Source organism: Melanerpes formicivorus, unplaced genomic scaffold (assembly GCF_026170545.1).
Source record: "Melanerpes formicivorus ecotype bairdi unplaced genomic scaffold, bMelFor1.0.p_v2 SCAF_11, whole genome shotgun sequence".
NCBI classification, from domain to species: Eukaryota; Metazoa; Chordata; class Aves; order Piciformes; family Picidae; genus Melanerpes; species Melanerpes formicivorus.
In genome coordinates, this window is record NW_027142363.1 from 21,544,716 (window position 1) to 21,833,073 (window position 288,358).

The following is a 288,358-nucleotide window of genomic DNA, read 5'->3' on the forward strand; positions in this document are numbered from 1 at the left end:
AGTCTGATGAACTCAAGGCATTCAGCACACTAAGTAGATTCAGATTGGATGTTAGGAAGAAATTCTTCAACATGAGGGTGGTGAGACACTGGAACAGATTGCCCAGGGAGGTGGTAGAATCCCTGCCCCTAGAGGTTTTTAAGGCCAGGCTGGATGTGGCTCTGGGCAATGTGTTCTAGTGTGAGGTGTCCCTGCTCATGGCAGGGGGATTGGAACTTCACGATCCTTGAGGTCCCTTCCAACTCTAACAATTCTATAATTCTATTCTGTGATTCTAACTCCTGAGCAACATTATGTGCATTTAGGTCTTCTTGCTACTCAGGAGTCATAGTGGTGTATTCACTGCAACCTAGGAATCAAACTCTTGTGTTTAGCGCTCCTCAAGAACAGGATATCGAGACCTGCAGAGTCAATATAATGGAATTTTCATGGAATCACATTCATTTGATACAAACTTTGGCTAAGGTTTTTTCATGTATGAAATGGATCCTGGGGTTCATTTAAGAGTAAATGAGATCAGAACTTTTACCCCACCTGACTTTCTCACAGACCCACGCACTTGCTTCTCCCCACATTATGTTTAGTGTAGAAGGGAGGTGGCTACTGGTCCAACAAAGTTGGGCAGAAAGTCATATTGATTTATGTTGGGATGATGCTCACAGTTGCTGGTCTCAAGTGTTCCTGCCAGTCCCTGGGCATCTCCAGCATTCATTTCCCTGCACCTTTCTGATCTCCAGGATCACTCTCCAAGTCTTCCCTCCACTTAGGATCTTCTTCACCTTCTTCCTGGACCTCCTTCTCTCCAAACCCATGTCTACTTTTCATTAACCCTGCCCTTTTTTTGTACCTCTTACCTGCTCTCCCCCTCTCCCTCCCCCCCCAAATTTCCAAGCCCCTGTTTTCCCCCAGTCTTTGTGCAGAAGTTGATGTGCAGAATCACAGTGTGTGAAGATCCTTTTAACTGGTGGACCTGACTTATGCTCCTTTTATTAGTGGGAAGATTTAAGACATGACACTTCTATCTAGTCCAGGTGTTATCAAGGTTTATGACCAGTCCCTGTTGCTTGAAGCAAGCACTTAGCAGGCTTCTGCCTGACAATTTAAAAGTTCATTTTCAGACATTCATCTTCTCCTGCAACACATGCACCCAATCTGCCCCTTGTTGGTATTCATAAATGAAGCTAATTCTTTGCCTATGACACTTTTGCATTTCTGTAGTAGCATTTAGAATGCTTGAGTGCTTGCCAAAGCCAACGAACGATCTTGAATTTTTTAATCAAAAAGCAGATCTGAGATGATCAGAAGAAAACACATGGAGGTATTAACAGTCCACCCCTCTCAATGGCTTAATGATTACATTAATATAGCTTTTTTTTTTTCCCCTTAAAACCCATCATCCTTGGAATGATTGAAGACTAGCTTTAGAAAGCAAAGCCAAGTGGATTTTTGTGAGGGTGAGAATTGTTCAGAGAAGACTCATAAAGAAAAGCTATGGTGGTGGGTTGAAATTCCAGTCCCCCTCTCCCCCCCACCAATTTGGAGAAACTTGGTGTTGGTCTGAGCCAAAATGAGGTTTATTTAACTCTAAAACTCTTGTCTAGCCCAATCATGGCCATTTTACTCAGGTTTTGAACCACTGCCTCTAGGCTAGGAGTGGGACTGTATTTTGTATGCAGTGTGTAGGGATATAGATGATAGCGAACACTTTTGGGCTTTCCTAGGTCAAATCCATTACTGTGTAGTGTACAGGAAGAAGAAGACATCTACTAATCATAATTAAGCCCATCAGAATGTTTTCTAATCAGTAAAGCTTTCTTAAAAAAATGGCTAAATCTGGAAACATTGCTTCACAGACTTTTCCTATAGAGACTTGTACCCGGCAGATGTCAAAGAAAAGGCTTGAGTAGTATGCAGCAGCTCTGCTCTTGTAGTATGCTGTATTAAGTAACTTTCGAGAGCTTCTTTTATTGCTTCTTTAACTTGTGAGAGTATTTAGGGAATCTTTATTAGAAGTAGGTTTCCAGATTTCTCTGCTTTTATCTTGCCACCTACAGCATTCAGAGAAGCCTAACTTGGAAAGGAATTGTTCTTGGCTTTATTCTCTAAGTGATCCAGTCCTAACAATGAGTCCATGACGATCAGTTTAATTTATGTTTTGTCACAAACTGTTACTTACTTGACTTGTCTGTGTAATATGGAGCCTCACTCAAAAGAGCTGTTAGATGTGTTTTCAATTGCTTTGTGTGAGTCATTGTTCTAAAGGGAGCTTTTATTACAGACTGAATACCTGGGATGATAAATTTACATGTATAAGAACAGATACATGCTGTAATATAATTGTATCTGTTTCCTAAGTTTGTGCATATATTCACAGACAAATACACATTTGCATTTTTGTGCATACATATGGCTGGAGCACCTCTCCCATGTATGAGGACAGGCTGAGAGAATTGGGGTTGTTCATTTTGGAGTAGAGAAGGCTCTGAGGAGACCTTATTGTGACCTTTCAGTATCTGAAGGGGGCCTGCAAGAAAGCTGGTGAGGGGACTTTTTAGGGTGTCAGGTAATGATAGGACTGAGGGGAATGGATCCAAGCTAGAGGAGCGGGGATGTGCCGGGTTCTGCACATTGGCCACAACAACCCCATGCAGTGCTACAGGCTGGGGTCAGAGTGGCTGGAGAGCAGCCAGGCAGAGAGGGACCTGGGGGTGCTGGTTGATGGTAGGCTGAACATGAGCCTGCAGTGTGCCCAGGCAGCCAAGAGGGCCAATGGCATCGTGGCCTGCATCAAGAACAGTGTGGCCAGCAGGAGCAGGGAGGTCATTCTGCCCCTGTACACTGCACTGGTTAGGCCGCACCTCGAGTACTGTGTCCAGTTCTGGGCTCCTCAGTTTAGGAAGGATGTTAACTTGCTGGAATGAGTCCAGAGAAGGGCAATAAAGTTGGTGAGGGGTTTGGAACACAAGCCCTATGAGGAGAGGCTGAGGGAGCTGGGGTTGCTCAGCCTGGAGAAGAGGAGACTCAGGGGTGACCTTATCACTCTCTACAACTACCTGAAGGGAGGTTGTAGACAGCGGTCTCTTCTCCCAGGCACCCAGTACCAGAACAAGAGGACACAGTCTCAGGCTGTGCCAGGGGAGGTTCAGGTTGGATGTTAGGAAGAAGTTCTATACAGAAAGAGTGATTGCGCTATGGAATGGGTTGCCCGGGGAGGTGGTGGAGTCGCCGTCATTGAAGGTGTTCAGAAGGAGACTTAATGGGGTGCTTGGTGCCATGGGTTAGCTGTTTGGGTGGGTTGGATTGGTTGATGGGTTGGACACGATGATCTTGAAGGTCTCTTCCAACCTGGTTTGGTTTATTCTAATAAAGGTTTATTCTAATAAAGGATTTAGATTAAACATTAGGAAGAAGTTCTTCACCATGAGGGTGGTGAGACACTGGAACATGTTGCCCAGGGAGGCGATGGAAGCTCCATCCCTGGAATTTTCTAAGGCAAGGCTGGATGTGGCTCTGGACAATGTGATCTAGTGGAGGGTGTCCTTGCCCATGGCAGGGAGGTTGGAACTACATGATCTTTGAGATTCCTTCCAACCTTGACAATTCTTTGAAATTTGTTTATGTATTTACAGGGCCTGAAGGAAACATTGTGATGCTGCCAAGAGGAAGTACATTATCCTTGGTCATGACTATTATTAATTATTTATTCTCCTTTCTGCACATCTCTCTTGCACAGTCACTCTAGGCTCCTTGCCTTTTTCTGTTAAACCAGCAGCTTCAAAAGCAACATGATATGAGAGAGGAAGAGAAAGGCTGATTCTGGACATGCTGAAAAGTAAAAAAAGCCCACCTGAAATGAGAAGCTGAATACCTACCTGCATCAGAGTCTAGGCATCCACAAGTACCTGCTAAGCAGGAAATAACCCAACTATAAAATTGTAGTATAGGCAGAACAGTTTATAAACAGGCGAGACTGAAGCACAGTCATTGGGAAACTCAGGGTGGATCTACATTGAAATCTTCATGCTAGAGTCATAGAACTTAGGAGTTAGGATGGGGGTTGTTTCTTTGACTGTTTGCTTCTGGCAGCTGCTTTATGTTGCTGGGAACAGGCAGGACAAGTTGCTCAAGCACAAGACCTGTGTGTTTCTTACCCCATCTTGCCATCTGCATCAGGGACAGACATATTTGCCCAAGACACCTACCTATTGAAGGCTTTTATGGGGTTCAGTTTATCTGCTCATTTTAGGTTTCTGATTCATGATGAGTGGTGCTCTGGTTGTGCCTTCACTCCACTCCCTGCAGTGAGCACCTTGCTCCTGCAGACATCTGCAGCATGCAGGTTTGCAGTGGATCAAATGTCTGTCAGCTGAGATTTGGGAGTTGGCTGTACTTTACTTTTGCCTTCAGTAAGCATGAGATCGGCTATATTGTCCACAGACCTAGTGAAAGGTTTGAATTAGTGTAATTTACCTTGCATTTGCAGTAGCCTATGCCTGCATGCATGGCTGGTCGCTACTGTTCCACTGAGGCAAGCTGTCATGAGTCTTCCCAGCACTGATGTAGTTATCCTGACAGGAAAAGTGCTTCCATTAGTAATTTTTTTCTGCTACATGAGTCAATATCAGCCTGAGTGGCAAAGTGGTTTGGCTTTTTTTCTTGCTGATATAAGCTAAGTCTCTGCTGGGAGTTGCCCGTGTGATTATGCTTGCGTGCAGGCTCTGATATGGGGCCCATGCATCACTGCAGTGATCTTCTGGGAGCGTCCTGGTGGAGTAAAGTAACATCAGGCGTCTGATGGGTGAGGGTCGAGGGAGAGAGTCCTTCAGAAACTGAATAAAAACATGCATTGCAAACTTACTCCTCTGTGTTAACAAATGTGCCCAGGCAAGGGCAACAAAGCTGGCGAGGGGTCTGGAACACAAGGCCTATGAGGAGAGGCTGAGGGAGCTGGGGCTGTTTAGCCTGGAGAAGAGGAGGCTCAGGGGAGACCTTATTGCCATCTACAACTATCTGAAGGGTGATTGTAGCCTGATGGGGGTTGGTGTCTTCTCCCAGGAAACCTGTGATGGAACAAGAGGACACAGTCTCAAGTTGTGCAGGGGGAAGTTTAGGCTTGATCTTAGAAGGAAGTTTTTCCACAGAAAGAGAGATCGGCCACTGGAAGGGGCTGTCCAGGGAGGAGGTGGGGGTCGATGTCCCTGGAGGTGTTTAAGAGGAGCCTGGATGAGGCGATGTTGAGTCCTCTCCAAAAATCTGTGGTTTCATTTTCAGGTTCATAGTTTTCACCTCCCTTGCTTGGGAAATTGGAACAGCAAAACTGAGCAAGGACAAACTTAATTTTAAAAAGCAAGATGCTTTTCACATTTACTGTCAGTGACAATAGCCAGCTTTTGATGTGCAGTTCTGATAGTGAACCAAAAAAGAAAGTCTGGCAAAGGTCCCCCGTTTGGGAATTTTGAAAGGAATTTGAGGGGATTATTTTGGGTTTTTGGAATTGGCAGCAACAGGCAAGTGGCATTTTACAGTAAGTTAAAATTGAGCTTTGATATCTGAAAATATCTCCTTTGGTATGGAGCTTGTCTTCCTTGATTCTCACATAAGCTGAATATTTATCATAGCTGAGTGATGAATGGTGAGTTTCTGGTGTTTTATATGCAGTGAAATGACAAGGTCAGTTTTAATTAAGCTGAGATCAAGCCCAGTCTATATTGCACACTTCTGATTAGATTACTTCAAATTAACATAAGTTTTTGGAGACTTCACTGAAGTCAGTGGTGTTAAACACCAGCTGTGCTGGCAGATAAGCGTGGGATATAAGAGGGAGATAGAATTCACATTGAAATTAGCACTTGGCACAATATAATTCTCTGATTGCAAACTATGCGAAGTTGCCTGTGCTAATTGGTTGATTTTATTTGAAGCAGATGTTGTTAGCTTTCCCACTAATGATCTGGAGAGAAATTTTTTTTGAAAGACATGCCATGTTAGGTTCTCTGCAGTATAATAAGCTAATTACAACTTTAAGTACTTGCAGTAATTAGCACAATGTGTATAAAGTGGTCCTGATCTTTTCACCCTGCTGCATTATTGTTAGGGCCTCTTAAAAAACAAAAAAGAGAGCTAGCTGGATTTAGCTTCCCTAAACTAGCTTGTTTTCCCAGACTTTTATATTAAGGAGATAATGAACTAGACTTTTATCCTTATTTTTAAGGACATCTAAAAGATTTAAAACTTTTCTCCTTCTACTTTTCTCCCTCTTCTCTAAATGAAATGTGTTTAGCCTTGTTTTTGTCCATGGAGTTAAAGTCTTCCAGGGTCTTAAAAATTTCATTAGTAAACAGTTCTGCAATGGAGTATTTGTTTTCTATTAATTCATTTGATCACTTGCCCACGTTCCCAAGACCCAAGGTATGTCTGACTTAGAGAAAGAAAACAAACAAATCAACCCACCCTGAAAACATCTCTCTCTCTCTAGAGGAATTGTGCTCCTTGTGATTAGTAGTGATGGTGATTAAAAACGGCCAGCAAGTTTGCAAAATTGATACGGGAAGGCCTGTTGAGTGATCCTGCCTGTGGAAAAAAAAGGAAAATCAAATGAGTTCTATGAAAATGGTGAATCAGAGATTATCTTCATCTTTACAGAATCACAGAATTTCAGGGGCTAGAAGGAACCTCAAAAGATCATCTAGTCCAACTCCCCTGCCAGAGCAGGATCACCTAGAGCAGATCACAGAGAAACACATCCAGGTGAGTTTTGAATACCTCCAGAGAAAGAGACTCCACAACCTCTCTGGGCAGCCTGTTCCAGTGCTCTGTCACCCTCACAGTGAAAATTTTTTTCCACATATCTACATGAAACTTCCTATGCCTCAACTTCCATCCATTGCTTCTTGTCCTGTCATCACTGAGCAGAGCCTGGCTCCATCATTTTGGGACTCACTCTTTACGTATTTATAAACATTGATGAGGTCTCCTCTAAGCTAAAGAGCCCTCAGCTCCCTCAGTCTTTCCTCATATGGAAGATGTTTCACCCCCTTAATCATCCTCTTGGCTCTGTGCTGGACTCTTTTGAAACTCTGTGTGATGGTTGCAGATGGTGGGTACAACACAGAAAGGGCTGTTCTGAGAAAACAGTGGAGCAAATACCTTGTTTTACCCAGTGTTGCAGTATTAGGCTGATGCCTAGGAAATTTTTCCACAGATTGAGTAGGAAGTGATAGAATGTAAATGAATTAACATTGGAGGTAAAGGGAAAATATTGATAAGGTCTAAATAATCTCCATTTGGTTTGATAACTAACATAAAGTTAGTTGTTGTATGAACTAACTCTCTTCTCTTTCTCGTTTTTTTGCTCTAGCAGATACTGGCTGGTAGCTTGGACATAGAGCAGGAAGTTTGACTGGGACTCCTGCTGTCCAAAAAGATCTTCTCTGATGAAGTGCATCCAGCCCAAATATTTCTTCTTAAGATCCTTTTTATGGCAAGTCACACCTGTGAGTTATCTTTCCTTCAGGTGCATATCAGAAAACAGGATAGTTTCAACTCATCACATTTTCTCTTCCTTTTCCACACTTTGTGAAGTATACATAAGGAAGAGAAGGGCAACAAGGCTAGGGAAGTCTTGAGCACAAGCCCTGTGCGGAGAGGCTGAGGGAGCTGGGGGAACTGGGGTTGTTTAGCCTGGAGAAGAGGAAGCTCAGGGAAGATCTTATTGCTCTCTACAACTACCTGAAGGCAGGTTGTAGCCAGATGGGGGTTGGTCTCTTCTCCCAGGCAACCAGCACCAGAACAAGAGGACACAGTCTCAAGCTGCACCAGGGGAAGTTTAGGCTGGAGGTGAGGAGAAAGTTCTTCACAGAAAGAGTAATTTGCCATTGGAATGTGCTGCCCAGGGAGGTGATGGAGTCCCCGTAACTGAAGGTATCACAGTATCACAGTATCACTAAGGTTGAAAGAGACCTCAAAGATCATCGAGTTCAACCTGTCACCACAGACCTCATGACTAAGGTGTTCAAAAAGGCTTGGACGTGGCACTTGAAGCCATGGTTTAGTTGTCATGAGGTGTTAAGTATTAGGTAATGGGTTGGACTTGATGATCTCTGAGGTCTTTTCCAGCCTCATTGATTCTATGATTCTAAAGTCTTCATAAAACAAATCTTGGGTTTAGCATGGAGTGATTCACTGGAATATTTCCTCGGTTAGCAAAAGGGACACAAGATTTTAATTATTTATTTGCTTTCACCAAACTTTCTCCTTTTAAATAAGTCTGTAAACATGCATCTTGAGAATGTGGGTAGGAAAAGAAAGTTTGGTTTTTTTTAAATCTTGATAGTGCTGAACTTTAAGGAAATTTTTTTAGTTAGCACTAAAGCATCACTCAAAATAAACCACAATTTGGTTTCTGTAACTCCATAAGACTTTTATTGCCTTGGACAAAATCTTCTAGTTGTGGGTTTAAGCTAAAACAAACATGCCACTTCCCTTCATTGCAAAGAACTGGTGAGTAAAGATTGTTACTTTAATCTCTTGATTCAGTCTCCTGCTGCATTACTTTGGTGGTTTGACTAATTAGTGCTTTAACCTATTATTAATGTTCCTCCATTAACTTCCTGATGCAATTTTATGGACATCTTGATGTCACAGCTGAATTAAAGTCTGTTTAGTTAAAAAATAAAAAGGACAGTAGTGGTTTTAGATGTGGTTATCTATGTGATGAATTTGAATATCTTTATTCGTTATAGTAAAAGTCAGGGAAGTATAAAGAGCTGTAGCTTTTTAATACAACATATTGGGCTTTAATCCTGAGTCAAACAACTGATTTACCCAAAATTTTTGTGGGTTTTATTAAAACAAAAGGAGTCCGTTACATTGTTCTGAGCCCATTACACTATCTGGAGGTCCTAATCCAAAGACTACAGGCAATGCATGTAAAGGCCTCTGTGGTTAAAAGCAGCTTGTCTCTTGTAGCCAAGAAGGCAAATGCCGTTCTGGGGTGGATTAGAAGGGCTATGGTTAGTAGGTCAAGAGAGGTTTTCCTCCCCCTCTGCTTTGCCCTGCTGAGGCTGCATCTCAAATATTGTGTTCAGTTCTGGGCCCCTCAGTTCAAGAAGGACCTCAAGGAACTGCTTGCGAGTAGTCCAGCACAGAGCCACAAAAATAATTAAGGGAGTGGAACATCTTCCTTATGAGGAGAGACTGAGGGAGCTGAGGCTCTTAAGCTTGGAGAAGAGGAGGCTAAGGGGTGAGCTCATTCATGTTTATAAATATGTAAAGGATGAGTGCCAACAGGATGGAGCCAGGCTCTTCTCAGTGATGCCCAATGCCAGGACAAGGGGCAATGGGTGGAAATTGAGGCATAGGCTGTTCCATGGAAACACGAGGAAACATTTTTTTCACTATGAGGGTGACAAAACACCAGAACAGGCTGCCCAGGGGGGTTGTGTAGTCTCCCTCTCTGGAGGTTCAAAACCCACCTGGATGTGTTCCTCCGTGATCTGCTCTAGGTGATTGTGCTCTGGCAGGGGGTTTGGTCTGGATGAACTTTTGATGGCCCCTCCAGCCCCTAACAATCTGTGATTCTGGGTTAGGAGATGGAGATAATGAATATTTCCTCAGAACCATGCCCAGGACTCCACACAAGACTCTTCATTTCATTGTGCTTCAGTGCCTGCTCTTGACCCAAGTAAAATGGGAAGCTTGCCTTATTCATTTCACCTTTTACATGTTTAATTTGTTCATGATACAAATGTGTCAGAGTAGAAACCATTTTTCACCTACATTTACAATCTCTGGTGGTGGTTGGGATCTTGGAGTGCTATGCGGTACAAATCAGTATCAGCAGATGGTCAATGGAAGGGTGACCATGAACCAACAATGTGCTCTTGTGGCCTGTGTGTAATCTGGTATAGGTGATCCTGCTCTGGCAGGGGGGTTGGACTAGATGATCTTTTGAGGTCCCTTCCAGCCCCTAGCATTCTGTGATTCTGTGAAATCATACCAGGTATGATGGAACCAGAATAACTCATAAACTGGAAGACAGAGTGGCCCAAGTGCTTCTGGATCCTTGCAGTGGCCCTGATGGGTCATGCCTGCATCACACCAACTGCAATGCTGAGAAGTGCAAGGTGTGTTGACAGAAATGGTAAGAAATGTCATGATGTGAACAGCCATCACATTTTCGAATTTATTTAGCAGTGTAGCACAGTTTGCAGGGGCTGAACTGTGCAGCTTGCCCAGTGGCAGACATGGCAGCAATGTGTGCCTGGCTGTGCAGCACACATGCAAAGCGTCCCTGTAGACCATTCCCTCCTTGGCTAAAAAGACACTAAGGTCAAGGCACTGTTACCTAGCAACTAATGAGAGCTGATTAATCCATTCGTGGGTGTCACATGCTGCAGTGGTGTATGTGGGCCCGCTTCTCTTATTTGTGTGGTGGCAGGAAAAGCAAGTAACAATTACTGGTGAACGGCATCAGCAATGCTGACAGCGGCATCGTTCGATGGATAGATAATCACAGCCAACGGTGGCTTGCTGTTTTTAATGCTAGCAACTGGATTTTGAATTTCTAAACTGCACTATTGTTTCTTTGCATGCTTTGGTATAGATGGGCTTTAAATGGGAAAGGAATGATGCTGGCAGACTGAGAGCGATTTGGATTTTACAGAAAAGTGAGCTCTTCACTTCCTAGTGGATTCTCTGCATGAGCAGATCACAGAATGTCAGGGGTTGGAAGGGACCCAAAGAGATCATTGAGTCCAACCTCCCTGCCAGAGCAGGACCATACAATCTAACTCAGGTCACAGAGGAACACATCCAGATGGGCCTTGAAAGTCTCCAGAGAAGGAGACTCCACAACCTCTCTGGGCAGACTATTCCATTGCTCTATGACCCTGACAGTGAAGAAGTTCCTCCTCATGTTGAGGTGGAACCTCCTATGCTGTAGTTTATACCCATTACCCCTATCACAGAGTGCAATAGAGAGGAGCCTGTTCCCTCCCTCTTGACACCCATCCCTCAGATATTTATAAACATTTATTAAATCCCCTCTCAGTTTTCTCTTCTCCAGACTAAAAAGCTCCAGGGCTCTCAGTGTCTCCTCATAGGACGCTTGCTCCAGTCCCTTCATTATCCTTGTAGCCCTCCCTTGGACTCTCTGGAGTTGATCCCTGTCCCTCTTGAACTGGGGAGCCCAGAAGTGGATGCAACATTTCAGGCGAGGTCTCACTAGGGCAGAGTAGAGGGGAAGGAGAACCTCCCTTGATTGGCCGGACACACTCCTCTCAATGCCCCCTCCTGCCAGGATCCCATTGGCCTTCTTGGACACAAGGGCACATTGCTATCCCATGCAGAACTTGTCCACCAGGACTCCCAAGTCCTTCTCCACAGGGCTGCTCTCCAGCAGATCACCTCCCAACCTGCACTACTGCAGTTTATTCTTCCTTCCCAGATGAAGGACTCTGCACGTATAGTCTTGTTGAATCTCATTATGTTCCTCTTTGCCCAGCTCTCATTCTGTCCAGGTCTCGCTGAAATCTTCCTCTAGCGGCCAGTTAATGTACCACAATAGCCTGATCAAGGTATAAGAAAATGAAACTTTTCTGAAAGCAAATCTTACAAGTTTTAAGGGCCTCTAAAGAGTTAAATTAAAAAAGAGGGTATTTTATAATGAATCTGCTTGCTGTGTGCAGCACAGGCTCCTCCTCCTCATCCTGTCAATGTCTAATGAACTGTACAGTTCCATATGATGTATTATTGCTGGTGTTCCACCAGGAATGATCAATAATATATACTATATAATTTCTTTTTACTTCCAAATGCACCCAGCAGGGTACAATTGTATTAAATTGATGGAAAAAAGTAGAAATCCTTTCCCTATTTTAGCATAGACAACCTTAGCAGACTTTGTGTTTTACATGCCTAAACTGGAAAGCAAAACCACCTTTCAAGTATATTTTTTTACCTTATATATAGAAGATCTTATGAAAAAAATTAAGAATTTATATGTCAGGAAGATACTTCAGAGTGAGTAGTATTAAAGGAAGAGATAAAACTTTAAAGAATCTATTTCTGCAATTCAGTTTAGACAATAAAAGCAGAAAAACAAACTCCCTGAGGCTCTGAGAAAAGTAACAAGCAGTGAAGTTTGGCTGAGACCCAGCTGCAGTACAATGTTGCCCTGTTTCTCCTGCCCTTCATCTTCCCACTCCCTCAAATGCCTTGTGTGACACCTTCTGTTTTCAGGCATTAATTTTACCTTTCCTGCTGCCTTCCCCCCCCGCCCCGGAACAGGGGATAATGGAATGCAAAATTGTCTCCCCTCAAACAACCAAATTATTTGGGGGGGCAAAAGTGAAGGGAGAGGGCTGGTTCTCTCACTGAAAACTAGACCAATCTGATCTAAAATACATTCTATGCCTCTCTCTATCATGATCATTTACCCTTCTCTGTCTTATTTATTTTAACCACTGAGAAAGTTGTGCTGGAGAATTTTTCTTCTGGTTAGCAATTAAGCACAAAGGGAAATTTGGACTGACTTCCTCACTCATTCTCATACCAGCATTTACACTTTCTCAGCAGACTTTCCTGAGAAGGGCTCACTCTTGGGTGCTGCATTCACACTTCCCAAATAAATGGAGATCAGATATTTGCCCCTTGACCAAGTGTGCTTTGGAACTGGAAGTGTGAGATATATTTTGATCTTCTAAATCTTCAAAGTAGCTGTGGGAAATACCTGATGCTGGCTCAGGAGCATCTGGTACCATCTACTATAAAAGGCAAAGATGCCTTTTTTACAGGTTGTTTAAACCTCCCTGACCTCTTCTCCCAGGAAGCAGCAAGTCACATTCACCTCTCTGTAACTGTCCAGTCATCCCACCACAGACAAGGCAAACATGGCAGGAAGGCCTTTGCTCCCTTTATGAGAAGGAAGAAGTGGACACACTACGGCACACACTGAAGTTAACGTTGAAGGAAGGGTTTAGGTTTTTCTTGCAGAGTATAAAAGAAGAGGAAAGAAGCTGCTGTTTTGTTCCTGATGATTTATATAGGAGGCATTTAGCCGAGAGGCAGCTGTGTATATGCTGTTTAGCACAACTTGCTCTCTCACCTTCCCCAGCAGGAAAATGCCACTATAGGCAACATTAAAAAGGTGTTTGAAAACTCAGCTCTTAGAGAAACCATGACAGGGGAGAGGAAAAGAGAGAGATGTGGTGTGCCTGGACCATCTCATGCAATTTGAATTTTTTTTCCACATGGCTTTTTCCTGCCCTTACATCTCTTTTCCTTTAGTCTGGTCCTCTCTCTCCTACCATGGCCCTCAGAGTTTATCATCTCATCCAACTTGTCCAGCTCCCCCACTGGAGAGGACACTGCTCTCCAGCTTCAGAAGTGGGAGGGAGTGAAGTTGATCCTGTGCTGCGAACATCCAGAAGCTGCTTGAGAAGTCTTTGACTTCTGGCATAGGAAGTTCCATGGAAACAGGAGGGTGACAGAGCACTGGAACAGGCTGCCCAGGGGGGTTGTGGAGTCTCCCTCTCTGGAGATATTCAAAACCTGCCTGGATGTGTTCTTCTGTGATCTGGTGTAGGTGATCCTGCTCTGACAGGGCGGTTGGACTAGATGATCTTTCGAGGTCCCTTCCAGCCCTTAGCATTCTGTGATTCTGTAATTCTAACATGTTTACTAAGTTCTGCGACCACTTTGATCTGAGGGTAACTTAAATGCACCTACAAAGGCAAATTAAAGAAAAATATTTTAAGAATGTATTTTTTCTTTGCTCACAGGAGTTGTAGGACATAGCCTGGCCCTCGATGTATCATTCTGGGAAGAAGTGAATGGGGCAGGGCTTGAGTTGGAGGCAGGTGAATGGGTGCAGGGTGGATGGAGGGAGGAAGAGGATCAGAGGGAGATGTTCTCCCACAGATAACACAAGGAATGAAGTTCTGTTAGCGGCAGAGCTAGAATTTCAGATTTTAATCTTAATTTAAGATGATGACAAATACTGAAGTGTCAGCATGTCAGTCTCAGAGTTTAGAAAAAGCAAAAGAGTCTGTGCTCAAAAGTTTGTGCAGCTCTTACTCACAGAGTGTTGGTGAAATATCCCTTAGGCCTTAGCCAGTACAAGAAACTCTAGAAACTCTATTCAGTACATGTAGCAATTGCATAGGTGGCATGAGGCAGTTTAAAATGGGACTAGAGAAGGATAGCAGTGCCTTAGTTGGCGAACATAGAATTGTAGGATTTTTAGGGTTGGAAGGGGCCTCAAGGATTATCTAGTTCCAACTCTCCTGCCATGGGCAGGGACACCTCACATTACATCAGGTTTCTGAGAGCCACAACATGTGGGACCTGCACCAAGAGCAGGGACAAATTTGTTTTGAATATGTGTCCCTGCACAAGCATTTGCGGTCTGAATCCTGGCCTGTGCCTGCCTGGGGCATGTCAGTTCTTGCCAATGTTTCTTGGTGCTCCAGTCACACATTTAACAGCCTTCTAACTGTTCTTCAGCTTTTTCACTCTTGCTGTCACTGTCTACTAAGAATAATTCCTAAAACAGAGGAGGCACATTTCCTATACAGCACTTTTATGAGTTCAGTAGTGAAGTCTGCCTTTACTCTTCAAATGGTTTAAGTAGGTCCTTAGCCTTACATTGCACAGAGTGCAGAGGAGGTACATTTCCTACACAGCACTTACATGAGTTTAGAAGTAAGTCTGCTTTTACTCTTCACAGAATCACACAGAATCACAGAATCACCAAGGTTGGAAGAGACCTCAAAGGTCATCAAGTCCAACCTGTCACCACAGACCCCATGACTAAACCGTGGCACCAAGTGCCACGTCCAATCCCCTCTTGAACACCTCCAGGGATGGTGACTCCACCACCTCCCTGGGCAGCCCATTCCAATGACTAATGACTCTCTCAGTGAAGAACTTTCTCCTCACCTCGAGCCTAGACTTCCCCTGGTGCAGCTTGAGACTGTGTCCTCTTGTTATGGTGCTGGTTTCCTGGGAGAAGAGACCAACCCCCACCCAGCTACATCCTCCCTTCAGGTAGTTGTAGAGAGCAATACGGTCTCCCCTGAGCATTCTCTTCTCCAGGCTAAGCAACCGCAGCTCCTTCAGCCACTCCTCACAGGGCTTGTTATTCTGGTGTCTCCTCTAACGGGCAGAGGGGAAACAGTTTTTTGCTTGATGGTTCTACTGTACATAGCTGGGTCTGTAAAACAAAAACAAAACCAACTTTGCTTTACTGACAGAGCAGCTCATAGATTTTAAACCATGCTCTGGTTTCATTGAATGCCAACCAATGAATTGAGTCCATCTAAGTTTGACTTCCTTCTCAACTCTCTAATCTGGGTGTTGGGTTTTATTTTGTTTGGTTGTTCTTTTTTGTTTTGTGCACTACTGATTTTTTTAGAGAAGAGACCCCAAATCATTTAAAACCAAACAAATTTTGACACTTTGGTCTTCCTGCCTCGGTATCAGTTAATCACATGTTCATAACTATGCTAACACATGGGTCAGAAAGATGACATTAAAATTTAATGCACGTGGGAAAAAGAAATTACAAAGGTCTGCTGGAGAGGTTTTGCTGTAGTTCTCTTCCCACAGTCTGTCAGGGGATTCATAAACCTCTGACCTCTTTTGTACACAATTACAATGTATCTCCTCTATCTAAAGACAGATAATTAGAAGGTTACAGAGTCCCTTGGCAGGCTGAAGAAAAGGTTACTCTCGTCTTCTCCTAAAGGCTTTAGAGTAATGCTGTGTGTTGGAAAGGTGCACATCCCTTCAAACCAGTGTGAAGGGAGAGGAGGGATGGTATCTCTTGCCATTGCTGCTTAGTTACTAATAAAATGAGGAGGCTGAGGGGAGACCTCATTGCTGTCTACAACTACCTGAAAGGACCTTGTAGAGAGGCTGGTGCTGGTCTCTTCTCACAGGTGATAGAACAAGAGAGAATGGCCTCAAGCTGCGACTAGGTAGGTTTAGACTGGACATTAAGAAATATTTTTTCCCAGCAAGAATGGTCAGGCTGCCCAGGGAGGTGGTTGAGTCACCAACCCTGGATGTGTTTAAAGGTGTTTTTCATGTCATGCTTGAGGGTATTGTTTAGGGGTGAACGTTGTAAAGTAGGGTTATTGGTTGGACTTGGTGATCCTGAAGGTCTTTTCCAACCTGAATGTTTCTGTGATTCTGTGAAATGACAACCATGAGTTTATGTTTTAGCTGGCACTGTCATTCTCCTTGTGCTTGCAGGATGTATGTGAGGGAGTATCTGTGCCTCTGGGTTGTGCTGTGGTGGTGACGTGTGCAGGGTGTATTGATGGCTGCTTACATGGCCTTCAGACTTCCACTGCTGGCCATGTGAAATGGTGAAATGGAGCTGGTCAGGAGAAGTAAATGCTTTCTGCCTCTTAGTCAAGTTATGGGTAAGATCCTGGTGTCTACCTGTTTCAGAGCCCTGGGACTCTTAGAGAAACTACTGTTCGACATCTTCAGCAATGACATTGCTGAGGGGACAGAGTGTCTGCTCAGCAATTTTGCTGATGATGCCAAGCTGGGAGGCTTGGCTGATACATCTGAAAGCTGTGTGGCCATTCAGTGAGACCTGAACAGGCTGAGAGCTGGGCAGAGAGGAACCTAATGAGGTTCAACAAGGATAAGTGCAGAGTCCTGCATCTGGGAAGCTATAACAAACTGCACCAGTACAGGTTAGGAGGTGATCTGCTAGAGAGCAACCCTATGGAGAGGGTCCTGGGAATTCTGGTGGATAACAAGTTATCCATGGGTCAGCAATATGCCCTTGTAACCAGAAAGACCAATAGGATCTTGGGGTGCATTAAGAGGAGTGTGTCCAGCAGATCGAGGGAGGTTATCTTCCCCCTCTACTCTGCCCTAGTGAGGCCATGCTCGGAATATTGCACCCAGTTTTGGGTTCCCCAGCTCCCCAGGGATCTACTTGAGAGAGTCCAAGGGAGGGCTACAGGGATGATGAAGGGACTAGAGCATGTGCCCTATGAGGAGAGGCTGAGAGACCTGGGGCTTTTTAGTCTGGAGAAGAGAAGACTGAGAGGGGATTTAATAAATGTTTATAAATATCTGAGGCTGAGTGTCAAGAGAGAGGGGACAGGCTCTGTTCAGTTGCACTCTGTGATAAGACAAGGAGCACTGGATATAAACTACAGCATAGGAGGTTCCACCAAAATATGAGGAGGAATTTCTTCACTGTAAGGGTCACAGAGCACTGGAACAGGCTGCCCAGAGAGGTTGTGGAGTCTCCTTGTCTGGAGACTTTGAAGGCCCATCTGGATGTGTTCCTGTGCAACCTGTACTGGATTCTATGTTCCTGCTCTGGCCAGGGGGCTGGACTCAGTGATCTTCAGAGGTTCTTTCTAACCCCTAATATCCTGTGATCCTGTGTTTGACAAAATCAACATTTCCAGTGGCCCAGTTAGGACTTGGAGTGACACAAGTTCAGAAAGTTAGAATAATAAATAGATTTAATTTAGTAAAGCAACAGATGCAAGAGATTTGGAATTGCTGGTGATAAATGCACTAACATTAACTAACGGCAAGTGGTCGAGTGCAAATTAATAAATCCTGGGTAACATCCAGCACAGCCAGAGACACAAACCTTTGCAATAGGGTATAAGAGAAATGCAGCAAAAATTCAGCTGCATATTGAAGGCAAAATTCTTACCAAGAATGTGTTCCTCTTGTGGATGGAAGAAAAGTAGCACAACCTATTGACTATCCTAATTTCTGCTAAATCTTCGGTCTTTCCCCTCACAGGGGTGTTCCTCCAATGTTTTTTGCCTACCCTATCGCTAGCTGTCTCAGCCTTCTAGGTGACATTTAGCATGATTTGGGGGGAGAATTAAGTAATACAGTGCTATGTATTTAGCATGTACGCTCTTTGGCTCATTGTCATATTGAGAAATGTCAACTTTAATATAAATTTTGCAGTTAATTAAGCAAAGGTCTTCACTTGGGCACTATAGCCTTCAAAATCTGTTTTGAAGCTGTGTGTTTTTGTTGTGTTAGCCTTGCCTCATTAGTTTTAGCTGAAACAGGGACATCTTATCTTCACAAGACTCCCTTCTTTAGCAGCTTGGCAGATCTTCATTCCCAGAGATAACATAAACATACTTTGGTTGTAAGCATGTCAACCTTTCTATCAACATGCACTAAATTAACTTGTGTTCCAGTCCCATGGTAATCTGGGCAATTATTCTGCACTCCACTAAGACACAGCTCCTTTCCCCTTTAAGATTTGCCTGTCCTCTCAGCTAAGCAGCATGCTGTATGCAGGTTTGTCCAAGGGCATTATTTGGAGCCAATGCTCTGGGATTCCTACCAGCATTTCCCTGGTGGATCCAGCAGTTTCTTCAGGATTTAAGCTACAAGATTTTTAATGAAATGCTTAAGACCTGTTGAGAAGATAATCATCTAAATAGGAACAGTACAGAGCAGTCAAACTGAATGTCTGCCAGACGGCAGAAAAATGAATCAAATCTACCCCTGAGTATTCATCTAGATTGATACTGAGAATTTCCTTTGAGTTGTGTCTGAGAGGTAGACCCAGTCCCTTTGCTCTCAGTATTAAAGCTGAAGCCAGATGATGGTAAGTAATAACCCAGCACAGCCTTGGTCACTTTAAAGGCAGTCAGTCTGGTGTTTTGCTCCTGACCTGACTCTTACCAAAATGATAACAAGTTGCCCAGGGAGGTGATAGAAGCCTCATCCCTGGAGGTTTTTAAGGCCAGGCTGGATGTGGCTCTGAGCAACCTGATGTAGAGTGAGGTGCCCCTGCCCATGGCAGGGGGTTTGGAACTAGGTGATCCTTGAGGTCCCTTCCAACCCTAACAATTCTATAATTCTATAATGCTATAGCTGATGAATCAGATGGTTGTCTTTATCTTCAAGAAACAATCTGTCACAAGATGGCCAGCAGATCAGAGATATCCATGTGCTACTGAATAGGTGGCAAGCACATAGGCACAGCAGTCATGCACTTTTGAACAGGAAAAGAACAGGAAATGATGGATGTAGTAACAGCTACAGATATGCAAACATGTTCACACATTAAATGGTGTTGCAAATTGCAGCAGAAGAAAAGTTAATGTTTAAAGGCCTTTACATTCATCAGCTCATGCACACTCAGTTTCATTTATAACAATGACAGTCCCAGGGTATGATGGATTCCTCATTACAATGCATGATGCTCCAAACCTTTGCTCCCACAGGGACTGTGACCCTCCATCCCAAGCAGGAGGAAAAACCCTTTTTTAAAACTTGTCCTCATACCAATGTTGGTGAGTTCATGGGAATAGTTTAGGTAAGAAAAATCAAGTTTAGGTAAGAAAGATCAAGACCTGATCTGGTGTGAGGTGTCCCTGCCCATGGCAGGGGTGTGGGAACTAGATGTTCCTTGAGGTCCCTTCCAACACTAGCAATTCTATGATTCTATGATCAAGTACAAAGTCAGTAGCTATTATAGCCAGCTCATAGCAAACTAGAATACAACTGACCACCTGTGACAGCCCCATGAGTGCTGGATTTGCTTTTAGACATCACTGACTCTCATTTTCTCCAAGCTTGTTGCAAAACTAGCAGTCTATAGGGTTCAGCCTGTTAGGAAGCCTTGTGTGCTGTGATCCTAGGATCTTGAAACGATGTTTAACACATAGCCACAGAATCACAGAATGTTAGAGGTTGGAAGGGACCTCTAGAGATTGTTGAGTCCAACTCCCTTGCCGAAAGGAGGGTCACCTAGGGTGCTTCTGCATAGGAATGCATCCAGGCAGGTTTTGAAAGTCTCCAGAGAAGGAGACTCCACACCTTCCCTAAGCAGCCTAATGCAATTAACAGACTAATAATTAGATATATACCCAAGGAATACTTGGAAAGAGTTAACAAAATATCTCTCCCTGGAGATTTTCTTGGTACTTTTCCAGTCATGGCCTGTCACCTGTCCTGCTGTTGTAGTGTCTAGGTACTGGTGCTCTGCAGTAAGGGGTATGCCCACTGGATGTCATAATTGCTCCACAGAAGTGCAAACATAGTGTAATTTATCTAGCAGTCAAAATGTTATTTTTCCTGATAGGAAGCAGTTTTAGGGAGTATGTTTGGTGTAGCTATTCTCTCTCTGTTTCAGCATCTCATCTATACACATGCATAAAACCTCAGGTTTTGTTTGTACTGTGCAGTAAGTAAGCCACAGCTAAAACCTTGTGTCTGTTGGGTTACGCCTCGTTGTGTGAAAACAGAACAATGACTTAAAGTTGTTCAAATAATTTAAATAGGTGAAGAGTCTTGTCACTGATTTCAGAAAAAGTTAGTCACCCACATACCTATGAAAATCAGGGTCTTCTTGCCATGATTAATGAGAGTGAGGGAGAATCTGTAATTGCAATCAAATAGACTCAACCACTTAATTCAGTGATTAATGAGATCAACAAATTGTATGTGGGTCATCTCAGCTTTACACTCATGCCCTGCCTGTGAGTTCTTTACAGAGAGAAAGTAAATGAGAAATGAACAAAAATTATATTAAACTATTTCCTCTGCCAATACCTCTTCTCCAACTGTCTGCATCCATAGAGGATAGGAAATATAACTGCAAATGCCTACCTCCTGCAAATGTCAGAAAGGGCTAGCTCTTATTTTAATTTACTGTTTAAATGCATTAAACATAAAAGGAATCTTGTTAAATGTCATAGTCATAATGACAATCCAAATGAAATTAGCTAGAGGAGTCAATTAGATTCAGAGGCCAAGCAGGAAGTACAATGAGTCACCAGGAAAGAAGGGTCCCCCAGACACCACACGGCATAGATTGCAGACTTAAATGTCATGTGGAAGTAAATACAGTGCTAATGTCCTCATATTTAAGGGAAGATTAGTTGCTCAGTCTCCAGAAAACAATTTTTTTCTTTTCTTTTCTTGAAGGGTTAGGCAGACCTGTGGACAAGATACACACAGAAATTGTGAAGCAGTACCAGACTACATCAGCTGTAAGCACACAAAGACTTCGGCTACACATAGAGTAATTTGTAGAAATGAAGCTTACAGCTGTGCAGAAATTATTAATGTTTCCAGCCATGGAATCATAGAATTGTTTAGGTTGGAAAAGATTTTTAAGAACATCAGGTCTAACTGTTAACCTAGTGCTGCCAAGTCCACCGCTATCCTAACTGATACATCTACATCTGTTTTAAGTACCTCCAGGGATGATGACTCCACCACTTCCCTGGGCAGCGTATTTCAGTGCACTACAACTCTTTCTGTGAAGAACTTTTTGTTAATATCTAATCTAAACCTCCCCTGGCATAACTTGAAGTCATTTCTTTTTGTCCTATCACATGATACTAGGGAGAAGAGACCAGCACCCACCTCACTACAACCTCCTTCTGGGGAGCTGTAGAGAGTGAAGTCATCTCCAATAAGTCTTTTAATCTCCAGGCTAAACAACCTTTGTTTCCTCATCTGCTCTTCATAAGACTTGTGCTCTAGATGCTTCACCAGCTTTGCTGTCCCTCTTTAGATATGCTCTAGCACCTTGATATATTTCTTGTAGTGAGGAGACCAAAACTGAGCACAGTATTTGAGATGCAGCCTCACCAGCACTGAGTACAGGGGGATGATCCCTTCCCTAGTATCACAGTATCACAGTATCACAGTATCACTTAGGTTGGAAAGGACCTCGAGGATCATCGAGTCCAACCTATCAACGCAGACCCCATGACTAGACCATGGCACCAAGTGCCATGTCCAATCCCCTCTTGAACGCCTCCAGGGACGGTGACTCCACCACCTCCCTGGGCAACCCGTTCCAATGACGAATGACTCGCTCGGTGAAGAACTTCCTCCTCACCTCGAGTCTGAACCTCCCCTGGCGCAGCTTGAGACCGTGTCCCCTTTTTCTGGTGCTGGTTGCCTGGGAGAAGAGGCCAACCCCCTCCTGGCTACAACCACCTTTCAGGTAGTTGTAGAGGGCAATGAGGTCACCCCTGAGCCTCCTCTTCTCCAGGCTAAACAATCCCAGCTCCCTCAGCCTCTCCTCATAGGGCTTGTGTTCAAGGCCTCTCACCAGCCTTGTTGCCCTTCTCTGGGCACGCTCAAGTGTTTCGATGTCCTTCTTAAACTGCGGGGCCCAGAACTGGACACAGTACTCAAGGTGCGGCCTAACCAGAGCAGAGTACAGGGGCACTATGACCTCCCTGCTCCTGCTGGCCACACTATTCCTAATGCAGGCCAGGATGCTATTGGCCCTCCTGGCCATCTGGGCACACTGCTGGCTCATATTCAGGTGGCTGCCGATCAGCACCCCCAGGTCTCTCTCTGTCTGGGAGCTCTCCAGCCACTCCGACCCCAGCCTGTAGCTCTGCATGGGATTGCCGTGGCCAAAGTGCAGCACTCGGCACTTGGACTTATTGAAAGCCATCCCATTGGACTCTGCCCATCTGTCCAGTCGGTCGAGGTCCCTCTGCAGAGCCTTTCTACCCTCTAACTGACTAACATCTGCTCCTAACTTGGTGTCATCTGCAAACTTGCTGATGACTGACTCTACCCCTTCATCCAGATCATCAACGAATATGTTGAAGAGCACAGGGCCCAGCACTGATCCCTGGGGGACGCCACTGGTGACTGGCCTCCAGCTGGATGTGGCACCGTTCACGACCACTCTCTGGGCCCAGCCCTCCAGCCAGTTCCTAACCCAGCTCAGAGTGTAATGGTCCAATCCACGGGCTGACAGCTTAGTCAGCAGTTTGCTGTGGGGGATGGTGTCAAAGGCCTTGCTGAAGTCTAGGTAGACCACATTCACAGGCCTCCCCACATCCACCAGGCGGGTCACCTGATCATAGAAGGAGATCAGGTTGGAGAGACAGGATCTGCCCTTCCTGAATCCATGTTGGCTGGACCTGAGCCCTTGGCCATCCTTCAGGTGCGCAGTTATTGCCGCCAGTAGTCCTGCTGGCCACACTGTTCCTGCTACAGTCCTATTGTTTTCAGTATCAAACTTGTGGCTATTCAGGTGTGACCAGAAGGGAGAAAGGAAGTGAAAAAGAAATACATTTATAAACAAGATGGATTAGTAGTTGTAATTTAATAGGCAATTTTAATCCATTTCCTCTCTGCTTCTTGCTTTACTTTTCCAAGCTGTTGATGAAGGCAGTTCCACGATTCTCCTCTATTTTACATTGGCTGTTCCTGCCAACAGTGCTATCTTCAGTAACAGGACTTACAGACTTCAGCAACTGATATTTCCTTTATCTCATGTAGTGGTATGTCTTGTGATTTTTATTGACTGTCCAGATCTTCATTCTTTGGCCAAGATAATTTTCAAGGTCAGCTCTCCAGTTATCACTCTTCAGTCATATTTACTCAGCAAAGAACAACTTCAGATGACAATTACGTTGATTTAAGCCTTTTCTGTCATTCAGTCACTAATAATTTGCTACTATCTGCAGTAGAAGGAAGTGCAGGGTCCTGCATCTGGGTCAAGGCAATCCCAGGCACAAATACAGGCTGGGCAGTGACTGGCTGGAAAGCAGCCCTGAGGAGAGAGACTTGGGGGTGCTGGTGGACGAGAAGCTCAACATGAGCTCTCAGTGTGCACTTGCAGCCCAGAAAGCCAATCAGATCCTGGGCTGCCTCAGGAGAATTGTGGCCACCTCCCCCTATACTAAGCTCTGGTGAGACCCCACCTGGAGTTCTGCCTCCAGTTCTGGAGCCCCTATTACAAGAGGGATATGGACATGCTGGATCGTGTCCAGAGAAGGGCCATGAGGATGAGCAGAGGGCTGGAGCACCTCTCCTATGAGGACAGACTGAAGGAGTTGGGGCTTTTCAGTCTGGAGAAGAGAAGGCTCCGAGGTGACCTAATTGTGGCCTTCCAGTATCTGAAGGGGGTCTACAGAAAGGCTGGGGAAGGACTTCTCAGGATCTCAGGTAGTGATAGGACTAGGGGGAATGGAATGAAGCTGGAGGTGGGGAGACTCAGGCTGGAGGTGAGGAGGAAGTTCTTCACCATGAGAGTGGTGAAGCCCTGGAATGGGTTGTCCAGGGAGGTGGTTGGGGCGCCTGGGCTCTGCCCAGCCTGATCTAGTGTGGGGTGTCCCTGCCCATGGCAGGGGGGATGGAACTAGATGATCCTTGTGGTCTCTTCCAACCCTGGCTGATACTATGATATTATGAAATCAGAGTAGAGGTACAAGATTAACTTACATCTTGCAGGTAACTTCAGAACTACTTCAAACATGATAGGATACAGTTTAAATGTTGTGTAAATTAAAGCCAGAAAATCCCTTACCATTCTGAAAATACACACCATGCAAAAGTTCTTCCTATCTTGCTGCACCTCACTTCACCACCCCCCTCCCCCCCAGTTACCTTAGAATTCATATTAGGACTTCTTTTGTCTTTTCTATCCAGTCTCAACATGAAAGATTATGAAGGACAAAAGGAGAGTAACAAATTCACTGAGTGAGTGTGACTCTTGATTATTTAAGTTTCTGGTGGATGATTTATCTTTTACGACACAGCTTCTGGGGGCACTTAAAACACCAGCAATGGCTTTGCAGTTTAGCGTTTTACCTATTCTGCCCTTGCCTTGAACATGGCAAATTAGTTTGTTTGTCATGCAGAGCAGGAAAAAGAAACTCAGCTGGGATGGCCCAGGGATCAAGCAAAGACCTGTTCTCCTTCAAGATGTGGCTGATGGTCTCTAGCGTCTGTGCCTCCCCACAGCTCTCATGGATCTGGCCCTTTTGTTTTGGGATGGAGTGGTTGGGAAAGCAGTAGGTGATTTGCACTATACCCTGGTGATGTTTTGCCCTTGTTTTCATTCCCTTATTCCTGTTCCTAACTGTCTTTTTTGCCTTTCCAACTACTGAACATTGAGCTGACATTTCAGGAAATTATCCAGAGTTATTCTGAGACCTCTTTCATGAATCGTTAATGTGGAACCCATCATTGCATATGTATAGTTAGGATTGTTATTTTGCCATGTGCATTACTTTGCATTTATTGACATTGAATCTCTTGTGCCACTTATTACCTCACCACTCAGTATCACGAGAGATTTCTGCAAGTCTTTGAGGTCAGTTTTAGGTTTGATCCTTCTGAATGCTTTTCAACCAGCTGAAAATTTGTCACCTTACTAAAAGAGATTCATGACATTAGTAGGGAAGAAAACATTAATGAAAAGACTCCTACAACTTGTTCATAAATGCATGGTGAACAGAGCTGGCTCTAGCCCTGAAACTTACTCCCTGTGCAATAACTTCCATCCACCCTGAAAACTGACCAGCCACAATATTTGACTGCTCAGATCATACAGTATAAGGAAAAACTTTATCACTATGAGGGTGGCAAAACACTGAAACAGCCTGCCCAGAGAGGTTGTGGAGTCTCCCACTATGGAGACATTCAAAACCCACTTGGGCATGGTCCTGTGTGACCTAATCTAGGTGATCCTGCCCTGGCAGGGGGGTTGGACTGGATGATTTTTTCAGGTCCTTTTCAACCCCTAATGTTCTGTGATTCTGTGATACAGTAACAATTATTAACTAGTAAGCCCCCCCTCCTCTTCTTCCATGAGAGCAGAACATCTTTAGGAGCTTTTAGTGTCCAAAGCTTTTAAAGGCTTTTGAGAAATTCTTGTACATGCTATAATCATGCCACTTTTCTCCACATGCTCACTGATCTCTTAACAGAACATCAACAACTTTTTGAAGCATCTTTTTCCCTTAAAAAGCCATGGTGGGTCTTACTTTTCTCCAATATACCTAGGAGTTATTTATTACAGTGCTACCCCAATTCATTTCACTGTGTCATCCAGGCTTGCTGCACCGTAGCTGTCACTGTCAGTGTATCACTTGGAAGTCATGGTCCCCTTCTCCGCCCTTTGTTTTCCCTCTATAGACACCCATCTAAATCACAGGTTAAAAGCTACCAAACCTCATGGTTTAGCAGTTCTATGCCTCTGCTTCTTCACCCTAGATGAAGATCGTCTGATCCTCTCAATTTCTCAAGATTCTTCCTGTTCATTTATGACACTCTGAGTTGGGATTGTTTCTTGGACTCAGCCCCATGAAGAAGGGCTCTGGGAGTCTGAGAGTCCCATAGCTCCTATAGGGCAGAAACCCATGGGCAAGAGTTAATTTTGCTTTTCTCCTTCAGACTCATCTTCCTCGAGTGCCCCTTTCAGATGGAAGTAGGGCTTTCCAACCTGTCTCATTCTCTGAAATCCTTCCAGATACTGTTTGGGAAATTGAGCATATTTTATTTTCCTAGTTCTTTCCTAGTCTTTTATACCCCTCTGGTAAGTTTGTACAGACTAGTTCTTAAAAATTTAAGCAGTTGTTTATTTTTTTCTCATTTAGGCCATTATTTATTTATTTATTTTTATTCATTCATCCCTTTCTATCACTAATGGAAACATTTACTTCACCATTTAACACTGTTAGCTTTTAGGGTGGTTGGAAGGCAATGTTTTTTTCATGGGCAGTGCATCCTGAGGCTGTAATGGGCAATTTGCAGAGAATTCCATAAATTTGGCCTCCTACTTGCTCTTGTGCCTCTGCCAATCTACTGAACTTCCTCCTGTGTAGCTTTCTTATTCTTCTCTCTTTTAAATAGAATACTCCTAGGAGGCTTCTGTGTTTTGAGTACCTTTTGTGCACCTTACTGTTGCTAACCTAAGGTGGCTGCTTGATACTGACGTCATGAGACAGCTGCTGTACCTTGCTTGGGTTAAAATCTTGACAGGAGAGAGGCTTATCTGACCAGTCAGTTCAAGAAGTAAGGATTAGTGATACTTAAATTGGCTGCAGCATGAATTTGCCTAGATCATAAAGGGTCAGACCAGACTGTACTACTGTTCTCATGGTAGACTGACCCCCGCCAGTGGCCAAATAACCACCCAACATTTATCTTAGTCTCCTGTCCTGTGGGAGGTAGAGAAAACAGAAGGACGGTCAGAAGACTCGTGGATCAAGATAATGTTAGTTTAATCACAGAATCATAGAATCATATAATTGTTAGGGTTGGATCATCTAGTTCCAACCCCCCTGCCATAGGCCAGGAAAAGCAAAGCTAAGCTCATGAGCAAAGCAAAAAGAGGAATTAATTCACTACTTCCCATCAGCAGGCAGATGTTCAGAGACTTCCAGCAAAGCAGGCCCTCAACACGTGCAACGGTTTACTTGGGAAGAAAAATACCCTAATGGCAAATGCCTGCCCTTGCTCCTCCTTTCCTTAAGCTTTTATTGCCAAGAATGATGCCATGTGATATGAAACACCCCTTTGGCCAATTCATGTCAGCTGTCCTGGCTGTTTTCTCTCCCAGCCTCTTATCCACTCCCAGTCTACCCCCTTTGGAGGGGGTAGAGAAGACAGAAAACCATGACACTGTCTGAGCACTGTTGCAGAATAGTCAAAATACTGCTGTGTTGTCAGCACTGTTTAAACACAAATCCAAACCACAACACTGCTGTTTGCTATCAAGAAAGTTAAGTTCATCCCAGCCAGACCTGCTACAATCAAGAGTCAAAAGGAGGACCCTGGAAGCTACCAACTTGTTAGCCACAGCTCTGTGCCTGTCTTAGATGCTATGCTAAGGCACATGGAGGACAGGGAGGTGATTTGAGAATGACAACATGGCTTCCACAAAGGGTAAGCCCTGCCTGACCAACCTAGAGGCCTTCTGTGATGGAGTGACTGTATCAGTGGATATGGAAAGAGCTATGGACATTATCTATCTGGACTTCTCTAAGACCTTTGACATGGTCCCTCACAACATTCTTCTCTCTAAATGGAGATTTGATGAGTGGACTGTTCAGTGGATGAAGAATTGATTGGATGGTCACATTCAGAGGGTAATTGTGCAGGTCCAGATCAATTTGCTGCAAAAGGTAGAAGGTGATACAGTTCCTGTTACTAGAGAAAATAATCTGTTAGAGAAAACTGTTTGGGTATTACTTGTTTGGAATGTGGTGGGTTAAAATTTCCCCCCAATGTTAACTTTGCCTGATCAGCTCAGTTGGAAGCAAATAAAAGCTGTATTTACAAGCAAAACTACAATCTACAATGGAATGCAATGAATATGTACAAAATATACAGGATTTACAATATTTACAGATATTTACAATTAACAAACAACATGAAACCCCCCTGGTCAAGAAGACCAGGGAAACTGTCCCTCTGTCCCCCCACCCCCTGTCCAAAAGGGAGAAAGAAGCAGAGAAAAAGTAGCTGTTAGACTTCACCAAAACAATGCAGCTGAGGTCAAGCAGAAGCAGATTAGTCTCCCTTCAGAGCACGAAGTGAGCAGAGGAGAGATCGGAAGAGAAAAGACTGTTTTGGTACAAGCAGTCTTATAACAGATATCCTCCAATGAAATTGTTTAGAACTGTCTTTGGTTTTCCTTTTCACACCCAACAGTGATTCATTTACATTTTTCTACTTTTCTGCTCGAAATCTGTAACAAAATTTTAAAGGCATAGCCCAAAACAACATCAGTAATGGTCAACAGCTCGATGTCCAGATGGAGAGCAGTGTATACTGGGATCAGTGCTCTTTCATATCTTCACTAATGACATAGCGGGATTGAGTGCACCCTCAGCAAGTTTGCAGATGACACCAAGCTGAGTGGTGTGGCTGACCCACGTGAGGGACAGGATACCATCCATAAAACCTGGACAAATTCAAGAAATGTGCCTGTGTGAACCTCGTGGTGGTTTATAGGGTATATTTCCAGCCAAGTGGTAGTTGTGTCCACCATGGTGAGACATTCACTTGAATGAGAATATATTTATCCAGGCTGTGAGATCCAGCTGCTATCTGGAATCAGCAGACAGCCTTTCAGGTTTAGGAAAACCAGAAGGTAGAGGTCATACCTTTTTTCATAGTTTCATAGTTTCATTCAGGGTTGGAAGGGACCACAAGGATCATCTAGTTCCAACCCCCCTGCCATGGGCAGGGACACCCCACACTAGATCAGGCTGGACAGAGCCTCATCCAGCCTGCTCTTAAACACCCCCAGGGACGGGGCCTCAACCACCTCCCTGGACAACACATTCCAGGGTTTCACCACTCTCATGGTGAAGAACCTCCTCCTCACATCTAGCCTGAATCTCCCCACCTCCAGCTTCATTCCATTCCCCCTAGTCCTATCACTACCTGATATCCTGAGAAGTCCTTCCCCAGCCTTCCTGTAGGCTCCCTTCAGATACTGGAAGGCCAAAAACTTTGCCCTTCACAGTTATAAAAGCACTTCATTTCTTTCACCCACCAAAATGTCTCTCGACTGCTTTATACACAAAAGGCTGGTTATTACATGCTGAGGAATTGCTCTGGCTTTGCAAATAGAAAACTCAGTAATACTTAGCATTGACCCACTAATCTGGACTACCTGATGTGATTGAAGTGTAGGTCCAGTGACGGAAAGGAAGACAAGGTGGGCAAGAAACACAGAATCTAGCACAGGTCACACAGGAATGCATCCAGATGGGTCTTGAAAGTCTCCAGAGGACACTCCACAACCTCTCTGGGGAGCCTGTTCCAATGCTCTGTGACCCTCACAATGAAGAAGTGCCTCCTCATGTTGAGGTGGAACCTCCTGTGCTGTAGTTTACATCCATTGCTCCTTGTCCTATTACAGGGTGCAGCAGAGAAGTCTCTTCCCTCTTCACATGCAGCCCTCAGATATTTATAAACATTTATTAAATCCCCTCTCAGTCTTCTCTTCTGCAGACTAATGTTTGAAGACATTCGCTATTTATATAATTATTGGTAATGGTGAGGGAAAGGGAGTAAAAATATTAAATTTATACATTAAAGGCAAGTCATGGTGCAATCTGACATTCCCTCCCCTAAACTTAAAATGAATTTCTTCCAATCTAAGTGCCCATAGTAATGCAGTTCGGCTATTGATCCAGTAGATCACAGGTTTCATGTGCCAGTATGTGGGCATCTGGGTTAGCTGATATGAAGAGAGGTGGGTGACAAAGAGGCAGTGTCAGAACAGCATTGACAAGCATGGAAGTTTTAGGCTAATGCCTAAGAAAACTTGTACAAATCTTGAGTAAAAAGTGGTAGAAAGTAAATCAATTACCATTGGATGCAAAAGAAAAACAATGACAAGGTCTAAATAATGCTATTGATCTGATAACTAATGTAAAGTTAATTGTATAAACTAACTCTCTTTCATGGTTTCTTTGCTCTAGCAGATACCAGCTGGTTACTTCTGCTGGCTTGCTGACCTTGGCTGTGTTTCTTTGTTGTGGCTAAGTACTGACAAGCTACTCTCTGCTTTTCTCCTCTTTCTTTTTCCTTCGTCTGGGGTGGGGAGAGGTGGAAGCTGTTGGTAATCCTCTGGTTTTGTCCAAGGGGGTTCTCATGATGTTTATAATCATAGAATCATAGAATTGTTAGGATTGGAAGGGATCTCAAGGATCATCTATTTCCAACATCCCTGTCATGGGCAGGGACCCATATATTGTATATATTAATTGCATTTCATATTTCTAGATTGTAGTTTTGCTTATAAATACAGCTTCATTTGCTTCCATCTGAGCTGGTCTGACAGCTTTTTTCTCTCTCTCTCTGTGTGTGTGTGTGTGTGTGTGTGTAATTTCAACCCACCACAGAAGTACAGAAGAGGTTGCTCACCTGTTTGTCTAGGTGGTGTCAGAGGCTTTGCCTGTTAAACTATACAGGAGCAGGCATGGGGTCTGCCTCTGGCAGGCAGTCACGCACAGACTGGTGCACTCTCTGGCTCTGCTTTAGCATCTGAGCTCTCCTTTCCTTGTATGCCTTTCATCAGAAAACAAAAAAAAACCTGCCTGGGGGCTTAAAAGTCTGGTGAGACAGTGGGGTCCAGGTGTTTGAAATCCAGGCACTGCACTATTGAGCTGAACAATGCAATTTTAAAAGCAGGACTCTGGTATGCCTTCTATCCACCAAAAAATAACTTCCTGGCAAATGAGGCTAGAGAACTCTTAGTGCACCTCTTGTAATATGGGAAAGCAAAACACAGAGAGATGCAGATACAGGCATCTTATCCACAACAAATGGGCTGCAGAACAAAATTGCTCATCAGAGTAATCAGCTTTAAAGAGTCATCCTTTTCATGATCTCAATCCTTGCTCACTTACTGCACTTAGGAAATTTTAAAAACACTGGTGTAACAGGTCTATGCCTGTTCTTGTTAATTTTCTTTGAGTACAGCAACAATAACATGTTATTGCTTGCACAATTCCCTGAACAATTGCACTTTCTTTGTCACACTTCCTTGGCAAGTAAAACTGCCTGAGCAATGATTGTTGGGTAAATTGGTATCATTCACGAGCTCATTTTGCACTTTGGAGTGTCAAATGGTGTTTGACTAAGAAAACTTCCCTGTTGCTGTTGTTGGATGTGGGAAGAAGGGAGAAGATAGGTAAATTTTTGTAATAAAAGAGTTAGATGCACTTTTAAATGTCAATTTTATAGATGTTGGTAAAACCTGCAGACACAAATCTGCTTCTGGCTGAGATTTCAGGAGTGTGCAATGACTTCCCACACTGCCTAATGAACAAGCACAAAGGGAATAAAAGGCCCACTGATTTAGATCAGATTTAACAAAACAAACAAAGACATTATTGGTGACAGTGTGGAATTCCAGGGGGAACGTTAGGATGAAAAGGAACAATAGGCAGGAAACAGGATGGGCTTCTCAAACATCTGTTTTGCACAATGTCAGGGATTTAATTTATGGTTGACTCACAGTATCACAATATCACAGTACATTAGAGGTTGGAAGGGACCTCCAGAGATCATCCAGTCCAACCCCCCTGCCAAAGCAGGATCCCTTAGGGTAGTCTGCACAGGAATGCATCCAGGTGGGTTTTGAAAGTCTCCAGAGAAGGAGACTCCACAACCTCCCTGGGCAGCCTTTTCCAGGGGTCTGTCATCTTCACTGTAAAGAAGTTTCTTCTCATGTTGAGGTGAAACCTTCTATGTTTCTTGTCTTATTACTGTGCACCACTAAAAAGTGCTTGGCTCCCTCCACTTGACACCCACCCCTCAGATATTTTTACATGTTGATGAGATTCCCTCTTAGTCTTCTTCAGACTAAACAGCCCCAGGGCTCTCAGTCTGTCTTCATAGTGGAGATGCTGAAGTTCCCTAATCATCCTCTTGGCTCTCTGTTGGAATCTCTCCAGCAGGTCTCTGTCATCTCTGTCTCATCTTACCCTGTGAGGTGGGTTGTCTCTAGAGGTCTGATGTCCTGTTGTCACAGTTGTTGGAACTGCAGGAGAGAATGGCAGGTCCTTTCCTGCTTGCTTGAACTCTCTCTTACTGCAGAATCATTCTCTCCCCATCCTTCTTGTAGCCCCCTTCAGGTACCAGAAGTCTGCTATTATGTCTCCCCAGAGCCTCCTCTTTTCCGGGCTAAACAACCCCAGCTCCCTCAGCCTGTCCTTGTAGCACAGGTGCTCCAATCCTCTGATCATTTTTGTGGCCTTCGTCTGGACCCACTTCACCAGGTCCATGTCCTTCCTATATTGAGGGCTCCAGAGTTGTACACAGTACTCCAGCTGAGGTCTCACCAGAACAAAGTGACAGAATCACCTCTCTGGATCTGGCAACACATCTTTTGATGCAGCCCAGGATGTGATTTGCCTTATGGGCTGCTAGCTCACACTGTCTGCTCATGTCCAGCTTCTCATCCATCATTATGTAACTGGTCCCTTTCCTGACATGGGTTAAATACTTGTTTTAAATGCCAGCTAACACAGCTCAAAACCATGCAACAGAAAAATGCTGATTAGTAAATGTGTGTAGGATAGCATGCCTCAGCTGCATTTCCTTCCTTGTAGCAAAGGGTGGGACTAGTGTGGTGGAGGAAGACAGCAAGATGTACTTATTAGTGATTATTAAAGGGTAGAATTTTAGATCTTACAAGCTGACATGGATGCCTGAAGTCTGCTAATTAAATCATCTGAAGATCTGATCAAAGGCATTTAATGTGGAGGTTTCTTAGTGAGATGCAGATAATTAGATGAAGGCTTCTAATGATTTACTTCTGCAAAGTGTAACTATCACCAGTGTCTAAAATGTGACACTGCCTGCAAATCCTGTGTTCCTTGGTGTAACAGCCTAATGATTAAATACATTAAATACTAAGTGCAGATCAAGCCAGGAACAAGTATTCTACTTCACAGTAAATAGAGACTGTTTGATCTGGAGAACAGTAAAAATGCAGGTGAAGGGGTGCATGTCCTTTCAGAGATGCCCAGTGTTCTTCACTGACTGAAGAGATGCTTCAGTTTGCATGACTAGAGCTAAGTGGGATGACTCCTGCAGCTGGCATGGATTTAGCTGGGACTGAATCAGCACAAATAGCTGTGGCTGCAATCCTGACACTGCCTCCTTTGGCTGTTGCCTTTAATTTACAGAATTTACAGAATTAACCAGGCTGGAAAAGACCTTTGAAATCATCTAGTCCAACCTATCACCCAACACCATCTAATCAAGTAAACCATGGCACTAAGTACCTCATTCAGTCTCTTTTGAAACACTTCCAGTAATGGTGACTCCACCACCTCCCTGGGCAGCCCATTCCAATGGGCAATCTCTCCTTCTGTGAAGAATTTCTTCCTAACACCCAGCCTAAACCTCCCCTGCACAGCTTGAGACTGTGTCCTCTTGTTCTGTCACAGGTTGCCAAATCCTGGGCTTTTCCTCTTTGTTGCTATGCCCTTTCTTGAGCATCAGAGCTAAACCCCCTATTCTAGGTGTCCTCTGGAGAGGAGTGGTCACCTCTGCACATTGCAGACCACTCCTGCAGAGGCAGGGGGCAGCTCTTCCTCCACTAGTGTCCCTTGGGGGTGGGATTGCAGGTTAACTTTGCTTTCCACAGGAGCAGGAGGTCAACCTATCTGTTTGCGTGTCAAGTAAGTACTCTGCCAATTGGGTTGAGAGGTAGGAGCACTCTCTGTGTTAGAGGCTTAGAAGGAACTTGAGGATGTTTTCCAGGTGAGCTGCTGCTGCAGCTGAAATCTGGCAGACTGTCATTCTTGCTTGTGTGCAGACCCAAGCTATGCTGAGATGATTGTTTCTATCAAGGTGTACGTGACAGCCAGCACACCTACTGGCAGAAATCATATATCAAGGGAGTTTCATGGGGTAGGAATTCAAGCATCTGGAGATACTTAAATACAAGCTCATTTAAATGGAAGCTAGCCTGAGGTTCCAGACATAGACATCAGGTAAATCTAACCCCTGTTGACCTGACCGGTTTAAACAATATTTGAACATTTGCAAAACCCTTAATCATTTATTAATTCTGCCTTAATCCTTTCTAAATGGGACTCTAATATGAAGTGTGATTAAGCTTCGTCCATTTTGCTCCAAAGAACAGCTCCATAAAAAAAAAAAAAAAAATCCCATAAATTATCCAAAGCAGCAGCAGTTCTCAGCCTTAATTACAGCACTCATTACACACTTATGCTATCAAATAAGCTCCCCAACTTTATTAAAACTCGGGAATGTTTTTTTTCACACTGTTAATATGCATCCTCAGGGAAGCTTCTGTGAAGAGGTAGCAGGGTCTGAAATGAGCTATGGCTGTTGCTATGCATTAAAAGCTAACTAACTGAACCCTCCCCCTCCCAGTTCAGGCCTTGCTCATCTGCTGTCCTTGTCTTAGAGTACTGAAGTTGATGACCTGGATAAGGGCACAGAGTGCACTGCCGGCAAGTTTGCTGACAACACCAAGCTGACACACCAGAAGGTTGTGCTGCCGTTCAGCAAGACTTGGACAGGCTGGAGAGCTGGGCAGGGAGAAATTTGATGAAGTTCAACAAGGGCAAGTGTAGAGTCTTGCATCTGGAAAGGAACAACTCCATGCACCAGGATAGGTTTAGGAACTGACCTGCTGGATAGCAGTGAAGGTGAAAGAGACTTGGGGGTCCTGGTGGATGGAAGGATGACCATGAGCCAGTAATGTGCTCTTGTGGCCAGGAAGGCCAATGCCATTCTGGGGTGGATTAGAAGGGATGTGACCAGCAGGTCGAGAGAGGTTCTCCTCCCCATCTACTCTGCACTGGTGAGGTCATATATGGAATATTGTGTCCAATTCTGGACCCCTCAGTTCAAGAAAGACAGTGAGATACTTGAAAGAGTCCAGTGTTTATAAATATGTAAAGAATGAGTGCCATGAGGATTGAGCCAGGCTCTTCTCAGTGATGCCTAATGACAGGCCAAGGGGCAATGGGTGGGAGTTGAGGCATTGGAAGTTTCATGTAAAAATGAGAAAAAATTTTTTCACTGTGAGGGTGACAGAGCCCTGGAACAGGTTGCCCAGGGGAGTTGTGGAGTCTCCCTCTCTGGAGATATTCCAAATTCACCTGGATGTGTTCCTGTGTGACCTGCTCTAGGTGATCCTGCTCCTGCAGGAAGGTTGGACTGGATGATCTTTTGAGGTCCCTTCCAGCCCCTGAAATTCTGTGATTCTGTGAAGTGCTTGCTCTGAGAGGCCATCCCACTGCACTTCTCCAAGCTCTGAAGCTACTTTTAGAGACAGTGTCCAACAGATATGCACTATTTTTGTTGGGGTCCAGAAACACAGTGATTCTTTGTCTGTTAGTCTTGGTTTGCTGGATCATCATCACCCCCCATGGATCAGATCCTGGTACTCATGCTTTAGAAGGCTGAAGATGAGGAAGGAGAAAGAAGTAGGAATGCACCACCAAAAAGCTCATCTCACTGGGATTAGTGGATGAATTGTTGTGATGGCTACAGGTCCCCAGTCTGCCACACACGTCCATCATCTGGGTCTGACCTCTGGTCCATGAACAGAAATGTTAAGAATTGGCATAATGTCTTTGTCTAACTGTCTGGATGCAACAAGCACTTTGAAATTGTTGCACTCTTTGTGTTTACCTGCTGGGGGTGGACCCAGGTGCTCAGCACCTCTGTTGTGCCTTCATTGTTTTACTAGGAAGCAAACTTGAGTAAGGCCAGAGTGGGGAAGTGACAGGGGTGGACTAAGGAGGGAGATCTTGAGGAGGGCAGTGGTCCCACAAGGCTGCTATAAATATATGCTTTTATAGGACTGTACAGCTACAGGATAAGTAGGTAGGATACAACTGTAGCTTAAGTGTTCAAAGAAACAAAATCACTTTTGGTGGGCCAAGATGGGAATAAGATGACAGACAGGTCAAAATGGATAGAAAATGAATGAAAGAAATGGAGTAGAACATAAATTCCAGTAGAACAAAAATGCAAAAAACCCAAAATAAATTGGATATTTTAGAAACCAAACAGGGATGGTAGAAGACCTGCTGAAGATCCCAAAGTATCAAAGGGACCAAATAATTTCTATTTTGGGGGTGTGAGGTGTGGTGTCTTAGTAGTTTCAGGTGGGTTAGTAATCGGATCTGGCTAGTTCTACTTCAGCACATCTCTCTCTCAGTTTCTGAAGTGGAATAAACATCCCAGATTATAAATTCCAGTGGAATACTATAGTCTGCATCATTTATCATGGACTCATAGAATCTCCCAGGTTGGAAGGGATCTCTAAAGGTCATCTAGTCCAAACCCCCCTGCAGTGAATCAGGGACATCCTCAACTAGATCAGGTTGTTTCCTCTTGGTTGATATGCTTCAGCAAATGTTTAGATTACTAATTTTTACAGTGCCTCAGGATGTAACAAAGCATTCTACAATGCTGCAAGTGAAAGGAAAAAAAATGATTTTTCTTTTAAACTGTTTCCTTTCTCCTACCCCCTGCCCCCCCCCCGCTTTTTTTTTTTCCTACCAGAACCAAATGCTTTTGCTTCTAGTCAAGCTTATCAGCAGTAGACATTTTCTTCATTAGGAGCTGAGCAGCTTTTTTACTGATTCATAGAATCATAGAATCACAGTATCAGAGTATCGCCAAGGTTGGAAGAGACCTCGAGGATCATTGAGTCCAATCTGTTTGGGTTGGAATTGTTAGGATTGGAAGCATCATCTAGTTCCAACCCCCCTGCCACAGGAAGGGACACCTCACACTAGATAAGGTTGCTGAGCGCCACATCTAGCCTGGCCTTAAAAACCTCCAGGAATGAGGCTTCCACCACCGCCCTGGGCAACCTGTTCCAGTGTCTCATCACCCTCATGGGGAAGAATTTCTTCCTAACATCCAATCTGAATCTACCCATTTCTAGTGTTTTTCCCACTCCCCCTAGTCCTATCACTACCTGACACCCTGAAAGTCCTTCTCCAGCTTTCTTGTAGGCCCCCTTAAGATATTGGAAGGCCACAATAAGGTCTCCTCGGAGCCTTCTCATTTCCAGGCTGAACAGCCCCAACTCTCTGTCTGCCTCCATAGTAGCAGAGCTCCAGCCCTCTTATCATCCTTGTGGCCCTTCTTTGGACACACTCCAGCATGTCCATATCCTTCTTGTAATAGGGACTCCAGTTTAGCCAAGGAAAGAACACAGAACAAAAACCCAGTGACTAATTTATTGCTGCTTTTTACTACTGTGGATTTGTTGATGTTTATGGGCAGAGTGCATAGAATACACACACGTGCCCCACACATGTACAGTTCAGCATGTACTTTAGATTCATGCATGTGTAAATAGCTGCATCAAGAGCAAGGCACACAAGGTTTCTGTTATCCATGAAAATGTAGAATTCATATAATTTGCATTTAATTACCCATGCACTGTATCAGGCATTCATCTGTTTTGGGAGCTCACCTACTTTAACCTTTATTGCTAAAGAGACAGTATGTCATGGAAAAGAGAAAGAACATTTATTTCTTTGCATGTTGGAAAAACCAAGCAAACAAACAAACACTCAAGCAAGCAAAAAATCCCCCAACACCACCCTCCACCACCAAAAAGCCAACAAAAAGCCCCAAAGGAAAAGGTGTCCCCCTTAGGGAATAAATACCCTCAGCAGTTGTAAACCTCTCTGTGGTTGGGAATGGTGATATGTCAAAAGGCTAGAATTTCCTCAATCAACAGCAAAAGAGCAAGCTCTGCATTTGAATGCTCATGCATCTGAGCAAATAGATCACACACGGTTCTCTGGGTAAAAACAAAAGAAGTAATTAATTACAAATTACATGGTGATAGCAATTCACGTTGAGAATTCGGCTGAATTTTCTCGTGGTTTAGTAGCTCTCCATACCACAGTGCCCTCTTCTGAGATACAGGGAAGTCTGAAGAGGATGGGAAGAGACACAAGCTCTCAAAGCTCCTCCAGCTCAACACTTTTCAGTGTTCTTTCTCTTGCTGCATAGGGTGGGCACCCTTGAACCCAAAAATGCAGACACAGAAATTATTTTAAAAGACACCCCTATGGAACCTGTGTTTAGCTTTCCTTGCATTTGTTAGCCTTTTCTATTCTTTATTTCACAGAGACATTTATACTTTGTATTTTTAACTCAGATTGACTTAGCTTCCTGCTCTCTTACTCCTTTACTGCTAGGTTGGCCACCTCTGTTGATATCACAACATCACAGAATGTTAGGGGCTGGAAGGGACCTGAAGAGATCATCCAGTCCAACCCCCCTGCCAGAGCAGGATCACCTATACCAGATCACACAGGAACGCATCCAGGCAGGTATTGAATATCTCCAGAGAGGGAGACTCCACAGACCCCCTGGGCAGCCTGTTCCAGTGTTCTGTCACCTTCACAGTAAAATAATTCTCCCTACTGTTTCCATGGAACTTCCTATGCCTCGACTTCCACCCAGTGCCCCTTGTCCTATCCCAGTTTTGCCCTCACTGGCTTTTCCAGATCTCCAGCTTCATCTCTTCAAGCCTTGTTACACAGTCACTGCTGTCACTTTGCATTCATAAACTGGCTGAGAATTTGCTAATTTTCTAAACTGTGTCATATACTGTCCAACAACATCCACACCTCTGTCATGATCCTGGAAGCAGTAAAATGACTTAGAGAAGACAGATCTACTGGGGAAAAAGTCTGTTAGTGTGCTGAGTGCTGTGTCCTTGCAAACTACAAGCATGGTGTTAATATCAATGCCATCTCTGGGCCCTGCCTGTCTCTGAGAACAAAGGATGTGTAGAATTATAGAATTGTTAGGGTTGGAAGGGACTTCAAGCATCATCTAGTTGCAACGCCCCTGCCATGGGCAGGGACACCTCACACTAGATCAGGTTGCTCAGAGCCACATCCAGCCTGGCCTTAAAAACCTCCAGGGATGAGGCTTCTACCACTTCCCTGGGCAATGTGTTCCAGTGTCTCACTACCCTCCCTCAGGGGGAAGAACTTCTTCCTAACATCCAATCTGAATCTACCCATTTCTAGTGTTTTTCCCACTCCCCCTTAGTCCTGTCACTACATGACACCCTAGAAAGTCCCTCTCCAGCTTTCTTGTAGGCCGCCTTAAGACCCTGGAAGGCCACAATAATGTCTCCTCGGAGCCTTCTCACTTCCAGGCTGAACAACCCCAACTCTCTCAGTCTGTCTTCCTAGCAGAGGGCTCCAGCCCTTTGTTTGTCCTCGAGGTGCTTCTCTGGACACGTTCCAGCATGTCCAGATCCTTCCTGTAATAGAGACTCCAGAACTGGATGCAGTGCTCCAGGTGGGGTCTCACCACAGTGGAGTAGAGGGGGAGAATCACCTCCTTCAACCTGCTGGCTCTCCTTAATGAAGCCCAGGATGTGATTTCCTTTCTGGGCTGCAAGTAGCATCAGTTTGAGGAAATGCTGCTGAGTGTGGGCCAATACACACAGCTGCAGAAACCAGAGCACAGAGACGTGGATGTTGTGCCTTTTACTGCCCACTGAAGTCACCCTTGATCTCATATGAATTTGATGAGTATATGATAGCTTCTTACCCAGCTCTGCCTTGCTCCTCACCTGTTTGCCTTTCTGCATGCATGTGCTCTGCCTGCCTGCTATCCCTCCTGGTTCAATAGCTCAGGTAATTTTTTTACTGGCTCTTTCTCATTCATATCTGCTCAACCTTTCCCTAGCCAAATTCCTGTTCTTGCCCATTGATACTGCTACTAGCCATGCTATGTTTCCCCCCCACCATTCCTCTCTTTACTAACTTCTACCTTAATGTTACTTGCTCCTGGTAAACTGAGTGCCAAACAGAATGTCTGTCCTTTTGTACACTTATCTACTTATGTATTGGTAGGGAGTCCTGGATGCTCCATTTTCCCCATCTGTGTAGGTTCTCCAGCCATTGGCTGGGATAATCAGCTTGAGCTGGGTAGCATTAAAGGCTCCCTATTTAGTGGGGCAGCAACTCTACTCTGTCCTGGTGAGACCTCACCTGGAATACCGCATCCAGTTCTGGGTTCCCCATTCAAGAGGGACAAGGGTCTACTTGAGAGAGTCCAACAGAGAGCTACCAGGATGATTAAGGGATTGGAGCACTGCCTGACGAGGAGAGGCTGAGATCCCTGGGGCTTTTTAGTCGGGAGAAGAGAAGACTGAGAGGCGATTTAATAAATGTTTATAAATATCTGAGGGCTGGGGGTCAAGAGGGAGGGGACAGGCTCTGCTCAGTTGCACCCTGGGATAGGACAAGGGGTAGTGGAGGTAAGCTACAGCACAGGAGGTTCCACCTCAACATGAAGAGGAACCTCCTCACTGTGAGGGTCACAGAGCACTGGAACAGGCTGCCCAGAGAGGTTGTGGAGTCTCCTTGTCTGAAGACTTTCAAGACCCATCTGGATGTGTTCCTGTGTGACCTGTGCTAATGTCAAAGAGATACTGTCCACTGACCATGGTGATCTCATAGAATCTTAGAATTGTTAGGGTTGGAAGGAACCTCGATGATCTTCTAGTTCCACCCTCTCTGCCATGGGCAGGGACACCTCACATTAGATCAGGTTGCCCAGAGCCACATCCAGCCTGGCCTTAAAAACCTCAAGGGGTGAGGCTTCCACCACCTCCCTCATCAGTCAGTTTGCTATGCAGTAATTTCCACGTCCTTGTTCTACTAGTGCCGGTGTTGTTGCAAGATTTAGTCCAGCCTTAACAGTATTTCCTGTTGTTTTCCCACATCTCATGAGTGTATTCCAGCTAGTTTATGAATTTATGTAAATTCTATTGTTTAAAGCAAAAGAAAAAAGAGAAAAATTGTCAAAATACCTTCAGATATCTTCCATTATATTCTTTGTTGCTCTGCTGTGTTTCTGTCTCTCCCTATATTTTATTATTAAGAAGGTCTGCTTTTACTTTTATGATGTGAAGTCTGTCAAAACAATGCATTAAATAATTCTGAATCATTATTATCCAATACTAAATCTGTTGCTTTCTTCTTTTTTTTTCCCCCTCTCTTTCCTCTTTCCCTCAAATGGTCCAGGACTGAAACCTATTGGCTGAATATTTTGCACTCGTGGTTGAAATGTTCTTTTTGTCCTCCTACTCAGAACTCATCAAACCATCGTGTTCGCTGCTCAAAGACTTCGACAAAGGGGCTTGCCTGTGACCCTTCCAGGGGTCTGAATGGCACAGGAATGATCCACACACTGACTGGCTCTTTCAGTTGGTGGTGAGAAAATGGTCTGGAGCAGCATGAGGTATGGGCATCAAGTTTGAGAAGGACAAGAATGATGGAACTATTTTAGAAATCATCCTATCCAAGGCCTCAGTACTCCATAGCTAGCACAAAGAATTTTTTTGGGTAGTTATATGGGATCAGATGTAGCCTGCAGCCTGGAAAAAAAAATATGCAAGGGGTTGCTTTAAGCCTGAGGAGAGCAGCCCTGAGGGCAAAGACTTGGGGGTGCTGGTGGATGAGAAGCTGAACATGAGCAGACAGTGTGAGCTTGCAACCCAGAAGGCAAATCACATCCTGGGCTGCATCGAAAGATGTGTTGCCAGCAGATCCAGAGAGGTGATTCTGACATTTTGCTCTGGTGAGTCCTCACCTGGAGTCAGTACTTCCATGTCTGCTTCCATGTCTGGAGCTCTCAATATAGGGACCTGTTAGAGAGGGTCCAGAGGAGGGATGTGAAAATGATCAGGGGGTTGGAGCACCTCTGCTACAAGGATAGGCTGAGGGTTGTTTGCCTGGAGAAGAGGAGGTTCTGGGGAAACCTAATAGCAGACTTCCAGTACCTGAAGGGGGCTACAAGAAGGATGCAGAGAGACTGTCTGCAAGGGTCTGTGGTGACAGGATGAGAGGCAATGGTTTAAAACTAGAGAAGGGCAGATTTAGACTGGATGTTAGGAACAAGTTATTTCCTATGAGGGTGGTGGAACACCGGAACAGGTTGTCCAGGGAAGTGGTTAAGGCCCCATCCCTGGAGAGATTCAATGTGAGGCTTGACAGGGTTCTGGGCAGCCTGATCTAGTTGAGGACGTCCCTGCTGACTGCAGAGGGGGTTGGACTAGATGATATTTGGAGATCCTTTCCGGTCCAGACCATTCTATAATTCTATGATTCTATAACAATTGCTCTGCAGGCTGTGGGATTAATCTATGTTGATTAGTTCGGGTTGTGTGATCAGTTGGACTTGATGATCTTGGAGGTCTCTTCCAACCTGGTTGATTCTGTGATTCTGTGATTTAGTGGTCTTAACAAGCACAACTGGCCTGGCAGCTGTGGAGAACTGTTGTTGGAAAGCCGTTATTCTTGCCCTTTCCAACCAAGCAAAATCCTATCCTTTTTCAGCAGGAATGTCTGTGGTAGATGAAGCAGCAGCTGTGGGCCAGAAAGTGGATCTTGACCTTTCTGTTAGTGAAAAATGATTTGAATTATGCTTACTTTAAGTTTCTGACAATGAGCTTCAGCCCAGCAAGAACAAAGTGGACCTGATCTAGTGGAAAGTGTCCCTGCCCATGGCAGGGGTGTTGGAACCAAATGATCCTTGAGGTCTCTTCCAGCAATGACAATTCTATTATTCTATGAGTGGTTTTAAGAAGGAAAGCAAAATATAGTAAGTTTATTTAAAATTGAGTACCCCACACATAGTCAAATATCTCTTTGTCTTACAAAACTCAAAAGGATGCTGTGATTAGGTAGGTTGGATTGGTTGATAGGTTGGACGCAATGATCTTGAAAGTCTCTTCCTACCTGGTATATTCTCTATTCTATTCTATTCTATTCTATTCTATTCTATTCTATTCTATTCTATTCTATTCTATCCTCTGACCCTGGTGATCTCATAAAGTCACAGAGTTGATAGAGTTGGAAGGGACCTCAAGGATCATTTAGTTCCAACCCCCCTGCCATGGGCAGGGACCCCTCACACTGAATCAGGTTGACCAGATCTGCAACTCATTGGTGTCCATTTGTCTAGACCCTGCGTACAATGACACATTTCATAGAATCATAGAATCAACGAGGTTGGAAAAGACCTCAGAGATCATCAAGTCCAACCTATTACCTAATACCTAACACCTCATGACTAACTAAACCACGGCTTAAAGTGTCACATAATTTTTTGAACACTTCCAGAGACAGGGACTCCACCACCTCCCTGGGCAGCACATTCCAATGGCCAATTACTCTTTCTGTAAAGAACCTTCTTCTCACTTTGAGCCTAAACTTCCACTGGTGCAGCTTGACACTGCGTCCTCTTGTTCTGTCACTGAAGGTTGGAAAGAAGCAAAGGGAGGTGGTAGAAGCCCCATTCATGGAGGTTTTTAATGCCAGACTGGATGTGGCTCTGGTCAACCTGATTTAGTGTGAGGGGTCCCTGCCCATGGCAGGGGGGTTGGAACTAGATGATGCTTGATGTCCCTTCCAACCCTAATAATTCTATGATTCTAAAAGAAAAAAAGCAGGAGGTAGAGCTGTTGCCAAACATGTGGGGAAACCTCCAACTCTCATGTATAGTTCAGTAGCCTTTTTACCACCTGTGTTTTACTGAAGCTTGAATCATCAAGCTGCCTGAAATGCTTGCCCAGGCTATACTGTTGTCCTGTGTGACCATCAGATGTGTTGGGTGATTGATGACTGTTCAAAGTCTTTCTGTAAACTGGCCTTGTATCCTGGGTACTAGAAGGAATAAGTTTGACAGTTACTGTGATTTTTAGAACAGTATTCCTTGTCAGCAGTCAGACCCCTGCAGATTGCTTTCTGATCCTAGGGAACAGCATGCCAAATATATTGTTTTATGAGCATCCTTCCACCTTCCCAATTCCAGAAGTTTCTGGGGAGTGTGAAGCTCATGATCAGAGCATTAATATAGCCCATAAATTGTGCTGATGGCAGTACAGCACTTGAGCATTCCTGGGGGAGAAGGTTTTACAGCCTTTGCCAAAATCCTTTGCTCTGCATCAGGCATGATACTTGCTGTAATGACCATAGCTTGATTCCAAGTTACAATCTACTGTTAGCTGCCATTCTGTTATCAGGACACATTCACTTTTATTTAATTTATAACAGGGCTCAGAGGCTAACTGTTAGGAGGACAACACGAACCTCAGCAGGTCAGCATTCAACAACTTCTTGTGGATTCTGGGCAAGCCCCTGCAGGCTGCATCTGCAACTCAGGCATGCTGGTCATTAGCCTGCCCTGAGCACTGGTGCAGTCGGTTGAACTTACTCCCCCAAAATAAAATTGCCAGACCAGCTCAGTTGAAAGCAAATTAAGCTATATTTACAAGCAAAACTGCAAACTAGAGATATGAAATGCAATGAATATGTACAAAATAGACAATATTTACATATATTTACAATTTATAAACAGCACAAGAATCCCCCTGGACAAAACCAGTGGGTTACCAACAGCCTCCCTCTCCCTGCTCCCTTCCCCCTCAACCCAAAGAGAGAGAGAGAAGAGCAGATGGTAGTTTGTTAGTACTTAGCCACAACAAAGAAACACAGCCAAGGTTAACAAGCCAGCAGAAGCACCAGTTAGAGTGAAGAAGATAATATAAGAAAAAGTTAGTTTGCACAAGGGCAACAAGACTGGGGAGAGGTCTTGAGCACAAGCCCTGTGAGGAGAGGCTGAGGGAGCTGCAGGTGTTTAACCTGGAGGAGGCTCAGGGGAGACCATATTGCTCTCCACAACTACCTGAAAGGAGGCTGTAGCCAGGTGGGGGTTGGTCTTTTCTCCCAGGCAACCAGCAAGAGAACAAGAGGACACAGTCTCAAGCTGTGCCAGGGGAAGTTTAGGCTCAAAGTGAGGAGAAAGTTCTTCACAGAAAGAGTAATTTTCCATTGGAATGTGCTGCCCAGGGAGGCAGTGGAGTCCCTGTCCCTGGAGGTGTTAAAAAGAGTATTAGATGTGACACTTGAAGCCAAGATTAATTAGCCATGAGGTGTTAGGTGTTAGGTATTAGGTAAAAGGTTGGACTTGATGATCTCTGAGGTCTTTTCCAACCTCGTTGATTCTATGATTCTATGTTAGTTTTCAGACCAATGGGATTATTTAGACCTTATAATTATTTTTCCTTTCACATGCAATGGTAATTTATTTACATTCTACCCCTTTCTTACTCAATCTGAGGAAAATTTTCCTAGGCACAGCCTAAAATTACCACAACTGGTTTCATCCTGCTGCAATTTTTTTTTCTGCCATCTGAATCAAAACTACCCAAGATGAAAGGGTTAAGCTCATTAGTACTCTGTGCCAAAACAACTGTCTTTTATAGTCTTGTCTTTATGAAGCAATCCAAAATCCTCTGAATGTTGAGCAAGAACATGTTGGAAGCAATGCTCCATGTGTGCCTTGCTCTCATTAAGTGTGAGACTCCAGAAAACCTCAGAGAATGAGCTTGAAGGATCATTGAACAGACCTGGTTTATCTGTCCTAATGTAATGTATGCAATCAAAATGTGTGCCTAAGATTTCTCCACCTGACAAAGGAGAGTTAAACACCTGATCATGAGATCTGAAAGAGGCAACCCGCACAACTATTGTTTTCTGTCCTGGTTTTGGACCATGAGCTACTCAAGAAGATGGACAGGGACAACCTATCCATCCCCATGTGACTTTCTATCTTTTTAGAGAGAATCCAATGGAGAGCCATCCAATGGATGATTAGGGGACTTGAGCATCTCCCCTAGGAAGAGAGACCGAGATCCCCGGGGCAATTTACTCTTGAGAAGAGAAGACTGAGAGGGGATGTCATCAATGTGTATAAATATCTGAGGGGTCAGTGTCAAGCAGAGGCGGCCAAGCTCTTTTCATTGGTGCACAACAATAAGACAAGAAACAATGTATTGAAGCTTGAACATAGAAGATTTCACTCAACATGAGGAGAAACTTCTTTATAGTGAGGGTGATGGATCACTGGAACAGGCTGCCCAGAGAGGTTGTGGAGTCTCCTTCTCTGTAGACTTTCATAACCCGCCTGAATGCATTCCTGTGTGGACTAACCTAAGGGATTCTGCTTTGGCAGGGGATTGGACCTGATGATCTCTGGAGGTGCCTTCCAACCTCTAGTGTACTGTGATACTGAGATTTTTTCTTTGTGGTTTTCTTAAAGGTACCTGAGCCTCAAACCCACCACATTATGTTTGACAGGGGCAATGGAAAAAATGTAAAGAAGTCCTATTAGAAGGAGCCATAATCCAGAGCTACTCCATAACTGAGTGTATAAAACTATATTCACTTTGATTTTTCATTTAATTCTTCCAGTGGAAAGAAATTATTTAGATGAGACATAGATGGCTCTTGCTCTGAAGACAAAAGAAATATTCTTATATTTCATAGTTTCCATGTAATGTCTTAAATACAAAGTGGGAAGAACAATAACTTGCTTAGCTCACACTGATAGAATATGATAGATAAAGGATCCTGGGGTGCTCCCAACCCAAAATAATGAGAATTTAGAAAGAAAGTCCCTTAGGCAGAGATGGTAGTATTCATCACACTGGGGGCCCAGTGTGCTGGGTACTGTGCAAAGATGTAGCAAATGACATTTTGTCCCCCAAGTCCCCACTTATTGTCCTCTAGCAGCTCTTAAGTGCAAGTCCAGTAGCCTGTTTGCATACTCTGTGATTGGTATCAATGTTTGCATTAGTATTCAAAAAACAACAAAGGGTGTGTTAAAAATAGCAGAGATGAGAGAAAGAGGGCAATTACTTGGTTGTGTGAATAGGAAGGATAATATTAAGTTACTGTGTAATTAAGGTTAGATCAAGGTGAAATGAAGACAGCAAACAAGGCAAGGAAGGAAAGGTTACTTATTCTGGACCTAAGCCTATCCCTACTGAATTTAATGAGAGGTTTACACTGACCTCTGTGAAAGTGAGGAGGTGTAGACTTCAGGCTAATTTAGAGACATATTCATAAGGCAGTTTAGTGAAACTTGATAATGTGTAATAGAGAAAGAAATGCCAGGCAAATAAATAAATAAATAAATGGGAACTTACTGAACTGAGCTCATCGTGGTTTGATGGGAGCTGCTCCCTCACATCACAACTGTGTGCTTATTATGAGAGGTGAAATGCAGGAGCTTGTTCCATGTTAGATTATTTATTTATGGGCTTTCTTTAGGGCAAATCGTTTCCAAAAGGTCTGAACCTGGATATGTTCTGCTACTGGTCAATCTCAGCCTGCAAGGCTGCTTACCAGCAGGATACCAGTGCTGTTTTCATGCTTGACTGGGAAATATTAGTGGCTTAAATTCCATCTTGTTTGCAGCTATCAGAAAATGCTGCTTTCTTTTACTGAACAGGCATGGAAACTATCGATTTCCCTTCTGTGCTTGCAGGAACATTCGTTGGGGGGCTGTTGGGACTGCCTGAAATAGTTGAAGAAAATCACTTGTGAGACAGAGAAGGAATCTAATTAAATCTTCAGCAAGCAAAAAGACTTAAATTATGAAAGATTGTGGTAAATTACTCAGATAACAAATAGGTGTCTTGGAAATTGAAGTGCAAATTAGGTTATCTAATTTTTCAGTGCAATCCTAAACAATTCTATTAATCTGATTTCTGTCTTGTGATAATATTTCATGGCTCATCAGGAGCTTGCTGAGACATCTTAATGACAGCTGGAAACAATGGTAATATAAAGCTTTTGTTTCCAGGTAAGGTGATGAGGATTTTCCTAAGAAAAGGACCTTAAAAAATGATGATACTTTCATGTGTTGTTATGTTCATAGTAGCAATGAACATAGCTCTCTATATGTGCTGTGGAATAGAGCATCTTATGATAATTTAGACAACCAAGTCTGATCCCTTTCCCTTGTGGTAGTTTTAGGCTGTGGCTAGAAAATTTTCCACAGACCTTGAACAGAAGGTGGTAGAATGTAAATAAATCACCACTGGATGTAAAAAAGGAAAACCATGATAAATTCTAAATAATCCCATTGGAGAGATACTAAGATAAAAGTTAGTTTGGTACATTAACTTTCTCTCTTTTCACTCTCTCTGCTCTGGCTGGTGCTACTGCTGGCTTTGCTAACCTAGGCTGTGTTCTTTGTTGTGGTTAAGGACTAACAGCAACTCTCTGCTCTTGTCCTGTGTACAGGGGGAAACGAGCAGGGAGCAGCTATTAGCAGCTCCCTGGTCTGCCCAGGATGGTTCTTGTGCTGTTTATAATTAGTGTGCATATATATATTATTATTATTTTATATATTTTTCTATATATATAAATTTATATTGATATTTATATACATTATAATATGTAATATACATAATATTATATATTAATATAATATATTTTTATATATATATAATTTTGTACATATTAATTGAATTTAATTTCATATTTAGATTGTAGTTTTGCTTGTAAATAGAGCTTCATTTGCTTTCCAACTGAGCTGGCCTGGCAATTTTTTGTTGGGGGGGAATTTTCAACCCGCCACATCCCTTCATGCATGTTGTCAACATTGCCTCCTCATGCAGGGCTGCACTGAGAAACAGGGGCAGTTACAATGCACAGGAGCAATCACAGAACCACAAAATACATCTGGTTGGAAAAGACATCAAAGATCATTCAGTCCAACCCCTGACCCAGCACTGAAAGGTCAGCACCAAACAGAATACTCAAGATATGGCCTCACCAGTACTGATGATCAGGGGGAGAATCAACTTTTTGCTCCTGCTGGCCATAGTGTTTGTAATCCAAGCCAGGATGCCACCTGAGCACTGCTGACTCAGTTGACTGTCAGCCAATATATCAGGTAGGTTTCTTCTGGAGCAAACAGCAGTGCTTTTGTCTCTAGAGTGGAGCTGTCTGCCATACATGTTATGTTCTAGTACCAGTCTGACTTTCTCACTTTATTCCCCTTCTCCCTGAACATACTCTGAGCATCTCTCTTGAGCTCTTGATGTTATTTTACTACGGTTCAGAACTGCAGATGAGAAAGTCAGTAGGAGGAGGAGAGGAGAGAGCACCTACCTACTGCTCAGAAGCCTTTACTTGCATCTTTTGTAAAGTACTGGGTCAGATTCCCAGTAGTCCTCTTTGTACTCATGAAAGATCACTCCCTTGGAGTGAGTACACATTGCAGTCACCAGTGCTTTGATTTTCTTGTACATACACAGCCTTCACTATCTTTCAACACTAATTCTGCAGTGAGAAAAATGCATATTGCTCACTACAGTCTGTAAGTTATCTCATTCCACCTGACTGCACACTGATATTCTGCAACTTTATTTTACAATATGCAGGATTTCTTGCCTCCCCCTCCATTCATTAAAGCATGATTTTAAATCTAGGAGTAACTGGGAGAGCTGTTGTGAAATTATGAGAGGCTTTTATTTCTATCAATTTCCAGAGCACCTTGCTACAACTCATTTTGTGGTTAGGAGTGTATATAGCAGCAGAGACAAATGAAGAAACAAATGTAGTTCTGATTTAAAACAAATAGTTTTCCAGCAACAGTGCACGTCTGACAGAGGAGGGAGATATTAATTCTTTTGGAGGGTGACTTCAACCTCCAGATTATTTCAGCATGGTTTTGGATCTGATCTCCCTATTTTTCTTGCTTTTCCTCTAATAAAATAATCAATGAAGACAATGAGGTTGTGACCTTTCAAAGCAGACTACTGCATTTTACATGAAGTGGATGAAGTAGGGCCTCCCTGGTAGGTACAGTAAAGTGCAGCAAATCAGATCCCAGTCCTGTCTAGCTATAACAACATTTTGCCAGTTCCAGACAAAAAATTTACATTTCATAGAATCATAGAATTGTTAGGGTTGGAAGGGACCTCAAGGATCATCTAGTTCCAACCCTCCTGCCATGGGCAGGGACACCTTACACTAGATCAGGTTGCTCAAAGTCACATCCAGCCTGGCCTTAAAAACCTCCAGGGATGGGGCTTCTATCACCTCTCTGGGCAACATGTTCCAGTGTCTCACCACTCTCACAGGGAAGAACTTCTTTCTTACATCCAATCTGAATCTACCAATTTCTATTTTTGTTCCATCCCCCCCAAGTCCTATCATTACCTGCACCCTAAAAAATCCCTTGCCAGCTTTCTTGTAGGCCTCCTTATTTGTTTGCTTCCAATAGCTGTTGGCTTGTCATATGGCATTTTTAAGCTCAGAAAAAGCAGACCATCTTAAGAACCTGATGGAAACCAGTTCAGATATATTACAGAAACAGCTCTTCCTTTGCTCTTCCTATCAACCCCTGACTGCTCCCTACCTTACCCTCATTTGAGCTGTACTCTGCAGAGCCTCAGTAGGAGAGCTGGGAAAAAAAGGCCTTCCCTTTAGCATCAAGCTGTGAAAATAGAGCTTTTCCTGTTTTGACCCTAATTCTAACAGACTACATATTGTCCATTAAGGTGACAATGTCTAGTCACAGGAACCAGTCTAGTGGCCCCTGTAATATGTACCTGCACAGTGAAATTGCCCTACAACATCACCAAAATAATGAGTTTTCCTGACCTGCTGTACATTACTAATGAAATAAACTCTCCCTTCACTGGTGACTTAATAGATTTTCTGCTTTGTGTTAGTTGTAATCCTTATTTAACACCAGCAAAGAGAATTCCTTTTGTTCCTAGATCCAAAACATGGACATTGTACTCCTGTGACATTGCCAACATGATAGTTCTCATGTGCTGGAGTGTGTCCAGAGAAGGGCCACGAGGATGATCAGAGGGCTGGAGCACCTCTCCTATGAGGACAGACTGAGAAGTTGGGGCTGTTCAGTCTGGAGAAGAGAAGGCTCTGAGGAGACCTAATTGTGGCCTTCCAGTATCTGAAGGGGGCCTACGAGAAAGCTGGGGAGGGACTTTTTAGGGTGTCAGGGAGTGATAGGACTAGGAAGAATGGAACAAAAATAGAAATGGGTAGATTCAGATTGGATGTTAGGAAGAAATTCTTCCCCCTGAGGGTGGTGAGACACTGGAACAGGTTGCCCAGGGAGGTGGTGGAAGCCTCACCCCTGGAGGTTTTTAAGGCCAGACTGGATGTGTCTCTGAGCAACCTGATCTAGTGTGAGGTGTCCCTGCCAATGGCAGGAGGGTTGGAACTAGATAATCCTTGAAGTCTTTTCCAACCATGACAATTCTATGATTCTATGTTCCTGCATCAGTAGTTTTAAATTAAGACTCTGAATCTTCAAAATGCCATTTTGTAATGTGACAGGGATGATGCCCTTACACATTGGTAGAAATGGTAGCCTACATGCTCTGTGCAAGAAATCCACATTTAAGACACAAAATATGCTCAGGAAGGAAGGAATCATGAAAGACAGCAGTCAGAGACATTAGAAATCTGAAGAGATGAATTCTAGCAGAGCAGTAGGAAGCATATCTGTCAAAGGCAGTTGTTCCCTCAGCATTCTATTACAAGGGAAAATTAAACCCCCTGATTATCTGCATTCAATCTATACCATTAGAATGATGATAAGATTAATGCTCAAAGCTGTGTTTCTGTCTCAGGGGTCCCCTGATAGATGCAGCTGTCTGACATAATCTCCAACTGCCTGAAATATGATTCCCTGGCTGCTTCATGCATGTGCTGCTCCACTTACTGAGTTGTGCATGATGCAGGCATCTGTTCCTTACTTGTTTAAAAACCATGCAGGAATAATTTAATCCCTATTAATGATATCAGCCTATGGTCCCAAAGTGAACACTGAAGCGATAATTCAGTTTCAGGGCTCTGCTGCTCTTTAGAAGCCAAGGGAATGAAAGAAGGCTCATTCAACTGAATCACTATCTCACTCTTTTAAACATTGTGTAATTGATCTGCACTAGACTTTCTGAAATGTTCATTAGTTTTGGTGCTGTTAAAAGCTTTGCCTTGCTTTGTGGTCATTGTTCATTCAGTTATTTAGGATCATTCCTCTCTATTCATTATTGGTGCTGATTAGCAGGGCCTGCTTAGGAAAAGGAAGAGGCTTTCTTCAGCCATTAGTCCTTTCTGTTATCCATTTATTCTGATTGTTTTTTGCTTGTGGTGTGAATTAGGCTTGTTTTCTCCTGTATGTTTTGGTTTTGTTTTTGACTGGGTGGTGTGTTGTTGTTTTTTTTTTGTGTGTGTGTTTTTACTGTTGTGGGGTTTTGTTTGGTTGTTTGTTTTTTTGTTTTCTTTTTGTCTTGTAGGAGGCTATTTGGCTGCACTTTTTCATGCCCGGTGTGGGACACAGATGAGAGCAGAACAAATGCTGTAACATACATGAAAAATTAAGATGGTTGGCAGAAATGTGTATTTGGAGCTACATCAACCCAAGCAGAGTAGGCAATTGCTTAGCCAAGTCCTGAGGCTCAAAAGGATTGGGCAGGAGAGTGCTCACTTAATGAAATAAATATCTCACATTCACTCACTATCTCCATACCTTTGTATTTCATTGCCTGAGTCCCATGGGCATGGGTTACCTGTGCCTGTGCACTTTGTGTAGCACTCCTCTTTTGGAGCACAATGTGCTGGCCAGGTGTGGGTTACTTGGCATTTGGAGCCATGTTAGCACTGGGCATGCATCTGGTGGGAAGCTGGCTCCAGTTTGCTGCTGCATGTTCAGCTCCTGATAGAGAATAAGCAGCAGTCAATTGTAAAGTAATGTTGGAATGGGGAATACAGCACAAAGTTTCCCCTGTATCATTATGGCAATACTTCATTTTGTTTCCTTTTTTAATAATTTTAAACATTTTTTCCCCTTCTGGTTAAAGAAATGTGAAAACTTTGCTTGGTTTGTTTAATTGTACAGACCACCCTTAGAAAAATGAACCCAGCTCACAACTGATTTAGGAGCTTTTCTTTGTTTAAGTTGATAGGATGTAGTGTCAGGGCACCAAGAGGTACTCAAGCTTTGAATCCCAGTGGCTTGGATGGGAGAAGCTTCAGTTAAGCTACTTTAAGGTAGATTTTCAGAAGGCATTTTAGATGGCTAAATTTGCCAATAGTTTCCTGTTGGTTTCTGCAGCAGACACTGTGAAAAAAATCTTCTGCACCACTTAATTCTCATTGATATGTGTATTAAACACTTACTTTCAAAAATCTGCTTTGAAGCCCTTTTGAAGATGTTATCCCAACAGAGTGTGAATGTTACCACCTGTGGGCTGTAGCTTAAGAGTTTTAAATACATGATGGACTTTAGGCTCCTTCTGTGAAGGTGCGGGGTTTGACTGTTGTCACAGATGTGTTGGTGTGGTAGTTTAGAGACTAGGTGCCTTTAAGAAACAGGAAGTACAGACCTCTAGAGGCTAGAGAGGTCCAGGAGGTGGTCTGGAAAAGTGTAATCTTTTGTATTTCATTCCTATAACTCCTGCATCCCTATAAACCCAAGCATTTCTGCTCATTCTCCCTTTTCCCCTCCCTCTCTCCTCTAAGGATGGATGTACAGGCTGCTATCTCCTGTGGGGGAGGCCTGATGTTGGCCTTGGCAATGCTGCCAAGAGGTCTGGAGTGGCCTGGGGTGGCCAAGCTGAATTTTTGCTGTGTCACAATGGTGTGGTATGGAGGGTAGAGAGGACTGGGAAGGGAGGGCATGAAGGCTTGGGATAGTTTGCCTGGTTTTAAGGGAGGTTTATGTGAACCTTTGGCTTAATGAGCTTCTGTGTTAAGCCTAGACTATGGATTTTGTGTATATTCATATACTTTGTACTGTGCTGTGTAGTTATGAATCTAAACTTTTCAATCCCATTCAATTCTTTGTGTGAGCTATTTTCTTCTGCCTGCTTTGGAAGAGGTAAAAGTGCATCTGTCTTGTTCTAAAGCAAAGCAACTGGGGATCTGTTTCAGTCTGTCTGGTTTTGTCTTCCTAAGGTGTATGTGCTGTTAGGGAGGGAAGGGGATAACTGGTTGCACAGGGGAAGTGCATTTGTTCCTATGTGTGAATGATTATTCATAGAATATTTTTGCTTGGTTGGCCAGCTCTGTGAAGTATCCACCCACATGTAATAAGCAGACTTATGAAGTGTCACAAAATTCAGGGCTGGAATACTTAACACACTGAAGGCTTGGTTTGGATTTCCTTTAATAACACAATGCCTTCAAAGTCAACCAGCAAGAACCCCACAGGTTTGGATCTGATGCCAGTGTGGAAGACACAAACTAAAAACCTCTGATGTACTGGGTATGAAAACCACAAGAAATGTGCAAAAGACAATGCACATGAATGATTTAAAAGGTCATTATCTTTGGTTTTGTGTCATTTCTGAAGGCACATGCATTTGGGTAGATTAACATGAGTGAGAGTCTTTCCTTTAGGAGCAAATTTGACCTTATGTTTTCAGCAATTCTGAGGCAAAAACTCCCATTTTCTTCCTATTGCTTTTTGGGGAAAAAGAAAACCTCCCCCTCATCTCCTACTTCAAGATCCTCTTGCTGCTGTGCCTTGTAACTATCAATCTTCATTTGCTTTGCTGTGCAAAAAAAATTAACCTTCCAGGAGGGCACTTTTGAAAAGTGCAGTGTAATTCCTTACTGCCATTGACACTTGTTGAACTGTGGCTGGTTACATGGGGTAGGAAATGCTGATAGTGTCTGCACTTCATCTTCATATCAATGAGAGCCTGATGATCAATTTACTTTCTTGTCAAATACATTCTTTAATGAGCTGCATTTTGTGTGGTTGACTATTCTGTTAAAATCAATTTAATTAACCATCAAGATCTGACAGAACACATTCAGGCAATGTCATTCATTTCAAAAGAATAATAATTTCAATCAAAGACAAGTTGCCAACCATTCTAATGAGGTATCTCAACATTAGCAGGATTTCATGTTAATGATTAAAATGAGGTATTTCAGGGTTTCTAACAAATTATGATTATAAACCAGATATTGCATTAATACCAGGGTACACTGTCACTATTTATTCACTAAGCCATCAGTGTTTAAAACAGATTCTTCCAAGCTCCTGCATGAGTAAGTTGGTGGGGAAAAGAGAGAAACAAATTATCCCCCACTCAGCTTGTCATTCAGGAGATTGTAGCACTCAGTTACTGCACAAAGGCAGGTGACAGCCTTACCGCACATCCCATGCTTTGTGGGGTGCAGGTTCCCTATGGACAAATAACCAGTGGTGTATGCAGCTCACTGGAGTTTATGTTGCTGTACTGTGCTATCTCTCCATATTATTATAGTGGGAAGCTGAATATCAGCAGGATCTATTACAATCCTGGATGACTTAAATACTTCTTGACTTTCCATGGGATTTTAAATTCAGGATGAAGGAGAGGGAGACACAGTGTGTAAGAGAAACACAGAAAGAAAGGGAGAGGATTACACATAAGCAGCCTTCATGACAAAAGAGTAGCAATTAGTTTCAGTGAAATCCCATAATAGTTTTGTGATTCCCTCCCCCCCCACACTTTGCAGGAAGCCAAGTGGCAGACAGATAAACCAAATTGCTTTACTCAGGGCAATTAGCAAGCTCCTACAAGGTACTGCCTGTGTTTCCCCACGACTGCAAAGACCATGCCCTATTTTTACAATAACATTATGTTCCTGAAAACCTCATCCATTTTAAACTTAGCATTGTGTATACATAGAGCCACTACAGCTCTCTGAGCATTGTAGCAGAGGGCCCAAGAGATAATGAGTTCCATGACCGTATTGAGGGGAGAGGGAATTTGGATCCTTGCTCACTCGTCTGAAATAAACCTGCGGTGTTACTCTTGTGTGTAGGACTCTGTTAGATGTAGTACAAGGAAAACATTTGGGGTTTCTTGGCCTGAATTCTTGTGCTGTGCTAGGAGGTTTTAGTGACATTGTGGACTGCAGATTTAAGTGTTCAGACTTCCATGGCTGATTCCTGATATTGACCCCATTAGAAAGGCAAAAAACCCAAAAGATTTCTTGGCAAAAGAATATAAAGTTTATAAACTAATCAGAAATGGCTATGAAAAATCCCTGTGTGTGTATATATATATATATATAATTGGGATTGAAAATGTTTTTTAAGTTTGTGTTTCAAGAAGAATCATAGAATCATAGAATTATAGAATCGTAGAGTCACAGAATCATAGAATCATAGAATGGTCCCAGCCAGAAGGAAACTCCAAAGGTCATCCAGTCCAACCTCCCTGCAGTCATCAGGGACATCCATCCTCAACTAGATCAGGTTGCCCAGGACCTTGTTGAGCCCTACCTTGAATATCCCTAGGGAAGGGGCCTCAACCAGCTCCCTGGACAACCTGTTTCAGTGTTCCACCACCCTCATAGTAAAGAACTTGTTTGTAATATCCAATCTAAATCTGCCTTTATCTAGTTTGAAGCCATTGTCCCTTGTCCTGTCAATTTAGGCCTTTGTAAACAGACACCTGTCCTGAAAAATTAAAGACTGGCTTCATATAAGAGTGATTTGACCACTGCAGTAAACAAATAACTGAACACTGATGGTACAGAAAAATCACTGTTTTGAAATAGCTATATTGAACAGCACCCCTTACTATATGGTCAGCATCATTTTCTGGCTGTGTTTTAATGAAAATTATGCAAAATACAAAGATAATCACATTTGCAAATGGGAAGCTTAATTTATTTTTTATAAGGGAAAGCCCTTCTTTTTTGTTTATTGCATTGAGACCAGGGGAATTATCCTGCTATAACATGAATAGAATAGAATAGGATAGAATGGAATAGAATAGACCAGACCAGGTTGGAAGAGACCTTCAAGATCATTGCATCCAACCTATCATCCAACACCATCTAATAAACTAAACCATGGCACCAAGCACTCCATCAAGTCTCCTTCTAAACACCCCCAATGATGGCGACTCCACCACCTCCCCAAGCAGCTCATTCCAATGGGCAATTACTCTCTCTATGAAGAATTTGTTCCTAACCTCCAGCCTAAACCTCCCCTGGTTTGAAACTAAGACTGTGCTTGAGCTTGAGACTGTGTCCTCTTGTGCCTGGGAGAAGAGACCAGCCCCCACCTGTCTACAACCTCCCTTCAGGTAGTTGTAGACAGCAATAAGGTCTCCCCTGAGTCTCCTCTTCTCCAGGCTGAGCAACCCCAGCTGCCTCAGCCTCTCCTCATAGGGCATGTGTTCCAAAACCCTCACCAACTTTGTTGCTCTTCTCTGGACACATGAAGGAACAGAGTAGGAAGTAGTTCTCTGACAAGAGCTTGCCCAAGAGCACTGTTTCTCCTGACTTACTCTGACTGGCCATGATTTTAGTTCAGAATATGAGTTTCACACCAATTCCTGCACAATTCTGAAATCCAGTCCTATGCTATAGACCACAAAGTATTAACAGTGACAATCACTTTGCATTAGAATTAGGTTTTGTTGGATTTAACATGTCCTGTTACAGAAAATTGATGGTTAAAAGAAGAGCTTATTCTTGGTTACCAGTTTTAAAGGACATCTTAGCCTCCTCCCATCTCTCACTTCTGGACCTTCTAAACCAGCTCTGTAATCTTAGATTGGCCAGCCAGTTATTTTAGACCAGAAATTAGAGCTTGTGCTGCTCAAGTGAAACCTGATGTGTGCATCCCAAAGGAGAAAGTTCACTGGTGAGAAATTGCATATTTTCATAACTTGACATAATTACTTGACATAATTATTTCTAGGTTGTACCACACCTGAATTGTGTATGATAAATAAGATCTGATGCAAAGATGCATTTATGGCGTCAAGTTGCCCCAAGGGATGTTTAGGTCAAACATTAGGGAAAAAAAATTACTAAAAAGGTCATTGGGCACTGGAATGGGCTTCCCAGGGAACTTGTGTAGCTACCATCCCTGGAGGGGTTCCCTGGAGGTGTTTAAAAGAGGGGTGGATGAGGAGATAAGGGACATGATCTAGCGGTTGTGTACAGGGATATGTTAGCTTATGGTTGCACTTTATGATCACAGGATCACAGGATGTTAGGGGTTGGAAGGAACCTCTGAAGATCATCTAGCCCAAACTCCCTGCAAGAGCAGGACTATAGAAGCTATCACAGCTCACACAGGAATGTGTCCAGATGGGTCTTGAAAGTCTCCAGAGAAGGAGACCAAGCAGAGCCTGGCTCTGTCCTCCTGACACTGCCCTTCATCTTAAGGTCTTTTCCAAACAGGCAATTCTGTGATTCTATTCCCTCTGCCAGCCAAAGTGCAGGAGACTTACTGGTCTCCTAAAACAGTAATGCCTTAATGATCCAATAATTGGGTTATTAAATGTTCAGATGTATTAGCAGCAGTCAGAAGAAGAGTTGAATTGCTTTAGTGATGACCTCTTCCCATCACTCACCTTATTTCCTACCAGTGGTTAGTGGTGGTGAGAAAAGAAAATAACATGATAGAGTCCAATGCCATGTCCATAAGCTTGACCAGACAGTAGCAGCACTCAGTCTGTTTGGATAGTGGTGGAAAGCTATGGCTGGGACTGTGATTGCAGGTGATGACTCTGGGGTGTCAGGTAATGATAGGACTAGGGGGAATGGAAAAATGTAGAAATGGGTAGATTCAGATTGGATGTTAGGAAGAAGTTCTGCCCCCTGAGGGTGGTGAGACACTGGAACAGGTTGCCCAGGGAGGTGGTGGAAGCCTCATCCCTGGAGGTTTTGAAGGCCAGGTGGGATGTGACTTTGAGCAACCTGATCTAGTGTGAGGCGTCCCTGCCCATGGCAAGGGAGTTGGAACTAGATGATGCTTGAGGTCCCTTCCAACCCTAACAATTCTATGATTCTATGAAAAAGGGCTTAAAGGAAATGTGGGTGCAACAATTAAGACTCTAATTTTTTAATGTTGTCTTCCAATGAAGCAGAATTTATTACTGATTTTATGGGGAAATTACCATGGTAATGCTACTGTTTCTCATAGAGCTGCTACTTAGTTAACACAATTACCATGGGAAAAATAGGTGTTATTTCACAAGAATTATCACATGGTTTGTTATGCCAAACCTTAACATTAGTGTTGCTTTGTCTTCTATGTTATAGACAAAGCCTGAATTCACTTGTGGCCCTTGAGAGCATTACAGAGAGCAGCTCTGTGGAGAAGGATGTGGGAGACCTGGTGGACAACAAGGTCTCTATGACACAGCAATGTGCCCTTGTGGTCAAGAAGGCTAATGGGATCCTGGGGTGCATTAAGAAGAGTGGGTCCAGCAGATCCAGGGAGCTTCTTCTCTCCCTCTACTCTGCCCTGGTGAGACCTCACCTAGAATATTGCATCCAGGCTCCCCACTTCAAGAGGCACAAGGATCTGCTGGAGAGAGTCCAACGGAGAGCTACTAGGATGACTAAGGATCTGGAGCACTGCCTGATGAGGAGAGGCTGAGGAGCCTGGGATTTCATAGTCTGGAGACCAGAAGACTGAGAGGGGATTTAATAAATATTTATAAATATCTGAGGCTGAGTGTCAAGAGGGAGGGCACAGGCTCTGCTCAGTTGCACCCAATGACAGGACAAGGGACACTGGATATAAGCTACAGCACAGGAGATTCCACCTCAACATGAGGAAGAACTTCTTCCCTGTGAGGGTCACAGAGCACTGGAACAGGGCCCAGAGAGGTTGTGGAGTCTCCTTTGGAGACTTTCAAAGCCCATCTGGATGTGTTCCTGGGCAACCTGTGTTAGATTCTATGCTTCTGCTCTGGCAGGGGGGTTGGACTCGATGATCTTTGGAGGTCTGTTCCAACCCCTAACATCCTGTGAGCCTGTGATGACTCTAACAAAACTCTGAGGCTTGTTAGTTGCTTTTCTCCACAGCATAGTTCTGCCTCGAAACAGCAGAATTTGTTCTCTAAGTCCTGGTGCTAGAGGCTAGGGGAATTTGTAAGGGGAACAGCAGAGATAAGAGCAGCATCAGAATACTCTGTGCCAAACTCCAGGCCTCTGGGATTGAAAGCATCTGTGTTTTCTTTGAGAAATAGGACACTCTCTCCTTGACTTCAGTGCAAAATACAAACAGTGTGAAAAGCACTTTAAAAAGCAAGGATCTTTACATCTTATGCACATCAAAATTGGTTTGTACATGGGAGCTGCTGGAATAGGTATTTCAGTCTAGCAGCCCTTCCATCTATTTTTCTTACAAAGTCAGGAAATCCTCCATGGTCACAGTTAGTGTTTCAAAGTCTTGGTGTTTCCTCACTGAGGACTATGCTGAAGGCTTTGCTTGCTGACACAGACCTCCAGGCTGGGTCTGAACATGGAGATACCATCCCTGGAGATATTAAAAGTGAGGCTTGACAGGGCTCTGGGCAACCTGATCTAGTTGAAGATGCCCCTGATGACTGCAGGGGGAGTTGGACTAGATGGCTTTTGGAGGTCCCTTCCAATCTAGAACATTCTATCATTCTATGATTTTATTATCATCATTAGCAATAGTTCTATCTAAAGCTAAGGGGCTACAATATGGGCTTTAAAAGATCTCTGAATTTATTTTAAGGAAGGAAAGAGAGGGAAAGAAAACAGCTTATTACAGTTTATGTGATTGTTCTACCATGTGACAGTCAAATTTGGATCCTTTTCTATAGCTTTCACCATATCAAATCTTTTATAATTGGAAGGGTGTACCTAGAAAGAAATTGGGCTCCAGGACAGCCCAACTGATTGACAACTTTGTTATCAGAAAGAAAAGAAATGTGAATAGAAACAATTTATATTCAATGTAGGAAAACATTTAAATTTTAGTTGAATAACAGCCAAAAATCCTTTGAACTGAAATGTATTCAAATGACAAGGGAGGCTTGATAGATTCTTGAGGGGTTGGGATATTCTGATCAAAATAATTTCACTGAGATATTTGTAAAGTTGCTGTGATCCAAATCACAGAATGATAGAATGTTAGGTGCTGGAAGGGACCTTGAAAGATAATCCAAACCAGTCCCCATGCCAGGGCGGGAACACCAATACCAGATCATAAAGGAGCTCATAAAGGTGCGTTTTGAATATCTCCAGAGAGGGAGACTCCACAGCCCCCCTGGGCAGCCTGTTCTGGTGTTTTGTCACCCTCATAGTGAAAAAATGTTTCCTCATGTTTCTGTGGAACATCCTATGCCTCGACTTCCACCCACTGCCCCTTGTCCTGTCATTGGGCATCACCAAGCACAGCCTGGCTCCTTCCCCGTGGCACTCACCCTTTACATATTTATAAACATGAATGAAGTCACCTCTCAGTCTCCTCTTCTCCAAGCTAAAGAGCCTCAGCTCCCCCAGTGTCTCCTCATAAGGAAGATATTTCACTGCCTTCATAATTTTTGTGGCTCTGCACTGGACTCTTTCAAGCAGTTCCTTGAGATCCTTCTTGAACTGAGGTGCCCAGAACTGGACACAATATTCCAGATGTGACCTCACCAGGGTAGAGTAGAGGAGGAGAACTTCTAACCACCCTTTCTAAAACACCCCAGAGTATTGTTCCTTCACCCCAGTCTATTATTGTATCATTATTCCTAAATAAATGTCTTTTTAATTCTCATTTCCCCCCCTATTAGCTAGTTTTACACACACAGCTAGAGAAGATGAAAGTCAAGATGCATCTTTTTTTTTTCATACTCACAGGTGACAAATGACAATGCACTCATCTGGGTCTTAGCTATTCTGTTTGCTGCCTGCAAGATGGTTTAAAATCCCTATCACCCTCTTGCAACATAATGGACTCTGCATTGCTAACAAGAAGCAGTAAAGGTAATAAAAGTATATACCAGCCAGTAAAGCAAACACGTGCTACCACTAAATACACACTAGGAGCAGATGGCCGTAATAAGACATATAGTTTGCACAGAGACTTGTACCATAGCCAGCAGGTCGAGGGAGGTGATTCACCCCCTCTACTCCACTGTGGTGAGACCCCACCTGGAGTACTGTGTCCACTTCTGGCACCCCTATTGCAGGAAGGATCTGGACATGCTGGAGCGTGTCCAGAGAAGGGCCACGAGGATGATTAGAGAGCTGGAGCTCCTCTCCTATGAGGACAGCCGGAGGGAGCTAGGGCTGTTCAGTCTGGAGAAGAGAAGGCTCTGAGGAGACCTAATTGTGGCCTTCCAGTATCTGAAGGGGGCCTACAAGAAAGCTGGGGAGGGACTTTTTAGGGTGCCATGTAGTGATAGGACTAGGGGGAGTGGGAAAAACACTAGAAATGGGTAGATTCAGATTGGATGTTAGGAAGAAGTTCTTCCCCATGAGGATGGTGAGACACTGGAACAGGTTGCCCAGGGAGGTGGTAGAAGCCCCATTCCTGAAGGTTTTTAAGGCCAGGCTGGATGTGTCTCTGGGCAACCTGATCTAGTGTGAGGCATCCTTGCCCATGGCAGGGGGATTGGAACTTCACAGCCCTTGAGGTCCCTTCCAAACCTGATAATTCTATGATTCTATAATTCTTTTTTAAAAAATAAAAAAATAAAAAACCCTTTTGGGGATTTCCCCCACTATATCCAAACAGCCTTCAGTCACCCAAGGTAGCTGTGGCTTTCCCAGGGAGGCTCAAGCTAAAGATGCTGGAACATATTCCATTAAAATGCTGCTTTGTAAAGGAAAATAAAATATTACATGAAAGGATAGAAAAGGATCTGCATAGGTCACATTTTCCCCCCCTTGCTTTAAAATAAAAGAGAGTTTCAGAGCTAAAATGTTTTAAATGAAAAGATGAACTGTTTCTGTTGGATGCAGATCTTGTGGGATTTAATTTTGTTTCACCATGTACTCTTTTTCTTTTCCTTCTTTTTTTCCCCCTGTGCATTTACACTCCTATTTAAACTACATCTCCCCTGCAGATCAGGAACTCTCCTGGGGTACACTGTGCATCGCAGAAGAGGCAGTCTGCCTGGAAACCTAAGCCTGTAGGGGAGAATGGAAATTGGAGAAGTTTGAATCAAAGCTGCTGTGAAACATTGCAGCTGAACTTTCAACTTGCATTATCTTAGCTTTGAAGACACTTACTTTTTTTCCCTAGGATGGATAGGCTATACATTCACAGTTTTAGTTTTGTGAGGCAAGAAAGTCTATAGACAGATGATAATGAAAAATCACTTCCTTAATTTTTTTTTATTGGTGGGTGTGGAGAACAAGAAAAGAAAAAAAAAAACTCCTAATCCTCTGGAAAGTTAAGAAGATTGCCAAAATCCTGCCCTGACGCTCACTTGACTTGCCTGTCCTTGTGGGATATCCCTGGCATTCCCCTTTTATCCATTTAGTCTGAGAAACAGCATCAATGTGTGACCATGAGGATCTGGGTTGAAGTAGGAGAAATTATTTTCTTCCCTTGATGTTTGATATTTCTAGTAGTTGACTGAAAACATTCATGTTTTGAAAATTAGGTTTCTTGAGTCCTAGGTTCCCAAGCAGCCATGACAGACCTCTTGTTACAGGTTTAAGGCTAATGCCCTAGTCTCCAAACTGTGGCAGCCAGTCATGAGTGGTGTCCCCCAGTGATCAGTGTTGGGCCCAATCCTATTCAATATCTTTATTAATCTGGGTGAGGGGATTGAGTCCAGCATCAGTAAGTTTGCAGATGACACGAAGCTGGGGGCAGGTGTTGATCTGTTGGAGGGTAGAAGGCCTCTCCAGAGGGACCATGGCAGGCTGGACAGATGGGCAGAGTCCAACAGGATGGCATTTAACAAGTCCAAGTGTAGGGTGCTGCACTTTGGCCACAACAACCCCATGCAGCACTGCAGGCTGGGGTCAGAGTGGCTGGAGAGCAGCCAGGCAGAAAGGGACCTGGGGTTACTGGTTGACAGTAGGCTGAACATGAGCCAGCAATGTTCAGCGGGGTCTGGATCTGTACATGGAGGGAATTGACCTGTTATCTATTTGTATACGTATATATGTATTTGTATATGTTTATTACCTTTTACAGTTACTTTATTTTTGTATTTAATCTACCTTTGTAAATATTCTCTGGAATATTCTTCTCTGGAGACTTTCAAAACCCAGCTGGATGCATTCCTGTGCAGACTACCCTAAGGGATCCTGCTTTGGCAGGGGGCTTGGACACAATGATCTCTTGAGGTCCCTTCCAACCTCTAATGTACTGTGATACTGTGATATTATTTCATTTAATTTCCAAATTCTGCATAAGTGTGGTTATTTATTCAATTCAGAGTAAATCTCCAAACTTTATGTGGTGTAAAATCAATATCCCATCCAAGGTGTTGTTAAGAACCAGGCAAGTTACATATAAGAGAAGTTTCAAAATTTTACATTGGTTTTGTCTGGTTGTAAAGGAGCTCTTACTGTTTATATCTGCTCAATCTTTTTAATTATTCAGTAGTCCTGGGGGCACCTAGAAATTAAAGGATGATTGGGAGAAATAACAACATGATGAGGACATCGGGAATACAGAGTGTTAAACTATCCTTCAGAGTGTCAGTAATTCAAATTGATTAAGGTTCATGACTAGCATTGGGAGACTGTAGAAGAAGGTTGATGCTATAGGGAAATAATATATGAGGTGTTCATGAAGGTTATTTTTGTCCTCACTTGCCATTTGATTGTCACCAGAGAAACTAAAAAGTTTTTGTTGAGTTGTTTTGCTTTTCATAGAATCAACCAGATTGGAAAAGACCTCAGAGATCATCAAATCCATCAATTCCTATTACCAAATACCTAACACCTCATGACAACTAAACCAGGGCTCCAAGTGCCACATCCAATCCTTTTTTGAACACCTTCAGGGACAGTGACTCCTGCACCTCCCTGGGCAGCTCATTCCAGGGGCCAATTACTCTTTCTGTGAAGAACTTTCTCCTCACCTCCATCCTGAACTTCCCCTGTGTCCTCTTGTTCTGGTGCTGGTTGCCTTGGAGAAGAGATCAACCGCCACCTGGCTACAACCTCCCTTCAGGTAGTTGTAGAAAGCAATAAGGTCTCCTCTGAGCCTCCTCTTCTCCAGGCTAAATTGGTATGTTTGCTTTGAGTGGGATTTTTTGTTTTGTATTTTTTTTCAGTTAAAAAAAAAAGCCTCACTAAAGACATGAACAATTTTTAAAAGGGGCAAAGGAATACCTTATATTACTTTCTAATGCTTTTAATACCCAGAAGACTCCTGCCTTGCATGCTTGCCTTGTATGAAAGGAACAACAAATAGTTCTATTTGCAGCATTGGATTTTACAAATAATCCCTGCATGTTATCTGGTCACTTTAGCTGGCACTCAGTGAAAATTGGTACCTCTGACCTTTCCCTCCAATAGCATGCTTATAGAGAAACATCCAGAGTCTTTTCCATGAGGTCAGAATGTATCTTAGTTAAGCGTGCCAGCAGGATTTTATTGTTTTGCTCAAGAAGGCGTGAGTCTTGCATGGTAAATTCTTCTGATACATCCTTTCATCAAAATCTAATGCTGCATTAGTTCATCCTCTAACAATTCATATTTATGGAGGAACTTAATATCCTTTTAGTCTTCTGCACCCTTTGATGCCATCTAAGTAATCACAGGATGAGAAATGTGTTAAAAACTTATTTTTATTGATGTACAAAACCAAAATCATACTTGAAATGGAATTTTTAACAACAGTGCTATTTTGTGAGACACTGGAACAAGTTGCCCAGGGAGGTGATAGAAGCCCCATCCCTGGAGGTTTTTATGGCCGGGATGGATGTGGCTCTGACCAACCTGTTCTAGTGTGAGGTGTCCCTGCCCATGGCAGGGGGGGTTGGAACTAGATGATCCTTGAGGTTCCTTCCAACCCTAACAAATCTATGACTTTTATCCTCTTCTTGACAAGTTACATTCTTTGTGATTTGTAGCTAGACACACAAAGAAATTTATTCTTTGGAGTTTAGCTACCATTTTAATTTTCTGTACCTAGAAATAAGAGCATCAAGGATACTCCATTGATGCTGCATCCTGAAAGCACCTACTTATATTTAGGTTTTCTTGTTCCTGGTTCTGTCCACATGCACTTCTGCTTTCAGCAGCTTTTTCTCTTGTGGAGGACAGAATAGGCATTATTCCACCCACCTTGCCTACTGGCTTAGTGCATTTGCAGCCCATGCCTCATTAGTTACCCGTGAAAAAAGGGGAAGCCATGACTATTTCCAGTTTTGCTCTCCACTCCTGCCTTTCCCAAGGCATTGTGTGGTAGCCAAGATCAGGGAGCAGCCACAGAGAGCATGGATGTCTTCCCCTGTTAGTGCTTACTTTGTCCATCCCTCAGGCACTGATTCTGCAACACTCCCAGGGGTGGAATGGTAGATCAGTCCCCTTGGGAAGATATTACCTTTTTTAATATAGTGTAGTCACTGAGTCAGGCCTTGGGTATGAAAACAAATGTGACTACCCAGAACTGTCATGGGAATTGGGATGGATACCTACTAGCTTCACAGAAAAGTTTGGTGGGAGTGATTTCTGGTGTTAGAAGGATGCAGATCTTCCTCCAAAAGACACAGGATGACAGGATGAGAGGGCAAATCTGCCTCTTTCTTTAGAGGAATCAATATTTCATTGCTACATATAAAAATGGAAGAGATTTTTACAGAGAGGAATAAGAATTCTCCTTCTGGAAATCCTCTCAAGTAGTGGTAAGTATGATACTTTCTAGCATTTGGTGTTTGAATCCACTCAGCTGACAGCATAAGGTGGATTCAGGTTTCCTATGCAGTGCTCTAAACAGTGTCAGCTATCAGATTGGAGGTTTAGTTATTTTTCTCTGACAGTGTCCCGAGACACAAGAACAAACTGTGCTTGCTTTTAAGGAGAACCTTCTTCCCCTCATCCCTGCATCTGTAGGCATCTGGGTCTTGTTTCTCATTTGAGGCCTGGAGTTTTGGCCTAAGTGGGGGAGGTTTTGAAAAGGTGTTTGGCTTAAAGAGGTTGTTGTAAGCCCAGGTCAAAGGACCATGGCACCAAGCACCCCATCCAGTCTCTTCCTAAACGCCTCCAGTAATGGTGACTTCACCACCTCCCTGGGCAGCACATTCCAATGGACAGTCACTCTTGCTATGAAGAACTTCTTCCTAATGTCCAGCCTAAACCTCCCCTGGCGCAGCTTGAGCCTGTGTCCTCTTGTTCTGGTGCTGGTTGCCTGGTCCCCTTTGACCAGGGGGATTCTTGTGCTGTTTGTTAATTGTAAACATCTGTAAATATTTTGTACATATTCATTGCATTCCATTGTAGGTTGTAGTTTTGCCTGCAAATACAGCTGTCATTTGCTTCCACCTGGTTTGGGCTGGCAAAGTTAATGTTGGAGGGCGGGGGGGAGAATTAATTTCAACCCACCACAGTACAAAACACACCTCTGTGGGTAAAATATTATTTCTGTCTGCTCTTGAAACTAAGACAAATTTAAAAAATGGACACATACAATTACTTAAAAATGTGGAAACAGTCCTTGATGACTAAAGCAACGTCATTTTAATACAAGGGCATTTACATGCTCTGCATTGGTAAGATGAAAACAGAATGTGCTGCAAAATCCTCATGGAAGGAGTTATTATTATTAATTAGTGTTATTATTCATTGATATTCATCCTTCAGTACTGATCACACATTCAGAATCTTGAAGTTTTCTGTTAGATGTGAATCCACTAAGCAGCCATCAAAGATCATAATCCTTAATGTTCTGCCTCTGCATCACATTCCCTTCTGGGTGCGGTTTTTTTTTCAGGTTAAAGCATCATGTACCCAAACAGATGATCTGGGCTGCAAGCAACCAGCAGGGAGATCCAGGCTCCTCGGTGCAGCCCCTTCCTCTGCAGCAGAACAACCTTCGTCCCTCCTAGGCGGGAGCCGGGACCAGGGCTGGGACGAGTAATGACGGCAGAAGGGTCCCCGGCGGCCTCTGGAGGGCGATCCTGACCGCAGAAGAGAGATGCATCAGCTTCAGGTCGACTGAATCCCTGCACAAGCGCTTAAGAAAATAGTTTCTTGATTACTTACCTTAAAAAAAATAATTACCCATCGAGGTGGCATTTGGAATGCAGAACCAGAAAACTGGGTAGATAACTGAGTACTCTGTAAATTATTATTCTAGGTAGCACATAGCTGTTGTGAAATTACAGTATCTGTTTATGTAAGAAGCAAGGAATGCATTTATTATTAATGTGATGCCAGAATTCCGTTTACATGATAAATTATAACTAGATGCCATAAAACTGTTTACCATTCTCAGCTCTGTCGATTTGCATTCACACAGCCCAAAAACATTGCAGTTAATTATTTCTTAAATATGTGTATATAAGGCGTTTTGTATTTTTTTGGGGGGGGGCTTTGTTTTCTTTACATTCAGTGTCTGCTGACCCTCTGCTCTGTAAACACTGCTCTTAGAGAGGGAGGCTGGAAGAAGAACCCAGAAGTCCCATGTAGGAATATTACTTAGTTCAGTGGGGATTTGTAAATCATGAAAACATACTTTTATTGCAAGCTATGGCAGGCTCCTGGGTACAAGGACACGGCTTCCTCTGCACAACAAACATAGAGTAAAACTTTGTTTAATGCAATGACTCAATCTATGTAGTGATTAGAACTACGGTCTAGGCTACAGCTGTCCTGTGCAAATCCAGGTTTTCTGATGCAGTTTCTCAAGCTGCCCCTACACATGTGTGTGTAGGCACAACTGTGCTTGGCCTGGCCTCTCAGAGGTGTGATTCACAGAATCACAGCGTTATTGAGGCTGCAAAAGACCTCTGAGATCATCAAGTCCAGCCTATGACCTAACACCACCACATCAGCTAAACCATCCCACCAAGTGCCACATCCAAGCTTTTTGTAAAGACCCCCAGTGATGGCGACTCCACCACCTCCCTGGGCAGTCCATCCCAGTGCCTAATCAGCTTTTCTGTGAGGAAGTGCTAACCCAATCCTCTTCTGGTGCAGCTTCATACCATGCCCTCTTGCCCTGTCACAAGTTGCCTGCGAGAAGAGCCTGACCCCCACCCGACTACAACTTCCTTTTAAGTAGTTGTAGGGAGTGATGAGGTTCCATCTAAGTCTCCTCAGTTTAACCGTTGTCTGCTCCAGGTGAAAAAGGCTTCGCTTATTCCCTTCCAGTTCACGGTGAACACTTGACTTACCTGCAAAGACGGGTGGTCGGGTCCTTCGGCTTTGCGGAAGGCCAGAGGGAAGGCAGGGTGCCGGGTCCCGGCTGCCGGCAGAGCGCCGTTCCCGCTACCGCCGCCGGGTGTCAGCCGCCGCTCGGGAGACTCGCCGGCGGCAGCACCCCCCCGCCACCTCGCCCGGAGCCGGGGAAGGGGGTGGGGAGGTGAGGGAAGGAGAAAAAGAAGGATTAATGCCTTCCGAGCAGCTTCTTTCTCCTGATGCCGCAGAGGCAATGTGTATGTAGAAAGATAAATATTTGTGTTTTGTGGGTCGGCTACGCCAGCGGTGGATAAAGGGCTCAATAAATCCTCTTGTCTGGCCAATAAAGAAAACAGTGTTTCATGCTCGTCTGACATCACAAATATTTGCCAGGTCCACTTGGAGGTCATCAGTATGCATTTGTGCCCTTCGGCCCCTCGCTTGCAGCTAGGATGTAACGAGTGCCTTTGCTCTGCCTTGTCAACGATGATTTTCTATCGCCCTTAATGACAAGTGCTAACCGGCAGCTGGAAACCTACTTCTCCTTCACTTAAACAGCCTCCCTGTCTCCTATATTACACTGCTAATGTGCTATAGAGTTAAAAAATACAAAGACAAAAGAAGGGGTCAAGGTGTTGAAACAGTGACTATCTTGAAAAGGCTGGGATGGATACCTCTTGCAAGAGCCCAGATCTGGGGGAAAAAATTGAGCGGTTTTCTCTGTGCATTAGGTTATGCCAGTGTGCATTTTGTAAATATAGGTCACCCACTGTTGCTTGATACTTACTTGGAAACGTGATGAATCTCCTTATGTATGTGGTAATGATCTTGGTTTTCAGAAGATACTGAGTCTAAAGGGCAAAATGTCTGTAGTAAGTATTTCTTACTCCAGGAATTGTTTATTCCGAGTAACAGGAATACCTCTGAATTACTATCCTGACATGCTGCTCTGTGTCATCTGGTCCTTTTCCCCCTCATCTTCCCCTCCTTATCCCTGTTGAGCTGTCCAAGAATGATATGCCTTGAATAGTAATAAGAAGTATAAATCTTTATTACCAATATACATATATGCCTGTATTCCATAGGAAGGCTCTGTAAATTCTGTCTTCTGTAGAGCATCAACGTGTTACATAAGAAACACTCTACCACTTTCTACTCAATCTGTGGAAAATTTCCTAGGCATCAAACTAAATCTGCCACAGCAATCCAAGTGGGGATGACACCCTTCTGAGGCAGCACTTGGTTATCTAACAGGTGCCGGATCTTCTGGCCCCTGTACAGAGGTGTAGGTATGGCGCTGACAGTCACCTCATTAACTTGGCTACATTTTTGGCATGAATTCAAAGGACACTGAGCTCTAAAACCTTTTAAAAACTAAGCAAATCAGAGTACCAGTGGATCTGTAACTAGACACATATGCAGGCACTTCAGTATGAGCGACCTTGTTTTAAAGCATCTGCAGAGCCTCATGAATTCAGAATCACTAACCTGAAGTTGGGTTACAAATTCTTATGAAACTTCAAACCCCCATTCTTCTAGGCTATAAGACATAGTACAACAAATGCCCTGCAGATTTTACTCAGAGACTGGAAACTTTGGATACAAAACACTGCGGCACAGCAATCTTTATTAGCTATTCACCACTGCTTTAAACTGACTTTTTCCTAAAGCAGATTTGGTTTTCTTTATTCCTCTTATTGCTTTTTTCTTCCTTTATGTTCCTAATTTTTTAAAATCTCCACAGTTTGGTTACAGTTTCATTCATGATTTCTCCATTTACATCCAGTCTTCCTTCCTCTTCCTTCCAGAGTTGAAATCCCCCCATATTGATGGCTATGTTTATGGCATTTACCCATTTCTGTATGTGAGAGATGCTGGAGCATCATTCCTTAAAGTCCTAGGTTGAATTACTGGGAAAGTAGATTTAACATTGCTCATCCAGAAGGACTGGTTAATTCATAGAATCATAGAATGGTCTGGGTTGAAAGGGACCTCCAAAGGCCCTCTAGTCCAACCCCCTTCTGCAGTAAGCAAGGGCATCATCTACTAGACCAGGTTGCCCAGAGTCCTGTGGAGCCTCACTTTGAATATCTCCAGGGGTGGGTCCTCAACCACCTCCATGGGCAAGGTGTTCCAATGTTCCATTACCCTCATTGTAAAGAACACGTTCCTAATTGGTCTGCTTATGTGGCTGCTTTCAACTAGTGCGTTTAATTGACTAGAAATGTGGTTGTCCTGAATCCAAAGGGAGATTCCCTTTCTTTTTCTCTATAAATGCAGTGCTTGCAACAAGAATATGATGAATTTTTAGTGGGATGTGTTGCTGTTGTCATTGTTTAGATAAATAATGCCACACTGGGGCAAAAGAAAGGGCTCAGGGTTTGGCTGCTTTCAAGTATTTTTTGCTTTGCAACTGACAAATACAGCAAAACATTGCATGTTCACAGCATAAGACAAAGAAAAAAATGAATATAATCAGTGCAAATGATTAGTGCTCTTCACGGAGAGGTAACCACGACTTCTCCACAGGACAAGAGCTAGAAACACCTTGTAACAGCTGTAAATGTGCATGGAGTGCATGGGGGTAGTGAATGCACCTAGGGTGTCATATGGCACCGAGATTCAGAGCCCCTTAAGCCAGAGCTGCCAAAATTACAGCACTTGGACTGAGTGCTCTTCAGAGAAACCCGATTCCTGCCAGCATCAGCATTTTCTGCCATCTGAAGGCTGAAAGTTCACAACAAAACTTAGAAAAAAACAAAAAGACTGTTTTGCTCCCAGTCACTTGAGGCTGTCATGCTGCTTAGCTGTGACTGCCCATCAAGACAAAGACTCGAAGTCCTGCACAGCAGAGCAGTGACAAACAGTGCCTGGCTGTATCATTGCAAGCAGTGCTGTGCAGGAATTTCAGCAAGCCACTGGGTTTAAAATGCTGCTGAATGTTATTGTGACTCTCACAAAACAAGTCTGAAATGTACAGTTGATCAAGTAAGGCATTTTAGGAAAAATTAGGTCTTTCAGCCTGGAAGTAAATACTGGAGATGCAATGGCCATGAGTACCATTCTACTGTTTTGGGCCTCAGTGAAAAATTCCACAGAATCACGCAGAATGAAATAATGTTTGGGTTTTGGAAGGGACCTCAAAAGATCATCCAGTCCAACCCCTCTGCCAGAGCAGGAGCACCTAGAGTAGGTCACATAGAAATTCATCCAGGTGGGTTTTGAACATCTCCAGAGAAGGAGACTCCACAACCTCTCTGGGCAGCCTGTTCTAGTGTTTTGTAACCCTTGAGTTAAAAAGATTTTCCCTTATGTTCAGGTAGAACCTCCTCTGCTGCAGCTTGTACCCATTTTCCTATCATTGGACATCACTGAGAAGAGCCTGGCTTTGTCCTCCTGGACACTTGCCCTTCACATATTTATAAACATGAATGAGGTCACCTCTCAGGCTCCTCTTCTCCAAGCTAAAGAATCCCAGCTCCCTCAGCCTTTCCTCACAAGGAAGATGTTCCACTCCTTCAGCACCTTTTTGGCTCTGTGCTGGACTCTTTCAAGCAGTTCCCTAGAGTAGGTCAAGTTCATAGTAGTTGATATGTCTGTGCTGGAAGTCCTAGCAATGGGACTAGGGGGAATGGAACAAAAATAGAAATGGGTAGATTCAGATTGGATGTTAGGAAGAAGTTCTTCACCATGAGGGTGGTGAAACACTTGAACAGGTTACCCAGGGAGGTGGTAGAAGCCTCATCCCTGGAGGTTTTTAAGACCAGGCTGGATGTGGCTCTGAGCAACCTGATCTAGTGTGAGGTGTCCCTGCCATGGCAGGGGGGTTGAAACTTGATGATCTTTGAGGCCCCTTCAACCCTGACGATGATGTGATTCTGAGTGGATTCTGTGTGTGATCTCTTAGGACTCTCAGAGGTTTCAGGGGCTGTTGCAAAAGTAGACCAGGAACTAGCTTCCAAAAAGCTGCTTAACTTTGCATTTTTAAATACATTGCAAAAGGAACAACCTTTGCAATATATTTCACAGTTCCCTTAGTCTGCTGTGTGACCAGAGGGAGTGCAAGGGAGTAGTCTTACACCAGCATGGGCAGCTCCCTCCCAGAGTGCTTACAGGGCTCAACTTTATGATCCATGAAATCCATGAAGCCCCCAGGAACGTCTGTGTCCACAGAGATTTTCATCTGATCTAGAAGCTGTTTATCCACTTTACTCATTCTTTTGGGCTTACATAGGCACAGGAATAAAGAATGGCTCAAATAAGAAGGTCTTCAAAAGAGTTAAAATTTCATTGGGCTGAATTATCCCTAAAATGAATAAATATTTAAATGTGAGCATTCCTCCTTCAGCCACGCACATTAGATGTTTATTGTCCAGGGCTGACCTTGTATTCACACCATTTTTCTTCTTCTATTTTCCTTAGTAAGTTATTTGAGGATGTTATTTTCAGTTGACTTTGTATGGCTCCTTTTCACTGTGTACAAATTGCCAGAGACTAATGGGACAATTCTGTAGTAATTACACTGAAATGAGCACAACAATGCCCTGGTTATGTTTCATATTTCAATACCTGAGAGAACTTCATGCCACTTTTTTTTTCTCCTCCCCTGAATAGCCAACATATTTAACCTTAATAAAGATATTATTCAACATTAGGTGGGACTACTGACACCAATTAATTCCTTTTTATTTTTTTTTTTTTTTCAATGTGTAGCCCAGGTAGAATCATAGAATCAGTAAGGTTGGAAGAGACCTCAAAGATCATCACATCCAGCCTGTCACCACAGACCCCATGACTAAACCATGGCACCAAGTGCCATATCCAATCCCCTCTTGAACACCTCCAGGGACTGGCAACTCCACCTCCTCCCTGGGTAGCACATTCCAATGGTTAACGACTCTCTTAGTGAAGAACTTTCTCCTCACCTCGAGCCTAAACTTCCCCTGGCACAGTTTGAGAAATGTGGCATCAGTGCAACATCCAGACAGAGCAGATAAGACCTAAATCACAAAGAGAGGGGTTGATGCTGGCAACCAGTCTGCTCAAGCCATTCTTCCCTTTTTTTCTAGATCTGTGAATGTCTAGTGATAAAGCTTCTGAGTAGAGGCAAGAACCCATGACTTGCATTATTTGCTGAGTGCCCTGAACTCAATGAATGCAGGTCCCACTGCCATCTTTCTGCAGCTGCAGTGCTGTGCTGCTGCATAGCTCCCATCACCATCTTTCACAGGTGACAGAAGCCACATTCCAGTGGCCAGGTACTCTTTCTGGGAAGAATTTTCTCCTCACCTCCAGCCTAAACTTCCCCTGGCACAGCTTGAGATTATGTCCTCTTGTTCTGGTGCTGGTTGCCTGGGAGGAGAGACCAACCCCCACCTGGCTACAAACACCCTCCAGGTGTTTGTACCTGTATGTGCAGATGCTCATTAGAAGCAAAGCTCAGAAAGCCTAAGAGGCTCCCACATTTAGATGTAGGCTCCTAAATCAAGTAAGTATTTTCACTGCAGAATTTATTTAGTATTCAGGCTAAATCATTGAAAATTTCTTCTAGTCTGCATGATGGTGCTTTGGCATCTTAATCACTGAAATTATTTTAAAAATACTGTTGTTTCTTTCCTTTTTCATCTTTCCTGTGTAACATTTTCCCCCTATCATTAAGCATGTTTTATAAGCTAATTTGAACTTCTCTGTGCTGTGCTGAAGTGTGCAGAAAGTTGTTTAGATATTAAATGGCAAACTTTAGAAGTGTGGATCTTAGAATCATAGAATTAAATCATAGAATTGTTAGGGTTGGAAGGGACCTCAAGGATTATCTAGTTCCAACCCCCCTGCCATGGGCAGGGACACCTCACACTGCATCAGGTTGCTCAGAGCCACATCCAGCCTGGCCTTAAAAACCTCCAGGGATGAAGCTTCTACCACCTTCCTGGGCAACCTGTTCCAGTGTCATCTGAGCTGTCCACTTTGAAAACTCTTGTGATGACCAGTCATCAGAAAGCTTTTAAATGTAAACCTTTTAAATATAAAGCATTTACATGTGAACCAGCATTTTTCCAGCCTGTTATTTATTGTGACATTTAATCACAATGAACAGTGCATATGAGCATGCATTTATCATAATACAAGTGATTAGTCTGCTGCATAGGGCACCAGATGTGGATCAAGAGAATTGGACTCTCTACAGTTCTTTGTGTATCAGCCCTTCAGTATTTGGGCACAATGGCTTGAGGCATGGAATCAAAGCCATAGAATCATAGAATAATTTGGGTTGGAAGGGTCATTTAAGGGTTATTTTGTACAATCACACTGCAATATGCAGGAGCATCTTCATGTAGGGCAGGCTGTTCAGAGACTCATCCAACCTGACCTCAATGTTTCCAGGGATGGGGCTTCTATCACAGGATCATAGGATTTAGGGGTTGGAAGGTGTGGTGGGATGGAAGGATAAGGCTGAGAAGCCTCCTCCCTTCCCCCTTGTAAGGTAAAAGGGAAAAAAAAAAATTGAAGGGAAAGGAAAAAAAAACTCGCAAGCTGAATTAGCAAAGCAGTGGAGCTATATTTACAAAGCGATGTAGGGAATGCAGGGGAATATTTACAAATTTACAATATCTACAATATATACAAAGATATACAACAGAGTAACACAGAAATGAGAGTGCCCCCCCTCGGCAGAGAGGGGTCCCCCACCTCCGCTCTCCCCTCTCTTCCCCCCCCCCCTTTCCCCAGAATGGGATAGAAAGAGAAAGAGAAGAGAGGAAAAAAAAGTTAGAAGCAGTTCGTGTTAATTGGAAGGGAGTTAGTATACAGGCCTGTTATCTGGTTTTCAAGGCCGAGGCCTTGGCAGAAAGCCCAGCACAGAAAGCTGTTGCCTGAAGAAGAGGCGGAAGCAAGACTGACTGAGAAGTGCTGGAAATGTCCAGTATAGTCCCAGCTCAGAAGTGCTTCCTCCCACTCGTCCAATGAAATTAGTTTAGACTATTCCTTCCGTTTACCAACTTCCGTCCACCATATTCCCTTTCTTAAGGGGGCAACGTCAACCGGCCACAGTCCACCCCTTCTAAACAATTTCATTGGCTGTTCATACTGTCCATCTAATCCAAAACGATATTTACAGTTCGTGAGTAAAGTTCATAGTCCATTCCGGCTATGCTCAGATGTAGATGATTCAAAAGTCCAAGAAAATCAGAAAATGAGAAAAATGGAAAATAGTTCATTTCTTCACTGATGAAGCGAAGAAAAGGGAAACAGGGAAATCTCAGGGTCTCTTAGTTGACTCAGGGCTCTCAGGGATCTCAGGGTTCGTGCACCGTAGATTCCTCGTTGATTCTTCCTTTGGACACGATGTAGCTGTACAACAGTTCGAAATTAACCTCTTTCAGCTAAAGTTAAATTTCTTTGTGGAATACACTGAATTTCACCATTCTCTTGCATTACCCAATAAGTGTGACCCGGACCTTCAGCCGAAACCACCCCTCGGACAGGTTTAGCCTCTCCTGAGGGTGAAAATACCCAAACAGTTTTACCTAACAGACTCTTTTCTCTAACAACAGGAACTCTATCACCTTCTACTTTCCGTAGCAAATCTGAATGTGCAGGTCCAGCTCGGTTCACTGAGCCTCTACTATTTACCAGCCAGGTTGCTTGTGCTAAATGTTTTTCCCAGTTTTTCAAAGATCCACCCCCCATGGCTTTGAGAGTGGTCTTCAACAAACCGTTGTAGCGTTCAATCTTCCCTGAAGCTGGTGCATAGTAGGGAATGTGGAATATCCACTCAATACCGTGCTCTTTTGCCCAGCTCTTTACAAGGTTGTTCTTGAAATGAGTTCCGTTGTCTGACTCAATCCTCTCTGGAGTTCCGTGTCTCCACAGGATCTGTCTCTCCAGACCGAGAATGGTGTTGCGTGCAGTTGCATGTGGAACTGGATAAGTTTCCAACCATCCAGTGTTTGCCTCTACCATTGTAAGCACGTATTGCTTACCAGAACGAGAACGTGGTAGAGTGATGTAGTCAATCTGCCAAGCTTCACCATACTTGTACTTGGACCATCTGTCACCATACCACAAGGGCTTAAGTCGTTTTGCCTGCTTAATAGCAGCACAAATGTCACAGTCATGGATGACTTGCGTGATAGCATCCATGGAAATGTCTATGGATCTGTCACGAGCCCATTGGTATGTTGCATCTCTGCCTTGATGTCCTGACGAATCATGAGCCCACCGAGCTAAGAATATCTCACCTCGGTGTTTCCAGTCGAGATCAAGATTAGAGTCCATGTCTACTTGAGAAACTCTTGCAGCTAGATCTGCCTGATGGTTGTGTTGCTGTTCCTCAGTAGCTTTGCTCTTAGGAATGTGAGCATCGATGTGTCTCACTTTCACTGGAATTCTCTCGATTCGATCAGCAATGTCCTGCCATAGGTTGGCTGCCCAAATGGGTTTTCCTTTTCTCTGCCAACCACTCTTCTTCCAGTTCTTTAGCCAACCCCATAGAGCATTGGCTACCATCCATGAGTCGGTGTAGAGATAAAGCTTTGGCCATCTCTCACGTTCAGCCACGTCGAGAGCTAGCTGGACAGCTTTTACCTCTGCGAACTGACTGGATTCTCCTTCTCCATCTTTTGCTTCTGCAACTCGGCGTGTTGGACTCCACACTGCAGACTTCCACCTTCGCTTGTTCCCAACAAGACGACAGGAACCGTCTGTGAACAAAGCGTATTTCTTTTCATCATCAGAAAGGTCATTGTAAGGAGGAGCTTCCTCAGCACGAGTTACTTTCTCCTCTGGAGGTTTAGCACAGTTGATACCTTCAGGCCAACTTGAGATCACCTCCACTAGACCAGGTCTTTCAAGATTTCCCATTCGAGCTCTCTGTGTTATCAGAGCCATCCACTTAGACCATGTTGAGTCTGTGGCATGATGTGGTGTGGATCCTTTGCCTTTGAACATCCAATTTAAAACTGGTAATCTGGGAGCTAGAAGAAGTTGTGATTCAGTTCCAATCACTTCAGAAGATGCTTTTACTCCTTCATAGGCAGCTAAAATTTCTTTCTCTGTTGGAGTATAATTAGCCTCTGAACCTCTGTAACCTCGACTCCAGAAACCAAGAGGTCGTCCACGCGTCTCACCTGGAGCTTTTTGCCACAAGCACCAGGTTGGACCATTGTCACTTGCAGCCGTGTACAAAATGTTCTTAATGTCTGGACCATCTCGGACGGGTCCCAGACCCATTGCTTGAATTACCTCTTGCTTTATCTGGTCAAAGGCTGCTTGTTGTTCAGGTCCCCAGTGGAAATGGTTTCTCTTTCGAGTCACATCATACAGAGGTTTCACAATCTGACTGTATCCAGGAATGTGCAGTCTCCAAAATCCCACTATCCCCAAGAAACGTAGGGTCTCTTGCTTGTTTGTGGGACTTGCCATGGTAGAGACTCTATTTACCACATCCACTGGAATGTGTCAGCGTCCATCTTGCCACTGCACTCCCAGAAACTGAATCTCTGTGGTAGGTCCTTTCACCTTGTCTCGTTTGATGGCAAAACCTGCATCCAGAAGAATGTCAATGATTTTGTTACCTTTCTCAAAGACTTCCTCAGCAGTTTTACCCCAGACGATGATATCATCGATGAACTGGATGTGTTCTGGAGCACCGCCTTTCTCCAGAGCATCGTGGATCACTGCATGACAGATGCTTGAGCTGTGGATCCAGCCCATTGGCAGCCTGTTGAAAGTGTACTGGATTCCTCTCCAGGTGAAAGCAAACTGAGGCCTGCATTCCTCTGCTATGGGAATAGAGAAAAATGCATTAGCAATGTCTATGGTAGCATACCATTTGGCCTCTTTGGATTCCAGCTCATACTGTAGTTCCATCATGTCTGGTACTGCTGCACTCATAGGTGGTGTCACTTCATTTAGGGCTCGGTAGTCTACCGTCAGACGCCAGTCTCCATTCTGCTTCCGCACAGGCCACACTGGACTGTTGAAAGGTGAATGAGTTTTGCTGACGACTTTCTGACTTTCCAACTGACGAATCAGATTCTGAATGGGCAACAAAGAGTCACGGTTGGTTCTGTATTGTCTGTGATGCACAGTCTGAGAAGCAACCGGCAATTTAATGTCCTGTATCTTATGTTGTCCCACAACTGCAGATTCATCAGAAAGTTCAGGTCTGGCAGACAGCTTCAATTTCTGTCCATCAATTTCTATTGAAGCTACTCCAAAAGCCCATTTGTAACCTCTAGGGTCTTTGAAACGCCCTTCTCTCAGAAAATCAATTCCCAAAATACAAGGTGCGTCAGGTCCGGTCACAACTGTATGCTTCCTCCATTGTTTACCAGTTAGACTTATATTAACCTCTACCTTACTTAACTCTTGAGATCCACCAGTGACTCCCAGAATGGTTATAGACTCTGATCCCTGATAATTTGATGGTATTATGGTGCACTGAGCTCCTGTGTCAACCAAGGCCCTGTACTTCCGAAATTGTGAAGTGCCAGGCCACTGGATGTACACATCCCAATAGATTCTATTATCTCTGTTATCCCTCTCCTCCCCCTGGCGGGAGGCAGGGCACCCCTAGTTATGGGGAACATGTGCACATGTGCATTGCACATATTGTGCAGGGTTATAACTTTGCATGTTATAACTGGAGCCACTGTTGGAGCCATAAGAGTCATTCTGGGGAACTGTGGAAGTAACAGCTACCCTTCTGGTATTGCTACCTCGGGTTCTGCCACTTTGCAATTCCCTCAGTCTCCTGAAAAGATTAGAAGTTGGTTGGCCATCCCAGCGGTTCATGTTCTCACCAAACTGATCACGCAGAGTTATCCAAATAGTTCTACGTGATTGCCTTGGTGGTCTGTTTTGGAATGACCTGTTTTGGAATGTCCTGTTTTGGAATGACCTCCTTGGAGGACGTGTATTCCTCACAGATGAAACTTGTACCCACCTGGAGGAAGAATTGAAATTATCCCTTTGTGCCAATTGGGATATGGAATTTCTAAATTCATCTTTTAACTGTCTCATGCAATTCTCAATTTTTCCAGATAGAGTTTCAATGGCTGAAACCAAAGAACCACGTGTCATGCTATCCTCCAATTGTCTCATTTGATCACTGAATTGGCCAACCGTGGGAGAAGCTCCACCATAACTTCTTGACACAATTCTGCTTGCCAGAATGTTTGCATAATTAGAAGGAGCAAGTTTGATGATCTTTTTAGCTAGACCAATACCCACAGGAATATCATCAGGATTCAGAGTTTCATGTTCACCATAGAGTAGCTCTCTAACAGCAAATTCTCTCAAGCGCTTAATTCCCTCATCTATGGTAGTCCAGGGTTTAGGATTCCAGGGAAGATCATCTCGGGAAGGGTATCTCAGGGCAACCGCTATTAAGAGGCGTATCCACAGATTAACCTTACCGAGAGCTTCGCCTAGATGTCTATCTATTCCATTGTCCCTTGAGAGAGTTCCTAACTGAGCTGCTGACTTGTCTCCAACTGTTAGAGCTGAAGCACCTGTATCATAACACCTACTAAGCCAAGCTAGAACTGGCTCCTTATCTGCCCTGGTGAAATCTTTACGGACATTTCTCAATTCCTCCCGTGGTGACGAACAGTCCGTAATATCATCTTCATCTTCATCTCCCTGAATTCTTTGCCCATAAAATCCTGCTGTCATTCTCCTAAGGATCTCTTTAAGCTGAGAACCACCTTTGCCAGCTGCTTTCCTAGCTTCATCTCTATCCTGCTTTGATCTCACTAGGTTAGCTAGATCTTTAAAACAAACCTTCTCTTCCTCCTGAGCAGGATCTTTTAGAGCAGAGGGCCCCTCACCAGGATCAGTGTCCTCCTCTTCTTCTCCATCCTTGGCCTTTCCAGCTCTAGTCTTTAAAGGAGCCACCTTAACTGGAGCTGTGTTTGCATTTACAGCCACCTTAATGGAAGCTGACAGGTCCTGAGATAAATCAGCTGCTGGGGCAGTGACTTCCGGTCCCACCGAGAGAGTGGACGGAAGTGACGTTGCTCCATTAATGGCCGACGGAGAAGAAGAAGAAGGAGAAGGAGTAGGAGAAGGAGTAGGTGCCATGTTGATACCAGCCGATGCCCTTGGCTGCTTGCTAGAATCAGCAAAGTCATTTAGAGCTGCTTTACCAATTAACTTTTTAGCCTTCTTTTTGACTGACACGGGTTCTCCACAGTCCTCGTCACTAGATGACTCTGGGACTGATCGAGAGCCACGGCGTTTTCTTTTTGATCTAGTTTTAATAACAAAACAAGCTCTGGACACCTTTCTCTCTCGCCGTAAAGAAATCAGGAGATACACGATAATTATCACCAGCAGCAGAATTATAGACATGAGATAAATCACCTTTGGATCCCAGGCATCACCTAAAGTTACTGTCTCCTCAGGCGGAATCTTAAAACCCTTTATCTCAATTGGGAGAGTGGTGGAGGTAACATTCCTGTATCTCACTGGCCATAATAAATTAATACATTTTCCATACCATAATTTAACTCTATACATAACCCACATATAAATTGTCCGCACCAAATATTTACCCAGGTAATCCAAAATCAAACCCAAACAATACCTGTAAATCAGAGCCCCAAAAATTGAAAAGAATAATCGCTCCACAAACCACAATACCTTCATGTTTGCTAATTCAGCTAGAAAAACACTAAATCAATCAAATAATAAATTAAACTAATTATCTGCCGCACGTTGGGTACGCCAATAAAAAAAATGTGGTGGGATGGAAGGATAAGGCTGAGAAGCCTCCTCCCTTCCCCCTTGTAAGGTAAAAGGGAAAAAAAAAAATTGAAGGGAAAGGAAAAAAAAACTCGCAAGCTGAATTAGCAAAGCAGTGGAGCTATATTTACAAAGCGATGTAGGGAATGCAGGGGAATATTTACAAATTTACAATATCTACAATATATACAAAGATATACAACAGAGTAACACAGAAATGAGAGTGCCCCCCCTCGGCAGAGAGGGGTCCCCCACCTCTGCTCTCCCCTCTCTTCCCCCCCCCCTTTCCCCAGAATGGGATAGAAAGAGAAAGAGAAGAGAGGAAAAAAAAGTTAGAAGCAGTTCGTGTTAATTGGAAGGGAGTTAGTATACAGGCCTGTTATCTGGTTTTCAAGGCCGAGGCCTTGGCAGAAAGCCCAGCACAGAAAGCTGTTGCCTGAAGAAGAGGCGGAAGCAAGACTGACTGAGAAGTGCTGGAAATGTCCAGTATAGTCCCAGCTCAGAAGTGCTTCCTCCCACTCGTCCAATGAAATTAGTTTAGACTATTCCTTCCGTTTACCAACTTCCGTCCACCATATTCCCTTTCTTAAGGGGGCAACGTCAACCGGCCACAGAAGGGACCTCTGAACATCATCAAGTGCAATCCCCCTGCCAGAGCAGGACTATGGAATCTAGCACAGGTCATAGAGGAACACATCCAGACAGGGCTGGAAAGTCTCCAGAGAAGGAGTCTCCACAGTCTCTCTGGGAAGCCTGTTCCAGGGCTCTGTGACCTTCACAGTGAAGAAGTTCCTTCTCATGTTGAGGTGGAACCTTCTGTGCTGTAGTCTCTATCCATTGCCCCTTGTCTGATCACAGGGTGCATCTGAACAGAGCCTGTGCCCTCCCTCTTGACACCCAGCCCTCAAATATTTATAAATATTTATTAAATCCCCTCTCAGTCTCCTCCAGACTAAACAGCCCCAGGTCTCTCAGCCTCCCCTCACAGGGTAGGTGCTCCAGTCCCTTAATCATTCTGGTAGCACCTTTGTGGGCAACCTGTTCCAGTGCTTCACCAATTTCAATGTAAAGCAAACAAACAAAATATTATTTTTTTTGGTATCTAGTCTGAATCTATCATCTTTTAGTTTAAAACTCTTGCCTTTTTCCTCAGTCTGAATGAGACTTTTGGACCTTAAATTGCTAGCTAGGTAGATTTTAATTTATCATACATGGTAGCAAATGCAGTGAGGCACTCAGCTCAGAGGGGTCATTTAAATTTGGTATAAATAGGTGAAAAAAGTACAACACTAAAATACTTCTATGAAATGTGAGCTGCCACTGTAGACAGAAATAAATCCATAAGGTTTTCTCCCTCCTTCTTTTTCTTTTATGCTAGGATTTTCCCCACCCTATTGGGGATTACTGTTAAAAAAATCAGATTCCAATGTGCAAAGTATCTATGTTCTCTAGTGAGTTGTAAATGTTTCTTCCTGTCATTATCCACAGCTGCTCTCTTACAGCCAGTTCAATTCTCCTGCACTTCCACTGATTCATATTAAATTCAGACAAACTACTCATATAACAATAAGGTCTTCCTGTTAGAAGAATATCTCTGCTAAGTAACAGTTTTATGGGTTACTGATTTTTTTTCCCCAAAGAAACAGAGTCATAGATTGGATATATTTTGCAGGGCAAACTTTTAAACTTTCTCAATACAGTTGGACCTGCTGAAGGAGAAAACATCTCTTCAGCTGGGACAGATTGGCACTGATTAGGTTTGTCATGTTATTTGCAGTTCAAGTTGGAGTAGGAGTTACATAAAAACCAGGGGGAAAAAAAAATCTCAGATGTGCATTCATAAACTATTCCTCTGAATGCAGCTGTTAAAAAAATCCCTGTGGATATTGTTAGCCTTGCTGCTAGCACAGTGGTCACATTGCCATTCTCCATGTGTGCTCAGTGAGAGTGAGTCAAACCATGTAATAGCTGCAAAGAAGCCTGAGATTTAAAAGGTCCCTGGGTTATTTCATGCTATGAAGGATTCTTTTTTTTTTTTTTTTTTAAATCAAATTGTCAGTTCCAGTGGTACAGATGATCAGCATATACCTCAGCATCGCTACAGAGCCATATTTCCTTTACACCACAGTGTTTTTGTGAGAGCTCCATCCCTGATGGATAGATTGAGCAGGATCAAACCCTTCTCTTTGGTGACTGTTTTTTCCTTTTTGTTTGCACAAGCTCAGCTGTAAAGCAATGTCCTTGAGTTGGCACAAGTGAGGTGTAAGCACCCAAGTGGTGCCAGAACTTCAGTGTTCTATTCGTCATGGATACTTGAGTATAAAGAATGGGGAGAAGAGAGGCAGTCTGACATGAACTTCTGTGATAGCAGAGAAACAGTCTGTGCAGAATGGGTTTCTGTGGGGGCATAGCTCCCACCCCTTACCTGGATAAAGAAGATGTATTATAAGTGAAATATTTGCTCCAGGGTGAATGACTTCAGACACTCTAAGCAGTTTCAGCTAAGCTCTGAGCAGTGACCTTGACAGAAGGCACTTGTGAAAACATGATGTCAGGGTCTCTGCTTTTGCTATTCTCCATCATTAAACATAACAGAGCGTGGGAAGCAAATATACATTTTGCAGAACAAAAAGTATACAGTCTGGCCTTACATGGATGTTAGTGTATCTCCCACTCTGTAGACATTAAATGCAGTTAGGACTGCAAAGAATGAGCAACCAAAAGCGTGTAAAATAGCTTCATGTCCATATTATACAACTAGAAAGGGCAAGCACATGCAAAGGGTAGATGATGGAGGATGCCCAGAGGGCTGGAGCGCCTCTTCTATGGAGACAGAGTGAGAGAGTTTGGGCTATTCAGTCTGGAGAGGAGAAGGCTCTGAGGACACCTAATTGTGGCCTTCTAGTATCTGAAGGGGGCCTACAAAAAAACTGGGGAGGGACTTTTTAGGATATCAGGTAGTGATAGGACTAGGGAAAATGGAAGAAAAATAGAAATGGGTAGATTCAGATTGGATGTTAAGAAGGAGTTCTTCACCATGAGGGTGGTGAGACACTGGAACAGGTTGCCCAGGGAGGTGGTGGAAGCCTCATCCCTGGAGGTTTTTAAGGCCAGGCTGGATGTGGCTCTGAGCAAGCTGAGCTAGTGTGAGGTGTCCCCACCCATAGCAAGGGGTTGGAAGTACACGATCCTTGAGGTCCCTTTCAACTTGAACAATTCTATGATTCTATGAAGCAGGTGAAGTTGAGAAATTCCTGTAACTTGAAACTAACTTTATGTATGTGAACTTTTGAAATCTGGCCTATCTTAAGATTTTAGACACATAATTGAGCATGTGAGGAGTATTTTCATTTCTGCAAAGAGATTGACAAATCCCTTCTGTTCAGTGGAAAAGTTCCCTGGTGTTAACAGCCCTATGTTTTCCACTTAAATTGAGAATTTAAGTGTGTAGTGGATTCATATGCTGGCTCCTGTCAAACACTTCATTCTCTTTGTAATCCACAGAAGAATTCAGAGCCATGGCTTTGAGTCATAATAACAACTTCAAAAATTATTTTGTTGCTTTTGCTTACTGCTTTTGTTAGAGAAAGTTACTAAAGTGTCCAGTTTCTAATATGTCTTGACCTGTAGGTGCCAGATAATCAGCAATGACTGTCACAGGAGAAGGACAAAGAGAGGTGGAGAGAACTGCTTCCTTCCACTGCTGAACAAGGAATATTTCCACAAGTCAGTGGAAGTAATTAAAAAATCATGGAATCATAGAATCATAGAATGGTCTGGGTTGGAAGGGACCTTCAAAGGTCAGCTAGTCCAGCCCCCTCTGCAGTCAGCAGGGACATCCCCAACTAGATCAGGTTGCCCAGGGCCTCATTGAGCCTCACCATGAATATCTCCAGGGAAGGGGCCCCAACCACCTCCCTGGGCAACCTGTTCCAGTGTTCTATCAACTTTAAGGTAAAGAACTTGTTCCTAACATCCAGTGTAAATCTGCCCTTCTCTAGTTTGAAGCCACTGTCTGCCCCTTGTCTTATCACTCCAGGCCTTTGTAAACAGTCCCTCTCCATCTTTCCTGTACTGGCAAATTGCTATTAGGTCTCCCTGAAGCCTTCCTTTCTCCAAGCTGAACAATCCCAGCTCCCTCAGCCTGTCCCCATACCAGAAGTGTTCCAACTCCCTGATCACTTTCCTGGCCCTTTTTTGGCCCTGCTCCATCAGAATGTAATGGAGCTGTGAAGTTAGCTTCACAGCCAGTCAGAAAATCCATGTGTTAAGGTTGTCTGTGGGCTTTAAAAAACGTGGAAATAGCTGATAAATAGCAGTGGTTTTACTTACTCTGCCAACCACTTTTTCTGAGCTTTATGGTACCAACACTGATGACAGACTGCAAGGATTGTTTCTGCATGTTGTTCTCATAGAAGGGTTTTTTGGGTAATGATAGCTGGGACTCTTTAGAGAAGAGGAGAGGTGACCTCATCAATGTTTATAAATATGTAAAGGGTGAGTCCCAAGAGGATGGAGCCAGGCTCTGCTTGGTGATGCCCAATGACTGCACAAGGGGCAATGGGTGGAAGCTGAGACACAGGAATTTTAATGCAAATATGAGGAAAAATTTTTTCCCAGTGAGGGTGACAGAGCACTGGCACAGGGCTGCCCAGGGGGATTGTGGAGCCTCTCCCTCTGGAGATATTCAAACTCACCTGAATGCATTCCTGTGTAATGTGGTGTAGGTGATCCTGCTCTGGCAGGGAAGTTGGATTGGATGAGCTTGTGAGATCCCTTCCAGCCCCTGAAATTCTGTGATTCTGTGAACACATGGACAAGATGTTCAGACAACCTTTGTTACTTTGTGAGGCTTCTGTCATCATAAAATGAGAAATGTGCAACATTTCTGTTACCTGAATGACTTAGCAGCAGTGGGGAAAAAAAGATGTTTTGGTTTCATTGCAAGCTATGTCTGGCCCTGAAAACTGAAGCTCCCTTCCAAGGTTGTTTTTAGAGTGGCATTGTTGAATGCTGTCTTGCTGTGAAGTGTAGTAAATCTGTCAGACTACAGCTATGAGATACATTGGTTGGTAGACTTTCTGTTATTTTAGAAATGCAAAATGCTCCAATCCTATTTGGAACATCATAACTTAAGCACTATTCCAGAAATGCTAGTGACATTTTGTGGTGGCATATTAAGGCATGGACCCCTGTGGTGTCCATGAAGGAGAAACTTGACACCGTAGACAGCTCAGAGAAAGGGGCAGGATCCCCTTTATTGTGAGAATACACAACTTGTATATCCTCTTTATCACAGGCTCACAGGCTCACAGAATGTCAGGGGTTGGAAGGACCCAAAGACATCATCTAATCCAATCCCCTGCCAGAGCAGGACCATACAATCTAGCTCAGGTCACACAGGAATGCATCCAGACGGGCCTTGAGAGTCTCCAGAGAAGGAGACTCCACAACCTCTCTGGGGAGCCCATTCCAGTGCTCTGTGACCCTTACAGTAAAGAAGTTCTCCCTTGTGTTGAGGTGGAACCTCCTGTTCTGTAGTTTCCATCCATTGCTCCTTGTCCTGTCACAGGGCACAAGTGAGCAGAGGCTGTCCCTTCCTTCATGACACTCAGCCCTCAGTTATTTATAGACATTTAACAGATCCCCTCTCAGACTTCTCTCCAGACTAACCAGCCCCAGGTCTCTCAGCCTTTCCTTATCAGGCAGTTCTCCAGTCCCTTAATCATCCTGGTAGATCTCCATTGGACTATCTCCAGTAGATCCCTGTCCCTCTTGAACTAGGGAGCTCAGAACCGGATGCAATATTCCAGGTGGGGCCTCATTAGAGCAGAGTACAGGGGGAGGAGAACCTCCCTGGATCTGCTGGACACACTCTTCTTAACGCACCCCAGGATCCCATTGGCCTTCTTAAACACAAGGGCACATTGCTGTCCCATGGATAACTTGTTGTCCACATAAGAAGAGAGGATGCAGAGCAATATAGGTCATGCTGATTCTCTGATGCACTGTTTGTATTTAATATTAATTGTATTAATAAATGTCAGATATGCATTCTTTTAAGAAAACTACAGGGAAAATGCTATTTTTCCACTTCAGCAGGGGAAATACTTTGCATCTTCTAGGAGTGCAATTCTTTGGGTTTTCAAAAATTAAAAGCTTGACCTTTAACGACGACATCTTTTATTTAAGTGAATCTGTTGTGCTCAGTCTAGTAATAGGGCACTCATCACTGAGGTATCTTGTGTTAAATGAATATGGCAACCTCTCACTTAAGCATAAATATTGTAAAGCAAACATCATTATGGACCATTGGCTAGGGAAAAATGCTTCTCATGCTGAAACCTGTAAAATTGTTTGTCCTTATTGAAAACTGAGCTCACATGAGAATTAAGTTATACAGTATGTCTGCTTAAATTTCTTACAGCCCCTGACTGTTCTCTTGTCTTTGTATTTAGTTACCTCAGAATGTGTTCAGCAACAAATTCCTGCATGGAATTTGGTCATTATATTAGTGTCAGCTTTGCCTTCATGGAACTTCTAGTTCAGTGTTTTTAAAAGGGAGGAAGTAAGCCAGATAATGCCTGGATGTCTTTCTTTGCCATTCATAGGCAGCCTTTTTTTGTTCATTTCCATTTAAATTTCAAGTTCTCCAGTGAGACGAAGTGTAGTTGTATACTATATATGTTTATTCATTAATACATGGTGTAGTAGTATTAATTATGGAAAGAGATTTCGATTTTGACCAATAGGCTGAAAATCCATTTTCCTATATAGAATAGAATAGAATAGAATAGAATAGAATAGAATAGAATAAACCAAGTTGGAAGAGACCTTCAAGATCATCACGTCCAACCTATCATCCAACACCACCCAACCAACTAAACCATGCAACCAAGCACCCTGTCAAGTCTCCTCCTGAACACCTCCAGCGATGGCGACTCCACCACCTCCCTGGGCAGCCCATTCCAATGGGCAATCACTCTCTCTGTGTAAAACTTCCTCCTGACCTCCAGCCTGAACCTCCCCTGGCACAGCCTGAGACTGTGTCCTCTTGTTCTGGTGCTGGCTGCCTGGGAGAAGAGACCAACCTCTGCCTGTCTACAACCCCCCTTCAGGCAGTTGTAGAGAGCAATAAGGTCACCCCTGAGTCTCCTCTTCTCCAGGCTAAGCAGCCCCAGCTCCCTCAGCCTCTCCTCATAGGGCTTGTGTTCCAAGCCCCTCAGCAACTTTGTTGCCCTTCTCTGGACACGCTCCAGCAAGTCAACATCCTTCCTAAACTGAGGGGCCCAGAACTGGACACAGTACTCAAGGTGTGGCCTAACCAGTGCTGAGTACAGGGGGAGAATCACCTCCCTGCTCCTGCTGGCCACACTGTTCCTGATACAGGCCAGGATGCCACTGGCCCTCCTGGCTGCCTTGGCACACTGCAGGCTCATGTTCAGCCTACCATCAACCAGCACCCCCAGGTCCCTCTCTGCCTGGCCACTCTCCAGCCACTCTGACCCCAGCCTGTAGCTCTGCATGGGGTTGTTGTGGCCAATGTGCAGAACCTGGCACTTGAATGTGTTAAATCTCATGGATTCTGCCCTTGTGTCCAGCCTGTCGAGGTCTCTCTGCAGAGCCTCTCTACCCTCCCACAGATCAACTCCTGCCCCCAGCTTGGTGTTGTCCGCAGATTTACTGATGATGGACTCAATGCCCTCATCTAGATCATCAATAAAGATGTTAAAGAGCACAGGGCCCAGTACTGATCCCTGGGGGACTCCACTACTGACTGGCCGCCAGCTGGATGTGGCACCATTCACCACCACTCTCTGGGTTCGGCCCTCCATACCCTTATAGTGGGAATTACATCTTTGTCTTTCATCTAGAATACAGAATACAGAATTAACCAGGTTGGAAAAGGCCTTTGAGATCATCAAGTCCAACCTATCATCCAACGCCATGTAATCAACTAAACGATGGCACTGAGTGACTCATCCAGTCTCTTTTGAAACACTTTCAGTAATGTTTCCATGGAACTTCCTATGCTTAAGCTATGTAATAAGCTTAAAATTTACCAAGCCATGGTGAATGACTTTTATTTCAGTTTAATTGGTGTGATTTATTTACATTCACTGCCTTGATAAATCTTCTGAACCACTAGTTGCTTCCTTCATGACACTCCTAGTCAAGTAGTCTTGTCCTGCAGAACATCTACTGAGCTCAGTACAGCCAGATGCAATCCTGCAGCAGAAAATTACCCTGGATATGTGTCCTGGTTTAGGGCTGGACAGATCCTCTATTGCCCCTGGAATAGGCAAAAGAATGACACTCACACAAATGGATTGGGAAGTGATGGAAAGTTTAAATGGAAAAGCAATTAGTGTTTTACAGAAATTGCAAGGCATAGTGGCAAGATATCCCAAAGTGTGCAGAGTCCCTTACAGCACACCCAAAGGACCCAAACACTTCCCTTCTCTCCACCTGAGGGTATACCCAAAACCCTCAGGGCTCTTTCTTCCCCCCACTGCTAGGCTGGTCTCAGGCTGACCAGGTCTGACTGCCCTCCTCCCCCCCACCTCCTGGCATTAGGCCTAGCCAGGCCTAAGAGGCCTTGGGATAACCCCCCCACTGTTACCCGATAGGCAGCATCTCCCATGGGAGCAGAGAGGGAAGAAAAAGGAAGAGAAAGACTTTGCAGATGGATTTATAGGGCAGGATTTATGGGTATGAAATATGCTGTTTTCTGTGTCCACCTACTGGGTTGAACACTCAGGACACCTGAGGTATACCTTATGTGGCAGTAACAGGAGGCACCCAGCCTAAATTGTCACAGTAGGTGTAAAGGATGTTGCTCTGTTTGCAAAGTGACACCTATATCCATTCCTTTCCTCATGGTGCTGAGGAAACAACAGCCCTCCAGCACTAGCAGTCTGTTAAACAGCCTAAATGTGTAGCAACATTTTGAGCCTGGAAGAGTGTGAAAGGCCTTAGGTCTAATCCTCCTTTTACCATCTGTAACAGAACTGTCAACAATCATGGGACCAGGAACTACCTAGCAGCTTTTGATCCATCGGAGAATCTTAAAAGTGCTTAGGGGAGAAAATCACTCATAAACCAGAGAGTAGATCATTTGCCTTGCTGGAAAATAGTTTGGAAAGGTCATATAAAAACTACAATATTCCCTCTCCTCCCCTTCATTTTAAATAGATTTGATTCTGTGCATGAGGCATCTGTAAGAGTGGTGAGACACTGGAACAGGTTGCCAAGGGAAGTGGTGTAAGTCCCATCCTTGGATGTTTTTAAGGCCAGGATGGATGTGGCTCTGAGCAACCCAATCTAGTGTGAGGTGTCCCTGCCCATGGCAGGGGGGATGGAACTAGATGATCCTTGGGGTCCCTTCCAACCCTGACAATTCTGTGATTCTCATAAACAAGAATGCTCTTACACTCTTGGTTTTCCTAACAGTAACTTTTGGGACTTAGGTATATTGAACTAACAGAGAGTTTTAATTCAGACTAGCTCAGTATGAGATACAGTTCTCAAAACAGTGGTTTGATTTAACTGAGGGGCATGGAAAATCTTTTAACACGTGTTTCAGGCCCACAGGCAGCAGTAGGTTAAAGTATACTCAGGGTAGTTTCTAAACTGTGACTGTTTGAGGCTGTCCCCTTAAGAAAAGGAATATTGTAGTCGGATGTTTGTAAATGAAAGACGGATCTAAACTAATTTCATTGGTAGATTGGGGGGAAGCACCTTTTGAACTGGGAGTGCAGCAGAATATCCTGGTCATTCCTGCACTTTTCTGGTCAGTCTGTCTTCCCCCTCCTTCGGTGGCATGCAGCTCACTGTTTCTGGGCTTTTGGCCAGACTCGGCCTTGGGAAGAGATAAGAACTTTCTAACATGTAACTACCTGACTGCTTCTAATTAATCACTGCTCTTTTTTTCTCTTTTCTCTCTTTCTAACCCTCTCTGGGGAAAGGGGGAGAGAGGGGGGAGCAGAGGTGGGGAACCCCCTCAGCAGAGGGGGGAACTCTCTTATTTCCGTGCTACTTTGTTGTGTATTTCTGTATATATTGTAAATACTGTAAATTCTGTATATTCCCCTGCATATCCTATATTGCTTTGTAAATATACAGCACCCACTGCTTTGCTAATTCAGCTGTGAGTTTTTTTTTCCTTTCACTTTTCTGGGGGGAGGAGGCCTTTCCCTTCCAACCCTTGACATAAACTAACACTACATGGTATAAGTGAAGGCATTATGTGGTAGCTTTAGGCTATGCCTTTAAATTTTTTCACAGCTCTTGAACAGAAAAGTAGTAAAATGTAAATAAATCACTATGGTGTGTAAAAAGGAAAACAAAGATAATTCTAAACAATTACATTGGAGAGGTATCTACCGTAAGACTGGCTCTTCTTGCTTCTTTGCTCTGGAGAGATACTCGCTTGCTTCTGCTTGATCTTGGCTCCATTGTCTTGGTTAAGTCTAACAACAACTTTTTCTGCTCCTTTCTCTGCTCCTTTCTCCCTTCTTTTGTACAGGGGATGGGGGGGGGTGGGGGGTGAGGGAGGGGGCAGAAAAGGAGAAGCTGGTGGCTTCCCCTGGTCTTTGACCGGGAGTTCTTGTGCTGTTTATTAATTGTAAATATTGTAAATCCTGTATATTTTGTACATATTCATTGCATTCCAGTGTAGATTGTAGTTTTGCCTGTAAATACAGCTTTCATTTGCTTCCAACTGAGCTGGTCTGGCAAAGTTAATGTCAGGGGGTGGGGAGGGAACTTTATCTCACCACAGAATTGGAGGTACTACTGCAATCCCTCTTCTTCTGTTAAGCAGCCTTCAGACCTGCTCCCTAGTGAGAAAATTAACTTCAGAAAAAAACCTGAGAATCCTGAAAGGATCTGAGAGTGGGAGCACTGAGTGGAGGCAGTGTCAAAGAGAAACAAAAGTCGGAACAAGCATGGTACTTTGATTAAACTTTCATCCTCCTGCAGTGTGGAGGGCATTTCGTCAAAAGAACATCTCTGCAGGCGGGAGGATTTTTTTAAGCCCCCCAACCCCACTCAGTCTGTGTTTAAAAATATCAGCTTTTTCTTCAGGCAAAAGGAGAAGCATTTGTGTTATTAAAGAAGATGAGTAAAGACTGTTGCTAGCAGAACAGATTTAAGCAGCATCTGGGTTAAGTATAATAGTCAATCTGCTGGCTGTGCTGGTGGAGTGTTTTCTGTAGTGAAATGCTTCAGCACTTGCTTTAAATCTCAGCGATCCCAGGGTGGTTTGAGCAGCAGTATCTTCCATAATTAATTGAATGTGTAATGCAGTCCATTTGGGAGGTCTGTGATTACTTGCCTGTATGTTACCCAAAGACATTACAATATCAATAGCACTACTAATTTTAATTAAAACTTTGAAATGTCTGCCTGTTGAAATATTCATTATTATCACTTGATTATGTTGTTTTGTAATCTTCTGCACTCTCTCTTCATTACTGATTACCAAGACTATGCAAAAGGATGACACTTCAAAGCACATACATCCTTTATAAGGGCAACAATCTGCAGAGATGTGTTTTAATTTTGTTTTTGTTAAGGGACAAAATAATCTTCCCCTCCTCAAAGTCTCTGTAATACATGAAACAAGCCCACTGCCTGTCATGACTTCAGACCTGGAGTGCCACTGAGCCCCAAAATGCTGGCTGAAACTGAAGGTTCATGCAGTGGTTTGTTCATTTATCTTTTATCTCTAGATTTTTTCATGCAGATCCACTTGACAGATATGAGATTGATATTCTCATATATTCCAAGCTGACTCAGTCCATGTCACAGTCTTCAGTCATAGTCCAAGAAAGATGTGGAAGTGTTAGAGCAAGGGAATTACACCTTAGGAAACAGTGAATGTGTGAGTGTTCACCTGCACCATTTCTAAGAGTTCCATAAAATCACAGAATCACAGAATTAGAGAATGTTAAGAGCTGGAAAGGACCTTGAAAGATCATCTAGTCTGACTCTCTGCCAGAGCAGGAGGACCTATACCAGATCACACAGGGACACATCCAGATAGGTTTTGAATATCTCCAGAAAGCGAGACTCCAACCCCCCCACGGGCAGCCTGTTCCAGTGTTCTATCACCCTCACGTGGAAAAAATGTTTTCTCATGTTTCCATGGAGCTCCCTATGCCTCAGCTCCCACCCATTGCCCCTTGTCCTGTCATTGGGCACCCTTGAGAAGAGCCTGGCTCCATCCTCAGGGACCTGCCAAAATTGTGTGCAACCTGCCTGAGAGGAACTACAGCCTCAGCCATCCTGTTACTAATTACTTCATAAAGCCTTTCCTTGAGCACTGAGGCAAGTCAGAAAAGTTCCTGGCTTTCTGGAATACTCCATACATCTTACAGCCCATTCCCAAATTTCCCACAAAAAAAGGGCAACGATCTGGGGATATCCCATCCACATTAGATGCAAGGGAGAGTCCTCCATTCAGACAAGTCCTAGGGCAGCATAATGTGATGCAGATGACCACAGATCATCTCTTAAGGCCTTATAGTCACTGCTGAGTCTGTGAATATTATATATCACAGCTATTCCAGTGGACAATTCTTTTTAAATTATCTCTTCAATAGTCTGCAAAACCACCTTCCTAATATTTTGTTGCATAGGTCACTGAGGAAATCAAGCTGATTACAATTAAAGCAATAAAATTACTGATGAGACAAAGAAACAGGGGTAGTTATTTTTAAACAGTATGTAAAAATATCAGCTGCTACACAATTTGTTGCAGTGTTGGCAAACTGATTCTTACTTTCCGTGGTCTGGGAACATCAGCATGTTTTATTTCTGTTCTTAAGGTTACTCTGCCTTCCAAAGGAACTGTTTGTTGGTAATAGTTATTCACAACCTTTTTCTCACTCCATTATTGCTGAAGTTCCACTTTTTTGTGACTTTCTAGATGCCCAGGATCTCTTCTACGATGTCCATGGAGTGTTATGTTTTTGCTAGTCTTTGGCCACAGGCTTTAAATATTTCTTGTAATTCTAGTTCAATGAGTGTTTAATTTCCTAAAATCATTGCTGAGGAAACAGATTGAAGACCTTCTGGAATATGAGGCCACTGATAAAAATACATTTGATGCATTTAGAATCATAAGGAATAGTATCATAGAATCATTTACATTAGGGGTTGGATGGGACCTCTAGAGATCATCTAGTCCAACTCCCTGCCAAACCTAGATCACTTAGGGCAGGCCACACTAAAACACATGCAGGCAAGTTTTGAAAGTCTCCAGAGAAGGAGACTCTACAACTTCTCTGGGCAGCCTATTCCAGGATTCTGTCACCCTTACAGGAAAGAAGTTTCTCCTCATGTAGCAAAATAAGACAGAGCGAAGTGAGCTGTGACCTCACCTAATCACTTTCCCTCTGCCCATTGTCTCTGTATCTGAGTAGCCATCAGAAACTTGGCCTTATACTTTGCACGTCAAATGCAAATCACCTTGGCAAGGATATTAAAAGAAGAAAAACAAGTCAAATATTATAGAGAATACAGAATTAACCAGGTTGGAAAAGACCTTCAAGATCATTGAGTCCAACCTATCACCCAACACCATCTAATCAACTAAACCATGACACTAAATACTTCATCCAGTCTCTTATTAAACACTTCCAGGGTTGGTGACCGCCTCCCTCGACCTGATGGCTATGCTTCTCATGATGCAGCCCAGGATGTGATTGGCTTTCTGGGCTGCAAGTGCACACTGTTGGCTCATGTTGAGCTTCTCATCCACCAGGTTCATACCTGCCATCTCCTTCCAGGTGTCTTGTTTTGTCACCTAGCCAGTTTAAAGCAGGTGTAACTGTATGGATGGGATACTCCCCTCCATCCCCTCTAGGAAGGTCAGGACTCTTCCAGATTCAGCATGTCAAAATACGGTACTCACAGTAATTTCTCAGTTTTGAGCACCAGCTGTGAGGACTGAGAATTATATTTTAAATAATAATTGTTGCTGAAAATGCAGGAAGCCTATTAAAAGGAGATTAAAAGCTACAGGCAAAAGAGTAAAATAATTGCAGTTGGTATGGTAACTGCTAAAAGGGAGGCAGAGGTATCAAGTCTATTCTGTCTGTCAAGAAGTCTTTGCAAAGGCCAGACAAAATCAAGTGTTGGTGCCTAGGGAAGAGCAGGAATTAGGACAAATTAAAAGCACAACTGGAATAAGGAATAAGATTTAGAATAAGCTGCCAAGGGTAAAATCAAACAGATAAACCATTTAATGTTGGGTTTTTTGCTAGGTTGATCAAAATGAAAAAGTTTACCAGAGAGCTTGCAGGATAGAGATTCCCAGAGTGTGAAGGAAATTCTCAGAGACAGTCTATGGCAAAGCCAAAAATCATTTATTTGCCTTGATATTCTCTTGAAGAGGACATGTGGAAGTCATTACAAAGAAATAGCATGAGAAATCATTTCCAAATGAAGTGTCAAGCTAAATATATAAAACTAAAAAGGTTGTAGACAAACAGATGAATAACAATAAATGAAAGAACCATCTGGGATATTCTTTCAAGTATTTCAACATAACTTTAAAATGAAATTGTGAATCAATCACAGTAGTAGACAAAATAGTGAAGGTGCCTAAATAATTTCTAATATTAGAAGACTATGAAGTAGCAGGCAATAAAGGAGATCATAGAATCAATCAGGTTGGAAAAGACCTCAGAGATCATCAAGTCCAACCTGTTACCTAATACCTAACACCTCCTGACAAATAAACCATGACTTCAAGTGCCACATCCAATCCTTTTTTGAACGCCTCCACCACCTCCCTGGGCAGCACATTCCAGTGGCCAATTACTCATTCTGTGAAGAACTTTCTCCTCACCTCCAGCCTAAAACTCCCCTGGTGCAGCTTGAGACTGTGTCCTCTTGTTCTCTTGCTGGTTGCCTGGGAGAAGAGACCAACCCCCACCTGTCTACAACCTCCTTTCAGGTAGTTGTAGAGAGCAATAAGGTCTCCCCTGAGCCTCCTTTTCTCCAGGCTAAACACCTCCAGCTCCCTCAGCCTCTCCTCTTAGGGCTTGTGCTTGAGACCTCTCATCAGCCTTGTTGTCCTTCTCTGGACACGTTCAACTGTCTCAAAGTCCTTCTTAAACTGAGGAACAGATGTAGATGTAAAGGAGTACCACAGAATCACAGAATGTTAGAGGCTGGCAGAGATGTTCAAAGGCCATTGAGTCCAACCCACCTGCCACAAGCAGGATCACCCAGGGTAGACCACATAGGACTGCACCCAGGTGGGTATTGAAAGTCTCCAGAGAAGGAGACTCCACAACTAGCCTGGGCATCCTGTTTCAGTGCTCTGTCACCCTCACTGTAAAGAAGTTTCTGCTCATGTAGAGGAGAATTTCAAGCTTGAGTCCATTGCTCCTTGTCTCACACCACTAAAAAGAGATTGGCCCCCTCCACTTGGCACCCACCCCTTTTACAGGCATTGATCAGATCCCTTTTCAGTCTTCTCAAGTCTAAACAGCCCCAGGTCTCTCAGTCTCTTTTCATAGGGGAGACTAGGTTTTGTTTTCCCTCCTATTTTTCTATGTTTATAAAAACATAATAAACAACAGACTTAAGTGAACAGAATTCATGAATGCAATCTTTCTTGTGTAGATACAGGGATATGACACATGGCAAAGAACTCACAGGGTTTTCATACAGGGAAGTCACACCTCACAAATAACACACAGATCTTTGAAGGAGCCAGTAAAATAGGAATATCATTACCAAGTTGGTCTACTTGGATTTCCAAACAGCTTTTGACATGATGCCTCATCAAAAAGGTTTAAGTAGACTAAACTGTCTTGAGATCATAGAATCACAGAATTGTTAGGGTTGGAAGGGACCTCAAGGATCATCTAGTTCCAACCCCCCTGCTGTGGGCAGGGACATCTCACACTAGATCCGGTTGCTCAGAGCCACATCCAGCCTGGCCTCAAAAACCTCCAGGGATGAGGCTTCTCCCACCTCCCTGGGCAACCTGTTCTAGTGTCTCACCACCCTCATGGTGAAGAACTTCTTCCTAACATCCAATCTGAATCTACCCATTTCTATTTTTTTTTTTCCATTCCCTGTATTCCTATCATTACCTGACACCCTAAAGACTCCCTCAGGAGATAAATGTCTTTTGTGGCTTAATGAAAGCAAATATGATGGGAAATGCAAAGATGGGAAAAATGTGATTATGTGAAAGGAAGCAAAATGCAGATACAAAGAGGCATTACATAGGAAGTTGCTGTTCAGAATGTAGATTCAATATAGATTCATAAATGACCTAGGGGCAAAAAAAAAGGTAGATACAGGGTGACAAAATTTGCTGTTGCAGTGATATTATTCAAGGTAGTCAGCTCTCAAATTGACTGCAAAGCACTGCTGGAGGATTTTATATAATACTGAATGACTGGACAGTAAAAAGGAATTCAAGGTCAATATATGCAAAGGGATGCACATGGAGAAACACATCCCTAAATGTACATACAGAATGATGGGTCCTAAATTAGGTACTGCCTCTCAGGAGAGGGACCTTGACATTATTGTAGTTGGTGCTATTAAAACATCAGTTAAATGTGCAACAGTGGTCAGAAGAGCAAAAAAAGTGTGACGAAAAAATGGTTAGGTAATGAGACAAAATATAAAATATCATTAATACCACTTTATAAATGTCTGGTGTGCCACATCTTGAACACTGTAAAAAGTTCTAAAAGTTTATATTGAAAAAGGGAAAGTGATTAAATAAAAAGAAAAAATGAAAGATCCAGGGACAGTAATCACAGAAGTGGAATGGCTTTTTCCCAGGAAAAACTTAAAACAAGGTGGAGAAGAGATGACTCAAGATGCTAATATATATATAAATAATTCATCTATGTATGTGTCTATCTTTCTCTCTCTCTCTGTATATATAAAATATGTATGCATGTATAATATACATAAAATACATAAGTATATTACTTTAAATAAAAATATACATATTTGTTTCTATATATTTATATCTAGAAATAACAATATTATATATATATATATATATATATATATATATTATATATTAAAAAAGTTAATTAGTGATAGAACAAGAGGAAATGGCCTTAAGCTATGACTGGGATGGTTTATACTGGATATTAGGGAAAAAAATTCACAGCAAGAGTGATCAGCCATTGGAATGTGCTGCCCAGGGAGGTGGTTGAATCACCAACCCTGGAAGTGTTTGAAGGTTGTTTGGCTGTGGTGCTTGGGGATGTGGTTTATGGGTGAACTTTGTAGAGTACAGTTAATGGTTGGATTTGGCGATCCTGAGGGTCTTTTCCAACCTGAATATTTCTGTGATATACAAATATTATATATATGTATTTATATAAAGTAGTAAATGTCATGGAAAAAATGCATGGAGAACATTTATTCCGCTGTTTTCATGGCACAGTATACAAAAAGGGCAGGAGGTAAAAGTAGCAGGTAGAGGCAGAAAATAAACAAAACAAAGTACATTTTACACCATGTGTAAGCAAATTACAGAACTTCCTTTATAGGGGGAAGCTGTGGTCAGATGTAGAGATGAATTCAAAACCTGCTGAGAGTGTGAGCTGTGAAATACATCTCATGAATTCCATCAGTTGCATGTAGCTAGGGTGAGACACTGGCAGGGATACCACACAGTCCTTGTCTGGCTATTTTATATCATAGAGTGGTCCAGGCTGGAAGGTTCCTCCAAAGAGCATCAAGTCTGACCTCCCTGGAGTCATCAAGGACATCCATAACTAGATCAGGCTGCCCAGGGCCTCATCAAACCTCTCCTTGAATATCTCCAGGGATGGGGCCTCAACCACTTCCCTGGGCAACTTGTTCCAGTGTTCTACTACCTTCATAGTAAAGAACTTGTTTTTAACATCCAGTCTAAATTTGCTCTTCTCCAGCTTAAAGTCATTGCCCCTCATCCTGTCACTGCAGGCATTTGTCTCTCCATATCCTTCTTGTAGACCCCCTTCCGGTACTGGAAGGCTGCTATTAGGTCTCCCCAGAGCCTCCTCTTCTTCTAGGATGAACACCCCCAACTCCCTCAGCCTGTCCTCATAGCAGATGTCCTTAACCATCTTGTTAGTTGCAGCTGTCCTTGATGGATGACATAGTTTTAGTTTTAGAGTGGACAGAAAAAAATTTTACCCTTCCCCAAAGGAGTGGGAAAAAAAAAAAATCTCCTCAGATCACAGGACGTCAGGGGTTGGAAGAAAACCAAAGAAATCATCAAGTTCAACCCTCCTGCCAGAGCAGGACCATACAATCTAGCTCAGGTTGCACAGGAATGAATCCAGATGGGCCTTGAGAGTCTCCAGAGAAGGAGACTCCACAACCTTTCTGGGGAGCCTGTTCCAGTGCTCTGTGACCCTTACAGTAAAGAAGTTCCCCCTTGTGTTGAGGTAGAACCTCCTGTGCTGCAGCTTACATCCATTGCTCCTTGTCCTATCATGCTAGGAAGGAAGAGAGAGAGGCAGAAAAGGGATGCATTGTTTCTGCAACCCACTTATAATGGGATAAAATAAGAAAGGAGTACAATTTTCTGTGCCTATCTAGCCCCTTGGAGGACTTTTCCACTCTAGGGTTAAGGCATCCAGGCTTAAACCCACAACAAGGGGATACTGAGGAAGGAGTACCTTCCCCCACAACAAGGGGATACTGAGGAAGGTGTACCTTCCCCCACAACAAGGGGATGTTGAGGATGGTATACCTTCCTTCTTAACTGCTATAGCTATGTTTTGTTTCCTAATTAATTCTTACTATTTATCTTCTGATAACACCAAGAAAATCTTTCCTTACTAGACACTATGCATGCAGAGAGAGTGCCTGTCCTTGCCATGAAGTGCTTACTTGAAGACCTTGTTAAAACAAAGGTTTTAAGAGATTTCTGTTTTAACAGAGATCTGTTTTACGGATAAGGTAGTTTGACTCAGCAAGATTATATGCGTTGTTCAAAGTCACACAGAAAGCCTCTTTCAGTGTGTGCTTGGTAAGATCACCCTTGCACTCTAAATGTGGTTAGGAAATATGTCACAGATTTTAGTCATGAGCACTTTTAATTATCTGGGCCTTGCTTGGGTTCATTATTCTAAGTAATTTATGACCATGGTCTTTTTAATTATACAGCAACTTTCTGTATCCAGTGATGTAATTATGGGATATTACCTCATTAAAGACAACAAAACTGATAAAAATAAATGATTATCTAAGTGGCATAATTGAATTCTCAAGTTTTTAGCCAAATTAAACATTGGTTATTAATTAAGTGAAATGGAAAGCACTATCACCTTAAGAGAGGAGAAATCTGACAGGACTAAATTGGGGCTTTTCAGAGGCTATCTGAAGATGGACATACTGGAAAACTCCCCACTAGTGGGAATAATCACAGAATCATAGAATTGTTAGGGTTGGAGAGGACCTCAAGGATCATGTAGTCCCAATCCCCCTGCCATGAGCAGGGACACCTCACACTAGATGAGGTTGCCCAGAGTTCTGTCCAGCCTGGTTTTAAAAACCTCCAGGAATGGGGCTCCTATCGCCTCCCTGGGCAACCTGTTCCAGTGTCTCACCACCCTCATGGTGAAGAACTTCTACCTAACATCCAGTCTCAATCTACATACTTCTAGCTTTGCTCAATTCCCCCTAGTCCTATCAGTACCCAACACCTTATTTCATGAGTATCAGTGTTTTAAATCATAGAGGAGACAGATCATGCTGCTAAAAATGTTTCCTCCTGCAGTTTCCTAAATAAACAAGCAAACTGTTTGAATGATCACCTTTTATTTTCTACAATTACTAATAATTTTCTGGGATAGTATTATATTCTTGACACTTCCTGAAGATGTTTCATTTAACAGGAGCAACATAAAATTTTTTCTTTCCTTTTCCTTCTTTCTACCCCCTTTCATTGAATATGCCATTTTTACAACCAGTCTAACTTAGATTCCTCCCCCTCCACCTTCCTTTACTGTCTTTTCCCTTTTTCTGTAGCAGATCCATTGTGAGCTTCTTTCTGATCCCAGCAGTATCCTATCATTTTTGCCTTTGTCCTGGTGCTCTTGGAGCAGAGTATTCAGGCCCTCCATGATTCCAGTGTGTCTTTTTTTCCTGCTCTCTTGTCTTCTGTCTTTACTGCCTTTGAGCATCAGAGGTATCACTACACAATACCTTTATCCCAAGAACCTCAGAGACCTAAAACAGGTCAGAAGAACTTGACTGAAAGGAGCAGAATGCAATGCACACTATTTCATTAAGTAATCACTGTCTATGATATGACTGCACACAAAGTTCCAGCGCAATTAATGCTGCAGATTAACAGTGGTGGTGAAAAACTCTTGAGGCAGGTTCCCTTTCCCCAAAATCTATGAGGGAAGAGCTGTGTGGTCAATGAAATTAGTCATTCCATATCCAAATCATATTTTCCCTGCTTTGGCTACTGAATTATCTCTCAGCAGTAAAAATACAGAATATATGTTATGAAATTGCCCTACTTTTAAAGTAAACACATGAAGTTCTTCATGGTTGTGTGCTGGAGCGTGTCCAGAGAAGGGCCATGAGGATGATCAGAGGGCTGGAACACCTCTCCTATGAGGACAAACTGAGGGAGCTGGGGCTGTTATTCTGGAGAAGAGGCTCTGAGGAGGCTTTATTGTGGCCTTCCAGTATCTTAAGGGGGCCTACAAGAAAGCCAGGGAGGGACTTCTTAAGGTATCAGGGAGTGATAGGACTAGGGGGAATGGAAAAAACAACCTAGACATAGGTAGATTGAGATTGAATGTTAGGAAGAAGTTCTTCACCATGAAGGTGGTGAGGCACTTGAACAGGTTGCCCAGGGAGGTGGTGGAAGCCTCATCCTTGGAGGTTTTAAGGCCAGGCTGGATGTGTCTCTGAGCAACCTGATGTAGTGTGAGGGGTCCCTGCCCATGGCAGGGGTGTTGGAACTAGGTGATCCTTGAAGTCCTTTCCAGTCCTAACAATTCTATGATGCTATGTTTCTATACTCCCTTGGTGAAGTTATGGAGCAACGCATAAAGGTTCAATGTCTTTAGAAAGCTCTTTGAGGGTGTAATGATATAATACTTTGTGTGAAGCTATCCAGATGCAGGATCATTCTGGTCTCATTGAGAAAAAACTTCATGGCTGTGGGCTGCACAGGGACAGTACCATCCTGGGCTGGCCACTGTCCCTCCAAAGGGAGCAGGGGGCCCAGCATGAAGTGCTATGAGAACAAGAGAAGGCAGGAGGAGAGATATTGGGCTGAAACTGAGCACAGGGAAGGGTGATAAAGGTGTTTCTCTGAGTGTCGGTTTAATTGTTTGTCTTCCTGTTTTTCTTAGTACTTGAATGAGCAATTAAAAATTGATGTTAATTGGCAATAAATTACATTAAGTGCAATTCCCCAAGTTGGAAGTGTTTTGCCCATGGCAAGTCATTATCTTGAAACATTTATTTCTGTTGGTTTTACTGAGGAGGATTTTCAGTGATGTAGGAAGCAGGGTTAGTAGAAACCATGGAATGATGGAGACTTCTCAGATGACAATCTTACTAAACCCAGGATATGGATGGCTCTGTACCTCCTTCTCCTTCTCATTCCCCAATCAGTGATTCTCTTTCCTTTCTAGTTAGGGAGGGCAGAAATTCCTCCACAAAGAAATTGACTGGTGTCAGGGCACAGAGAAAACTTCAGATATGATATGGTGGAAATTCTCAAGGCAATGAAGGAGCATGTCCTTGAAGCTATTATGGTATATATATAGGGCAAGCTTTGAGAGTGATTACACATGGCCAGTGTTGTAAAAAGATCACAGCATCACAGGATGCTTGGGGTTGGAAGGGACCTCTGGAAATCAAGTCCAACCTCCCTGCCAGAGCAGGACCATAGAATGTAGTGCAGGTCACGCAGAAATGTATCCAGACAGGGCTTGAAAGCCTCCATAGAAGGAGACTCCACAACCTCTCTGGGTAACCTGTTCCAGTGCTCTGTGACCCTTACAGTAAAGAAATTCTTCCTCATGGTGAGCTGGAACTTTCTGTACTGTAGTTTATATCCATTGCCCCTTGTCCTATCCCAGGGCACAAGTGAATGGAGGCTGTCCCTTCCTTCCTGACACCCAGCCCTCACATATTTATAGGCATTTATTAGATCCCCTCTCAGTCTTCTCCAAATGAGCTGGCCCAGCACCCTGTCAAGCTGAGTCTTAGAACTGTCCAGTGCAGGGGAATCCCTTGGGAGATGATTCCAGTGTCTGACTGTTGGAGAAACATTTTCATCTGGAGTGCAACAGGAATCTCCCCAGCAGTCACTTGTACCCATTATCCCTTGTCTTTTCCATGGGATCCCTTGTGAAAAGGGAGTCTCCATCCTCCTGGTAGCCACCCTTTATGTCCTGGTCCATGGTAATAAGCTCTCTCCTAAGCCTTCTCTTCTCAAGTCTGAACAAACCTATCTCTCTCAGCCTTTCTTCACATGGCAGGGTTTCCAGTGCTCTGATCATTCTTATGGCCAAAAAGTAAGTTGGCTTACTTGTTTCTCCCTGCCATGCCCAGGCCCGAGTATCACTAGGCCAGAAGCTGGCAAGCTGCATCTTTAAACTGTGTTATTAAAACAAATGTGAAAAAAATCAACTATGATGCCTTGTCCTTTTCTGCACTGAGCATACCTGACAGGAGAAAGAACAAATGTGCTTAGTATTGTTCTGATGAATAAATGCAAAAATAAATCCTTATTATGAAGCTTGCTTCTATAGGCCTTTTCCAGATATTAAACCATTGTATCTTCCCTCTAAACTACATTATTCCCCAATGCAAACAGAAATTTTCACAAGGTGGCATTTCATACTGCACATTTGAATTTATATGAGGTAAGGCATGCAGTGTTTCTTCAACATCTATCAGTAAAATCCTTTGATTTATATTGCCTGTAACTAGGTCAAACAAAACATTCATTTTAGGATGAGGATATATATGTGCCTGTTTATACTGGCATCTTTGGCTCTGAATGAGAATATATGGTTGTGCTAAAAAGAGATTTGTCAAGCAAAATTATAACATATTGGTTATTTCTGAGTTAAAGGTGATAATTATTTGTGGTTTATATGAAGCCATCAGTAATACACAGCTCCTCTGATACTGTCATTCACCCTGTAGGCACCCCTGTAAATTTACTCTTAATGCCTGTTATTATCTTGGTGGTGGTTGACAATCCTGAGGGAAAGAGAGTTATGGTGGGAAATGGCCTCCTGTCTCTCAGAGTTCAGGACTCTGCTACTGCAGTTAACCACACTAGGTAACATCTGTTTGTTCACCTCATCATTCCCTATGTTAAAACTCTTTAGTTTTGCGGGAAGCCATTACTTTTCAAGAAAGCATACCACACTTACTTTGGTGAAGAATAGAGCCTTCTTCTCTTCATAGAGCTGCTGGATGAATGTTAACAGTCCATTTATACCCGTTAATTCATGCACCTACAGACCTTTAAATGAAAGAGCTCCAGTTCTTCCTGGAGTTTATTACAAATCATGTTGTATTTACAAAGCATGAATGAAACTACAGAATCACAGAATCGATCAGGTTGAAAGAGACCTCAGAGATCATCGAGTCCAACCGATCACCTAACCCTATCCAATCAACTAGACCATGGCACTAAGTGCCTCATCCAGTCTCTTCTTAAACACCTCCAGGGACACCGACCCCACCACCTCCCTGGGCAGTCCATTCCATTGGCCAATCTCTCTGTGAAGAGCTTCTTTCTAAGATCAAGCCTAAACCACCCCTTGCACAGCTTGAGACTGTGTTTTTTTGTTCTGTTACAGGTTGTCTGGAAGAAGAGACCAACTCCCACCTGGCTGCAATCTCCCTTCAGGTAATTGTAGACCCTGATAAGGTCTCCCCCGAGCCTCCTCTTCTTCAGGCTAAACAACCCCAGCTCCCTCAGCATCTCCTCATAGGGCTTGTGCTCCAGACCCTGCACTAGCTTCGTTGCCCTTCTCTGGACACTTCCAGCATCTCAACACGATTCTTAAACTGAGGGGCCCAGAACTGAGCACAGTGCTCCAGGTGTGGCCTAACCAGTGCTGATACAGGGGCAGAATGACTTCCCTGCTCCTGCTGGCCACACTCTTCCTGAGGCAGGCCAGGGTGCCATTGACCTTCTTGGCCACCTGTCCACACTGGTGGCTCATGTTCAGCCTACTATCAACCAGTACCCCCAGGTCCCTTTCTGTCTGGCTGCCCTCCAGCCACTCTGTTCCCAGCCTGTAGTGTTGCATGGGGTTGTTGTGGCCAATGTGTAGAGCCTAGCACTTAGACGTGTCAAATATACTCCTGAAGTTAATAAATTCACATAAACCCACTTTTATTCTTTTTATTTTATTTTGATATTCTGAGGGAATGCTCTCTTGAACATGTAAATCACCTGGTGATCGTGATGATTACATTAAGAACTGAGAAGTGTCTCAACAAAGGTAAGATCACCCTGAAGGAGTGACCTGGTGTGTCATCTCTTCCCACTGAGACAGCAACTGCCCAGGGGTGTGGTGGACAGTGGATGGCAAAGAGGGAAGGAGGCTGCTTGGTGCTGACCCCTGAAGACACACAGGAAGACCCCCTGGAAGTCCATGTATCCATTGTTACTGTGAGCCAGGTGGAGCTATGATGAGTGATCCAGGAACAGAATAAAAAGCTCTGAGCTATTCCAGGCTGGAGGCCCAGGAGTGTCTCTCCCCCTACTTGCCCCCCACAGAAGGACCATGGGGTGGTAATTACCTCTCCTGCTCTCTTTCTCCATTCTCTCTCTCTCTCCCTTTTCTCATTCTCTCTCTCTCTCCCTTTTCTTTCTTTCTCTGTTTTGTTTGGTCCATTCTCTCTTTAATAGTATCATCTTGATACATGACCTCATTTGTGTCTTAATTTCACTCATGGAAACATTCAAAAGAACTGCATCTCCTTCCCAACTTCTGGATGAAGACAAATTGTCATCTAATAAAATAGGCTTTTCCTTCACCTAAATTACTTTGTAGCCCATGTTTATCTCCTTTGAACACTGATATTCAAAGCATTGCAATGAAGCCAAGGCAGTGCTTTGAACAGAGCCTTAATGACTCCCCGCTACTGAGATATTTTGCCTAAATCTCATCAGACAATTAGAGTTTTTTTTTTTTTTCCCCCTTGCTTTATGACATTAAATTAGCAAAAGCAAATACTAGTAAAATAGCAATGCAGCAGAAGTTATTGATTTGTAAGTGGACAGATTTAATAGAGTTAAATTGGCCATTCCGGTATTTTTTTTTTCTTTTTGGTGTTAGGTACAGATGTTAGACACAGATGCTAGGTGTGAAACTTACCCTGATTATAACTGGCTGGCTGATCTTTGTGAGGAATTCCAAAATCTGGAACTTTGCTCTTTGAGCTGTCTGAATACTGCCTTGCTTTGAGGCACAGAGGAAATAATGAGTGGAAGGTAGACGGCAGAGGTGAGAGAGGGAATTCATGAAGACACTTCCCCTGAGAAATGCAAATTCAACCACTTTCCTTCACTGACCCTTTACACTGGAAATCATTTATTTCCACTTTGCTACTAGTTGTGTTCTGCCTTCCATGCTTGCGCAGAGGGGTGGAACTGGGTCTGCTCCTGAGGTCTGCTAGCTTTTGCCGAATCAGCTGTTTTTAGGCTCTGTGTGTGGGAATGTGGCAATGAGATACGGTACGTATGAGCAGATAATGCAGGCAGGCAGACAGGACTTCCTTTAAATTTGGACTGAAGTGAATAAATTAGAGGGAATGCAGTTAAAACTGTGTCTTGTGACCTATTTTTCACATTTCACCAAGCCCAGGTATAGTCTAGGAGTTTTCTTCGAACTTTAATGAGCTCCTAGCTTCTCCTATTTAAACTCCAAGAGGACGGAAGCATCCCAATGCACAAATACCATCAGCTAGGATTAACTATGTGAAGGATAAATTATTTTTTCTTCTAGCAGGATTCATTTTGAAACTCTGTTTGGCTGAAAGTTTATTCACCCTGGCCCAGAGAATGCTGCCATACCTTACAGGCAGGGACAGTCTAAGAGTTTTCTTCAAGCTTTAATGGAGTCCTAGCTTCTCCTAGTTAAACTCCATGATGAAGGAAGAATCCCAATGCACAAATACCATCAGCTAAGATTAACTATGTGAATGATAAATTATTTTTTCTTCTAGCAGGATTGTTTTTGAAAATCTGTTTGGCTGAAAGTTTATTCACACTGACCCAAAGAGTGCTGCAGGCATTAGCCTTACAGGAATGGGTTTGGGGTCTGCCCTGTAGGTAGGATTTGGTATCTGTAGATACAGGTAGACTGGTAAATATCTGTAAAGGAGAGGTAGAGCATTGATGTCCCTTTGGCAGGGGCAGCTAAAGCAAAACTCTCACATTTGAAGACACTCAGGATGGACTTCTTGCTATCAAATGTTACATAGCACAGAAAGAACAAGCAATGAACACAACAAACAGTAGTTTTTAAAACACATTTGCAACCATGTAGGGATGTGATTGCTGGGAGGGAATTGTGAGATACAGCAATTTGGAGATATTCTGGAACTCATGCACAATGAGTCCCTTGTAGATCACATATCACAGCCTATGGCAGAGACTCCAGAACAAAAAACATTCCTTGTGTTCACAAAACGTCTGACCTTTACAGATTTCTTATTCTCTTTAGGGAAGGGCAAAGGTGAGACTGAACACCTACCAAATGGCAGCAACAGAATCCAGAAGGAACTGACCTCGTTTTCAGTGCTCAGCAGTTCACATTCATTGCTTGGCCTCAGTCACAGAGGAATAGAGAGGGGATGAGACTTTCCAGCACCTGTCTGAAAGCAGCCTTTCCTAGTCTTTCAAAGGTTATATTTTTGCCTGCTCATTTTTTTTGTGGGGTGAGCTGCTGCTGACATCACAGCTGTGTAAATACTCTCCTCTTGGTAGGTATGCACTTTCCTTTTGCCTTGCAGCAGTGGAGACTGTGGTAGAGTATGAGCTGGGAAAAGAACATCACAGGATCACAGGACCTTAGGGATTGGAAGGGACCTCCAAAGATCATTGAGTCCAACCCCCTTGCGAGGGCAGGACCATGGAATCTAGTGCAGGTCACACAGGAACACATCCAGGTGGGTCTTGAAAGTCCCCAGAGAAGAAGACTCCACAACCTCTCTAGGCAGCCTGTTCCAGTGCTCTGTGACCCTCATAGTGAAGAAGTTCCTTTTCATGTTGAGGCAGAACCTCCTGTGCTGTAGTTTACATCCACTACCCCTTGTCCTATCCCAGGGTGCAACTGAGCAGAGCCTGTCCCCTCCCTCTTGAACCCCAGCCCTCAGATATTTATAGACATTTATTAAATCCCCTCTCAGTCTTCTCCAGACTAAAAAGTCCCAGGTCCTTCTAGATTGAGATCCATCTAGATCAAGGGGAACTAAGCAGACAGTTTGCTGACCTGCTCTGTGTATATCTTGGCTACAACAAAGAACTTTTCCATTACGAATGGGCATGACATTTTGTCAGGGAAGGTGTGATCATGGTTTGTGAGGATGGATGTGATCAAGGTTATATATTCAGCTTAGGGAGAGAACTGCAAGCTATAAAGATAAGGTGAGGTGCGTACTTACAGACAGATTGGTACTAGCTATATATTTTGACAGTGGAAATGCACATTTTGCTTGGCTCAGGTAAGAAATAGTGACCTTTTTTTTAAAATGTTGCTCTTTTTACTTCTTATTTATGTCTTCATTATCCCTCTTGTCAGAAATGAGATATGCAAACTCACAACAGAAAATGTTGAGATATCTTTTCTGAAGTCGTAGAACGATTTGGGTGTAGCCCTGGTGAGACCCCACCTGGAGTACTGTGTCCAGTTCTGGAGCCCCTATTACAAGAGGGATGTGGAGGTGCTGGAACGTGTCCAGAGAAGGGCCACAAGGATGATCAGAGGGCTGGAGCACCTCTCCTATGAGGACAGACTGAAGGAGTTGGGGCTGTTCAGTCTGCAGAAGAGAAGGCTCCGAGGTGACCTAATTGTCGCCTTCCAGTATCTGAAAGGGGCCTACAGGAAGGCTGGGGAAGGACTTCTCAGGATATCAGGTAGTGATAGGACTAGGGGGAATGGAATGAAGCTGGAGGTGGGGAGATTCAGGCTAGATGTGAGGAGGAGGTTCTTCACCATGAGAGTGGTGAAACCCTGGAATGCGTTGTCCAGGGAGGTGGTCGAGGCCCCGTCCCTGGGGGTGTTTTAAGAGCAGGCTGGATGAGGCTCTGTCCAGCCTGATCTAGTGTGGGGTGTCCCTGCCCATGGCAGGGGGGTTGGAACTAGATGATCCTTGTGGTCCCTTCCAACCCTGAATGAAACTATGAAACTATGAAAAATGGTGATTCTTCTGATAAAATGGTGCTGTCCTGGACCAGGATATTCAGAGATCCATAGAACACCAGGTTGGAAGGGACTTCAAGGATCATCTAGTCCAACCTTTCGGGGTAAGAATATAGTTTAAATGAGCTGGCCCAGCACCCTGTCACGCTGGGCCTTGAAACTAGCTTAGGGGAAATCCACCACCTCCCTTGAGAGCTTATTCTGGTACCTATGAGGTACAATCATCCCTGTGACAGCATTGTTAACTTAACTTCATATTTTTTCTAGGTTACAATAAATGACTTAATCAAACTCTTGATGCCCATGAGAAGGATGCTTGTTATTAAACTCCACTAATTAAATGCATCCTTTTAAAAGGTCCTTAATTTTGGAGCTTTTTCTGCAATCACTCAAGGCATCAATGGCACTATGCAAATGATTGCTTCTGTGTCTCTTCCTGTGATGCCCACACCTTTGCCTTCACGATTGAAATGAGGATGTTTCTTTCTTCCTTCCTTTTGAAAAGGCAATTTCTTTGCCAAAGAAAGTGTTGTCTCAGCTGTGGACAAATGTAAATCTGAACTCGCCCTCTGAATACATTTAAAAGTCACACATGACGAAACCCAAAGCCAACACACTGTGGAAGGACATTTGATATCATGAAAATACAAATCACAAATTTTTGAGACGTGGAGTAGGTCAGAGCAATTACTGATGGAATTCAAAACATTGCAGAGGACTTCTGAAAGAGGTCAAGAGCTGCAACACAGAAACAATCAGAAACAATCTTCCACCTCTTCCTTTTCTGTCACACAGGTTGTGCTCCTTGAATCACAGGCCCAGCACTATATATCCTCACAGTGTTGTTACCTCATTACTGTCTGCAAAACCTGAAAGGATGTTCTGGAGAGGCTGGTGCTGATCTCTTCTCACAGGTAATTAGTGATAGAACAAGAGGGAATGGCCTCAAGTTACAACTGGATAGGTTTAGACTGGACATTAGGAAGAATTTTTTCACAGCAAGAGTGGTCAGCCATTGGAATGTGCTGCCCAGGGATGTGGTTGAGTCACCAAGCCTGAATGTGTTTAAAGGTGGTTTGGATGTCGTGCTTGGGAGTATGGTTTAGGGGTGAACCTTGTAGAGCAGGCTAAATGGTTGGACTTGGTGATCCAGAGAGTCATTGAATGCTGAATGTTTCTGTGATCTTCACTGGAATGTCAAAGCTTACATTTCTCTCTCCACCTAGAACCCATCCTCTCTCTGCTATTTTTACTGTAATTGGTGTAGTGTCACATGTGATTCAGAGGGCTGAAGTCTTAAAAGTGTTGGTACACACATTCAATATTTATACAGCTTTTTAAAGGGTTATTTGCTTTTGTTTTCCTCATTCACTTTCTGTATCTGTCTAGAAATGGAAGGGACATTGCTACAACAGCCTTGGCTTTCCTCTTGTGTTGAGATTTTTCAAATGGCAGATGGAATTGCCCTTTAAAACACACCCATGATGAGCAATGAACTCTGTGTCACTTGAATTATTTAGTCTGATACTTAACAAATAAGAGCTGCTAAAGTTCTCCATGGAAGCAGTTTAGTTAAGAAAGAGGATGCAAATCAGATCAGCTGCAGCGTGACTGCACCAGCATGGGAACCCTGCCACATTATCATGTCAACTTTTGATAGCCATTAAAGGAAGATGATGTATTTTCTTTGAGCTTTGGTCATTTAGGTGTACAGAAGATTTCTATCCCACTGCAAGTCCACATTATGCAGTCTTGGTTTTTTATTTATTTAAAATCCAATCTGTCTGTGTCAGAAGCTCAGCAGTAAGTCTGCTTCTCTGTATGAGGGAAATTGTTTTCTACTAACTGATGACCTCAGCATAGCAGTTTCTTTTCCAGCATATCAAAGCTCACAGTCAGACTTGCTGCAGCAAGTGCACTTTTGAGTGGCTTTATGACATATAAAGACCCTCTTTGGCATTCATACTGTGCTTCTCTATTGTTTACAAGCTAGCAGTGAATTATTTATGGAAGTTGCTGGAGATATGACTTTCTCTTTTGCCCAAAAGCTGTATTTTATATTGTAGTGAAATTTTATGTGAAAGCTATTTGGGGGGTTTATGTCCTTTTTATATTTGTTTGACAGGTTTTATGGCTCCTCTCCCTTGTTTCCAATTTTATTACCATTAAACCCTGTCTCTGAAAATTATTATTGAATGCAGTGTGGCTTTACCTTGGTTGATGAATTTTCTATTTACAATACTGTTTTTGAGTGATTTCAGGTGAGATTGTAGTGAACAAAGTAACATGAATATTCTTAGTAAAGGAGCAGACATCTTGTTTTCAGCCTGGAAGAGGCTCCAGGGAGACCTAATAAAGACCTTCTAGTACCTGAAGGGGGCCTACAATAAGGATGAAGAGAGACTGTTTACAAAGGCCTGGAGTGACAGGATGAGGGGCAATGGCTTCAAACTAGAGAAGGGCAGATTTAGATTGGATATCAGGAAGAAGTTCTTTACCATGAGGGTAGTGGAACACTGAAACAGGTTGCCCAGGGAGATATCTGAGACCCCATCCCTGGAGGTATTGAAGGTGAGGCTTGACAGGGCTCTGGGCAGCCTGATCTAGTTGAGGATGTCCCTGCTTACTGCAGAGGGGGTTGGACTAGATGATCTTTGGGGGCCCCTTCCAACCCAGACCATTCTACGATTCTTCAACTAGAGCGTAAGCTCACTGGGTCCTATGCAAAGCACATACCTTAAACTAGGGCCCTACTATGCTTCACTATACAAATATTCATAAGTTATGCTATCATTGAATAGTTGCATTGGCATAAAGCCAAACTGTTGGTAGTGACCAATGTTAAAACTCACTGACCTTTTGCTCTGTTTTGTAGATACTGAAAAATCAAAGGCATTCTGTGTTATTACACTTTGACCAAACTGGCTTAAAATGGCACACAGTTTCAGAACTGTAGAACTCAAGTGCAGTCTGATATTTTATTTTTTTTCCAACTTAACAAGAAGAGGACAACTGCATTCATTGTCACATTTCTCTTAAGAAGTTATTTGGACTTCTATCCATAAATGCCAGACTCAGAAGCAGTTCAGTTCAGAAACTGGGATGATTCCATTTGCCTGTAGTTAGAATTATCTGAGAAAGACCTTTCTTCCCTAGGTTTTTCAGCTTAAGTGCATTTATTCTTTGGATGATAGTAATGCCTAAATGTTGCAATTAAGTCCTCTGCCAAAGGCAGATTTAGGAATCATAGAATCATAGAATTGTTAGGGTGGGAAGGGACCTCAAGGATCATCTAGTTCCAAACCCCTTGCCATGCACAGGGACATCTCACACTAGATCAGGTTGCTCCGAGTCACATCCAGACTGGCCTTAAAAACCTCCAGGGATGAGGCTTCTCCCACCTCCCTGGGCAACCTGTTCCAGTGTCTCACCAGTCTCATGGGGAAGAACTTCTTCCTAACATCCAATCTGAATCTACCCATTTCTATTTTTTTTCCATTCCCCCTAGTCCTATAATTTCCTAACACTCTAAAAACTCCCTTGCCAGCATTCCCGTAGGCCCCCTTCAGATACTGGAAGGCCACAACAACACAACACAGAACCTCATGGTTGGCTTGGTGGTCGTGTAACTTGCACATCAAATATTGCCTTCATTTCATCTAGCTTCACTTGCCTATGGCAAAGATGTGTAGGATGAAGATAATCATCTTAATCACAGAATCACAGAATCAATCAGGTTGAAAGAGACCTCCAAGATGTTTGAGTCTGATCACCTAACCCTAACTAATCAACTAGACCATGGCACTAAGTGCCTCATCCAGTCTCTTCTTAAACACCTCCAGGGATGTTGATCCTACCACCACCCTGGGCAGCCCATTCCAATGGCCAATCTCTCTTTCTGTGATGAACTTCTTTCTAAGATCAAGCCTAAACTTCCCCCTGTATGGCTTGAGACTGTGTCCTCTTGTCCTGTCAGTGGTTGCCTGGCAGAAGAGATCATCCCCCACCTGGCTACAACCACCCTCCAGGTATTTGTAGAGAGCATTAAGGTCTCCCCTGAGCCTCCTCTTCTCCAGCCTAAACAAACCCAACTCCCTTAGCCACCCCTCATCTTAGATACCTTTGTAGTCTGTGGTGAAAAATAGGCAATACTGGACAGTGAAATTAATCCGAATGAAGGTATCTGCTGCTCTGAGCAGCACTGAAGCCTTCATATTGAAAAAGAGCCATGGTCAGATGATTCTGCTCTGATTTGATCGCAGCAAATTTATTTGGGGTTGGTGTGGATTTTCATCTTAGGGATGCAAAATGTCTCACAGGAGGTGTTTTAAATGTATAACATGGAACTTGAAGAAGTGAGTAGGACCCTTAAATATCTGTTTTGTTTCATTATAAGAGAGCTGGGTTAACACTGAAGGCTTCAGGATACACTATTTTTAGTGCCAGCTTTCCTTTTGGGGGTTAAGTATTTATGTTGGTTGCTTCTTGTTTCTCTTCTCTGGGGAAATATGTGATCTTATGAAACACATCATGACTGCCAAATTTAAATCTGAAGGGCTCAGCTGAGTTGACTAAACACTGGCATTTAGTTTCATTTGAGATGCCACAGGGCATCCCTGACATCTGAATGAGGATGACAGATATTACACTAGAAAGAAAGGAGGCAGATGTGCTGCTGGTGCAGCAGCTAAAATACAGCGAGGATACTCTAGAACATTGCAAATCGTATTTTGAGTCTATGCTTAGGATGTGAATCCTGCCCTAATTTCCTTCTGTGGTTTCCTCTGACTGTCCAGGTATATGGTACTGGGGCAAAAGAAACTGGAGTCAGCTTCTCTGATTACTCTTGCTGTAAGAGAATCTTAGTGGAGACAGGACACTTTTCATTTATTGTCACAATAGTTGCAACTTCCTTTTTTGACTTACCAATGTCTTGTATTTACATGTAGCTTTAAACATCTCTATATACAGGGACCTGCTTTTATAGATAGACTGTGGGCATAGATCTTGGCAACAGTACAGATATTCCCAGGCCAGACCAAGCTCAGCTGCACAGGACTGTAAGTGTATTTGTCTCGAGAAGTGGAGACCTCCCTCCTGTTTGTTCATTCCCTTTCTACTCACACAGCACAGGAATGAGAACTTGGTCTTGATCTCAGTAGCTGAAGCATGGCATTTCATACAAATCCAGTGCATATTTGACTGACATTTAAAAATTTGCTTCTAAATCAAGTCTTCCCCACTCAGTCAACCACCCACAGAATGACATTTCAGAAATAAAAGCATAGCATCTCTGCAGATCTGTCTCTCATTACTGAAGCATGTCTCTGTCTCCAAGATAATTAAAACCTTAACTGTGAGCTATGGTCCTAGAGGACAAGAAAGACCTTATCCTGCAAAATCTGAAAGACTTTGGAACCTACAAAAAGCAGATAAAACTCAGTCAGTGACTTCAAGACCTATTTTCTGCCTGAGTTAGGAGACAATGTAAAGACATGATGGAGCAAGGAGTGAGGCTTACTGGCCCTCAAGGGAAGCTTTCATGCTTGATATATCAATGTTCTACATACAGAGCTTCTGTCAAATTCAGCTTGTATTCAGAGCTGTATGTAAAAGGCAGGTATTGAGCAGGGATTGACCCAGCCAAATACCACAACCAAAATGACCAGTCAGTGAAAAAAACAAAGTGAAGAGAAAAATGTCAGGTAACTAAGAGTTTCAAAGCTATTTATGCATTCCCTAATGGGCCAAATTATTCTTTAATTTGTCATATCACTACTGTTACTACTGTCACTACCACTACTACCACCACCCAAATAACTATATAACTAATTAGGTATTTTCCTGGTTTAACTCACTTGCTTTTGAATATCTGTATTTTTTGCTTCTCAAAGAAAGAAGCAACAGGGCTGCAGTCTGTTGTCTTAGAATCTCCCTAATGACTAGCAGTAAAAAGTAGCCCTGTGTCTTTAATTGGAAATCTGAGGTTTCCCTTCAAACTATCATCTATTGCTTTCCTCTTCCAGACATCCACTGAAGAGCAGTGATGGCTTATGCTTAGTTCTTTAAATTCAGCAGGCAAGCTTCTCACATCTGGTCAATTACCTGTGTCCTACTTGCCCTTTCTGTCTAATCCCTCTCTTATATAGAAGTCCTTTGTGATGTGACAGTTGAACATTAAAAACAATGAGAGGCTAGAGCAGAGGCACTCTGCGAGTAACCCCTGTCTGAATGACAGATGCCTGTGTTGTACTTCTATTTTGCTTCTCCAGCACAAATGCCTGTGAAAGTAATCTTTCATATGTGACCTTACAGAAATGTAGCTTAGACCAAGATTTGTTAGGAGACCTTTCTTTTTGCAATTAAACCCCAGGATTTGCCTAAAAAGGTCTATTTGTTTGCAATGTTTGTTTAAAGGTCCTGTAGAATTCCTGTTAGGAAAAGACTGGACAAATCCTGAATTTGATGCTTGGGCAGTGGAGTAAAAATAAAGCACCTTAAGTGCCTCGTGCTGATGGATGACTCCTCCATGTTGTTTGTGAGTGACTTCAGTGCAGTAATTTGTGGATCTTTCAACACGTAATTTAATCCCACCTGGAGTCAAGGAGTTAATTTTTTCTTTTTACATTAGATGTTGCTTTTCTTTTATATCTCAGCCTTTAAAACTCATATTAAAAGTAATGCAGATTTTACTATAACATTTAAATTACATTCAGTGTGTGCTTGCACTGTGCATAACAGAAGAGACTAAGTAAAGGTAGCCATGGAAAAAAGTATTTCTGATTCGTTATCAGTTCTTCTGGGGGCTTTGGGGCAGTCTAAGACCTCTGTCTTTTGCCCTTAAATTTGTCAAAGAGGAAACTTTTTAGAGAAAGTTTTGTCCTGTATTTTACCCCATATTTGTATGCATTTAAATTGAAACTCAACAGCTGTACTGTTGTGCCTAACTCCCAAAGATCCAAAGATTGATCTTACTCTTCCCTTTGCTATTTATTTAATCATCCCTGGTTTAAATAAGATTTTTCCAGAGTGTGGTCAAAGCATGACTAGTGAAATGAGAAACTGTGGAAATTGTTTCCTGGGGTTATTAAACTGTGTTTTCAATAACATTCAGAATTTGAAGCATAAAGAGTGCATGACTGTCTACACTTTGAAGCATAAAGGATGTATAAGGAATTTGAAGCATAAGGAGTGCACGACTGTCTACAAAATATGAAGAGGGCAAACAGTGTCCCACTCCTCATTCCCAGCTTGCAGTGATGCAGTCAGTCATTAGTGCTGACAGCATCAATGATGACTGCAGGAAATGATTCCACGTCCCAACTAATTTTCATTCTGGACATTATGGTTTGCTTGGCTTAATCCTCATCCTTTTTTTTTTCAGACATACTGCACAATAGTCAAGACTAATCTGGCATAGCATTAACTGAAAATGTTAAAGAGGTATTTTAATACTTTTTTAAACAAACCTAAGTTTAAAACCTATGACAGGCTTTTTGTCACCATCCCTGGAGGTATTTAAGGAAAGATTGGATTCGGCACTTAGTCACATGACTTGGTCCATATATTGCTATTAGGTCATAGGCTGGACTTGATCATCTCAGAGGTCTATTCCAGCCTCAATAATTCTGTGATTCTGTGATGGATCTGTCTATTCAGATATTTTGGAGAACACAGGAAATCCATACGTTCACTCTATGGCCCCTAACACATTGCCACTTTCCATCCCCTTAACATGATATTTATTCATTGCCAATTAAAGCATTGTCATTTCTGCATTCAATCCCTCTATAAGAATGGAAGCAGTAATCTAAACAGGCTGCTAAATTCCAATGACATATTCATTAGGACTGAGTTCAGTACATCTTGGAAATAGAGGCCACATCCAATCTTTTCTTAAAGACCTCCAGGGATGGACAGTCCTTTCCAGTGACTAATCACCCTGTCTGTGAGGAAGTGCTTCCTAATATCTAACCCAAACCTCCCCTGGCACAACTTCATACCATGCCCTCTTGTCCTGTCACAAGTTGCCCGGGGGAAGAGCCTGACCCCCACACATCTGCAACTTCCTTTTAGGTAGTTGTAGAGAGTGATGAGGTCCCCTCTAAGTCTCTTCTTCTCCAGGCTAAGCACCCCCAGCTCCCTCAGCTGCTCCTCATTGGACTTTCCCTCCACGTCCCTCACCACTGTGGTCACCCTCCTCTGGACCTGCTCCAGCACCTCAATATCCTTCCTGAAGTGAGAGGCCCAGGACTGCTCACAGTACTTGAGGTGAGGCCTCAACAGTGCTGAGTACAGGGCAGAATTCCATCCCTAGTCCTGCTGGCCACACTATTCCTGATACAGGCCAAGATGTCATTGGCCTTCCATGCCACCTGGGCACTCTGCTGGCTCATGCTCAGATACTGTCAGCCAGGCTGCTCTCCAGACACTCATGCTCCAGTCTGTAGTGCTGCATGAGGTTATTGCAGGACCAAGTGCAGGGCCCTGCACTTGGCCTTGTTGAATCTCATACCACTGGCCTCAGCCCACTGACCCAGACTGTCCAGGTCCCTCTGCAGCATCCTCCTACCTTCCATTAACTCTATATTTATTTGGTGTGTTTCAGAGGGGACAAGGGTAGAGGTGCCTTTGAATGTGTGCCTCCAGTATCACAGGTGAAACAAAGGATTCAACTGGAAGTGTCCTGTCTCACAGTGCCTATAGATATATATGTCAATATGTATCTAAACATTCTATACATATCAGCTATTTTCTTAACCATATCCTGCCTTCCTCCTCCAAATAGGGTCCCTCTGGCAGGATTTGCCTGACAGAGCAAAGGACTAAGTTGGTATTTGGAGATAAATGTAAGAGAAAGAAGTAAGTTTTAAAGTGTTGGGTGAAACACGCTTTGAAACTTCTGCACACCAGAGAATAAGCTCCACACTATAATTTCTGGTTTAAAACAGAAAAAAAACCCAGCACCTAAATTCACATTGGACCATATGGTGTTGAGTTAAATATGCTTCCTAGTTTTGAGTCAAGAACATATGCACCCAGTGAAGTGGCAGTTGTTATGGAAAATACAACTGTTTTGTTAGTAAATAACATTAGAAAACTACAAACATCCCCTCAAGTGATTTTTTTTCCCTCCTGTAGGCTAGTATGCAGAACAGCCATCATTGTGAATAAGCTTTTAAGGCCAACTGACTTCTAATCACTAGAGGAGCTGGCTAGGTGTGCATGGAAGTTTGCACAAGCCTGCTTGCCTTAGAAGAGATCACATAAATACATTTGTTATACTGCAGGTGGCATTTTAATGTTTAAATTCCACTTTTTTTTGAGAGAGAAATGCTCCTGCATTCTAGCAGAGAGGAGCAAGAGAAACAGCTCCTTTTTGCCAGATGCATTTGCTCATTTGATCCAGTTTTTCTTGTATGTTTATAATCATGATAAGCATCCTGCCAGGAGAAAGCTAAGTCAGCTGTTTGCCTTCACTTATTGTACTCAAGTGCTAGTGCTCTGTGCTAGGCACTGGTGAATGAGTGTTCTCTAGCCTCCTTGCAAACTGGTGACAGTGTAAAATCTGTTAATACTAGGTGACAGCTCTATGAGGGGTGGGGGGATGGACATAGAGCTCCTGGTGTAAGAAATCAGGCAAGAAGGGAAGAGACCAGCATGGCTGAATCGAGACCTGCTGGTCAAGCAAAAAGGCAAGAAGGAACTGCACAGGCCTCTGGGTTGGAACAATCCTCATTCTCAATATGGGCTGGGGGAGGATATGATAGAGAGCAGCCCTGCCAAAAAGGTCTTGGGGGCACTGGTGGACAAAAAGCTGGATGTGAGCCAACAATGTGTATATATATCACCAGAGAGGTGATTCTACCACTTTACTCTGCTCTGGTGAGACCTCAGCTGGAGTACTGTGTGCAGATCTGGAGCCCTCAATGTAGGAAGGACATGGACCTGATGGAAAAGGTTCAGAGGAGGGCCATGAAAATGATCAGGAGGTTGGAGCACCTCTGCTATGAGGACAGGCTGAGGGAGCTGGGGTTGTTCAGCCTGGAGAAGAGGAGGCTCTGGGGAGGCCTGATAGCAGCCTGCTAGTACCCGAAAGGGCCTCAGTACTAATCACACCATGGGACATGGAGTGGCAGCAGCCTCATCTATGTTAGGGTGCTGAATCCAGCATGTTGTATTATCCTTTGACATATTCAACCTTCTGTTTTTTTTTTTTTTTTTTCTCACCCACCATTCATGTTAGAAGCCCAATGCCAAGACAGGCTTTCACGTGCAGCAAACATTTGATGACTGCACGTTTTGGTCGTGCCAGACTCTATTTCAGGTACATATACCCCTTTCTGAATCCATGCCATTACAAGCAACTATTTAAAAGCCCATCCTGCTGTGTGCTGAAGGGGTCTGCTGCAGCATATGGATGCTGGACAGACTTATGTAGGTACCAAGAAAATTAAACTTTTTCTTATCTCACAAGCCACTGACCAGGAACAGAGAGCACAGAAATGGGCTTGAGACAGCTGTGAGTCTCCACAGCCCATGCTCAACTCTCCATGGGGTGGAATGACTGCCTTCTCTCCATTAACCTTGACAGCAGAGAGATTGGACATGTGGCAGCTGCCTTGACAAATATCTTGATCACGGTGCTTAATCTTTCTTTGGCGGTCTTTGCAAGCAATGAAATACGACTCCTATCTTCAAGATTGACAAGATCTTGGAAAACTCAAACTAATTGGTAACACCCAAGTCTGAAACCTCTGGAAAAGTGTTTTTATGGCAGAATATCATATATGTAAGTAAAAAATTCCTCGTCACTGGTAGGACACTCTAAGTGCTACTCTAATCTCTGCTGAGGGCAGTTGTTTCAGTGATGCCTTTATTGACCTTCCTTTCATTTTTGCAAACCTTACTCAGGTCTTTGGTTTTATAATTCCCCCTCTGTACTGTAATATGGCTGCATTTGAATCTATGAGATGATATTTGGTGAATGGCTGATCTCTAGCTAACTGGAGTGTTCTAGTCAGCATTTTAGCTTTTGTATGAATAAAGCATGAATCTGCCTTCAAGGTTCTGTGAAATTGTGACCATAATATTTACAAAACATCTCTGGCTTCTTTCACATCTTTGCTATCTTTTGCCCAAAAGAGGGCAGTCTATACCTGACTTTCTTCCAATTATTTTTTAATCTTTCCCCCCCTTCTTTCTTTCAATCATTAATTACACAAATAGTGGAGCCATCTTTTTTTTTTTTTTTTCTTTTTACAGTTCAAAACGTGCAAAGCTCCTTGTTCTCTAATAAGAATCATTCACAAAGCAGGGAAAAAAAAACAAAAGCATTTGCTGCAATTCAGTAAACACTGAAATACTTTTCCTTTGTAATTTTCCCCTGCAAATAAAAGACAGGAGAATGCTCATGGCTTGACCTGTATTGCTAACATGCAAACAGTTTCATTGATGAAATAGCGTTTGTCCTTTTCATTAGTGGAAGGATAAAATCATCCATTGGCACCATTGTGGTAGTTTTAGCCTTGAATTTTTTTCACAGATCTTGAGCAGAGAAGTAGTAAAATCTAAATAAATCACTATTGGGTGTAAAAAGGAAAATAAAGATAATTCTAAACAATTCCTTTGGAGAAATATCTACCATAAGATTAGTTGTACCAAATCAATTCCTCTCCTCCCCTCTCCTCAAGATTCTGGAAGGCCACAATAAGGTCTCCTTGGAGCCTTCTCTTCTGCACACTGAACAGTCCCAACTCTCTCAGTCTGTCCTCATAGGAGAGGTTCTCCACCCTCTGATCATTTTCGTGGCCCTTCTCTCGACATGTTCCAGCACCTCTAGATCCTTCTTGTAATAGAGGCTCCAGAACTGGATGCAGTACTTCAGGTAGGGTCTCACTAGAGCAGAGTCGAGGGGGACAATCACCTCCCTTGACCTGCTGGCTATGCTTCTCCTGATGCAGTGCAGGATAGGATTTTCATTCAGGGCTGCATCTGTAGTCATAGCTATATATTTTTTATTTGATTCAGTTTGAATATTTGCAGATCCAACTCCTAGGAAGGCAACTAAAGGAAAACAAGGAGGACAGTTATTTTTATGCAAAGGAGCAAGTTCTTAGCTCTTAATACTTCAAAAAACGTCAAACCAAAAATTCAATTCCTTGTATTATATCTGCTGACTTTACATATTTTGAACACTAATGCTGCCTTATTATCTGCTTTTTCTCATTTCCTAGGGTCAGGTTCTACACACCACTGCAACTATTTGAGCCTACTCAGTTTCCATTTAATTGTATATATTTTAAATCAGCTCTGGATGGGTCTCTGCTTGCTTTTCCATTTGACAGTCCGGTAGTCAAACCTCTCCTGTGACGAATGTAGGTGAAGAAATGCCATGTATTCAAAAGGTGGGTTTTTATTCTTAATGAAAAAGCCTTTTGACATCAGAGATGGTATTTGTCACCAAGAAACTCACATATGTTTATGTATAAAGGTATACATGCTTTAAAAAGAGCATTCAGGAGCTGCAAAAAGATTTTCAGAACTGCAGACATATCTCTGGCTGCTCAGCTACCTTTGAAATTTGACTCCAGGATACTCCAGTTCAAGCATCTTTACATGGATCTCAGTTGAAGCACCTGAGGCTTTGTGATCTCTTCAGAGATGCTGTGCCTGTGTCAAAAGGATATTAGATCCTGAGCCCAACATGACTGCAGCTAAATGAGATAATTTGCAAATTAATCACACAGCATTACCGCTCACCATATGTGCAGAGAGTCTCACTTTCTCTATGGTCATAGACTTCTCTACGTTCCCTCATGGAGTGTCAACACTGTAGACAGTTTAATTTTTAAGTCTAGAATTTCTATCCCAAACATACATATTGTCATTTATCTGAATAGTCCTGGAACAAAGTACCTTACACTAGGAAAAACTTAGAAAGTAGTTGAATGGTTGTAACTTATGTGCATATATACATACACACATAGACATAAATATATATAGAATCATAGAATCACAGAAATATGCAAGTTGGAAAAGACCTTGAGGATCACCAAGTACAACTATTAATCCTACTATGCAAGGTTCACCCTTTAACCATATCCCCAAGCACCACATCCAAACCACCTTTAAACACATCCAGTATTGGTGACTCCACCACCTCCCTGGGCAGCACATTCCAATGCCTGACCACTCTTGCTGAGAAAAAATGTTTCCTAATGTCCAGTCTAAACCTATCCAGTTGCAGCTTGAAGCCATTCACTCTTGTTCTATCACTAATTATATGTGAGAAGAGACCAACACCAGCCTCTCCAGAACATCCTTTCAGGTAACTGGAGAGAGCAGTGAGGTCTCCCATCAGCCTCCTCTTTTTCAATCAAACCATCCCCAGATCCTTTAGTTGCTCTTCATAAGATTTATTCTCCAGGCCCTTCCCCAGCTTCATTGTCCTCCTCTGCACTGGCTACAGCACCTCCACATCTCTCCTGTATTGAGGTGCCCAAACTGAACACAATACTCAAGGTGTGGCCTCACCAGAACTGAGTACAAGGGGACAGTCACTTCCCTACTCCTGCTGGCCACAGCATTTATAAAACATATACATATACACACACACATATATACACATACATACATACATATACACACACACCTCTCCCTAAACCCAAAACGAATTCCAGAAACTGTGCAAATTTTGTCAATAGATTTTTTTTTTCCACCCGGTAAGGCTATTTTCTGTGAGAAATAAAAGTTGTTTATGTAATAAAGCAAACATTTGGAATGGAAAACAAGAAACATACACAATCACTTTTATTGTCTATCTTCTGTAGCACAGGCCTTTGAAATTCCTAGCAATGAATAAAGCCTGTATGAAGCATGGAGAAAATGAGTCAGTGATCAAACAAGATGGTTTTCTCTATTTAAAAAGTTTTGTGAAAGGCTGAATTTGTTATGTGCATGCTTAAGATACTTAAAGCTTGCACCTAGATATTTTCTTAATATTATCAAGTGAGGATAAGGAAAGATGTGTCAGTGAAAGTGAAATCAACTCAGGTAAACACTGTCATTTATTTTAAAGGGACACTGGTTTATATTCATTTGTAAATACAGAATCATAGAATTGTCAGGGTTGGGAGGAACCTCAAGGATCATCTAGTTCCATCCCTCCTGCCATGGGCAGGGACACCTCACACTAGATCAGGTTGCTCACAGCCACATCCAACCTGGCCTTAAAAACTTCCACCACCTCCCTGGGCAACCTGTTCCAGTGTCTCACCACCCTCATGGTGAAGAAAGCGTTCCTAATGTCTAATCTAAATCTACCCCCTCTAGCTTGGATCCACTCCCCCCAGTCCTATCACTACCCAACACCCTAAAAAGTCCCTCCCCAGCTTTCTTGTAGCTCCCTTCAGATACTGGAAGGCCACAATAAAGTCTCCTCAGATCCTTCTCTTCTCCAAACTGAACAATCCCAACTCCCTCAGCCTGTCTTTACAGGAGAGGTGCTCCAGACCTCTGGTCATCCTCATGGCCCTTCTCTGGACACATTCCATCACATCCATATCTTTCTTGTAATGCATGGTCCATCAAGCTGATGCAGAAAAAGAGACAATAAGTTAAATGAAACAACCCAAGGTAGCTGTATCTAACATTCAAGAAGCTGGAGTTACAGTATTTTGAAAACCAAAAAACAAAAAAAAGAATCAGTTCAAACATACTGTAGAAAAGATTTCAGATGTTACAAAAGGAATTGCATCAGGCCTTTTGTGATAAAGAATATTGCACCTGTTCATCTGGAAAAGTGATTCAAACCTGAGGAATGAGGCCTCAGTAGGGCACATTTTGCTTAAAATTAGTCACATGCAGGAATGGTTTTCTGCAATGGAACTGTGTAGGAAACTTAGCTTGAATTACCCTCTGTTAGCAGTATTAACCCTGTGGGATACATTACTGGGCAAAGTGGTTTTAATAAACCATGTGGTTTTAATAAATAATGTGAAGATAAGGATTCTAAAGGAGAGTATTGAGCAAGCAAAAATCTTGGAAATTGGCATAAAAAATAATGACTTTTTCTTTTTTTTTTCAAGAACATTTGATTCAGCTGTAAAGAAAGCTCTGAGCACTGCTGACAGTTCAATACCATCTTAGTACCACTGTCATTAGAACAAATTACCTTGCTGTAGATATGCCATTGCATGCAGTGTTCAAACATAGTCCTCCCAGAAGTTTTCACTTAAAATATAATAAACAAAAATGGATGTGACTCTATTTTGTTCAAGCTGATTGTATGCCACGACTCAGTGTGTAAGAAACAAGAAATCAGGAATACTGGATATTACTTTCACTGTGGGTGATCAAAATACTATTTAGTCCTTTTGTAATTATGATATATTAGGGAAATTCAGGTTCAGACTCTGCAACACCCAGCTGAATGGTTAGACTAGTTACAGTACACTGAGCTATAGAAGAAATCATAAAAGGGAACAGTTTAAAACATGCTAGCAAGAGTTTTCATTGGTAATGTATTCAACCAAATTTGCTGTTAAATAGCCACAGGTGTGAAGGACATTAAAATGTAATTAGGGTGACAGCTCAATGCAATTGTTACACATTACACCTTAGGGCTATTCTTACTATTTACTTTAGAGATATTTATGCACCTGAGCCCCCACTTCTAAAAGAGAGGAGGTTAAAGCAGGAGCCACCAAGCCAAACAGCGAAGAGAAGATGAGTTCTAAACACAATTGGTGAGAATTGTATTGAGTGTAGACATTGGTTCCTTCATGTTCTCACACATACATTTTCCACTATAGGAAGAAATCAAAATGCAGTTCCCCACAGACTGGTGAACACAGCTGGGCTTTGACTAGTCTCCTGGGATGTTAATCACTTGCAAATTCTCAGCTGTTAATGTGAATAGAAAGTAAATAAACAAATCTTTTCCTCAGAACTCAGTTTCTTTACTTTTCTCAGAAATTATTCTGCAGAATGCAATTGTCTCATTGTCAAATGCCGCAAGCAGTGTGTAATGTTGCTCCTCCAGGTGTGTATGTTTGTGGGAACACCTCCACCAGCTCTGGCCTGTCTGTTACCCTGCCTAGAGATGGTGCTCCTGGAGATTTTGCCTTGGAAGCTGGTGCCCTGGTGCTTGGAGATCAAGATAACAGATGGAATGTCACAGGTTTGGTGTGACTGCCTGTGGGAGAGGGGCCAGTGTGCTTCTGTGTCTGAGGTTAATTTCAGTGCTTGCAGAACAGTGGTCTGAAAATGTCAGTCCAAAGTAAGAGGTTGGTTTTCCATGCCTTGGGAAGTTCTGAGCTTCTCCAGGGACTTCTCTGGACATGGTTCCTGCTTTCCTAGGGCTTAGGACGTGTCTAAAGCTGGGGTTCTGCACTTCACATGCTGGCCTTACTTCACGTGTCAGAGAAGCAGAATTTCCTGTCCCTGCCCGTGGCAGGGGGGTTGGAACTGGATGATCCTTGAGGTCCCTTCCCACACTCACAATTCTATGATTTTATGATTCTTAGGAAACCTTAATGTTGTGGGTTAGATTTGCCCTGCCCCCCAACAAATCAGAGATTTACCCCGGAATAAATTTGTCACACTAGCTCAGAATTTTGAAAGCAAAATTAAGTTATATTTACAAAAAGGGAACTAAATAGAAAAGTGTAAAAGGCAATAAACATATACAGGGTGTATTTACATATATTCACAATTCAACAACCTCAGAAACACTCTCTTCTACAAACTCAGCTCCCCCACCCCCAAAGGAGGTTGCATGGAGCTACCCTGCTTCTCCCTGACCCCCCTTCTCTCTTGTACCTCAGACACAGAGTCAAAACAAAGATTATTCCAGCTAGATCAAGGTCAGAGAGAGAAGCAAGTTGTAAGCAGAGAGAAGTGACTGGGTGAAAATAGAACTATCTGTGGTACAGAATATAAGATGATGAGATGATATAAACTTATCTTGCATTATCCTGTGTCCAGTCCCTAAAATTGTTTATTCTTTAGACTCCAAGTCTCTGGAAAAATCTTATTATTCTTATTCTTATTCTTATTCTTATTCTTATTCTTATTCTTATTCTTATTCTTATTCTTATTCTTACTCTTATTCTTACTCTTATTCTTATTTTCTTTTCTTATTCATTTCTTCTTATTCTTATTCTTATTCTTATTCTTATTCTTATTCTTATTCTTATTCTTATTCTTATTCTTATTCTTATTCTTATTCTTATTCTTACTCTTATTCTTATTTTCTTTTCTTATTCATTTCTTCTTCTTCTTATTCTTATTCTTATTCATTTACAGTTCATGTTTAAGTTAGGCACAGCTCTAAACTCCAGCCCCTTCTCCAACATGTGCCACAGTGAATCAGAAACTGCAAAAAGTAGTGGGATTATAAAGATAACAAGCTAATAAAGTACAGGTACAAAGGAAAAAAAAAAACAATAAAATTCTTGTACCCTCAAAAATTGGAGAAATAGAGACTACAGAAAGCCTGTTAGTGACTAGACTGTGGTTATTGATTTTACATGGAGGGCAATCAAATTCAGTGCTAAATCCATTTCAGAGACAATTCTGTTTGAAGAGCAGACAAGTGTAACAACACACTCCTCCTGTCTCCCCTTGGCATGTAGTACAACTACATCAGCTCTTAACGGACAAAGGCTGGCCTGGAGCTAAGGACAAGGAATTCAAAGACTTTAGCTTGATCTGAGTCACAAACTGCGCACTTAGGTTCAGAGAAAAAAACCCTATAAACTCTAATACGATCACTTGCACACTCACTGAAAGATATCAGGCTCTTAGACTGGGACACACAGAAATTCCTAGAGAAATCTGGTCCTGATGTATACACATATCTTGCAACTGAAGTTCAGCAGGTGGAGGTGGCTTAAGTCTACCTTACTGCCTTGTGTGGAAAAGTAATGTTGGGTATAATGCTGTCAAAATACATGCAAGTACCACAAAGAGCCAGCTGAAGAGCAGTCAGAGAAAAAGCCACCTCTCCATGTAGCAGCTGGAAATGGACTTTCTTTGTGTGGCAGTTTTAGTTTGATGCCTAGGAAATTTTCCACAGATTGAGCACAAAGTGATAGAATGTAAATAAATTACCATTGGATGTAAAGGGAAATTAATAATAAGGTCTAAATAATGACATTGCTCTGACAACTAATATAATGTTAATTATGTAAATTTTTTCTCAGCTCTTTGCTCTAGCAGATACCAGCTGATTACCTCTGCTGGCTTGCTGACCTCGGCTGTGTTCCTTTGTTGTGGCTAAGTACTAACAAGCTACTCTCTGCTTCTGGCCTGGACCATTCTATGATTCTGCGTTGCAGCTGTAATGTAAGTGCTAACTTTGGAAGTGCCACAACAAAAGCATGCACTGTATCAAGGAAGCTTTCCTTTGCCTTGAAAAATACCATCTTGATTTTACGCTGGTGTTTATAGTGAATCAGAATCACGCTGATCTGCTCGTGACTTTGTCAGTTTACTCACTGGTTCATTAGACAACTTGTTTTGGAGGTGCAATTTCCTCTTTCTCAGAGGAAAATGGGCCTTGTCTGAAGCAATCCAAATGGTCATAAAAAGCCAGCCAGGAAAAGAAGAGTTCTTTTTGTTTGAAAATAAAAGTGTAATGTCCCCTTGCCAATAATAAAATTTAATGAAAAGTAATTAGTAGAAGAAATAATTTTCAATAAAGGCAGCAATATTCTATTAAGTCATAGCTGATAGCTCAACAGAACTGTGTTTTATATTCAATATTCAGGTCCATGACAAAGAAATGACACAGTTTCTGTCAGACATTGTATGATTTATTTGCCATGAACACTCAGCAGTGGCTGGTGGTATCTTTTCTGTGACAGGATGAAAATTAAACTCTAGGCTTTCTGTGGATACAATTGCCAAAGCACTATCAACCATGAAGATGTCTGTTGGATCTTAACTCTGATGGTGATTAACATCCTGTGACAGAACATAGTCATCCTTTATTTCATGGTTTCATTTGGAAGTGCTGTACAAATGAATAATAAATAGACCTTTCAATTAGTGGCTTATCAGTTGCTAGTGCCTACTGGGTTGATAGACTAGCCATAATCATGGTTTATGTGCATCTACTGATGTGAAGTAGCTATCCATGAAATATCACATTCCTGTCTGAAATAAGGAAATATAAAGACATTAGGGGTGATTAGATAGGTCATGCTGCATGAGGCTCTTCTTGCCAAAGCTGGCAGCACTGTTGCCCTACATCTTCTGTTGCAGGCACAGAATCATAGACTTGTTAGGGTTGGAAGGGACCTCAAGGATCATCTAGTTGCAACCTCCTTGCCATGGCCAGGGACACCTCACACTAGATCAGGTTGCTCAGAGCCACATCCAGCCTGGCCTTAAAAACCTCCAGGGGTGGGGCTTCCACCACCTCCCTGGGCAATGTGTTCCAGTGTCTCAACACTCTCATGGTGAAGAACTTCTTCCTAACATCCAGTCTGAATCTTACCATTTCTAATTTTTTTTTCTATTTCCCCTAGTCCTATCATTAGCTGACACCTGATCATGGTGCTTAAGAGCATTTTACAGGCCTCAGGTGACTCATCCTCAGTTTGACTTAAGCTGATCAGCCTTTCCTGCCACTTTTTTTTTTTTTCCTATTTCCCTTTGTGCTAGTTCCGTCTTTAAATGTTCAAAGAACATGGCCCATTACACTTGATTACTATGAACCTCTTGCAAGTCTTCTTTCAGTAGAAAGCAATGAAAATATTACCTTATGGTGCTAGAATAGAAAATTAAATATTGTTAAAAAAACAGAGAAAGAAAAGAGACAGGAAAAACAAACTCACTAAGGTAAGTACTGTAAAAAAGAAAAGAAGAAAAAAAAGACAAGAAGACTGCAAATCTTTTGAAGTTGAGCTTTAGACAAGTATGAATCATTTGCATTTTTAGCCTCAAACATGTCATTTCTCACAGTTTTTACATCTGATTACAGCTGCAAAAACCTTACAGGCTCAGTTTAAAAAATCTGTTCTAACATTTAATTTTATTTTACTTATTTTTGGTTTATCTATTTTATTTATTATTTTATTTTATTATTTCATTTTAATTTAATTTTATTTTAAAATAATTTTATTATTTTATTACTAATTCCTTTAAAGTTTATTATTTTATATTATTTTATTTTAGGTTTAAAATTTATTTTATCCTATTATTGTATTGTAATTTTATTATATTATTTTATTTTCCTTTATTTTATTTTTCTTTATTTTATTTTTTTCTTAGCTAACTACAGATAGATATGGGGGGAATTTTAAAGGTGGGAATTAGTATTTGGCTTTGATCCCTAAATTTTTATTCTGCTGCTTTTCAGGAGTTTGTTAGATATAAATGCTAACTGCTCAAATGCATTTTCAGCTAGACTTATTTTACTTGGTGAAATGAATCCTAAGTTTTAAGTCAGTTTTATCAATAGGAGAGAGGTTCACTATTTCCCTTTCAGCAAGGGAATCTGGCTATATAAATGTTATACATTTTAATTTTCTTTTTATGTTCCTGACTTTGTGCTTTCAGTGGTGCTAGTTTCTATGCCTCACATTGCTCCTGATAAAGGACTAGGTTGACACTAATATGCTTTTTGTCCCTGAGCTGAACGATGAAGTCCTTCTATGTGCTCAGTGGAGGGCAGATAAGTGGAGCACCCCTGGACTACATATGACTGGCTGCTGACTAGAAACCAAGGAAAGCAGCACCTAAATTCTGCCTACCTCACAAGCCCCACCACCTGTTGATTGCAAAGACTGAATCTACATTACTATTTTGATTTAGATCTGGATTGTCCTTTTGAAACAAATCTGATCAAGTCCATATAATCAGAGTATCACAGTACATTAGAAGTAGGAAAGGACCTCCAGAGATCATCAGATCCAATGCCTCTGCCAAAGCACAGTCATCCAGGGTAGTCCACACAGGAATACATCCATCTGGGTTTTGAAAGTCTCCAGAGGAGACTCCAGAACCATTCTGAGCGGCATGTGCCAGTGCTCTGTCACCCTCACTATAAAGAAGATTCTCCTCATGCTGAGGTGAAATCTTCTATGTTCAGGCATGTACCTGTTGTTTCTTGTCTTGTTATTGTGCACTGCCAAAGAGAGCTTGGCCCCCTTCACTTGACACCAGCCCCTCAGATATTTATAGACATTGATCCGATCCCCTCTCAGTCTGCTCAAGTCTAAACAGCTCCAGATTTCTCAATCTCTCTTCATAGGAGAGTTGCTCGAGTCCCCTGATCATCCTTGTGGCTCTCCGTTGGACTCTTTCCAGCAGGTTCCTGTCTCTCCTGAACTGGGGAGCCCAAAATGGGACACAGTATTCCAGGTGTGGTCTCATCAGGGCAGAGAAGAGGGGGGAGAAGAATCTCCCTAGACTTGCTAGACACTTTTCTTGATGCACCCCAGGATACCACTGGCTTTCTTGGCTGCAAGAGTACGTTGTTGTCCCATGGAGAATTTTCTGTCCACTAGGACTCAAGGTCTTTCTCCGTGGAACTGCTTACAAACAGGGCAGCCCCTAAGTGGTACTGGTGCCTGCAGTTATTCCTCCCCAAATGCAGGACCCAGATGCAGATGATTTTTTTTTCCACACATTTAAGAGCAGGTTTGGAGAAATGGGCTCCTTTAAGATAGAATAGACCAGATGATGCATTACAGGATTGCACCTCATGCATTTCTGTCACTAATGTACATTCAGCCTGTGGGAACTGGTTACAGCTAGAGTGATGCAGAAATCCCAAGATAATTATAATGTGGATATTGAGTCCCCAGCATTGTGTCTCCCACTCTTTTTGTTTCTTGTGTCTTACTACTGCAGACAGACAAACTTGGTACTCAGTTCTTTGTCAGCAACTTGGTTAGTACAGATAAGAGAGAAATCGTCAATTACATACATATATATGTATATTTATGATGAAAGTAGACTTGTATTTTAAACCTGTATTATGGCTAATGGACATGATTTTGCCACAGGAGTGAAGACAGGTGAGTGAGAGGTAGTCAAAGAAATTGTGTCTGCAAAGCTGGTGGCAAAGAAATTGAGGATTATTATAGTGAATAATTTGCTTTCTTTCTAGATTAATTCATGGTCTGTGATTTATAGTCATTTATAGGCTGGCCAAAGTTTGTACAGTCAACACATTGTACAAGTGCAGCCTTGCTTCTCTGGGGACATTTTATTCTGTAGGATATTGTTGGGAGCTGGGGCTGTTCAGTCTGGAGAAGAGTAAGCTGAGGGGAGACCTCATCATTCTCTACAGCTACCTGAAGGGAGGTTGGAGTAAGGAGGGGGCAGACTCTTCTCCTTGGCGACAAGTGACAGGACTAGGGGAAATGGTTTCAAGCTGTGCTGGAGGAGATACAGGATGGATGCTGGGAAATACTTCTTCAGAGAGGGTTATCAAACATTGGAAAGGTCTGCCCAGGGCAGTGATGGAGTGACCATCCCTGGAGGTGTTTAAGCAGCATGTGGACATGGTTTAGTGTTGACCCTTCAGTGTTGGGTCTAAGGTCAGACTGGATGATCTTTGAGATCTCTTCCAAACAGATATTTCCTGTGATGCTATGTTTTCCAGCCTTCTACAAATGAAGTTCTAGCAGTAAGACCTCTATTACTACACTGGCAGAAACCTTGTTACCAAAGTTAATTCTAGCTCCATAACAGTTTCCAGCTTTACTTCCCACATTCACAATGAATTATGATTCAGTTCCCATTTAACCGATCTAGGTTCCTATGTAATCCTTTCAGCAGTTCTTCATCTTCTGAAATGGATTATTCTGACTGTAAGAGAGCATACATAGCATTACCATACATTCCCAGGACAGTGCTGGGAGGCTTGTACCCAGAGTAAGGTTTACACAGCTTCCCATGGCTTATGCATGAAAAGATCCCAGATATTTTCTGGGCCATGTATGCCACAACAACAGAAAGAAAGCTTCTCTCCTGTTGGGTTGAACTGTTAAAAAAGATAGGAAGGTGTACTCTTAACATAGCAGCATCATGTTAAGTTGAAGCAAGGATGAAGCAAAAGTACTAAAAACATGCACTAGCAATCAGGAAGCATATGTTAGGCATAGAGCAAACACATTTTATTTATTTTATTTTATTATTTTTATTTTATTTTATTTTATTTTATTTTATTTTATTTTATTTTATTTTATTTCATTTTATTTTACTTCATGAGTGTGTGCAAAGAGTCTCTGAGATCTTTCAGTAGTTTTTAATATGTGCTGAAGCAGCTAGGTGATAAAGACTGAAACACTGAGAAGAGGAAATGTGAAGAGATTCCATAATCTTTAGAACTATTACTTGTCAAGAGTCCTTAAAAGAGAAGAGATGGGAATTGGCTATAACTTGTGTTAGCATAGGTGCAATTGAAAGCAATATTATTAGCATACAAATTGATACTGTCCAAATGCATTCATTTTGGTTGGAGATAATGGCCAGGACTCTTTGCAAAGGAAGAAAAACTGATGTCCTAGCATAGCAGCGGAAGCAAATAAGTAATTTATGCCACAAAAGACAATGTTGCAGAAATTTGACTGGCAAAATGATGGATTTATAAGTAATCTTGATGCTGATTTGAGAAGTTTCGAAGTACAATTTCTTTGTTCATCTGTCCTAATACAAAAGTACTTTCTGTTCAGGCACTTGTTTCTCTCAAAGGTTAGATTTGGACACACTGTCAGAAAAGAGAACATCGGAGAGGTGGATCAGGATCATTAAGAATTTTTTTGGAGGGGTTAACTTTAAGCTCTATATTCATGGCATGAGGACACCTGCAGGTTTTAATTTTGCCCTTGCACAGTGTGGTGGGTTGAAATTTACACCCCAACTAACTTGGAGAAAATACCCCCAAAATAAAATTTGCCAGACCAGCTCATGAAGCTATATTTACAAGCACACTACAATCTAGAAATATGAAATGCAATGGATATGTACAAAATATACAATATTTACATATATCTACAGCTTACAAACACGGCCCTCCAGTGGCTCCCCCCAGACCCCAGAGAAAACCAGGGGGCTACCAATAGCTTTCTCCTCCCTGTTCCCCTCCCCGACCCCCCAGCAGGGAGTAGCTTGTCAGTACTTAGCCACAAGAAGAATGCAGCCAAAGTCAGCAATAGCCAAGCAAAAGATATCAGCTGGTACCTGCTAGAGTGAAGAAACCAAAAACAGAGTTAGTTTATACAACTAATTTTATCATAGAATCATAGAATCAACAAGGTTGGAAAATACCTCAGAGATCATCAAGTCCGACCTATTACCTAACACCTCATGACAACTAAACCATGGCTTCAAGTGCCACATCCAATCCTTTTTTGAACACCTCCAGGGATAGTGACTCCACCACCATTCTGGGCAGCACATTCCAATGGCAAATTACTCTTTCTGTGAAGAACTTTCTCCTCACCAGAAACCTAAACTTCCCCTCGCACAGCTTCAGACTGTGTCCTCTTGTTCTGGTGCTGGTTGCCTGGGAGAAGAGACCAACCCTCACCTGTCTACAACCTCCCTTCAGGCAGTTGTGGAGAGCAATAAGGTCTCCCCTGAGCCTCCTCTTCTCCAAAATAAACATCCCCAGCTCCCTCAGCCTCTCCTCACAATGCTTATGTTATTTATCAGACCAAAGGGATTATTTAGACCTTATCATTATTTTACCTTTTACATCCAAAGATAATTTATTGGCATTCTACCACTTTCTACTCAATGTGTGGAAAATGTTCCTAGGCATCAGCCTAAAACTGCCACACACAGCCAGAGCAGTACCCCTGCCCAGCAACAACGTGTACTAATACTTATCCAAAAGGAAGAATCTCAATGTGAACCAACTAACTGAGCCATCAAGAGCTCTGAGTGCCTCTTTGAAACGCTGAATTAACCCTCATTAACCAGTTAGGGGAGCCTCTGTGGGACTGTTCAAAAGCTTAAACACTGGGCACAAGTCTAAGTATCTTGCTGAACACAGCCTAAATGAGTAGCTAGACAGTGCTTCTTGATCAGAGCCATGGTGGTGTGAGATAGATGTTTCCACAGTTAAGCAAATTCCACACAGTATGGCGCTGTGGGAACTTTGCAGTGTGAAGAGAGTATTGCTTCTGGGTGTTTACAATAAACAGTAATGTGAGCTCTATTAGGCATCCAGGTAGAGGGAAAAAAATAAACTCTGTGTGAAGATTATCTGGATAATTAAATTATTAAGTAAGCATTATGCAAGGCAGGGAGAGGGGGTTGTTATTAATGCTAATATAAAATTTTGACTGCAGCAAGTGCCAGGTGCCTTTATTCCCCTCCAGCAGATGATTATCTCTTGATAAATCAAATTCCCTTTGGTGGCCTTATTGCAATGTCAGAACAGGCATATTATTAACAACACTGTGTAGATCTATATTGGAAAAGACAGAGCTCAGCAGCTGAATAGAACCTGCTGCTGAGCTGCATAAATCTCATGGATCAGTGTTACCACTCAGAGTATTAGCCAGGACTCTCCTGTGGCCTATTCACCTTTGGAACATGAATTTCCAAGGTTTACTTTCAGGGCATATTCTGGTGGGTAAATCTTCCTGAAACTTCACTTAAGGCTAGAAAATTCGACTGTCTGAGAAGCTAACAATAGCCACCTTCTTCTCATCCTCAGACACACCTTTTGGCCCACACTGGGCTCTGTTCAAATGTACTGATAAATTTGGCTCCTCAGGACAGACAGGAGCTCCATAAAGCAAAGCCTGCAGTTGTGCAAGGTGTACATTTCAGTGGAAAGAGGCTGCCTACTAAGCCTACATTTGAGGAGGCAGCATCAGGCTTTTCTAGCCTGACAAGCATCACACCACCAGAGCCCTCTGTTCTAGCTAGATGTCTGACCTTGTCTTCCATCCTTGTAGCTGTGGGGACTCTGGTGAATGGAGAAGTATTGTAGGGAGAAGAGATGGGAGAAAGTTTCTTGCAGTATAGAGGAGGGTTTAAAGAGAAGTGCCTGATTCCCCTAGAATCATCATATAGCTGGATAGAGGCAGCATTTCCTCTATGGCACAGCCACTGCTCAGTCCCCACCTTGGCTTCAGGGAGCTGTGCTGGGAATCTCCCTTTCTGCCTAGGCACCAGGGCTATCTAGTTATGTCAGGTACAGATGCCAGCAGGTTCATCTCTCAATTCTGGGCAAAACTCAGGGCATTTCACTGGGTCTTTAATACTGATTAAAAAGGCACACAGTTTGATTGTGTTTGGAAGAATATTGCTGGCATCACTGTTTCTCTCTTCTCACCAGAGAAAACTAAACCTTAAACTAATTTCATCATAGATTAATCTGCTCTAGTGTACTGGCGTGATGTGTTTATATAGTGATATGGAATACTTCTTCCATGTTTAGTGAGTATAGGCATGCAGCTTTGTACATATAAAAATACTACAGAAATAAGTGTGAAAACCAAAAAGGGTCTTATTTTAGTTTTAATTTATACTCAATGTCAGGAGGTATGGTTTCCCAGGAACAGTTATGTTTCAGCTATTTGAAGCCATCTGAGAGCCAGCTGTGTGCCCACAGTCTCTCAAGGGTGTGATTATTTAATGATAAAACTCATTTTCTGCAGTGGCTGCTGATTACTATTGCAAAAAAAAATATTGTAACATAAACTGAAGTGGTGAATTTTTCAGCTGAAAGAAGACAGGGTTTGCTATTCAGAATATTGAGCAGCCTTTTCAGTAGAACTGTGCTAAGTCCCATGAAACAACATCACCTGTCAAAATGCTTGGCTGAAGTACAGAATCCAATTTATCTCATAATGGTAAATTCTCTGCCTGAAACTATTCACAGAAATCGCACAATTAACCAGGTTGGAAAAGACCTTCAGGATCATCAAGTCCAACCTATCATCCAACACCATCTAATCAACTAAACCATGGCACTAAGTGCCTCATAGGTTGGACTTGGTGATCTCAAACCAATCTGAATAATTCTGTATTCTGCATTTCACCTTAACATGAACAGAAACTTCTTTACAGTGAGGAGCACTGGGACAGGTTGCCCAAAGAGACTTTCCAAACCCACCTAGATGCATTCCTGTACAGACTACCCTAAGTGATCCTGCTTTGGCAGGGGGGTTGGACTTGATGATCTCTTGAGGTCCCTTCCAACCTCTAACATTCTGTGATACTGTGATCCAGTCTTTTTAAAAACACTTCCAGGGATGGTGACTCCACCACCTCTGCATGGCATCCCATTCCAATGACCAATCACTCTTTCTGTGAAGAACTTCTTCCTAACATCCAGTCTAAACTCCCCCTCTTATGCAGAGCAACTGAAGGAGCTAAAACTGTCACATGCGGCTGTTTAGTCTGAAAAAGAGGATTCTGAGGGGAGACGTCATTGCTCTCTACAACTACCTGAAAGGATATCATGGAGAGGCTGGTGCTGGTCTCTTCTCACAGGTAACTAGTGATAGAACAAGAGGGAATGGCCTCAAGCTGTGACTGGGTAGACTGGACATTAGGAAGAATTTTTTTCACAGCAAGAGTGGTCAGGCATTGGAATGTGCTGCCCAGGGAGGTGGTTGAGTCACCAACCCTGGATGTGTTTAAAGGTCATTTGGATGTGGTGTTTGGGGATATGGTTTAGGGGTGAACCTTGTAGAGCAGGGTTATTGGTTGGACTTGGTGATCCTGAGGGCCTTTTCCAACCTGAATGTTTCTGTGATTCTGTGAACTGCAGCCCTCAAAAAATTTCAACCAAAAGATAGAGCACAGAGGATAAAGACTTTATCTGGGGGTTATTATTACCATCAGTTTTTATGTAAATGATTCCCCTTGCTCACAAACATGCACACACATGCACACTTTTTCATCCCAATTTAAAACATAATTGCAGCCTTTGACAGATTGCCTTTTTTATTTTTTGCTTGGAATGAATTAAAATATTTAAAGTAGGAAAAGATAGAAAAGAACATTATGTCCCATTAAACTAATCAAGTGTACTAAAACTAACCCCTCCACCCCAAAACCACCTCCCACTGCCATCCACTGCATCAAGATGGCTTATGAATGAACCAACCCACTTGGCACTTTACAAAATGAGGTCATGATAAGTGCATGAAAAGAAATGAAATCAAAGCCCTTTGTAGCTGGCAGGATCCTGGTTTGGTAGCAATGAGTTTAAATCAGGGCAACAAGATCACAAAAGTGCTTCCAAATCCTTACAAGAACAAATTATAGTTTTCTGTTTTCTGTTTCCTGGCTGTCTTTCATAGCTCTAGTGCAAGATGGTTAAAAATACTTCAGTGTTTTCCAGAGGATGCTACAGAGACTGACAGTGTGAGCTGATCCCCAAAACAGATGTGACTTTTGACAGGAGGGTATGTCTAAGGGAAGGTATGGAAGAGAATGCACTGTACGTTCCTTTATAGAATCATAAGAATCATAGAATGGTCCAGGCTGGAAGGGATCTCCAAAGGTCATCCAGTCTGACCTCCCCACATTCAGCAGAGACATCCCCAATGAGATCAGTTTGCCTTGAATATCTCCAGGGATAAGATCCCAACCACTTCCCTGGGCAACCTGTTCCAGTGCTCATAGTAAAGAACTTCTTCCTGATATCCAATCTAAATCTGCCCTTCTCTAGTTGAAAGCCATTGCCCCTTGTCCTGTCATTGCAGGCCTTTGTAAACAGCCTCTCTCCATCCTTCCCGTAGGCCCCCTTCAGGTACTGGAAGGTTGCTCTTAGGTCTCCCCAGAGCCTCCTCTTCTCCAGGCTGAACAGCCCTGGCTCCCTCAACCTGTCCTTGTAGCAGAGGTGCTCTAACCGCCTGATCATTTTCATGGCCCTCCTCTGGACCCTCTCCATCAGGTACATGTCCTTCTTCTACTGAGGTCTCACCAGAGCACAGTAAGGTCTTACCAGATCACCACCTCTTTGGATCTGCTGGCAACACAGCTTTAGAGGCAGAAAATCTTTGATCAATGGTCAAAATCTGTGGCAGCTGAACAGTTCCTTGTTCCTCTTCCCCCGTCCTTTAGAGAGAGGGCAGAAGCTGGACTCAAAATGCAGAAGTCCATCCCTTCTTCAGGACGCTCATATTTAGTACCTTTGAAAGAGTTTCTTCTTCCCCCTCACTTATCTTACCAGATCAATTCTGCAGTTACATATAACTCATTCTGGGACGGCAGGATGCTAGCAAGATCCTTACTCCTGAGAAAAATCCAGGGAGCAGCAATATAACTCACTGTCTTCAGGAAGGCCACTTTAATGTACTATGGCAATTTAATTACTGTGACAGTTAGTCAATATGATAGAGCTCTTTACAGGTGATAACTGTGTAAATTCAGAGTAGCACTTTTTCCTATATAAATCAACATTACAATTATTTCCCTTCAGTTAGAGATGGATGACCTTGATCAACTTCTTGCTCTCCATGCACAGAGTTTTTTGGAGAGATGAGCTCCAACACAAGTCTGAGCTCTGTCTCTGTCTAATGGACATACTAAAGCAACAAGTTTAAACAAATTACTAATTGACTTGTTTGTTTGTAGTGATTGGGAAAGATTACACACATCTAGGCATGACTCACATTTATATTTTTCACATTATACACTATATAATTTAATCACATGGACTCTGGCATCTTGTTTATTAGTATATTTTGTAGGCAGTTACTTCCTGTAGTAATTCCCTTCTGAGCTCTGCTGTTTAATGCTTTAAACAGCTCCCAGGTTTCTGAAAGTTCTCCCCCAAGAAACTATCTCTTTCCTTTTGCTTTCCACCACACACCTACTACATCTGGACAAGCTGGAGAAGTGTGCCCAGGTGAACCTCATGAAGTTCAACAAGGGCAAGTACTGGCACAATCCTCACTATCAATATAGACTGGGGGATGAGGTGATAGGAAGCAGCACTGTGGGAAAGAACTTGGGGGCGCTGATGGATGAGAAGCTGGACATGAGCAGGCAGTGTGCGCTTGCAGCCCAGAAGGCAAATCACATCCTGGGCTTCATCAAAAGCTGCATTGCCAGCAGATCCAGAGAGGTGATTCTGCCACTTGACTCTGCTCTGGTGAGACCTCACCTGGAGTACTGTGTGCAGGTCTGGAGCCCTCAATGTAGGAAGGACATGGACCTGATGGAGCTGGTCCAGAGGAACCTCTTGAAAACTATCAGGGTGTTAGAGCACCTCTGCTATGAAGACAGGCTGAGGGAGCTGGGGTTGTTCAGCCTGGAGAGGAGGAGGCTATTGGGAGACCTAAGAGCAGCCTTCCAGTACCTGAAGGAAGGATGGGGAGAGACTGTTTGCAGCAACAGGATGAGGGGCAATGGCTTCAAACTACAAAAGAGCAGATTTACATTGGATATCAGGAAGAAGTTCTTCACTGTGAGGGTGGTGGAGCACTGGAACAGGTTGCCCAGGGAGGTGGTTGAGGCCCCTTCCCTGGAGATATTCAAGATGAGTCTTGATGAGTCCCTGGGCAGCTTGATCTAGTTGGTGATGTCTGTGCTGACTGTGGGGAGGTTGGACTGGATGACATTTGGAGGTGCCTTCCAGCCTGGACCATTCTATGAGTCTATGATCTTTGTATTGTACAGTGTATTGTTTAGGTCAGCAGTTTCTTAAGGTTTTACACATCCTGTATCAGTCCTTTGTACTCAACACAGTATAACCTTCCATCAGATTCCTAACTGTTGGAAAATGCACTTCAGATGTGGTGATTAATTTTGCATAAAGAAAAGACATGATCTAATGTAACAAGCTGAAAGGATCTTGTGAAGAATAATTTCAGATGTCTGCATACATTGAGGCATTCAGAAAAAATGTACTTTAGTCAACTAATGTGCATGTAAATTTTCAAGACTGGCTTCTAAAAATGTGACTCCTCAATACATTATATTCTCTCAACTCAATTCAGGTGCAGTTCTATTTCAGGTAGCAATAAAAGGAAGGTGAACTGTTAATAGGGGTAAAGAGAACAGAGGAAAGAGTGTCCTCACAGTGGTGCAGTTTTGACCACAGCAAGAGAAGAAGAATTGGCCTACTTCTTACTGTACTAAAATCTGATGTTGTATTGAGAATTTCACATGGGTTGAATTGTATCTGCTGCTGATACTCAATACCATGCTGCCCTCATGCCAGCTTCAAAATGAAAGTGCTGGCTGGAGTAAAGTGTCGTGGGGCTTGTGATTCAGATTGTTAACATGAGAGGCTTCCTGTTCTGCTTGCAGCTTCTGGTTTCCAGTTTTGGGATGTTGGTCTTTTTCCTCTGTGCTGGCTGCTGCGTGCTTGGATGGGGGGAACTGTTTTATTGCTGGCTTCTGCTGCTGCTTGTGCTTTTGCTAAGGTAATTGTATAGCACATAATCTCATTAAAATCCTTATCTCAGCCCAGAGTTTTTTTTTGGTTTTTTTTTTTTTTTTGGTGGTGGTAGTTCCACAGAATCACACAGAATCAATAAGATTGGAAAATACCTCAGAGATTGTCAAGTCCAAACTATTACCTAGCACCTCATGACTAAGTAAACCACAGCCTCAAGTGCCACGTCCAAACCTTTTTCCCTCCTGTCTGTTTGGTGTGAAGGGGTTGCTTGTTACATCAGTCTGTGTTAACCCAGGACCGACAGATGGATTCTTCAGCAGTTTGAGCAACTCTCATGTAAGATGGTAGGACTGGGATTCAGTTGCATTAACACAGACATCTGTTGCTAGTTGAGATCTCCAAGGGGTGCTCCTGCTTGCCTCCTTCTACCAGAAGGATGCAAGTTCCCTCTGGGTCTTGAGTTATACCTGCCAACAGCTATGGCTGTCTCAGATACCTGGGGGCATCCAGAATAGCACTGAGTTTGTGTGCTCACTCAGCTGAAACCCATCTATAGCGCTTTCAGTATTCTAATCTGACATTATTTTTACACATTTACAAAGCTATTGATTTTCCCTGGGTTGTTCAATATAGGCATTTAGTCTATTGCTTCATATCTGGAAACTGTTACTTGTGCCTTGTAACTGATCTCTTAAGTCATATTATTTATTTTTTTCCCCCTACTGCTTAATAATTTGAAATTAAACATTATTAAATTTACTGTAAACCAGAAGTGGCATGCAATTTTGAGGTGTGTTTGGTATGGCAATAATTAATCATTCAGGACTCAAAAACTGCGATTACACAGAATTGCCAGGGTTGGAAAAGACCCCAAGGATCATCTAGTTCCAACCCCCCTGCCATGGGCAGGGACACTCTCCACTAGATCAGGTTATGGTAATAACTATCCATTCAGGACTCCAAAACTACACAAAGTGTCATTGGTGGTTTGTTGTATGATTCCTGGTTTGTCAGCTATCTTCCTAATAGATTTTTTTAAAGAGCATAAAAAATAAATAGACTAATATTCAGGTTCCACTGTGTTTGCTGTTTGGGAAACATGAGTCACAGAATCACAGAATGTTAGGGGTTGGAAGGGACTTCAAAAGGTCATCCAGTCTAACATCCCTGCCAGGGCAGGAGCACCTTGAGTAGGTCACACAGGAACACATCCTGGTGGGTTTTGAATAGCTCCAGAGAGGGAGACTCCACAACCCCCCTGGGTAGCCTGTTCCAGTTTTCCATCACCTTCACAGTGAAAATTTTTTCCTCACGTTTCCATGGAACTTCCTATGCCTCAACTTCCACCCATTTCCCTTGTCATCGGGCATCGCTTAGAAGAGCTTGACTCCATCCTCTTGGCACTCATCTTTTGCATATTTATAAACATGAATGAGGTCACCCCTCAGCCTCCTCTTCTCCAAGCTACAGAGCCCTCAGCTCCCTCATGCTTTCCTCATAAGGAAGATGTTCCACTCCCCTAATAATTTTTGTGGCTCTGTGCTGGACTCTCTCAAGCAGTTCCCTGAAGTCTTTCTCAAACTGAGGGGCCCAGAACTGAACACACTATTCCAGATGAGGCCTCACCAGGACAGAGTAGAGGGGGAAGAGAACCTTTTTTGACCTACTAACCACAGCCCTTTCAATCCACCCCAGGATGCCACTGACCTTGGCCACAAGATCACATTGCTGGCTCATGGTCAACCTTCCATCCACTAGGATCCCCAGGTCCTTTTCTCCTTCGCTGCTCTTCACTAGGTCAGTCCCCAGCCTATACTGTTCCATGGGGTTGTTCTTTCCCACGTGCAAGACTCTACACTTGCCCTTGTTGAATTTCATTCAGTTTCTCCCTGCCCAACTATCCAGCCTAAGTCTTGCTGAATGGCATCACAGGACAAATCATACAAATATCCAGTACTGTGCTGAGAGCAAAAATTCATAACCAATATAAAATCAAAGGAACCAATACAAAATTAAAAGAACCAATATAAAATTAAAGGAAGAGATAAAAACCCTTGAGTACTGTGTCCAGTTCTGGGCCCCTCAGTTTAGGAAGGATGTTGACTTGCTGGAACGAGTCCAGAGAAGGGCAACAAAGTTGGTGAGAGGTTTGGAACACAAGCCCTATGAGGAGAGGCTGAGGGAGCTGGGATTGTTTACCCTGGAGAAGAGGAGACTCAGGGGTGACCTTATTGCTGTCTACAACTAGCTGAAGGGTGCTTGTAGCCAGGAGGGGTTTGGTCTCTTCTCCCAGACAACCAGCACCAGAACAAGAGGACACAGTCTCAAGCTACACCAGGGGAAGTTTAGGCTCGAGGTGAGGAGAAAGTTCTTCACAGAAAGAGTAATTGGCCACTGGAATGTGCTGCCAGGGGAGGCGGTGAAGTTGCTGTCCCTGGAGGTGTTCAAGAGGGGATTGGACGTGGCATTTGGTGCCATGGTTTAGTCATGAGGTCTGTGGTGACAGCTTGGACTTGATGATCTTTGAGGTCTCTTCCAACCTTGGTGATTCTGTGATTCTGTGAAAACTAAAAGAACCAATATAAAATTAAAAGAACCAACACAAAATTAAAAGAACCAATATAAAATTAAAAGAAGCAATACAAATTTAAAAGAACCAATGTAAAATAGACAGAACCAACACCAAATTAAAAGAAGCAATATAAAATAAAAAGAACCAACACAAAATTAAAAGAAGCAATACAAAATTAAAAGAACTAACACAAAATTAAAAGAACTAATACAAAATTAAAAGAACCAATACAAAGTTAAAAGAACCAACAAAAAATTAAAAGAACCAATACAAAATTAAAAGAACCAATACAAAATTAAAAGAACCAATGCAAAATTAAAAGAGCTAATACAAAATTAAAAGAACCAATGTAAAATTAAAAGAACCAATACAAAATTAAAAGAAGCAACACAAAGTTAGAAGTGAGCATTTGACACCACTTTTCAGCTGGCTTAAGCTAAATCCTGCCTTTTTGCACATTTGTTTTTCATTAATGAAATTAGAGCACCTTATCTTTTGTGGGAAATGAACTTGGGGAAGAATTGCTAACACAGTAAAATTAAAATTCCCTTTTGAGGACTTTGAGCTCAGACAGTATGGAGATGGGCAGCAGCATAAAAAAATCTTAAGAGAAAGTTGAACAAATGTTCAAATATTCCCCTAGCACACATTTACAATATTTGCAACCAGTCATCCGTTCCCTACCAAATGCTGTGCTTTGGAAACCAAGCAACAAAGGCTATGGTAGAGAGGCTAATTAATCATACATGAGTCTTGTACTAGAGAATTTTTTATTAGCCCTCTGAGACCACAGTAACAGCTCCACCCTATGTACATAATGAGAATGTGAAATATCTACTGATTTGGTTTTTAACTGATTGTGGTTTTTATTTGTCCTGCATTCAGCTAATTTAGGGTTAAGCTTTCAGTTTGGGTTCTGTCTATTGTGTTTTTTGCCTTTTTTTTTTTCCCCTTCAAAAGAAGCTGGGAGGGTAAGAGCCAGAGCTGCCAGCTGAAACAGACATTGCGGTATTCAATACCATGCTGATGCTGCGCCCACTATAAGGGAAGGGTTGGTGTAAGAGACTAAATCTTGTCTCTCTTGATGTGAATCCACAAAGATAATACCACCTTTGCCCCTTGCCCAGACAATAGCTGCCTGTAATGGGTTGGGGCAAACCCCCTCCCCACCACAGGCAGAAACAACGACTCAGACAAACGGATTGCAAAAGTGATGGAAAGTTTAAATAGATAAACAATAAAAAACAACCATGAAAGTTTTACAGAGAACCACAAGCACCGTGACAAAGAGAGAAATCCCAGAACATACCCAAGAACATCCCATCCCCACCTGGGGGGGTACACCCAACCCCCCAGGGCTCTTTCTCCGCCCCCCCCACCCCAGCCTTGGGCCTGGGCAGGCCCAAGGGAGGTGGCTCACGCCATTTTACCTAGGCAGCAGCAGGGGACAAAAGAGGAAGTGAAGACCCTGCATGGACATTTTATAGGGGAGCAGGGCATTATGGGAATGAAATACCTGGTTTCCTGTGACCACCCCGTGTGCTGGGGCCACCCCTTGGGACCTCCCAGGTGTGATCTGTGCAGTGGCATCCGGGCCAGCACCCAGCCTAAACCACCACACTGCCAAAGGAGGGAATGGTGAGCAGAGGCCACTGGATAAGGACACTCTGGAATGTGCATAGCCAAGATCGTCGCTACGCATCAGCTACCCTGGAAAAGAGGATGGTGAAAAGCACAATGGATTCACCACCTGGACATATACCTAAAAAAAACCCCTGTGACTAAAAAACTGTATATAAGACCTGAGCAATGCCTGCTGAGGAGAAGAAAAATAGAGAAGAAAATACAAGGACAGAAAAGGACAGACACAGGAGAAAAGACATTGCCATGTAGCCTGAAAGCAGCAGACCAGGAGGAACCCTCTCTCTGTGTCCTAAATTCCACCTGCTGCAACTCAGGGAGCTGAAGAGGCTGCTCAGAGAAGGACTTGGACTTGGACTTTGGGATCTCTCTCTCCTCCAGTGGAGAACAGCACAGCCAATAAGCATGACATCTCCTCCCTGCCAAAGCGGCAGCAGCCTTCCTCCACAGACCAAAACCATCTTGGGGGGTGGGGTGATATGGTAATATAATTCCTTTCCTCTTCTCTCTCCCTCTTCTCCCTTTTTCTCTCTCTCTTTTCTCCCTCCCTCTCTCTCTCCCTTCTGTTCCATCCATTTTATTCTCCTAATAAATAATCTTGAGGGCTGTTGATATTTTGGTGTCATTTGTGCCTCTAATTTCATAACACAGGAATGTTGAAAAGAACTGAGGCTCTTTCCCTCTCCAGACAGAGACAGTTGGCCAGGGCAACCATGGGTGCTTTGAGTATGTGGCTGTGATGTGGAGGTGATGGGGCAGGATCAGGTGGCCTGGCTAGGCCATCATGGTCAGTGCTGTCTCTCTCTCTGTATATACTGTTTCATCAATATTTTTCTCCCTGATTGTTCTTAGTTCTTTGTGCACTGCTCTATTAAATTCTCCTTATCTCAACTCACAGCTTTTGCTTTTTTCTCCCCTTTCTCCATATCCCAGAGGGGAGCAGTGGTGGCGGGACAGTTGTATGAGTGGCTGTCTGGGGATCAGCTGCCAGCTGGGCTTGAACCACTATAGTAATTTTTGGCACCCATTGAGTGGCCTGAGGTGTTGAGATAATGAGAAATCCAACCAAAACCTGTTAAAATAACTTTGCCATATGCTTATTCTTCATTAGCTAAACACTGCATATTCACAGTGTTGGTCCATTTGCTCACATGGCTGTGTTATGTAAATCCTTATGTGTTCTCTTTGCTCCCTGTCGTGATGTTTATCACCATGGGGAAAACAGATCAGAACTATCATTTTGCTGTATTGGGTGTGCTTATACCACTAGGGCTCTAGGTTCAGCTGGTATTTGCTTGTGGTGGTGGTATTTGTCAGTAATTTAACCCTGTCTCACCCAGTCTCACCTTGTCTTTTGAGGATTTTGGATGTTCTCAGGATGTCCAAGCCAGCACACTCTTATTGCTTTGCCTCCCGAATGTGTCCCAGGTCTTGCCTAGATTTACACAAAGTTATTATAAAAGTATCACCCAGAGCTCTCTCTTGAAGCTGGATAGTTATGAGTGCCAAGGTATATGAGAAAGTATGGGCAAGTGTCAAGGATAGTGGTCACTTCCAATGTTTTGGAATTTAACTCCAAAACCAATGCAAAATCCTGAAAAACTAGTCATGTATTTGGAAAAGAAAAATGTTGTCAGCCTGGCAATTCCTGAGAGACACAAGTTACTCATGAAGTTCAACAAGATCAAATGCAAGGTTCTGCACCTAGGCCAGAACAAACCTCACAGATGGGGAATGAGGTGATAGGAAGCGGCCCTGTGGGGTTGGGGACTTGGGAGTGATGATGGATGAGAAGCTGGACCTGAGCAGGCAGTGTGAGCTTGCAGCCCAGAAGGCCAATGGCATCCTGGGCTGCATCAAAAGAAGTGTTGCCAGCAGGTCCAGAGAGGTGATTATGCCACTTTACTCTACTCTGGTGAGACCTCATTTGGAGGGTTGTGTACAGGTCTGGAGCCCTCAATATAGGAAGGACATGTACCGACAGGCACTGCAGCTACTCAATCCCCAACAGCAGGTCCTGCAGCTGCACCAGAGAACCAACATGTACCCATATCAGTGTCTGTACACAGAGGAAAAAAACAACCAACCAAAAAACAACCAACCAACCAAAAAACTTAACAACCCTAACACAATCAAACCCAGGGAAATACTATAGGAAAGACACAGTCTGACTGTCTCAGAGGCTGTTTCCAGATGCAGTGACTAAAACTAAAAACGCTCTCAACAGCTGTAATTTTGTTAGACAATATAGTTTTAACTTCTTTCTTGTAAACTATGTACCATGCACATACTCCATATTTTATTAATTAATTACAGAAACATAAAAATAGCTATTGATAGGTGTAAGGGAGTAATTCTGATATTTCCCCTTAATGGCCTTGGACAGCAGTTTGTTAGGCTGTGTTCCTAACATCTGTTTTATGAAATGATTATTTTTCAGAAGAGGTTATACATGCACTTGTCTAGACCTACTAAGAATCCTGTACTGTCTGGCACAGGTTTTGTGTCCTTGAGGAGCTGAGGTATTTGAGTATCTGAAGCATATGAGCATTTGAAATCTGTGTTTAGATGATTTTGGTATAAGAGGAGAGCAAAATACACAGATCCTGCTGCAAGAGGAATTTATATGACAGTGAACAGGCTACAGAAGGAAATCAGCTTTGAATCTCTGCTCTGTTGAGGAGATTTCAGTTGCTTCAAGAAATAAGTCATTTCAGGTACACTTAGTGAGTAAATGTTTCACCATCTGAACCAGTATAGCTTAATGCTAGTCCATATTCTAATTGTTAGGAAGGAACAGTTTACACAGTGCTAGGTGGTGCTGTGTCCTTTCCAAAGCACATCTGCTACTATTTCTTCTCTTTTGGGAGTGAAAGCAAGACCTTAACAATTAGGCTAGAGGAGCAAGTCTACAAATGATGAAAAAACCAGGGAATGAGTCAGGAAAATGTGAGCAAGAAAGGTGATTGGGAAGTTACTTCCGCATTTTAGCTGCCCTTTGCTTGCTTACTTTGTTGATTTGTTCTATACCTGTTAAAGCATTTTTTATTTTAATTTTTTTTCCAAGTGTAATTTGAGCTGGAAAGTCTACAGCACAGTGTCAATGGGAGGGTATTTCTGGGAAGGTTAAGTTAATTTACATGGAAAAATGCTTCCCCTCATAATGCAAATCAGAGAGAACACAGCAGAAAAAAATTGCTCCTGTTATATACTAATTATAAATGAGCTTTAGTGGAAAATTTATATACTCATTTGAAAATGATCTCTGGTGGTTTTTTTTGTGTGTTTTTTTTTTTTTTTTTTTTTTTCTTGGAGTGATGAATGGTAATTAGAATAAAAGGTGTTCCTGCAGTGGGGCCAAATGCACTACCAAGGCTGTACTGCACAAGCCCCACGGTTTCGGTATTGTGTATAACCACTAAGCATCAACTCGTATTTTCCAGTTAGGGGTGACTAATGTTCTTTCATCTGTGGCAAAAATATAATCAGTCATTTAACCTTGTTGGAAGGGTAGGGACAGAAGCTACCACTGGAGTTATAATTGTTTTATTGTGCTTTTCTTTTTTTAAACATGTGTCCTAGTTTAGAGTGGGACAGATTGCTCTATTACTCCAGAAGGGGCAAAAAGACAATGCTCACACAAACGGATTAGATAGTTATGGAAAGTTTAACTGAAAAAGCAATTCCAAATACAGAATACAGAATTAACCAGGTTGGAAAAGATCTTCGAGATCATCAAGTCCAACCTATCACCCAACACCATCTAACCAACTCAACCATGGCACCAAGTGCCTCATCCAGTCTCTTTTTAAACACCTCCAGTGATGGTGACTCCACCACCAACTTGGCCATCACATTCCAATGGCCAATCACTCTTTCTATGAAGAATTTCTTCCTAACATCCAGCCTAAACTTCCCCTGGCACAGCTTGAGACTGTGTCCTCTTGTTCTGGCGCTGGTTGTCTGGGAGAAGAGACCAATGCCCTCCTGGCTGCAAGCACCCTTCAGGTAGTTGTAGATGGCAATAAGGTCTCCCCTGAGCCTCCCCTTCTCCAGGATAAATAACCCCAGCTCCCTCAGCCTCTCCTCACAGGGTTGTGCTCCAGAGCCCTCAACAGCTTTGTCGCTCTTCTCTGGACACGTTCCAGCATCTTAACATCTTTCCTAAACTGAGGGGCCCAGAACTGGACACAGTACTCAAGGTGTGGCCTAAGCAGTGCTGAGTCCAGAGGCAGAAAGACTTCCCTGCTCCTGCTGGCCACACTATTCCTGATCCAGACCTGGATACCATTGGCTTTCTTGGCCACCTGTGCACACTGCTGGCTCACATTCAACCTACTATCAACCAGTACCCCCAGGTCCCTTTCTGCCTGATCATTCTCCAGGCACTCTGACCCCAGCCTGTAGTGTTGCGTGGGTTTGTTGTGGCCAATGTGTAGAACCTGGCACTTAGATGTGTTAAAACTCATGCCATTAGACTCTGCCCTTCTGTCCAGCCTGTCAAGGTTCCTCTGCAGAGCCCTCCTACATTCTAACAGATGGACACCTGATCCCAACTTGGTGTCATCTGCAAATTTACTGATGATATACTAATATACTGATATAACTTCATATACTAAAAAAACTACAAATTATAGTGGTGAGCATAGCAAAGCATATAAAGTTCAGAGAAATTCCCAGTCTAAACCAACACACAGGTTCCTTTACACCAGGTCAAAACCCCAACACTCCCCTTTCCCCCACCTGGGGTTTGCCAAAAACCACAGGGCTCTTTTCTTCCCCCTGTTGCTGGGCTGGTTTCAGGCTGGCCAGGGCTGAACTGTGCCTCCCTGCTTTTTACTGGGGCGTGAGACCTAAATAGGCCAAGATTGCCCAGGGAAAAAAAAAAGTAATGTGTGTATATATATATGTTTGAAGTTCATAGCTACATCCACCACAGGAATATGGTGCTCGGTAACCCCCCTTATACATGGAATTTTTCCCATGCTTAGATCTGTAGCCAGGTGGGGTTTGGTCTTTTCTCTCAGGCAACCAGCACCAGAACAAGAGGACACAGTCTCAAGCTGTGCCAGCGGAAGTTTAGGCTCAAGGTGAGGAGAAAGTTCTTCACAGAAACTGTTGCTGGCCATTGGAATGTGCTGCCCAGGGAGGTGGTGGAGTCACCATCCCTGGAGGTGTTTAAAAAAGGTTTGGATGTGGCACTTGAAGCCATGGTTTAGTTGTCATGAGGTGTTAGGTAGTAAGTAATAGGTCGGACTTGATGATCTCTGAGGTCTTTTCCAACCTGGTTGATTATATGATTCTATTAAATGATTCTATGGTATTATTTGTGACCTTCTATCTCACCTCCTTTCTAGTTCCTGCGTGAACATGACTCTTTATGGACTGAGCTTCTGCAATTTCCCCATGAAAATCTCTATCTGTATTAACCTTAACATATACTTAGGTACATCAAAACCCTTCCTTCTTTACCCCTAGCATTGCCAGTATTTCTTGAATTAGAATCCTCAGCAGACATAATTATGCAGCCTATAATAATTTATTTATATCTTTGGAAGCCCTATCCCTGGATGTTTTTATGGCCAGGCTAGAGGTGGCTCTGGGCAACCTGATCTAGTGGAAGGTGTCCCTTCCCATGGCAGGGGATTGGAACTAAATGATCTTTGGCATCCCTTCCAACCCTAAGAATTCTGTGATTCTGTGTAAGTGAACAGAAAAATATTAAATAAATGCTTAATATCATGTGTGACCGAGGCCACTGATTTATACTAAGACATATTCATTTAGGAGGCATCAAAACTCTTGTGAGATGGATATTGCACTGCTCCTGTTCCCCTCTTCTCCCCTCTTCTCTTCTCTTCTCTTCTCTTCTCTTCTCTTCTCTCTTCTCTTCTCTTCTCTTCTCTTCTCTTCTCTTCTCTTCTCTTCTCTTCTCTTCTCTTCTCTTCTCTTCTCTTCTCTTCTCTTCTCTTCTCTTCTCTTCTCTTCTCTTCTCTTCTCTTCTCTTCTCTTCTCTTCTCTTCTCTTCTCTTCTCTTCTCTTCTCTTCTCTTCTCTTCTCTTCTCTTCTCTTCTCTTCTCTTCTCTTTTCTCTTCTCTTCTCTTCTCTTCTCTTCTCTTCTCTTCTCTCCCTTCCTTCCTTTCTTTTCCTTCCTTTCTTTTTCTTCCTTCTTTCCTTCCTTTCCCTTCCTTCCTTCTCCCTCTCCCATCCTTCCTTCTCCCCTTCCCTTCTCTTCCCCCTTCCCTTCTCTTCCCCCTTCCCCTCCCTTCCCTGCTCGCCCTTTTTATTCTTTTTATTCCTTTTTTTTTTTTTGTTTTCCTTTGCTATTCGTATGATGGTTCTTGACCATCTGAAGATTAAAGGCTGGAGCTTCTTCAAGTGAGTAGCAGGTTCCTTCTCACCTTACTTTCACGTGAAGAATACTGTTTGTAAACAAGACAAGATTGATAACTTAGGCATTAGTATTGGTAATAAAAGATCTAAGGAATAACTAGAGTGAAGAAAAGCAGTAGCTTCATTTGTGGTTTATAAATGAACCCTCCAAAGTCTGATGTTTGGAAATCCAGTTGAAAATTAATATTTCATCCAAAAACCTACAGCAGATGGTACTTGGCCAGTACTGCTTTTTGGAGCATTTTAGTGTGCCAGTAGCTGGCAGTGTTTCTTGCCGAGTGTCCTCTTCTGATTCAATAAGCTGTAATCCTCTTTTTAATGTTTGGACAAATCATTTACCAAAGTTATGCAGGAGGCTGTGATTAAATGTGCAGTTCTACACTGCTCCAAGAATCCCTAAAATACCTGGCTGAAGCTAGGCTGTGATACACAGCAGAAGCTGCAGGGAACAGAAATGTATTTCCCAGTCTTTGTGACATGAACTAAATTAGCACTCTGAAGCCGAACACCTTTGCTGGCTGTAGTCTGATACCCGCTGATGCCAGGAGTTGCAATTACTCTGCTAAAATAAGCAAAAATGATCATTGTCACTGACAATCTGCTCTGAGACGACAGCTTTTGCTAAAAAAAGGCTTGATACCATGGTAGCATGTGCTAATGTCACAAGATGATATGCACAATTTCTCTGGAGGCTTCAAGCAGATAGCAGACACCTGGAATGTCTTTCCTGTGGCACATCTGAAGGAAGCCACTTCCTTGCTTTCCTTTTATATAGGACTACTTCTTCTTGGTGGCTTTGTGTCATACTTTACATGACTTGGCTCTGTGGCAGCTTGGATACACAGCTGTTTGCCAAGCCTTTCACTTTAATTGTGCACAATTTGTTTTAGTCCAGAAAACCAGAAGGTTCAGCTCTTTTGAACTGGTGGTGTTGATAAAACACTGGAAGAGTGTTTTACCTCACTGAAAAGATCCTCAGAAACATGCTGTTCTTATATTCAGTTAAACAGTTCAGGTTTTGGATGGTATGTGCACTTAAAAATAAATATAATTGGAATATCAGGGAAACTGGTGAGATTTTTTGGAGACCATGAATGCATTCTAGCTCTGTCATAATAATTGCAGTTTTCTCAGGGAACAGCCTAACAGCAGATCCAGAGAGGTGATTCTGCCACTTTGCTCTGATGAGACCTCACCAGGAGTACTGTGTACAGGCCTGGAGCCCTCAATATAGGAAGGACATGGACCTGATGGAGAGGGTCCAGAGGAGAGCTGTGAAAATGATCAGGGTTGGAGCACCTCTGCTACAAGGACAGGTTGACGGAGCTGGGATTGTTCAGCTTGGAGAAGAGGAGGCTCTGGGGAGGCCTGATAGCAGCCTTCCAGTACCTGAAGGGGACCTATGGGAAGGATGGAGAGAGACTGTTCACAAAGGCCTGGAGTGACAGGACAAGGGGCAATGGCTTCAAACTAGAGAAGGGCAGATTTAGATTGGATGTTAGGAGCAAGTTCTTTACTATGAGGGTGGTGGAACACTGGAACAAGTTTCCCAGGGATGTGGTTGAGGACCCTTCCCTGGAGATATTCAAGGTGAGTCTTGATGAGCCCCTGGGCAGCCTGCTGTAGTTGGAGATGTCCCTGCTGATGGTGGGGAGGTCAGACTAAATGACCTTTGGAGGTCCCTTCCAGCCTGGACCATTCTATGATTCTATGAAAAAAGTGGTACTTAATGTTTATCTAGCAGCGTGCCTCCTACTGCGCATGCCAGGAAGAAAAGCCCATGTACACTGCACCAGGTGTAGTGTGTACAGAGCTGTGAATAACTGCTCAAGACAGGCTGCAGCACTGTATTTTTCTTCATCCCTTACAACATGCTTGAGCAGCTTGCCTTCAAGGCACTGTGTGCAGCACAACTTGAAGACAGATGAATTTATGTTGCCCTCAGCCTGATATGCCTGTGTGGCTCTGTTTATGTTTCCTTGAGTTCCTCGGCTTTCCCCATGGTTGGATGCTGCTGCCTTACCTGCAGGGTCCTCTGCTGGCTGCTTCCTCATGATGACATCCCTTTCTCATGCTGTTCATGGGGTTTCTAAACAATGCAAATATTGACTGTCAGCCAGTCAGAAATCTGGGGAGACCTGAGAGCAGCCTTCAGGAAAAGTTTGTAGACAGGGCTGGAGGCAGGTTTGGGAGCAGGGGCTGTACATGTACAGGTTTAAGCTAGTCCGCCTTAGTGCTCTTATGCCACTATACTATGAAGGTAGTGGAACACTGGAGCGGGTTGCCCAGGGAGGTGGTTGAGGAGGTGGAGATATTCAAGGTGAGGCTCCACGAGGTCCTAGGCAGCCTGATCTAGTTGATGATGTCCCTGGTGACTGCAGGGAGGTCAGACAGATGACCTTTGGAGGTCCCTTCCAGCCTGGACAATTCTATGATTCTGATTCTTGCTTGCCCCTGGTAAAAGCCTGCACCTTTTGGATAACAGCTTTATCTCAGTGTCTGGGCAGAGGGGTGGATATGCTTTGTGTGGTAGCTTGTTTGTAATCTTCTTCCACTCATACTGTTGTATAACCACATTAAGCCATGCTGACATCAAACACTTTCGATGCAATGTAATTTGAAGAGATGGCAGACATAATTCTGGACATAAAAATGAGATTTTTATGCATGGAATGCATATGGAATGCATAAAAATGCATTTCTATCACCATCTGAGAACGTGGTTTAGGAAACTACTGTGTCACGGCCACAGAAGATGTGTGTTTGCAGTGAATTTTGTATTAATTTTCATAGGAAACATGATGAGATGGAAATGAAAGCTAGAGTTGCCAGCCAGTTTCCAGAGGCATTGCATTTTGTTGCCCTTCAGGAAACATGTGGGAGGGAAGCATTTTCAAGGAGCTTACAGTATATCACTTCCCACTCATTTTAATGATGAAGTGGTTTAAAGCATGCAAGCATTTAACTGGGTGATTGTTTCAACACTTTTCAACAATTTCTGCTTCTGTATTGGAAGAATTCAGTGGAATCAGGGACATACTGGCTGCCTCGAGCCTAGTGAATCTATTTCCTTCTTGCTCTGTGCTAGGAGGCTTAAACTAGCAGAAAGTGATAGTGCTCTGCCCTCCTGAGCTCCTTAAGGTTTCACGGTTGTAAAGGCAAAGTGCCTTACAGCTCCTCTGCAGCCTTTATGCATATAAAATTTGAAATGCTCAAGTGCTAAACTGGCTGATGTCTAGGGCAGTTCTTCTGTACAAGCAGTTTAAGCAGTTGAACACAGTCAGATGTTCCTGCTGAGGACAAAGTGCTTGCAAAGCTTTTGTGACTGGCAAATTTCCTACACTTCGGTCTAGCTTTGGCTGGTGACATCCTGTAGCCTGACATAGCAGCAAAGACACTGTGGCTTCACCAAAAGAGGAAAAAGCTACTAGTTTTAAGGCTATTCTTTTATTTTCATTTAGAGTTCACATCTGTAGATATCAACTATCTAGATATGAATAAGTTTATCAAAATAGTTTTCCTCTGTGAGCAGGGGTCAGGGCTAAAAGCCCCAGTTTGCTTGTGAAACATATGGTAATATTGAACTTCTTGTGACTTGAAAAATATGTTTTAAACAGCTGGAGCTGTAAAATAAATTCTTCTTCTCAGTCACCTCAATATATATTCACTCAGGAATTTACCTGTGGCAGCTCAGTTGCCAGTGGCGCAGAAGGAGGAAGATGGACTTTCTGAGTAGCAGAATAAATATTGAGCCAGAGATCTGAAAGTCAGTGATATTATTTCTAAGCTGAGTTGCCGTCAACTTCATCATTGAGAGGGGAAAAATGTTGTGCAGAGACAGCCTAGATAACAACTTTTTTCTTCCCTGTTCATGGAAGAGAGGAGAATCCAGGTCACTCTTTGTGATGATAGTGGCAATGCAGCATCAAGAGAAGGCCAAGTTTGGGCTTTTCTTGAATTTTCTTGAATTTTCTTTGTGTGTGTGGTTTTTGCCTGTTTGTTTGTGGTGGTTTTTTTTTTTTTTTTGGTTTTTTTTGTCACTTTTTATTCAGATTGGATATTAAGAAGAAGTGCTTCACCATGAGGGTGGTGAGACACTGGAACAGGTTGCCAAGGGAGATGGTAGAAGCCTCATCCCTGGAGTTTTGTAAGGCCAGGCTGGATGTGGCTCTGAGCAACCTACTCTAGTGTGAGGTGTCTCTGCACCTGGCAGGGGATTTGGAACTAGATGATCCTTGAGGTCCCTTTTTTTAATTAGGTAATAAGTACAAGATTCTCAGTGCACATGGGTTAAAGATCTGTTGAATAATGAAATGTTAGATTTGTGTAGGTAGTTCTCTAACAATGCTCATAAACCTGCCCAAATTTCTCCATATGAAAAGCTAACATGAGATTCAGGAAGAAATACCCAGAAACACCCAGAAACAGCAACAAATATTTGTTTCCAAGCAAGCAGTGGTGCAGTGGAAGTAAGAGCTGCCTCTTACAGTGTTGTTTGCTGAGTTATCAAACAAGATGAACCTTTTACAACTTTCAGACATAAAATGGTGCATTATATGTTTCACTTTATTCTTTATTGTTATTCTCTCATTTTTCCTGTTCAGAATCAACTATGAACTAATTTTGAGGTCTGAGTATATACCATGAAGTTCCCTTTAGCCTTGCAGATGTATGACTCTGGATAGCCGGAACACTCAGAAGATGGTTACTGAATCTCTTGTATTCTTCTCCACTATCGGTGGCATTTGCATGACATCTGTGTGCCATCTAAAACTGAGATATCTCAGCAGCACTGGAGTACATATCTGCTAGCACTTGATGCAGTGAGTTCATACCATTTAAAGTCACTGCTCCTGTGCATTTAGATGTAAAGGTTTATATGTGCTGATCCTCCTTCCACAAACTGCAGACAGTGGACTCATAGGTTGGACTTGCTGATCTCTGAGGTCTTTTCCAACCTGGTTGATTCTATGATTCTATGACTTGAACTTGGGACTAGTCCGTCTTTTGATGCGAGTGAGGGCTTTCCCCTCTGTAATAGACTGTTTGGAATGTGGTGATTTTTGCTGCCTTCTCTCCTGATGGGTTGTTAGTATAGAAGAAATCAGTTTCATAGGCAGCATTCAACAGATGCTTCTTTATGAGCTCTGTTTGCCAGATAAAGCTGGAATTGCAGTGAGTATAACCATGAGATGTGTTCCCTACCTTCTTGATCCCTGCCCCTCAAAAGACCCCATAAGTAATTTTACACAGTTCCAGGTACCCCATGAGTTTCTTTTCAGGGTAATCTTGCTATAAATCCTTCCTTTTCAGCTACAAATTTGTGCTTGCCCTTGGTGATACCTTCCAGGGTCATCAGGTAGTGGTTTGATGCAGTCCTTGAGACTTTCTCTACTGTCTGTTGACCATTGCAGATTGCATGGGTGTTTAATTTTGCCATTTTCTGTCTTTGCCTCTCATATTGAGTGGCGGTTCACCTGATAGATATCTTTACAAACCACACAGCCTTATATTCTGCATCTCCTTGCATAAAAATGCCAATAGAGATAAAAAAAATGAAGCAAGCACCCAACCTCTGTTACTTCTATAACATGACAGGCTAAGCCAGGACTTCAACATCACTGATGATGTGGAGTTTTGAAATGTGCTGCCAAAGTTATCTTCCACTCTGCCCCTTAATGCATTTAATAAGGTACTGAAATTCTGCTGTAATCCAAGCAACTAACAGATCATCCCTTTCTATGCCAATTTTTTTTTTTTTTTGAGGATGAACTCTTAGAAAGGAGATAAAAATCTAACCTTCACCAGCAGAAAGAAACCTAATGTGAATTAAAATTTGCTAATATCTCTGTGACAGCTCTGGGATTGCTCTCTGGATGATTTATCTTTAAACAAATTCTAAAGCTGTCTTCATTTAGATAAAGCTTAGTTATGATCATTTCTACTTGCCTGATGGGAGTCCCCAATATCTTTTGTCCTTGTTAGTAATATATAAGGGAGTGGAGCAGGACTTGCCACTGTCTTGATGGGATGAACATTATTTTCTTAGTTTGTTTATACTACAGTCTCAAACACAGGAGGTCACCCTCAGAATCATGGTCCCTGTGAGAAAATCTCTGTAGAGATTTTTTTCTATTCCACTAAACCCTGCCTCATTAAGAACAGTTGTTACTATACATGCTCTTAATTAACAACATTTTCCAAGGTCTCCTACCTTGTCAAAGTGGCACTGAAAGGATTAAGTTTCGTTTATCAACAAATTAAATAACCCCAACACTTTTACTTACTAGGGTGATAAAGCTTTGTTATCAGGGTATTTTCCAGGCAATCCCATTTTCCATCCTCATTTAGTGAGGGTAAAAAGTGTTATGACCTTAAAAGTAATTTCAATAAGAAAAAGCAGCTGAGATTTCAGTGAAATTGGTCCTAGTAAAGACAACAATGAGGTATTGTGTTTTGCCAAGTTTCCAAACCACTTACATGGTGTGCAAGGAAGAAATGAAAATGGGTTGAAGTGAGAAAAATGTAGAATGAAAATTAATTATGTGGACTTTGGGCCAGAGGGCTTGAAATAAAAGCTGGAGAGAGATTCCACACATTTGGAAGTAGCAGTTAATGCATAGAGTCAAAGTGCTCAAATGATGAGTTGAGGTTAGCAGAATGCAGACAAAACAGAGCTTCTGTAAATCATCCTGTTGTGAAAAAACACAGCTCTAGTGGATGTATGTCCTTTATCCTCTCTTTACATGCTGTCATCCTCTTGTCCCTGCTCCCCTACCCTGCTGCTGAGCATGCAGCTTTTATTGCCCATCATCCAGTGGGCTCTCCCACCCTGGAAAGAAAGCATAATGGTCTTGAATAAAGGGATAAAAAATTGTTGGATGACAGCTAGCAATTTCTGTAGCATCAATGTGTATTAATATCTGAGAGGTGGGTGTCAAGTGAAGGGGGCCAAGCATTTTTTGGTGATGCACAGTAAAAAGACAAGAAACAGTGAGTTCAAGCTTGAACATAAAAGATTTCACCTCAACATGAGGAAAAACTTCTTTACAGTGAGGGTGATGGAGCCCTGGAACAGGCTGCCCAGAGTGGTTATGGAGTCTCCTGTGGAGATTTTCCAAACCCGCCTGGGTGCATTCCTGTGTGGACTACCCTGGGTGATCCTGCTTTGGCAGGGAAGTTGGACTTGATGATCTCTTGAGGTCCCTTCCAACCTCTAATATACTGTGGTACTACTTGGTAGGTCTGTGCAGCAGAGTGAGAGTCTTTATGGCAGCTTTGTTTTGCAGTAAGCAATACTGCAGAGCAGTGGAAATGGGAGTGAACTCAGATAGACGCTATCACTCATATATTGTGTTGCAGTGCTGTGTTAAAGATGCCCAAGCTGGCTTTGAGAAACTGGTAGGTGCACTTAGCACAGCGCAGAGATGCTGCCTTGGGTCTCATCATCTGCATTACCAGATCAGTGAAGCCTTCCAGCTTGCTGAGAGGAAGAGGCTTTACCTCCCCACAGAGACACCAATACAGATCTGGTTTGAGAGCATATGTAGATATTTCTGAGGAAAACCTGTGTTTATCTGGCAGCAAGCTTGAGGTCAGCTCGATTGCTTGGGAATCTGGCTCTCAGATAGGACTTCTCATCTTGCTCAAGTCTCATTAGGGGACACAGAGTATTCTAAGTGATGAGAATGGGAGGGTGGTGAGACCACCCAACAGGAGCTCAGATAGGGGCAGTCTGGTGTGATGTTTTGGCTCTGAAACCAAGCTGAGGTTGAGATGGGGTAGAGATTTCCTAGATCCAAAAATGTCTCCCTGGGAGGGAAACCTGTGACATAGCTAATATATAAAAGGTAGATTTGCAGAAGGAATGTGTCTCTGGATCAAAGTGGGATACTGGACAAATGAAGCTCTCTATGAATTGGAGCTACAGCAGCTTCTTCTATCCCTGCAACAAGAAGTTGCAGAGAGGAAGCAGCCTAAGGTTTCTGATTTCTAACTATGTTCCCACAAAAGACGGAATGTGTGTCCAGCAGAAGTGGATGAAAATTTGCTTGCTCTACTAAAGGCCTCAAAGAGAGTACTTTATCCAGGTGAAGCTGCAAACCACATTGTGAAGCCAAGAAGAAATAAATTTCAAGTGAAGTTCTGCCTCTATAAAAGAAGCGCCAAAGTCTTGCTGGACTTTGCTCTTACTGCCATATGAAAAGAACTCATACCTGTAGGATGAAAAAAGGGGATAAAACTTATAAGAGAGAGGGAAAAAGAATAATAAATCAATAATGTGAAACCAGAAACTACCGCAATGGTGTTTTCTTCAGTGTTAGTATTTCTCTGGTAGGAGCTGAAAGTTCAGGCTATGGACAGCAGCATAAGATTTGTTATCTTATTTTTGAATGGTAGAACATTATCTTGACTCTACACTGAGATGTCTTTGCCTTTAGCTTAATAAAAAAAGGCACAAGTTTCCTGCTTCTTTCAAAATCCAGAGTTCTTCCAATTACAATTATCCCTCAGTTTGTGGTTCGGATGTGCCTCTGAGTGGAGTTACTGAACCACAAACAGTCCTCAAAGAAAAGTTTAAAGAAGTGTCGACATCAACCAAAAAATGAACTGCAAAAATACTTCACAGAAAAAAAAAAATCTCTCTTCATCTATAGAATTGTCAGGGTTGGAAGGGACCTCAAGTATCATCTAGTTCCAACCCCCTCGCTGTGGGCAGGGACACCTCACATCAGATCAGGTTGCTCAGAGCCACATCCAACCTGGCCTTGAAAACCTCCATCCCTCATGATACTTTCATATTAAAGTATACTTCCTTGCATTTTGGTATATTCTGCCTACTGCAGAAATAATTGTGCTGTACAAACCATGAACATCTCCTTGGTGAAGGTTTTACTGCATCTCTTATTAATGCAAGTTTGTCTATTTGATACATACATGAATTACCTTGTCATTTTTTCCCCTCAGTAATTTTTGAAATAACTTGTTCAGATTCCATATTTATAGCTATTGTGTACACCCCTAATGGCACAGAGATATAGCCTGGGTGGAAAAAGCAGGATTTTGACTGCTTATTTTGATTTTTCTGATGTGCTCTGATTAGTCTGTAGGCATACAGTGTGAATCTGACTGTGGAGAGCCTAATCAATCAGATGCATACATGCGGTGCACAGGACCTGCATCGTGCAGGAAAGGGCTGCTTGGTGGTTGTGGTGCATTGAAATTACCCCCGAATGTAAAATAGCCAGACCAGCTCAGTTGGAAAGCAAATGAAGCTATATTTACAAGCAGACTGAAATCTAGAAATACAGAATGCAATGAAAATACACAATATTTATATATGTTTACAATTTATAAACAAAAAACTCCCCCAGACAAACCCAGGGAGGTTACCAACAGCTTGCCCCTCCCTGCTCCCTTCCCCCAACCTAGAAAAGGTAAAAAAGAGAGAGCGAAGAGCAGAGAGGTAGGCTGTTAGTACTTAGCCACAACAAAGAGATGCAGCCAAGGTCAGCAAAGCCAGCAGAAGCACCAGCTAGTATCTGCTATAGTGAGGAAATCAAAAAGAGAGAGGTCGTTTATCGCACTTTGTTAGTAATTCAGACCAATGGGATTATTTAGACTTTATGACGATTTCCCCTTTTACATCCAATGCTAATTTATTTACATTCTATCACTTTTCTACTCAAGATCCATGAAAAAGTTTCCTAGACACAGCCTGGAGAAGAGGAGGCTCAAGGGAGACCTTATTGCTCTCTAGAACTACATGAGGGGAGGTTGTAGCCAGGTGGGGATACCAGGCAACAAGCAACAGAACAAGAAGACACAGTCTCAAGCTGTGCCAGGGGAGGTTTAGGCTGGATGTTAGGAAGAAATTCTTCACAGAAAGAGAGATTGACCATTGGAATGAGCTGCCCAGGGAGGTGTTGGAGTCACCATCCCTGGAATTGTTTAAGAAGAGACTGGATGAGGCACTTAGTGCCGTGGTTTAGTTGATAAGATGGTGTTGGGTGATAGGTTGGACTTGATGATCTCAAAGATCTTTTCCAACCTGGTTTATTCTGTATTCTGTAAAACTACCACATTGGTCTAGAGAATATTTGCACAGCAAAAGCATAAGGGTGATAAATGACAAATACACTGGATTTTCTGCATGTTTTCTGCACAGATATTCTCTGTGTATGTGTGCAGAACAGGTCAGGTTTACTTTGTTCACTGAGATGAACTGTGCAAATCCCAGCTGTAATTTATAGTTTACAGTTGGGTGCTCCTGCAGGAATATGATTCTTCCATTTATTCTCTGTGTGTATTTTGACATGTATTTATTGCAGCTGTCTAATGAAGTGCAAAACTCTTTGCGTTGCTGTCATAGAATCATCTGGGCTGGAAGGGACCTCCAAATGTCATCCAGTCTAACCTCCCCACTGTCAGCAGGGACATTGCCAACTAGATCAGGCTGCTCAGGGTCTCATCAAGCCTTAACTTGAAGCCTCAACCACCTCCCTGGGAAACCTGTTCCAGTGTTCCACCACCCTCATAGTGAAGAACTTCTTCCTGATATCCAATCTAAATCTGCCCTTCTCTAGTTTGAAGCCATTGTCGCTTGTCCTGTAGGACCCTTTCAGGGTTTCAGATAATGAGTATTTTAAATAAGAGTTTCATAGTTGGTTTTTTTATCTCAGTGTCGTAATAGTGTCTTTATAGTCTTTTAAAGATCTTGACAAGCTAGAATCAAGGTTTTGTTCCTGTAGTGACTTCTCTGCTGATAGAGAGATTAAATTACTGGTAAAGGGGCTCTGTATATAAGAAGTAGCTTAAAGACACAGTTTGCATTTACAATAGAAATGTTTCTGCCATTATCAATTATAATGGCCAGAGACTGGGATTTCTTAAGTAACTGAGTCTAGCTCTCCTCTCTTTCCTTAAGACAAACAATGAGTAATTTTCAATTGCTCCTAAGTTCATAAACTGTTAAGCTGAAAAATAAAGGCAGCTATGAAGAATCAGTTTTGGCATTAGGAAAACCTAGCAAAAATGAAAGACTTCATAAAAAAGTAAAGGAAAGTAGAAAATAAACTTGTTAAAATCATTTACGATTCAGTGGGACCAGGCACTTCTGAAATCTGATAATAACCATTTTCTTAATAGCCTTCTAGGTTTTTCACTTCACATATTTTGAAGTCCTCCCCTGACCACCCCAGCCACCAGTGCCCCAAGTATGAAGTGTTTAGGCTTGTGAAGAAGCTTTACATTCTCCAAGTAGTCATTGTAGTTTGCCATTCATTTGCCAATAATTGCTTATCTTTCTATCCTGCTCAAGGAAGCATCTGAGGACACCAGCTGGCTGAATATTATTCTCCCTCCATCGTCTCCTCAATTTCAGAAGGACATTGAGACACTTGAATGTGTCCAGAGAAGGACAATAAGGCTGGGGAGAGGTCTTGAGCACAAGCCCTAAGAGGAGAGACTAAGGGAACTGGGGGTGTTCAGCCTGGAGAAGAGGAGGTTCAGGAGAGACCTTATTGCTCTCTACAGCTTCCTGAAAGGAGGCTGCAGACAGGGGAGGGTTGGTCTCTTCTCTCAGGCAACCAGTGGCAGAACAAGAAAGCACAGTCTCAAGCTGCACCAGTGGAAGTTTAAGCTCGAGGTGTAGAGAAAGTTCTTCACAGAAAGAGTAATTTGCCATTGGAATGTGCCGCCCAAGGAGGTGGTGGAGTCACCATCCCTGGAGGTATTCAAAAAAGGATTGGTCACAGCACTTGAAGCCATGGTTTAGTTGTCATGAGGTGTAAGGTAGTAAGTAATAGGTTGGACTTGATGATCTCTGAGGTCTTTTCCAACCTGGTTGATTCTATGATCTTTATTTATAGACAAATAAAAGAAGCCTATAGGAAGAACCAATGGCTTCTTTTAACCTTAAAAAGTGCCCCTTGGACTAGCATGACCCTTCTGTTTTCAGTTACATGCTTCCTGCTACGAAATTTTCATTACTTCATTATAGTTCCTTCTTCAGTAGTATGTTTCCCAAATATTTTCACTGTTCAGACTGAAGAACAGGCATTTCCTTCCACCCCAAATTCTCCTTGCTCTTTTGATAATAAGCTGGAAATTCGATAGCACTATTTCACTTTTAATTTCAGTGAAGTGCCTCCATTGCATAAAGACAATAAACCATTGTGCTGGTAGTTTGAGTAGTCATTTATCATCCATGGAGCAATTAAGCAGAGAAAAAGTTGTCAGAATGGACCACTTTTAGCTAATAGTGCCAAGACTCTGCTTTGAAGCAGACAAAAGCAGGCACTATCCACAGATAAGCCCAGCTAATGGGTATGTGTCAAAAATGACGTTTCTGAAGCAAAATCTCAGGTACTTAAGATGTTCCTATTTCCTCCCTCAGACATCTGCTTAAGGTGATGAATGAGAAACTGCTCCTCTTCTATATAATTATTGTCTGAAACAATATTTGCTGATAGCTGACTATCCTTAATATTGATTACTTGGAAAGGTCGGAATGACTCCTTGGTATTTTATTAGCTTTATAAATAGAAATCGTAAAGGCGAAGCCTGAAAGGCAGCAGTGAGGAGGCACCATACAATTAAAAGGGAGAAAATAGGAAAGGTAGTGAAGGCACTTCAAGATGAAGCATCTGTACAGAATAACAAGAAAAGTTTCTAGGTGAATGTGTACACATAAATAAAAGAAGTGTTATGAGGAGTGAGACAGAAAGACAAGAGAAATCAAAACATGTCACCAGGATTAACCAAGAAAAGGTCACATTTCACTTAGATTTAGAAAGTAAATATCTTAGATAGTGACATGCATAAGGAAGAGGCAAAATGTGCATCAGTTGGCACATGAAGTATAATCATGCAGAAATTCTGAGCTATCTGAAGTGCCATAGCTATGAAAATTAAAAGGAGAGGATTTCAGTCAGCACTAGCATTTTATAAGCAGCATTCAAAGCATGAGAGAATACTTCTGAAATGGCTTAAGCCGTGAATGGCATAAGCCAAATCATCTTGGTTCATGTTTTGTTCTATTCTGATATAGAATCATAGAATTTTTAGGGTTGGAAGGGACCTCGAGGATCATCTAGTTCCAATTCTAGTTCCTCCTCTGGACCTACTCCATCAGGTCCATGTCCTTCCTAATATTGAGGGTTCCAGACCTTGATGCAAGGACCTGGTCCTAGTAATAAGCTAGGATATAAGCTGAATATTCAGCAGTGAGGTGAAGGAAAGAGATTAAGGTTCTTGAAGGATTTTTTTTTTCCTCTGGTCAACATCAGGACATTCTTCCATTTTTCACTCTAAAGCCCTGCAGTTTGGATTGCTCTTGGACCTTTAGATGAATTGAGACTCTCACAGATGGCATGGTCATCAAGGAAAGGCATCTTCTAGCATCAGGCTAGGTACTTATCAATGACCCTCTCAAAAAATTATTTTACCATTGCTATTATCTAAGCCTCCTTATCAGATCAGAGTAAAGCCATCTGCTCTAATGGCTAACCCTGAAGGCCAAGAAGATGCTACAAGTCATAGAAATTGCAGCTGCCTCTTCACTTAATTGTATTAGCTATAAAATACTATCTCAGTGCTTTCCCAGTGGATTGAGCTTCTTATTGTTTTCTGGAAAAATTTCAAGACAGTCATTTCAGCCCATGAAAAGCTGGATTGGTGTTCAATAGCTGAAAGACTGTCACTGATGAAATTATAATGAAAATAATGCTCCCAATTTCAGCACCAGGTGGTTGCAGCAGATTCTTATAATTGAAAAGCCCATGACTGTGCTGGATTCAACCTTTCTATAAACATTTGGCAGAAATCGGAATGTATTAGAGGGTATAATGAAAGGTTTCACTTTTTCAAATGTTTGTGTTGTAGAGCAACTTACTTAAATCATAGAATGGTCTGGGCCAGAAGGGATCTCCAAAGGTCATCTAGACTGGTCTCCCTGCAGTCAGCCAGAACATCCTCAACTACATCAGGTTGCCCACAGCCCTGTGGGGCTTCACCTTGAATATCTACAGGGAACAGGCCCAAGTAAATTGAAGAATCTCTATGAATCTCAAGTCAGGATATTTTCTTAATATATTTTGTTCAGTCTGTTTTGTTCAATTTTGTTATATATTTATGAATGTCTGAGGGCTGGGTGTCAGGCAGCCTCTGCTCACTTGTGCCTGATGATAGGACAAAGAGCAATGGACATGAACTACAGCCCAGGAAGATCCATCTCAATGTGAGGAGAAACTTCTTTAGTGTAAGGGGCACAGAGCGGAACAGGCTCCCCAGAGAAGTTGTAGAGTCTCCTTCTCAGGAGACTTTCAAGCACTGTCTGGATGTGTTCCTGTGTGACCTGTTCTAGAGTCTATGGTCCTGCTCTAGCAGAAGGGTTGGACTGGAAGATCTCCAGAGGTCCCTTCCAATCCTGGACATGCTGTGATTTTCTATTTGTCCTCATGTCAGATGCTTTGTCAAAGCACAGATAGATGTGATCTACTGCATTTCCCTTCTCTAGAAAAATCAGTTATCCTACCATTGAAACTGTAAAGTTAGTCTGGCAAAACATGACACCCTGAATTCTATCTCTTTTATGATTTATCTCCATGTCTGTAATTTATTATCATATCACTTGTCACCTCCTACTTCCCTAGCTTTTACTGTCTCTTACTTTTGCAGTTTATAAAGCAGTTTGCTCATTTTCTTTGTCTCTTTCCCACCCTCCACCCCCCTCCCTTTTTTTTTTTTTCTGCACCTATTTCTGAAGTGCTAAGGTGATGGTCAGAGTTTAAGTCTAACTTTGAACTTTTCACATTAGACTGTAAAAGTGAGTGTCATCACTAAGTAAGGAAAGGAAAAGATGAGCTCTGCAAGTGTCACAGTATGAGCTGAAGCACCAGTTCATAACGGTGTTATTCAGTGCTGAACTGCAAATGTCATATTCTCAACACTCGCTACTTGCTCTTGCTGGGTGTGTCCATATTTAAGTGGTGCTGAAAGATCTGATCTACTGCCCAAGGTGTCTCAGTCCAGAGACACAGTTTTTTTAAATATTCCCGTATTGTGAAATTAGAGGCACAAACGAGGCCAAAATATCAACAGCTAGACTATTTATTGCATAAATAAAGTGGACATAAGAAGGGGAGAGGGAGAAAATAGAGAGGGGGAGAGAGAAGAGGAAAGGAATTATGTTACCACACCCTTCATCCCCCCCAAGACAGTTTGAGTCTGTGGAGGAAAGGTGCTGCAGGAGATGTTGGGTCTGTAGAGAAACGGTGCTGAGGCTTTTGCTGGAGAAGAGCTGTGGTCCTCTGGGCAGCCTCTTTTCTCCATGAGTTGCAGCAGGCAGAACTTTTCCTCCTCAGTGGCATGGTCCTTCTCCTGTGTTTTCCTTCATCTCCGTTTTTCTTCTGAGTTTTCCTTCCTTTAATCACCCAGTCCAGGAGACACAGTCCCCCACATTTTCCTTCTGCGTTTTTCTTCTAAGGTAGCCAGTAGTGGCTCCAGTCTTTTATACAGTTTTTAGTCCTTAGGTATGTATCCAAGTATTGTCCCTCAGGAATTCCAGGGCCAGGAAAACATCCTTAGGTAAATGTCCAGGTATCGTTCCCCTAGAAATCTTTCTGTGCATTTCTGTGTGTTTGGGCAAGAGGTCTAGATGGGGGCCAGAGGGGGGGTCCTCCGCCTCCTCGTTCTCCATCCAGACAAGCCCCCACACTCATTACACATCAGGAAACAGGTGGTGAACCCATTGTCTACCCTTTCCAGGGTACTTGATGGGTGGAGACTATCTTGCCCTAAAGGCATGACAGCTGGGTCCTTGGGTCCATTGTTGTAGTCCAGTGTTATCATGATGCAATCGAAAGGTGATTTGCATCCAGGATTGGTCTTTGCACCTTCCTTCCAGTGGCTCTGCCCAACACATGCCAGCTGGGCAAGCTGCAAGTGATTTTATCTTTGTGGAGTCACACCAAGAGAGACAAACTTTTAGTCTCTCATACAAGGCAAGCTTCATGCCTTGCAATTCTGGATGAGAAGTGTAGGGGGGTCTTTAGGGCCTGATGGGGACCCAAATTGCATGTGTAGCTTTTTGCACAGATAGTTACACTGATGGTGTGCTGTGGGCTCCTGGGATTTAGATTATTTTAAAAATGCCACTTCATTCTGATTTTGAAAAGTGTAGGTCTGAAAAATCTCCAGTAAGGCATATCCAGCTGTGTCACTCTAGGAATGCATGTTGCTTGTTGAGTTTGACTTAATTCCAAGGTCTGGTTATGCTTCTTTTGAAGTCCATGAGAGCTCCCCCCTTCATACTGCAGTGGAAGAAGGATTTGAGCTGTAAATATGTGGCATGAGATTAGAGGCAAAACTTGAGTCCTTGGGCACCTGGAGAGATCAAATGCAGCCATATGAAACAGTGCTGGCTTCTGAGTATGATAGGCTGTTTCATTCTTGCTTTGCACTTCTTAACAGTCACCAGGAGAAAAGAAACTAACTGCAAAATGCTACACAATACAAGCCTACTCTCTAGAATATAAATCTACTTAGAGCAGTGGAGCTGCTCTTGATTTACACTTGTGTGAAGGAAAGTTACATCAATCTTGAAAATCATTCAGCTGAGAAAATAATTATGGGCTTCCTTCCCCCACCACCAGCCTCCATCTTCCCAAAGCAGCTCCTGCTACTTCTACACCATCCTCCACCCTGCCTAAACAGCTCCTGCTCTCACACCATTTTTGCACTCATCCCAGAGCCTAGGGCAAGACCCTGAACCAGCCAAGATACCACACAAAGGAACTCAGCCCCAGGCAACACCTGTGGATGATATTGGAGTGACAATCAATCGTCTCCCTAACAACCGGGGGGCCACCAGGCCCCCCGGCCTTTGTTGTCACCACCACCATCACCCAGTGTGCACCGTGAGGACTCACCAGTGATGAGAGGAGGATCCCTCAGCCCAGATGGGCTCAGCTTAGGGCTTCTGCCTTTCCTGGGGAGGATTAAAAAGGGGAGTGGGTAGGAAGGGCAAAGTGGCCACACCTGGGGTGGGAGGAGACTCCAACAGAATTTCAACCCCCCCCTGCCACAGGCACAGACATTTTTGACCAGCCCAGGATGCTCAAGGACTCATGCAACCTGTCCTTGAACACCTCCAGGGAGAGGACATCATGACCTCCCTGGGCAGCCTGTCCTGGCATCTCAACCATCCTTGATGTGGGGAATTTCTCCTTAGTGTCTAGTCTGAATCTTCTCTCCCCAGGCATCATTCAATTTCCTCTCATCCTATCACTACAGACAGAACAATAGGGAATGGCCTCAAGCTGCAACTGGGTAGGTTTGGACTGGACTTTGGGAGGGGATTTTTCACTGTGGGAGTGGTCAGGCATTAGAATGTGCTGCCCAGGGAGATGGTTGAGTCACCAACCCTGGATGTGTTTAAAGGTTATTTGGCTGTGGTTCTTGCGAATATGGTTTAGGGGTGAACTTTGTAGAGTAGGATTGTCTGTTTGACTTAGTGATCCTGAGAGTCTTTTCCAACCTGAATGTTTCTGTGATTGATTCTCACTGCTTTTTAAGTTCCATTCTGGGTAACTGCATTGTAGAAATGAGGTCCAAATGATTTCCAGCAAGGGAGTGTTAACTAAGAAATACAGGAATCCAATCCATGTAGTGAAAAATAAAGCAAATTAATGAAAAGCAACACACAAAAATATTGATTAAAAGGTGTCATTAGTGTCCAGGCTTTCAGTCAAAAGAAGTAATTAAAAGAAATTGTGTAACTAACAAGAAACACAGAGTCTTTAACATTTGCTCTTGCTGAGAGGGGAGAACAAAATAATCTCCACTGAGATTTTCAGGCAGCATTATTCTTAGTAGTAAAAACCTGCTTCATGGAGCAGCAAGAGCTGTAAACAGTATTTGTCTTTTAAAGCTGCATATTAAATGTAGACATAAACATCTGTAAACAAGACATCCTCGTAGAGCATAAATACTGTGGTTCCCTATACAGAGTCTCACTAATCAGAAATGTGCCATCTGACTGAAGACTCTGGTATTTCTGTCTTGTAATTTATTTACATCCCAAATCCCTCACATTTCTAGGACTCACATAAACTTAACTGGTTTTATTGCCTTCATCAAGCAGTGGTAGTGAGACAGAAAACAGGCAGTTTCTGGAAAATAACTGTGTCTGGAGTGACTGGATAATCCCTGTTGATTTCTTAGACCAGATACAGTAGATCTGCTGCCAGCAGTATCATGAGATAGAAAAAATAAACAGCATTAGAAGATGGATGAAATGAGGAAACTTTACAATGTTCTGTTACACTAGTATCATAGAAACACAGAATGTTAGGGGCTGGAAGGGACCTCAAAAGATCATCCAGTCCAACCCCCCTGCCAGAGCAGGAGCACCTGTATCAGATCACACAGGAATGCATCCAGGCAGATTTTGAATATCTCCAGAGAAGGAGATTCCACAATCCCCCTGGGCAGCCTGTTCCACTGTTCTGTCACCCTCACAGTGAAAAAAAAAATTTCCTCAGGTTTCCATGGAACTTCCTATGCCTCAAGTTCCACCCAGTGCCCCTTGTTCTGGCATTGGGCATCATCAAGCAGAGCCTGGCTGGAGATGTTCCACTCCCTTAACAATTTTTGTGACTCCATTATGCTTATATAGGAAATAAAATGGCCATTCATTTATTTCCCTTTTAAAGATCTTATCATGTTGTCTTAAGTTTCACAAGGAAAAGGTTTCCAGTTGCCTGCTCTGAAGAAAATATGATATTCTTGGTTTGATATAAAATGTATGCCTATTTTATTTTCCGCATATGAGAATTAACTGATGTGGGCATTGTAATACTGAGTTAGACATGAATTAAATACGTGAAAGATATTTAAAATTCTGATTCTGAAATCTTGATTCCAGTGCTCTTTTGGCAAGACTTGCAGTTATCTGGGAGCTTCTGGGGAATTGTGTTTGTTTTGTCTCTTTTGAATATTACCTTGTAAGTTTATTTTGCTTGAAAACTGTCTCCTGTTCAGTGTTTGGACAACATCAGTCTGAGTTGCCTTTTGGTTATAATGGAAAACAGAACACAGAATTAACCAGATTGGAAAAGACCTTTGAGATCATTGAGTCCAACCTATCACCCAACACCATCTAATCAACTAAACCATGGCATTAAGTGCCTCATCCAGCCTCTTTTTAAACACCCTTCAGGTAGTTGTAGATGGCAATAAGGTCTCCCCTGAGCCTCCTCTTCTCCAGGCTGAACAACCCCAGCTCCCTCAGCTGCTCCTCATAGGGCTTGTGCTCCAGACCTCTCACCAGCTTTGTTGCCCTTCTGTGGACACATTGTAGCATCTCAACATCTTCCTTGAACTGAGGGGCCCAGAACTGGACACAGTCCTCAAGGTGTGGCCTAACCAGTGCTGAGTCCAGAGGCAGAATGACTTCCCTGCTCCTGCTGGCCACACCGATGCAGGCCAGGATGCCATTTGCCTTCCTGGCCACCTGTGCACACTGCTCGCTCCTGTTCAGCCTACTGTCAACCAGTACCCCCAGTACAAAGACTATGACATCAGAACTCAACTTTTGAAACTCAATTCTTGAAAGAAAATTTTAATTAGACATCCTGTTGTAGAGATGAGAAATGGATGACATTTGTGGACATGGGAATCAAAAAGAGGGATATAAATAATTTAATAAATGGAAAAGAATTATTAGAAAATGATGCTATTCTTCCTTCTCTTCCCTAAAACCTGAATCTAAACTTCCCCCAAACCTAATCTAATTTCTCCAAGTCTCAACCCAAATATATTTATTCTTCTACAAAGGACAATCTAAATTCTGATTTTTCTTCTTCTCATTCTTTTTCCTGGAGAAATATTTGGTTGGGGTTAAAGATATCCTACTCTGTCTTGGATGCTGCCTTTGGAAACCTATTTGAAGCAGAAGGCACAGGCAGCAATTCCAGCAGCCAGAAGTCTCTCAGCACTGGAGGCCACTGTTTTGTTGCTGCTGCTGTTTTTACTTTACATTATAAAGACTCAAGGCATCAAAGCCCTAAGGAAAGGTACATGTGCTTTGTTAAAGATGATAGCTGATACTACGATCTGACAGCAGAGTTGCTTTTTTTTGTCCCCAAAATACAGCAATGTGATGCCTCTTTAAAAATCTTATTTTCCACACTTACTATCCCTCTGATTTGATTGAACTGTAATCCCTACAGCACATATCAATCAGAGAGAAATGATCAGATTTAGAATAAAGTAAGAACATCTAAAATTCTTACTCAGGAGTGTGTCTTTCCTTTCACTCTGGGTGACTCCTTTACAATGTTCATATACTTAAGGGCATGGCTCTCTTACATCTGTAGATTAAAAGAAAAGTTGGAAAAGCAAAAGGGAAAAATATTGAATATATCAACTCAGAATCATTAGGCCTGGACAATACAGCTGCACTGGCTAGTTCAGAGATCTGAGCTTGACAATCCATAGATGCTCTGAGGGATATCTGTGCTTAGATCCTTTGAAGAAAGGGAGAGTTTCTGGCAGTTTTGCTGGTACTGGCTGGTTTCTGGAGGCAGCAAAATGCTCGTTTTGCCCTTTCTGCTTTGCCTGCTGGCTTTCCTCAGCACAGCTACTTCTTCCGTTACAGGAAATTGACAAGCCTTGGAAGTTAACTGTTTCCGTTTTGATCCCCTAATTCTGCCCGCTTTCCATCTTTTGCTTTCCTTCTTTCTACCTACCACTTGCATTTTCTCTAAAATATTTTTACTGTGAGCTACAAAGATGATAATATTTAGCTGTGGTCAGGTATAGTTAATGACAGGTATTTGCTGATTCCCAGAGCAAGAGATACAGGAAAGCAGTCTCTCAGATTGTTCTTTCTTGGAGAGTTCTTTTGGAGTCAAGGCTATGACACCCTTGTATAGTTGATTTTATTTTGCTGTCAGTCTTATTTACTCTCCTGACTAATTTGTATTCAGAGACAGAACCACTGAGACAACCTGATGTTATTTGTGTAGATCTATGCCTAAATAAATTTCAAATATACACATAGAATATAATGTCATAAGTATATTGAGTGCCTTGAAATGAAAATAAAATACACCACCAAGACTTTAATAAGGAATGGTGATTCAAAGAGAAGGGAAATGTGGGTTCAGGCAAGAGAGTGGCTTATGAAAGAGGGAATTCTGAGGTAGATTCTTTTGATAGACTGCCCAACACTGAAAGGATGAAATAACAGGGAAGGACTTAAAAGGGACCTTGACAGAGATGTCATGAAGTTCCAAGGAGGGTAACACCACGGTTTTCCCCTGAGGAGGAATAACCCCAAGCACCTGTACAGCCTGGGTGCTACCTAGCTGGAAAGTAGATTTGGGGTAAAAATACTTGGAGATATTGATGGATACCAGGTTGAATAGAAGCCACCAGTGTGGCCTTGAGGCGAAGACAGCCAACAGCTCCTTGAAGTGCATTAGGCAGAGAGGTGCCCATAAGTTGAAGGAGGTGCACCTTTCCTTTTTGCTCACTCCTGGTGAGACATAGAGTGCTGGGTCCAGATCTGGACTCCCAAGTATAAGTGAGTCTAGTGAAGCATCATGAGGGTGATAAAAGGACTCTCCATCCTGGGAGATTTTTAAGGACATGCTGGATGTGGCTCTGAGCAACCTGATCTAGTGCAAGGGGTTGGAACTAGATGATCCTTGAGGTCCCTTCCAACCCTAACAATTCTATGATTCTATGACTGGACCATTTATCTGACATATGAGGAGACACTGAGAGAGCTGGGACTGTTCTTCCTCTGGACAGAAAGCTTGTTAGTCTGTGTCTACTGTAGCAAGGAGTTGCTGCAGGAAAAGTAGGTCAGAAGATACAAATAATGGTTACTAAGTTCCCTGTGTTTCCAACATTTAGGGTTCTGGTGTTCTGCTTCAAACTAGATTTAATATACTTTGAACATGAGATTGATTCCTTCATCCAAATTTCTCTACCATGCATACACATAAACCTGTTGAGAAAATCAGTTATTGGATAAACTGCTTTTGTGCCCTTTCAGGGTTTTGATTAGACCTTGGCCCCGAAACAGATCACCCTGTTTAATTGCTTCCAAAAAGGGAAGACTTTTACATGCACTAGAACTGTTCCCTCAACCAAATCACTGCTCAGTTGTCGAGGGTTGGAAGGGTAAGGCCAAAAAACCTCTTCCCTCCCCCCTGTAAAGTAAAGGGAAGGAAAATTGAAGGGAAAGGGAAAAAAAAAACTCACAGCTGAATTAGCAAAGCAGTGGAGCTGTATATTTACAAAGCAATGTAGGATATGCAGGGGAATATATACAAATTTACAATATTTACAATATATACAAATATATACAATAAAGTAGCACAGAAATGAGAGTTCCCCCTCCCTCGCTGAGGGGGTTCCCCACCTCCGCTCTCCCCCTCTCTCCCCCTATTCCCCAGAGCAGGTTAGAAAAGAGAGAGAAAGAGGAAAAAAAAAATTAGAAGCAGTTTGTGTTAATTGGAAAGGAGTTAATACAGGCCTTATCAGGTTTGTCAGTTTGAAGGCCGAAGCCTTGGCAGAAAGCCCAGCACAGAGAGAGCTGCTGCACTGTGGAGGAGCAGAAGCAAGACTAAAGTGCCGGAGTGCCCAGGATACTCCTCCTGCACTCCCAGTTCAGAAGGTGCTTCCTCCCACTTCACCAATGAAATTAGTTTAGATTATTCTTTCTGTTTACCAACTTCCGTCCACCATATTCCCTTTCTTAAGGGGACAGGCTCAACCGGCCACATCAGTAAGTGGTGATAAATTAGGGAGATCCTTTGCCATGGGAGCTGCCCAGGTGCATTGTGGAATCTCCTTCTTGGAGATATTCAAAACCCACCTGGATGCATTCCTATGTGATCTACTCTATGTGCTCCTGCTCTGGCAGGGAGGTTGGACTGGATGATCTTTCAAAGTCTCTTCCAACCCCTAACATTTTGTGATTCTGTGATTTTTTATGATGGTGTTACTGCTCAGGATCCACAAATGATACAGAGTCACAGCTTCTCAATCTCAAAGGGGAGCAAGTAAGAAATGGTATTACGAATGCAACTCACTTTACCTTCTATGAGGAGAAAAGAGAGGTTGATTTCTAATCCCATTATGACACTGGGGTGTATATAATCTGAGTAAGGACACAGGATTGTGTTAGGATTTAGCCTCTTCCTGGTAGTATTGTGGACTTACGCAGACACTATATGGCTTCCTTGCCTCTTTGCAATTATGTGCTAAAAAACAGTAGTTAAAAAACCCCACCAAACCACTAAGTAAAAATATCATCCAGCTGCTCAGGAGATAACACTAAACTCATTGTTGGTAATGGATCCCAGCAGCTGCAGCGTCCTAAGCAGTACTGAATGTCACTGCCACTCTCCAGCTGTGAATTCTCTCTTTTTCCTGAGGTAGAATGAAAGCATTGCAATAATCTCAGAGGCATTGGAAGCTGCCTGTGTTTCTATTTGGTGGAAAATGTATCCCAATTTGGAAATAAATGTGGTAGAAACCTCTCAGATATTTCCAGAGAAAAAAGATGAAATAAACAGAGTTATGAGAATTAGAGAAATGTTGTGAAGCATCAGCATAGAACAGGCTGCCCAGGGGTGTTGTGGAGTTTCCTTCTCTGGAGATATTGAAAAACCTCCTGGATGTGTTCCTGTGTGACATACTCTAGGTGCTCCTGCTCTGACAGGGGGATTGGACTGAATGATCACAGGATCACAGAATGTCAGGGGTTGGAAGGCACCCAAAGAGATCATCGAGTCCAACCCCCCTGCCACAGCAGGACCCCACTATCTAGGTCAGGTTACACAGGAATGCATCCAGAGGGGCTTGAAAGTCTCCAGAGAAGGAGACTCCGCAACCTCTCTGGGGAGCCTGTTCCAGTGGTCCATGACCCTTACAGTTAAGAAGTTCCCCCCTGTGCTGAGGTGGAACCTCCTGTGCTGCAACTTACATCCATTGCTCCTTGTCCTATCACAGGGAGCAAGTGAGCAGAGCCTGTCCCCTCCCTCCTGACACCCAGCCCTCAGATATTTATAAATATTTGTTAAATCCACTGTTAGCCTTCTCTTTTCCAGACTAAAAAGCCCCAAGTCCCTCAGCCTCTTCTCATCAGGCAGTGCTCCAGTCCCCTAATCATCCTCGTAGTCCTCCACTGGACCCTCTCCAGCAGATCCTTGTCCCTCTTAAACTGGGGAGCCCAGAACTGAGCACAGTACTGACGATGAGGTTTCACCAGGGCAGAGTAGAGGGGGAGGAGAGCCTCCCTGGATCTGCTGGATGTGCTTTTCTTAATACACCCCAGGATCCCATTGGCCTTCTTGGCCCCCAGGGCACATTGCTGTCCCATGGAAAACTTGCTATCCACCAGGACTCCCAGGTCCCTCTCCACCAGGCTGCTCTACAGCACATCGCCTTCGAGGTCCCTTCCAACCCCTAACATTCTGTGATTCTGTGACTAATAATTACCAAGACTAATATTTATGAAGAGGAGAACTATGATAAATGTCAACACAAACTTATAGCCTGCAGAACTTTTTCCACAATGCTGTGAACACCTGGCAATGAATCATGTTAACAAATACCCCCAAAAGGCATTGAAATGCAGGTAGATAGAAATAAACTACCACTACCGCTGAATATATCCTTTTAAAATCGCAGAATCACCAAGGTTGGAAGAGACCTCAAAGATCATCAAGTCCAACCTGTCACCACAGATCCCATGACTAAACCATGGCACCAAGTGCTACTGACCACTTGCATTTTATGTCATTTCTGTCTATACATCCTGATGAAGATTAAAGAATTAGTGGTAGCATCACTTAGCAAATGAGAATAAGGCAGGCAAATCCACTGGTATCCATTTGAACAGGCCAAACATTTAATTAAGTCTTTCCAGAAGCCTGAGCAGACTCTAACCAGAATCTTCATAAGATATTTGATAAAAAGTATCATTGTATTTTCTCAGCTGTTAAACCTGACCCCAGGTTACTCAGTAAATGTTAAACAGAACTTTTATAAGCTGCCTGTTGGACTTTTACAGTGATCCCTAAGATCCATTAGCCTCCACACAGAGAGAACCAGTAAAAAATGATATAATCTCAGCCTTTAAAGTGGCATGAAATACAATTATCTAGCAACAGAGGGATGCTTTGTGGCACTAACTACTGATACTTTCATACAGTTCTTCACAGACTTTGCCAGATTTTGTGAAAAGCGTCACTTTGGGGGATTTTCTGCGGTTACTTCAGCATATTAAAATTCAAATTTGAAAATGACTAGCATTCAAGGATATTTGAGGGGCAGCAAAAGAAGAGAGAGAGACAGAAAAGCCTATAAAAATGAAACAAAACAAGAAACCCTAGGAGAACAGATATATTTGGTTTATAGAGCTAACTGGCCCCAGTACAGCTGTCCTTATGTTCTCATAAAAACACAGCAGGATGGAGAACAGTAGGTGTAATAACATCACTTGTTTATCTCCACAAGCAAAATACATCCACAACTGCAGGACTCATTGACTCTATCCATAGTTCCTGTTGTGGCTGTTTTTAAAGACACCCTCAAGACCAAGCTTAGCTCTGCTATGGCTGTGGGTCAAGGTGCAGGATGAAATGTACCCCAGGGAGCATTTTGCTGCAATTGCCTGGTAGGTTATCAAACTGCCACAGACAGATGCACAAGGCTTCCCACCAGCTACCCCAGGTGCTGAAGCCCTTGTGTGGATAGAGGCAGATGGAAGAGAGAGTGAGTAGCCCCACTAGCTGCTTCCGGGACTGCCTTTATCAGGGGGGAAAGGTTCACAATTATGGCAGCTATTTGATTCTAATAGCAGTCTCCTGAGCTGGAGTGGAGAGTGGGATACACATAGCTGCATACAACTAGAAAATGTACATGGCTCATCCAGCAATAATCTCTTGCCTTGGCACTTCCACAAAAGAAGAAAATTTTCTAATAGTGGTTGGAGAAAAAGTGAGGAGATTTTGTGTTCTTACTCTGGATCTGTGTCCTAAAATGCTGCTGCCCTACAATGGATTGTTTCCTCCCCAAGGTGGCCATGACACATGGCTCTAACCAGCCCTCACCCAACATGCACAGGACTCCTCTTTTCTTACACTCCAGCAGCGTGGGAGGGAGAGGACATTGTCCTTCAGCTGGCTCACACCACAGCTGTAATTCAAGTGCCTGATCACTGAGCTGGTCTTTAAACCACTGTGGCAGGGAGGTATTTGTCCTGTTTTTCTCCAGCTCATATCAGGAACCACTACTGGCTCCCAAATGAAGAGAGGATGGCCTGCAGCAGAGTCCCTGCCCTTTTGAATCAGTATTACATGCTCCAAAGCTCAAACATAGAAAATGCTCTTAAAAAAATATTATGCTCAACAAGTTCTTGTAGCTTTTAGTAGCAAAACCTTGTATATGTGAAATCCCTGGCAGAGGCACTAAAATCACAGATGGGGGAAACCTGAGAAATGAAAAGTAGAAACAAGTGAATACTTGACTGCATATGTTGACTACCTAGACAAGATTACACAGTAAAAGATGGGCTCTTGGATCACAGAATCACAGTTGCTCCCATTGATTGCATTGTTTCCTCCCTCCCTCCTTTCCTCCCTCTCTCCCTTCCTTCCTTCCTCCCTCCCTCCCTTCCTTTTTCTTATAAATTGGAGTAGTTAAAATATGTATTCATCTAATGTCTCCTATTTTGTCAAAATTCCTCCAAGGATCTCTTTCTCCTTGTGACAAAAGACATTTTGTTAGCTTGGAATGCCACAAGGCTGTGCTGGCATCTCTTTACCTCCTGTCTCCTTCCTCTCCAATCCTGGTAGTAGTAAACTTCCCTTATTTTCTCTCACAACCACTGGCAATATTGTGCACATTTCAGCTGTGAAGTCTAAAGTTCATTCTTGCCAGAGTACATCCAAGGCACTCTTCAATCTGTGTAGACACTAGCAGACTCTGCTTTCATTGCTGTTGTGGCTTCAGGGGCACAGATGAACCTGTTAGTTAGCTGTGAACTTTGCTATGTGCTGAAGGAGTCAGGTAGATGGGAAAAGGCATTGTTGGTAGGCAATTAATGTGGTCTGGACTCAGTCTCCTTAGGCTCCCCACATGAAAAGAAAAATTTTACATCACAATGCGATTCAGAGAAATGTGCTCTTGTGGCCAAGAAGGCCAATGCCATTCTGGGGTAGATTAGAAAGGGTGTGATCAGTAGGTCAAGAGAGAGTTCTCCTCCCCCTCTACTCTGCACTGGTGAGGCTGCATCTGGAATGTTGTGCTCAATTCTGGGCCACTCAGTTCAGGAAAGACAGTGAGCTACTTGAAAGAGTGCAGCGCAGAGCCACCAGGATGATTAAGGGAGTGGAACATCTTCTATACGAGAAGAGACTGAGGAAGCTGAGGGGGTGACCTCATCAATGTTAATAAATATGTAAAGTGTGAGTCCCAAGAGGATGGAGCCAGGCTCTTATTGGTGGTGCCCAATGAAAGCACAAGGAGCAATGGTGGAAGTTGAGGCATAAGAAGTTTCACATAAATATGAAGAAAAATTTTTTCACTGCGAGGGTGACAGAGCACTGGCACAGGCTGCCCAGGGGGGTTATGGAGTCTCCCTCTCTGGAGATATTCAAAACTCACCTGGATGTGATCTGTTGTAGGTGATCCTGCTCTGGCAGGGGGGTTGGACTGGAAGATCTTTCAAGGTCCCTTCCAGTCCCTGAAATTCTGTGATTCTGTGATTATCTTCTTCTAAGCCTTGCAATTGCTTCTGCTTCTCCATTGACAGTAATTATCACTAACTGAAGCCCCATTCTAACTTAACCATTGCTCTCTTAGGGAGTAGGAAGGCTGGTGATACAGTAGAACTGGAAAGCAGAGTAAGGGGGAGAAAAGAAGAGTTGTTGATAACATACCAATATTATTATGGAGGTGTGCATTAGCTACCACAAGTTACTAATAGCACAAAGCAGTAACAGCAAAAAAATCTTGTAGATGGATTTTAATACATTTTTTTCTTCATACACCTTTGTAAGCTACTCATTTCCTGATCAGTAGAAAAGAGTAGCACTGGAAAAGCTGCAGAAAAGCAAAATATCCTTTTGTTAGCTGGATTGTGTTTTTCCCTGAAGCTTTCTGTATTCTTTTAGTGTCACTGAGCAATGGCTGCTGAACTGTCAGTGAAAAGTACTTATTGCTATCTTGTATATGTCACTGTCCTGCTGCCAGTGGCATGTATGCTCATCGGTCAAACAGAACTACCCACCACATTTGATTTACTGTCACTGAATCAAATCTATTTGTGGGTTTCCATAACATAAAACATTTGGCTAGAGATTAATTCCCTGATTTGCATCTCGCTCCTCAGTGCTATATCATTATTTTCCTTGATGGATTCATTTTGAAGTCGTGGAAGATGCAACTCGATTTTCACTCTGCATTCAAGGTGGGGGCTCACTCTTTGCTACCTGACCTTTATATTAACTCTTCCTCTTGTCAGTCTCAGAAGCATTACTCATATTTGTGTCTGCTAGTGGAAGATTAAATGATTTTAGCTCAGTGGGGACAGTATGAATAAACTTTCAGAACACCTGAAGAATGTATCAGCAAACACCATGCTTCTGGTGTTGGCATTGCTGTCTTTTCTCAAGCTTGTGGCTGGGAAGCTGCTAGAAAATAAAACTCTGCTTGTTCACTGATACATGTTTCAATTTATATTCTAGGATGAATATCCACTTGGATAAATGCTTACAAAATAGGTCACTTGCAAGATGTGTTAAATCTCATGTCACTGGACTGTGCCCATTTGTCCAGGCTGTCAAGGTCCCTCTGCAGATCTCTCCTATCCTCTAACAGATCAACTGCTGCCCCCAGCTTGGTGTCACCTACAAATTTACTGATGATGGACTCAATCCTCTTGTCCAGATCATCAATAAAGATATTGAACTGGATCCCTGTCCCTCTTGAATCTTGTTAAATTAAAAGTATTTTGGACTGTGCTTACTGGAATTTTCCAGACGTAAGGAAAATATCTATTTTTTAAAACGAGTTTATAATCTAATCCTATTTTAACACTCATAACCTATTGCTGTCTGGGATGATTGCCAAAGCAATGATTCACAACTTTTCAATACACTCAGGTTAATGCTGGGTTAAATTCCATTTGGTCAAACCAGAATTCTTGCACAAGCTACCAAAATAATTTAACTGGGTTTCTTTCACTAAAGATCTTACAAGGGCTGCTGATTTTTCTCTGTTTCACAATACCATGAGCTGGTTATTCTGCATATTTTGCACTAGTATCAGTTTTATCACAGATAAATCAGTATCAGTACTGGGACCAGTCTTGTTTAACATCTTTGTCGGTGACATGGACAGTGACATTAAGTGCACCCTCAGCAGGTTTGCTGACAACACCAAGCTGTGTGGTGCAGCAGACATGCTGGAGGGAAGGGATCCATCCAGAGGGACCTGGACAGGCTGGAGCGGTGGGCCCGTGACAACCTCATGAGGTTCAACAAGGTCAAATGCAAGGTCCTGCATCTGGGTTGGGTCAATCTTAAGCACTAATATAGGCTGGACAGGGACTGGCTTGAGAGCAGCCCTGAAGAAAAGGACCTGGGGATGCTGGTGGATGTGAAGCTCAACATGAGCAACCAGTGTGCACTCACAGAGTGTCTGGAGAACTATACGGCTAATAGTCACATCTAGTAAACTGGAAAGCTTTTCCAAGCCCTTTGTCTGTGCTAACCAGGCATTTAATTGTCCACATTTGAGTAATTAGTGTAATCAAGCGTAACAAAGACAACCTAATGAACCTGCACATATGACACAGGACCTCCTGGGGATCCCTCCTCTTCTGGTGGGCATGCTGGGGAGGCAGGATGGCTCAGTGGCACCAGGTGCTTCCCTGCAGCAATTGACTCCAGTCCCACATCTCTGCTGGCCTTTAAGGCAGCTAATTTATTAATGTAAAATATATGCATAGATTTAGACACCTAAAATGTATGTGTCCAGTTTAGAGGGTAGGAGAGCTCTGCAGAGGAACCTGGACAGGCTGGACAGATGGGCAGAGCCCAGGGGCATGAGATTTAACACATCTATGAGCTGGGTTCTACACACTGGCCACAACAACCCCACACAGGGCTACAGGCTAGGGTTGGAGTGGCTGGAGAGAAGCCAGGCAGAAAGGGACCTGGGAGTACTAGCTGATAGTAGGCTGAACATGAGCCAGCAGTGTGCCCAAGTGGCCAAGAAGGGCAATGGCATCCAGGTCTGGATCAGAAATAGTGTGGCCAGCAGGAGCAGGGAAGTCATTCTGCCTCTGGACTCAGCACTGGTTAGGCCACACCTTGAGTACTGTGTCCAGTTCTGGGCCCCTCAGTTCAAGAAGGATGTTGAGATTCTGGAACATGTCCAGAGAAGGGCAACAAGACTGGGGAGGGATTTGGGGCACAAGCCTTGTGAGGAGCAGCTGAGAGAGCTGGAGTTGCTTAGCCTGGAGAAGAGGAGGCTCAGGGGTGACCTTATTGCTGTTTATGACTACCTGAAGGGAGGTTGTAGCCAGCTGGGGGTTGTTCTGTTCTCCCCGACAACCAGCACCAGAATAAGAGGACACAGTCTCAAGCTGTGCCAGGGGAGGTTTAGGCTGGATGTTAGAAAGAAATTCTTCACAGAAAGAGAGATTGGCCATTGGAATGTGCTGCCCAGGGAGGTGGTGGAGTCACCATTACTGGAAGTGTTAAAAAAGAGACTGGATGAGGCACTTGGTGCCATGGTTGAGTTGGTTAGATGGTGTTGGGTGATAGGTTGGACTTGATGATCTCAAAGATCTTTTCCAACCTGCTTAATTCTGTATTCTGTATTCTGAAGTGCAATCCAGGCATTAGTAAGAAAGCTAAAGTTTGGTCTCAAGAAATTCTGTGCACCTATGCCTAGGAATGAGGGATATATTTGAAAGACAGAGCATCCTAACTCTCTTTTGAGACAGCACTGTCTGCTGGTGTCTGTTGCCAAGATTATTGAGATATTATGCTGTGTGAGGAAAATAGAATTCTTCTCACAATAGTAAAGAGTAATTCTTTAGTCGAAAGAGATGAAGCCCAAGCCTACATCTTTTGGGGTTTTTTCACATACACTTTTTCCCCCCTCACAGCAGTGCATTTTTCGACAGTAGTAAAATGAGTTCTATAGCCACAAGTGCCCTATCCAGCTACTGCCTGCTGTAGTAGCTCACTCCAGATTAATATAGTGCAGCTAGATTCCATGCTGGTTGGTACACAGATGTTGTCACTGAAAAGCAGGTATTGGACAATGTGATTAATGAAGGCACAGTCCCTTTATCGAGGCAGACTGCCTCATTTGCTCTGAGTTCAAAGCAGGTGAAAGCTCTTCTATGACTGTGTTTAGTGGTGTGTTTTGAACACAATGTTGTTAATCACTTTCATGTTTTCATCTGCAAGGTTAATTAAACACCTTGTGAAATAAGATGAAAGCTTGTAGCCCATCTTTCTTTCAAATGAGAAGAGGCATGGTTGGAGTTTATCTCCAGCTGAGGACAGTTTAACTCAAAATTCTGTTCACTTACCATGCTTCAATAAATGTCTCCCCCAGAATTCTATTATCATTAAGTCATTAATGTTGTGTTGGTTTTTTTTTTTTCCCCCAGAGTTATAGCCACAGGGGTTTTTTATTTTTGAGATGTACATTGGAAGATGCTTGGGGTTGGACTGGATGATCTTTCAAGGTCCCTTCCAGCCCCTGAAATTTTGTGATTCTGTGATTCTTTTGGTAATCTTTGAACAATGCATAATGATAAATAGAATTTTCCTTGTCTTCTTCTGCTATGAGGATTGGCTGAGGGAGCTGAGATTGTTCAGCCTGGAGAAGAGAAGATTCTGGAGGGACCTTAGATCTGCCTCCCAATACCTGAAGTGATCCTACAGAAAGGCTTGAGAGGTACTTTTTATAAGCATGTCTAGAGACAGGACAAGGGGGAATGGTTTGAAGCTGAGGGAGCATAGGTTTAGACTGGATCTTAGGAAGAAATTCTTCACTACACGGGTGGCAAGACTCTGGAATGGATTGTCCAGGGAGGTTGTGGATGCCCCCTCCCTGGAGATGTTCAAGGCCAGGTTGGATGGGGCCTGGAATAACCTGGTCTGGTTGAGAGGTGTCCCTGCTCATGGCAGAGAGCTGGATTAGATGATCTCTAAGGTCTCTTCCAGCCTAAGCCATTCTATGATTCCTGCTGTCCTTACTTACTCTCTTTGAAATTGTAAAGGGTTTCCTTTTTATGAACTTGTCTGCTGATGAAATTAGTTAGGATGCTAACTGAGGCAAATTCAGAAGCTGACAGGAATAGCCATAATCTGTAATAGCTTAAACCAAGATTGAGACAGCCCCATAAATGCTGGATTTTCAGAGGCAATGCACCACATTGGTGCATATGGAGAGAGGAAGGAAAGAAAGGTAACGTTGTGGAAAGATCTGAAAAAAACCCCAAACATGAACATATCAATGAAACGTAAAGATTTCAGAGAAATCACTAATTAAAAATAGTAACAATTACACACCAAACCCCTATTTATTTAAATCAGATGCTCTCCTACAAAAACTATATTTAGGGCTGTCCATTTTTTTCTTTTGTGGCCAATTTTTGTCAGGGCTTCTGAGGCAGCTTGGTGACAGAATACACTTTTCAATGCGGTGTGTCACTGTGGCTGGAGAGGAATTGTGTCTCTCATGACAGAACAGTGCACATAATCCCTTTTGACCTCCCTCCCACCTAACTGAAATGCAATGTAAAACAACCTTGTGTGAGCTTGTGCTGCTGTGCCAATCACATGCCTGAGATGAGCAGGGATGTGCTGGACAGTTTCATGGCAGAAGAAAAACTGCTGGTGAAATTCAATTAACTTAGTAGAGTACAAAGGAAAACCCAACCTGGAGTACTATGTCCAGTTCTGGAACCCCTATTACAGGAAGGATCTGGAGGTGCTGGAAAGTGTCCAGAGAAGGCTGGAGCTCCTCTCCTATGAGGACAGGCTGAGGGAGTTGGGGCTGTTCAATCTGGAGAGGAGAAGGCTCCAAGGAGACCTAATTGTAGCCTTCCAGTATCTGAAGGGAGCCTACAAGAAAGCTGAGGAGGGACTTTTTAGGGTGTCATGGAGTGATAAGACTTGGGGGAATGGAACAAAACTAGAAATGGGTAGATTCAGATTGGATGTTAGGAAGAAGTTCTTCACCATGAGTGTGATGAGACACTGGAACAGGTTGCCCAGGGAGGTGGTAGAAGCCTCATCCCTGGAGGCTTTTAAGGCCAGGCTGGATGTGGCTCTGTGCAACCTGATGTAATGTGAGGTGTCTCTGCCCATGTGGTTTGTCAGGCAGGATTTGCCCTTAGTGAAGCTGTGCTAATTGTACCAAATCACCTCTTTGTTATTCTTCTGCCTCAACAGTGCCTCCAGGAGGATCTGCTCCATGATCTTACCGGACATAGAAGAGAGACTGGCTGGCCTATGGTTCCACATTTTCATCTCAGTTGGAGTCATCAAGCTGTCTGCCTACACAATGGAAGCAGATAGATATATGCCATAGAGAACTGACCTCCTCCAAAATGACAGTGTGTCTGTGATCTCCTGTTATAGTCCCAGGTGTCAACACAGTGTAAAGATATTCTGAAGAAGAAAAAGGAATTTGTGAGTCTTCCTTTTTATAGGAGTCTCACAAAAGCGTGTCAGTGGAAGCCAAGAAACAGAGGCTTCATTGGCAGGCTGCCATGTTGACAAGCTGTCACTGAGTCTTCCTAGAAGGCAATCCTCTGTGGTGTGCATTGTCCTCTGCATCTGTGCTTGCAAGGAAAAGCAATTTACAGCTATGTGAATCTTCTGCACTTAGAATTACAAAGCTTTTTTAATGTCATAGCTTTTAAGTGTTTCTGAAGTAGTCCTTGATGTGCTGTGTTGTAGGTTAAAGAACTGTCCTAACACAGAGATAACTCCTCCAGAGTACCAGAGAGTACAAGGGGCTGAACAGTCAGTCCTAGTTGTCTCCTCCCAGGCAACCAGCATCAGAACAAGAGGACACAGTCTCAAGCTGCACCAGGGGAAGTTTAAGTTCGAGGTGAGGAGAAAGCTCTTCCCAGAAAGAGTAATTGGCCATTGGAATGTGCTGCCCAGAATGGTGGTGGAGTCACCATCCCTGGAGTTGTTCAAAAAAGGATTGGATGTGACACTTGAAGCCATGGCTTAGTTGTCATGAGGTGTTAGGTAATAGGTTGGACTTGATGATCTCTGAGGTGTTTTCCAACCTGGTTGATTCTATGACTCCATGATTGCATGATTCTATGAGGAGCAGGACACTGTAAAGTATTAGTCCATCCCATATCCTGCATCTCCCTATATAAGCAGAAGGCCAATGGCATCCTGGGCTTCATCAAAAGTATGGCCAGCAGGTCCAGAGAGGTGATTCTGCCATTCTACTCTGCTCTGTGGAGTGCTCACATGGAGTACAGTGACCAGCTATGGGACCCCCAACACAAGAGGGATGTAAACCTGTGGGAGCAGTTCCAGAGGAGGACCACAAAGATGATTAGCAGGTTGGATCACCTCTTCTCTGAAGACAAGCTGAAAGAATTTGGGCTGGTGTTGTGAAGGCAAAACCTATGAATTTATTACCAATGCAATAAAATTACAAATTGGAACATCAGTTGGTAGAATTGGTGAAAACAATGTAAACTGTTATGTCATTGAGTGATGTGATTCTGTCTCTGCAGCTATATCACCCCTGAATTCCCCTGTGATTGTCAGATTCAGAGAAATGAGTACTTTGGAGAACCTGGAACACAGCTATAAATCCTTATGATTTCATGTCACATGTGCTGCTTTTTAAAGTGTTGTGATATTGTTTATACAGTTACATGAGAAAATATCCACAAGAATGGACAGTGTACTTGTCTGGGAGCATGTAGTTTCATTTCATGTAATACCATTTGGTGGCTTTCACAGAAAAATCACAGAAAATCATCCAGTCCAACCTTTAGCCCAGCACTGAAGGGTCAACACTAAACCATGTTCCCGAGCACCAGGTCCACATCTTGCTTAAACACCTCCAGAGATGGTGATTCCTCCACTGCCCTGGGCAGACCATTCCAATGTTTGAGAACCCTCTCTGTGGAGAAGTATTTCCTAGCCTGAACCTGCCCTGGAAGTCACTGGAACCTGCTTTCTGAGAAAGTCCCATCTTGGAACCACTCAAAATCTACTGATTTGCAAGAGATGAAAAGTCTTTGGAATAGATAAATAAGCTCTCAACTCTGGGATTTGAGGAAAGTATACTAGGATTCGTACTTTCATTAGGAGTCTGTGTCTGGGGTAGCAACTTAAGCTTTGGAACAGTCAGTTACAACCTATATAGGGAGGTTGGACCTGATGATCTCTTGAGGTCCCTTCAAACCTCTAATATACTGTGATACAATATCCTGAAGATCTTCCTGCAGCTGCAAAAAGGAGATTTCCCCCCACCCCCATGTAAAATATTGTGGCTGTAAATGTCGTCAAGAGCATTCTCTGTTTGCAGGCAAAACACATTCTGAGGGATTGATAGCACAAGCCATCTACTCAAAGTGCTTGTATTTGCCTGCCATTCCTTTAGTGCTGACATAATAGAAGATAACTGAGTTCAGCACAATTTGGAGAGCAATGAACTGGCAGAAAGGCATCTTGCCTGATGAAGCCCAAGCTACTACGTGCATTTCAACCAAATGCTTTCCATTCCACATGCAAAAGCATCTGACAAGCAGGTCTGCTTCACCTTCAGTTTTCTCTCGCGTATTTGTTGGTGCTTGTCAGCAGAAAGAGTTGAAGATCTTTTTAATCCTGTAGACATTAATCTGATTTCTTCTGATTGCATCAAATTATCAAAGCAAAGCAAGTTGTGTCTGCCAGGATGTGATAGGAGTGATGGATTTTTTATGCAGTCATAGAATCATAGAATTGTCAGGGTTGGAAGGGACCTCAAGGATCATCCAGTTCCAGCCCCCCTGCAATGGGCAGGGACACCTCATACTAGATGAAGCTGCTCAGAGCCACATCCAGCCTGGCCTCAAAAACCTCCAGGGATGGGGCTTCTGCCCCAACCCAGATGCAGGACCTTCTATTTGGTCTTATTGAACCTCATGGTTGTCATGGGCCCACCTCACCAGCCTGTCCAGGTCCCTCTGGATGACATTCCTTCCCTTCAGCATGTCTGCTGCACCACACAGCTTGGTGTCAGCAGCAAACCTGCTGAGAGTGCACTCTATCCCTGTCCATGTCACCAACAAAGGTGTTAAACAAGACTGGTCCCAGTACTGATCCCTGAGGGACTCCACTTGTCACTGGCCTCCACTTGGACATGGACCTATTGACAGCCACACTTTGGGTGCACCCATCAAGCCAGTTTTTTATCCACTGAATGGTCCATCCATCAAATCCATACTGCACCAGCTTGGAGACCAGGATGTTGTGTGGGACAATGTCACAGTCCTGAACGTACTCAAGGTCCTGCTCCACTGAACAAAGCAGAAAGCAAACACCAAGCAGTGATATGTTTTCTCAGTGAAATTCCAAGCATTGTGCAAGACAACTATTCCTATTTATTTCTTTTTCACGGAGCACTCCTTGTTCCCTGGACAACACTGCTGACTTGCTGTGCTGCCCGTGGCTGCTTTCCATGCACGCTGCAGTACTTAAGCAGAGCTTAGTAATTTGTTTCTTATCCCTTTCCTGATACAGCTTTTCTGCATACCACTTTCAAGGTTGCACCCCATTTTGCATGTGTCAGAATTCCTGGGTGATGTTTTCCATTATTTCACAGAATCACAGAATGGTTTGGGTTGGAAAGGACCTCCAAAGGTCATCTAGTCCAACCCCCTCTGCTGTAAGTAGGGGCAGCCTCTACTAGATCAGACTGTCCAGAGCTCAGTGAAGCCTCATCTTGAATATCTCCAGGGATGGGGCCCCAGCAACCTGTTCCAGTGTTCTACCACCGTCATAGTAACAAACCTGTTCCTAACATTCAATCTAAATCTGCCCTTCTCTAGTTTGAAGTAATTTCCCTTCATTCACCTTAGGATGTCAGATAATGATAGGACTAGGGGGAATGGAAAAAATTAGAAATGGGTATATTCATATTGGATGTTAGGAAGAAGTTCTTCATCATGAGGGTGGTGAGACACTGGAACAGGCTGCCAAGGGAGGTAGTAGGAGCCTCATCCCTGGAGGCCTTTGTAAATAGTCCCTCTCCATTTCATCTCTCTTTTTCCATGGAGAGACTGGATGGTTTCTCACAACATTTGTGAATGAAAGAGAACAATTAGATCTGCTGTCTTCAGTAGGGCTCTGCATTTGGAGAGGGACCTGGGGGTGCTGATCGACAGCTGCCTAAACATGAGCCAGCAGTGTGCCCAGGTGGCCAAGAGGGCCAATGGCATCCTGGCCTGCATTAGGAATAGTGTGGCCAGCAGGAGGTCATTGTGCCCCTGTACTCTGCATTGGTTAGGCTGCACCTTGAGTACTGTGTCCAGTTCTGGGCCCCTCAGTTTAGGAAGATGTTGAGATGCTGGAACGTGTCCAGAGAAGGGCAACAAGGCTGGGGAGAGGCCTTGAGCACAAGCCCTATGAGGAGAGGCTGAGGGAGTTTAGCCTGGAGAAGAGGAGGCTCAGGGGTGACCTCATTGCCCTCTACAACTACCTGAAAGATGGTTGTAGCCAGGAAGGGGTTGGCCTCTTCTCCCAGGCAACCAGCACCAGAACAAGTGAACACAGTCTCAAGCTGCGCCAGGGGAAGTTTAGACTCGAGGTGAGGAGAAAGTTCTTCACTGAGAGAGTCATTCGTCATTGGAATGTGCTGCCCGGGGAGGTGGTGGAGTCACCATCCCTTGAGGTGTTCAAGAAGAGATTGGATGTGGCACTTGATGCCATGGTCTAGTCATGAGGTCTGTGGTGACAGGTTGGACTTGATGACCTTTGAGGTCTCTTCCAACCTTGGCGATACTGTGATACTGTGATACAGGAGGGGAAGAAGAATGGAAAATGTTGGATGAGATTCAGATAATTGTCCAAATAATATCATGTTAGGTTGTATTTAAAAAGAGCAGTTATTGGGACTATTTGCCCTTGTAAATACTCTGTATTAGTCAGCAGATGGCATTAATTGTACATTAAGTATTCCACCAATACTACCACAAGTACTTTAACATAGAAAGCATATGGTTTCCTCAAAGAGACACATTATTTCCTCATTTGCAGTTGAGTGTTAATTGTGAACTATTTAGTGATAACTGGAAAAGGTAATTTTTCATCCCCATTTACTTTCAGCAACAACTTTACCAGAGTCTACTGTTGTGCAACATGTAAATAAGACCCACGGTAGCAAAAGAGATTTCAGGGTGTACAAGCTAATAGGAGGTCTGGCACTGGGTTTTGGCAGGAAACTTGACAGGACTTCTGAAACATTTTGGATAAGACTAATTGAGAGGTTCCAGCAAAGTGTCAAAAGGGGAAAATACCTCTTTCCTCCCCTCACCACGATTTTAAAAAGCTCACTTAAAATGTATTTGAAGTATATTTTTACATTTTCATTGTTAAACACAGGGCCAAACTGAAATGTTGGTGGCATGCCCCAACCTCATAGAAGTGCTGATGATCTGCACAGACTGCCTTTTCAGTATCTCTGGGGAGGAGCCTGGCCCTTTCACACCACCCTGGTGCATGCACTGTTCTCTGGCATGCTTTGCACCTATCCTCATACCCATCTGTCTAGATGGCAGAATGCCTGCTCATGAGGTGCTGGAGCATGTTCAGCAGGGCATAAGTGCCCATTAAAGATGGCTTTGCAGCTAGAAGTGGAGAGTGTTGAAATTTTCTTTTACAAGGGACATGTCCTAGTGGAAAACAAAGATAAAAGGTGTCAGTTCTTGTGATCAGAGTTACTAGTATTATTTGGAGACACAAATGGAAGAATTTGCAATGCTGGAAATTTTCAAAAGCCTCAACTATTTCCACTGATTTAATGAATGAATTCATGATACTCTATAGTTTCACTTTTAAAATAGGTCTATGAGCACAGGAATAATTTTGTAGGCCATCACAGAATCACAGAAACATTCAGGTTGAAAAGACTCTCAGGATCACCAAGTCCAACCAATAAGCCCAGTCTGCAAAGTTCACGCCTAAAGTATATCCCTAAGCACCACATCCAAACCACCTTTAAACACATCCAGGGTTGGTGACTCCACCAGCTCCTTGGGCAGCACATTCCAATACCTGATCACTCTTGCAGGGAAATTTTTTTCCCTAATGTCCAGTCTAAACTTACCCAGTCATAGCTTGAAGACGTTGTTCTATCAATAATTACCTGTGAGAAGAGACCTGCACCAACCTCTCCACAGTGTCCTCTCAGGTAGTTGTAAAGAGCAGTGAGGTCTCCCCTCAGCTTCCTCTTTTCCAAACTAACCATCCCCAGCTCCTTCAGTTGCGCTTCATGAAATTTATTCTCCAGGCCCTTGCCAGCTTCCCTGCCCTCTTCTGTACTGGCTCCAGCACCTCCACATCTCTCCTGTATTGAGGTACCCAAAACTGGACACCATACTCAAGGTGTGGCCTCCCCAGAGCTGAATACAAGGGGACAATCCCTTCCCTACTCCTGCTGGACACTATTTCTGACACAAGCCAGGATGCCATTGGCTTTCTTGGCCACCTGGGCACAGTGATGGCTCATATTCAGTTGCCTGTCAATTAGAACCCCTAGGTGCTAGTTTAATACATCAACACAAACCATTAAGCACACACACAGAAGTATATCTCTATAGATTTATATACACACTTGATTTATTGCCCCTTTTCTCATCCACTTCTATTTCCATTATACAAAAATCAAATTTTAAATAGTCATAAGCAAGTTGAAGTTGTTCTGCAAAGCCTGCAGACTGTGCTTTCAACCCATTCATGAAATTCTGCCATTGTGGAAATGGTTAACTTCTAACAAGTACTAGGAGAAATGCACTCATATAAAGTATGAGAACATATATGCCAACAGCTTTCCCTTATCCTCCTTTTTCTTTTTCTTAGTGCCATTTGTGAGCTACCTTAGACAGAATTATATGTACACCTGCTTAACAGAGGATAAACTCAGCTGCTTTTTCATATAATAGATGCCACATGGAAGTCTTAAGTACAATAGGATTTAGTTATCACATACTGTAATCCACTATTAGGCAGCTCAGTACAACAATAAGGAGATAAAGAAGTGTCCTAACAGCAGAATGCTATTAAACATGCCAGTAACCTGTATCCACCGAGATGTCATTACAACATCTAGATGCCAAATACCCTGGGTTGTGCAAGTGTAGGTTCTGGCGGTACAGATTGGGGACAGACCAGTTAGAGAGTAGTGAAGGAGAAAAGCACCTGGGGGTCCTAGTGGGTGAAATACTGACTGTGAGCCAGCAATGTGCTCTTGTGGCCAAGGCGGCCAATGCCATTCTGGGATGTACAAGAAGGGTCGTGGTTAGTAGTAGGTCGAGAGAGGTTCTCCTCACTCTCTACTCTGCCCTGGTGAGGCCACACCTGGAATATTGTGTCCAGTCCTGGGCCCCTCAGTTCAAGAAGGACCTCAGGGAACTGCTTGAAAGACTCCAGAGCAGAGACACAAAGGTGATTAGGGGATGGAATGTCTCCCTTATGAAGAGAGACTGAGGGAGCTGAGGGCTCTTTAGCTTGGAGAAGAGGAGCCTGAATCACCTCATTCATGTTTATAAATATGTAAAGAGTGAGTGCCAAGAGGATGGAGACAGGCTCTGCTTGGTGATGCCCAGTGACAGGACAAGGGGCAATGGTGGAAGATGAGGCATAGGAATTTCCATGGAAACATGAGGAAACATATTTTCTCTGTGAGGGTGACAGAACACTGGTACAGGCTGCCCAGGGGGGTTGTGGAGTCTCCTTCTCTGGAGATCTCTGTGTGGTCTAGTATAGGTGATCCAGGTGATCCTGCTCTGGCAGGGAGGTTGAACTAGATGATCTTCTGAGGTCCCTTCCCATGCTTAACATTCTGTGATTCTGTGAAGATGTTTTTAGCTGGCTGTGTATTTGGGAATCAAGCTTGACAAGTTTGTATGGCACACATGTGGATACTTTTGTAACCTCTTTTCCTCAGTGCAACAAGACCATGGTATTGCAGAGGGAAGCTTCTTCTTGCCCACCTTTCTCCACCCTGGTAATGGAGGAAAGAGGTGAAAGGAGCTTACATGGGCATGGAGGAGCACACATGAGAATTGCCATATTAATGATTTCTTCACTGGGAAAGCATTTTCTTTGAATGTTGGGCATTTGGGCAAGAGAGCCATCAAGCCACTTCCTGCTATTTTTCAGAGTGTCACTTCTTCAAGAGATAGCTCAGTTAATGGCTCTATGCTTGTCCTATATTTCCCAGACATTTTTCCCAGTATCCACAATAAGCTTTTAATTTATAACAACAGAAAATAATTCCTGCATCAAGGGAAATATAGACAAATTCCAACAGACATACATCTAAAAAGGGACTTTTTTAACCTGGAATAAGGAAGCTCAGGGCTTTTACCATGATCTGGGCTATTTTTCTGACAAAAATGGGGGAATTTTTAGCTGTGTGTACATGATATCTAGGAGATCATATCCTGGGCTGCATCAAGAGAAGCATAGCCAGCAGGTTGAGGGAGGTGATTCTCCCCCTCTACTCCACTCTGGTGAGACCCCACCTGGAGTACTGTGTCAGGTTCAGGAACCCGTATTACAGGAAGGATGTGGAGGTGCTGAAACGTGTCCAGAGAAGGGCCATGAGGATGATCAGAGGGCTGGAGCTCCTCTCCTATGAGGACAGACTGAGAGATTTTGGGCTGTTCAGTCTGATGAGGAGAATTCTCTGAGGAGACCTTAGAACAGCCTTCCAGTACCTTAAGGGAGCCTACATGGAAGCTGGGGAGGGACTTCTTAGGATGTCAGGTAGTGATGGGACTAGGGGGAATGTATCCAAGATAGAGGAGGGGAGATTTAGATTAGATGTTAGGAAGACATTCTTCACCATGAGGGTGGTGAGACACCGGAACAGGTTGCCCAGGAAGGTGGTAGAAGCCTCATCCCTGAAGTTTTTTAAGGCCAGGCTGAATGTGGCTCTGAGCAACCTGATCTGGTGTGAGGAGTCCCTTCTTGTGGTGGGGGATTGGAACTGGATGATCCTTGATGTCCCTTCTAACCCTAACAATTATATGTTTCTATATACTCCCCATGATATTGACATATCTGCAGCTTTCCTCCAGGTGAGGAGATACAGAATATCTCAGGTCACTGACTAGAATGCATTTTAGAACTGTGTTGTGAACCATGAAAATTCAGTCAGTGTGATCACTGGTTGTTGATGCCCCCTGTCATATACGATAATTATGATGGTGGTTACTACAACCAGCTGGAAAATGCCATCCAAGTTAGGGGGAAGCATTTTGTCCAGGGCTAATGCCACTGTGAGTTTATTTATACAAGGCTCCAGCCTGAGCCAGGCTAGCTTCTTCTTTATTGTCATTTTACATTTCAAATTATTATCTCTGGAGGTTGATTCCTCCCACACAGGGCATAAGGTGAGATGTATCTTTATGGTCTGTAATTACTGGGGATAGGAAATGGAGCAAATAAAGCCAGAAGCATAAACGACTGTCAGTTGAGACAGGGGAAAATGCTGTCTCTCAAATCAGTTTTAGGCTCTGCAGGTTCCAAGAACATAAGTTATGACAAAAAGAGTAAAGGGCCATCTGGTCCAATTTGTCTGCCTGCTTGTACTGTTCTGAATCCCAGCTCTGAGTTTATACTCAACATTCTTTGTTTTCCTTTCCTTCCACAGACACTGTTTGATATTCATCTCAGAGTGCACAACCATTTGCTTTCATCACTTTCCTAGGTGATTTTGAAATTCTATGTGTGACCTTAGTGCCACATTCTCTTCTATGTTCTGCCTGTGTTTCGTTTTTTGTTCCTATTTTTAAGCTAACATTCTGCAAAGCTTTCAGCATATTATTGCTGTAAAGTACCTTAATACACATAATTTCTCAGTCTGTCCTAAGCTTTTGCAAGCTTCTGTGACAATCTTTCTGCCCGATCTGTTTTTTTCTAGCAATAATTCAAAGGCCTTTGTTGAAAAAAATACATTTTATTTGGTGATATTATTTTCATTTCAGTTGGCTGTTACTATATTACAGAAATCAGTACTGTGACCTATATTCAGAAAGACCGCTGTGGAAATGGATCTGGATGTGCTGGAGCATGTCCAGAAAAGGGCCACAATGATGATTAGAGGGCTGGAGCACCTCTCCTACGAGGACAGACTGAGAGAGTTGGGGCTGTTCAGTCTGGAGAAGAGAAGGCTCCGAGGAGACCTAATTGTGGCCTTCCAGTATCTGAAGGGGGCCTACAAGAAAGCTGGGGAGGGACTTTTTAGGGTGTCAGGCAGTGATAGAACTAGGGGGAATGGAACAAAACTAGAAATGGGTAGATTTAGATCGGATGTTAGGAAGAAATTCTTCACCATAAAGGTGGTGAAACACTGGAACAGATTGCCTAGGGAGGTGGTGGAAGCCTCGTCCCTGGAGGTTTTTGCAGCCAGGCTGGATGTGTCTCTGAGCAACCTGATCTAGTGTGAGGTGTCCCTGCCCATGGCAGGGGGGTTGGAACTAGATGATGCTTGAAGTCCCTTCCAACCCTAACAATTCTATGATTCTAATATCTCAATATTTCTAGATAACAATGAGTCTACAACTACATGTGATGTCCATGACACTCACATTCTTCTCATTAACTGGACACAAAATCCATTATTTCTGGTAATTTAATATAAATGCCTGAACTGAGAACTTCTGAATTTCTGAAGCAGTCAAATTCCAAGAAAACATCCTTGAATGTAATCAGACTACAAACAAGTGGATGTTATGGGAATCTTCCCATTGATGTTAACACAAGGCAAAGGGATGGATGATTTCTCTCCTTTGAAATCAGTATTGCTGGCATGGGTTTCAGATGCTGTGCTTGAAAATTCTTCCAAGGCTGAATTTCTGAGGTGAGGGCCTGCCTATTGTAATGCTTTGTATCTACCCCTGCTTTGCAGGGTCTCATCTGAAAGGGTTACATAAAGATCAGGCTTTGGTGGAGAAGTCAAGTAGCAGGAGTGTCAGTAGTGTCATTCTGGTGATTGGTCTGGAAGACCAGTCAGCATTTGAGTAATCATAACTCAGGTTAGATGTGACTAACTTCTGAAATGCACTGGGAAGAGTTATTATTTTTCTTACTTTTGCTGGTGTTGAGCAAAAGATTTTGAGGATATGTGGACAAGCACATTTATCCAAGAGATGAAAAAGGGACAGGAGTCAGTGGGCAGCAGAAACATTCCAAATTTACCTTGGCTGAGTTTTAAATAGTGTTCTTCAAGATCTGTGTTAACTAAAGTTTTAGAGAACAAAAAATTCCTTAGAGGACCTAAGAAACTCTGATTGGCTTGGTAGATAAGACACTATGTAGAAAACCAGAACACCAGGCTTCTTTCCAGCTCCACTAGCAATTGAGTTATTCAGTGAACCCCTTTCCTCCTCTAGGCCTCAATTTGGGGAAGAATGTGCACCATCATTTCTGTCCCTGTTGTCTTGTGGGTTTTTTTAATCTCTGACACTTGACCACCCTAGAAGTAGTCTCCTGAGTGAAGCTGCTGTTTAAGTGCTGCCAGGATTTTGTCCTACCCAAGGGAAGACATCTACAGCATTTGTTAATTAAATCCTCAAATGAACTGCTGTGATTTTAAATTGCTATGAACATGGAGTGAGAGCCACGTCACAAGTGTTCAAGGCAGTTAACTACTGCAGTGCACAAAAAGTACTGTGGGTGGTGTGCTCTGATGAAGTTTGTGCAGCAGGGGTGAGCTGCCTGTTCCCTGGGGCTTGTTTTGGTGGTTTGAAAGAGACTGTGCTGAGTCCGATCAATTTTCTCTACAAGAAAGCATAATACAGTTGGAAATCTTCTCCCCAAGTCACAGACATCCAGGACAGAAGAAAACAAATTTGCTCTGTTTGATTTGGTTTACTTCTCCAGTAATAGAGTCTTTACATGCAAAAGTTGTTGGTTGTTGTTGTTGTTGTTGTTGTTATTATTATTATTATTATTATTATTATTATTATTATTATTATTATTATTATTATTATTATTACTACTACTATTATTTTGGTACAAGCAAAACAACTTTGCAAAAATTAAGATTTTAAAGAGAGTGCATGGGCAGTTTTACCCTTTATTGGAGCAGTGAGGCTCTCTGCAGTCAACTCACTGAACTTTCCCTGCAAGAAAACAACATCGACATTAGAATCATCAGGAAGATCAACCTTGGAATACACTGATTTAACTCATAACAAAAAGAGTAAGTTGAGTATAATTTGTTACTTAGAGGCTTCCGCATATAGAAGGAGCTGAAATGATTGCTTCAGTGAAAATTCTCCATGACAATAATCCAATTACTGATGCCTGTGATCTGCTATGAAAGAAAAATGCTCTTGATGGCAGCAGAATTCTAATCTCAGGCATGTAATCCGTGCCAGCACTGCAATTAAGTGTTTTGTACCACATAGTATATCTGGGAAGCTGAACAAGCTTCTGCAAACTAAGTCTCAGCTGTGAAAGCTTTTGGATTTCTTTTTAGAATTTATTATTATTTATTAAAAAAAAAAAACAACACGGAGAGCTAAAAAATAGCTGAGGTGGATTAAGTCACATCACAATCCTATTACTTGGATGATGGTGAAGAGGCTTTTATTGAAACAATTTTTTTTTTTGCCTGTCGTTTGGAACACTCTCACATAAGAATTTCTTCTGAGCAACCTCAGTGAAATAAATGGAATGATTCATCATCAAACATTTGTTTCTGCTTTTGTTTATGTGGGGCAGCAAGAAGACCTCCACTCTGGACTTCTGGAGGGCGGACTTCAGGTTAGTCAAGGAACTAACTCAGAAGGTTCCTTGGGAAACAGCCCTTAAAAACAAAGGGGTCTGGGAGGGCTGGACTTCCTTCAAGAGACAACTCTTGAAGGCACAGGAACAGGCTGTGCCAATGTGCCAGAAGATGAGCCGCCGGGACAGATGACCAGCCTGGATGGGCAATGAACTTCTAATAGAACTAAGGGAAAAAAAGAGGGTGTACCATCTTTGGAAGAAAGGTGAGGCAACCCATAGAATGTTTAAGGATGTTGCTAGGTCTTGTAGGAAGAAAATTAGGGAGGCAAAAGCACATTTGGAGCTTAGACTGGCCTCTGCTGTGAAGGACAACAAAAAATCCTTCCAGAAATATATTAATAGCAAGAGGAGGGGCAAGGACAACCTACACTCCTTGGTGGACACAGAGGGGAATGTTGTAACAAAAGATAAGGAAAAGGCAGAGGTACTTAACACCTTCTTTGCCTCAATTTTTGATCGCAGGACAGAATGTCTTCCAGGTGGCTGGCTTGCAGAGCTGGCAGAAGGAGCCAGGGAGCAGCATAGTTTCCCTGTGTTCCAGGAGGAGGTAGCTAGAGATCTCCTCAGCCGCTTGGATCTCCACAAGTCCACAGGACCACACAGGATCCCACAACTGCTTCTGGGATTACAAGTGTGCCCTAATTAATACACACACACACAAAAAAAGCTGTGAATCATCCAAGTGATGTTCCTTGGGTAGTGGATAGTTGAATGTTTCTCAGTGAGGACTTCAACATTTGTTCTTTTCACAGAATCACAGTATTATTGAGGCTGGAATGAACCTCTGAGATAATCAAGTCCAGCTTATGACCTAACACCACCACATCAGCTAAACCATGTGCCATATCCAATCTTTTCTTAAAGACCTCCAGTGAGGGTTACTCCACCACCTCCCTGGGCAGTCCATCCCAGTGCCTAATCAGCCTTCCTGTGAGGAAGTGCTTCCTAACACCTAACCTAAACCTCCCCTTGTGCAGCTTCACACCATGCTCTTGTCCTGTCACCAGTTGCCTGGGAGAAGAGCCTGATCCCACCCGACTACAACTTCCTTTTAAGTAGTTGTAGAGAGTGACAAGGTCCCCTCTAAGACTCCTCTTCTCTAGGCTGAACACCCCCAGCTCCCTCAGCCACTCCTCATAGGACTTTCCCTCCAGCCCCCTCACCAGTCTCATTGCTCTCTTCTGGACCCCCTCCAGCACCTCAATATCCTTCCTGAAGTGAGTGACCCAGAACTGCTCACAGTACTTGAGGTGAGGCCTCAGCAGTGCTGAGTACAGGGGCAGAATTCCATCCCTTACATCTTTTGTGCTACAGAAAACACCCCACCCCCTACTTCACCCCATTTATTTTATTTTATTTTTTCCTTTCCAAAGATGCATTGTAGTAGATTCCCTCAGGACTGTTTGAAACATAAGGCTGTGATAGAAAAGAAGCTTTGTTAAAAATTCAGAATAATTCTGCAGGGAAGAAAAAAACTGTGTAACTCATGTGTGAGTCAGGAATTGACTAGCTGTGCTGCTGACCATGGCAATTTGACATTTAGATTATGGACATGCACGTTTTCTTAGGTCTAGGTCATGTCCCGGACTCTGGCACAGTCCATGATGAATTCAAATAAGCTCCCAAGTCAAAAGGAATTGGGTTAGGTTAAGCAGCTAGCTCTTGCAAAACTTGCTTATTTGAAATAAGATAACATGGAGAGATAAAATACCAGATGGAGACTGCAGGTAAGGGAGTCTTGGATAGACCCAGTGTCTTGGGTTAATGGAGCAAGACAAGCTCTAAAACTACTCTTAAAGCAGTTAAATAAGTCTCCACAGAGGATTGGATTGGATAGAAATACACTACATTGTAAAACATATGAAATACACAAATCCATATTCTGGGCTTATTACAGAACCCCATCAGGCCAAAGCCTTCTCCAAAACCTCGACCAAAACCAGACCAAAACCCCAGTGCTAGGGAGCTGGGGTTGTTTAGCCTGGAGAAGAGGAGGCTCAGGGGAGACCTTATTGCTCTCTACAGCTACCTGAAAGGAGGTTGTAGACAAGTGGGGCTTAGTCTCTTCTCCCAGGCAACCAACAACAGAACAAGAGGACACAGTCTCAAGCTGCACCAGGAGAAGTTTAGGTTGAAGGTGAGGAGAAAATTCTTCACAGAAAGAGTAATTGGCTATTGGAATGTGCTGCCCAGAGAGGTGGTAGAGTCACCGTCCTGGGAGATGTTCAAAAAGGGATTGGACATGGCACTTGAAGCCATGGTTTAGTTGTCAGGAGGTGTTAGGTATTAGGTCATAGGTTGGACTTGATGATCTCTGAGATCTTTTCCAACCTGGTTGATTCTATGATTCTGTGATTCTGTGGCCTTTTTTCTCTGGGCTGGTCTTAGCCATAAATCCCAGTGCTCTTTCTTCCCCCACATTGCTAGGATAGTTCTGGCTGGTGAGGCCTGACCTGAGATCCCTTCCTCCTGCTTGCTTCCTCCCTGAGGCCCATCAAGACCACACTACACTGCCATGTCTAAGCCATGATTGCACAGTAAAAGTACCAGGAGATGAAAACATGCCTCCCTGGGAGAAGAGAGGGAAGAAAAAGGAAGAGCTGGCCTTGATGCCAGCTTAAATAGGGTAAGATAGAAGAATTATGGGATATTATAAACAAAAAATTGTCGTATCCTGGGTCCACCCCTGGGACTCCCTTCCCTGGAGGACCCTTCTCTATGGTTAGACATAGTGTCTAAACCCATGGCATCCCGTTTTTACCTATTCTGTGGTTTCTTCCTGGAGAAGAGGAGGCTCGGGGGAGATCTTATTGCTGTCTACAACTCCCTGAAGGGAGGTTGCAGCCAAGCAGTGGTTGGCCTCTTGTCCCAGGCAACTAGCAAAAGGACACAGACTCAAGCTGCAGAGGGGAAAGTTTAGGCTTGATCTTAGAAAGAATTTCTTCACAGAAAGAGAGATTGGCCATTGGAATGGACTGCCCAGGGAGGTGGTGGGGTCAACGTTCCTGGAGGTGATTGAGAAAAGCCTGGATGTGACACTTAGTGCCATAGTGTGCTTGGGTGATCGGTTGCACTTGATGATCTTGGAGGTCTCCTCCAGCCTTGTTGATTCTGTGATTCTGCTCCACGTCATCACCTCTCACTTCATCAATAGCACTAGAAATAAAAGGTTTGCTAGATTCTGGTACAGTCAAAGGCCTGCTGCTATATGTCTGTTGCTGCCACTTTTTATCCATGCCATCAAGCATGTGGGCAGCAAATGTCATTATCAAAGTGACAACAACGTGTGTCTGGCCTTTGGTGGAGGGCATACTTTGTTCAGCCAGCATGACTGTCTATTTCTATACTCTTATAGAGCTGTCCCTTCTTGAAACCCACTTAGTTTGCATACAGTTTTTCCAGAAACATTATGTCTTCTTGCCTAGGCAAACAGATTTTATTTTCATTTCTGTCTCTTATTTAATTTTGGTTTTTTTCCCCCCAAAACTGGCATATGCAGTTCAGCTTCCCCACATAGCATGGTTTCCTTTCATGCTGAAGCAGGATTAAAAATTACTATGTAGGCAGCTTTTTCTGTCCCAAGTCTGTGTATGACTATCCAAATGAGATTAGCAATCTCTTCCTGTTCCCACTTCACCCAGGTGTTACCCTGTCTGAACTTTTGGTGTCATCAGAATGTTCTGTCCTCACATATCCTCTTTTTATTGTCATTTTGTATTGATATCACATCTCACCTCTTGACTGGGGCTTTCTAAATCATCACCAAATAATAAAAGGCTTTAATAATACATTGTACAAGAAGTCAGACATTTTGTCATTGAAATGTCTAGTCAACCAAATCCTCTGAGTTCTGTCTGGTTTCAGCTAAGCCATCAACAAATACCCCTTAAGCACTTCTGCTTTTCATTTCTCTCTGCTAGGTCAGCAGTCTTTATGGTGTTATGTGTCCTCACAATTAATTGCACTGCATTGCTGAAAATTTAAGATGCCTAGAGGAGAGTCACTATGTGAATGCAATTGGTACCATTTGAGAGTGTTAGCAGAATGCTGGCTGCTACATTGCTTGAAGAGGGTCAGGAGATGCTGTATCTCTGTGTGTTCCTACCTTAGCTAAGCTTGTACCAAGTTTTGTTGGAGAATCAACTTGAAATGCACTTTGAGAGCTCTTAGAGATACAAGTTGCAGTATCCTGAAAACACTTGTGGCGCCCAAGGATGTTACCAAGACCAAGATAAGGTCCTCTTTCTCTGCCTGGGATAGAAAGACTTTTGAATATCCTGGAGTATTTTGCCCCATGGAGTACAGATTTTTCTGTTTGGCTTTCCTGTTACTAGTATTACTCTACTCCAAACTGCTCACATCAGAGCTCTCCAAAGGCTGACATTTCTGCCTGTCATAAACCCATTTGTATCTGTCTCCCAAATCTTGCATGAGAAAGCTTTAAATTATTTTCTTTCTTTAATCTCTACTTCAAATATTTATAAGAAACCTGTTGTGTTTTTTTCCCATCCTGTCTTCTCTTTGAACAGCTGACTGCTGTTTGCAGTATTCCTTTCCTCTTCCTCTGACACCCTACTTCTTCTAACTCTATTTCTAGCTACACACTGTGTATTCCTCACTAGCAAACTGTAGCTTCTCCTCATGAAAATCTCTCCAACTAAGCCACTCTATCCAGGAGGCATGTGCTATTTTAAGAACTCTGCAGTGTCACCTTATGGATTCCTCTCATGCTAGCAACATAGCTTTACAGTTTTAGTTTCCATTGGGAAAACACAGCTTCTGCTTTGCAGATGGAGTTGTGAGGGGTTATATAGAATGGGGCTGCTACTGACCCTGGATTTTATATCATGTGTGCAGTACAGGCATCTCAGTGACTCACCCAGGGTGTCTTTGTGGACAGTGGAGAAAATACACATTCTACACATTCACATACAATCTACCTAGACTACTTTAGAATTTCATGTTTAAGATCATAGGATCACAGGATGTTAGGGGTTGGAGCAGACCTTCGAAGATCATTGAATCCAACTCCCCTACCAGAGCAGGACCATAGAATCACAGGTCACACAGGAACACTTACAGATTGATCTTGAAATTCTACAGAGAAGGAGACTCCACGACCTCTCTGGGGAGCCTGTTCCAGTGCTCTGTGACCCTCACAGTGAAGAAGTTGCTCCTCATGTTGAGGTGGAACCTCCTGTGCTGTAGTTTATATCCATTGCCCCTTGTCCCATCACAGGGTGCAACTGAGCAGAGCCTGTCCTCTCCCTCTTGACACTCAGCCTCAGATATTTACAGACATTTATTAAATCCCCTATCAGTCTTCTTTTCTCCAGACTAAAAAGCCCCAGGGGTCTCAGCCTCTCCTCACCAGGCAGTGTTCCAGTTCCTTAATCACCCTGGTAACTCTCCTTTGGACTCTCTCCAGCAGATGCCTGTCCCTCTTGAACTGGGGAGCCCAAAACTGCATGGAATATTCCTGGTGAGGTAAAGGATGAGGAAAATAACAGTTTTTAACTGTTAGTCCTATCCATTAATCGTAACTGGAACCTCAGGTGACTGCCTTAGGTGTTGATATTGGAGGTTGCTTGCAAATATAAAGCACTTTCAGAGCAAGGGAGTCAGTCCAGCTGCCAAGAGTAAGACCTAAAGAAGCAAGTACAGTAGGCAGTTTCTGCTGAGACCTTGAAAGAACACAAGAACCCTTCAGAGCGGTGAAAACTGAGAGAGATTCCCAGAAATTATTTTTAGCTCTCTGCAACATGGAGAGTGAGCTGTGGGTATTGGTTAATAGTTGACTGAACATGAGTTAGCAGAGTACACAGGTGGTCAAGGAAGCCAATGGCATCCTGCCTTGGAGACACGGTGGCCAGTAGCAGCTGGGAGGTGATCAGCAGTGATCAGCACTGCTGAAGCCACATCTTGAGTGTTGTGCTCAGTTCTGGGCACCTCACTACAGGAATGACATTGAGGTGCTGGAGCATGTCCAGGGAAGGGCAATGGGGCTGGGGAAGGGCAATGCGGCTGGGGAAGGGCAATGGGGCTGGAGAAGGGCTTGGAGCACCTGGGCTGTGAGGAGCATCTGACGAAGCTGGGGGTGTTCAGTCTGGAGAAGGGGAGGTTGAAAGGAGACCTAATTGTTCTCCACAATTACCTGAAGGGAAGTTGGAGTGAGGAGGGCCCAGTTTCTTCTCTTAATGACATGACAGGACCAGAGAAAATGGTTCTACCAGGGGAAGGAACCAAGGGACGTTCAGCCTGGATGTTAGGAAATATTTCTTCATTGAAAGGGTTGTCAAACATTGGAATGGTCTGCCCAGGGCAGTGGTGGAGTCACCGTCCCTGGGGGTGTTAAGCAGTGTGTGGAGCTAGTGCTTAGGGACATGGTTTATAAAGTGTTGACCCTTCAGTGCTGAGTTTAAGGTTGGACTGGATGGTCTTTGAGGTCTCTTCCAACCAGATATATTCTGTGATTCTGTGATTCTGTGAGCAGACTCTGCCTAAGGAATATGTTTAAATAATTTTCTGTGAATATTTGTTCTGCCTGTTATGTGACCTTCAAGGGGTTAAACAGATAAACAAGATCAACAATAATGGCAAGCTGAATAATATGGATATGGTTCGAAAGAATTTATTAGATTTGGGGTTTGGAGCCCAAAGCAGTTCATTGTGGAGCCCTTTAGCCAACAGAAGAGAGATCTGATCCTGGGTGAATGATTATGTACACCACAACAGGGAACTATAAATAAACTTTATTCACAGCTAACAGTTTCAGAGAGATGTTTATGGTACGAAGGTCTGGCCCAATTAATGCAGTCTACTGACTTTATATAGAAAGGATTTAGCAAGGACTGTGATTAAGCTCCCAGGTACATGCTGCTTGAATGCTTCCTCTGCATCACAAGAAAAAAGACAGGTGAACTTTGTTAATAGAAGAGGACAAATATTTTCAAACAAGATCTACAATGCCTGCTGAGATGTGTACAGGAGAAACAGGAGCACTGGAGTTAGTTGTTGTCACAGCCCAATTACATTTTAAATTACTGTGAGTGCAGATTCATTCTTTGTTTTGCAGCACATTTTATATACTTCTGTTGCTACATAGAAATACAATAAAAATTAACGTGTTGACTGCCAAGGGATATATTGAGATGTCTGTACCAGGAAGAGGATGAAGATTCATATCCACCACTTTAAAGACAAGTTCTTTACAATGAGGGTAGTGGAGCACTGGAACAGGTTGCCCAGGGAGGTGGCTGGGGCCCCATCTCTGGAGATATTCAAAGTGAGGCTTGACAGGGGTCTGGGCAACCTGATCTAGTTGAGGATAACCCTGCTGATTGCAGAGGCGGTTGGACTAGATGACCTTTGCGTATATGGGTTGGCAGGGACCTCTGAAGGTCATCGAGTCCAACCCCCCTGCTAGAGCAGGACCACAGAATCTAGCACAGGTCACACAAAAATGCATCCAAATGGGTCTTGAAACTCCCCAGAGAAGGAGACTCCATAACCTCTCTGGGGAGCCTGTTTGAATGCTCTGTGACCCTTACAGTAAAGAAGTTCCTCATGTTGAGGTGGAAACTCCAGTGCCATAGTAATTAATCCTTATTTTCCTTCATCTTACTGTATCTAAAAATAATTCAGTTTGTGGCTTTTTTTTTTTTTTTTTTTTTTCCCTCACATATTTTCTCAGAACATATTTTGCCTTGTGTCAGAACAATATTTATTATGAACTTTAAAGGAAAATATGTTCCCAATACAACGATAACATGAAATAGATGACAGAGTAATTTAGGTTGAGAGGGAAGCATAGTGCAGCTCCTCAACCAAAACTTGACTGAGTTTTGAGCATGTCCAAGGGTGTAGTTTACAACAGCAGTCTGGTTACCTGTCCCAATGTTGTACCACCCTTACCTTGAAGACCTTTATGTCTTTTTCTTTTGCTACATTTTTGCATGTCACAATTTGTGCCTGTTGCCTCTTTTTCTGTGCACTGTCCTAGTGCCTAGCCTTATATTCTTTAGAACCTTCTTTTAGTTTCTCACTTGTGCTACTCTTTTCCAGAGTGAAAAAAGTGTTTTCTCACCTCTTCTTATACTCCACATACCCCAAACCCCTGACCAGTGGACAGCCACTGGACTCACTCCAATATGTTAGGAAGAAGTTCTTCCCCATGAGGGTGGTGAGACACTGGAACAGGTTGCCCAGGGAGGTGGTAGAAGCCTCATTCCTGGAGGTTTTTAAGGCCAGGCTGGCTGTGTCTCTGAGCAACCTGATCTAGTGTGAGGTGTCCGCTGCCCAAGGCAGGGGGATTAGAACTAGATGATCTTTGAGGTCCCTTCCAACCCTGACAATGCTATGATTCTATGATTCTATGTTCATATCTCTCAAACTGAGGAGCCCAGCACTGGACCAAGCACTCCAGATCTGTCTCTCCAGGATTAAGAAGAGGGGACTATCACTTCCCTTGACTCACAAGCTACAATTTTGACAGTAGAAGCCAGGATGTAGGTTGCTTTCTTTGCAAACCAGGGCATATTGTTAATTCATATTCAGCTTGATATCCACTGGGACATCCAAATATTTTTCTGCAAATCTACTTCCCAGATAGTCACCCACCAGTCTCTGCCAATTTGTTGGGTTAGTCCTCCAAGGTTCAGGGCTTGACATTTCCCATGGTTATGCTTGGTAAATTTCCTGTCAATGCATTTCACCAGCCTGCCAAAGTCTTTCTCAAGAGCAAACTTATTCTTTGTTTGGTATCAGCCACAATCCCCCAGTTTGCTACTACCAATAAACTTTCCCAAGATGCATTATATCTCATTCTGGTCATGAATAACAAAAAAATAGTGTATGATTTTCTAGATTTACAGCATGATTTTCCCCTCTGAGCATTACTGGATATTGGTCACAGCTTAGCCATTGATCAACTGATTACAACATTTTCAGCTTTGCAATAAGGATACTTTGAGGAAGTTGCCCTTGATCTCACCTATTCTGTTCCACTTTACCTTCAGAACTGAATCCCATAGGAATCTGCCAGCCTGGTACCTCAAGCTAACATATACTGTCCTGAAGCCAGGATTGTGGCTCAGTGGTAAGTGTCAGAGCTTTTAAAATTAAGTTTACTTCCCTCTTACAGTGTGTTTTTAGGATTTGACCCAACCCACTTGTGCCAAAGATGCATTATTATCCTGACTAACAGAGGAGATGACCTTGAAAGACTAAAATCTCTGGGCTGGAAGGTGTTAAGACACCTACATCAATTTAAATGAAAGTTGGAATATTCTTTCACAGATAAATGGATATAGCACTAAAAGGCCTTGCATTTAGACAGTGTATTATGCTAATGTATGCTTGGATCAAAGCAGAGTGTCAGCAAAAATTCCACATCCAGGAAAATGAACCAAATTCACAAACCTGAGGGTGAGCACACACCATTGTGATGCCCAGGTAGGAAGGAATAAACCAATCCAGTTTTAATCTAGAGGAGAGCCAACAGTAATTACTGGATAAACCTGTCTCCTCTAACAGCTGGCAGGATGTATCTGTGAGATGAGTGATGGGAACATCTCAAATTACCTGTCAGGTTTTTTTGATTGTACAAAGTCATTGCTGGTAGCTATTGATGGAAAGCTAAACAGATCAGCTTAGATCATTGGGACATTTGTATGACTACACAACTTTAAAGATCTTTCTGGCAGAAAGGGACCTGGGGGTTCTAATTGACAAGAAAATGAATATGAGCCAGCAGTGTGTCCAGGCAGCCAAGAAAGCCAATGGCATCCTGGCTGGGATTAGAAATGTTGTATTCAGCAGGAGTAGGGAGGTACATGGCTCTGGTGAGGCCATGCCTTGAATATTATGTCCAGTTTTGGGCACCTCAATACAGGAGATGGGGAGGTGCTGGAGAGAGTGCAAAGGAAAGCAAGAAAGCTGGGGAAGGGCCTAGAGAACAAATATTATGAGGAACAACTGAAGGAGCTGGGGATGGTTAGTTTAAAAAGAGGAAGCTGAGGGAAGGCTTTATCGCTCTCTACAACTACCCAAAAAGTAGTTGTGGAGAGGCTGGTGCTGGTCTCTTCTCACGGGTAATTATGACAGAACAAGAGGGAATGGCCTCAAGCTGTGGGTAGGTTTAGACTGGACATTAGGAAACATTTTTTCCCTGCAAGAGTGGTCAGGCATTGGAATGTGCTGCTCAGGGAGGTGGTTGAGTCACCCTGGATGTGGTTAAAGGTGGGCTGGTTGTGGTGCTTGGAGATCTGGTTTAGGGGTGAACCTCGTAGAGCAGGGTATTGTTGGACTTGGTGATCCTGAGGGTCTTTGAGGGTCTGAATGAATGTTGCTGTGGTTTCTGTAATCTAAGATAAAAAGTCTAATATGGATTTTGTTCCTCTTTCCAAAATCAGATTTGCTAGGACAGAAATTAAAACATATACATACCTTTCCTGCTTTCAGTTCAAACCCACTAAGTGCTGGCAGACAAGCAGATTCAAGAAACCTTTGTTTTTCTGTTCTCCAGAAAGGTAGGTGACTGCTGTGCTTGTGCTGTGTTAATGAAGTACCTTGCTCTGCAAAGCCACACAATATTTTTAACTAGAGGGTCTACAAAGTGGTAGAAGAGCTTCTTGGCTATGTGTATTGCCAGCTGAAGGGACTCCAAAATTTGCAGTTGGGAAGTCAAGAGACATCTGTGAAGACAGTGAGAAGAAATAGAGAATAAGTTTATGTTTACTGTATGAACAACATAAGATTTATTATGCCTCTACTACTGTTTATAGGTTAATTTACATGAGTTGTGAGGAAAATCATGTTAGGAAAATGAAGCGTCCTCAATGAGCAATCCTATCAGGTGAAGTTCTGACACACACATAATTCATCACTGATCCATACTTCAGCTCAGATCTCTCATACCTTCTTTCTTAATCTTTTGAATTCTTTCTGCATAGGATAAAAACATTTTTATTAGGTAATTTCCATTCTTTCTCTTGTCAGAGGCTTTGAACTCTCACTAAGGAAATTTATTTATCTTTGTTATCTTAGACTAACTTTACAATTCCCCTACACCTTTGCTCTGTGCACTTTTACGTATTCTTAATTGAGTGGCATAATGTGTCACATGCTCTAATAAAGAGTATAAAATTTAGGACATCCAAATTTCTGCTGAGTCCTTATTAAGAATGAGAGATGAGATTTTATGACCTTTTTTTTTTGGCCAGCATTCAACATCTACTGAGAAGGTAGCAGAGATGCTGAGTAATTTATTATCCAATTTTATTATGCCTTGTTTATCTACCTTTCTTCCTGAATGGATGGCTTTGTATGTGCCCTTCTGATCTATGCTGTTGAAGAAGGCACTTATGGCATACATGATATCTCATTTTAATTGTGTCTCTCATACATCTTATACAGCTTTAAACTAATCCTTGCCTCCAGTACAAAGAGATACTTTAGGAATATCATTTACAATATTTCAATTTGTTAGTTCAGAAGAAACTGGAAGATTACATTTGATGATGTGAGTCAACATTATATAATGTAGTCTGAAGTAGAATCATAGAATCGCTAAGGCTGGAAGTGACCTTTAGGATCATCATATCCAATCATAACCCAACTACCATAACCACTAAACCGTATCCTGAAGTGTCACACCTACAGCTTCTTGAACACCTCCAGGGATGGTGACTCCACCACCTCCCTGGGCAGCCTGTTCCAACCCCTCACCACTCTCTCACTAAAGCTTTTCCTAGTGTTCAATCTAAATTTCTCCTGGTGCAAATTAAGCCCATTTCCTCTCATCTTATCACTGGTTACTCAGGAAAAGAGACCAACACCAGCCTCACTCCAACCTCCTCTCAGGAACTTGTAGAGAGCAATAAAATCTTCCCTTAGCCTTCTCTTCTCCAGACTAAATAACCCCAGCTCCCTCAGCCACTCATTGTATGACACCCTCAAATGCTTCACCAGCCTCATTGCTCTTCTCTGGACACTCTCCAGCACCTCAATGTCTTTCCTATCCTGTGGCACCCAGAACTGAACATAGTACTCAAGCTGTGACCTCATCAGGGCTGAGAGTAGAGGGACACCATCACTTTCCAAGTTCTTCTGGACACACTGATTTTGATACCAGCCAGGATGTTGTTGGCCTTCTCGCCCACCTGGGCACTCTTCTGGCTCGTGTTCAACTGGCTGTCCACTTGCACCCCCAGATCTTTTTCCACTGGGCTGCTTTCCAGCCACTCTTTCCTAAGCCAAGTACTTGCATATAAGAATCTTCTTACTCTGTTCATAAGTGTCCTTAAAAATTATGTGTTTGAAAAACAGGTCAGAAGGGTGCTCAGAAGGCTAATGTCTTTTTCTAGGGAATCTTAAGACTGTCTTTGGAACGGTACAAAATATTTTTGCATGTCTAAAAGTAAATCAGGATAGTGGGGGAAGGTATTATTACAACTTGTACTAATAACCTAGTGCAGGTTAATTCCCAAACCATCAAAGGATAATCACATCAAGCATGACATCGCATTAAAACGAGACCTGTTAGGCAGATAGGTGGTGATTTTGTGCCTGATTTAATTTGTTTACATGTTTTGCTAGCAAATGGTAATCAATGTTGTCAGATGTGTAAATATATTGTTAGATGTTGCTGGGAACGATCTAGAAAGCAGAGTAATGGATGACAAATCACCACCTTATCGCAGTGTTAACTTTGAAGAGTGAAAATAATTAACTCTGCTGACGTTGCAGTGTGGTGTACACACAGCTGTGCAGAAAATGGATTTTAAAACTGCCTGAAAGCTCTGGTCATTAGTTTGCAAAGAATGTCATAAATCCTCAGCTCTCTAACAGGAAGGGCCACTGGAGCCTTGTGGCAGTTTTACGCTGATGCCTAGGAAATTTTCCACAGATTGAGTAGAAAGTGGTATAATGCAAATAAATTACCATTGGATGTAAAAGGGAAAAGAATGATAAGATCTAAATAATGCCATTGGTCTGATAACTAACATCAAGTTAGTTATAGAGACTAACTTGCTCTCCTTTTCAGCTTCTTTGCTCTATCAGATACTAGCTGGTGGCTTTTACTTGGTTGTTGCTGACCTTGGCTGCATTCTTGTGGCTAAGTACTAACAAGCTACTCTACTTTTCTCTTTCTCTTTTCCCTTGTACAGAGCAGGGGGAAGGGAGTCAAGAGGGGGAAGCTGTTGCTAACCCCCTGGTTTTGTCCAGGAGGTTTCTTTTGTTGTTTATAAATTGTAAATACATGTTAATATTGTATATTTTGTACATATTCATAGTATTTCATATTTCTAGATTTTACTCTGCTTGTAAATATTACTTCATTTTCCTTCCATCTGAGCTGCTCTGGCATTTTTTCATGTGTGTGGGTAATGTCAACTCACCACAAGGCTCCTCCCAGCTGAATACCTAAAGACCTACCTTTACAGAGCAACTAAATACTTAAAACGTTTACTCTCTATTTCGCCTCCATTATCGTATGCCTAATGCTTTGCCACCTTAATGGAAGGGCCCTCGCATCAGCAATGTGCAGAAAAGGTGTGGTTTTGCATCACAATCAGCAGAGGAACCTCAGACCCTGCAGGCCACCAGGGTTGCCTAGGCTCAGCAGAGTGACTCAGCCTCTGTGGCGGAAATGCTGCTGACAGCTGAGCGAGGCAGTTTTGTGCTAGCTCAGGTGTCTTCTCACTTTCATGCTGTGACCTCTGTGTCTCTAGTGTGAAGTCAAATAGCCTGAGAGATGCATATTTTTGACAGTGGAGTGCATATCAGCATTGCAAGGTGCAAAAAAATTGACTACATCTCTCTTTCTCTCTCTCTTCTATACAATCTTAGTTTAGATCTGAGAAACCACACATTTTTCCTTTCCATTTTCTGCTACTATTCAGATTTTGTGTGTTCCTTTCTGTAAGAGCTCCCCAAGGTTAAGTCCTCAATTATAAATGGGAATTGATGAGACAAAATGTGCAATGACTATCTTGCAGATATTGTCTAATCATTCTCCCTGTATACTGAAAATTTTCACCTCTGTTCCATGACTTTTCTTAGAGGTGCAGCACTGGGCAGGGGTGGAAAAGGTTATTCTACCTAGACAGCGGCAATAAGAAAATGAGAATGAGATTTTTCTCCTACTAATGACAGTTAAAAAACCCCAGACTTTTCACAATGTTCACAGAATCACAGAAACATTCAGGTTGGAAAAGACCCTCAGGATCACCAAGTCCAACCAATAACCCTACTCTACAAGGTCCACCCTTAAATCATATCCTCAAGAACCATATCCAAACCACCTTTAAACACATCCAGGGTTGTTAACTCAACCACCTCCCTGGGCTGCACATTCCAATGCCTGACCACTCTTGCAAGGAAATTTTTTTTCCTAATGTCCAGTCTAAACCTACCCAGTTGTAGCTTGAGGCCATTCCCTCTTCTTGCACCAGCCTCTCCACAAGTTCTTTTTGAGTAGTTGTAGAGAGCAGTGAGGTCTCCCCTCAGCCTCCTCTTTTCTAAACTAGCCATCCCCAGCTCCTTCAGTTGCTCTTCATAAATTTATTCTCCAGGTCCTTCCCCAGCTTCCTTGCCCTCCTCTGCACGCGCTCCAGTACCTCACTTTCATGTCCTTTAAGATTCATCAAACTGATAATTAACACAATGATGCATAGGGGATATGATTTATATTATGGTTTATGTATTTATTTTTTTTTGGCACAGACTTTATTTCAGTTTTCCCTCTGAACAATTCTAGTGTGCTCTAGGTTGAGAACTTTTGACCCATAGGTAGGTCTTCAAGCAATGGTTTGATGCCATTAGAACAGAACAGCATAGCATAGCATAGCATAGCATAGACTAGACTAACTAGACTAGACTAGACTAGAATAGACTAGAATAGAATCAACCAGGTTGGAAGAGACCTTCAAGATCATCGCATCCAACCCATCATCCAACACCACCTAATCAACTAAACAATGCAACCAAGCACCCCATCCAGTCTCCTCCTAAACACCTCCAATGATGGTGACTCCACCACCTCCCCAGGCAGCACATTTCAATGGGCAATCACTCTCTCTGTGTAGAACATCCAGTCTGAACCTCCCCTGGTGCAGCTTGAGACTGTGCCCTCTTGTTCTGGTGCTGGTTGCCTGGGAGAAGAGACCAGCCACTGCCCATCTACAGTCTCCCTTAAGGTAGTTGTAGAGAGCAGTAAGATCTCCTCTGAGTCTCCTCTTCTCCAGGCTAAGCAGCCCCAGCTCCCTCAGCCTCTCCTCATAGGGCTTGTGCTCCAAACCCCTCACCAACTTTGTTGCTCTTCTCTGGACACATTCCATTGCATCAATGTCTCAGTTCAGTAGCCTGATGCCTTGGCTCCCTGGAAGTGTCTGTGTGAACCAGATATATGTAAATAGGCAGTTTACATTAGTCCAATGTGGGAAAGTGGATACAATTTCTACTTCCCTAAAATAATTTATTTTCTTATAAGGTTGTTATTTTGCCTGAGGCTGGTAGCTTGGTTTGGTGGTTTGCCTTTTTTCTTCAAGTAGACAGGGAGAAAAAGCCAACCAAACAATGCAGCTTAAAAAGCTTTGTTTTATTGTCTTTAACATTTCATTCTCTGGTGAAAAGAAAAGAGACTGTAGTATCTAGAATGATTGCTGTGATGTCAAAACTCTCATTTCACAGGATGTTAGGGGATGTAAGGGACTTCCATTGATCATTGAGTCCAGCCCCCACTGCCAGAGCAGGACCATAAAATCTAGTGCAGGTCACAGAGCAACACATCCAGGCAGGACTTGAAAGTCTCCAGAGAGGGAGACTCCATAACCTCTCTTAGGAGCCTGATTCTTTATTGAGAATTTCAGAAAGCAGACTCAGTTTATCTTGGGTATTGTAAGCAAGGGTAATAAATGTAGGAAACCAGTATTAAACAGAAGAGGATTTTTTAATTTCATGAACTTCAGCTTTTTTAATTACTAATTCCCAAACTTCCATTCTATGTTTTGGGAAATTACTTACAAATTTATGATATTCACAGAAGCAATAGTGAAGCCCTTTGCAACTCCTGTGACTCTCCTGAAATTATTACTTATAAGAGATGAATTAGTCATCAGACAAGACAAAATAGAATGTTCTAACAAGATATGAAAAAGGGTAAGGTATTGCTTAAAGATGAAAACTGAGGACTTCTGGTTCAAATGAAAGGCAGAAACTTCTCAGGTACTTCTCTTATAAGCTGCATAGAGATGAACAATAAGTGCCTCTCAATCATTTCTCTTCTCTGACTTCTCTTCAGCCAGTTTTTCCCCACCTGATCAGGCTGCTGAGAGGTCAGGTAGTAGTGGACAAGCTCCATGAATCCTAGGAGCTGGCTTTGTCCTGTTCCTGATTCACATTAGCTAGGTGACAGTCTTCAGTTCACAATAAACAACCTGCTTAAGTCCTCAGTGTGCCTAGTTTTGGCTTTTATACATTTGATGCTTCTGTCAGTCTGCTTTAGTGAGGCTGATGCTGGCATTGGTAAGTTGACCACACATCACAGATGCCCTCACATATGCCCTCAGGCTGGCGCAGGTCTCTTCTTACAGGTAATTAGAACAAAGGGATTTTTTGCCCTTCGTGAGTGGCCAGGCATTGGAATGTGCTGCCCAGGGAGGTGGTTGAGTTACCAACCTGGATGTGCTTAAAGCTTGTTTGGATGTGGTGCTTGGGACTCTGGTTTAGGGGTGAAACTTGTAGAGTGGGGTTCTCGGTTGGACTTGGTGATCCTGAGGGTCTTTTCCAACCTGAATATTTATGTGATTCCTTGATTTCTGTGATTTTCTCATTCTGCTTCTTTAGCTTTTCCCTTTTCCATACCTTCTGTTTCCTCCTGTATGCACTAAGTTCAGAAACTCTGTTACACTGCTTGACATCTTGGCTACCAACAAAATCCAAGTTCTTTTTTAAGGTACAACTGAATGGTTAGTTTTCAAAGGCAGACTGAAAATTAAAATCAAGGCAATTCGATCCTCCTCTTGCCTCACAATATACAGCATTGTTACTGTGGCTTAAGTGCCATTATAATAATGACTTAACTGTTCTGCTGATGGGACCCTAAGTTTTCTTTAATTGCTTACATTTGCTTTCTGTGTCTTTTGGTTGCTTTTCCAGCTAAAGTTTTGCACAATGCTTTTCCTTATTGGCATTTACCTGAGAAGAAACTTTGCTCCTTTAAACACACATTTAAATTCATGTTCTAACCACCCAGGTTGACCATACTGTGGTAAAAAAAAAAAAACAATGAAAGGAAGCACAAAACCTATCAAACTATTTTCTAAGTCTATAACAGGCTGAGAAATTCTACCTATAATGTTTTGCATGTAGCTCACCTAAATGCAAGCCAGGGCTTATGTAAGAACGTATTTAATCATTAAGACATCATTGTTTTCAAGATGAATCTGTGAGAAAAACAGTACAGGCACAGCCATTTTTGCTATATTTGCTGATGAAACAGGTTTATAATAAAGAACTGACTTATGCATAGGTAAGACATCATCTCCTGGGCTGCATCAAGAGAAGTGTAGCCAGCAGGCTGAGGGAGGTGATTCTCCCCCTCTACTCCATTCTTGTGAGACCCTACCTTGAGCACTCTGTCCAGTTCTGGAGCCTCTACTACAAGAAAGATCTGGAGGTGTTGGAATGTGTCCAGACAAAGGCCACGAGGATGATCAGAGGGCTGGAGCTGCTAATTGTGACCTTCCAGTATCTGAAGGGAGCTACAAGGAAGCTGGGGAGGGATTTTTTTTTAGGGTGTCAGCTAGTGATAGGACTAGGGGGAACTGAGCAAAACTAGAAAAGAGTAGATTCATATTGGATGTTAGGAAGAAGTTCTTCCCCATGAGAGTAGTGAGACACTGGAACAGGTTGCCCAGGGAGGTGGTAGAAGCCCCATCCCTGGAAGTTTTTTAAGCCAGGCTGGATGTGACTCTGTGCAACCTGATGTAATGTGAGGTGTCCCTGCCCTTGGCAGGGGTTCGGAACTAGATGATCCTTAAGATCCCTTCCAACCCTGACAATTCCGTGATTCTATGATGCTAAGTATTAAGAATGCATGCTATGGTTGTATGGAAAACACTGTTTGGATATGGAGCAATCACATATGGGCAAAAAAAGCTGTGTTTACATCAATATATTTACAACCCTAAGACAGGTTCATAGTAACAAGATGCAGAGTTTCACTCAGTTGTCAGATGTGTGACTGCATAATTTTTTTTCATCATAAATTATTCTGGTTTTCAGCCTGTACTGAAATATACAGAACATTGCTTTGTGCTTGTGTTGAAGAGTCGACCTACTTTTTAATCCTGCTCTTTGTTATAGTCACATGTATTGAATGAATTCAACTGTGACCTTTTAGCATTAAGAGTGATGCTGGTGCTTGTGATCTGGGCTACTTAAAGGACTTAGAAATATATTAATTTCTTATTAGTTACAATGTACTGATTAAACCAATTCAACAGTAAGCCAAAGAAGCCATTTAAATGAGCTTTATGAAACAAACACAACCTGAGCTATTAATTTTGCTGATTTAATTTCTAATTTAATTATATTTGATCCTATAAACCCTTCTCTAAGTTGGAAATGAAGGAAAAGTTTTATTTAATCTTATCTGATGGTGCAGTGAGGGTAACGAAATGCCTGCAGCATTTGAAAGCTGGTTAACCCATGGTTTAGTTGATTAGTTAGCATTGGGTGATGGTTGGACTGGATGATCTTGAGGTCTCTTCCAACCTGTTTGATTCTGAAAACAAACAAACAAACAAAACCCCCAATATAAGCTGTACCTAAGAATATTGTAAGATTTTTATTTGTGTCTATCTCTCTTTCTCTCCCTCTCTCATCTCTATCTCTGTGTCTCTATCTACCTCCATCTATCAGTATGAAATGCCTCATAAAAATCCTAAATTTGTGATCTGAAAAAGTATCAAACTTTTATGGGAGTATATCTAAGAAATAGAACGATATGTTTGATCCCCTAGCTTACAAAATCCAACCACATTCATTAGAGATTCCTTCCCATAGTCACTTCCAGGAATTTACTAAACTTGGACTGAAAAATTCAGTTTTTTTTTTGCCTTCTCAGGTTTTAATGATACAAAGTGAGCACACAGTGTCAGTCCTCAAATCCAGCATGCATTTCCTTTAAGAAATTCCATAATTTGTAGATTTTTCAAGAGCTTTCTGCAAGATACATCATCAAATACTTCACTGAAAATTCTCGCAGTGGATATGTACCACATTTCCTTTGTAAAAATAACTTTCCTCATAACCTTACCTTTTCTCTTTTAAGCACGTATTACAACACAATAGAATCATAGATTCATAGAATAGTCTGGGTTGGAAGGGACCTCCAAAGGTCACCCAGCCCAACTCCCTCTGCAGTAAGCAGGAATATCCTCAACTAGATCAGGCAGCCCAGGGCCTTGTCAAGCCTCATTTTGAATATCTTCAGGGATGGACCCCTAACCACCTCCCTGAGCAACCTGTTCCAGTGTTCCACCACCCTCATGATAAAGAACCTGCTCCTAACATCCAATCTAAATCTGCTCTTCTCTGGTTTGAAGCCATTTCCCTTCATCCAATCACCACAGGCCTTTGTAAACAGTCTCTCTCCATCCTTCTTGTAGGCCTGCCTCAGGTACTGGAAGATCACTCTTAGGTCTCCTTGGAGCCTCCTCTTCTCCAGGCTGAACAAGCCAGCTCCCTCAGCCTGTCATTGTAGCAGAGGTGCTCCAATTCCCTGATCATTTTCATGGTCCTCCTCTGGACCTGCTCCATCAGGTCCATGTCCTTCCTATATTGAAAGCTCCAGTCCCAGTACTCCAGGTGGGATCTCACCAGAGTAGAGCAAATTGTGTGACCTCAGAGCAGCACTGATTCAGGAACCCTGTCCATCTTTACAGAGTGAGCAGCACATGAACAATAAGGAGGCAATTCAGTTTAATGCAATTATGAAAAAAAAACCCAAACAACTGTATACAGCACATCTTCTGTGAGTATGTGAACACTTAACTACCTTATGTGCCTATTTTAATTTACCAGACTGCACAGCAGTAAAACTCAGTTCAGATTATGGTTCCAAAGATGGACTGTGAACAGCTTCTCCGTTATCCCTGGTAGCACTGCTCATATGATTTGATCAAGGCTGAATCAGGGATTTGAGGTCTATTGTCTGACTTCTCTTCACTGCATGTTGTTCAGACAGCGTAGTGAGGGAATGGGTTCATAAAACAGCTTGAGAATGCATTTGACTCTGACTATAAGAGCTACTCCTTTCAAGTGATTGGCTCTGTGGTAGTGCTGCTATGCTTGCCATGTACCATTAAATTTTGTACTTGTTTACATTTGTGCGCTGAAATGATCCAGTTCATTATTATGTGGGTAGCATTAAGCATTATCAAATTTGCACTGAGACTGTTTTCTTAATTTAAACATTCATAGGCAGGCAGGTATATAGCTCAATGGTCTACTTTGGGCTTAAGGAAAAGACCACATCTAAGTGCTTTATTGGCATTGGGTCTTAAGATGTGATAATTCCGGGAGGCTGTTCAAACATTTAAAACATTCTTAGAATACACATTTTGCATTTTCTCCCAACCTGGAAAACTTTACCTTTGATGTTCAATTTCCACATTATGATTTCATATGTACTGAGTATTTTGCTTGTTTCATTGGTGGCTGACTTGTAATGGTCATGGTAATGGTGAGTTGTCGGTTGGACTTGATGGTCTTAGATGTCTTTTCCTACCTTAATGATTCTATGATTGTAAAATATCTCTGTCTCCAGGAACTGGCTGGAAGGCCATGCCCAGAGAGTGGTGGTGAATGGTGCCACATCCAGCTGGCAGCCAGTCACTAGTGGTGTCCCTCAGGGATCGGTTCTGGGTCCCATCCTGTTCAATATCTTTATTGATGATCTGGATGAGGGGATTGAGTCAGTCATCAGTAAGTCTGTGAATGACACCAAGCTGGGGGCAGGTGTGGATCTGGTAGAGGGTAGAAGGGCTCTGCAGAGGGACCTTTACCGGCTAGACAGATGGGCAGAGTCCAACATGATGGCATTCAACAAGTCCAAGTGCAGAGTGCTGCACTTTGGCCACAACAACCCCATGCAGTGCTACAGGCTGGGGACAGAGTGGCTGGAGAGTAACCAGGCAGAAAGGGACCTGGGGTTACTGGTTGAGAGCTGGCTGAACATGAGCCAGCATTGTGCCCAGGTGGCCAAGAAGGCAAATGGCATCCTGGCCTGCATCAGCAATAGTGTGGCCAGCAGGAGCAGGGAAGTCATTGTGCCCCTGTACTCACAGTATCACAGTATTACTTAGGTTGGAAAGGACCTCGAGGATCATTGAGTCCAACCTATCAACACAGACCCCATGCCTAGACCATGGCACCAAGTGTCACGTCCAATCTCCCCTTGAATGCCTCCAGGGTCGATGACTCAACCACCTCCCTGGGCAACCCGTTCCAATGCCGAATGACTCGCTCGGTGAAGAACTTCCTCCTCACCTCGAGTCTAAACCTCCCCTGGCGCAGCTTGAGACTGTGTCCCCTTGTTCTGGTGCTGGTTGCCTGGGAGAAGAGGCCAACCCCTTCCTGGCTACAACCACCTTTCAGGTAGTTGTAGAGGGCAATGAGGTCACCCCTGAGCCTCCTCTTCTCCAGGCTAAACAATCCCAGCTCCCTCAGCACTGGTTAGGCCACACCTTGAGTCCTGTGTCCAGTTCTGGGCTCCTCAATTGAAGAAGGACACTGAGACTCTTGGGTGTGCCCAGAGAAGGGCAATGAGGCTGGTGAGAGGCCTCGAGCACAAGCCCTGTGAGGAGAGGTTAAGGGAGCTGGGGTTTTTTAGCCTGGAGAAGAGGAGTCTCAGAGGAGACCTTGTTGCTGGTTGTAGCCAGGTTGGTCTCTTCTCCAAGGCAACCAGCAACAGAATAAGAGGACACAGTCTCAAGCTGCACCAGGGGAAGTTTAGGCTTGAAGTGAGGAGAAAGTTCTTCACAGAAAGAGTTGTTGGCCATTGGAATGTGCTGCCCAGGGAGGTGGTAGAGTCACCATCCCTGGAGGTGTTCAAGAGGGGATTAGATGTGGCACTTGGTGCCATGGTCTAGTAGGCATGAGGTCTTGGGTGATAGGTTGGACTTGGTGATCTTTGAGGTCTTTTCCAACCTTGTTGATCCTATGATTCTATGATTCTATCTCTGTCTCTATCTCTCTATATCTGTATATATCTATATCTCTATCTCTTTCTATCTCTACCTCTATCTCTAATTTCTTTACAATAATCTCTAAAAAACACTTACTAAAAGTCATCCTACATTTTTCCAGGCATTTCAAAGAATCTGAAAACTAGCCCACAAATCTTTACATTTAAGACTGCAAGATTCCTTTGCAGCAATATTGGAGAGAGGTGTACTAATTTGAGGTTCCAGGGCTAACCCCACTGGACAGAATGTATATTACCCTGCTCCCCCCGCTTCTTCCCCCTGCGGGGAAAAGCTAGACAGGGGAAGGTGAAAGGAGTAAATAAGAACACTTGCACTGAATTGGAGGTTAATAAAAGTGATATTAACAAAAGTACAAGGTATTAAGGGAAAAGGTGTGTGTATATATATATATATATATATGTATGTATTTATATATGTATATATAGACGTAGATGTAGATATATAGATACAGATATAGATTATATACACAACACCTGATTTGCTTGATGAAAGTGGACTAGGCCCCACCACACAGCCCATAGCTCCCAGCCAGCAAGAAGCCTCCCTCCCAGACAGTAAAGGCCAAAGCAAGAGCCAAGGCAGAGCTCCCTGGAAGTCCTGCCTCTTAAATAGAGGGCATACGAGAATGGGAAGGGAATAACATGGTACATAATGCAGTGCCACCCCTAGTGTCCAGCAGTTAACCCTCAACCTAGAACAAGAGGTCACTGAGAACAGAAAGTGGAAGCTGAGGTTCTGGTTGTCTGGAAGTGAGACTTATAGTTTCATAGTTTCATTCAGGGTTGGAAGGGACCACAAGGATCATCTAGTTCCAACCCCCCTGCCATGGGCAGGGACACCCCACACTAGATCAGGCTGGACAGAGCCTCATCCAGCCTGCTCTTAAACACCCCCAGGGACGGGGCCTCGACCACCTCCCTGGACAACCCATTCCAGGGTTTCACCACTCTCATGGTGAAGAACCTCCTCCTCACATCTAGCCTGAATCTCCCCACCTCCAGCTTCATTCCATTCCCCCTAGTCCTATCACTACCTGAGATCCTGAGAAGTCCTTCCCCAGCCTTCCTGTAGGCCCCCTTCAGATACTGGAAGGCTACAATTAGGTCTCCTCGGAGCCTTCTCTTCTGCAGACTGTACAGCCCCAACTCCTTCAGTCTGTCCTCATAGGAGAGGTGCTCCAGCCCTCTGCTCATCCTCGTGGCCCTTCTCTGGACACGTTCCAGCACCTCCACATCCCTCTTGTAATAGGGGCTCCAGAACTGGACACAGTACTCCAGGTGGGGTCTCACCAGGGCTGAGTAGAGGGGGAGGATCACCTCCCTCGACCTGCTAGCCACACTTCTCCTGATGCAGCCCAGGATCTGATTGGCTTTGCGGGCTGCAAGTGCACACTGAGAGCTCATGTTGAGCTTTTTGTCCACCAGCACCCCCAAGTCTCTCTCCTCAGGGCTACCCTCCAGCCAGTCACTGCCCAGCCTGTATTTGTGCCTGGGATTGCCTCGACCCAGATGCAGGACCCTGCACTTGCTCTTATTGAAATTCATGAGGTTGGCCTGTGCCCACCTCTCCAGCCTGTCAAGGTCCCTCTGGATGGCCTCCCTTCCCTCCAGCGTGTCTGCTGCACCACACAGCTTGGTGTCATCAGCAAACTTGCTGAGGGTGCACTCAATGCCACTGTCCATGTCCCCCACAAAGATGTTGAATAAGACAGGTCCCAGGACTGATCCCTGAGGGACTCCACTTGTCACTGGCCTCCACTGGGACATGGAGCCATTGACAGCCACTCTTTGGGTGCGGCCATCAAGCCAGTTCCTTATCCATCTAGTGGTCCACCCATCAAACCCATGTCTCACCAGTTTGGAGACCAGGATGTGGTGTGGGACAGTGTCGAAGGCTTCAAAAAGGACTTGTGATACCCATTGTTAGTTTTTAAAAAGCAAGTGCAGGTTCATTAGGTCATGGATGGACTTAGGATTTCAGGAAAAGAAACCAAACTATTAGTGCATTGCCTTTCTTTCTAAAATGAAAGCTCCTTCGTGGAACAGACTTGTGTTGCCACAGGACCTTAAAAGAAAGTCCCCTTACCTGAACACGCTACTTGGTATTTTTGGCATTGGCCAAGCATTTAAAAAACATTGCAAGGTGCCTTTTTTTTTTTTTTTTTTTTTTTTTTTGTTATTGTTTGGTTTGTTGCTGTTAAAAATGTACATTTCTTTATAATAATCCACAACAATATTTTCATATGCTCTATAATTCTTTCACATCCCGGTAGCTTTTTAAGTTCTACCCAATTTCATTGAATGAACTTATGCAAAGAAAAGTGAGGGCAAACCTGATGGAGAACACTTTGTAAGTTGTGTGAGGTCAGATCTCTGGTGTGATAAATATCAGATCTTTGAAAACACAGTCCAACTATTTCATAATGCTTTTTCCACCCAGTGAACCAAAGAGTAAATTTACTGGGTCAATTTATGAGTAATGTAATTTTAAGAGTAGTATAAATTTAAAGAGTTATGCATACGAGACAGAGTGGCTACATCTTGTACCTAAATGCCATTAGCTACTACCTAGGACACTATTACTTTAGAATGAGTAAATAAATTCTACCTATCTATCTATCTATCTATCTATCTATCTATCTACCTATCTACCTATCTACCTATGTCTATATCTAAGTTATATCTCTATGTATCTATCTATTGATCTATCTGTAATATACTAGAATAAAGATAAATATTCTAATGATTATCTAGTAAACATATATATATTTGATAAATATATATTTGATAAATCATATATATATATATTTACTAGATTGTGACCGTTTGAGGCTGTCCCCTTAAGAAAGGGAATATTGTAGTCGGATGTTTGTAAATGAAAGATGGATCTAAACTAATTTTATTGGTAGATTGGGAGGAAGCACCTTCTGAACTGGGAGTGCAGCAAGGTGTCCTGGGCATTCCTGCACTTTTCTAGTCAGTTTTGTCTTCCGCTCCTTCGGTGGCAGCAGCTCGCTGTTTCTGGGCTTTCGGCCAAGGCTTGACCTTGAAACTGATAAACTGCAAGGCCTGTATTAACTGCATTCCAATTAACACATAACTGCTTCTAACTTTTTCCTCTTTTCTCTCTTTTCTAACCCTCTCTGGGGAAAGGGGGAGAGAAAGGGGAGCAGAGGTGGGGAACCCCCTCAGCAGAGGGGGGAACTCTCATTTCTGTGGTACTTTATTGTATATTTTTGTATATATTGTAAATATTGTAAATCTTGTATATTCCCCTGCATATCCTATGTTGCTTTGTAAATATACAGCACCCATTACTTTGCACCCATTACAAGCTGCTAATTCAGCTGTGAGGTTTTTTTCCTTTCCCTTCAATTTTCTTTCCCTTTACTTTACAGGGGGAGGGAGGAGGCTTTTTGGCCTTACCCTTCCAACCCTCGACATAGATATACAAATAATGGAACTGTTAGGATTGGAAAGGACCTCAAGGATCATCCAATTCCAATCCCCCTGCCATGGATAGGGACACCTCACACTAGTTCAGGTTGCCCAGAGCCACATCCAGCCTGGCCTTAAAAACTTCCAGGGATGAAGCTTCTACCACCTCCCCGGGCAACCTGTTCCAGTATAGCATAGAATATATATATATATACACACATATACATACATATATATATATATATATATATATATATTCTAGAATAAAGATATATATTCTAATGTTTGGTCAGCTGTTGAAATTCAGCTGCTCTGGGGAGCAACAGTGAAAAAGGTTTCTTGTTGTCCTAGTTTGTAAGCAAATAGAATATTCTTTTCTAGTGTGTTTATAACTAAGTGTATCTTATGCCCCTAATGTTTAAAAAATGCTTCTAGCAGCTGCTCAGAATTGTAATACAAAGTGATCATAAAATTCCTCCTCCAACTCCAGCTAATAAGTTAGTTTTCTTAGTTCATTATGGCAGCACCAAGAACATCATAAAATTGCCATTAAAAACATATTTTTGACTCCAGGGAAGTATGCTCAGAGAAACTGTTAAGGAGTGGAAGTAGAAGTTTTGCATACCAAATCCTTTTGCATGATAGATATTCTTCCTGCTTGTATATTTTTTTTGCATGCTCTAAGCACAGGACATGCAGAGAAGGAAAATGAGGTCCCCTCACCTTGTGGAGAGCTTGAGAAATGGAACAGGAAATTAATCTTGGTGAATTACAGTTTTAGTTTTTTTTGTCTTTTGTATGGTTTTTCTTAATCTCTTTTCCTGTTAACAGAACAGCTTCAGAGGACTACAAGGTTGCATTTTCTTGCTGTTTTAGCTTCAAAAATCACTTTTAGAATTCCATTTTGAAAGAATTAATACAGGATACAGAATTAACCAGGTTGGGAAAGACCTTTGATATCATCAAGTCCAACCTATCACCCAATACCATCTAATCAGCTACACCATGGCACTAAGTGCCTCATCCAGCCTTATTTTAAACGCTTCCAGTGATGATAACTCCACCACCTCCCTGGGCAGAAAATGAGCTGTTTCCCTTATCTACAAGGAAAGAAATCACAGAAGATCTGCACACAGCCCTATTTTACACCAGCACTGTAATTTTCTGCATTTTGATTGAAATTCTTTAAGGCCTGATGCTAGTCCTGGAATGAATCCTGGTACTGCATACGTGTAATTTAATTTTGAATGGTAGGTGTGTCTTACAGGTGTTATGTGTTTAATTAAATGGGTAAAGAAAATCTTGTCTCTCATTTAGCACAACTGCATGAGTTGATTTCTGGCATCCATTTACCCCCTGATTATTTTAGCTAGGCGATTTACTATAAATTGGCCAATTGGACAATAAAACAAATCACAACAGAAGCAAAATAAATAGGCAAAACTTGGGGATTTCTGTGGAAAAGTACTGTGCAGAGCAAAAAGGTTAATAGGGATTTGTTTTGGTTTCAATTAATGCTACAAAGCCTAAAACCAGGTCAGAACCCTGCAGAAACATACCCTGTCTTTTCTGGGGGAATTAATGTAAGCAAATAAAAATCTTTAGTAAAGATCCCACAAACTAGCCTCTAAACCACATGCTTACTGTTCTCTTCAAAAAGCCAAAGATTACTATTATCTATGTAGTCTTCCTCACTTTGCCTGTCCTAAGCCAGATGAGATAAATCACAAAGTGTAAATCATAGAATCATAGAATGGTCTGGGGTGGAAGGGACCTCCAAAAGTCACCCAGTCCAGCCCCTTCTGCAGTAAGCAGGGACAATCTCAACCAGATTAGATTGCCCAGAGAATAGAATAGAATAGAATAGAATAGAATAGAATAGAATAGAATAGACCAGGTTGGAAAAGACCTTTGAGATCATCATGTCCAACCCATCTCCCAACACTATCTAATCTACTAAACCATGGTACCAGGTGCCTCATCCAGTCTCTTTTTAAACACTTCCAGTGATAGTGACTCCACCACCTCCCTGGGGAGCACATTCCAATGGCAAATCAATCTTTCTGTGAAGAATTTCTTCCTAACATCCAGCCTAAGCCTCTTCTGGTGCAGCTTGAGACTGTCCTCTTGTTCTGTTGCTGGTTGCCTGGCAGAAGAGACCAGCCCCCACATGTCTACAACCTCCCTTCAGGTAGTTGTAGACAGCAATAAGGTCTCCTCTGTGCCTGCTCTTCTCCAGGCTAAGCAACTCCATCTCCCTCAGCCTCTCCTCATAGGGCTTCAAGCTTCACCTTGAATATCTCCAAGGATCTCAACCACCTCCATGGGCAGCCCCTTTCCATGTTCTTCCACCCTTATGGTAAAAGACTTATTCCTAAATTCTATTCTATTGTAAATGAACAACATTTAATTGATTTGGTTATGTGCTGTGGAGCAGGCATAGCTGTTTCTGTGCTGTCGATCTCCAGGTGAGAGGGGATGTGTCAGGACATACAATGGCAAGGGTGGTCATTGCTGGTGTACCCTTAATGTGGTGAATGGATCAGCACAAGGACATGCACAAGCCTACCAACATCCTGGCTTACTTGTGCCCTCAGATAAATCTTGCATTTACAACAGAGGAAAAGTCACAGAAACACATCCAGATCCTCTCTACTGTATCTGAAGTCCTTGTGCTGCTCAGAAAAATAAACTGTGCATATACCTTGGTGTTTTCCCATTGCCCTGTATCACCATTACCTGTTCATTTTGTACCACATTGGTTGGTCTCAAGTGGGTGTAGACACATACTACATATATAGAATCACAGATTCATAGACTTGTCAGGGTTGGAAGGGACCTCAAGGATCATCTAGTTCCTACTGCCCTGCCAAGGGCAGGGACACCTCACACTAGATCAGGTTGCTCAGAGCCACATCTAGCCTGGCCTTAAACATCTCCAGGGGTGAGGCTTCTCCCACCTCCCTGGGCAACCTGTTCCAGTGTCTTACCACCCTGATGGTGAAGAATTTCTTCCTAACATCCAATCTGAATCTACCCACTTCTAGTTTTGCTCCATGCCCCCTAGTCCTATCACTACCTGACACCCTCAAAAGTCCCTTCCCAGCTTTCCTGTAGGCCCCCTTCAGATACTGGAAAGCCAAAATAAGGTATCCTCAGAGCCACCTTCTCTCCAGACTGAATAGCTCCAACTCTCTCAGTCTGTCTCCATATCTATGATCTCTTTTGGTCAGATGACATTTCCATCATACTTCTGCAATGTACAGTCACATTTTTACTAATTAGGAATTCACAAATTAGGAATTCACACGCAGCACTGGTTTTAAATTCACAGATTCTATGTGTGCTAATTCTAATAAAGCTCTTCAGTAAAAGGAAAGTGAACAAAAGCATGGTATTGATTTTATTGCAGGAATCCACAAGAATCCAGCTTCCAGAGTAATTCTGTATTTTGCATATGCATTATGTGTGCTTTAGATACATACACACTCAGTGAGAATAGGATAAATAATCTATTTTTGCCAAATATTGTTTTCTGAGATGAAATACATGGGTATCTCTAATACTGTTTTAATGCTTAGTATTTACTTTCTGTTCTCAAGGAACAGATCACAGGATTTTTAGCTACATGTTCTGTACAAATGCTCCCTTCTCTCTAATGAAGAAGCCAGAACATACAATTCAAATTCATGGGGGATCCTACTAAGGTTCCCTCAGCTTGATTGTCCACAAAGCAGAAGCAGCCTTAGTCTTAGTGTTTCTCTTATCTATATATATTTCTATATATATTTCAAAAGTCATGGCAATCTGGTGAAGTCCCCACAGACTGGAAAAGGGGAAACATTGCCCCCGTCTTCAAAAAGGGCAAGAAGGAGGAACCAGGGAACTACAGGCCAGTCAGTCTCACCTCTGTGCCTGGAAAGATCATGGAGCAGATCCTCCTGGAATCACTACTCGCTCAAAAGAATAGTGAAGAGGTGATTGGGAACAGTCAGCATGGCTTTGCCAAGGGCAAATCCTGCCTGACCAACCTGGTGGCCTTCTATGAGCAGGTGACAAAATTAATAGATGAGGGGCAAGCAACTGATGTCATTTACCTGGACCTGAGCAAAGCCTTCGACACTGTCCCACACCATATCCTGGTCTCCAAACTGGTGACACATGGGTTTGATGGGTGGACCACTAGATGGATAAGGAACTGGCTTGATGGCCGCACCCAAAGAGTGGCTGTCAATGGCTCCATGTCCCAGTGGAGGCCAGTGACAAGCGGAGTCCCTCAGGGATCAGTCCTGGGACCTGTCTTATTCAACATCTTTGTGGGGGACATGGACAGTGGCATTGAGTGCACCCTCAGCAAGTTTGCTGATGACACCAAGCTGTGTGGTGCAGCAGACACGCTGGAGGGAAGGGAGGCCATCCAGAGGGACCTTGACAGGCTGGAGAGGTGGGCACAAGCCAACCTCATGAAGTTCAATAAGAGCAAGTGCAGGGTCCTGCATCTGGGTCGAGGCAATCCCAGGCACAAATACAGGCTGGGCAGTGACTGGCTGGAAAGCAGCCCTGAAGAGAGAGACTTGGGGGTGCTGGTGGACAAAAAGCTCAACATGAGCTCTCAGTGTGCACTTGCAGCCCGCAAAGCCAATCAGATCCTGGGCTGCATCAGGAGAAGTGTGGCTAGCAGGTCGAGGGAGGTGATTCTCCCCCTCTACTCAGCCCTGGTGAGACTCCACCTGGAGTACTGTGTCCAGTTCTGGAGCCCCTATTACAAGAGGGATGTGGAGGTGCTGGAACGTGTCCAGAGAAGGGCCACGAGGATGAGCAGAGGGCTGGAGCACCTCTCCTATGAGGACAGACTGAAGGAGTTGGGGCTGTTCAGTCTGCAGAAGAGAAGGCTCCGAGGTGACCTAATTGTGGCCTTCCAGTATCTGAAGGGGGCCTACAGAAAGGCTGGGGAAGGACTTCTCAGGCTCTCAGGTAGTGATAGGACTAGGGGGAATGGAATGAAGCTGGAGGTTAGATGTGAGGAGGAGGTTCTTCACCATCAGAGTGGTGAAACCCTGGAATGTGTTGTCCAGGGAGGTGGTCGAGGCCCCGTCCCTGTGGGTGTTTAAGAGCAGGCTGGATGAGGCTCTGTCCAGCCTGATCTAGTGTGGGGTGTCCCTGCCCATGGCAGGGGGGTTGGAACTAGATGATCCTTGTGGTCCCTTCCAACCCTGAATGAAACTATGAAACTCCATGAATTCAGAACAAGGGATAATGGTTTATACTAAAAGAGGGGAGATTCTGACTAGACATAAAGCAGATTTTTTTTTTTTTATGATGGAGATAGTGAAACATAGGAACAAGTTTTCCAGAGAGATGATAGATGCCCCATCCCTGGAAACAGTCAAGGAGAGGTTAGGTAAGGCTCTGAGCAAACTGATATAATTGAAGGTGTCCCTAGTTACTGCAGGGGGTTTGGACTAGAAAACCTTTCAAAATCCTTTCCACCTCAAACCATTCTATCATTCTATGATTCTATGAGCCCTCATAAAAGTGAAGTTCTTTTCACATGCTCATTTTCCAGAATGGAGAAATCAGACATGTAGCTTGTAAGTACCTGCTTTGCAGACAAACAACAGCATTATTTTAGTCCTTAGTGGAAAGTTACTCATGAAAAGACAGTGTTGCCTTTCTGCTCTTTCCTGAAGCAGCTTTGCTAACAGAGTACATCCACACATACCCAGAGCAGGCATTTTAATAATCCATTCCTCTATGCAGCAGCAGTTTAAGGCATAAGCAGCACTCAGACTATGACAATTATTTCACGTCTGCATACCTGCCTTCTCTCTCACCCCTTCCCAACCAGCATGATGCAGAAAAAGTAGAACTGAATAAAATGCTAATGGGAAAAGCTCAATTTCTTTAACTGTTTCAGAACTATGAGGAAAGATGAAGTACAATTCAAATGCCGCATTGTGGTTCTGACCTAAATCTTCTTTTGTATCAGTGGCTATTAAATAATTTGGAGGAAATAACTCGAATGTTTTCTCATTTCTTTGGCTTTTAGCTCATAGTATGTGCTATATTTAACTTTGACTCCAGATTTAGAGCTGTAGTAATGACTCTGGAAGAGTTCATCATCCTTGTCATTACTATAAGGTAATTTCACACTTTTCTGACTGTAAGAGATGTAATACTTGGAAGTGTTAATTGACCAAATCATTAGTAAGAAGGAGAGTATAGAAGGAATGTGAAGTATAGTTCTGTTCATGAGCTTGACTTGGAAATGTAGGAATGGCCGTTACACAACAGATATTCAGAGAGAACAAAACTTAAGTGCTTTCCCATTTCAATAAACTACTTTAAACTCTTCAAAGACTGCTTAAATTAATCAATAAATACACCAGTTGTCTCTTGCAGATTACACATACACCATGGAAACTGATTGGGCTAGACACTGATGTTAATTTGAAGACAAGAATCCTTTCTCTCATCCAAATGCTTGCTTAAAGAAAAGTCAGGCATGGCTGTGAATATTTGTGGTGGTGAGAGAAAGTTCAGTTCTCCCCCCCACACAAAGAAACCACGGCTAACTCAGTCGGAGAAGCAGAAATGAGATTAGAGCTATATTTATAAGCAGGATGAAATGCAGTGAATATATACACAATATACAATATTTACAATATGTACAGAAATATACAACAAAGAATGTAATACAGAACAGAGCTCCCTCCTCCAGCCAGGAGGGTCCCCACCCTGTACCCCCTCTCTCCCCCTACCTCCTTTTTTTTCCCAAAAAGGGTTAGAGAGAGAAAAGGTAATTATTAAGGAGGAAATTCTGTTAGCTCAAAGCATATGCAAGAATTATTCTTATCTGTTAGTTCAAGCAGCTGTTGCTCAGAGAGAGACAGAAGCAGACAGGCTGAAAAAAGACAGAACAAAACTGACTGAGACTCAAACTGAACTAAAACTTAAAGTTGCATTCTACCAATCTACCAATGAAATTTGTTTAGAATATCTTGTTTTCATTATCTTCACCAAAACATTCAGCCAGAGTGTTCCAGCAACTGTCCCTTTCTTAAAAGCACAGCCTAAAATGGTCACAATACTGAATAGTTTTTTTTTTCAGGCATCAGGAAATTGCTAGTTACTCTCTCTGTAAAAATCCCACACCTCTTCCGGCACTCGTCAACAACGCTGGCTTCCATCAATGTTCTTGATGCTAGCAGAAGCTGAAGATGTGTGGCCTTTAAGAGGGCCTCCAGGAGGTAGAGTGTCCAGGAGGTGTACTGGAAGGTGTAATCTTTGTATTTCATGGAATGGTCCAGGCTGGAAGTGACCTCCAAAGGTCATCTAGTCCAACATCCCCGCAGTCAGCAGGGACATCACCAACCAGATTAGGCTGCCCAAGGCCTCATCAAATCTTACCTTGAATATCTCCAGGGAAGGGACCTCCACTACCCTCATAGTGAAGAACTTCCTGATAAAATCTGCTCTTCTCTAGTTTGAAGCCATTGCCTCTTGTCCTATCACCACAGGCATTTCTAAACAGTCTCTCCCCATCCTTTATGTAGCCCCCCTTCCAATACTGGAAGGCTGCAATTAGGTCTCCCCAGCGCCTCCTCTTCTCCAGTCGGAACAACCCCAGCTCCCTCAGGTCCTATTGTCAGAGACCTTATTGTGGCCTTCCAATATCTGAAGGGGGCTACAAGAAAGCTGGTGAGGGACTTTTCAGGGTGTCAGGTAATGATAGGACTAGGGGGAGTGGATGCAAGCTAGAGGAGGGTAGATTTAGATTAGACATTAGATTTAGATTAGATATTAGATTTAGATTAGATGAAGAAGTTCTTCCCCATAAGGGTGGTGAGACACCGGAACAGGTTGCCCAGGGAGGTGGTAGAAGCCTCATCACTGAAGGTTTTTAAGGCAAGGCTGGATGTGGCTCTGAGCAACCTGATCTAGTGTGAGGTATCTCTGCCCATGGCAGAGGGGCTGGAACTAATGATCCTCGTGGTCCCTTCCAACCCTAACAATTCTATGATTCTGTGATCTCAGAGCACAAAGGAATGAGATAGGAAAAGAGATGCTTAGCAGTTTGGAGCCATTCCTGTAGAATCTGACCAGTCTCTTTCTCATTGCTACTGTAGCAATGCAAAATGGTTATTTTTCATTCTGTCTAAAAGCAAGCATAAATCTCAATCATTATCCTTCTCACAATAATCTTCAACTCCCTTACTTGGTGAAGACAATAAATGTGAAGAGCCCAAGAATGATAACTTCTTCCTAGCAACAAAGTAGGAAATGAGAGTTATTCTTCCATTTATGTTTAGTATCAGAAATTTGGGTGCATGAAGATGAGGAGAAAGAAAACAAACAGAGCAGCCTGGCAAAACCAGCCCCTGATTCTTCTCTTAAGACATGTATTTGAATACTTCTGATTCTTGATCAATTGCAAAGATCTACATGGTGAAGCAAATTAATGGTCTTAGTGACAACAATGCTTAGGAAAAAGCAGCCCCTTTTATATTATTTTATGGGTAATCCACAGTGTGTTCCTTTATTAAAATGTCTAAAACTACCTAGACTTTGGAGCAAAAAAAAGAGAAAGTGGAAAAATTCATATCAAAGAGCTTGAATAAAATTTGCATTTTACCTTTGCAAATCACTTTGAATCACCATTGTGCTGGGTTGAGGCAGCCCCCTTCCCCACCACTGGCAACAATAAACACTCAGACAAACGGATTGCAAAAGTGATGGAAAGTTTAAATAGAAAGCAGTGAACATTTACAGAAACCAAAAGCGCAGTGACAAAGAAAGATCCCAAAACAGACCCAGAGAGATCCCATCCCCACCTGAGGGTACACCCAAAACCCCCAGGGCTCCTTCTTTCCCTTCCCACTACTAGGCTAGTCTCAGCTGGCCAGATCTGAGACTGCCCATCCTCCCATGGCCTTGGGCCTAGCCAGGCCCAAAGCCAGGTGACATCTCCCCCAGTTACCAGCTGATGGAGGAGGAAGAGAAGAGGAGGTGCTAGACTCCGCACTGCATCTTATGGTGGTGCAAAGAATTGTGGTAGGAAATACTGTATAATTTCCTGTGTCCACCCCTCTGGGCTGGACTTCTGGACACAGGAAGTAAACGTTGCAGGGGGGCACATTGCAGGGGCCTTAGTGACAACAATGCTTAGGGAAAAGCAGCCCCTTTTATATTATTTTATGGGTAATCCACAGTGTGTTCCTTTATTAAAATGTCTAAAACTACCTAGACTTTGGAGCAAAAAAAAGAGAAAGTGGAAAAATTCATATCAAAGAGCTTGAATAAAATTTGCATTTTACCTTTGCAAATCACTTTGAATCACAATGATTTGCATTATTCCCTGCCCTCCCTCCCTGAAGTGTAAAATAACCCTTCCAAACTTAAAAATGTGTCTCCCATAACTTTAAATGACATTTAATACCACCTCCTCTTGTCATAACAAGCTGGGTTCATACACCAGTGGGGACAACCTGGTAATTTTGACTAGAACAGTGGAATTATGATGGATTATTTTTAACTTTGGTTCCAGCTCTTCTGACTTCATTCTGAGTTGTTTGATTGAACTGATGGGAAAATTAAAAGCAAAACTTGGCTGAAGCAACTGACTTTAACGGAAAACTAGTCAAGGAAGCTGATAAAACTCTTTTACAGACCCTGTTAAAAGTATAAATGTCTCAGTCCAGGCATGTTCAGACTCAGCTCTGGTTCATTGTAAGGATAAAAGTGTGAGCTGAAGTAAGGTATGAAATATTAACACTGACTTAGAAAGTTGCTGCAGAGGGGGGTGGATTAGATGACCTGTGGAGGTCCCTTCCAACCCAGACCATTCTATGATTCTATAAGGTTTCTGAAGTTTTGATGTAGCTGGAGGTAAGGGCACAGTGTTGAGCTTAAAATCAGTTATATAGTTCATCTTCTTGTTACCAGGAGGTCATACTCACAAAAATATATATAACACAACACAAAAATATATTTAACAGAACACTTTTTATGCCCAGTGCTACTGTGGAAGATGCAAAATGTGGAAGAGTATGAAAATGGAGAAGATATAGTTTAAATAATTTACATAATGAAAGAATTTACATAAGGAAAAGAAATAGAATCAGTGCACTGGATGATGAACACAGGAAATATAACATTGAGACAAGAATATATGCTTAAGTAGTGTGGGTTTATTCATATTCACTCTTTACAGGCTCACAGGCTCACAGGCTCACGGGATGTTAGGGTTTGGAAGGGCCCTCAGGAGATCATGGAGTCCAGTCCCTGTGCCAGAGCAGGACCATGGAATCTAGTGTAGGTCACTTTAAGATGTGTGAAACTCATTTCACACCTAAAACTGATAAATTTGGGACACAAAACAAATGCTAATTCAGAGGTGTGACAAAGGTGGTTATTTAAATCAATAAAGTAATTATTCAATCTTTTTTACATGAGTAATTTACTTTACAACACAATGAAGAGACCTGGGGCTTTTTAGTCTGGAGAAGAAAAGCTTGAGAGGGGATTTAATAAATGTTTATAAATATCTGAGGGCTGGGTGTCAGGAAGAAGGGGACAGGCTCTGCTCAGTTGTGCCTGTGATAGGACAAGAGGCAACGGATGTACACTGCAGCACAGGAAGCTCCACCTCAACATGAGGAGGCAAATTCTTTACTGTAAGGGTGACAGAGCACTGGAACAGGCTCCCCAGACAGGTTGTGGAGTCTCCTTCTCTGAAGACTTTCAACCCCTGTCTGGATGCGTTCCTATGTGACCTGCACTATATTCTATGGTCCTGCTCTGGCAGGGGAATTGGATTCAATGATCTCCAGAGGTCCCTTCCAACCCCAGCATCCTGTGACCCTGTGGTCCTGTGAAGATCTGTATGTGTACAGATAATGAATGCATGTGATCTTTTTTACTATCATGTCTATTTTGTCACTGTCAGCCTGAGGCACCTCCCACTGCACCATTGACACACTTATTTCAAAAGATCTCTTCATAACATCTAAACCCTCTCAGAGGGAAACAGCCCTGTCTTTCCCTCATGGAGAATCTTGGAATGCTGTGGTGTTAAAACTGTCTCTCTCTCTTTCCTCTTATTATTATAGAACTGTTATAATAAATGTTATGAATGAGAAAAGCAAAATAATGGAAAAATAATTAGAAGAAGAAAAAAGGGAAGCATGATGTCTTCTGGGGTCAGAAGTTCTGCCCTTCAAGGTTGAGTCAAGAAGTAAAATGTATCCATGTGTTGCTAGCCATTTAAACCAGTCCATCTGAAGCTTAAATATAATCAGGCAAATAAAACTGTTTATGGTTAATTATTCTGTTTTTATTGGCTTCTCTGGCTGGAGATTAGTGAGAGAAAAACCTCTCTGAGTTGGTCTAATATAATTACTTGCTGGAACAGAGTTTCAGGGTCTAAAGATTGGAAGATTAACACAAGTAATTTAAGTCTTGTAATTAGTTTTGGGTTACAGTCTGCCTCCTATACAAAGAAATTGGAAGTGGTTTTGCTTCATATTCCAGACCATCTTAATGTGAATTTTAGTAGCTTTTTAAAACAAGATGGCTATGAGATTCAAATATACCTATGATCCTGCACAGCTGTCAGTGCTTTCAGCATCTCTTTAACATATAGACTACATCTTCTGTTAAGTCAACATTTCATCCTTGCCTTGCTCTTGAGAGTTATTGTAGAGACAAGGGCAGAGGAAAGGTTACATCTAAACTGTAAATACAAAACTGATAAGAAAAAAAAATTGAGAATATGTCATTATAAAAACTACTTTCAACTTATTCTGATAAATTAAAAGATCCCCCAACTTGTGCTGCTTAGCCAGTAGGAAAGTATTAGGCATTCTAGGATATGATTCATGCTGCATTGATGTAGATACCAGGAAACTGTCAGATGAATCCCAAACTAGAATTATGTATTCCTTAGTTATTAAATGACTTCTTTTCTGCTAGGCATCCAAAGCTTTTCCCTTGCATTGCTTATTCTTACCTTGTTCACACAGGTAAGTCAATGTAATATATTAGCTAGAACTGTATCTGAGATCTTAGAGTGACATGAAGAAACCCTCTTCTGAAGGTTTTCCAAGATAGATGTAAAAAAATTATTTAATTTAAAGAATCTCAGATTCCCAGAATGGCTGAGAGAGCAAGGCACCTCTGGATAGCATCTAGTCCAGCAGGTTCAGTGAAAGCAGACTGCTTAGGGCCATTTCCACTTGTATTTTAAATATTTTCATGGATAGAGGCTCTACAATCTCCCTAGGCAACCTGTTCTAATGTTTGATCACTCACACTAAGAAAGTTCTTTCTTACCTTTACCTGGTATCTTCTGTATTTTGGTTTATAGCTTCAATGTCATCCTATCACTGGCCACTGCTGAGAAGTGTCTGGCTCTGCCTTCTTTACTTTCCACCTCCATCAGGGTTTTATACACATGGATAAGATCAACCCTCTCCAGATTGATCAGATCTAACTCTCTTCATGTGACAGATTCAGTTCCTCAACCATCTGCATGGCCTTAAACTTGATGTCCTCTAGTATGCATATGTTTCTCTTATACATAGAAGTCCAGTGATAGTCTGAACATTCCAGATGTGTCTCACTAGTGCTTAGCAGGGGAGAAGGGCCATCTACCTTGACCTGCTGGCAACACTTTACCTAATGCAGTCCAGAGAACCAGTTACCTTCTTTGCCACAAGGGCACACTGACAGCTGTTGTCAAACAGGTGTCCACCAGGATCTCCAAGTTGTTTCTGCCAAAATTCCATCTGGACTCCAGGCTATACTGGTGCCTGTGTTTGTTTATGATCAAAGGCAAAGGAGATATTCAGTACTACATAGGCATTTATGCATCTTTGTCACCAAGTTTCCTGACCCATTTGGCAGAAGTCTCACATTTTCCCTGGCATGCCTTTTGCTGCTGAAATACTTGTTACTCATCACATCCTTCACTAGTTTCAACTCCACATAGGCTTGGCCTAATTGTTTTTCTGAAGCCTCAGACAGTGCCTCTATGTCCCTCCTGGTTCACCCATCTCGGCTTTCGCATCTTGCACACTTCTCCCTTGTTTGTGAGCTTTGCCAGGAGCTCCTGCTTGACTCACTGGAATGCACCCTGCTTGGAAAGTGACACATTTCAATCTTAATTGTACAATTCAGATACCTACATTTTTTTTCTACTTTGGTGGCTCAGGCCTTAGAATTATTGAGTTTCCTTTAAATGTGACCTTAATTTTACCAGTGCATTGTTCCATTCCTAATTAGCTAAATGAAATCATAGTACTTTAGCTTGGTAATTAGCCTTCTTAAATGAATATTTGCTTGCTCATCTGTTTTAATAAAATCAATGAAGGATATACTGATTTGGGTTGCTCTAACAAATTATAATATGGTTCAAGAATTATGAGGGCAGGGTGAGCCTGAAAAATGTAGTTTCTAAACCACTCAGATAATTTTCTAAATGAATATTTAAATATTTTTTGACTATCACTCTCAGACCAGGCTGTGTGAGGTAACATCTCCCTTGAATTTACTGCAGCAATAATTGCTCAGGCCAGAAGCTGCCACAGAACTATAGTGAAGGTGATCTATGGTATGACAAAGCACTTTGCTCTCTATTCTTTGTGTATGTTAGGCAGAATCGTTTGTTTCTGTATGATGATTAGGCTTTCACTCACCACTGAGACTTTCCAGAATACCATTGGGATTGCAAATAATTTTTCTCCACTATTCCATTGAGACTTTCAAAAACTATTGGCAAGAAAGCTATGGAATATAATAAACATTGGTACTGACCAGACTATTGGTCAGGAACTCTTCTTTGGAATGAATGTTTTGGTTTTTTTTTTTATCTTCTATTACATCATACAGCAATAAATTAATTATTTGGAAAATAAGATTGGGAAGTATAACAAAGAACTCTTGCTCATTACATAGCCATTGTATGCTGTGCCCAGGTGGCCAGGAGGGCCAATGGCATCCTGGCCTGCATTAAGAACAGTGTGGCCAGCAGGAGCAGGGAGGTGATTCTCCCTCTGTACACTGCACTGGTTAGGCCACACCTCAAGTACTGTGTCCAGTTCTGGGCCCCTCAGTTTAGGAAGGATGTTGACTTGCTGGAACGAGTCCAGAGAAGGGCAACAAAGTTGGTGAGGGGCTTGGAACACAAGCCCTATGAGGAGAGACTGAGGGAGCTGGGGCTGCTTAGCCTGGAGAGGAGGAGACTCAGGGGTGACCTTCTTGCTCTCTACAACTACCTGAAGGGGGGTTGTAGACAGGCAGAGGTTGGTCTCTTCTCCCAGGCAGCCAGCACCAGAACAAGAGGACACAGTCTCAGGCTGCGCGAGGGGAAGTTCAGGCTGGAGGTCAGGAGGAAGTTTTACACAGAGAGAGTGATTGCCCATTGGAATGGACTGCCCGGGGAGGTGGTGGAGTCGCCGTCACTGGAGGGGTTCAGGAGGAGACTTGACAGGGTGCTTGGTTACATGGGTTAGTTGATTAGGTGGTGTTGAATGATAGGTTGGACGCGATGATCTTGAAGGTCTCTTCCAGCCTGGTCTATTCTATTCTATTCTATTCTATTCTATTCTATTCTATTCTATTCTATTCTATTCTATTCTATTCTATTCTATTCTATTCTATTCTATTCTATTCTATTCTATTCTATTCTATTCTTACACCAAGGCTTGTCTATTTGTACTGTGGTAGTTTTAGGCTATGCCTTTAAAATTTTATTACAGATCTCAAGCAGAAAAGTAGAAGAATATAACTAAATCACTATTGGATGTAAAAAGGAAAACCAAAGATAATTCTAAATGATTTCATTGGAGAGATATCTACCATAAGACTGCTTGTACCATTGTACATTCTGGGGGGCTTCTCTGCTCACTTCATGCTCTTAAGGAAGACTGCTTCTGCTTGACCTTGGTTGCATTATTTTGGTGAAGTCTAACAAATGCTTTTTCTCTGCTCCTTTCTCCCTTTTGGAGGGGAAGGGGTGGGGCAGGGGGACAGCTTCCCTGGTCTTCTTGACCATGGGGGTTCTCGTGTTGTTCGTTAACTGTAAATATCTATAAATATGGTAAATCTTTTATATTTTGTACATATTCATTGCATTCCATTGTAGTTTCACCTGTGAATACAGCTTTCATTTTCTTCCAACTGAGCTGGTCTGACAAAGTTAATGTTGGGGGGAAAATTTCAACCCACCAGAGTGCACACATATTTTCCTATTGGAAAGCGTGTCATGGTGGCCACTATTCATGAAACATTGCCAGTGGGATTTTCAAAAAGGATTTAGCAATCCCAGAAGACATGCACTATCAGAATCAATGAACAAACTTGAAATCGTACCAGTGTACAATACTTTTGGAAGTCTTCACTCACATGCTGTGCTGCAGCTGCTCAGGATATGTTATCTAGATTTTTTTTTGTCAAGATGTCAGAAAATAACTAGATACCAAAGTCTTGGCTTAGTCACAGAATTACAGAATCAATGTTAGGGGTTGGAAAGGACCTCTAAAGATCATCCAGTCCAACCACCCTGCTAGAGCAGGAGCACCTAGAGTAGGTCACACAGGACCGTGTCCAGGTGGGTTTTGAATGTCTCCAGAGACGGAGACTCCACAAGTTCTCTGGGCAGCCTGTTCCAAGGTTTTGTCACCCTCACAATGAAAAAGTTTTTCTTTATGTTCACCTGGAACCTTCTATGCACAAGCTTGCATCCACTGCCCCTTGTCCTATCACTGGGCATCTCTGAGAAGAGCCTGGCTTCGTCCTTCTGACACTGCCCTTCACATCTTTATAAACATTAATGAGGTCACCTCTCAGCCTCAAGTTAAAGAGGTTCAGCTCCCTCAGCCTTTCCTCATAAGGGAGATATTCCACTCCCTTTATCATCTTTGTGGCTCTGCTCTCTCAAGCAGTTCCCTGAGGTCCTTAAATGGAGGCTCCTGGAACTGGACACAATATTCCTAATGTGTCCTCATCAGGGCAGACTAGAAAGGGAGGAGAACCTCTCTTGACCTACTCTCCACTCCCCTTCTAATACACCCCAGGATAAATAAAATAATAAAAGTAAAATAATAAAAGCTCAGAATATATTCTGAGAGGAGACAAGTGGAAAAAGAATTGAGACAACAAATCACCTTCACGCACAAGCATCTCACCAGTCCTTTCAGGAAACAGTAAAAAAGCTAAACTGCCTCAACTGAGGTCAGGACATTAATCTGGCTTAACACCCAGGTTCTGGACCTTGACATTTATCTGTATAGCTTATTGCAGATCTAATTGTGCACAGTTCTAATGAGTAGAGCTTTGGTTGTTTGAATGCTGAAAGAGAATTTCAGTAAAAGGCAGGGAATATTTTAATCATAAATGAGCCTTAACAAGGCATTTGAGCAGCTGCATTGAAATGGCTCTAAGAGCCATTTTCTGGTGCTGAATTGATGGGTGACATTTAGTTTGCATAGTGGGTAATATAAAAGGTAAAGTAATTTTGAAGTGTAATTGTTAATAAAGAGAATAAATAATGTAGTATAAATACGTTAACAAGCTAGTCTAGTGATATTTGATATAGACACACTTAAATGCAATTAATAATCAGATATTCACGTTTAACGATGTTACTGTTTAATGGCATTTCACTGCTAGATGCCTGAAAATTATGTCTCTAAATGATGTTACCAACTGTAATCACTTCTGTGCCATCAGTTCCTATTTGAAATTGCTCATGATGGTAAAAAAAAAGGAAAAAAAAGGCACACATAAAACACTTGCATAATCAAAAGCTATATTAATGTGAAGTTACCTCTAAGGGAGGTGTTTTTAATATATAGATGAGTTGGGTGTTGGTGTGCAGCTTAGTAAATTAGAATCATAGAATTGTAAGACTGTTAGGGTTGGAAGGGACCTCAAGGATTACCCAGTTCCAGCCTCCTTGCCTCACACTAGATCAGGTTGCTCAGAGCCACATCCAGCCTGGCCTTCAAAACCTCCAGGGATGAGGTTTCCACCACCTCTCTGGGCAACCTGTTCCAGTGCCTCACCACCCTCATGGTGAAGAACTTCTTCTTAACATCCAGTCTGGATCTACCCATTTCTATTTTTGCTCCATTCCCCCTAGTCTTGTCACTTCCTGACACCCTAAAAAAGTCCCTTCCCAGCTTTCTTGTAGGCCCCCTTCAGATACTGGAAAGCCACAGTAAGGTCTGCTCAGAGTCTTCTCTTCTCCAAACTTGGTAACTTTCAGCAGGGGATTTAAATTTTTTTCTTAGAATGACTAATTTTAAGGCTAATCATATAATGTCAGAATTTTATGAGAGGAATGCTAAAGGAAAAAGGATTTATATAATCAGTTATTTAGCTGAAAAACCCTTAAACCTGTGAAAGTATTCAGTGAGTAAGAATGAACCAGAAGCCAATACAGCAAATTGTTCATCATTTGCATGGAGCCATTTTAATTGAGTTAATGGCTAAATATAAATAAGAATAAACCAAAACAAAACCCACAAAAAACCCAATCCGAAACAAACAAACCACAAAAAACCCCAACTTATTTTTTCCCCCCCAAAGCATTGTACATATTCCATATCACTAGAGAAAATGTTCCTGAGTACCTTTGTTCTGGAAGCAAAATTTCCTCTGAACTAGGCTTTGGACAGATGCTCTCCTTTTGCATTTTATTGTGACAGTGGAAGTGACGCAGGTAGTGCTAGAAGACTCCTTGCCTTGTCAGCTTAGTCATTTCAACAATGGTTTGTCAGTCAAAATGCATCAGAATAGCTCAAAACAGTTCAAACAGGGGATCTTTGCTACCTAGAGCAGTCTGAAGACAAGAGTAGTGTCAGATGCATAGCTCTGAAGAGTCATGCATCAGGAATGGACAAGGATTAAGTCAGGGAATCCTTGAGGAGGAGTTTTCTACTTTTCTATCATCACTGCTGAGTCCAGAAGTTAACATCTGTCTGTATTTCAGTTATGCAATATGGCCTTTGAGGGGTGGGATGGGTTGGGTCTGCTCCAGGTATAACAGAATTCCACCTTGGAAAAATCCTAGTAGAAGAGTGATTCAACCTTCACCACTTGCGCATAAAGGGCAGGCTGAAAATGAGTAAGAGGCATTCAAAGAGTGGGAAAGAGTGCAGTAACTGTGTAGCACTGGTGCCAAGTAGTTTAAATAGGAGGAAGGTCAAGTAGTTTTCGGGTATGCCTCTTGCCCTCCCTCTGCTTCCTTCTGCTTTCTTTCTCTTTCAGAGACTACTGGTGCTAAAGGTCAGAAATTCCTGTTGTACCAACCTGTAGTATTTTAGTGCAGAATGAATTTACCTGTGCTCTGGAAACAGAGATCCTTAAGATTCTGCTTTGCCTGCTCTTATTTGTAGTTGCCTTTCCATGGAGTTTAGGGTCCTTGAATGGCTTGCCTTTGAGAATTAAGATCCTGCATGTGACATTCTGGCTTTTGTACAGAATTCTTTCACTGTGGAGTGCTTTTATGGGGCCAGCACGGAACAAATACATGATGTATCCTGAGCTATTAAATGTATTATAAGAGAGAGCTTAGAAACATGAGTTGTGTTTAAAAGAAGAAGGTTACTTCACCTGTGTCCTTAAGAGTCATTTAGCCAGGTGAGAAGCAAAATGACAGTCATTTAGTCTTATTTAATGCTGCCCTGGTTTAAGAACAATAAAATTCCAAAGAAATTACAGAAGAGAGACAGGGACCTGCTGGAGAGAATCCAATAGAGAGTCACAAGGATGATTAGGGGACTTGAGCATCTTCCTGATGAAGAGAGATAGAGAAACCTGGGGCTGTTTAGTCTTTAGAAGGCTGAGAGGGCATTTCATCAGTGTGTATGAATATCTGAGGGATGGGTGTCAAGTTGGGTGGGGGAGCGATCTCTTTTCAGTGGTGCACAGTAATAAGACAAGGGACAGGTCCACACCTTGAGTACTGTGTCCAGTTCTGGGCCCATCAGTTTAAGAAGGACGTCGAGACACTTGAGCATGTCCAGGGAAGGGCAACAAGGCTGGGGAGAGGCCTTGAGCACAAGCCCTATGAGGAGAGGCTGAGGGAGCTGGGATTGTTTAGCCTGGAGAAGAGAAGGCTCAGGGGAGACTTCATTGCTCTCTACAACTACCTGAAAGGTGGTTGTAGCCAGGAAGGGGTTGGCCTCTTCTCCCAGGCAACCAGCACCAGAACAAGAGGACACAGTCTCAAGCTGCACTAGGGAAAGTTTAGGTTCGAGGTGAGGAGAAAGTTCTTCACTGAGAGAGTCGTTCGTCATTGGAGTGTGCTGCCCGGGGAGGTGGTGGAGTCACCATCCCTGGAGGTGTTCAAGAGGGGATTGGATGTGGCACTTGGTGCCCTGGTCTAGTCATGAGGTCTGTGGTGGCAGGTTGGACTTGATGACCTTTGAGGTCTCTTCCAACCTTTGTGATACTGTGGTACACTTGAACACAGAAGATTTCACCTCAATATGAGGAGAAACTTCTTTACAGTAAGGGTGATGGAGCACAGGAACAGGCTGCCCCAGGGAGATTGTGGAGTCTCCTCCAAAGATATACAAAACTGCCTGGATGCATTCCTGTGTGGACTACCCTGGGTAATCCTGCTTTGGCAGGGGGGTTGGACTCAGTGATCTCTGGAGGTCCCTCTAATGTTCTGTGATTCTATACTCTGACAGATTAAGTAAAATGTGAATCTTCCTCTGCAATTTTTGTGGCTTTCTGACACATGAGCCAAATGCAGCTGCAATGTGTCAGTATCATTTAAACTGTTACTGTATTTACCAACCCTTTATCATCAATATCATGGAAGAAGGCAAAGACTAATTCCCAAACAATACTATGCTACATTGTTGTAAGGACAAGTGTAGGTTAAGTAGCTAATATGAAGCAGCCCGTAGCTGTGTATATGTATTGCAAACTCATTGAAACCAACGGGAAGGAACTCAATCATTTCAAGGTTCCTGGAGGAGAAATAGCATCTATAGAAGTCCTTAAGTCTGACTTACTCCTACTAAAGGCTAGAGAGTGCTTTAGAAGATTTTAAACAGTTCCTAAACCTTCCTTTGCTTTGCTTGATTTCAATTGCACTTTGACTTTAGAAGCTTTAATCTCATTTAAAAGTAAGATTTTCTAATATCACTTGCTTTTAGCTCTGTAGTTGGTGTTTTAGCAATGCCAATTTTCTCCCTCACAGCCTTTTGTCTTTCTTTTCACATTAATGCTTAGATTTTAATGGCAATAAGGAAGTGGCTTATGAATCTCTTACTTCAGATAATGTGACTTTTATAAGGCTGATTTAATCTAAGAATCCTTGAGTCACAGACATGTTGGGTTGGGAAAGGATCTCAGGAGTTTCCTAGTCCAACCTTCTGCTCAATATTGGTCAGCTCAGGGTTTTCTACAGTTCTTGGAATTTTCCAAGATCCACCACATTTGTAGGCATAATTTCCACTGCTTAATGACTCTCTTAGGAATGGCTTTACCTTTAAGTTCTTCCCTTATAAATCTATCACATAGCTCTTTTTGGGAAAATGATAGGAGGTTATTAAAATGGTGAAATTAAGGCAACTAAGGTATTTGTGATAGTAGGAAGAGAACTTAAGTAGGTTAAATGTTAAATTAAAACAATAACAACAAAATCTGTACTTATTGGTGCCTGTCTTCACTGATTCCCCATTTTCTCTCTCTTGCACTTTATTTCCCACCTAACAGTAACTTTCTTTACAGTGTCTTTACCAGCAAAGCTTTTATTATTTCTTCATATTTTATTGCAAGTACCCTCAAGATTTCTTCCCATTCACATTTAAAATAGAGGAACATACAAAAATCTAGTTCCATGTTGCTCCCTAAAATCCACTTGCCTCAGGATATTTTCAGATCACTGAAGACAAATACTCGTTTAATTGTTGGGTTTTTTTGTGTGTTTTAGTGACTGGTTATCACATGAATCACTTCCTTGGTACTCTTCTTCTTACCTTTGTGTCCATCTATTCTTTGCTGCTGTTGTTGCTTTAATTTTGAATGAGAAGTTCTTTTTTGGCTAGGGGTTTTCCCTTTAAATATTTAGCCACTGGATTCTCTGAAGTTTAGGTAGGTAGTGTAGAAACATTCAGGAGAGTTAATGGGATGTATAAGTGTAAAAATGAACTTTTTAAACTGAAATAAGAGGGTTCCTAAATCTAGTCCATGACAGTATCAGTGCCTAAAGGTTTCATTTCTTTATATATTTTGCAACCAGAAAAACAATTCCTTGGCTTTACATTTACATTTAAATACTGGGTTGTTTTTACTACCAGTAAGCTTCAGTGTGAAACTGTAGCTTACTCATAAGGAGAAGTCCTTAAGATTATCTTTAGAGTTACAAGGAAATGTTATTTGGAAGAAGCAGAGGATGGCACTGTTGGACTACAATTATGAGGCAACGCAACCTGCAAATCTCGAATCACAACATTGCACAACCTTGCAGAAATTGTATCAGATAGATGTCTTACCAGAAGCCCAAGCAGGGAAAATGTTTATACTGGGGTGTTGGTCATCAAGTGTAGCATCCGTGAAGTGTAGCAGTCAGATAAGAAAAACAGCTCTGTTTGAATAGAATATGGTTGTAAAGTGGAGTAATCGAGAAAAGGTACGTGAAGAAAACCCCAAACTGTCATCATATATTTGGGGAAATGAATCAGTAGCATAAATGTGAAAGGCCTTTCGGGCACTGAGTCCTCAGCTGTGAAGCAACTAAGGTTCGGAGTATCTGCAAAGATATTGGCTCTCTAATGTTGGCATTATAGTATCCAGATGTTGTTCAAATGGATTCTCCCATTAAGTTTGTAATTCAAGTAAGAGCAGAAGGCAGACTTGCAAACAGATTAACCTCTTTATTAAAAATGAACCTTCTTCTTAGAGATGTGACCATTCTGTATTTGTATAGGATATTGCTAGCCTGTTCCTCCAGATTTCACAGGAAAATCCTTATCACAGAATCACAGAATGCCAGGGGCTGGAAGGGATTTTGAAAGATCATCTAGTCCAACCTCCTTGCCAGAGCAGGACCACCTATATCAGATAACACAACTGAACATTAAAAAGCTATCTAACAGAAATGTTAATATAAGCATTTAAAAGTGCTGTGCAAGATACCATGAGTTGGGCAAGCTTCCAAATTTTTCTCTCCCTGTGTCCTCAATGCAATGAGTATTCACTTTATTTGCTTCTCTGTTATCCTGTCTGAGCTTAGGGGGTGCATTAACAGGAGAGTGTCCAGCAGATCAAGGGAGGTTCTCTTCCCTCTCTACTCTGCCCTAGTGAGACCTCACCTGGAATACTGCATCTAGTTCTAGGCTCCACAGTTCTTGAGGGACAAGGATCTGCTGGAGACAGTCCAAAGGAGACCTACTAGGATGATTGAGAGACTGGAACAATGCCTTATGAGGACAGGCTGAGAGACCTGGGACTTTTTAGTCTGGAGAAGAGAAGAGTGAGAGGGGATTTAATAAATGTTTATAATTATCTGAGGGCTGGGTGTCAAGAGGGAGGGGACAGGCTCTGCTCAGTTGCACCCTGTGATAGGACAAGGGGCAACGGATACTAAATACAGCACAGGAGGTTCCATCTCAGCATGAGGAGGAACTTCTTCACTGTGAGGAACACAGAGCACTGGAACAGGATGATTCTTCTCTGAAGACTTTCAAGACCTGCTCCTGTTCTGGCAGGGGTATTTGGACTTGATGATCTTTGAAGGTCCCTTTCAACCTCTAACATCCTGTGATTGTATATATATATATATGTGAGTGTGTGTGTATTTATTACCTTTTATATGTAGTCTATTTTGTAAATATTGTTATCATTTAACTTCCAAATTCTGTGCAAGTGTTGTTATTTACTCTTTTGGGTTAAATCCCAAATTCTGTCAGGTGCAAAGCCAGCACATCTCAGTCAGTCCCACTTTCATTAAGCCTTTGTGAATGGTGAGATTTGTAGTTTGCCCTGAAAGTTGTTTCATCAGCAGTTGTGGGGTTTTTTGTCTTTCCATGATGATTGTTGTGATTCAAGCTTTGAGGACTGTGGTTATTTTCATAGTATCATAGTATGATATTCATATTCATTTTGCAAATTAATATGACTTCACCTTTCAGGAGAATTTTACTTTTACAAAAGACAACCTCCTGTAAGAAGGGTTTAGTGTTTAGGGATCTTTTTAAATTTCCCCTTGGCTTTAATGTTCAAAAATTAATTTATACTGGTTTAAGTTCTCTATAGTCACATGAGGACACAGTCTCAAGCTGCACCAGGGGAGGTTTAGGCTGGATATTAGGAAGAAATTCTTCATAGAGAGAGTGATTGCCCATTGGAATGAGCTGCCTGGGGAGGTGGTGGAGTCACCATCACTGGAGGTGTTTAGGAGGAGACTTGATGGGGTGCTTGGTGCCATGGTTTAGTCAATTAGATGGTGTTGGATGATCTCAAAGGTCTTTTCCGGTTCTATTCTATTCCATTCTATTCTATTCTATTCTATTCTATTCTATTCTATTCTATTCTATTCTATTCTATTCTATTCTATTCTATGATTTATTGCCCTAAGGGATCTCAGCGATACCTTGCAAATAACTATTGTATGGCTTTTATATTGGTGTTACCCTGGTGACATCTTTGGTTTCTCATGATTTTAATTTTAGGAAAATACTTGGAGCACAAGAACTGTAAAATCCACAACAATTAAGCATAAAACCAAACATAAAATTGTTGAAGAAAATGCAAACTGTTTGAGCATCTGAGCCACAGCAGTAAGAACATTCAGGGTTTTCATGTGCAGTTTCAGTTTTCAAACCTTCTAAATCGGTTCATCTATCCAGAAAAATCCTAGCAGATAAAATCAGCACAAAAAGAAAATATTTTCTAGGGTTGTGACATCTGGAAATTGTTGGTTGTAAAAGGCTGTGGAAACAGATAAGTAGTTTGATAGAGGAGTAGACAAATTATTGGACTCTTTATCAATAAATGGCTACTAAATGGACTAAGCAGGGATGTAGCTTTAGCATCCCTAATACAAGAGCTGCAGAGAAGGTGGCACCCCAGGACTGGCCAGGTTAGAGGACTTTTGTTAACCAGAATCTCCTCTGTCATTGTGCTAGGCAGGAACTTAGGCTTAAACAAACGCTTAGTGAGACACAGTAGGATATTTATTATGTACTTACAGAGTGACTGCATGGCAAAATTGGATTTTCATACGAATAGTTTCATAGTTTCATTCAGGGTTGGAAGGGACCACAAGGATCATCTAGTTCCAACCCCCCTGCCATGGGCAGGGACACCCCACACTAGATCAGGCTGGACAGAGCCTCATCCAGCCTGCTCTTAAACACCCACAGGGATGGGGCCTCGACCACCTCCCTGGACAACCCATTCCAGGGTTTCACCACTCTCATGGTGAAGAACCTCCTCCTCACATCCAGCCTGAATCTCCCCACCTCCAGCTTCATTGCATTCCCCCTAGTCCTATCACTACCTGATATCCTGAGAAGTCCTTCCCCAGCCTTCCTGTAGGCCCCCTTCAGATACTGGAAGGCGACAATTAGGTCACCTCGGAGCCTTCTCTTCTGCAGACTGTACAGCCCCAACTCCTTCAGTCTGTCCTCATAGGAGAGGTGCTCCAGCCCTCTGATCATCCTCGTGGCCCTTCTCTGGACACGTTCCAGCACCTCCACATCCCTCTTGTAATAGGGGCTCCAGAACTGGACACAGTACTCCAGGTGGGGTCTCACCAGGGCTGAGTAGAGGGGGAGGATCACCTCCCTCGACCTGCTAGCCACACTTCTCCTGATGCAGCCCAGGATCTGATTGGCTTTGCGGGCTGCAAGTGCACACTGAGAGCTCATGTTGAGCTTTTTGTCCACCAGCACCCCCAAGTCTCTCTCCTCAGGGCTATCCTCCAGCCAGTCACTGCCCAGCCTGTATTTGTGCCTGGGATTGCCTCGACCCAGATGCAGGACCCTGCACTTGCTCTTATTGAACTTCATGAGGTTGGCCTGTGCCCACCTCTCCAGCCTGTCAAGGTCCCTCTGGATGGCCTCCCTTCCCTCCAGCGTGTCTGCTGCACCACACAGCTTGGTGTCATCAGCAAACTTGCTGAGGGTGCACTCAATGCCACTGTCCATGTCCCCCACAAAGATGTTGAATAAGACAGGTCCCAGGACTGATCCCTGAGGGACTCCACTTGTCACTGGCCTCCACTGGGACATGGAGCCATTGACAGCCACTCTTTGGGTGCGGCCATCAAGCCAGTTCCTTATCCATCTAGTGGTCCACCAATCAAACCCATGTGTCACCAGTTTGGAGACCAGGATGTGGTGCGGGACAGTGTCGAAGGCTTTGCTCAGGTCCAGGTAAACGACATCAGTTGCTCGCCCCTCATCTATTAATTTTGTCACCTGCTCATAGAAGGCCACCAGGTTGGTCAGGCAGGATTTGCCCTTGGCAAAGCCATGCTGACTGTTCCCAATCACCTCTTCACTATTCTTTTGAGCGAGTAGTGACTCCAGGAGGATCTGTTCCATGATCTTTCCAGGCACAGAGGTGAGACTGACTGGCCTGTAGTTCCCTGGTTCCTCCTTCTTGCCCTTTTTGAAGATGGGGGCAATGTTTCCCCTTTTCCAGTCTGTGGGGACTTCACCAGACTGCCAGGACTTTTGAAATATAATAGAGAGGGGTTTAGCAACCTCATCTGCCAGTTCTCTCAGTACCCGTGGGTGTATCCCGTCGGGTCCCATGGACTTGAACACTTTCAGGTTCTTCAGATGATCACGAACCTGATCTGCACTTACAATGGGCAGTTCTTCCTCCCCGTCCCTGGCTTTGACTTCCATAACATCAGGAGTGTGGCTAGAGGCCCTTGCAGTGAAGACTGAGGTAAAGAAGTTATTAAGTACCTCAGCCTTTTCCTCATCACAGGTGACCATGTCACCATTTTCCTTTCTGAGGGGGCCCACACCTTCCCTAATCTTCTTCTTCCCATTAATATACCTGTAAAAGTTCTTAGTATTCCCTTTAATCTCCCTGGCTAGATTCAACTCAAACTCTGCTTTGGCTTTCCTAACCAGGACTCTTGCTGCTCGGGCAGCTTCCTTGTATTCCCCCTGTTCTACCTGTCCTTCCCTCCACTTCCTGTAGAGTTTCCTTTTAAGTAATAGTGTGTCCAGTAGCTCCTTGCCCATCCAGGCAGGCCTCCTAGCATTCTTACCTGCTTTTCTCTTTGTTGGTACACAGAGCTCCTGGACACAGAGGAGGTGGTCCTTGAATACTGACCAGCTGTCCTGGGTCCCTCTTCCCTCCAGGGCTTTGTCCCAGGACACTTTGGCTAGCAGATCCCTGAAGCGATCAAAATCTGCATGCCTAAAGTCTAGGGTCATGAGCTTGGAATACTTCCTCCTGATTGCCCTGAGGATGTTAAATTCAACTGCTTCATGGTCACTGCAGCCAAGGCCGTCTATGAGCCTCACATTGCTTACCAGCCCTTCCCTGTTGGCGAGAACAAGGTCCAGCATAGCACCATTTCTTGTTGGTTCCTCCACCATTTGGAGGAGGAAGTTGTCTTCTATGCAGTCCAGGAACATCCTGGATTGCTGGTGCCTTGTTGTGTTGTCCCTCCAGCAGATGTCCGGGTGGTTGAAATCACCCATGAGGACCAGGGCTTGTGACCTGGAAGCTGCTTCTATTTGCCTATGGAGGGCCTCATCTGCTTGGATCTGCTGGTCAGGTTGCCTGTAGGAGACCCCCACAGTAATATCTTCTTCCCCTGTCCTGCCTTTAATTTTGACCCATACACTCTCAACTAGCTTATCATCCCTCCCCAGTTGGAGCTCCAATGATTCCAACTGGCTATTGACATAGAGGGCAACACCTCCTCCTCTCCTTCCCTGCCTATCCTTCCTAAAGAGTTTATATCCATCTATGCCTACATCCCAGTCATGGGATTCATCCCACCAAGTTTCAGTAACAGCCACTATGTCGTGGCATCCCAGCAGCACAGTGGCCCTTAACTCATCCTGTTTATTGCCCAAGCTGCGCGCATTCGCATAGAAGCACTTCAGCTGGGCTGGCCCTATCCTCCTCTTGTGCCAAATCCCCTCGGTTTCCACAGAATGTCCTGGTGGATCATTCGTGGCTTGCCTCAGGGTAGCAAGTTGAGAGCCCTTACCAGCTCTCCTTCTCTCTACTGCTGGTGAGCTGCCCCTCTGTTTGTCACCAGCCAGCAGGAGACTATTAACCCCATCCCCCTTCAAATCTAGTTTAAAGCCCTATCAATGAGCCCTGACAATTCCTGCCCCAGGATTCTTATCCCACTCTGGGACAAGTGTGTCCCATGAGTTGTTTTCAGCTCAGGTGCCCTGAAAACCAGTCCGTGATTGTGGAACCCAAAGCCCTGTCGATGGCACCAGCCCCTGAGCCATGAATTGATCTGTCGGCCCTTCCTCAGTGTGTCCTCATCCATTGCTGACGTTAGAGGGATGGCAGAGAACACGACTTGAGCCCCTGATCCCTTTAGCATTTGCCCTAAGGTTCTGAAGTCTTTCTTAATAGATTGTGAGCCTCTCATTGTTACATCGTCACTGCCCACCTGAAAGACCAGCAGTGGGTAGTAGTCACCTCTGAGTCTCCTCTTCTCCAGGCTGAGCAACCCCAGCTCCCTCAGCCTCTCCTCATAGGGCTTGTGTTCCAAACCCCTCACCAACTTCGTTGCCCTTCTCTGGACTTGTTCCAGCAAGTCAACCTCCTTCCTAAACTGAGGGGCCCAGAACTGGACACAATACTCGAGGTGTGGCCTAACCAGTGCAGTGTACAGGGGCAGAATGACCTCCCTGCTCCTGCTGGCCACACTGTTCTTAATGCAGGCCAGGATGCCATTGGCCCTCTTGGCTGCCTGGGCACACTGCAGGCTCATGTTCAGCCTGCCATCGACCAGTACCCCCAGGTCCCTCTCTGCCTGGCTGCTCTCCAGCCACTCTGACCCCAGCCTGTAGCACTGCATGGGGTTGTTGTGGCCAATGTGCAGAACCCGGCACTTGGATGTGTTAAATCTCATGCCGTTGGATTCTGCCCATCTGTCCAGCCTGTCGAGGTCTCTCTGCAGAGCCTCTCTATCCTCCAGCAGATTAACTCCTGCCCCCAGCTTGGTGTCATCAGCAAATTTACTGATGATGGACTCAATGCCCTCATCCAGATCATCAATAAAGATGTTAAAGAGCACAGGGCCCACCACTGATCCTTGGGGCACACCACTAGTGACTGGCCGCCAGCTGGATGTGGCACCATTCACCACCACTCTCTGGGCTCGGCCCTCCAGCCAGTTCCTAACCCACCTCAGAGTGCTGCTGTTCAAGCCGTAGGCTGACAGCTTGGCCAGGAGTTTGCTATGGGGGATGGTGTCAAAGGCCTTGCTGAAGTCCAGGTAGACCACATCCACAGGCCTCCCCACATCCACCAGGCGGGTCACCTGATCATAGAAGGAGATCAGGTTGGTCAGGCAGGACCTGCCCTTCCTAAATCCATGCTGGCTAGGCCTGATCCCTTGGCCATCCTGTAAGTGCTGCGTGATTGCACTCAGGATGACCTTTGTGCAGTTGCTTATTTATTTGTAGGTCCTAAAGTTGCTTCTTTGGGTGAAATGAGTGAGCACAAGATATTTTTTTGGGCTGTTGTTAGAGCATATCAGGGAAAAAAAATCCAATTTTTTCAGACTGTTTGTAGCAATTTGAGAATCATTCCAGTCATTACTTTTCTAGATTGCCAATTTTAAGGTTGGGAATGTTATGTCAGTAATCTAAAATTAGATGCTCTTGAAATAGCATCCTACAGTCAACACACTTTCTGCTAATGGAAGAAAGTTCTGGGAGATATATTAAGCTAAAAGATATGGAGTTTTAATTTATGGGATTGAGCGAGTTCCTTTGTATCTTGCATTTGAAAATTTAAAGCATAGAAGGTGAAAAGTTCGATGCCAAAAATGAAATATTCAGGATGAAATCCTATTTTAACTCTGGCCAGTGACAAAGCTTTTGTTAACGTCTGAGAGATTCTCCTGTTACATGGACTGTATGTATAGGACACATACTTGTGTTACTATAAAATGCAAGGTCCTGCATCTGGGCTGGGGCAATCCCAAGCACTGATATAGGATGGGCAGGGGCTGGCTCGAGAGCAACCCTGAAGAAAAGGACTTGGGGGTGCTCATGGATGAGAAGCTCAAAATGAGCCAGCAGTGTGCACTTGCAGCCCAGAAAGCCAATCACATCCTGGGCTGCATCAAGAAAAGCATAGCCAGCAGGTTGAGGGAGGTGACTGTCCCCCTCTACTCTGCTCTGGTGAGACCCCACCTGGAGCAGTATGTCCAGTTCTGGAGCCCCTATTATAGGAAGGATCTGAATGTGCTGGAATGTGTCCAGAGAAGGGCCACGAGGATGATTAGAGGGATGGAGCTGCTCTCCTGTGAAGACAGATTGAGAGAGGTGGCACTGTTCAGTCTGGAGAAGAGAAGGCTCTGAGGAGACCTTATTGTGGCCTTTCCATATCTTAAAGAGGCCTACAGAAAAGCTGGGGAGAGACCTTTAAGGGTGTCAGGTAATGATAGGACTAGGGGGAATGGAAAAAAATAGAAATGAGTAGATTCAGACTGGATGTTAGGAAGAAATTCTTCCCTGTGAGGGTGATAAGACACTGGAAGAGATTGCCAGGGAGGTGGTGGAAGCCTCATCCCTGGAGGTTTTGAAGGCCAGGCTGGATGTGGCTGTGAGCAACCTGATGTAGTGTGAGGTGTCCCTGCCCATGGTAGGGGTTTGGAACTAGATGATCCTTGATGTCCTTGCCAACTGTAACAATTCTATGATTCTAAATTCATAATATACATGTATACCACATATGAAACAATTGTTTACAACAGAAAACTTCAGGGAAAAAAACCACACTTCCATGGTTTGAAATGTCTTGAATTGAAACTTACATTTTAAGACTTTTCTCTGCTTTCAGACTTCTTGAAAAGCAGGGAGAAAATACGAGCAATGCCTGTGCAAAAATCTGATGCTGAGCTTCCCCCACATGCACACAGAGAGCAGTAACAGTCCAGTTTTCTTACAGGTGGAAATAGTCACAAATAGTGATAATCGGCTGAGAGTTTAGGCAGGGTTTTTTCCCCCCGTTTTCCACCCATTTCAGCTCTGACAACCACAAGGTTACCTTGTACCTGTTCCTTGCATCTTTCTGTAATAGCTTTTGTACACTGACTTTGGAAAAGTGTGCAGGCACTCTCGACAGCATTTGGGGGTAATTGGAGAGTGTAAAAGGCCATCAGGGTTTATGGGGCAGCAAATTCATTTTAGAGATAATTAAAGACTATTTTTATCCCACACCATTATTTTACTTGTTCAAATGCTTCACAGCAATAGAGCGATTTAGGCACTGTCAATGATTTTTATAGCTCTCACCAAAGCAGGAGAGGCATTTGTCTTAAACTATCTGTTTAGTGTTATTTCTACAGTTGTACAGTAAGCAATTGCTGTGTGTTAAAGGATTTGTGTGAGAAGACTAAGACCAACAGTCATGTGATGGACAGTTCTCAATTGTCAGTCATGTACCTGGTTAAGTGGGGAGGTCCCAGCTGACTGGAGATAGAATCAAAGAATCATAGAATTGATAGGGTTGGAAGGGACCTCAAGGATCATCCAGTTCCAACCCCCCTCTGCCATAGGCAGGGATACCTCACACTAGATCAGGTTGCTCAGAGCCACATCCAGCCTGGCCTTAAAAGCTTCCAGGGATGGGGCTTCTACCACCTCCCTGGGCAGACTCACTACATTTCTTGACTGGGGAGGACCGAACATTAAGAATGAAGTTTTCCTTGAATTAGAGAAAACCACTTTTTGTTTTATTTTCTTTTCTCTTTTTTCTAGAGCTGGAAGCTCATTAGGTCCCATGAATTTATACAATGATGAGAAAGAGGCAAAAAGACTCTCTTGGCTGCTGGGTATTGATTCCAATTAAGTATTTATCATAACCAAACTTGTAATGAATTGTGTTTCTGAGCTTCCTACAAATAGATGTTTTCAGTGTCTTTCTTAAAAGAAACTATCTTTTCCTACTGGTCTGCTGGGTTCCTCATTACAAAAGCCCAGCCCAGAAGGAAACCTGACCCCAAGTGGGCAGGGATACAGGGGCTGCTGCATCAAAATTTATTTCACTTCACAACCCTATTTAAGAGGAGCAACTTCCTGCCTCTCTCTCTTTCTCCTGCCCTCATCTCCCTGACACCCTTCTGCTGTTGCTGTGAAGTGTTAACCACATGGTCCTGCCTCCTCCATGTGGTCCCAGACATCTAAGGGGACTGCATCCAAAGAGAATTCCATCCAGGGAATCATTTGCCAGCTGTGTCTGGTTTTGTATTCATTTTTATTTACCCTTTGCCCTTATACTTCTGTAACCTTTCTTTTTCATAGAATAAATCATAGAATCAATAAGGTTGGAAAAGACCTCAGAGATCATCAAGTCCAACCTAATACCTAATACCTAACACCTCCTGACTAACTAAACCATGGTTTCAAGTGCCATGTCCAATCCTTTTTTGAACACCTCCAGGGACGGGGACTCTACCACCTCCCTGGGCAGCACATTCCAAGGGCCAATTACTCTTTCTGGGAAGAACTTCTCACCTCCAGCCTAAACTTCCCCTGATGCTGCTGGTTGCCTGAGAGAAGAGACCAACCCCCACCTGGTTACAACCTCCTTTCAGGTAGTTGTAGAGAGCAAGAAGGTCTCCCCTCAGCCTCCTCTTCTCCCGGCTAAACAACCCCAGCTGCCTGAGCCTCTCCTCATAGGGCTTGTGCTCGAGACTTCCCACCAGCCTCATTGCCCTTCTCTGGACATGTTCCAGCAACTCAATGTTCTTAAATTGAGGGGCCCAGAACTGGACACAGTTTTTACTTAAATACTTTTTAATATTTGTTAAACTTTATTTCCAAATTGATGCAAGACTTTTCTTTTGTTGTTTTACCTCTCTCTTCTTCCCCTGCCTAATATTTATTTTTTTTCCTACCAGGAAAAGGGAGAGGGGAGGCAACCTAAATCTGTTCCATTGGGCTCATGTGCTCCAGGAAAAGCTTAAAGGGCTACAAATAGCAAAGTAATTTACTGGACAACCAAACGGACACTACTTGTTTAAAATGTTGTTCATCAGAATTTTCTGGCCATGCAAACACTTCTCTGCAGCTTTAATAAAACACCTGGCTACAGCAGTATTAAATCTGTATTCTGCTGGCATGACTTTGCATTCTTTGCCAAGGGCACTTCATCTCGTTTGTATGAAGATAAAGTAGGTAGGCAAGTCCGCGTTCACCAAGTTGCCTTTGATCTGCTGGCAAAGAATGTGGAGTTCATACATAGAGAATCTCTGTTTAATGACTTTACTGTTCAGGGGAGATTTTTGCAGCCATGAATAACAATATATTTTCTATTATATTGCATTCTGTCTCCACGCTGTTTACTTGAGATACAAAGTAGGCACCTAATTTTCCCTGTAAAGCTCATGTTTGCAGGTGAGATGCTTTTTCTTTGTGAGCTGGCCAACTTTCTTTCATGACTTTAACTTATTAGATGCACATGGTTGAATATCTTTAAGCCTTGCTGGCACTGACTAAACTGATGAATGTTGGAACTGTTTTTTCTCCTTAAAATAGAAGTTGTTGCTCATAATGGAATAGATAAAATTTCCACTCAATTAACCAAAATTTTGTCTGCAATTAGAAATATTATTAATTTGCCCCGCCCCCCCAATCCATTAGATTGTTCTTGATAAAATATCAACAAATTAAGTAGAACACATTTATGTGGACATCTTTTATGGACTTCAGTGATTAAATACTTTGTAATTGTTCTTGGTGTGATAACTTGCCTAAATGAACTGTATCATATCAGATCACTGCCTTTTCCCCTCTTTTATTCTTATTCTGCTCAACTGTCTTCTGAGTTTTTATACTGTGTACTTAGTAATGATGGATGGAGGGTCTCTCCACAGCATGATTTGTAGATAAAGGTCTGAAAACCACCATAGTTGTTTCTAATGTCTGCCTCCAGTGTTATTGATAGCTGAGACAAATTCATAATTGATAATCCTGGAAAGAAGGCAAAATGTTGGGCTGTGTGTCTTGAAATCAATGCCTGTTTTTGGGACAATAATAGAAAGTCTTTATGGTAATGATGATATAATTGATTCATTATTATCAAATAAACAAATAAACAGCGCTACAGGCTGGGGTTGAAGTGGCTGGAGAGTGGCTGGGCAGAAAGGGACCTGGGGGTACTGCTTGACAACAGCTGAACATGAGCCAGCAGTATGCCCAGGTGGCCAAGAAGGCCAATGGCATCCTGGCCTTCATCAGAAATAGCGTGGCCAGCAGGAGCAGGGAGGCCATTGTGCCCCTGTACTCAGCAACTGGTTAGGTCACACCTTGAGGACTGTGTCCAGTTCTGGGCTCCTCAGTTTAAGAAGGACACTGAGACACTTGAATATGTCCAGAGAAGGGTAATGAGGCTTGTGAGAGGTCTTGAGCACAAGCCCTGTAAGGAGAAGCTAAGGGAGCTGGGGGTGTTTAGCCTGGAGAAGAGGAGGCTCAGGGGGGACCTTATTGGTCTCTATAACTACCTGAAAGCAGGTTGTAACCAGGTGAGGGCTGATCTCTTCTCCCAGGCAACCAACAACAGAACAAGAGGACACAGTCTCAAGCTGTGCCAGGGGAAGTTTAGGCTGGAGGTGAGGGGGAAGTTCTTCGTGGAAAGAGAGATTGGCCACTGGAATGTGCTGCCCAGGGAGGTGTTGGAGTCACCATGCTTGGAGGTGTTCTGAAAAGGATTGCACATAACACTTGAAGCCAGGATTTAGCTGTCATGAGGTGTTAGGTATTAGATAATAGGTTGGACTTGATGATCTCTGAGGTCTTTTCCATACTTACTCATGATATGGATAACAGCACAATTCTATCCATGACAGCATGGAAAACATACTGAGAGATCAAATCTTCCTAGAATAGAACAGGAGAAGATGGATGGACAACTATTTCTCTTCATCAGCTATTTCTAAAGATTCTCTCCTGTTTGTGTCATTGTGGCTGAAGACAAATCCATAAATGTCGGCATATCCCAGCTAGATTTCCAGCAGTGTTGCTGAGATTAGAATGAAGAGATTTTGTCTCTATCTATATCTATATATCTGAAGCTTGCTGGCATTTCCTAGATAAATCTCCCTCTAAATTTTTCTGTAATAGGTCTGTGTACCTAGAATCACAACTTCTTAAGGAATCCAATGAATTGTGGTGAGTCCTAGCTGCAGTATATATGGCTCATTCTGTTCACTAGTGCCAGCACCTAGTCAATGGCTAAACAAGGCTGCTTCCTCAGGTGGAGTAAATCAGCCCTGCACCAATGATATTAATAGATCTTTGCCAATTTGCATCAGATAGGAGCCTCTCTTGCTCTTTCTTCTCAGAATTTATGAGGATTATGGAAATGAGCTGTAGCCTTAGTGGCAAATGTATCATATATATATGTCAGGTCTCATGCACAGTGTGATTGCTGTGCTCTTCAAATCTTTACAGACATTCTCTGATATATGTGGTGACTAGGCAGTGAAAGTCAACACATATTTACACCTGGGTTGCCTTCTTTTTGGCTAATATCAGCACTGTCAAACTACTTATATAATTTTCAACATGTGAACATTCTTTCCCCATAGCTTATTCCTGTGCTGCCAGCTGAGGACTGAGGAGCTAAAGGCAATTGCTGAGCCTATATTTCACACCGTGCTGATGGCCCTGTTCCATGAAAGTTTTATATCAGTGAATCAGGGTAAAAATGAAATAAAAACTAATACTAATAAAACCAGAGCCTTGTAAACCTAGAAAGCAACACTTATTGTGCCTTTAGTGAGCTCCAATGATGACTTCTCTATATAAAGCTATCATTTCTTATTTAGATGTCAATACTTTAGTATCAGAAAAATCAAATTCATGAAACAGTGGTAAGAAATAAAAATAACAACTAAATACATGTTTCATTTAAAAGGATGTTCTTGATTACCAAGCACTGATTCTCTCCTTTTCCTCTGTGGCTTGAAAACTGAAAATCAGCACCTTGGAAATAGAGAATCAAAAGCATGGCGTGTGCATCAGGCTTTTGTCTTTTTCTCCTGGGTATGTTGCAGCTACTTCCTGTTAGTTTGATATAGAGATTAAAATTGCTAACAGTTTTATTTAGTTCCCTGTTTGCACATCACTGAGGATGTCAACTGTGAAAGCAGCACCTGATGTCCAGCTATTAATGAATCAAATTCTGAATTGTACTATCCAATTTTCTATAAGGTCGATGGCACAAACATCTTCCCACTGACTTCTCACCTTCAATCTGGAGAAGAGAAGGCTCCAAGGAGCCCTTATTGTGGCCTTCCAGTATCTGAAGGGGGCTACAAGAAAGCTGGGGAGGGACTTTTTTGGGTGTCAGGTAGTGATAGGACTGGACAGGAATGGAACAAAAATAGAAATGGGTACATTCAGCTTGGATGTTAGGAAGAAGTTCTTCCCCATGAGGGTGGTGAGACACTGGAACAGGTTGCCCAGGGAGGTGGTAGAAGCCTCATCTCTGGAAGTTTTGAAGACCAGGCTGGATGTAGCTCTGAGCAACCTGATGTAGTATGAGGTGTCCCTGCCCATGGCAGAGGTTTGGAACTAGATGATGCTTAAAGTCCCTTCCAACCCTAACAATTCTGTAATTCTATGATTCTGATCAGAGGGATCTCATTTTTTAAAAGAATGTGAAGGCCTTGAGGATTTATGGAGTCAGTAACAGCCGTATGAACAGTGACATGACAGGCTGTGCCTTTTCCCTCTGGACAAAACTAATGGGAAGAGCAGGGGTGTGAAGGGGGCACAGGTGTCCTAGATACCAGTTTGAGGTGGGTGCCAAGTGTGAGTAGATGTAATGAGCATGAATGCTCTGAAATAGCTGGTTATGGCACTATATAAAGTGTCAATAAATTACATGGGAGAAGACAGGAAGGTGCAGTGGAGCTGGAGTTAGTGCTGCTGTCCTGGAATGGCAAGACTTTCTTGGAACTCAAGTGCTGATACAGATGTACACTGGCTCACAGCTCTCCATGAGTCAGATAGATGCTAGAATAGGAGAACTTTAATATTACAGCATTTAGCCTCAGTTAAACTCAGGCACCTCAGTGCTTTGCACTTTACTGTTGCACACAGAAAGACGGTCCCCTGCTGAAGACCTTGTAATAAAACTGGACATTCTGACCAAACAGTGGGAGGAAGAACTCCTCCTGAGTTGCATAAACCAGATTATATTGCTTGTTAATGGCATTAAATTCTAATATGGTATTTGGCATTTTTTCGCCCAAGGCTCCCCGTTCCTCCTGGAGATCAGTTCCTCCCAAAATGGCACTCAGACTTTGATATGCTAAGCTGCTGAGCAGCAGATGTCAGTGCTAACACTGTAGGAAGGGAGCAGGACTCTGTTTCACTGATCATTAATAAAAGAGATAGAGAGTCACAGAATCACAGGATCACAGAAACATTCGGGTTGGAAAAGACCCTCAGGATCACCTAGTCCAACCATTAACCGTACTCTACAAGGTTCACCCCTAAACCATATGTCTAAGCACCATATCCAAACAACCTTTAAACACATACATCTGGCTTTTTAATGGCTTCAGTGTTATTGTTTACTTCTGCCTATATATTAGAGGATGAGGGAGCTGGGGTTGTTTAGCTTAGAGAAGAAGAGACTTAGGGGTACCTTATCACACTCTACAACTACCTGAAAGGGGCGCTGGGCTCTTCTCCCAGGCAACTTGTGACAAGACAAGAGGGCATGGTCTGAAGCTGCACCATGGTAGGTTTAGGTTGGATATTAGGAAGCACTTCCTCCCAGAAAGGGTAATTAGACACTGGAATGGACTGCCCAGGGAGATGGTGGGTTTGCCATCCCTGGAGGTGTTCAAAGAAAGATTGGGTGTGGCACTTAGTGACATAGTCTGGTCGATGTGCTGGTGTTAGGCTGTGGTGGTTTAGCCTGGGTGCTGGCCCAGATGCCACTGCACAGACCACACCTGGGAGGTTCCAAGGGGTGGGCCCAGCCCAGGGGGTGGTCACAGGAAAACAGGTATTTCATTCCCATAGTGCCCTGCTCCCCTATAAAATGCCCATGCGGGGTCTTCACTTCCTCTTTCGTCCCCTGCTGCTGCCTAGGTAAAATGGTGTGAGCCGCCTCCCTTGGGACTGCCCAGGCCCGAGGCTGGGTTAGGGGGGGTGGGGGAGAAAGAGCCCTGGGGGTTTGGGTGTACCCCCCAGGTGGGGATAGGATGTTCTTGGGTATGTTCTGGGATTTCTCTCTTTGTCACAGTGCTTGTGGTTCTCTGTAAAACTTTCATTGTTGTTTTTTTTATTGTTTTTCTATTTAAACTTTCCATTACTTTTGCAATCTGTTTGTCTGAGTCATTGTTTCTGCCCGTGGTGGGGAGCGGGTTTACCCCAACTCATTACATAGGCTATAAGCTGGACTTAATGATTGTTGAGGTCTATTCCAGCCTCAATAATTCTGTGATATACATGCCTCCTACCTGATCTTCATTGTCATTAGTTCCAGTTAGAACTCATGGTCAAGATAATTTATGATTATATCACTACAGATACAGACATTTTTCTATTCAATATTTAGCTTGGTTTTGCATATGATCCCTATATGACCATGACTGTCTCTCTGTTTACCCCACTCAATAATTCTCAAACCCAGCTGTCAATTTCAAGAAAATTAATCAGAAGAGAAGTGATTTCGGAAAACATTAAAAGACTTATTTTTTCATGAAAACAGGTTATGAAATAGAAATTCAGTGCATACCTGTCCTGGAAGAAGAGCAGGCTAATCTTATTAGACATAGAGAATTAGCATAAGAAGCTACTGTAATGAATGCCTGAGAAAAGTTCCAGGAACAGAATGACTTAGACTTCAAATGCAACAAAAAGTGAGGCAGCATAAGAAATGAAGTTTTATTTTGGTGCTTGCACAACTCTAGAAAAGCTGTATAACCAGAATGGTGAAAGTTCTTTTAATTCAGGGCATATTCACTTGCTAATCTCTGGCTTATTAACTGAGCTATTTGCTGATGTGTCATTATTACTCCTTCTCTGAATGTCTCAAGATGTGCTCTCCGAAAAAGCAAGACTTTATTGGAAAATTGAACAGGTAGACTGCCAGTGGAAACAATGCCCTCCTGAGTTTTCCTGTGTACAGAGCAAACACGCTATAATGCAAACATGGATTTATTCTTTGGGCCAGTGCTCCCCACTGAGGCGTAGTGAAGGAGACTGGCATAAGACAGGTAGCTATTCCCTTCACAATCTGAGGGTTTTACATGCTTCAGTATCAGATGAAAACACAAACCCCCTGCACAGCACAGGTCAGCAGCACATTCAGCTTTGACATCTCTGTATTAAAACTGTAAAGCAGTTGATGGTTTTTTTTGGTGGCAGTACTAACCAGAAACAACGGAGTGCCTTATGTCATCCTAATTTAAGAAATTATATCGTGTTTTATTCCCAGCCTAGAGTGAGGATAGAAAGAATTAATTAAGGGGATAAAACCTTCCACCCCTACACTGGTATACTGGTGATTTTGGTGGAAAATTGCAACATTTCTGCTGCTCAGAGATGCTGGAAAACAAGACCATTAAGAATGTTTGTTGTTTTTTTTGCTTTTTACAAGAGTTGGGGGATAGGTTGGACTTGATGATCTCGAAAGTCTTTTCCAACCTGGTTAATTCTGTATTCTATATGATTCTATGAGTTTTGCTAGTCTATTAGACTCAGATGGGGTGGACAGTTGGTGATAGCAACACTTCAATCACTTCACAGAGAAAAATCACTGGAGAGCAGTGAAGTTGAAAGGGACCTGGGGGTCCTGGTGGATGGAAGGATGGCCATGAGCCAGTAATGTGCTCCTGTGAGCAGGAAGTTCAATGCCATTCTGGGGTGGATTAGAAGGGTGTGGTGGTTTGAGCCTTAACTGGAGTTTAAGAGCTCAGATGGTAGCAAGAAACCAAGAAAATCCTCCCCCCACCCTTACAAGGTTAAGCAATAAGGATGAATGGGAAAATATACAAAAACCAATTTGGATGGCCTTGTACCTCCCTCAATGTATGTGGATTTTAGTCCTTTAGAGAAGCGTGAATACAGCAGAAGATCAGACCTGACCATGTGGCAGAGCCTGGAGGACAACAGCCTTTCGAACAGGTGAGGCAGGAGCAACGAAAAAGATGGCCACCATGCCTCCCCCTTTATAGTCTTGCTGGAAAGGAAAGGGGAGAGGAACAGACCAACTTAGACCTGGGGAACCCCTCCTCCTAGGAGGGGGAAGCCAAATCCACCTGGATCAGGTTTCTTTTGCCCCATGGGGGAAGTTGGGCTCTTGCAACCCTCCCTCCCCCGCAACCCAGCCCCAGGATGTGTAACCCAGCACAAAGGTGTGACCAGAAGGTCAAGGTTCTCCTCCCACTTTATTCTGCACTGGTGAGAGTGCTTCTGGAACATTGTGTCCAGTTCTGGGCCCCTCAGTTCGAGAAAGACAGTGAGCTACTTGAAAGAGTCCAGTGCAGAGCCACAAGGATGATTAGGCGAATGGAACATCTTCCACATGAGGAGAGAAAGAGGGAGCTGCAGCTCTTTAGCTTGGAGGAGACTGAGAGATGACCTCATTAATGTTTATAAATATGTAAAGGGTGAGTCTCAAGAGGATAGAGCCAGGCTCTTCTTTGTGATGCCCGATGCCAGGACAAGTTTAGGCTTGAGGTGAGGAGAAAGTTCTTCACAGAAAGAGTAACTGGCCATTGGAATGGGCTGCCAAGGGAGGTGGTGGAGTCACCATCCCTGGAGGTGTTCAAAAAAGGGCTGGGATGGCACTTGAAGCCAGGATTTAGTTGTCATGAGGTGTTAGGTATTAGGTAATAGGTTGATGATCTGCAATGAAGAAGCCCTATAATCACTGCAGTTAAACAACTCCTTGAACTTGTGCAATTAGTATTTTTTAATTCTTTTTCCTGGAGGACTGCCTCATGTTTTTGTGGTTCCTTGATCAACTAGAAAAAGGTTTTGCTTGCAGTTGTCTAAAGGGTCTGTTCCTGCAAACTAACAAGGAAATCATGCATATGGAGTTTACAATATTGAGGTCATTGTTTGCCTAGGAAACAAAGTTCAGTCAGCAACTCTGGTTATCTCCAAAACAATCCACACTGAATACACAGAGTCTGAAGGATTCAACAGAAAATCTTTCTTACTTTTCTCTCCTGCTTGCATAAATGGATAAAAAAAAGGGAGAAGCAGCAGAACCAAATTCAGAGGGATTGAGCAATGAAAAGTTGCCTGTATTTGTCCTCATGATACAAGATGGGGTGATCCAGAAATACATATTTATATATTTACTATCTTCTCAGTAAAATAACGGGAACATTTTTCACTGTAGTTGCATGGGTAAGAAAATAAAATGAAAATTTATTCCCATACTGGTTTGAAGCTTCATTTTTCCTACACCATCTCAGGAATTCTACTGGTGCTCTGTCAGTAGTTTTGTACGTTTTCATTTTCTAATATACAAAGACTGATGGAGTCCCTGAAGGAGGAAAAGGAGTAGAGACAGCTAATTTGATCTGTTTCTATGGTGAAGTTTAGAAATCTTTGCAGCACTTGTCTTGTTTGTGCAGAAGGGATGAGTCCAGACTAGAGCTATTACAGTTCACAGCCTGAGTTGAAACAGTTAGTCCAAAAGAAAATGAGCTTTTCTGTTTAGTTTCCACACTACATCTTCACCACTGAGAAGAGACAATTTGAGGGTGTACACACAATTATGTCTCCACTGTCTGTGGTGATTTTTGCCATGTCAGCATACACTGAAACCTTATTTAATGAGGTTTTATAAAGTTGTGGTGGGTTGAAAACTCCCCCCAACATTAAATTGCCAGACCAGCTCAATTGGAAAGCAAATGAAGCTGTATGTACAAGCAAAACTACAATCTACAATGAAATGCAACGAATATGTACAAAATATACAATATTTACACTATTTACAGGTATTTACAATGGATGAAGAGCACAAGAAATGCCCTGGCCAAAACCCAGGGGAGCTAATAGCTTCCTCTTCTTGGCCCCCTTCCCTCTACCACCCTGAACACAAAGGGACAAGAGAAAGAGCAGAGAATTATTTGTTAGGATGCTTAGCCAAAACAAAGCACACAGACAAGGTCATCAAAGAGCCAGCAGAAGCACCAGCCAGAGAGAGGAAGCTAAAAGGGAAAGAAAGTTTATCAAATGAATTCTTATGGCAGATATCTGTCCAATGAGAATGTTTAGAACTTAACATTATTTTCCTTCATACACCCAACAGCAATTTATTTACATTCTACTACTTTCTGTTTGAGATCTGTGCAACATTTTAAAACTACCACAAAAGGTAGTGCCATTTCTTTTCTGTAGTTAAACATAGCTAAGTGTCAAGTCAATTTTATTTTGGCTTATGACCTAATGTTGTTTGTTTTCCCCAGCTATACCTGGTAAATGTAACCTGCTAGAACTACAATCGACTTCCCCTCTCTCCACAGTGAATGACTATAACAAAGAAAAATCTGCTTCTAATCCCTTCTCTTCAGGTGTTCACTGCCAGCTATTCAGAGCTGAATGCATTGCTTCCATCAGCCTAGATCACAGCCTGTGAAGGGCAAAAGTAGATAATCCAGAAAATCTGCATGAATGGGTGAAAAGCACGTTTCTGAAGGAACAGAAATTAATTTCAGCCAGCCTCAGGATATTTTAATGCCTGTCACCTCAACTTTTTATGAGCATTTGGAACTTGCTCATCCACATTTGCTTTCTGCACAACCCTGGAGAATTCTTTGGCCTGCTGTCTATGTGAAATACACGTGTAAGCCTTGTAGGAGAGAAGTACTTGTCTGCCAGACCTCACCATACTTGCATTTACCACACACTTGTAAGTATATTGCTAAGCCATTAAGCTGAATAATTTTCTCTAATGGGATAAAAAAGTCATAGAATCATAGAACTATTAGGGCTGGAAGGGACCTCAAGGATCATCCAGTTCCAACCCCCTTGCCATGGGCAGGGACACCTCGCACAAGAGCCACATCTAGACTGGCCTTAAAAACCTCCAAGGATGAGGCTTCCACCACCTCATTTCATTTATGTTGTCCTGAGCAGAAATGGAGGGAGCTTGGATGAAGTCAGGTTAGATATCCCTTTTCCCATTAACTTATTCAAAACCCCCTGTATCATCACTTCAAATCAGAGCCTGAATTACCTCTCACCAAAATGTGTCATTTTACTTTAATAAGGTGTAACTCACTTATAAAAACAAGAACAAAAATCAGTTTGCAGTTATACTGTTCCACTTGTGATTAGGGGGAAAAATGGAAGTTTGTTTTCAGACTTTGATTGTGGACCAGTCAGTTGGATACTTTCATTTAGATACAATATAGTGATCAGAGCAATGTGATCCTCCATCAAGTTTTTGGAACAGATATGTAACACTGAAAGGGAGCCCGAAGTGTGTGTTTATTCTAAAGTAATTTCTATGAAGACATCATCATTGATACAAGAAGTCTTGAGAAGACTGAGAGGAGATCTCATCAATGTCTATAAATATCTGAGGGGTGGGTGTCAAGTGTAGGGGGCCAAGCTCTTTTCAGTGGTGTGCAATAGGAAGACAAGAAACAATGGGTTCAAGTTTGAACATAGAAGATTTCACCTCAACATGAGGAGAAACTTCTTTACAGTGAGGGTGACGGAGCCCTGGAGCAGGCTGCCCAGAGAGGTTGTGGAGTCTCCTTCTCTGGAGACTTTCAAAATCTGCCTGGATGCATTCCTGTGTGGACTACCCTGGGTAATCCTGCTTTGGCAGCAGGGTTGGACCTGATGATATCTGAGGGTACCTTCTGACCTCTAATGTACTGTGATACAGTACTTGTACTATGATCTATTTAAGCTCAACTTAAAACAAATAAACAAGCCCCCACTGGTTATTTATTTACTTATGAACAGAAAAATAATGTCAATTTGACTGCCTCCCATTATAGGAGACAACATTATATGTTATTGTATAATATGATATATAAAGTGAGTAGAGTACACCAAGACTATTATGCTAGTAGAAAATGACATTGGGTTAAAAAAATAACAAACACCAGAAGAAACTAGAGATAACTGTAATCCACAAAATGACATATATGAAAGCTCCTCCATTCCACAAAATATGAAGAACCACAAGACAAAGGTAATACAAGAATAAGGAGGTAAACTGTATGACAGAGACCAGTGTGATACATGCAGGGACAAGGAGAAAGGAGATTGTAGAATTGGCTTACATGATAGCTATGTAATGTTGGGATAAAAGTAAAAACATAGCTGAGGATCTGTAGTTCTACTCAGACTTTCATTATTCAGAATATTTATAAAACCTTCATGTACCTCTCCTATGAGGACAGACTGAGGGAGCTGGGGCTGTTCAGTCTGGAGAAGAGAAGGCTCTGAGGAGACCTAATTGTGGCCTTCCAGTATCTGAAGGGGGCTACAAGAAAACTGGGGAGGGACTTTTTAGGGTGTCAGGGTGTGATAGGACTGGGGGGAATAGAACAAAAATAGAACTGGGTAGGTTCATGATGGATGTTAGGAAGAAGTTGTTCCCCGTGAGGGTGGTGAGACACTGAGCAGGTTGCCCAGGGAGGTGGTGGAAGCCTCATCTCTGGAGGTTTTTAAGGCCAGGCTGAATGTGGCTGTGAGCAACATGATCTAGTATGAAGTGTCCCTGCCCATGGTAGGGGATTGGAACTAGATGATCCTTGATGTCCCTTCCAACCCTGACAATTCTATGATTCTATGATTTTATGTAAGTTAGCAAGATCTTCCTATTTGCCACACAATTACTGTTTATTGCTGTCTAAAGGATCAAAGTGATGCAGAATGAAGTTCACATGGATTTTCTTTCGTGGTTTCTGTCATGAGTTCTAAAACATGACAGAATAGAGACACCTGGCACACTTTGAAGGTAAGATACTCAGGCCAAGGAGGCAGATGAGCTGAAATAGAATGGAAATGTAATGATATCTACATTAGCAAGTAGTGCAGGAGAACAGGATTCATCTGATGGGAAACAGATGGCACTAAGGAGCTGATGTTCACACCATAAGCATTTAGAAGGATTATTACTTCAGGTGGTCTGTAGAGTGATCTTGTGGACTTAATGCCTGGGAGTAGTTAGGAAGCTTTGAAGTACCCCTGCAGAGCACCTTCCATTTCAGATTTGTCCAAATGAGCCCAGTTTGCAGCCCAGAGACTGCCCTGAAATATGAATCAAAATGCATTTTAGAAGGCTGGTCAGAAGATTTGCTTCAGAAGTTGAGTTAGAATTGAACTAAAATGCTAATGCAGATGCACCAAATGCATACAATCTCTCCTCCGAGAAACACTGCAAACATTTGTTTACACAGAGATTTGTGCTGGTTTTGCTTGCCATCAGTAGTCACCTGCCACAGCAGAACTCCTACTGGTACAGAACACTGTAGCTTTTATCAATGTACAACATTGGGGTTTTTTTCCTGGCAACTGAGATATTTATACCATGGAGAAACTAACCTTTATACTGCAGCTTTAAAAAGCTGAAAAGATGATTCAGAAGAAGAAGAAAGAAAAAAAGATGGCTGAAAAGGCTACAAATCTTAAAAATCTGAAGTTTTAGGTATATGCAATTCTTATTTTATGTGTTAAGGACAGACTCTGCCTGTCTTGGTCTGGAGAGGGAAAGAGACTCAGTTCTTTTGAATATTCCCATGTTATGAAATTAGAGGCACAAACGAGATCAAGATATCAACAGCTAGACTATTTATTACGCAAATAAAATGGATGGATCAGAAGGGGAGAGAGAGAAAATAAAGAGGGAGAGAGAGAAGAGAGAGAAGAGGAAAAGAATTATATTACCACACCCCTCACCCCCTAAGACAGTTTGAGTCTGTGGAGGAAAGGTGCTGCAGCTTTGGTTGTAGAGGAGACATTGGGTCTGTAGAGGAGGGGTGCTGTAGCTTTGGCTGTAGAAGAGATGTTGTCCTCTGAGCAGCCTCTTCAGCTCCATGAGTTGCAGCAGGCAGAACTTAGGACACGGAGAGAGGGTTCCTCTTGGTCTGCTTCTTCCAGGCTACATGGTGATATCTCTGTCCTGGTATTCTCTCAATTTTTCTTCAGAGCAGCATTGCCCCAGGCTTTTCTTTCTCTCATGTTTTCCTTCTCAGCAGCATTGTCCAGGTCTTTTCTTTCCGTGTTTTCCTTCTGTGTTTTCCTTCTTCTGAGCCAGTAGTTGCTCAGATCTTTTATACAGTTTTTAGGTATGTATATTCCAGAGAGTATCGATAGCAGTGGTCTTTGCCCATTTCCAGGACATCTGCAGTCTGGTGAGCAATCGTTATCTATGCACCTTCCCAGGAGTCAGTCCAGTGGCGACTACCCAATACACATCAGCTATTGTCTGGGCAAGCAGCAAACGTGATTTTATCTTTGTTGAGTCACATCAAGAGGCAAGATTTAGTCTCTCATACTACCCAAGCAATTCCAGTCTGTTGAATTATTCAAATGGATGCAAACTCCTCAGTTTTTCAGTTGCAGGTAAATATTTGAAATACAGAATGGATTTGATATAAAGTGCCAGTGCAAAACCTGGGTAACTCCATTCAGATGTCTGTAGATCCACAGAAGCTTGGAGGGGGGGTGGCATATGTTAGCTCCATTCAAATACAACTGAATAGGGTCAACTGAGTAATTTCTATATGTGTTAATGCTGTGCACTTTAGAAAACTTTGTGTTTTCCATGCAAATAGATGTTTTAAGTGTTGGCCATTGTGGTGGAGTCACCATCACTGGAGGTGTTTAGGAAGAGACTGGATGGGGTCTTGGTGCCATGGCTTAGTTCATTAGATAGTGTTGGATGATAGGTTGGACTCGGTGATCTCAAATGTCTCTTCCAACCTGGTCTATTCTATTCTATTCTATTCTATTCTATTCTATTCTATTCTATTCTATTCTATTCTATTCTATTCTATTCTATTCTATTCTATTCTATTCTATTCTATTCTTATATTTCTAACAGGGAAAGGAAATTATTTTAGTTATTTTATACTTTCCTTGTGGTCCCTTCCAACTATGACCGATACTGTGATACTATGGTTTAGTTGATTAGATGGTGTGGGGTGATAGGCTGATGATCTTGAAGGTCTTTTCCAGCCTGGTTAATTCTGTCTTCTAAGTAAAATACTAATGTCACTACATATGTTATTTGGTGCCACAGTGCCTGCTGCATTGTTTACAAATGAATGACTCAGGCAGATGTGGCACCAAATTGTGGGTGCCACAGATAAAGTTCCTCACCCTACGATTCCCATCACATGTATTCTAGGTTCCTCTTTGCTTCTGCTATCATACCAAACCTAGAACATAAACAATTTTAAAGAGGAAAGACAATGAATTTCCTACTTAAACATACCCACCACACAAATGCTTAGAACTCACATTAAAAATGCTTTTGTATATATAGATCACCCTTGTAGCATGTTAATATAAAACTCTGAGAATCCCCTTTTCTCCCTTTATCCGTCTTAGAGTTTCACACAAGAGAGTTCTCATGTTAGATATGCTTCAGGCGTACCACAGAGATGGTCCATTAACAAACAGTTTGTTAAATATTTCATTGTGATGAGCTCATACTTAAATCTAAACATCCATCTATGAAAAAAATGGAATGTTAAAGACTTTATTGCCCATAAACCACCATGAAAGTAACTTTTAGAAAGCTGCAGAAAGATTCTGGGGAAAAAAAGATGACTCTGCATTTTATTTCTTCTTGGTGAATATTTTCAATTTGCTGTCTCCCTATGGTAAAGCACTGGATGACAGCAGCCCCTCCTTCCCCTCCTATATGGAGGAGAGAGAGATAACGGAAACCCAAGTGGGTTGAGATAAGGAGAGTTTAATGAGATAATACAAAGTAATACAAGGAAAAATACTTGGTTTATGTAGTAGGCAGTGGAACAGAAAAAAACATGAGCTGTATGCCACAAGGGAACAAAAGGACCCCAGCCCAAAAGCAGGGAGAAAGATAGCAAAATCCTGGAACAGGAATCACAGAATTAACCATGTTGGAAAAGACCTTTGAAATCATCAAGTCCAATCTATCACCCAACACCATCTCATCAAATAAACCATGGCACTAAGTGCCTCATCCAGTTTTATTTTAAACACTTCCAGGGACAGTGACTCCACTACCTCCCTGGGCAGCACATTCCAATGGCCAATCTCTCTTTCTGTGAAGAATTTCTTCTTAACATCCAGCCTAAACCTCCCCTAGTGCAGCTTGAGACTGTGTCCTCTTGTTCTGGTGCTGGTTGCCTGGGAGAAGAGACCAACCCCCACCTGGCTACAACCTCCCTTCAGGTAGTTGTAGATGGCAATAAGATCTCCCCTGAGCTATTCTTCTCCAGGCTAAACACCCCAGCTCCCTCAGCTGCTCCTCAAAGCTTCACAAGCTACAGCCTGAACTCCAAGTCCAACAAATCCCTTTTGGCCAGGCCTGCCCCTTCCTCTTTACAGTGGCATGGTATTGTATAACTCGTTAATGCTGCAGCCAGGCTCTGCCCCTGGATTGCTCAGCAGCACCAGTCCCTGTGTCTGCTGTGCCGCTGTAAGCAGAGAAGTTCCCCCTGTCACCCATCATGAGACCAGTCAGCTAAAACCAATACACCTTGCAAACAAATGAAGTGGTCTAGAAAACATTCCTTTTTCACATGAGTTGATACAGTAGAAGTACATCCAAACAATTCTGTTCAAAATGGCAGTGCAATTTCACAAAACCCATAGCCCTTGGCAGAATCAGAGGGTAGCAACTCAGTCAGGGCTTATATACACTTCTCAGTTACTCTGTTGTGGTTAAAATCACCAGGTAGTGACATGAAAATGCAATTTATGGTTGAGACACATGCAATCAGTTTTATTCTGTCTTTTTTTTCCAGGCCATTTGCACACTAGATGCAGAGATGTAGGTGCAGGAACATGATATGGTCTACCCTTCTAGCAATTAGTGCACACCATCAGCACTCTGTTGTGTTTCTGAGATGCAGACACAGTAATAATAGTGGCTACCAATTTTCTGAACTGTGAGCTCAGCTGAGGGAAAAACTGAAAGGAGATAAAACAATGGTTGAAGATGAAGAATTGCAAGAGGTTCAAAAAAGGAGTCAGGGACAGTGGCAGTACTCCAGACAGAACTCCACTGATGTTGACTAAGAAGTATAGTGAAAAGGAAAGTAGTTGACAAAGCCCATAAGTCAAATGGGAAATGAAGGAGTCAAAGCTTACAAATTATAAATTAGGCCTAATCATTGGATTAAATAGTGTGAAGATTATTAGTTCCTTTCCCCCTCATCTTTTGGGAAAAAGTGAGCTCAGAAGTGTTGTGGAAGAGGATTATGTTTCATTTGAAACATGGTTCCTTTTGCTTTTCTGCCTCTGTTCTCGATCCCTGTAAGTGTTTTGACTGATAGTGAGACCAATAGTTCTGTACAGTGTCAATATGATGACACAATATTGTCCATCCAGCTCTGTCCAATCTGAAATAAGGTATTAGCACTGCCAGAAAGAGCTATAAAAACGTCAGATCCTTGCCAGAATCTTAAATTAGGCTAACATAGGCCTTTGTGTTAACATGGACCAGAGCACAGAATTTCTCATCACTCAGCTGTGTGCAACATAAACTCTTAAACTGCTTGTTTTGCTGATAGCTGCAGCTGTGGGGAATGTTTTTGTTTTGTTTGTTTGTTTCCTTGGGTGTTTAGGATTTTTTTGTTGTTTGTTTGTACTATATTTTTGTTTGGTTGCTTGTTTTTTCCCCGATATATAGGATTTCAGAGGATTTTATTTGCTTGTAGAAATGAAACCACAGTTTGTATGATTTGCTTTGATATGAAACCAGGACATGACAGTAGAAAGACTTCACTCTCTTATCAAACATACATATTCTAATCATGCTGCTTGTGTGCTAACCAACCAGATGAAGAAGACAAAGGAGTTAATGTTTAGGTAGGATGGTGACAGCACTGGAAAGGTGGTAGCCCCGTTAAGGAGAGAGAAAGAAAAGCTAGCCATCGAGGTCCTATCTCTCAAAGTCAAGAGCTGTGCATCTGGTTTACAATTTGTTTGATTTGGGCAAGTAAGTCAAAGAGTGACTAAATCACTGATGTGAGGTATGAAAATGCTTTTATCATGTTATGCTCTGGTGTAGTTGTGTACAATATGTACTCAGAAGCAAGGACATCTAAAGTCTTATATGGTCATTGTGATTCCTTGAAACAAAAAGAGCAATGAGGAGGCTCAGGGGAGATCTTATTGCCATCTACAACTACCTGAAGGGAGGTTATAGCCAGGTGGGGGGTTGGTCTCTTCTCCCAGGCAACCAGTAGCAGAACAAGAGGACACAGTCTCAAGCTGCACTAGGGGAGGTTTAGGCTGGATGTTAGGAAGAAATTCTTCACAGAAAGAGTGATTTGCCATTGGAATGTGCTGCCCAGGGAGGTGGTGGAGTCAACATCACTGAGGTGTTTAAAAAAGACTGGATGAGTTGATTAGATGTTGTTGGGTGATAGGTTGGACTTGATGTTCTCGAAGGTCTTTTCCAATCTGGCTAATTCTGTATTCTGTAAAAGGGAGGTCTCTGACTGCCCAGTAACATTCAGTTTTCAGATTTGAGAAGACAGGTTCCACAGCAAAAGCTCTTACTACAGATTTGTCAGGTCACAGCACCTTCTTGACTGAATGCTTTCCTGTTTTCCACCTGAGAACTGTCAGAGTGTGCTACAACTTTTCCAACTTTTCCAACTTTGTGTTATCTGAAAATTTCTGTCAAAACCAGGAACATCCCTGCCATTTCACTTCAAATTTCATCAGATCAAATGTTCTCTATCATGAAACAAGCCCTTGACAGAGTAGGAGAATGTAATGAGTCCAAAAAAAAGTTGTTTATGTCTGTCCTGAAAATTTGCTCTGTTTTAATTTAATCATATTTGATTGCTTTTATCTTGATCTATATATTTCCATTTTTTTGGCATGGATTTTCTAATCTTGAAATAAAAGGCACAAACTTTGTTGCGTGTGACAAGTTTGTGTTACTATTTTGGAATTTCTTGGCCCAATAGTTCCATTGAAATTAATGTAATGTGTCCTCTCTAAAAAAAAGTCCACTATTATCTGAAGAAGAGATCCTGTGAATATTACTATACGGATTGAATGCTGGCTTTTACATTTGGTACTAAAATATAACTTAGGAAAATGCACTTTCCTAATTTATAGGAAAAAATAATTTTGAAGCTTAACTACTGGACTTGATGATCTAGGATGGACTTGATGATCTTAGAGGTCTTTTCCAGCCTCTGTGTTTCTGTGATAATTCAGTGAAGGAACAGATAGATTGATGTACTGATAACATTAAGTGCTAAATTGATATGCCCCTAAACAGCAAGTGCAAACATGTGGGAGGTTGTCAGTGACAGCCATGTCTTTGATTATGGGGAGGGTGATTAAATGGCACTGTCACACCACTCAGTTTGTGTAAACAGAGCTACTGAAGTATATTGTTAAAGACCTTCTGTCCTGCTGGCATTCAGCACCTGGCTATAGCAGCAGAAAGTTCATTATTTTGCAGATATGTGCAAGCACAGTGGGATTTTTCTAAGTTAGGCAGAGTTAGCCTGACTCATAAACTTTTGTTATACGTGAAAAAGCCAGAGGAAGGACAACAGCCTTTGGCTGTAAGTATTCACAGTTACATCAACCTCCTATGAATTCCAGACATTGCTGCTTGTCATCTTTTTGTGTTGTCACAAAGATCAGTGAAAGCAGGACATGAATGCCTCAATGCATAATTTCTCAAAGGTGAAGACCTTTAAGAGATTCAGACAGACAAGGAAGACCATGACAGTCTCCACTAGGCTTCCTGTGTGTAGGTGGTTTCTTCTCTGTAGGTAGAAGAGAAGGGAGGCAGAACACTTGTGTTTTTCTATCCTGAGAACCAGAGAATCCTTGCCCCAAAGTAGCTTTGCAGAGCTCAGAAACATTAGAGTTCTATATGATTCCCATACTGGGAAACACAGAGAAAAGAAGCTCCAGAATGACATCCAGATGGGTTCTCCTGGTCTAGTTCTGTGCATTAAACAATACATACCTGTGACAAATAAAGCTAATTACCCAAGGTTTTTATCAACTTCTTTGTTAATGATGTTGATTTATGTGCTGAGATCCCTATAAACAGATACAAATCTCACTCTTCTGCCTACTCATTGTGTGTTCTCATCAATAGACTGTTGGCTAGCACCTGCCAGATTCTCTTGCAAGAAAGGAATCTTTTGAAAATTAATATAACAATAATGAATAAACCCAAAAGTCTTACAGACTAAAAGCAGTCTTATTAACCTCATCCTATGTGACTTTACAATAAAAACCAACAGCTTGGACTCACAGATGAGCTATTTGATAATTTTAAACATATGGCTGAAGAGTTATTGTTCAGAGGAGAGTAGGATAAACAACCTAAGGATGGAGGTCTAAACATGAGGAGCTCTTAATTTGAAAGCACAGAAGTGACCATCACTGAAGAGACATGAGAGTACCACTGGCAGAAAGATTCCTTTTATTAGACACAAGTGGCTCTGTTGGCTGTCTGAAACCCATAGAAAATTCTGCTCTGAAGTGCTTTGGCTTTTTGCTAATGTTTAGAAACAAAAAAACATTTAATGATGGCTTAATATAGTTTTATTTAATATACATTAAGAGCCAAAATGTCCCATTGAACAGCCACACCTTAAATGTATGATGCAAATCCCAGAATCACAGAAACACAGAATCACCAAGGTTGGAAGAGACCTCAAAGATCATCAAGTCCAACCTGTCACCCAACACCTCATGACTAAACCATAGCACCAAGTCCCATGTCCAATCCCTACTTGAACACCTCCAGGGATGGTGACACTACCCCCTCCCTGGGCAGCCCATTGCAATGGCTAATCACTCTCAGTGAAGAACTTTCTCCTCAATTCGAGCCTAAACTTCCCCTTGTGCAGCTTGAGACTGTGTCCTCTTGTTCTGGTGCTGGTTGCCTGGAAGAAGCGACCAACCCCCAAATGAGTCTGTGAAGTCTAAGAAAATCACAGCAGATGTTTATGTTGGAAAAAGTCCCAAAATTCTGGCACATTAGTATCTTGAATGTAACTGATCACAGAGAAAAGGATCTTAGAAACAAAAGTGCTGCCCTTCTTTTTTTGGTGTAAAGAAATAACCAGAACAGAACAGAAATAAGCAAAACAAACCTATTCTAAGTGAATTATAGGAGAGGGAGATAAGGTATGCCAGACCCAATAGTACACTCTGTAATGCTCACAGGAAACCTTCCAGGAAAGCATTTTCAAAACTTTGGAAATGCAGTTTGCAAGAACTGCAGAGCTATGATAACATTCATGAAGATTAAGATAAGGAGGGTCTTGTGTTTTCAGCTGATTATACCTAGGAAACCCAGCCTGCAATTTCCTACTTGGAAAAGATTATGTTAATAATTGATGGTTAGTCTAGAATGTCAGGACCAAACAAACAAAGAAACGAAGAACAGTAAATACTAAGTCAGAACACAGATAAGTAAAGAAAGGCAGGGAACATTGCAAGAGTAATGGATAAAAAGGGCAGTTCAGTTCAAATACATATAAAAGATTGATCAGTCAGCTGAATCTCTATCACATCTCGGAGCATATAAAATATGGAATACAAAAGAAGAATGTAGAGAATATAAATACTTGTTCCAGTGATGAAGGATGAGAAACTGCAAAGAAAAATAAATAAATTAAAAAAACTACTGTTTCTAAACATAAGTAATGGATCAGAATCTCTTGGATTTTGTACAGTAGCATGAATATAGGAACTAGGAATAATACAGTCTGTAGCTGCCCTATATAAGAGTCTGCAATCATACAGAAGTAAAAGTGAAGAGAGTGGAACCAACTGTGGTAGTTTCAGGCTATATCTTTAAAATTTTTCAACCAACAATGGAGTTGTGTCAATTTTGAAAGAAGAATACAGAAAGGCATGGGAATGTGTCTCAGACCTTTAGGTGTGAGTATATCCCAGACTAGAACAGACAGCTTGAAAAGTCTGCAGTTTACCAGCATGTTGGTATGGAGAAATCACCAGAGAAAACACAATGCTACTGACATTAGAAGTCTCCTCTGATGAGAAAAAACAGGGCAAGCTGGGTTAGGAACATAGGAGCTGCCACAGTAAATTAAATCAGTAATTCATTTGCTCTGTTATCCTCTCTGACTGGGAGCAGTTATCAGTGCTTCAGAGAATAGAGAAAAATATTGAAATGCATAGATGTCTGGGACAACCATCTCACTGGTGAAGTTTTTGTCTCAGCCTTTATCAATTAGGGTTTGGCTTGCCATCTAGAGATTTAATCTTATGACAGCATTCAAGGAAACACTTTAAATATAACAGCCAATACTGAACATCACTCATATCCATGTTCTTGTAAGAGTGTACAAAAGTGCCTGCCAAAATAAAAACAGCTGAAGAGACGGGAGGGAGAGATTGAACCCCAAGTATTTTATTATGCTTTTAAGGCTGGCTGAGAAGCTGTGGTAACACTCCCTGTTCACCACTGTTGATTTATGTTTGCAAGTTCTATGTTGGACTAGCAATATCCACAGTTTAATTGAAGTCATGTAAAGCAAACAAATCTTTCTGTTTGATACTCCATTGCTGAAGAACAATTTCAAAAATAGAATTGTGAAAAAACCCACCCAAAACCCTTAAGCAAGTATTAACAATTACAGAATCACAGAATCAGAGAAATATTCATGTTGGAAAAGATCCTCAGGATCACCAAGTCCAACCAATAATCCTACTCCACAAAGTTCACCACTAAACCATAGCCCCAAGCACTGCATCCAAAACACCTTTAAATACATCCAGGTTTGGGGACTCCACCACCTCCCTGGACAGCACATTCCAATGCCTGACTACTCTTGCAGGGAAAAAATGTTTCCTAATGTCCAGTCTAAATCTACCCAGCTGTATCTTGAGGCCATTCCCTCTTGTTCTGTCACGAATTACCTGTGAGAAGAGACCAGCACCAGCCTCTCCTTTCAGGTAGTGGTAGAGAGTGATGAGGTCTCCCCTCAGCCTCCTCTTTTGCAGTCTAAACAGCCTCAGCTCCTGGGGCAATTGCCATGGTCATTGCAGACTTCAGAACACGTTGACTTTTTGCATGTCTGCCCTGCAATTACCTCTCCAGTTTGTTAGGGATTTTGCATTTGGTTAGTTCCCCCAAATTTTTAAGCAGGTATTTTGAAGCTCTGGTGACTGATTCCAACAGACTGATCCCAGTGAAGGAACTGCTGATGGCATCAATATGCCTGAGTCAGCACAATGGTGTCCTTGTCTATTCAGCTACTCTCAGATGAAGAGCTAACTGAAACAGCCTTATTTATTCCAGGGCCTGTACAGCATCTGGATGTTGTTCTTGTCTAGGATGAGATGCCATCCCTCATGAGATGACCCAAATACTCTGAAAGTGTAATGAGCATAAACACAGCATGCTTTGGCACAGAATATGATTGTGAAGTGCAAACCCACTGAAGTCTATCATCCTATTGGTCTTGACTTATTTAAATTTGCATATTCATCCTGCACTGGATCTCAGTATATTAGACACAAATGCAAACATCATCCTGGTAGACCATGTGAACAGCAAGAGGCTGGTGAATCCTAAGAAGGAAAATGATAATGTTTGTTTCTACATAATCTGAATTATACTGGGCTCAAGATGCCTTTTGTCACCAAATGTAGGTGATTATTCTTTGGAAAGATCTTTGCACTTGTTCTGTAGAGAAGCCACAGTGGATTCAGGAGAATTTGCTGGAACAGATCTTAGAATTTATGTTGATGCCTGAGAGGGTCTTAAAAACACCTTCATGTTTTCACTAAATCAATAAAAGTTCAGAAGTATCACACAAAGAACAAAAGATCTGGAAAGCATGGGTTTTTCTTTAAATCATAGAGTGGAACATGGAAAAATAGAACAGGAAACCAGAAAATGTAGGGAGAAAAATACTATTCTAATGTCTGTGTATTCCAGTATCCATCTGCGAATAGCAGATGCCAAATGAAGATTATAAACCCCAAAGAACTATAGAATTATAGAATTTTCAGGGCTGGAAGGTACCTCAAGGATCATCTAGTTCCAACCCCCCTGCCGTGGGCAGGGACACCTCACACTACAGCAGGTTGCTCACAGCCATGTCCTGCCTGGCCTTAAAAACATCCAGGGATGGGGCTTCTACCAGCTCCCTGGGCAACCTGTTCCAGGGAGATCCAGAGCTACGCATTTAGCACTCTCCTAAACACATGATCAGAAATCTTCAGTACCAAAAGGTATATTTGAATAATGTTTAATAACTTATTGTAACTGAAAACTTGTATATATTACTTTCTTTATTTCTTGGCTTCTACTGCCTTTATTGTTGAGTAAAAACCTGCTTACTCCATTAAGATTGAACTTGCTTACTATTAATTTTGTTATGTGTGCTTATATTTGTTAGGAAGAGCAGTGAGTACCTCTTTATTTGCCTTCTGTATGTATTTATGATTTAACAGATCTTTAACAATCTTTCTTTTTCACCATCCATTTCCAAGGGGTCAAATTAGAGTCTATACAGCTTCTTCTCAAACTGAAGCTGTTTAATACCTCTGATTTACCATTTTATTCTTCTTTCATTCTTGTTTTCTTGGTCTAGTTTTAAATTTTACTACATTCTTTTGGGAAAGCCAAGAAGAATAATTTCCAATTTAAACAAATCTGTATTGGTATCAAAGAATTTTCCTGGTGTTTTGATTTGGCACATTGATCGCTGTGGAGCTTTAAGCTTAACATTTTCAGCAAGATCTTGACAATGGGTTTAGAAATCCTACATCCAAATCATAATAGATAACTTAGAACTTATTGTAGTGGAGCAATAGTTAAGCTTTGTTTTCTGTTGTGTGTACCAGAAAGATTTCTAGCATGAAATAAGACATTCCTCCCTGTAGAAGCTTTTTTAGGTAATATTTTTGTGTTCCTTGCAGTGGCTGTGGCTTGAGTGCTCTAGCAGCAGCTGAGGGTTGTGAAACCTGCAAGGTCACTGAGACAGACTGAAAATTAGAGAAGCTCCTGATGGAGAGCTACACAGACTAGAACACAGGAGGTTTCACTTAAACATAAGGAATACTTCTTTACTTTGAGGGGGATGGAACACTGGAACAGGCTGCCCAAAGAGGTTGTGGAGTCTCCTTCTCTGGTGACTTTCAAAACACACCTGGATGTGCAACCTGATGTAGGTGAATCTACTTTAGCAGCGGGGCTGAACTAGATGATCTCCTGAGATCCCTTCCAACCACTTCCATTCTGTGATTCTGTGACTCTGTGAAGAAGAAAAACATCTCCCAGAGTTAGGGAACTCATTTAACACAGTCAGAAGTTGAGAATCTTTATTTTTAAAAAGCTTTTCAAAATGCATCCATCATCTCAGGGCTGATGGCTTTCAGCCTTTCATGTTCAGGTGAACAATGATCTTCACCAATGGTAAAAGATAGAAGTTAGCTCAGTCTGTTCATTGATGGAGAGAGAACATTCTGTTTTTCTCTAAGGCCTAAAAGCTTTCCTTAGCTCAAGTGGAGCTCAAGTGGATAGAATGTCACAAGCTTTTATGTATAAGCTTTTATACAAATATCTTCTTACTATTTCCTACTTGGGAAATTTCAGAACTGTTCTTGTTGGTATATAAAAAAAGCACAAGACACTGTTAAGTTGTGGACAGAGCCACATTACTTGATTCCCTTAAATGTGACGAATGGACCTCCTGTTTCAAGAGGAAGATACAGCCAACATTGAAAACTTGTCATCCATTTAAGTATTTCTACTCTTCTTCTCTTAATGGAGAAGTTGTTTACAGACATGTCAGAATTACACCTCATTAATGAGTCTGTTCAGATGGAATAACAAAACCCATGAAACTCATGACCCAGTTTTAACTCTATTCAGACTTCTTACACTGTTCTCACCATACTGGGATTTATAAGCCTTGTGTACTGCTTCACAAATTCATTTTCATTTCACCTCCCTTGAACGCTCTTAGGATACTCTTAAACCCCAACCTCTCTCCCAAACATGGAAGGCAGTACTTTCAGGACAATGAGTTTTGGGTTCAAAGCTTGGTGAAGAGTGTGAATTTCCTTGGAAAAAAGAGAGGAAGGATTTACTGCAATCATTTAGTAAAGGAGGAAAGAAGACAGTGCACACAGTGGAAAACAAATACAGAAGCACAGTTCTTAAAAGGAAGATGAGCTCTCCCTGCTCCCAAATAAATGTCTGATGCCTGAGTACTGACAGCCTAGCCTTGCCTTGCCTTGCCTTGCCTTGCCTTGCCTTGCCTTGCCTTGCCTTGCCTTCTCTCTCTTTTTTTTTTTTTTCTTTTCTTTTTCTCTGTTTTTCTTCTTTTCTTTAAACAGAATTTGTGGGAATCATTGTTTGGCCTGGCAGGCAGCAAGACCAGCCTACACTATGCAAAAAGGTAGCTGTACAGCTCTACTCATCCATATTTTAAAATGCTGTTAATTACATACCAAAGCGATTAGAGATGAGTCATGATACCTTTCATTCACACTTCTCTCTACTGTTTCAGCTTTCTTAGGATGTTAGCAACAAAAGATATCTTTCAGCATAGGCTGTCTTAACAAGGCAGAACATAAAGCTGCTAGGGTAAGAAAGCCCCCTCCATTCTGGGGTGAGTCAGGAGGGCTGTGGTTAGCAGGTCATGAGAGATTCTCCCCCCTCTACTCTGCCCTGGTGAGGCTGCATCTGAAGTATTGTGTCCAGTTCTGGGCCCCTCAGTTCAAGAATCAACTCGGGGAACTGCTAGAAAGAGTCCAGTACAGAGCCACAAAAACTATTAAGGGAGTGGAACATCTTCCTTATGAGGAGAGACTGAGGGAGCTGGGGCTCTAGCTTGGAGAAGAGGAGACTGAGATGTGACCTCATTCATGTTTATAAAGATGTAGAGGGTAAGTGCCAAGAAGATGGAGCCAGGCTCTTCTCAGTGATGCCCAATGACAGGAGAAGGGGCAATGATTGGAAGTTGAGGCATAGGAAGTTTCACATAAATATGAGGAAAAAAAAATTCACTGTGAGGGTGACAGAGCACTGGAACAGGCTGCCCAGGGGGCTTGTGGAATCTCCCTCTTCAGAGAGGAGATCCTGCTCTGGCAGGAGGTTTGGACTGGATGATCTTTCAAGGTCCCTTCCAGCCCCTAACACTCTGTGATTCTGTGTGATTCCTCATCCCTGATGACTATTTACAGCTTCATCTTCTCATAAAATCCATCCAAATTGAGTCTGGTTATATATTGCAGACCTTCCCTTCTTAGTATCTGTAAAGTACGAGGTGCCATTGACTTCTACATAGTAAAATCTAGAAGAAAATATCACCATACCTAGGGCCAGATTAGATTTTAGTGAGGTCCATATAGTTTTATCATCTTCATATAACATGAGTTACAGTCAAGTTCAGTAAGTACACGATGGTATTATTATCTACTGCGCTAACAAATTAACTTGTGCTGTTAATTCATGTGAACATGGATAAAAAGGAAAGCAGCACATGAAAATAATTAAGGAAGAGCTACTTTTATGCACTTTTTAGTTCAGCTTCTGTAATTGAACAATATCAGAGAAAATTATTTTTCTTTCCTTATTGAAATTTAATGAGCTTTGCTCACAAGCAGGAACATTCAAATGCAATGCAGTATTTCTCAGTTTGAAAATACTGGAAACTTATTCACATAATACTGAACATTTGTCAAATGTAAAAGCAGTTTGACACAGAGAAGAAAAAAGAAAAGCATCCTTCTGAGCTCTCCATAGCAAATTTGAGAGCTGAGAAACCTGGATAGCTTAGATAAGGTTCAAACAGGCATTAAAACATGAAGTCCCTCCTTTCAAATGAAGCCTGTTACCTCCGTTTCAGCAGTGTTTGTGACATTTACAAGACTCTCTGGTGTAAGATTGAATGACAAGGAGGAAGATGTACAGCTGAAGTGCTGTTTTTCAAGTGAGGGAAAGTTGCAAAGTACAATAGAAACAACAAAAATTCACAGGTTTTGTTTGTGTTACAAATAAAAAAAAAAAAACAGGCATCTTCCCTGCTTACTTTTCAAGGACTTGTCAAAAGATAAACTGCACCCGATGATGTCAGCTGGAAAGTCACTTAGATAAAGTGACTAAGTAAACTGCCTTTTGATTGAGCCAGAATAAGCTTCAGATCAAGCAGACTTAGCTGTCCATTTAAAACTGAAGGGTCTATGCACATTCCTAAGATCATTGTTTTTCAGATTCACTTGATTTACTATAATCAAACTCTAGATTAAACATAGAGTCATAGAATGGTCCAGGCTGGAAGGGTCCTCCAAAGGTCATCCATTCTGACCTCCCTGCAGGGACGTCCCCAACTAGATCAGGCCGTCCAGGGCCTTGTCGAGCCTCACCTTGAATATCTCCAGGGAAGAGACCTCAACCACCTCCCTGGGCAGCCTGTTCCAGTAATCCACCACCCTCATAGTAAAGAACTTCTTAATATCCAATCTAAATCTGTCCTTCTCCAGTTTGAAGCCATTGCCCCTCATCCTGTCACTGCAAGCCTGATCTAGTTGGGGATAGAATAGAATAGAATAGAATAGAATAGAATAGAATAGAATAGAATAGAATAGAATAGAATAGAATAGAATAGAATAGAATAGAATAGAATAGAATAGAATAGAATAGAATAAACCAGGTTGGAAAATACTGTTGAGATCATAGAGTCTAACCTATCATCCAACACTATCTCATCAACTAAACCATGGCACCAGGTGCCTCATCCAGTCTCTTCTTAAACACCTCCAGTGATGGTGACTCCACCACCTCCCTGGGCAAACCATTCCAATGGCAAATCACTCTTTCTATGAAGAACTTCTTCCTAACATCCAGCCTAAACCTCCCCTGGTGCAGCTTGAGACAGTGTCCTCTTGTTCTGCTACTGGTTGCCTGGGAGAAGAGACCAGCCCCCATTTGGCTACAACCTCCCTTCAGGTAGTTGTAGAGGGCAATAAGATCTCCCCTGAGCCTCCTCTTCTCCAGGGTAAGCAACCCCAGCTCCCCCAGGCTCTTCTCACAGGGCTTTTGCTCCAAACCCTTCACCAGCTTTGTTGCCCTTCTCTGGACACGTTCCAGCAACTCAACATCTTTCCTAAACTGAGGGGCCCAGAACTGAACACAGTACTCAAGGTGTGGCCTAACCAGCGCAGTGTACAGGGGCAGAATGACTTCCCTGCTGTCCTACTATGTCCCTGCTGACTGCGGGGAGGTTGGACTGGATGACGTTTGGAGGTCCCTACCATCCCAGACCATTCTATGGTTCTATTATTCTATGCACAGCTCAAAATGTCTTCCTACAGATTAAGATATCTAGGAAACATGCAGCATCACAGAAAAAAGAAATTCACACAACCATAAAAACAATAAATTGATAACCATTAGAACAAAGCTCTACTACACTCTTCACTCATCTAGCAAAGAAACACTTCAGAAATAGGAATTGGACCATCAGAAACCACTTAGCACATCAGTGTGTTTTGATACAATCTACCATCAATGAGCATTTTTTATAACCTCAGATTATTATTGTTCAGGGATCAGGGCTTTCTAATAATTTTTAATATGGTAATACAGGGCGGTGGGGTTTTTTTGCACTCTCTACAAAATGGTTGTAAAATGCTGTCACTTCTGACTCTTCCCTCCCTCCTCCCTCATGCCTTAGCAACCTTTTACCTCTGATTTTGTGTTTCGGTGTAAAATTTATGTGACACTTTCCTGACAGAGCTGTGCTCCTTTGTGCAACAAAGATCTACTGATAGCATGGACTAAGAAAAAGGCTGAAAGATTTGCTAAAGACAGGTGTGAATTGTACACACAGCGCAAGGACATGAAAATATCAGGCTCAGCTATCAAAATATAGTGTTTTGCCCCAAATACAGTACTGAAACTAAAGTAAGTGCATCCCTGCCTTAATGACTGTATACATTGAAAAACAGGGTTGAAAACAAGGGGTTTCCCTTTTGTAGTCCCATGTTAGTTTCCAAATATTTGTTGCCACCTCTCACAGTTGCAAACCTGAAGCTGGTCCTGTTGTCAGTCAACTTCACATGCCGTGTTGTGACTTGATTTGTGACAGTATCAGCAGCTGTGACAGGATGATATTTGGAAAAATTATTTGGATGTAATGAAAAGAGGGTGAACATACAAACAGGATGAATTGATTTCTTCTCAAAGTGCAATACCAAGAGTAAGAGGTGATTTGTTGGAGAGCAGGAGGTGAACTGCTGGAGAGCAGCCTCGTGGAGAAGGACCTGGGAGTCCTGGTGGACAACAAGTTCTGCATGGGACAGCAATGTGCCCTTGTGGCCAAAAGGGTCAATGGGATCCTGGGGTGCATTCAGAGAAGTGTGTCCAGCAGATCCAGGGAGGTTTTACTCCTCTACTCTGCCCTGACGAGACTTCACCTGGAATATTGTGTCCAATTCTGGGCTCCACAGTTCTAAAGGTACAAGGATCTGCTGGAGAGAGTCCAACGGAGAGCTGCCAGGATGACTAAGGGACTGGAGCATGTGCCCTGTGAAGAGAGGCTGAGAGAGGCTCATAGGCTTTTCAGTCTGGAGAAGAGAAGGCTGAGAGGGGATTTAATAAATGTTTATAAACATCTGAGGCTGAGTATCAAGAGGGAGGGGACAGGCTCTGCTCAGTTGCACCCTGTGATAGGACAAGGGGTAATGGATATAAACTACAGCACAGAAGGTACCACCTCAACATGAGGAGGAACTTCTTCACTGTGAGGGACACAGAGCACAGGAACAGGCTGCCCAAAGAGGTTGTGGAGTCTCCTTCTCTGGAGAATTTCAGTCCCTGTCTGGATGTGTTCCTGTGTGATCTGTGCTAGATTTCTGTGGTCCTGCTCTGGCAGGGGGGTAGGACCCAATGATCTTTGAAGGTGCCTTCCAACCCCTAACATCCCATGATCCTATGATAAGGCTTTGGACTAGTGTATGGGGTCTGAATCAACTATATTCACCTCTAACGGAAACTATGCTCTTCTCAGCACAAAATGCAAGACACAGATAAAAACAATCTGTATACCATTGCCATTGCTGAAGACTAGACCTATTTCTCTAATCTGCTGGAAGCCTGTTGCAAGGATATACAAAAAGAAAGAAAATTGTTTGTAAGTTTGGAAGCAAGAAGGCTGTAGATGTTGAGTTTCTGCTATCCTGTGTTTGAGGATGGTTCCCTAGAAGAGCTGCAACTGCTTACTCTTGATTAATTGAAGTCAGGAATTAGGCAATTGAGAAGACTCAATTCTTGCTGTGTTAATCATTCTGCTTTTGTAGAAGGTATAGACAACCACGAAAAATGAGTATAGGAAATTTGAGAACTATTCTATTGGTTGCAGAAGAAGTTAAACAAGCACACCAAGCCATTGCTGACCTGCTGGCAGGGCTCCCTTCTGAGACCAGCTTTTCTTCATGGGTCCCTGCCGATTTCTTGGGAAGATGTGTCAGCAGCCATTGATTATGGTGTTTTTCATCACACTGTTAGCTGTTGCAGGAACAAGTGGCTGCACAAAACCTGCCAGGCCACTGGGACTCCTCCTGCTGCTGACACTGAAGGGTGCCAGGGGAGGTTTAAGCTGGATGTTAGGAAGAAGTTCTTCACAGAAAGAGTGATTGGCCATTGGAATGGGCTGCCTGGGGAGGTGGTGGAGTCACCATCATTGGAGGTGTTCAGGAGGAGACTTGATGGGGTGCTTGGTGCTATGGTTTAATTGATTAGGTGGGTTGGATTGGTTGATAGGTTGGACATGATGATCTTGAAGGTCTCTTCCAACCTGGTCTGGTCTATTCTATTCTATTCTATTCTATTCTATTCTATTCTATTCTATTCTATTCTATTCTATTCTATTCTTCAACATAATCCTCAGTGTGAAAATGTTTCCTTCCATCCCCTGGTGACTGACTGGGAGGATCTGCAGGGATATTTGCAGAGTGGTGATGCGTAAGATGCTTCAAAGACACAGCACTTCTGCTATGTAGCTGTCAGGCACCAGCATGAAAGCCTCATCTTACAAGCAGTTCCCAGAGGAGAAAAGAGTAGGTTCTGCTCACAGCACTCTTCAGAACACTTTTGCTGGCACAGGGGTGTCCTTGGGCTCAGCCAGATAAACTACAAGCTGGAAGATGCTGGAGGCTGTGACACATGCTTGCAGCCTAAATTTATTCATACATAGTTATGCTTGTTGGTTCTCAAGTCAGCACTGTTTTTCAGCTTACTCAACCTTTCTTCTTTCCCCTGATGTTTATCTACTCCACCAGCTACATTTGTAGAGAGCAATAATGTTCTCTATTGCCTTATTTTTACTAGACTGCACAGTACAGGTTTTTTTTCAGTCCTTTGATACAAAAGGTTGTCTATTTCTTGAATTTTCCCGGTATCTACTCTGTGTAGCTGTTACAACATGAGGTTATTTTTCTATATGGGTGGCTAAAATAGAACACAGGACTCCCTCAATATTGTCCTCATTACATTGGAAATGCACCTCTAAATCTTATTTCACAATATCTGTATCTCAAATATTTTCCAATAAAATACAAATATCACAGAATCACAGAATCACCAAGGTTGGAAAAGACCTCAAAGATCACCAAGTCCAACCCATAACCACAGACCCCATGACTAAACCATGGCACCAAGTGCCATGTCCGGTCCCCTCTTGAACACCTCCAGGGATGCTGACTCCACCACCTCCCTGGGCAGCACATTCCAATGCCTAAAACTCTCCCAGGGAAGAACTTTCTCCTCACCTCAAGCCTAAACTTCCCCT